Below are 284419 nucleotides of genomic sequence, written 5' to 3'. Positions count from 1 at the left end.
ACCCAATGATGCAACGTGCTGCAAACCCCCGCTGTTCCATGTTAGTGCCATTACCTGTCGTGCATCTGGCGTGCACTTCATCAAAGGTGACAATGCAGAATGTTTTCACAGTAGGACTCGTGCTGATCTCAGTGATTAGCACCATGTTATTGTCAGGAGTGGTGGCTGCGCTCGCTCGGTATACCCCAGTGATCTCACTTTAGCTATGATAATGAAAGATTTTAAACACCCTGCTAATTGAAATGCTGGTGCAAGGCAGCAGCTGGAATTCATGCTTTGCTATTATCACTGCTAATACTTTTGATGGGAGAGGGACACAGGAAGAGGAAAGGGGAGGCCCATCTCGGGGTCTCAGGAGCCCCGGAGACCCTCCCAGGGTGTTTGACTTTATGTTTTCCTATTATGGCACCTATGTATATTTGATCCAAACCGATATTCTGTCAGCAACTCATGCAGAGTAGAATTTAGAGAGCTGGTTAATTGCGAGGTTCGCCAATAATTGTTTCATTAATTCTAGCTGGCTCCCATTGTTCCTGGACGGACACATGGGTCCAAGTCTACATAGGGCTTGGCAGTCGTTTTTTAAACGAAGGGGAAATGGAACAACCTGCTTCACTGCCCCTGCTGATCCCTGGGGTTTCAGACCGTTTTTCTTTTTTCTATCATACCTAGTGTGTCAAGGGCATTCCCTGTTTTCAAGCTTCTGGAAGCCTACCGAGGACAATCATTGTAAAAGCTGGTGAAGGAGCACAGCAGGGGACTAGATATACTTACTCTCTCCATATTCCCCTTGACAGACTGCCCAGGACGTTTGTTCTTAATAAATACCAAAGCTTTTACAATCCTGTAAAATATTCTCTTCAAAGAAAACGTACGCAGTCAGGATCATACATCATTTTTTTTTGTTTTTCCACAAAAGGAGGATTAGCATGCTGTTCGCATTCACAGTTCTGATTCTGCTTCATATGAAGTGGAAATTGTAATGAATTGAATTCATACCAAGTATGTGCATGCTAATCACACTGCTTTGCTATTTTAGATCCACACGCTGACTGCTGAAGGGGAAAGAGGCGTCTATTGACTCTATTTGAATCCATTGGTGAGCACATGTTCCAATCTCAACACAGAGAGCTGGGGTTATAAAGTGTGGCGATGGGAAGTACACCAGAGGGCAGAGGCCAGTGGCTTTATTGCTATTTGGAGCACTGCTGTGTGTCTTTGAGGTTTGAAAAGTTTGAATTAGATTTGCTTCAGCACATCTCCAGCTGGGAACTATGTAAATTGACAGTAAGGAACCTTATCTGTGCAAGGAAAAAGTTAAAGCCTCCACCATCAGCTCCACAGCCACAGGCTAGCATTTTATATCCTCTATGCTGAGTGACTGCTCTATAAATTGTCATGTACCAATGATTGAATGGAGCTCCTCTTGTTATCCGGTGGCCATCAACGGTGAGAATGTAACCTTAGGAGCATATCCTGCTGATAAAATCTATTTCTGGTTTTATTCTTTGGGACTGAGCTTCTTCTTTTTTTTTTTCTTTTGAGATAATTAACCCAGCATGAAAATATTCTTCAGTATCTTATTGTTCTTAAAGAAAAACAGGATCATGTGCATTACTCAAAGTAAAGGCAGAGGCTTCGAAGAACTCATTTGCTGCAGGCTTGTGTGGCCTGCAGACCGAGGGCAGGGCAATGCTGCTCCTGGCTGATGGCCTTTTTCTTTCTTTTTTTTTTTTTTTTTAACTGCAAAACATACGAGAAGCTGAAGCGCCTCTGTGTAGCGGAGGGAAAAAAAAGGGCTATCATTTATTATTCAAATGAAATGAGGTCCGGCAGATGGTGGAAGAGGGGCCGTGGGCATACGGCAGAAAACCTCCTGCTCTCTACCTCTGTGATTTCAGTCAGCCCATGACAAAATAAAAGTTCAAAGGGAATCAGCGATCGTGACTGATCTCATTAGCATATTTCCAATGAGCAACATTAGAAGCAGAGATGGAGGAGTTGGGGGATGTGTCCCATGCAGGAACTAATCAATGTATGCTGTGTCTATACGATACCGCAAGCTTCGCCTGATTCATTTTGCTGTTTACAGAGTAAACTAATATTACTTCATCCTGTGTCTCATAGGCCTTGGTTTCGAACAAGTAGAGGCAGTGTTACATAAATATAAATAATCTGATCCAAAGGTCACGCTCATGAGATTTTCTTATTTTTGTTCAGCATATTCACATTTTTTGTACATTAAGTCACGAAGACTTGTGTTCTGTTTTTGAATAGTTTAGACCAAGTGAATAGATTCCATTGTCTATTCCTGGAATGAATAAGTATTTGCAACATTTATTATACAGAACACGTTATGTAAAAAAAAAAAATATTTTCAAGGTTTTGTAGCTTTGTATTATTCCCCGGTCAAGAAATATAATGGAAACTTAATACATGCTTCAGTGAAAAAATGGCTTGTTTAAGGATTAGATAAACATTTTGTGAAATGTGCATAATGATTCTACTCACTGAGAGTTCGAAGGGAGGAATAATACCACTCATGTTAAATATGAAACTACCAAGACATTTAGCTTCGGATAGAGATTAATAACATGGGGGATAGCTATCCTCCCACCAACATCTCTCAAGCTCACTAACACCTTATTCAATTAATTTCCAACTGCTTGGATAATCGAAAAATGTGTATAATGTAATTATTTCAAAAATCCAAAAAGTCAGCTTCTTAAATGTAATCATTTTCTGGTTTCTTTACTCCTCTGTGACAGTAAACTGAATATCTTTGAGATGGGGTCAAAAGAAGACATCTGAGGAGGTCATCCTGGCCTTTAAGAAACACTCATCAATATTCTTTCACCATTTTCTGACATTTTTTAGACCAAACAACAAATTGATTCATCAAGAAAATAAACGGGAGATGAAAACAATATTTTATTACAGCTATCATTTTGTAATTTTCAGACTGAAACATGCTAGTTGATAACCCCTGTACTTATTCTTTATACAGTAAGACAACTTGCTGCAGACCCAAGCTACATATTTATTGTACAGACATGAGAGTGGTATTGATCTTCTAAACTTACTCCAGGCAAGAATAAGCATGTTTCCCAAACTTTTGAAATATTCCCCTAACAAGCCATTTTATCCATAAAAACTGTACTTTTCACAGTCTCCTTCAGGCTCTAGTCAGTTTCTCACAGCATACTGACATAAAACACACTTTAATAGATAGATAGTGTAAATAGTTACTTATTTCCAGAAATCCACAATGGGTTTGTTCAGTCTGTGCACACTGTAATGTTATGAAGTGTGTAGTGTAAGGCCATTTGCCGGAGCACTGTAAAACATGTGTGGGGTGAACAAACCAAGGCTGGGCTTGTAAAAAAAAAAAAAAAAAAAAAGCAGAAACTCTTAAGCTGCCCTTCAGACACATAAGACTTCAGCACCTGTCAAGGGGTTACTTAAGTGTCAGCCTGTGACCATGTGCACCCAGAAGCCCACAGCCAGTCTATCATAGATGGAGCTTCGTGTTATATACTTTATTCTGTGGGAGGCCATTCACCCTTCTACACAGAACAGAGTAACACTCCATCTCTGATTTGAAATATTGGGCTGGGAGATGGTGTTGCCCCCTAGGCTCGACTGTATTTCAAAAACTGAAATTTGAGTGAGTTTTTCTGAAGTTCCCCATGGTGCTGTTCTTTTGGACCACAACAGGCCACAAATCTGGCAGCAGCAGCCATTTCTCAGTGAAAATACAGAGGAACGTCCAGCCATTAAAGCGCAAGAGGAATTTGGTTAGAGAAGGAATGCAATAAAAATGTACAAAAAGCCAAATTTGACTTTACACAAAGGATCTAAGAATGTCACAGAACCAACCGAGGGCTATAAAGGAACAAATAGATCACAATCTTTTTATTTATGGGTTATAAAGGAAGGGGCGGTCACATCCTGCAATAGGGTTTTGGTTATCACATAACATAGGAATGTTCTGTCTGCAAAGAAGAAAGAAATCTGCTGCACATAAAACCATACAATTTGTTAATCCTAATTTGGAACTGATTGTGGAAACCATAATATATTGGCAGTTTTTACTACTTATTTGCATATTAATTAATAGGTTATAATTCTAACACAATGCCCTCCCTTTTGAAAATGTGTTACATTACAAGCTGAGAGAATCATAATGGATGCCTTTGAACAGAAACATTTGGACATTTGGTTTGGCATCACTTTGCTCCTTTGTTGAGCACAGATGAAAAAATGGCTCAATACATTGCAGATTAATACAAGAAAAAAATCCCATTGCTGGGAAAACACCCAAATCTTGCTTCATTGGCCGCCATCATTATGAGTGTCTTGTTTTGAAGATTAATGCCAAAGGCGTTTTAAACAGAGACAAAGGCAAAAACAATTGTGCTGTAAATTGAAGGCTTTGATTTAGGAGGGAGATCAGCGTCAGAAGCTTTGACTTTCTTGTGTCCACTTCCTGCTGCCAGATAAACAGAGCCCTGACTAAGGCTCTTGGCAGCTCACATATGACATACTTGCAATATCAGTTTGTGAATCTTACTCTTTGAGTGCAACCTCGTAAATTCCTCCCCCCTGCTCAGAACGCATTGTAGTGCTTTGAAAATGAAGAGACCACCATGTGCTTGGAACATACCTCAGCTTGCAACAGGTTCTTCTTTTTTTTCTGACTCCCACTCAAACACTCCGCCACTTGCTCCTCTCCATGACCAGAATAGAAGCGACATTGACGAGTCCACTGGGCCTGCAGGCTGACGTTAGCCCACCCTGGGCTGAGGCTGGTGGAGGACCACCCCAGCAGGCTGTTAAGCCCAGGGTGCCTCGGCCAATTTATGACACCTACGCGGGGAAATTGCACTGTAGACACTTTAGGAAGCAAGAGGCTGAGTCATAGCCCTGCGCCTTTGCTTCCTGCTCTCATTGAAAGGTTTATTTTATTAAGCCAACAGATTTCTTTATTACCACTATTAGGATGATTGTTATCCTGCAACAATATTACTCATATTATCTTGCATACTTATTATTATTATTATTATGTGTCTTTTTTGTCAGTTCTGTTTCGAAAACCTTTCATGCAACAAAAAGCATTCATATGACCTCAGGGTCTGAAAAGTGAAGCCGACGAGGACGTGCCGAATCTTGCATTCTTTCTAATAGCCAGCAGGTGGCGACTCCTCTGGTTGCAAAAAGGAGCCCGATTCTACGAGAATGTGACCCTAATTCTCATTTGATTCATGTGCAACTGTTTTTGTCACTGCAAAATGTTTTATCCAGTGTTCGGTTGGACTTAGCTTCACCTTTTCGTGTCACTCCTGATTGCAAAAAATCAAGAACAGCCAAAATGCAGAAATCAAGGTTTCAAAATGGCAATCTACTTCCTAAAACCAATCTATCATCGTGCGATTGTGATTGTAAGTTTCCTCCACCGTGGGAGGAATAAAGTTTTATCTTATCTTATTTATTCTCAGTTTCTTCGTTTCACATCAAATGTGCATTGAAAGACTTCTCTGATTTGTATCTCGTCCTTCAGCTGCAAAGAAATGTTTCTTATTGATAACTGTGAATGTTACGAATTAACAAGCAAACTTTGTATTGATATCCCTCAGGGATATCTCAGAACGCTCAGAATCGCACACTGATCAAGTATACATACCATCATTATGATAACACGCAGGTGATGAGTAATCATGACGTATATATTACATGAGTGTCTATGAAGGACCATTTACTCCCATTGAATATATAACTCAGCACTTGTACTTGTACTGCGCACAGCCTTCAAAATCTTAAAAAGTTAACTTTGATGACAGGTTACGAATTACATCATGCAGTACTGCCTATGGAGCCTAATTGACCTCCAGTGATTCATATCTCTTTAATATGTAGACTCCCTACACATTTGAAAATGCTCAGTATTGCACAGTAATAAAGTGTTGATGTGCTCTTATAATGACTATCGCAGTTTATAAATAATTACGAGTTATATAATGGAGTCCCATTGTATGTATAGCATTTTTATTATTATTGACTCCTGAAATGTATCAAACCTGAGCGAGCCTTCAAAGGTATAGATAAATCAGAAGCACTCCTACAGTCTGACTGCACAAAAGGAGTGAATTAGGACCAGACTGCGGACGAGGCTTAATCCACAGCAGATTCTCCCCTCAGCTTGAATAAAGCTTTGCAGCGTGGCTCTCCACTATGTCTGCTTGCTCTGGTAACAAGCCTCCTCTGTGAATGGGCAGGGAAAATTCATAAGCAAGGCCAAGGTAGGGATAACCTCCCTCGCTTCCTCTTCAAATAGAGGCATGCTGAGCTTTGCTGGAGAGGGTGGCGGTGGGGGGGCTCAGGGGAGCATTCAAGCCCCCGTCCCCCTCACTGCTCAGTTTTTAACCAGCCTTTTCCACGACCCAGTGTGCACGCAAGGCAAGCCAAAATAGATAATGAGGAATGTCAGCCTAGAAACAGAAAATCACCTCTTCCAAGACCAAGCTGTTCCAGAGGCCTGGATTGCATTCCACAGCAACTCTGAGTGATTTATTACGCCCCCCCCCCCTAAAAAAAAAACAAGTCCCCCAAAAAGACATCTAGCTACACAGCTGGTTAATGCCAACTGGTAGTGACTTGTGATGAGTAATGGCATCCCTTTGAGTCCGTCGCTTTGTTCTGCCGTGTCTGGATGATGGATCTTTCTTTTGAATCCATTTTCAAGATGTGCAGATTATCCGTTTCATAATTATTATTGTCTTTAAAAAAAAAACGGAGCCGAGAGCTCTATTATTTTCCCCCTCTGCCGGGTCAGTCGTGTTATCACGTTTCTGCGGAGAGTCGAAGCCGTAGATGTCCACATCTCACTGTGCTCATCAACAGTAGATCCAGGGTCCATACAAACCCAATTAAGAATCAATTTGAGCCAGTGTCAGACAGGCTGGCGCCTGGAGAGGGGTAAATGCTTTTAATATGAACATTTTATCGTTGTCTCACAGTCTTCCATCGTCTAACAGTCTGGCGTGTGTAAAGTATCTGTCATGAAGGCGTATGCCTGAATACTACCACAGTAGTGTGTCCACAGACCTCAACACATGGCATGCATATGAAAGGAAAGGTAGAAAACCCGATATGTGAAACAATCCCACTTGAAAGGCATAAATCATAAATTATTCCAGAACAATGAGATTTTGACAGTAGTCGTGATTGGCATATTTATTTTCCCTGCTTTTCAGTCTCAATTTAGTCCCAAGACAAATGTCATGGCATGAAATGTGCTCTCGAATCATGTCAAACATATTTTGACATGGGCCCAGATTGATGCGGTTGCCATGAATGCTTTGAAAAATTCACACTTTTGCTACTTTTATCTTGCAAATAGCCCCCCCCCCCCCCCCCCCCCCCCCCCCCCCCCACACACACACACACACACACACACACACACACAAACACACAAGAAGGAAGATGAGTATGTGTATGGATCTGCATGTCCTAGTATTGCTTCATAGCTCCATGGAAGACCCTTCTTGCTATAGGGTAAAATCACCAATTTCAAGAAAATAAAAGCATGCATGTTTTACACCAAAAAAAAAATGCATAGATTATATATCAGACCAGAAACTGCTTCTCAGTGCGTTTTTGCAGCACACATTTGTAATCTATAATATACTATACTTATACCTCTGCTCCCAACAGGTAAGCACCTGTATTTTCCATCAATTTGTAGCATTTCAGATAACAAGAGGCTGCACTTACAGCGCACACCGCCTGAAACCTGTGACACAACAGGCTCTTTCTGGCGGCTCTTTCCCCGCTGACATATCTGTGGCTGTGAAATGCTCTGATTATCATTTGAGGCAACGCTGTGCAGACGGAGCTGTGCTGAGATGTACGCTTCTAGCGGTTGAGTGGCAGTCAGAAAATGAATCATGTTTTCTGAACATATTCGCCTGCGCATGAAAGTAATTTTCACACAAGTCGTAGATGGCAGTGATGTTATCTTGCTGTTATTGATTTAGCAGTTAGGTTATTTTTCTTTTGTACCATTGTTGCTGTGCCTACCCTAGTGTTTATTGATATTTTGGATCAACATCTTGGCCATGGGAAGGAGCTCAGATGGCCTGCTGACAACACAACCTGGAGAACTAACTTTTAGGCTAACTCACGTTTATTATACAAGAATGTTCTCAACAGATTTTCTTTAATTGTTCTTTGTGGAAAGCTAAATCACACTGAGGGGTCATATCAAACACATATACACACAGACTCTACTTTTAGAAAGGGTAAAAGATGTGTTAGCTTCTAAAAAGCAGAGCTCCCGTGAAGCTTTGAAAGAACAGAAAACCTCATGTTATTCTGACTTGGCATTCAAGCAGTATTATGGTGAACCCCACGTGGCTAATTGAATCCTGTAACATATTAGGAGCAGTTTTATTTCCAGTAAATTGGATACAAATTGTGTCGCTTAATAAGCTATATGGACTGAATTAGAGTTAATATTGGATTTTATTTTAATGTCATATCCAAATTCCCAATATTTCTGTCTCAAAATGAACAGCAAGATGATGATGATGTTTCCCACTGAGCTGCTTGTAGCTTGGCCTGAGCGAGTGTGGCTGTGGTAGGCCTCTGTTCAGGACCAAATTGAGTGGAGCAATGGGAATTACATTACTAGCAAATAAAGGTGGTAAAGGTTTGATTAGTCCCACTTCAACAGGAGACAAGAGAGGAGATCAAACATTTTCTATACACACTAAAATAAACCCTGAGAAAATACCTCATCAACCCCCAGTGCTTCAGCTTTTCAGGGAGACCAATTAAAAACACCTTTTATGAGAAATATATTAGGTTAGTGGAACAGAAGCTAGCTCGAAATAAAGGGGGAAGGACTACATTGGAAGTCCCGAACCATCAGGAAGATTGCTTGCAAGCGTAAGGATTTATTTCGCCCCCTTTTTCCTATTGAGCTGCTTTGCAAATTAATGACTTCCAAGCCACCTTTGAGAGGATAATATCTTGGCGTTTGGTGGATTTATTATTTATCGCGTCTGTGTTTGTGTCGGGGTTAAACTGTTGTGCGTCTCGGCTCCAGGTCCTAAAAATAGAGGCAGCCCTAGAACTACTTGAGTGACAGGATTCCTTTCACTGGCACGCAAAGATGACCCATTTCCTCTTTTCCTCAAAAGTTATCCACCACCTACTGAAGTTATGTAATATATATATATATATATATTATTCAACTATGGTATTTTCTAGCGGACCATGCCGTTTTCTGTATTTCTTTAAAGAAATCTCCCACTTGGCAGTTAAACAGTAACGGTGTGAAACTTAACTATCAGCTACCGTTGAATGGAATCACTAGATGCTGTAAATCTTTTCTTTTTTTTTCACCCCATCATTTTCTTTTTTCCTCGCCTTTTCAAGCTGGAACAATGAGCATCTGTTTCCAATGTTTCAGTGTTTCTGCCTCATATGTGGAATGGGTAGACTCGCTGCACAACAACAGAGCAACAACATGACTACACTCTAAGATAAACATTCACCATCGGAAAGTAAATTAAAACAAATGTTCCCAAGTGCTTTGCTAAGTGCTTTAAAATGCTCACGTTTAGATCGAGATAGTTTCTTACGATAAGAGTGTTTTTGGGGCTGAGACACGCTGATATTTTTGGAGCAAATCACACAGCTGGAAAGCAGTCATTTTGGTACATTACTTTTATTTTCTTCTGTGCTCTTCCCCCCATATAAGAGCATTTCTACAGGCGTCCCAAGGAAGGCAGGGAGAAGGTCCTGCGAGCCAAAAAGATCTAGAGAGGAGACAAGTCTGGATCCATGTTGCTTGTCAGATTGTATTTATTGTAGAGAGTTGAATTCACTTTCTATGTTTGATCTAACTCCTGTCAATGGAGTCTGCAGTTGACTGCGAGTCTCATGGGGGTAAAAATGGAGGACTACATACTGTAACTTCCAGAAAGGAGAATATATTGTGCAGGTCTGAAACATATCCACCTGCAAAGCAGCTTTAAAAGCCCAGATTAATAACTGTGTATGCTGCCTATAATTGATATATAGATTTTTGTTTATGTTGTTTAAGACAAAGATTTGAGTGAGGGATACAGTATTTTCAGGAAATTCAGGATTTCAGTCTTTTAGATTGAAACTTTCATCAGTTCTTTGTAAGTTGAAACTTAGCCCAGTTGTAAAGTTAAATTAACTTTACAGGAGATGTACAAATTGCAAAATTACAACTGGTAGCAGCTAAGATCTAGGTATATAAGAAGTGTTTGGCATTTTGGCCATCGCCATCTGTGGAATACGAGTGACAGAGCGTCTCCCTGAGCAACAGCCTTACTGCATCTGACCTCGTCTGGCTTCTGGCGTGAAGCTGTTGACAAAGTTAGCTTCAATAATTCAAGGTTACAGCTTAGTGGTCTGAGGAGATATCCATTGGTAGTGTGGTAGCGACGGTAGCAAGGCCGTGGTATCGACGCCATGGTAGCGACCTGTCAATCACACGGTAGCCATGCCCGAAGCATACCCTGCATTGTTATTAAGTTTAAAAGGGACCATCATTTACACTCTCCATCCGCGTGTGTGTCGTAATCAGAGCTTCTCTGTTCATAGCTAGCCACACTGGCTAGCTAATGGCCGCCGCTCTGCACTGCACTCATATGGCGGTTACTGCTGATGATGCCGTTCCCCTAAACACTGTTAGCTGCTGGTTAAGTCCCTGGAGATAATCCCTCAATCATATGCTCTGAATTTTAGAATTTAGCACCTTTAAATACACAATATTTAATACGGTCACCATGATCACCTGGCACTTTTATTGAAATTTGGTTTAGTAACAACGTAAAATTGTTCACAAAAATAATAATTTAAAAAATATATACCTCAAATTTCAAAATGGTAATCAGGTTAACGTTTACATTCTAAGGCACATGAAACTCTGAAACTCTGATGGTCATGGATGCATAAAACAATACTTATGAATCACTAAAATCAAAGGAATCCCACCATACAAACCAATTTTCAGCACTTCTCGTGTTCCGTCCCGCTCATCATTACCTAGCCCAGTATAAAGGCATAAACATCGCGTCCTGCATCTGAATTCAACACTGATGTATGTGTGATAATCAGTGTGTCACTTTCAAGGTTGACGCTATGACGCATGCAACTCTTTCCGACAGTGGAAAGAGATCATAAGACGGTAAGATAGAAATATACAATGGCTGGCAGAGAATGTGTCACAGTGGGCCACTTAGCCAGTAGCCTGCACTTGTGCACTCTGAAAAAGACCTTGTGTTTTGTTTTTTCAAAGGTATCTGACCATCAGTAATTATTTTGGACCTACGCAATCCCTGTTTTTTTAATGGCTGCTAGCGCTATTAGACACTTTTCAGACGAACTCCTGTGTTTTGGTGGATTTTGGGAGGCTAAAGCATTTTGTGCTGTGCGTGATGTTGAAAGGAGCGATCGGGTTTGTGCTAACCGATGAAATAATGGTCCTCCATACGAATGAGAACGCCCGCAGAGCGTGCATAAGCTCATACATGTGTGCATGCATGTATGAATGTGCAGTACCCTAAAGGGTCTCGGTTTAGGGATTTGAATGATCACCCAAGGAAGAGCGTGTCCTTGATACCGCAGCTCCTCCCCGCTGACATCCCCAGCTCACAATGGCAGCACCCCTTTCTGGGATATCTTGGCTTCATTTTTTATTTTTATTTTTTACAGTGGGAGGAAGTGGAGACGTGTAATCCATCTTTATACAGTGGCTAACATTTCTATTAATATATGACCCATTTAGATTGAGAAGTAAAAGCGTCATTATGAAATATGGTCAACATACCTGACCTTTATTGATCATTTAGTTTAGTACCAATGCAAACTGGGAAATTTTTATCACTTTATATATTGTTATTTGCAGAAATAACAATATTGTCCCTCAAATTCCAAAACTTGAGTTGCTAATTAGCATACTTTTTAGTTAGCATATTTTCTTGGGGTTGTTGTGCAAACCTGATTGAGGAAATAAGTGTGAAACAAGAACTCAGGAAACACTAAGAGTATAAGTAATGGATTTATGAATGGCTGGTGCAAACCAACTCTCCTTCCTCATTGAATTTAGTCATTGTCTTATCGTGAATGTGGTTGGGTTTGCTTGTGGTTGGTTATTTAATAATAATGAGGACCGTCATTACAAGACCATCAAGATTATGGTAATTCCCACCCTTTTTCCTGCTGCCCTATGATTACAAAACTATAGAAAGCTACTCCACACAATAAGCTGGGAAATGGATGCCGCAAAGAATTAGCTTCCTCTCAATGCAGAAAGAACAGACACTGTTTCTGTCTGTGTGGAACAAGAGCATTTATCAAATCCCATAAAAAAAATCCTCAAAAAAGTCTTTTGATTTTTTCCCTCCCTTTCCAATACATGTATTTTCCCTTTTAGCTCTGAGATTGCCTTTGAATTTGCGGCTTTTGATCTTAATGAGTAAAACCACCTAATAATGACTCAAGACATTTACCACAGCATGCCCAGCTACCCTCTTATTTACCGCATGAATGTTTGTTGAAACACCCCACATTATTACATGAGGTTTTTTTTGTCTTCTTCTTTTTTTTTTTGCCCATAATGCGAACAGCACATTTGGAGGAGGAACACACACAATGCACGACAGAACCAAATCAAAAACACCATGTGGAGGTGAAGAATTCTGACACTGGGTCTCTGTGGGGTCTCGGTGGCTGCAAAAATACCACAAAAAACACCACCACCAAAATGAATTTAATTATCACTCCCGATGTCGACTTTGTATTTGAAGGCATGCGGGCTGCTGTGTTGTTGTGTTTCTGGAGCTAATTTACAAATAAAGCAATCAGCAACGGGAGTACAATTTCAAAGCAGTGGGCTCAGTGGATTACAGGTTGCAATGAATGAACAGCGAAATTACCAATAAAGTTAATAAACATCTGTTCTTTATATAACAATGCAACAGCCACAATGTTATCAGACAAATTGTCCCCGTGTTGAACAAGGTGAGCCAGTAGGACGTCGTTCTGTCACACATTAAGCTGTGAAGCAGTAGCAATCATGAGCAATCATAGGTGAAGTAATGTGCATGTGTGGTATTTGTTCTCCCCACTGTTCATTAACACCAATTGAGTCAGCGGAAGCTCTAGTCAAATGAGGGATTTAAACATGGTCAAAAACTGAGGGAAGTATACGGGAGCACGTTGTTTCGGCGCTGCTATAATTCCAATGTGGCTCAAACTGGAGGCTCATAAAGACCTATAATTTACAGCATGGAGTCTGTTCTTATGATAAAGTCTGGCCTCTCACAGTGAAATTTATTTACACGCTGTAGATGACTCAGCAGCAAAACTTTTTAGTTCTTTTGTGCTATTACTAGGGGTTTTGATTGCACACTGAGCACGGACAAGAATGACTGGTTGCAGCAAAAAAAAGCAAAGGCAAGCATTTTCTGACAACTTCATCAGTACTCAAAAAAATGAAGTAAAAAAAAAAAAGAAGAAGGAAAAACAGAGACAAGGGCTGGCTGTGTGTATTTACATATAAACTGCATTGACCACAGTGAATAAAACACCAGCAGGCCTGGCTCTCCTCGGTCCGTTGAAATGAAATAGAGAGTTTACACTTTCAGTAGTAGGCCCGTACGTAAACATTGTTTCTCTAAATAGGAATATGTGCCAGTGGATCAGCATAATTACATCTGTTTTCTTTTTATTTTTCTATTCTTTATTATGTAAAACGACACCTCGGAAAACATGCGAGCTCGGCACTAATCCTCTCCCTCTCCACCTGGTGAATTTGACCCAAATTCACATTTCCCCCGTGCGGCCAGGGGACTGTTTTTTATTGAAGCCATGTGTAACAGAGACCACTGACCCGGCTATGTACTTTTGGCTCATGAGAGGAAGAGAAGAGCGAGAGAAGTGATATTTGGGACATTCAAACTTGGCGATTGGATGTTTGTTCCCAGACAGACGTTTCTCAGGCAAATATGCCCTTCGCCTGAATTTGCACCACTGAGGTAGCTTTTTTTTATTACAATGCTGAAAAGTTAGGATCTAAAAATAGGCGTCGTGTTGGGGAGGAATGAGAGCTCCTACTTGCAGTATAATATCATGTTCAAAAGGACGCTGCATGGGGCTGAACTTTAGAAACCTGAGGAAAATGTTACCATAAACCTGCTTCCAGCTGGGCGGATCATTTTCCTTCCAGTACATTGATTGTAGAAATGACAACAGAAACTTCACATGATATTTCGAGGTAAAATGATAGAGCTCAGAGCAGCATATTAAACACTGGATGTCACGTAGCAGAAGGCCGTCTGCGAAAAGAGACCTCTGTTCACAATGAGGACACAGCTGGTGGTACAGCACAGGTAGACATTACACATTTCATGAACCATTAGTGTACTGTGTTACTTTGGCTTATCACGGGTGTAATGGTTTCTAATGATAGCCTTAATGTGGCGACTGAATAAATCAGAACATTATGAAATACATTTATTTCCTCCTGTTTTACAGTTTCCTGTTTTTGCGAAACGGAAAAAAAAAATGGTGCCTGCAGCTGGCATATCCAGAAGCAGTCCACAAATCACGACTAAATAATTGGGGATCTGCCGTGCTCAAACATGCCGTTGTCCAGTTTGTCATCGGGATTATGTCGTATTTGTTCGCAAATGGCTAGTTAATGCTAATGTTTTGCAGCTTACAGTAAAATCCTAATGGGCTTTCAGCTTTGGAGTGTAATTTCATCGACGTAGCCGAATCATTTCCAGTCAACTCACTTATAGTCTCATGATTTTTGGGGGTCCAAGATGCTTAAAATTCCGACTCCCTTTCACGACCGTAATATCAGGATTCAAGGTACAACAGAAGAGGCATGGTGTGCTTTAAATATCAATGCAACAAAACTCCTATTTGCATCAGGGATGATTACTTCAGTTAAAGACCAGCATCTGTGCTGCATGTAAATACAGCCATAATGATATTCTGCCTTTTAATAAGAAACACAATGACCAAAGATAATCTGACAAATCAATATTCACAAAATGTTCCGATGAGGACTTGTAATATGCCTGCAGGCTTTTTGCCTTCTATTAAAATAATATTCATACAGTATTCCAATATATTGGTTTCTGACACACCACGCCTTGGTTTATAGAATCAATATCAGCCACTCAGCATCATCCAGCTCAAATTCAATCATGATGATGCAAATATGAATACAGTGTTGTTGTTTGTATACACTATATACTGGAATTTAATGACGTTTTTAACAATTAATTGCTACATTAAAAATAAAAACCGTATTAATTAAACTGAACGGATCGGTATTCGATATTGGCTGATACCCAAAGCCCAGGTATCGCTATGGGGAAAGTAGGATCAATGCATCCCTATATACAATACACAATACACAATACAAATATGCATTGGAAAAGTATTCATGATGTTTACTTCAGGAAATGCAGCACCTGGACATGATCCTTTACATATCCACATATCAAATAAAGTACCTAACAGAAGTATTCACCCCTTTTGCTGCATTAAAAATTGCACATTAATATTGGATATATTTTTTGGATTCTATGTAACGACCTTCACATGCCTTTGTTCTGAAGGCAGAAAACTAAAGAAGACCTGGTGTCACCAATTCCCTTCAGAGGTCACATAATAACTTCAATAAGTCCATCTGTGTCTGAGTCTGCAGCACCGTTAAACAAGAGGCACCATGAAGACAAAGGAGCTCTCCAGACAGACCAGGGACACATTTCTAGAGAAAGAAAATATAAGAAGGCAATTTGGAACTCCAAATACGCCAAATGTGTGGCTCAAACCCAACGCTTCTCTTCACCCGGAGGATGCCGTCCCCACACTTCTCTTGGTGGTGGTAGCATCGTGCTGTGGGGATGTTTTTCATCGGCAGGGAACAGGAACCTGGCTGGAATTCAAGGAATCATGCATGCCGCTAAATGCAGGGAAATTCTTGAGGAAAACTTGTTTCAGTCTTCCAGAGAATACATGGAGACCGGGACGGAGGTTCACCTTTCAGCATGATATGTGACCCGAAGCATACTGCTAAAGCAACACTTGCTGGAGTGGTTTAAGGAGAAACATTTAGATGTCTTGGAATGGCCGAGACCTCAATCCGATTGAGAATCTGTGGTGTAATTAAAAGAAAAGCAGAACCCATCCAGCTCCAAGGAGCTCAAGCAGTTTTGCCTCAAGGATTTGGCTGAAATCCCAGCGGCTAGATGTGCCAAACTTATAGACACATACCCCAGTGGGAGGGGTGGGGGGAAGATAAATACTTGAAGCACCCTGAAGTTTCCTGTTTTTTTGTCTTATTCTGAAAATATTCAAAGCATCTTCAAAGTGGCTTATTGTCTACATCGAATTATAGAAAAATCCATTTTATTTCCAAGTTGTAAAATGACAAAATAAGACAAAATGGCAAAGGCGGTAAATACTTTCACAAGGCATTGTTCACTGCTGTTCAAGTGTGGAATGTCCTGTTATACTGGTGTTTTTCTTATTTCCTTTATTCCCTCTATTTCAACAGAGATAAATACAGCCCCCAAATGTATTACTTACATTTGAAATAGTTTGGGCCCCAAAAGAAGAAGAATAAAGCTGAGCGTCCCCATGGTGTTGCATGACAGGAAAATACTCCTGTAACAAGTTTCCCCTGTAAAATCCTTTGATTTTGACTTTGTTCTCCAGTCCAGCTGGTTGTCTGTGATCCAGTTTCAGTATGAACCCTGGGCTAACCTTCTATTTCTATTTGGAAGTTTTAAGAATAGCTTAGCTAAAGCAACCTGTTGCACCTGTTGAAGGCATTGTTGTGCATTTCATTCCTATACATACATCTGCGCAGATGTTCACGCTGAGCTACCAGGAACTCCTTCTGTTCTTCAAGTGCAATATACGGGATTCACAGCATTAATGTTCACATGAGTCAGTAAAGTTTACATGTTTTCTGGTGGAGACAGAAGTTTATTTTTAAAGGACGCATGGCAATTTGACATGCCTTGGCTGACACGTGCATTAGTGACCCTGGGGATGTAGAGCGTCGAAGTTCAAAGCTTTGAAGCTCTGACTGAGCCGCGTTATTTGACGGCAAGTATCGTCACTTTCTGCCCAATCAGTTGCCAGTCTGGCTGATACTTTGAGTTTTGTTCTTCATATAAACAGTCAAATGGGGGGTATAGTTGTCAAAATCATATTCAGAAATACCTACACTTTACTTCTTACATACTTGCTATGCTATTCCGACCATACCCACTATTTATTGATTATTTCCATACTGTACACATCCCACTTTCATTACTGACATACCGTTCCTTATCTGTGCACTTTGTATGTTGGTGATTGTTCATTGTATATCAGTAACATTCCTTATCTCTTAGCTGAGTGTTCATTTTGTACGTTCTATGCCTGTTACTAAATAGTATTTTCATTTTCAATGAATCTGCTAATAGTTTTGAGCATGCAGGTATTATTTGATCTATAAAATGACAGAAAATAATGAAAAAGTCTATTAAAATTCCCTAAGGCACTCCAAAACAAAAGATACTTGAACTCCCGACTAATGTCTGAACAGTCACTTGCCATCTCAAGACTCAAGACTCACCTGTTCAAACTTCACCTTGACTCTGCATAGCATGACCCACTTCCACAAAAAAAACACACTTCTATGTTCTTTACTATAGCACTTTGATCATAGCACTGTTGTACTTCAGGTATCCTTGCTGAACAGCTACTTTACTCAGATGAGGACCTAACACTTGTTTCTATTTTTTCGCTCTTACTTTATCGGCAATCGTGTGGTTTCTTTCTTTCGACAAATGTGTCCGCTAAATGCCGTAAATGTAAATGTTTATCGTCACATTAACACAACAAACAAAAAAGGCAATAAATCCTCATAAGTGAGAAGCTGGAGCAACAGAAGGTATGAGGGAACGTTTCATCAAAATCAATCCAGCTCATTTTTTTTCGATAAATCCGTCAGTCAACTTATTCTTACTATTCTTTTAGCTCTACACTCATCTCCATACACACCTCTTTGCTTTTAGAGAACAGCTACAAGAGGAGTTTCAAGTGCAGAGATGAGAATTAACCTCTCTGATAACATGACCCTGCTGTGGAGTACTTCTTGTTAAACAAAAGCGTGTGCTTACAAAAAAAAAAATGATTTTCTTATCACCATGAGGCATTCGACTTTATCTTCATCACTCCCCCGTTAAAACAAGCCGCCTGGATATTTTGTGTGTTTAATCAGAAGCTACTAATGATCAGAAGTGTGTCTGTTGTTTGTACTGAATGGCCTTGCAGCCTTCTTGCCCTCCTGATTAAACAGTGGGGGACGTGGATTTGTTTAAGCCTGTGTTTGTTGCTTTCACACAAGCATGAAATCTGAGCACACATGATAGGAGGGGGTTTTAATATTAGCCTTAATGCGGGCTGTCACAATTAGCGTCAGGGCTCCGGTCCACGCCTCGCCGGGGATCCGCTCCGGGTTTTGCGCGCCGCCCCTCCACAGCCAGCTGCTGCAGAGCAGGGGACCGGTGCGCCGTTCCTCCTCGCCTTGTTTGCCTCCAGTCCGGCTGGAGCTGCGACTGTCTGCGCGGCGTGTGAACGAGCTGCGGAGGGAAACGACCGGCCGCGCTCCCGAAGCCAACCCCGAGGAAGTCACGCTGCTCCCTCTCCGGGCCGTCTCCGCGAACCGGTCCGCCGGAGACCTCCAAGGCAGACTTTACGTGCTCGGGAGTTTGATTCGCCAGCGAGACCGAGCGCATCTCGTCTCCTTGAAGTGATCCTTCTTTATGCGGTCTCCCCGTCGGAAAGGAGCCTGGGTGCACGCACGGGAGGAAGGAGGAGGAGGAGGAGGAGGGGGGAGTATAGCGTTCATTACTTTTGAACAGACCCCTCGTCATGGAGCTACTCGTCCGGTCCCGGACGTTTTGGCTTGAAGAGGAACAGATACCTGTCACGGGAAAGCCCGTCATCTGTCCGCTGTGAAGAAAGTGGAGCATGCAGCCGAGCCCCAGCCGTCTTTGTGCGACCCGCTGCTGAGTTTCTGGGGGCCTCTTCTGGAAAAAAAAGAGAAAGAAAAAGGAGAGGAGGGGGGCTCCTGGTGTTGATCTCAAATTCACACTCCATGCCGGGATCCATATTTTGGCACGGCGTACCCACAGTAAGTAGCCTTTAAAAGCGGATGTTTTGAGTGTTTCAAGGGAGATGCTGGGTTATGCCTCGGCTCAATCAATACCATTTATTTATGCTCCCAGGATAGCACAAGGCAAATGTCAGAAAAACGGGCCCACGGGCTCCACCGGCAGTTTAAAACTGTTGTGATGAGATCAATACATAGTACATAGTATATACTATTATTCTGTAGTGTCTGCAGCCTCCAGACTTTTCATTAATGTGAAGTTGCGTGGCGGTCAGGGTCACCCCAATGTGGATTTCAGTGTGTGTGTGTGTGTGTGTGTGTGTGTGTGTGTGTGTGTGTGTGTGTGTGTATTAGTACATAATGGTAAATGAATGAAAATGTTTACTTTTAATTTCCGGTGTAACAATAGGATTATTGTGTGAATAGAAAATGAACACTCTTGACAAAGAAAAGTCCTGGATATGAATTAAACAAAAAAAAAAAACCCAAATGGTGGAGTTTATTTGTGAGATATTCAGCTGTGATAATCAGCGTGATAACACGGTGAAGAAAAGATAGAGCTCGCATAAACATCTCCACCCAGTTCCAGGACACCGGGAGCTAAGTAGTTGGATGTCAGTTACTGTCTCCATTTACTTCTCCATTTTGCGGCTATAAAATAAGATCATTTCACAGGGCATGTATAATTCACAGACCTGAGCCAGCCATGTGTGATGATGGGACACACACACACACACACACACACACACACACACACACACACACACACACACACACACACACACACACACAGTTTTTACAGGCGAAGGGAACCATATCTCATTCTCACGTGAAGCTTTTAGAGATAGGGCCACATAGACCTCAGCAAGAAAACCCCAGGAGAGCCCGACTGTGGCCGTCTGAAATACCAAGGTTAAATAACATTTACACATAATCCATACTGTCAATGCCAAATCAGGATACTGGTGCAACCTTATATAACTGACAAGTTAGGAAACTGAGCGCTTCCCCCTCTGCTCTGCATATACTTATATAACAGCTTACATGCCAGCAGTATACATATATGTATATATATGATGACTCCTTCCAAATCCAGTTGTTTCAGGACACAGACGCCAGCCAAAAGCATTTTGGCTCTTCAGTTTTGATCTTTGAGAACTGCAACATTATATAAGACAGATGCTCAGTGTGAGGAATAATAAAACAAAAAAAAATAAGACTCGCCACCAGACAAATCCAAGCATGGCGGAGAAGTTTTCCTGTCATGCCAGCCATTTTGGGGGCGACTAGATAAAAAAAAAAAAAAAAAGTCTGAATGTGGCTGCTTGATGCTGACATGCCCATCATTGATTCCCGAATGGGATAAAGGTTGTTTCATCCCCCCTGCCGGTGGGCCAGAGATGCGTTACTGGTGAATGTGGATGTTGCACTTTGAAAAATCCTCCTATTTCATTTCAGCTCAGACTAACTCTATTTCTTGAAACAAATGCTGGGACAGTGGCAGGAATTCAAATAGAGGAAGGGGGGGGAGGGCAAATGTCCCTCCTCCCTCCTCTTCCTCTCTACCTTCCCTCCATCCCTCACCCGCCCGCCCCCCCCCCAGACGTGCTGGTTTGGTCCATTTGTCTGTGTTGTCTCGGGAGGAAGTGCCATCTCATCTCACATTGCGCAAATGGTTTCAATGCATGCGAGTGTGAATTCTAGCGGGTTTTTGTAACTGCCAATTTCCATATCAAAGTGTCTGCATTTCAATGGGGAGAACTTGAGCTACCAGCCCCCTTCCTCTAAGCAGTTTTGTTCTGATAGAGTGCTGCTGCTGCTGCTGCTGGTGGTGTTGGTGGTGTTGGTGGTGGTGGAGGCTTCTGACAGGATTGCTGGACACTGCAGTTGGTTGTGTGTGTGTGTGTGTGTGTGTGTGAAGCAAGTGTTTGTGTTGGAAGGAGATTTAGTGTGGATTGGGAGAATTTGTTGGCCATAATCTAACACCAGAAGCCATGTATTTAGCGGAAACGTTGGACCACGTTCAAACGTGGTTATGTTAAAACGATTTTGTCCTGTAAAAACACCCCCCCCCCCCCCAGTATTCATCAGGGAAAAGCTCAAAACACCAACAAAGAAAGGTCTGTATTGTATTTTCAAGAAAGAGAAGCCACTGCATCCATTGAAAGGAGAAAAAACAAAACATAAATAACTTGATGATGAAAATCTGTTTAAATATTTTGACTGGTATTTCCACCCCCGAATGCTCCAAAAATGAATTTGTTTTCAGGTGCAAAATAAACGCCTTGATTCCACATTCTGTGAGTGTAGACGTAAAGACGCAGAGCTTTCAAGCTTTGTGAGCGACTCCGAGTACCTAGCGGTGTCTGATTGTTTTTTTTTTTTTTTCTGTCGCAGAGATAATATTTATTTCCCAATCTGTGCAGCTGTTGTTTGTCAGTGAAAGAATGCGGCAAGACACTGTTTATTTTTGATGCATTTCTCCCCTTGTCTTATGATACATGGCCCAGGCTTCTCTGCAATGTTTAGGCATGTTTAATAGAACATTTTGACCAAGCACAGAGAGGAAGAAAAGTGCATTTTTTTTTGCCTTTGTGCGTGCTTTTACTTTGGAAGTAGGATCAGCATAGGTTATTAGTGAGAGAACGTGCATCGTGAGATTACACGGAGAACCGGAATGTAAATGCCGATGGGATTTAGTGTGGGCGTCCCACTTCTGGGTGATGACGTGACCAAACCCACCAGAGAGGAGAGAGCATCCTCCCTATATGTTCGGACAAAATAACATCAGAATACTATTAAAAAAAATAATAAAATAGGGCCAAGAGTGGGAGTTTTGAAATCCGGAGAGGAGGAAAGGGGGAGAAAACGAGAGACTTCACCTGCCATCTTCACTCACGGCTGGCGGGTTTGACAGCTGTCTTGTTCAGTTTCTCGGCTCGCTGTGAAAAGTTGGCCAAACAAATGGACAGAGAGAGGGAGTGATGAATAACGATAGATGAGACAGTTTTGATTGGCCTAGGGGAGGGGGGGAGTCTTAACATCAACTCACGACGTTCGGTGCATTTTCTGATGAATTGTGTAAATTTCTCACAATCTCTCCCCCCCCCTCCCCCCCTCTTCCTGTTGTGCTGACTTTACACCAGTCTTCTCCTGTTAGTGATTTCTCCTACAACGTCTTCTGACAAATCCCAAAGAATAGGACTCTCTTTGTTGAGTCGAGAAAAACTGAGAGCGGAGTGGATATCATGCTGTGGTGTGCTGTGCCGAGCCTGGTTGTTGAAATTATTAAAACGCAGCTGAAGAGGAGCGGTACATGGGTTTCGCACAGTCGAGGCTGCCATCGGTGGAGGAATTGGCATCAGTGCTGCTCCTAAGATGGATTTCTTCCTGGGTGAGTGTTGCTGCAAAATGGTTTGGAGTTGGCCGACACCGACCCTGACATTTACCTGCGATGCCCCCCCCGACCCCCCTGTAGCTGTTCACATTTGGCCTGTTAGCCAGAGAACGAAGAATCGTGCACAAAAGGGAAAAAAAACAGGGAATTTTTGTTTAGTTTAACAAAGTGCTTTGGGGTAAATTTCTCATTTAACTGTAAAAACCCATCATAGCTATTTTGTGGCTCGCCTCAAAAATAAAGAGACAGATGACTGGAACGAATGATTATGTGTTCGGGTAGTTAACCCGATGGATAGATTTATGGTCTTGCTCCTTCTCAACGAGAAAATACATCTGAGGGAGGAGGGGGGAAATCTACCACCTCCTGTGTTTAAAAATGACAGTTAACTTTCTCCCACTGGCTCAAAATGGATGTTTAATGATCAACAGAGGCTTGAAGCTCAGGACTGGCATTCACGCTGGCTCTCATCGCAGAGCCTCTGCTAAGAAAGCTACCCCCTCCGTGTTGTCGAGGTACGCTCCTGCTCAAAAGGAGGCTGATTCCTGAGTGATGGATCATCAGAGGTCTCTTTGGGATGTGTGTTAACCCTTCGCTGTGTGCACATCTCGCTCGGTCGGGAGCCGTCGGCGGCGCGTGATGGATGTGTCCCGGGTCTTTAGGCTCCATATATCAGAAGATTAGCACTGACCTGTGAGTTGTCTGGGCCGCCCTCGGAGCTTCTTCTCCAACACTGGCTGACATTAGCATATGAGGACACTGCTCTGTCTCAGGGGGGTACGAAGATAGTGTGCTTTATTTGGTCCTGTCATAGTATGGGTCACAGGAAGTGTGCAGATAAAAGGCTGAAGGCTTTGTGTTGGTATTAGGTGTATCTGACAGGTCATCTGTCTTCAACGGAAGAAATGCTTCCCTCCTCCTCAAAATTCCTAAATGCCATCATGTAATTATCCTCGAAATTGAGGTTCAGGCCATGCTTCACTGCAGAAAAATCTCCCCCTGTCCTCCTCCACTGTATTCATGAATCACATAAAAATGCAAATCACTCTTTCTGATGTGGTGTAACATTGTTATTTCCCATTTTGCATTGAGTGGAAAGAAATTGTAACAGGTATACAAGCAAACGCGTGTTTTATTTTCCAAATGAGCAATTTGCGGGGCCTCGGCACGTGATCGGCGGCTCGATTTCTCCTTTTAGAAGCTTCTGCGTTAACAGAGGCGTTCGCTTCCTAAGGAGCCAGGTATTTATTTATTTATTTTTTTTATCAGCGAGCTAAATTGAATATTCTCAAAAAGTCTCACAGCAGATTCTCTAAAATGATCATAAAACCCCACCGCATTTAGTGCTCTCCCGCGCAATCTAACACCTAAGTGTCGCATCCGTCTGCGGCGCTGCGTTCGTTCTTCGTCGGCTTTAAGTAGAGAACGAATACTTTTTAATGACAGTTTTCAGACGTGTTGAAATAAGAGGCACGGGATCACCTGTGGGCTGCCGGCTCTCCGGCTGCCATGTCTAATGGCCATTTGATGCCTACTTGGTGTCACTTGGTGTCTTGTGATGAGAAGCCAATGTGTTTTCAAGGTGAGGAGATATTGTCAAAGCCCTCCAACGTTCCCCCGGCCTTGATTGGCAGGCGTTGTCACGGAAGATGAGAAGCGGTGGGAGTCGCACGGCAAAGAGAATCTATTACCTAGGATGGCAAGGCGTGCTTTCACAATGTGTCAGTGCAGTCAGCCATCTTGCTCTCTCCCTGTCTGTGGAGCAGTCTCTCCTCGGCGCAGCGAGGGGAAGAGCTTTCAAGTTTAATTTTGGTTGCTGCCATAAGTAATTTTATTGATGATACTCTCATACTATGATGAATTATCATGTAAAACCAAAAACATTTAAGCGTTCGTCAGCAGCGGTGTGTAATCTATTTATGATCGCTGGCAGTCAACATTTAGGGAAAAAAGCTAAATATATGTAAATGGCACCCTAGCTGGCAGAAAAAAAAAGAAGCAATATAGAACTCAAAATTCAGCTGAGGCTTTTCTTGTATAGTTTGCGCTGATTTCCTCCATTTCAAAAGCCTCTTTAATAAAGAGGGAGAGGGAGAGGGAGAGGGGGGCTGTAGGCTCTGTGAGTCAAAGTGAGAGAAGGAGGCTTGTTGTTGATCAGCCAAGCAAATCAGATCTTGATATTTGAAGAGTTGGGTTGTGATTGCTAATCACTCTACTGCTGAGTTTTAATTAGGAGGCTCATAAGCATTATGTCATTTCTCAGCAGAGCATAGTCGAGCATCAGATGCACTTAAGAGAACAAATCATTTCGTTTTCTTCCTCGCCAGGGCAACAACAACAAGCACAGGTTATTTTTTCTGGGACTATAGATTACTTATTATTATATATTTTATTGTATGTACTAATGCAATCGATGAAATTGTCGCCCCATTACTGTGTTTCACGGAACTTGTGTACTTACACCATCTCCAACCATATCTCGACCTTTTTAAGGGATAAAATAGACTTACTTTGAGGACGGCCAGCCACTTCTTTTACGCTTCCGAAGAATCTAATCTTGGACTATTTTCTTTGAGATGGTGCTATAGATTGGACTGAGCTTATTGTCAATGGATAGGTTTCTGTCCTGTGCTCCTAAGACCTTTGTTAGGACATTTTAATTACAGCAGAGCTGGGTGTAATTGATCTAGGCTTAGAGGGATTTCACTGTCAATGAGAATGAGCCTGGGCGTTAATACAGCCGAGCAAATGCTTCCACCTCTGTGCTGCACCCACACACACACACACACACACACACACACACACACACATGCACACTCACTGTGTCTTCTTGTTGACTTTCCTTTAATTCAGCGAGGCGTCCATCTTTTATGTGTAATGGTTAAAATCAGCCCTCACAGGGCCGGCTGGCACCACCGCCTCCCCTCCGCCTCCACCTTTAACATATCTGTTGCCGACATCGCCGCCACCTGGAGTGTCCTCTTACGGAGCACTTTCTTCATGGTTCCGTGTTGTCACCCACAATCTTTAAATTTTTATAAGGCTGTTAGATAATGCTTCCCGATGAGGGTGAATTATTGATGGTCTTGTTCGTATGAGTGGGACAGGGCAGGCTTTTAACTCTCTGAGCTGCTGGGTCTCTTATCCGGTAACTAAGGGACACCGCACAAACACCCAAAGGAATGATGTACTGGAGGAGAAGAGAGAAAAAAAACGGAGGCGGGGGGCTGAAAATAAAATAAAAGAAGCATGCATCCTTTACACTACTGTTGGGCTAAGCCTCACAGCACAAGGGAAACTTGGCAGCAGAGAAAGGCATTGCATCTACAGAAGCGTTTTCTGTGTTTTTGAAGCATTGAGTATGGCAGGGTGGCTGGGTGTTTGTTGCTTGTATTTGTCGGTTTGTATGCGAGTACACACGGCGCTCTGGCCATGCGTTTAAAAAATAAATGTGTACAGACACATGTTTCAAGTTAGGTGCTTTTGTTAGCACAGGATGCTCAGACAGCGATGTGATGTGAAGCTGTTTTTTTTTTTTTAGAGTCCGTGTGGACAATTAAACTTTGCATCCACCGGAGCCGAACTGATTGTTTGATTCATCAATTAGTCGATTTTCTGCTTTTCTCTGGTTTGTATCACTGCGAACCGAACGTCTTTGACGTGTGGACCATCGGTCGGATGAATAAAAGCACTGAAAAGAAAATCGATGATGAAAATAATGGGAAGTCGCAGCGACGGTTAGCTGGCCGGGTGTTTCCGAGCATTCACAGTTCAAGTGGTTTTCTTCAACTGTTTAACCAGAAGTAATTTCTTCCAGACTAATTTTTTTTTTCTTTTAACACGGTGTCCTTGCATGATTATGTCGTTGGTTGAATGCAGTATAAAGAGTATTCAAGAACATTTCTTTGAGGAAGAAAGCCACACATCCAAGACGCTATTCTGTTTTCAAACAGTGAAACGGAGGTTTGACCCTGAATGACTAATGGTGAAACATGCTGCAGACCGACTGTGTGACACGCACACATAGCTGCGTTTCAGTCAAATCTGTCGCTCACCCCGACAGCTGTCCTGAGTCTTATAGCACACACTTTCATCATTGTTCCAATTCAGTCTCTCTGCACCCGTATAGCTCTCCAGTTTGCATTACAATGGAGCAAGCAGAGAAACTTTGTGGAAATGCCATTAAAGCGTATAATTAGGAATGCTGAAATCCCGCAGCCTTGTCCTTTTTAAGGTGGAGTCTAGGCTCCGTTTTAACATTCATTTAGAGATAAGGATGTTTTTCCAGCCTAACATCACTCGTTTGCGACTGTAAACAGTGTGTCCTTTGTCCAAACCTCGCAGATTTGTTGCATTTAAGACATGAAGTCTGGCCAAAGTTGCATTCCAGGATTGGACCCATTTAAAAAAAAAAAAAATCTGTCGTTGATTAGAGGCTATGTTGTGTAATTATGATGTATTTTTGCCCATTTCAACTTGTTAAAGCTCAGGTTCCATCAGTGAGGAGTCCTTAAGAACGCCTTTTCAGCTTTTTCTTTAACAGCAGGGATGAGTCGAACTGCTCTGAAAGAAGAGGCATTTTTTAAGCCCACCGGTAAACCAGCAGTGGCCCATCATTCAAAATGAAAATGAAGTGCTTTACAGCTGAATCAGGGGTAGTAAGTCTTAAATAATATCCCTGAGACTGTCATGGTGAAGAAAGGAAGGGAACAAGAAAGTAATTATGTACAAAGAAACAAGAAAAACAAGTCCATCCAGTTCCCATTTCCCACTGGAAACGCTGCAGATTGATGGCTGTGTCTTGGTTTCCTAAGGAACAGACAGAGTGGGTGGACAAATTAATAGAAACCAATACTGAGAAAAACGAATCTGAATTGAAAACAGGCACGACACCCGCCCAGGCCTACGGAGCGGAGCGTGTGCATATAAAGGATGTGGCACATTTCCAACTCAATAGAGCCAAACTGTTGAACCGGACAATATTGGTAAAAGATATTAGTATATTTTTAAGCCTTGGTGAAATAGTGTATCCCTACAAAAGGAGTTTTTTAATTAGTGCAGTGATTCAGAATATTGTCTCTCTAATCAATGCTATTAGATTAGAACATGCCAGTATATTTAATTAGATTACAAATCTGATTATAAATGATTATTAATAATCTTTTGACACATTTCATTAAGAAAATGTGAATCCAGTGCTGCATCCAGGCCAGCCCCTCCAGGATCTGTGGGACTGCCACTGCAGCTAGTGTGTGTGCTTTGGTCTTTATTTAAATGTAAGTACATTTCAGTTGCTTCTGTGGTAGCTGTTCTCATGTTGAATTATCAGCAATGTGTCAGCTTCTAAAGAGGCTAATCATCGTTTTTGTAAACTGGAATGATGCCTACTACCAGTTCCAAAGAGAGATTGCCTGAGTTGCAGGATAATTAGCTATGAAAGCCAAAAAATAATTTAAGGTGACATTAGGCACAGCATACAGAAAGTATGGCAACATAGTGGTGGGTAGTTTTTTTGTATTAGGGTACTCGGTAACTGGAGTTTTGGGACCACGTTTTTTTATTTTTATTTTTTTACTTTTTTAATATTAATTTAATAACTTTTCAGCTTTTTAAATAAAAAAAGAAGCCACAAAAACCCACTGCCCAGCACCAAAGGTCACGCAGACAAAGCTAGTTGCTAGCTGGTGAACATAATGCAGCATTTAGCAGCTAAAGAGCCAGATGTTTCCCGTCCAAAAACAGAGCTGGAAGGAAATTATTATACAAATCAATGCTCATGTCACATTTGACAATGTTCTAAATCAAATAACGAATGATTATATGACTCTGAGAAAGCACCTGCTGATACATACAGAATGTGTGGATATACAGACACCAGAATCCTGCATTTGTCCGGTTCTGCCAACCCTCACCCGCAAAGCGCGGTACTGGAACTGACCCGTTATCCAGCAATCGACCCCAAGTCGAATCTGAACCAGACTTGTTAATAATTAGTCCTGCGACCCCACCAGTGACTTAAAAACACAAAGTCACTTCCTTGAAAGTGCTTGGGTTTCTCCGCTAGGAGTATCATGTGGTCGACCTCTGTCCGTCCGCAGCTAATCACACATTCTGCTGCGGCACACTGTGTAATATTTTTGGTTGGCCGGTCACACACTTTCTAATAACACCATTTATTTCCTGTTTCATATTGCCACTATATTCTATACATATTGCTACTCTTAACCGACCACCGGCGTAGTGGTAACACGGCAGAGTGCATCGCCGATCCCCAGACGCTCTGCACCCAGAGACAGAGAGGGGGAAACCGTTTGCACACTTTTATTGTTTTGGGCGGTGTGGTTAGCTAAGCATTTTTTTTATTTCATACGACGACTTCAAGCTGTTTGCCGGCATCCATCCCTGCGTGGAAGCATGTTTTACGAAGCCTTGGTGTCTCTACAGTGGTTAGCCAGCTGTGGGTTGTTTGAGTTGAATCACACAATATAGCTGTTAAAATGCTGCCCAATCATTTTCATTTATGATTTCTCGCCTGGGCTCAGTTCATTGTTAGTCTTAGGAATGTATAGGTATGTATTATTTACCCATTACACAACTCAATTCTATGCGCCTGGTGCAGATCTTTGACACTTAGAGTTGGATAACTGTTCACAATGAAACATCCTCAGTTGAATATCGCTGCCTTTACAAAGCAGGTATTGATGATGAAGATGCCCTTTGGAGAACAGTTTTGTCCAAGGCTGAGACACTTAGATGTGTGGGGTTACCTGGTTTAGAAATGGAAAAACTAAAAGAAATACAATGATGCAGTGGTTTCTTGCTCTTTTTCTCTTGCCCTTATTTTTATTTTTTTTGCACTCTGATGAGATTGAGCAGGAAAAAAATCTCTGCTGTTGACACTGTCGTGGGTCCATAATAGCATTGGCAGCCATCTCACGGGACTCATTAGGACTGACGATTACTCCACACCGTTGTGTAATGGCCAAGGTGTACGAGACATTCTTACTGGACTACTGTAGCAGCATCGGGGGATTAGGAATGAAATCTAATTCCCCGGAATGGTTTACTTCTTCACCAGATCTATACAGCATTTAACATCAAGGGAAATCCTGCATGGTGGGAAGGTAATTTCCAACTTCTTCAGCTCCCACACACTCTTTGATAATTGTAATATTATCATATATTGACTTCAGTGAATTATATTGTGGCAAATGAATTATTCCAACCAAGTTCTAACTTTTTTTTTCATTTTTAGTGAATATGTAGTGATTATTTTTGATAAACAGTTTAATCTTTAAGACAATACTTAGAAAAATGTTTAGTTTGCAATGATATGAAACCAAAAGTAACAGATACTTAAAAGATAAATTGATTATCAGAATAGTTGCAGATTAACGCGATATCGATTGACTAACCAGTTATAATTGCTTCAGGTCTAGGTTACTTTTTAGTTATTTTAAATGACACAGAGCTCAAATAAATAGCATATTTGATATAACGGTGTGTGTGTGTGTGTGTCTGCTATGGGCTTAATGAATTGTGAATGAATTGCAAATTAGCGCTCGACAAACTTGGATGTTTTGATGTACAAGTGTGACACTCGAGCAACAATTCAACACTGTCACTCTGGCTTCTGAGTGCACAAACAGCCCCGCATTAAGGCGAATTAATGCATGTCAGTCACTAAAGACACTGAATGAATAGAGACCACACAGACCGTCCACGGTTAGAATGCAGCCCATGTGCTGACCATGCATAGGTAATGTGAAGCAGACTGGACCCTGGACAAAAAAAATGTGCTTTAAGTTGGAAAACTTCAAACCTGAGAAGGAATCCACTACAGAGGGCGATGAAACCGGGGGGGATGCGTTGAGCGTATGTGAAGTGAGCCATGAAGTTGTCATCGTCACTGCATTCGATTGTTTCCAGCTGAAACTTGAAATAGCTTCTAAATCAATGAGATGCACCGAGCATGAAGTGTAAATCAGGATGTCGGGAGATATAAAAAGTCTGATTAACAGGTGATGTTCTAGTAATTAAAATTAAAGTCTCACTATATAACACACAGGCATTAACATAACAGATGTGTGGCTGAAGGGAGGAACGGGGATGCTTGTACTACAGTTTATTGTAGGAGCTTCACGAGTTTCACACAAACACAACCTGAGCGGTAAATTCTTCAAAACTTCAGAAATGGTTTTATTTGTGTTCAGTAACGACTGAATGAAATGAAATGAAAATATGCTGCACTTTATATTTGATCGACAGTATATTTCCATTTAACCCACAACCAATATTCTTAAAAACTCTAAAATGAGACGTCCGTCTATCTTGGCGGGACTGCACTAATGATTACATTCATCATCGTTTCATCTGCAGAATATTGAGTAATTGATTAAATGCTTGGCCCGTAAAACGTCAGAAAGTAATGAAAAACCACATCTTTCTTCCTACTCCCTGCATTTGGGGGAATTTCTTTGTGAAAAATGACTTCACTGATTAATTATCAAACAGAGCTGCTGATTAATTTTCTGTTTCAGCTCTGTGAATGAGGTCTCTATCAGCAAAAACTAAATGTGATTTATTTTTTTTCCAGTGGCGCGACTATATTAATAATACAGGAATTTGCAAAGCATTTTTAGTTTTACAAAAAGAATATTTGCAAAGATCAGTAAACAATTTTATCATAATCTGTTATTCGGTAGCTTGATATAAATATATTGACACTTGACACAGCACCTCTGACTTCATGTGCACCCACTTCTAAATCCAAAGCTACTTATTTGCATAGAATTCAATTTTTTTCATGTTTTTTTGTGTAACACCACCAACTTCCTCGCCTCTAGGATTAATGGTGTTTGCTCAATTTGCATATATTTTTTTTGGTGTACAAAAACCCCAAATGAACTGCGCTTTGCTTTTGGCCATACACGTTACACGTTGTCCACTACTGTTGTAAAATCCTATTTGGATGGGATTAGTTGTATTGGCTAGGGGAGGGGGGTGTAATCGAAAATGGGAGCATGGCTGTAATTTTAGTCCCATCTGAATCTTGCCATGTCAGTAAGTTGTGCGGATTTTAGCGGGCAGCCAAATCTGGGACCTCCCAAATAACCTCTGATAAAACCTCAGCTAGTCCAATCCGAAATGACAACCCAGAGATAGTTTGCAAATAATTTGTCATTTCCTTCGGGGGGGGGCTAGACTCTACACACTCCTCTGGCTTTTATCCCAAACTGACATCACTTTGGTCCAGATGCAACATTTCTTCTCCATTTTTTTTCTATTTTGTCATCGTTTAAACAAGTTTGCTGTCAGTTGCCATAATCATGTTGTAATAATACATTCCTCTTGCGTTGGCAGCACATGAACCGCATCAGAGAGTGATTACACACATTTCTCCTCGCCAGCATGTTGTTCATTAACATCGCACATGTTATGTATTAGCAGTTACTTTATGTACATTTAGCTGAAAGCTAATCCGGTCGGAATGAGGCGACAGTGTGTAAAAAAAAAGAAATTGGTGAAACATGGTGTCGGTGCGTTTTCCCCCCAGAAGGTGTGAACATCAACACGTCACCTGCTGGAAACGTGTTAACGGAGTGAATGGATTCGTCGTGAGCGTGTCGTGAGTTTAGGCGGGAGGGGATGGGGGTGGGGGTCTGATGCTGACCGGCCGTGAGAGCTGGAGGTGAGCAGTGTGTGTGTGTGTGTGGGTGTGTTTGTGTGGGGAGTGCTAGAATTATGTGTGGAGGAGGCGAGAAGTGAGGCTCTCGGTGCATTTATGAAGAGACTTATTGAAGGAGAGAAACCGCTCTCTTCCATGTCGGCGTCGGGCTGATCTCTGCTCCTCTCCGGCGACCCTACTGCTTAACCAACTGCTCTGAGGTCAGCCTATTCATTTCAATGCCAAGCGGGATTGGCTACCGAGCACGGAGTGACCTGAGGCCAATTATGAGGGGATCAAGCAGACATTCTGGTCGTTCCCGCCCCACGCATTTTAAAATGTGTCCTTCAGGATGCATATGGTCCTAATAAGCCTAAGTACCCGCTGCAAATTGTTGAGGTGGAGAATCTAAAAATGAGTAATTACCATAAAACATTTCTAGAGCAAGCAATTGGATGTAGTTTAACATTACAATTAAAAGTAATATTAATACATGTGTGAAACAATTCAATCGAAAGGAAATTGAAAATATTGTTTTTAATCAGAAGAAAATCAAACTACAATCACTGTTTTGATAATAATTGAAGATTTTGTGAAACGGAAATAGCTTCACTTGAACTAAAGTGAATATCGTGCGTTGGACGATTTGAAGGCCGTGATAAAGTCGTAATCTGAAAATTAGCATTCGTCTCAGTTTTCTGACATTTTATAGACTAGGCAAGCAATTAATCGATGATTTGCACTAATTAACACAGGATTAAATTGAAGCCCGTCGGTCAACATGGCTCTCCATGGATGGAAGTAAATAGAGTTTTCATTATATACCTGACAGGTGATTTAAACGGCAAACCTTGACAGAAACATTCACTTTTACCCTTTTTTCTTTCTTTCTTTTTTTCAAGCGACTGCTCCTCCGCACGACTTTCTTTTTTGAAGACTGCACACCGCCCTCTTTTCATTTTGCTTGACACTAACCTGGTTGTTCAGTCTGGGTCTTCTTTGTTCTCCTCGGTTTACTAAGCTTCTTTGCTCACCCCTCTCTGTTTCACTACGTCCATCTGCCCGCTGGCACTCTATCTTATCTACTGCCTCAATCATTTGGCCGAGAGCTGCTGAACACACCAACTGTTGTGCTCTCTCTCTCTCTCTCTCTCTCTCTCTCTCTCTCTCTCTCTCTCTCTCTCTCTCTCTCAATGAGATTGTTAAGCATTACACCTTTCGGGGTGTTTTTTTCTGTTTGGGCTTTTTGAGCAGCACTAAAAAACATTTCAACTTAAAAGCTTATTTTGCATCCAGAGGTCTCCTTTTAAAACAGGAAACAAAAGGAAACAAAAAAAGTTGCAATTTAAGTGCCTTGAATTACAGTTTTTCATCTTAAAATGTTACAGGAAGTCATTCAGACTCACAACTGAACAGAAGATGTAAGAAGTCGCATTAGCTATTAACCATCTTATAAACATCTGTTGACGCATAAATTATTTACAGGCAACGAACCAAGCTGTAATTATGAAGGAATAAGTAGCACCCACTGGCACATAGGACGTTATCTAAAATGATATTTCCCTAAAAATAATTCCAACAAAATTAGAAGTTGAACGATAAGCTAATTAATCGATTGGTCAGTTGACTGAAAATAAAACGGCAACTATTTTGTCAATTGTTGCTGTCTTCATATTTAACATTCACTGAGCCTTTGCTGTTGTTCCAATTGGAAATATTTTTATGCTTTTTTAATAATATACTAATATTATCTTTAAAGGACAAAACAAAACATTTGAAAACGTCACCTTGGACTCCGGGACATTTTTCATTATTTCTTTTGTACATTTTATTCCAAGCAATGTTTTAAGAAAATAATTGCTCGATTAACCAACAATGAAACGTAATTGTTAATTGCAGGCCCAAAGCGAACAATGCAACCAACTGTACATGAAAATAGAGCAAAGTGACATCATTTCTTATTACTTCTCCAATCTAATCACAGAAGCACATGTAATTTATGCTGCTATGAAACATTTAATTAAAAAAGAAGCAGGGAAAGGTTTGTTTAAGACATTCTGTAGCTCTCGAGGTCACGTTGAAACTGCTCTCAAAACTCATCAAGACTTTCTCAGTTAATTAGTCGGTCCAGAAATAGTATAAACATGTCAGAACATCCGTCATATATATATGTGCAAATTGATTGATTGTGATGACCAATTAACAGTTCAAAACCCAGTTATATGTTTGCATAGTAGACTGAGAAAACCAGAAAATATTCCAACCAGTGGAATTCTTCTTTAAAATGACTCCAAACATCCATTATCAAAATAGTTGTCGATCGATTAGATTTACTTTCAAGAAAAAGGCATGAAAAAGCTTCATTCCGGATATCACGTTGGTCGTAAAAGTTAAAACCATTCTTACGCAAGTCAAGACTTCATCAATCAGTTGGTCCGGAACATGTGACTTTTCTTTAATAGAATGACTTGATTTCTCTGTTGACCATCAGCTGAGAGATCTTTATTGTTCCAGCGTGTGCGGCTGTAAATCAAAGTTTACGACCTGCTTATCCTAATAGAGAAAACACTCCGCTCTGAGTCGGCCCATCTCCGTTTCTGGCAGTTGATGGCAGGCTCTCCACGTCTCTGGTGGAGCCAAGGAAATGACATCATGTCCCTGTAGGGGTTGAAAGCACAGCCCTGACAGGACTGTCATGACAAAAGAGTTCCTTGGGAACATCAGGGTGCAGTGAGGACAGAAAAAAAAAAGTGTCTGGAGGCTGTGTTTTCTTACTTTCTGCCGTTGCCGTCTCCCACTTCTAGCCCATCAACTATTTTCTGATGTTTGAAATTCCCCTCTCTCATTTTTTTGTTGTTGCCCTGAATGTAGGGCATGGGGGCGGGACAAAAAGTTCTTCAAATTAGCCGTTATTCAAAGAGTGGAAGACGAATCATTGTGTTGAGCGGGATCCAGCTCAACATCTCTATTTCACTTGTAGGTTTCCAGCTTACACTTGGACTTGCGCATTAGTTTTGTCCCGGTCTTACTTGATATGTATGTATGCGCTCTTTATCTCTCTCTTCTCGGCGTTGACAATTGAAAATAAATTAACATTCCTGGGCTTTATTTCTCGTCTTCTCTAAGCCTGTGGAGGAAAAACTTGGAGGCGAACCCAGGAGGTCAGGCCGTACTCACAGGCTGTCAATCCTCCGCCGTGACCCTCCCGCCCCTTTCTTTCTCCCCCTTCCATTCTTCACCTCCTCCGCTCTCCCTCTCCCATCCATTTAGTCCCTCAGCTTAGAAACTCCCAAATTCCCTCCCTCCTCCCACCCCTCCCTCCCTCGCTCTTTCACTGGACGCCTCTCCAGCTTGAGTGAGGCAGACACAAGCTTTGTCAAAGGAGACTCGCATTCATTCAGCCGGCTGTTACACACAGACTTGTATTTCATGTGAAGACATGTGGGCTGTCTCTTTCTATCCATTTATTTTAATTATGTTTTAATTGCCCACCGTCCTCTTTTAAATGCTTGCTTATTATTTCTATCAGGCCGATGTGAAAAATTGGCTGTGGACTGTGATTCCCTCCATTATCTTAACTGATGATAGATTTCTCTCCTTGGGTTTCCACTGTGTATGTATGGCATACAAAAGGAAAACAGATGTCGTGAATGTTTGCGTAGCATTTTTCATTTCATTGGTGTTTTCTTTTTTTTGGGGGGTCTTGTTTCCAAAAAAGACATACTGTTAATAGATGGAGAAAAACCTGAGGGAATATATATATGCCTGTGTTTTTTTTTTTAAGGAAGAGGAGCAGAAGGCGGAGGAGAAAATGAATAACATTAACTTAGCCAGTGGTCTTCTGGTGTGTATTAAATGTTTGCCTTCATTAGATTTTGTGTAGGTGGTGACAGTTAGTCATAACTGTGTACTTTTTTACATATCTGCCTCAGTGGAACATGATGATCATTATGCGAAAAATGGTTGGCTGAGAAACAAGTAACCTCAATTCCCTGATTTCTCTCTTTTTTTTTTTTTTCCTGGAGGGCGGGGGTGTTGATAATTCCACAGCACCATCTCTGAGGGGTTAACGATGCCTCACTTACCTCTTAAAATCATTTTCTGCTTGACAACATCTTAGCCCCCCACAATCATCATCTTCCTCTCCCCTGATGTGAAATTATGATAAGTCTGTCAGTGCCTGTGTAAAGCATCTTAATGTTAATCGCCTAATCCTTTTATCTCAAGTCCGGACCGATTCAGTGCAGAAACCCCACCAAACAAAACACTGTTTTTGGGGAAGATGAACATGGCAGTGTCCTCCACCAGCTTAAGGGAAAAAGAAGACATGTTACTCAGCGGGGCGACGGTTGATCAGGAGAAAAGGACCCCGGGGTGGTGGGGGTAAGTCTGCATCCGAGAGGCCCGGCAGGCTCTCGCCCCCTGGTGTCTGGAGGGGCTGAGTGGCTCAGCGGGCCCAGCAGGCCAGAAGGGCAGGGGGATGTCCCCCCAACAGTTTCCAATCTCCTCCTGTCAACCACCATTATGGTTACCCCGCGGCCCCGGGGCCTCATATTTGGGGAAGATAAATGGCTGAGGAAGAAGTCACGTGCGTCTCTGGAGAGTTGGTGTTCTGCCCAATATTGAACTGGTGGCAGTCTCGTTAAAAGACTTGCGAGCAGCCTCAGTAGATGCAGTGCGAGACTTCCCGCATGGGGAGGCTTGCAACCCTCCAATTTGGTCTTATCTGATCTGGTTCGGCGCCACTGGCAGATAAACAACTGGAAGACAAATAAAACAAACAATTCCTATCAAAACCTACCCTGATAAATTATAAGTTAGCTGCACGTGTGTTTCCTTGGCACGCACTGTGCTGCACAACTGCTCAGCCAGGGTGACCTCAAATGAAAATAAACACTCTCAGGCTGCCAGGTACGGACCCAGTGTGCCTTTTTTTTCTTCTCTCTTCCCTTTCAGCCATTATGCCTCGACCAGGTGCCGCTCATGTGTGGAATGAATCTCATAGTGATTTGAATTATGAGTCAGTATGCTAATGTGAAAGCTTCCCATGTTTTGTGGGTTCTCAGGTTGCCAAAAATATCCAAGCGCATTAGCGAGACCCGGAGAGCGATCAGAGCTGACTGCTGTGCTGCTCAAATTTAGGTTCATTATAAAATAATCAGGATAGTTGACGAGTGGCTGTGGAGGAGCGGCATTCGGAGACGGGAAATATTTGCCCTCGCCTGCATGGCGACGGCTACCAAGTGACCGAGCCTGTTTGTTGTTTGCGTGTGTGTGTGTGTGTATGTGCGTGTGTGTGTTTGTTGTTTGTGTGTGTGTGTGTGTGTGTGTGTGTGCATGGATGGCAACCACATGGGAATAAACTAGATATTGGTGTGTGTGTGTGTGTGTGTGTGTGTGTGGATCCTGTTTCTGCAAGTGTGTCAGCAGTGTGCATGTCATCGGTTATATGTTGTGCAGGCATGCATATGTGATATGTGAGTCTGTGTGTGTGTGTGTGTGTGTGTGTGTGTGTGTGGCATTTCACATATGACACAACACATCCCTCCTCGGTGTTTGACTTTGGTAAGCAGCTTATCTGTCTGGTGTGTTCGCCCGTCTCAGGCTCTAACCTTTCGCTGCTTTTGCAGACAAAGGGCTGTTTTTGCCACCCCTTGATAAGGGAAGAGACAAAAGTAGCTCTCAAAGCAGCCGTGTCTCTAATGGCGTCCTGTGTGAACATGTTGCTGGAGCGACAAGCTTTCTCCCGCGGGGATCCGGGGAGTAAATGGGGAAGATGGAATGGGGGGGTGAAGAGCGGGAGACTGAAGCAGTGTAAACATTGTGTTGTAACACATCGACGTGCTGAATAAGTGCCGAAAAACCAGGCAACCTATCTGCTCTGTTTTCATGCCGGTGCCGTCAAAGACATTTGAGAAGAAACTTTAAGTATTTCTGGTGAAACTTCTGTAAAAAAAAAAAAAAAAAAAAAATGCTGTCGGGAGTTTTGTTTCCATGGTGTTTCCATCTGTATCTGCTTTTCATTTATTGCAAAGCACGCATGTAGAATTCACTTTTCTAAAAAAAAAATGGCACACGCCAGGCTGTAAGGACTCTTACAATAATTGTCCATTTCCACCGTTTTAAATGCTCTTTTATCTCCCTTTTTTCCAGATGGGAAGATGACTGGTGATGCTTCTCCGTGAACTGCTGATCGTTGACATCACTCCAGCTTTCTGCCCTCCCACTGCAACACACTGAACCACTATTATTATCCAAAAGGCATCCCTGGATCGTCTGCATACAGCGCACAATGGCTTCTGCACTGTGGAGGTGTCCGATGTTTCGCCGCCTCTTGCTCCTTCTCTTCTGCATTCACTGCGCACAAGGTGAGTTACCATGGAGTTGCGTGGCAGAAAGCCTTAATGTGATTCTGGTCAACCTTTACAAGAAGCCACTTATTATTCAGCTTATGAATGTTTGGAATTTATTAGCGCACATTCTTTACTGCGTGATAATAGTTCTGCTTCAGCGGCTTTACCCTTGGAGAGTGAAAAATGTGTTTCAAACACTTTGTGCTGAACCCATTGAATATTCCTGCCAAACCATGGACACTTTCACTGACACATTTCAATCACTTTGAGAGCAAGGCTCAAATGGTGTGTCAGAGACCTTCCCCTACAGGTTCACGACTTCACAGCGAGCTTCATAGCAGAAGGCCGAGTGTTCTTAGAGGTGCTGGATCCACAGAGAATAGATGCATTTCCTAATGTTTTGCCTCAACCAGATAATTTCCGAGCAGCCAGTTTACCTGAAAGCATGATTGAATGCCAGACTCGGGAACCGGGAAAGTATGTGTCAGTGTTTCTAATTGTCTGCATAGATATCCCGAGGCTCTTTTTGCTCACGTTTGATTAGTACATATGGCTGTAATTACAAGTATTGTCACAAAACACTCCCGTCTGTTACTTGCCCATCAAAACCACTGATGTTGGTATGTCTGCTTCATGATGATCATTACTCCCTCCCTTCCTTTCAATCCCTTTGTCCCGGGAAACAAAGTCACCCAAAATCACATGCTTGTGTGCCAAGCATTGATTACAGATACATCGTTGAGGCACATTATTTTTTCAAATTGGATTTTGCTTTTTTTTGCTTATCCCCTTTGCTGTTTTGTTCTGTGATTCATTTCTCTTCCAGATTTATTTTAGGGCTGGCTTTGGTGTAGAATTTGTTAATAAAGACATATTGCTTTATGGAACAGGCTATCCCTACAGCCTTCCTAGCGGGGATGCATTTTTTTTTGTAGTTTAGTAATTTTATATAATATAGAGTCTTACTCAGGCATTTGAAGAATTGTCCTCTGATTTGGCCTGGCTTAGGAACTGAGTTGAACAGTCCTGTTGGATTTCTTAAAGAGGAATTCTGCTTTGGTATGCAGAAAGTCCAGGTTTTGGGTTTCAGTTGATGTGAGAGCTCTCAGGCCTTAGAATGCATATTTGCCCGTCCATCAATAAAGGAATGTGTGTGTGTGCGTGCGTGTGTGTGTCCATCCGTCCGTCTGAAAACAATATCTGATTCTGTCCACATGCCACTCACCTTCAGCCTGTCCAGCCCTGAAGGCCTGCATCCTGCCGCTTATGATCGAGGCTTCCATCATAGTGCCAACAACAAAAACCCTACTTCATAATTACATCCTGTCCGTCACCACCAGAGAGTATAATCAGGTTATCGCTTTCACCAATAACATTCCTTTTGCTTTGAAATGCTCATTGAAAAAGCTGAATAGAGAGCATGTTTTTCTCTCTCCTCGTATTGACCTGCACTGCTGGACTCGACAACTTACAGCAACTACCAACCGTTTTCATTCGTTTAACAATTTCTGCAAAATCAAATGGAATTAACCCCTATCAGGCAAGTGAGCTGTATACGTGCAGGTCCATTTATAATCCTATAATTCACATTTTTATATCAAAGTTACTATAAAGAGCTTTCATTTTGTGTTGCAGAGTCCCTTTAGAAAACCTCTCATTTACCTGCAGCAGTGTCTGATAGTTTGCCCTCCACAGTTCTGGTGCTGGTTCTCCTGTGCCTCCCTCCCTTCCAGCGAGCCCAGTAGCGCGGCCTGGGTCAGCAGCGCGGTGCCGTTGTTGGCTCCCAGTGGGGCCCGGCAAAGCAGGGAGGCCAAACTCTTTATTCAGACTCAAACACAAGCAGCAATGAATGCAGGCAATCGGCTCAAAGTCTTATACGTTTTCATCCAAAACCGAGGACGGACACAGAGGTGCACACACCCGGAGGCACACACACGCACGCGACTGATCGCATGATCCACCAGGCGGAAATAAAAAGAGTGAATATTTGACTTACATGCTCCGGGCAGTCCCAAATACGACTCCAAGTGAGTGTGAATGTGGTTCTAGCGCAGGATGTGGGAATAAACAACTGTTGGTTAATGAGTTCACCGTATCGACTGAAAAGGTGATGATGACATGTTTGTCAACGCCGCCCCATGTTTTGACAGTTAGATGCTTTAAGTGTGATGTAGTGAGGTAGGAAATGTTCATTAACAGTAGCTTCCAGCTCTGATAGGGTGTAAAGGAAGCCAACAGTAAACAGTGATGTTGTTGTTTCCTGTGAATTACTGTGTAAACTAATATATGACAAAAAATCCACCATGAATAGCATTACAGTCTGACGGCATTATAATATCTCCATTTAAATCATCCATTTTTGGATCTTTTTTAAGATTGTTAATTGATTATATAGACATTTCTAAATTTCTCCCTTGATGCTTGTTTTTGTCCCCGGTTTTTGGACTCCTTTTCTTCTCCATCCACGTGTGGTTATATAACAGATCTATCAAATGACGCACCAGCTGGAGTAAACTAGGTCATGCAGGTATCAGATTTGTTTTAGATGTTTCTAGACCGCCCAGTCTGCAGATATGAAAGAAGACGACCCGTTTCAAAGGGAGCCGCCACAAAGGTGGGGCAAGTGCACGAGCCCATATCTGCTTTGACTGAATGAGAGCGGTTATCTAGTCTTTAAAGTAAAGAAAGGCAGATTTTTTTTGGGGAGGGGGGGATTTCATCCTAAAGTCAACACTTTTACTTGGCTGTTGTGTTGTGTGTAAATGCCAAAAGAATAGAGAAGACAAAAAGAAGACAAAAATCATGCATACAGAAACCGGATTCCTAAAAAAAGATTGTCTGAGCACCCCGCTGCTCCGGATAACACACCGCACACTCTCTGTCTCAGGGATATTCTGAAACATTCCGTGGTTGAACGTACCAGCCCCGCTTGTGTTTCTCCCCAAAAGGTTGCAAAGGTTAACAATACATCTCAGCACAACATTTGTCTCGAGCAGTGCCATACATTGTGCTGATGGAGGACCCTCCCTCGTGCCACACTGGCATTTCCAGTCCTGGAGGGTTGACTGAATGGGGAAGCTATTGTGCTCTAACTCCTCTCTGGCCCCGGGCCATACACATCCAGTCTGTCATCCATTGATATGCTTGGCTTGCCATTTTATAATTCATATTGAATGCTGCGGGTCCATGGCAGGGCGATCATGAATTATCAGCTAAACCATGGGAGATTCACAGATGACTGGTCAATCTGTGTGGTGAGAACAAGCAGGGGAGGGAAAAAAAAGAGATGTATCAGACTTGCATGAAAAATTCTGCCAAACGGAGGAATTTCAAGAAAATATGGCAGGGGTTCGTCATCTGGATTGAATGGACTTTCCTACCACATGGAGGCAAAGCGTCACATTTGTTTGTTTGTTTGTCTTCTTCTTTATTTCTAATACAGTTTTGTCAGCGTTTGCCACGATCCCTGCAATATGCAGCTTTTCCGTTTCCGTGCCGGGCTCCAGATATATTTCTGCCTAGCATCGTGCAACAATACGCTGCTTTAATAACAACGGCGACGTTTTGAATCATGCGAGAACATGAAATTGAAATGAGCCAGAGTCACAGGAATCTCCTGGATCAGTGTTTCACTCAGAGGAAATGAAATACAATATCACCCTTGATGGGGTCATCCTAGATTTATTGGTACGGCGATTTCCTGAGTGCATTTTTTTGCTAAAGCTAAAGGAGTAAGACATGTTTCCATCCAATATGTGAATGTGAGAGCAAAGCTCCTTTTTTTTTGTAGGAGAGAAGCCCATGTTTTATTATGTGTTTAGATGTGATTGTAAAAAGTTGTTGTTATATCGCCAGCTGATGAACAAACACTTACTTTAATGGGCTAGGGGCAACCGTTTTCTGACAGTTTGATTTCATTTGTTAAGCGTGCCTTAAATCGCTCGCTCGCAGCATCTCGGAGACGCTCAATTCACACCCCTTATGGTAACAAGTTGTATAAACGTTGGAGCAGATGCCTACCTCGCTCTTTCCTTTCTTAAATCCTGTCCGCATGTTTTCTCCCCTTCTCTCCAGGCGGCCTAATTCATATAATAGATGAGTCCTGTTTACAACCACAAAGTAGTTTCCCTCAGAATCTAAACTTTTGGATTTGCTCGGTGTAAGTCTGCTTCAGCCGTCATAACAAAGTAATGCATTTCATCTTCAGTGGAAGCAGAAGGATTTCAAATAAAATCAGGTCTACGCTATTGAAAGCTGTAGTCTTTTTTTTATTTCTTTGTTTTTGGGGGTGGAGGTGTTTGCCAACAATATAAATCAGGTTTGGAACAGACACAAACATATTTATGGAGGCAACAAGAACCTGTCGGATTTCAGTGCGGGACATTCACCCAATACTTTTAAATAGCTCGGAGGTATGTCAGAACTAATTTAATTTGAACAGAAAGCACAAGAGCTAAACAAACATGCAAAAACAAAAGCAGGCGTATAACATTTAACACCAAAGGGACATTGAGCTTAGGCAATCAAAGCAGATTGTTCCTCCTGCTAAATACCTGCGGCAGCGAGTTTGCTTTTTTCAGCACAGCCACTCCAGCTGTTTTTTTCCCTCTCCCTCTAATCGTGACATACATTTTAAGCATTAATTTGTTAAAGGGAGCTTGATTTTAGAGATACGTTTTGTGTAAAAGCACGCAGAGGCCATTCGCTGGTATGAAAAGAAAAGGCGAGCGGGGCCTCAATTATATTTACTGGGTGTGAAAATCGTTCAAACATGATGCATTTGACTCTCTCTCGCTCCGTATCAGAAATGTCATAACAGCTCAGGTCTCACGGTTTTGTTTCTGCTGATTGTGATTTACACAGTAAAGCCTCGAGGTAAAACTAATGTTGACGGTGAGGGAAAGGACCGCAATCAATAAAAGAAATGATGATGGATCCGGTAAATGTGCTCCTGTGGACCTTCTGTGACTCCGGTGTGCGTCTTAGCGAAGGTTTTCTCATGTGTCTGTTCTTAAAGCAGAGAAGGAGAAAAACTCACTGAGAAGATGAAACAGTTTCCGCCGCTGCTCCACCAACGGCTTCTCTTTAATTTCACCCATTGTTGCATTGCTTATGGTTGTGTAATGTGTGTTGGGTCTCTCTCTCTGCGTCTGCCGGCGAGCTCTCACTACAGGCCATGAAAGCAGCTCTGTTGCTCCCACTGTATTAGTAATCTCCTCAGGCTGAGAGGCTGTGCTATGGAGCATGACCACACATTTTTTTGTCCAGGAATTAAATGTCACCTAAGGGTGGGTCACCTGCAAACAAAAGGCCACCAGCCGATTTGCAGGTATAAACAGTCAAAGATAAGAAAGGCCTCTCCTGCCGTGTAGGAAATTGAATAAGTACGCGGCAAGAAAAAAGTCAGGGGAAACGGCCCCAAAGCACAAAGAAGGTTTTTGTTTGCCTTGCGCTATCGGTATTGACCCCCTCTTGTAGCGTATATATCCCCATTGAGCGCGCGAGGCACAATGGCCTCGTCGAAGATGAGGGGCAGGAAGCTGTCCGTCATCAAGATCTCCCCATCTGTGCATCTCTTATCAGTGCTGCTGTTTTCTGCTCGCATTGACCGGAATGCTGGTGGAAGGGAATGGGGCAAGGTCATCGCGCTCAAGCCAATCAAAGTGGTCAGTGTTCCAGAGATAGCAGCGGGTTATTGCCAAGGAATGTGCCGGGATGTTTTTTTTTCCTGGTAAATCTCCGTGTAAAATCCCACAAAGACTTCCCCTGTTGCACCGTGTGTACATTCACATGGGTAGTTGGCCCGTGTCTTTGTATGCACGGGAGGCTCTCGACGGTAAAGCAAGAGTCACATGATCGACGATGACAGCCAAAAGCGTAGGTAGGCATATTTGTAGGAGCCTAGACAAAGTGCATTACAACTAAAGAAAATGTGTCAAAATCTGTAGAGCAAAGGGAGAAATGCAGCATTACGTTTTGACAAATTGTGATGAAAAATTCAATTATATGAAGATAACAATAGAAACAGACATCTTAGATTCTAATGAGATTTGATGTGTTCTCTGTGTTATTATCTGTATTTGAATGAGCCGTGTTAGAAGGAGCCTGAGAACCATTGCTACGGGTCAAACGGCTTAATTATAGTTGTCGTGCACATGACAATAAAGAACTTGAATTACTTAATCTGATTTTAAAAAAAACCACTTCAAGGATCCTTTGGAAAAAAAAAATAATTTCCCACTTTCAGCATTACAGTTATATCATTACAGATTTCTCTTATGTGCGGGTCACTGTCGCCCAATGAAAAGATTCCTTTGTTCAGAACGACCGTCTGAGGAAATAGCAGACGAGAAAGAAGTTACAGCTCAATGCCCTTGAAGCGAATAGACACCAAATGGCATTTTCAATAATCTGTTCCTAATAAAACGTGTTTACTATAACCTCTATTGAATAGAAAACCCATAAAATGAAATCATCAGACCCTCTGTCTGCTTGTGGTAATGCTAGCTCGGCTACCATTCTCACGTGACTCTCACTTTGCAGACCGTAGCCGTCCGAGAGAATCTCCCTCGTACGCATGAATCCACTTTATTGCCCCGAAGCCGGAGTGGATGGGTTTGACCAACACATTTCTAAAGTGATGTCTAACAGAAGTCCAGTCCTGGCGCAGCTTATGCAGTCTGGAAAATTGGCCACAGCGAGATACTTGTTGTTAGGAGGAGCTCAGGATGGGTCCCGGAGACATTCCTGATGAACCATCCAATAATCCAAGCCAGCCACAGACTCTGCCTTAATTGCATTACAAAGTTGTTTTTTAATTTGCAATGAAATGGCACTAGATGAAAAACGTATGTCAAAATAAAAGAGAAAAAAAAAATACACATGAAAGTTTTTTTTTTTTCTTTTTTCTTTTTGTTATTTTGTCTGTGCTCCAAGTGAAGCCACAAGACATTCTTGTGTCGGGATAAAACACAGAAACACAACATCGTGCCAAAAGGAATACCAAAATTGCACTGCGCCACTTCATCTGCATAAAGACGACCTCAACTACGCCATCCGTTTCGGCACAAGTGGGTTTATTTGGAGGCACGAAAGCACCCAGCACGTACCGACGCCCAGTGACAGTGATAGCGCCACAGTGTTGAGGGCTACTTCAGGCTCCGCAAGGAGATGGAGACTGCGTCTCTCATCAGAAACGTCTGGTTCCGAGGCCCTGATCCCTGTTTCTAGTCATCCTTGTAGTCTGTGGTTCATTATTCATGTAATCCGTGTTCCAGCTGCAGCTTCTCCTGACACCCTGTCTATGTGACGTACTGAGTAAGCCTCCTGGGCTCGGCTCCGTACCGGCAGGGCTGCATGGAGGAGGGTTGATTAGGGGGGTGAAACGGGGAGACTGTGCCCGGGCAAACAAGAACAGAGACACAAGCATGTGATGGAGACAGACCCACATCCTCCTCCTCCTCTTTCCTCACTTCATCCTCCCCCCCCCCCCCCCCCCCCTCTCCAGCCACACCCAGTGGGAGGCACCTGACTTATTCTGAGACATTTTCTTGAGCGGAAAATCCATTGGGGCACGTTTAAGTGCAGGGGTAAAATGTGGGCTTTAAGGGGAGTTAAGCATCTCTCAGGGTAGATCAAACCTGTGAAACGATACCCCGACTGCACATGAGAAGGTTCACCTCTTTCTGCGTATTTCATCAACTTCCCTGCAAAAAAAAAAGAAAAGAAAAAGAGATGCAACAATATGTTCGGTATTGAACGAGCAATGAACTAATTCTGTCAAAATAGATCTCCCCCGGGAGCATATAGGATTTTTCATCTTCCAGTTTGAACACTTTCTCCTCTCGCAAATGTTTAGCCTTGGTGACAGTTATTTATGAAAGGGTTGTTTTTCTCAATAGACCATACAAGGTGTCGAATTATACTTGGCTTTAATCTGAGTTATGTGTCCATGGACCTGAACAAAAGGAGACATTACATCTGATAATGTCTCTCTGCCGCCGAATTATTCTCGTCACTTGTCGCCGTGGCCTGCATCGAGCACGGACCCTCTTCACTTTCGGAGGATTATACACTATGTATTAGTGATGTAATGACGCTCCCCTGCTCCCTCGCCGGTTGCCTTTGATGTGCGCCCACAGGGTCAGGGATCATCCAACCAATCGGCAGAGGAGGAAAAAAACCTTGATTCTTGCAACCAAATTAAGACACAGTCATTATAGCCAGCCTTTTCCCCCCTTTAGTTCTCACTCCCTGGGGAGAAATTCTTCATCTGCAGCCTTCTCTGCAGCTGAGCCGGCTGAACCAAAGTAATCCGCCGTGTCGACTGTGCATCCGTTGTGGCAAAACTTAAACGTGAGTTGTGTAATTCCAGACATCAAACTAGAACACTCTGTGCATTGCAAATATGTCGTGCACATAGTGGGGTTGTTGGATAGCTCATAAAGGGATTTGCATGTTTGAGGGAAAATTCCGGTTTTCTGGTATCAAACGTAGGTCTCGTTATTATAATTGTGGCTATCTGGATGACCTGTTAGACTGTGGTAACCTTACACTCATTGTAGAGATTCAGGAAACTCCAGCAAGACAAAATATACATGGGGAAACAAGCAGCACGGCCGTCCTATAATAAAATACTATGCAAACGATTTAAAATTTACATAAAATAACAATTCTCTTTCAGTTCAGCTGAAACACAGACAGTAGCACAGTGTATAAGCTGGGGGACCTGATCAACTAGTAAGTCAAGCTTACTGTTTGGTTAGCCAACTAGCAATTTAATAATTCTACTCCAACAGAGGTGTCCTGAAAGTAAGCGCTGGTGTTGACCATCCTGAGTCCGCCAGTGCTGTCTCTTCTTCTAGTTGATTTTGAGGAGGTCTAACAGTCTCCAGCTCAGTATTATAAATAATCCAGTGTGTGCAGTTATGCAGCTGTTTGGTATGAAGGAAGCTTCAAAAGCTAATCCAGTAGGCCACTTCCTGTGTTACATTTTGGACAGAGAAAAAGCTAAGCATTTTGGGGAAAATGCTGAGTTAGGTGTATGACAGAAATGTGTCCCAGCATCCCCATGACACTTTTTACACTTCTTGTACGGAATAAACGAATGAATATACAGTTTTAGTTGGTCAACTTTAAGGAGCAGGTAGGCTACGTGTTACATTCGGACCAAGCCAGACTAAGTTTCACATACTTTCCAGCCTGCGCTAATTAACGCCCTGCTTGCTTCATATTTACCATGCAGACATGAGAGTGCCACAATCGTAGCAAATAGAGTATTTTCGAAAAATGTAAAGTATTCATTTTTTTATGATTTATGTGAATTTTAAGTTTGCTTGGGACGCTTCAGGAGTCTCATGCAGCTTCTTCAATAAAATAAGTGCTTTTGCCAGAGTGACATTTCCTGAATCTTTCCAATTAAGGTGCAACGTTAGCATGCCTCCATAACTCTGAAAATAAGCTGAAAAATACAACGTTTTGCCTTTAAATTCTTGCTTAGCATTGTGCTTTCTCTAAATGGTCCCACCTGAGGAGTTAAGAGGCAGCGGCAGGGCCGATCACGCTTAGCCTCAGCAACATGACAAATCCTTACCCTCAAACTCCTTCAACCAGACGTACGTCAACATGCAGAATGTGAGTCTCTCCTCCCACCTGCTGTTTTTTTTTTTTCCTTTTTGTAAGTCAAGAGACATTCAGGAGATAAATTAGACAAAAGGCCACGGCCATGAATACAAATGCTGGCTTTGGAATGTGAAGTGGCCACACTGAATTCACGCAGCCTATCAGCAGAAGGGGGAAATGAGATATGAATCGGAGGGCTTCATCCAACCACAAATGGACTCTATCTATGTGACTCCCATACTGCCTGTTACTATTTTCGAATACTTATATCGGAATCAAGAGTGTCTGATAGCAGTCGTCTGGGAAAGGCGGGAGCAGCCCCGGGGTTTGTGGTCTTGTCTGACACCGTCTTTAGAAACGATTCCCAGCAAGGTGGAGTAGAGCGGGGACTAAAGTGTCATGGGAAACGGTGCCATATGTCCAACTAGATTTTCAGTGTTTCACCGCATTACGACGGTTGAGATGAAATACGAGCCGCTGTGGCGGCCGAGAGAGGAGTTCTCGGGTTGTTGTCGGTGTTTGGAAAAAAAGCAGGTGTTATTTTGTGAATCCCAAACCTCCCTTCTCATCTGCCACCTCGGCCCTGCACGCCTCTCACCTCTGATGGGCAGTCATGTGCTGTATCTGTGAATGTGTGTCACACATTTTCGGCAGCAACGCCGGATGAACTGTAGGGACGTGGGAATGAAAATTCTTTAGTGTTGGCTTTTTGCAGTGTAAGCTGAATTAGCCCCAGTATTTAGTTTGTCAGTTTGGAGGCATGTGCACGCACAGCACAGTGCACTTTTGTTTTATTTAATACATAAAAGGCTTACTGCAATGGTCTCTTACATTTTTTTTTTAAAGCTAATTTTATTCCTTGGCCAGCAATCAAAAAGTTCCACTGAACAGATTAAAAATACTGCAGCAAAGAACAAAGGAGTTGGAAAGAAGAGGCAAAACATTGATGATGCTTTGTTCCCTAATATTAGGAATTCAATTTCTTTCTTTTTTTTTCTCCTACTTTATGAATTACCATTGAAAATCTCCACCAGAGCAAAACATGCTGTAAGACCACTCTGTCACTCCGGATATTGGATTACGGAGGCATCCCCCGCTGTTGCAAGGAAAGCTTGACTCTAGGATCCGTGCTTTCTTCCAAGGATGTTGGCTACCAGTAATATCGAGAATAAAACAACATAAAAAGACAAACAATCTTGAAGTACTCCTGCTGTGACCACGGTGGGGCCACTCTTATTTGACTAAAGGCTACACCCTCCTTTATGCTGCAGAGAAAGCGTCCCTGTCAAACCCAAGCCCAGAACAATGGGGGCCAGCCATGGGGAAACAGGGCCATTTGCATGCAGCTGTTTGCCGTTTCCAGGACCACAAAGGCCAATCAAAGGAACCTTAATGGAGGATGACAAGCGTCAACCAACGCCTTTGCTCTCTGTCTGTGCCACCCCTCGCCTCTCTGTCTACCCTCCAGAAATGTCCCACTTTTTTGTTGTTGTTTTAGACTGATCAAACTGATTCATCCAGTTCTTTCTCCCGCCGTCTGATGTCCTGACGCTGTGGAGTTTGTAGGGTTAAAGGTCGGCCATGACTGCTCAAACACACACACACACACACACACAGCAGAGATGGACCCCAACATGTGTGTTATGGTCTGGCGCTCGCAGTCGCCAAATGGCAATATCTCGACACCAAAACCCCCATTATCTCTTGACTTCATCTCCAGGGTTTTAAAAGCCCCCAAGTGTAACTCTGTGGATGGTTTAGATGCACCCATCTGAGCCACAGTTCCACTTCCAATTTCAAGGGTGTTGATAGAAAACAAAATATGTATTATGAGGGGAGGGGAGGGGAGGGGAGGGGAGGGGAGGGGAGGGGATTGTCGGCGGTGAATTATAGGCTGTCAACTGGAGGAGAAGAGAAACTCCCAGAATGCAACATATTGAGAAGCAGTCCTTGGCCCTTGCGTTGATCTCCTGAGCTCAATAGAGGGCTTAGCAGGCAGGTCAGGGGGACGAATCTGAAAAGCTACTTTCCTCCCAGTCACTCACTGACCAGAATGCATGATAAGGCTTTGTGTCAACAAGGCCAGGAATGGGGATGACAGCCAATTATGGCTAAGTCAAAGTGGTTACCATGGCAATTTGACTAAGTGGTCGTATAAAACATTATTCAATTCGCTCACTGATTGTGTAATTTAATGTTAATCTAAGGTACAGACACCAGAGAGAGAGCGCAGGCCAGTTCTCTTTCCTCTTTTTCTTTCTTTTTTTTTTTTTTTTTTTACATCGGATCATGTTTTTTCGCCTGCAGTTTTCTTGACACCGTTTTCCCTGCAGCTGGTGCCCTTCTGTCGCAGTCCTCAACTGCCGAAAAGTTGAGCAGTCAAACAAAGCACAGAACGTGAGATGAAAAGCTTTTCATGCCTCCCAAAGACATTGACATTTGTGCACACAAACAAACCTTCTTTTCCATCCAGAATCTCGCAAAACCCAGAAAAATCTACATCCAGAAACCTTTTGTTGTCACAAGGTTTTCCTCGCTCAGCTGTGCTTAAATGCTAAGATCTTAAACAACATTCAGTTAAGTCAACCGAAAATACATTCCCTTGAATTCAGCTTTCGTTCTACGGAGAGGAAAATCGCCTTTATATATATGTTTTTGTTTTTGGACAGATTTGTCTTTACTTGTCCAATTACAAGGTCTAGAATGTCATTAATGAGGCCGAGATAGACCCCAGTTTGCAGAAGAAGTAATTTGTTCTTTAGGTCGCCAGTGCAGTCTAGATACTCCCCCTATTCGATGCAGTGTTAGCCTATGACCAGAGAGATCTATACCGGCAAGGGAGGAGGAGGCCTGAGAAGCCCAATCAATCGCTAGTCCTCCGTTGACAGCAGCGTGCTTTCTGTCATATAGCGGGTCTGATAGATGGGCAGAGTCGCCAGTGGACCAGATATCGGCAGCCACGGAGGCAGATGGCGAGTGCACACGTACGTCCGCAAGGGCGTTTAAGCCAAAAGATGGTCTCTCCGTGCAGATTTTTAAAGCCCCATGAAATGCATTCTTTCTGTCTGCCGTCTGTAGCTGCCGTGATAAACCCGTCACTCCCTCCGTGAGGAATGGCAGGCGGGACGATCATTAGTCTTTGCAGTAAAGCCGGCGACTTCACTCTGTGTTTTATCATCCACCATTCTGGACAGGTTTTCTGAAAGGTTTGGGTAATTGTAGTGGTTATTGGAATAGATGGAGTGACCCCACAGCCCTCCACTTATGGTTTCGGCTACACTGACGTCTCCTAATGAGGTGATAAACAGTCCAGCTAAGCAGAATCTACTGGCCATTAGACAGATCATGGCACTATAATGAAATGTCTAGTGGCCGAATGCCAGAGAATTTATACCATTACTTTCATATTTTGTTACACCGCCGCCACTACCAGAGCATGCAGAAGTTTCTCCTAATATGGGATGACTCCAACATTAGATTCTCAACAGTGTTTCACAGATGTCTGTTTGCGAGTGCGACATGTGCCGACTGATATAGAATATCATTATAAGTGAGCCAGGCACAGCAGGCTGAAATGACTAGCAGAAATGTGGGTCGGGGGGTGAGGGGGGGTTCCAGGGTAGGAATTTCAAGCCGGATCCACTTCAACTTTGAGCAGTTCAAACAATGCTAATTGCGTCAGGCCCTGACTGTCAGAAGTGTGAGGATAATTAGAGTGAGGGGGCAAAGTGAACCCGAGGTGGTAAGCGTTAGTACACGACAATGGGAGCGAGCCAATGGGAGCATGGAAAAGGCAACAGGCTGAAAGGAGGGCTAATTAGGAGAGAGCTGTGCAGAAAATACAAATGGTAGCTGCCCCCTCTGGGACCCACTATTGCTGCAAACAACGGCGATTATTGACAATTCATGCAGTGCTCTGCTTGCACTTCTTAAATGGAACACATTTGCATGTTCTACTTAGATTTTACCTAATTGTTTTCTCAGAATTACAGACATTTAACATTTTTACTTTGGATGATTTTAACCTCAGATAATGGATTTCTTACTTTAGTTGTTTTTTTTTATTACTTTTCTCTCTCTCTTTGCAAATCTGCATATCTTTAGTTCCACCCTACTGGTGACATGCCATTTTATTACTTAGAGAAGGGAACACAGAAGACTAACAGTTTTCCTTGTGTTATGTTGAAAGGGGACAGATTTGAGTGAAACAGTTAATTTCCCCCCATAGTAGAGGTATTTGGCCGAGCTCCCATCTGCTGTGTTCCACGTATGGATTTTTCCTCCTGTGTGGACTCCAGACTCTTCGATCCCCGACTCTGTAAAAAGGATTATATTACGCTCCATTCTGCCGGGATTCTGCCTTTTTCTCTCACTTTCTTTGCAGAGCAAGTAAAGCAAAAGAAACAAATGAGGGGACACGCACGACTGTAGAGCAAACTACTCTCGGCCCGGATAGGTTTGGCTCTGTGGTGGACGTCCTCTAGGTGGAGGCCTTCCTGACGCGCTTTAGCCTTCGTGTTTGCTCAAGAATTTATGAGGTTACCGTCGGTCTCCAAAGACCCCGATGTCTTAGCCAACATCCAAGACCACAGAGAGATGGAGGGATGAATTGTTTCGTCTTTCTCCATTCCTGTATCGCGTGTAATGGCCCAACTGTTTAAAACTGTGGTAAACATTGGACCACTCTTGCCTATTTCGTTCGTGCCAGCGGATTCTTTACCGCATGATGTGAGGTCTTATTGTATCGAAGCAATGATCCTTTTAGCTCATTAATTTGACTGTATGCCTAAAGTTTCTTCTCCGTGTATGTGTCTCCGTCAGGGTTCAGCCGCGCTGCCTTGCCTTTCGGGCTGGTCAGGAGGGAGCTCTCGTGCGAAGGATATGCAATTGATCTCCGCTGCCCGGGGAGTGATGTCATAATGATCGAGACGGCCAACTACGGCCGAACCGACGACAAGATCTGTGACGCTGACCCATTCCAGATGGAGAACGTCAACTGCTATCTCCCCGACGCCTACAAGATTATATCACAAAGGTAAAACGCTGGGGAGAGGAGGGATCTTATTTCACAAACATAACCGGGAGCTGGCAAAGTACGGACGTTTTTTTCTTCTTTTGTCCTCTCCTTCTGCAGCCAACATTCCTGCACACAATAGAAGCGTTTAAATTATCACCCCGCTGTTGCAGCCACCTACGTAGGGGACAAGCAAATCCACATCTCGCACCTTTTTAATTTTTCCGCTATTCCGTCGTTCACTAGATTATGTAGGTGGCATTTTGAAATCAGAAAAGTGGGCCGCAGATTAATTCTTGACAGGTGGGAATTGACATCCAACGCGAACGCTCTTCACACCAGCTGCGCGTTGTTGCTGCTGTTTGAGTCATAATCAGTGCAGCTCAGAGACCGGGAGTCACATGAACACCCTCTTAATTCCCTATCTGGAACATTGGGCTTGCTTTGTTCAAACACTTGTGCTGCATTGAAGTGGCTTTGCCTCAGGTAGTGAGCAGTGCCCATCATCGTGCCTTTTATCCCAGTTACCCTCTCACAGGATGCTGCTTCGCTGTCAAACGACGAGCACAGCAACACTTCAACTCGACTGCGGCTCACCCCTAGGGGTGTGTGTATTTTTAAAGGGCACTGGATGAACTATTCATAAATAGTAACCAGAACGGTTCTTCTTCTAATGCACTGCACTGCCCTAACCTGGCCCCCCTTAGGCGAGCGTCTGAGCATCATCGCCCACCATCTTAGTCCTTTGGGGTTTTCGTTCCCTCATTCACTCCTGTATTTACACCCTTGATGCATCACTACAGAGCCGCTCCGAAATAGATCAAGTCCTCCTGTCTTACTCTGTCTTTCTAAATTTACAGCCCAGTCCCACTACTCGCATACTGTTACACGCCGCTGACAGCGTCCATGCCCCTCGGTTTGCAACCACATCTGTTGACAAGTCAGACTCTCACTCTCTGCAGCTCAACTTCAAACTTATCTCCGTCGAAGATTCCCTGGAGGCGGTGAGCAAGCGAAAAGCTTTGAGAAAGACTCTGCACCGCGAGGCCCTTAGCCAGAATTATTCTAATGATTTAGATCAGAGGAAATGGGCTCCTGACCATAATTAAGGTTGATGTGATAACCAGGGATGTTAAAGCAGTCACGAAGCATTGGGGGACTCTAATCAGTCTTCCTCTGGTCCGCGGCGAACTAAAACAAGGAAGAGGTTTAAACGGCGAAACATTAAGACGCAATTCTCTGCCAGCGTCGGGGAAGATTAACAAAAGGCAATAGCGCCGCAGACAGATAAACAAACATATTAAGCAAGATTGGGGAGATAGAAACAGTGGGAAGTCTGCCGTTTTGTTGGTTTGGAAATTGCGACAAAAAGTACTCATCAGCAAGCCGTTTTTCACAACAAAAGCAGCTAGACAGAAATTGAATGGCTTGACTTTCAACATCTACATCAAAGTGTTTTTGTCAAGTAAAATATTTGGTGGTGTTGCGGATGAAAAATGCACAAAGGCACTGATGGAAACTCGACTTGCTCATGCCGTTTAATATTCAGGTCCGTCGGCCATGTACTGGAAACGGATGGCTTTTCTGAACTCTCTCTCACTCTCGCTCTGCCGACCTTGTACCCTTCACCTCTCTGTCTTCCACTAGTGTCGGTGCGAAAACTATTCACACACAAGGAGATCATCTAAATGAAACCGTTTTGCTGACTGACATTACCTCATTCCAGTGGCCACCCCTCCCCTGACCCGGTGAAACTAACAGAATAAACGGTCAGAGGTGCAGCTCTCAGACGGAACGCAAGCAGGATTCAGACACTTTGCTACCATGAGATTGTGCTCAGTGCAATGGAGATTACATGCAGCAATTTCAGCGGCAGTTTAAAACAGAGGAAGCGTGTCTAAATGCCTAGCAACAACACCTCCCTTTTCTCCAAAATGTCTCAAAATTGCAGTGAGATGCCGGAGCACATTGTCACCATGTGAAGGGAATAAGCGGCGGGGGACGAAGTATTTAGATCTTTCATGTAGCGGCACTGATCAATATTTTTATATCAACAATGGACCACATGACCTTGTGACATTTGAAAAGGGTCACTTGTAATAATGACACAGCCATAGAGATTTATCATCCTGCTCTGCAGTTCCCCTCAGGTTTCACGTCTTTCGACTCACAACGTAAATGTTTTGTTTCAGTTTCGTCGCTCTTATTGGACTCAATCAAAGTTATTAAAAAAGCTCTGATAACCGACACAACGCTACCTGCTCAGCAACAACAGCCCTATTTAGCTGCTAAAGAGATATTTTTCCCCAGGAGTTGGTTGGTGGAGACCAAAAAAGAGCTAAAAGAGAGTGAATATAAGACTTACAATCATCAGTAGGCCAGAAACCAGACTCCACATTCATTTTTCTCTGTATCTAATTAAATAGGTAATCTTTTGGAAACACGTTTGCCATATCATATAAAAATGAAATGTGTCAGTGTTTTGTTTGTCAGTTTGTATTATTTTTTTTTTTTTACAAAAAGGTACAATTAAAACATGAATAGTTTTACTTCAGTAAAAACACTCCAGTATTAACACTTTACTCAAGTAACAAAAATAGAAACTGTGAAGCTGAATGGCTCCTTTCAAGTTCTATATTATTAAATGCATGTTATTATTGGATTATTATTGCTGATGCATCAACGTATAAGCCGCAATTTAATATTGTAGCTGGTGGGGTGGAGTAAATATCATTATATATTAATGTATTTATGAATTTATATTAAATTAGCTGATACTACCTTTTGTATGTCACGTAAAACAAGTATCTCAACATTGTCAAGTGCAGGACTTCTCAGAGTCAGACTTATGAACCCCTGAATTAAATTGGTCATCTCTGGCTATATTTGAAGTGAATCTGCTTTCATCTGGCGGCAGCGACCCACGTCCCTCTCTGCAGCTCTCACCACAGTGAAGCCGTAAACGTGAGTCTCTTAAGTGCAGCTGACACCGTACTGCCAGTGATATTTAAGCTTATGCTATTTGTTAACTTCATAATGGACTTTGCGCCTTTTTATTCATATATAATGTTTAATAATCCATTAGTTTCACGGGAAGGCTTTTGTTCCCGAACATGCACAGGTGGATTTCGAGTGCAAGTCTCCCTCTGATTAATGTACATACATTTACCTTTTTATTCATGACTTCGACGACGTGCATGGTTGGAAGTGCAGAGTCAAGGCTCTGCGCGGTTGTCGTGCCACACAAATCCCATTTTACGGCGACAGAAAGCCTCTTGAATTACGAATGATTCTTTTGAAAGTCGTGTCCAATGTTGAAATGTATGTCCGACTTGCATGGCTGCCACTGACCTTCTGCAATATTTATCTCAGGCTTGCAAATTGTTGAATGTCCCACTTTGGTGCCAGTTTCTCCTTGTTTGCCTCTGTTACTGCTGACATTATTCTCAATCCCTCGGCCTCGAGAGAACTTGATTGAAGTGGAGCCAGTTTCACCCTATACAGTATTTACACAAAGCCCGTCCTCTGTTGCCCCCCCATACTTGAACTTTATTATTACACAGATCCATCTGCAAACACACACATTAACACACGTTGACATTGCAATTTCAGTCAATTAACACACATCCACACCATGTTTTGTTACACACACAAAGAGACGACACCATTCCTCACCGCCACCTGCCCTGTGTGTTCTTTAATGAATGTCTTCCCTTTCAATAGCGGTGTGAAGACGCCGTAAAAGGAAAATGCCATTGCCAACTCCTCACATACCTTTAGCTGTTCTTTCTTATTCATTGTCGCATATTCATTTACATCCATTTACACTTCCTTAATGCTTTCATTCCTCTCTCTGTTTGCCAAGGTTTAAGACTAGAATGCGTACATGACAGGCCTGGCTGGGAGTTCATCAATGTCTTTGTAGCCGTAACAATGAACCCCCCAACACTCTGTGTTTTCAATGTTGTCTTTGCCGAGTACTCTTGCTGTGAGTAGTCATGATGAAATCTCTGGTCACTCTTTTTTTTCTAGGTGCAACAACCGTACGCAGTGTGTGGTTGTCACTGGCTCTGATGTCTTTCCTGATCCATGCCCTGGCACCTACAAGTACTTAGAGGTCCAGTATGAGTGTGTTCCCTATAGTAAGTATCGCCATCCAAATCTCATACTGAACTCTTTATTATGTGTCTTTTTTTTTTTGAAGTGTCTGTAGACCAGACTGATATGCTGTAACTACAGTCTCTTTTCAGTTGCAAGTATGTCTTTGTTTTACAGATGATACTTCAACTGGAAGACTAGCATGAATAATTATAGTCAAGTTGATGCATTGAAGTGGTGCGGTCGTTTAAAGGGTCAGTTCACCAAAATTGCATTTTAGAAAATCTTAATTACCTCCAAAGGAATCCGGCCTTGAAGATGGTTTTGGTTTATTTTGTGCAAGTTTTGAGAGATTCGTCTTCAGGTTTGGGTTTTGATAGCTGCTTCCTTTTTGCATCTGGTTGAAAAAAGACTCAGATTCGTTAAGCTCAAAGGCTAAAGACTCCCTGGTTGGACCTCATTGTTATTTATGTTAATTCATTTTAATTCTGTAAAGGCTTTACTGAAACTTCTTGTTGCTCAGCCAAAGATTGTTTGTGAGGAAAATGAATCATCTCTCTATGACGTGAGTAGACTGGCTGTTTATCTCCAGATTTTAAAGCACGTAGTTCATGACAAAATAAGGTGTAAAGGTAAGTAGTGATACATTTTTAATGTTTGTTCAGCTCCAGGTTGTGAACAAAAATGAGTTTGAACTTTGAGTTTACACAATTTTAGTTACTTGGTGTTGAAAGCTTAACCATTTAGTTTTGAAAATAGATTTGAAAGGATTCAGGATGCTGAATGTCGGATTCAATGTCATCCAACCCCATCTCCGTTTGTGTCGGATGTCTGCTTCCAATCCGGCAAAACAGAAGTAAATGGAATTTGTCATTTGTCGCCCGCAAAGAAACACAACAATGGAAAGCTTTTTTTTTTTTTTATTCAACAGCAAAATCTTTTCCCCCACAAACAGTCTTCCTGTAACTCAACATAAAAACTTTTGATTGGAACAATTCTCTACTTAAGAAATAGTCTCTTTGTTGCTGTGAGCAACACAAACACAATTCCATCCACCCATATTGTATTTGGATGCCAATGAAAAATCTCAGGGGCAGACTTTTCAGAACCTAGGCGAATACAACCAAATCTATCTGACTCAATACCACTAGGACTAACTGGGAAACTGTGTGAACTGACCTTTTAAATTGCATTATTGAACAGTGCCTTTAGATTTGGTGTGTTTTACTGTAATAAGGGAGTGATTACAAAGAAAATGGGTACATTATGCATTACATTAGTGGATTACATTCACTAACGTCCTGTGGAAACAGACTGCAGGGACTTCTAGAGTAAAACAGTATAAGCAATAAAAATCCTAAAAGTTAAACTAAATTCCCGTAGTCGGTCATGGATCAGCTTTAGTGTTCCACTGCGAACATGGTTTAATTAAATGTACTGTAGAGCTGGTTAAATCTGGCATTATTTTAGAACTCTGTCTATACTATCTGATCTGAGTTAATCTACCTTAAAAGCATGTTCTAGAGAAGTTTATAGGAGCAGCTTTAGTCTTCATCCCTGCCTGTGAAAGTACTTAGCATTTAAATTGATGAATTGTAAACATCTTCGGAAATATTCACCTCTTTTTTCTCTCTTCTTTCAAACAGACCTCCCTTTCACCCCCCCTCCCCCCTCCCCCCCAACACCCCCAACTAACCTCTGTGCTCTCATTTTTTTTTAACTTTCTAATCTTTCGCATATTGTCTCCAGCCTCTCCACCCAGAGCGTTTCACGGCTTCAACAGTCCACTAAAGAAACTCCATATTAGGCCGACTGTTCATCAGTCATCTCATGTGCCGTCGCTCTCTCTGGCTCATTTAGGAGTCTCGGTCTGTAACATTAGCGCTGTGTCATGTTTTACGTGTGTGGGCCGAGCGAGGTTTTGATTTGTGTTTGAACAAACTCCACCCTCAGTCAATACTCGCCAGAAATAACTCCTGTGATGTTTCTCTAAGAATGTTATCAATCTAAATAAGACCAGGAGATTTGTTTTCTTCTTCTCTCTCCTGCCACTTAGGAGAAGCATTTCTAGAGGGATTTATTCTGCTTTTACGTTGGCCAATGCATTATTTTGTTGGCAGTTAAAGACAGTAGGAATGAAAAGTTTAATGCGCTGGAAAGCATGGCACATAGCTTGTCTCCAGCCATAACTTGTCTGTTTTTATATCCTAGGATGAGAGGCCGTTTCACTGACAAACACTTTTTTTCCCTCCACCCCTCCACCCCCCCTAGCTTTTCTTCCTAAAGCAGCCCTGCAGTTCATCTCATGGTCATATCCTCCAGCTAATTCTTCTCTTTGTACCTGGTAGTTGACTCATGATAACCTTTCTCTCCCTCTTGCACTCTTTTTTTGCTTTCTTTTCCAATGCCTGAAATAGAAGTGGAGCAAAAAGGTAAATGAGTGGTCTGGTCCCCCCCCTCCCCTCTGGCTCCTTGTTCTGTGGTGTTGAGTACAGCTCCCCTCACGTCTCCTCCCCCTCCTGATTGCCTCTCCTGTCAAATGCTAAACCCCAATAGGAGGATTGTTTGCACCCATGGAGTCCAAATGAATTCCAAAACAGAAATTAAAATGACATCAACGGTCATCAAATGTAGTTTTTTTTTTTTTTTTTGCAATGTGAAAGAAAATACCAACTGTTGGGTGTCGATTTGTTCCAGGGATTCTTGCCTAGCACTGTGTTAACCCTCTAAGAATGAGTAGTTGTGTGTTTATAGTCCGATTTGGCATAGTCTTAGTTTGCTTGGCCCAACTTCTGCTGCACCCATAGCACGTGATGTGAAATAGCAGTGATGGCTGAGCGAGATCGGCACGGACAAAAGGAAAAAAAAAAGGGGAAAAAAAGTTTGAAAGGAAACAAGAATTCACTGTGTCCCTTTTTATCCAGAACCAATTAATTAAACCTTGCCGTGGCCTCCCTCACCCATCAGTGGTTACTCTTGTCTCCTGCCACAGAAGTAGTGAAAATCCTTTACCACTGTTGTTCGATCTATTCCTCAACCTCCACTTTCATTTGACCTCTGCTTTGCTGCCGCCACCACCACCATTGACAACCTGTTGTTCACTCTTATCACAAGATGTGAAGTCTGTTCCCTTTTCATTTTGTTTTTTTATGACCTCAGTCATGTCAGTATGCATGTGCAGTGTGTCCATATACCCAGCTGTTCATGTGGCATTTGACGTCAGAGACAGGCTGGTATTTAAAAAGAAAGTGTGAACTCTACTCCTCTGATTTCCCATGTCTTTCATTTGCAGGATTTTTTTTTTTTTTTTACCCTTTATGATTTATTTTTGTTTTGTCCCCGTTAGGATGTAGCGGCAGACCCTTGAGATGCAAGTTCACGTTGACATCACACTTGTCATTCTGAACAATCACTATGACGCATTCATTTATTTTCTTTCTCCCCCCCTCCTCATTAGCGGTAGTACAAAAGCATTAGTTAAAAACATTCCTCAACATTCACAACCCCTGATCTTTTTTATCCTGCACTTGAGTTGTACAGCAGCAAGAATTATGCCTGTCAAATGTGTTGTGTTTTGAAATATTTGCGCCTTACTGTGTTTTTGTTTCATTCTCTTCTCTTTCGATAGTTTTCATTTGTCCCGGGACTCTGAAGGGTGTCGGAGACGCCACCTTCCTGTTTGAGGCCGAGCAGCAGGCGGGGTCGTGGTGCAAAGACCCGCTGCAGGCCGGCGACAAGGTCTTCTTCATGCCCTGGACGCCGTATCGCACCGACACCCTCATCGAGTACGCCTCTCTGGAGGACTTCAAGAACGCTCGCCAGACGACCACGTACAAACTGCCGCACCGCGTGGACGGGACGGGCTTCGTGGCCTACGACGGCGCCATCTTCTTCAACAAGGAACGCACTCGCAACATCGTCAAGTTCGACCTGCGCACCCGCATCAAAAGCGGCGAGGCCATCGTCAACAACGCCAACTACCACGACACCTCGCCTTACCGCTGGGGGGGCAAGACGGACATTGACCTGGCGGTGGACGAGAGGGGCTTGTGGGTAATCTACGCCACAGAGCAGAACAATGGGCGCATTGTGGTGAGCCAACTCAACCCGTACACCCTCCGCTTCGAGGCCACGTGGGACACGGCGTACGACAAGCGCTCGGCCTCCAACGCCTTCATGGTGTGCGGCGTGCTCCACGTGGTGCGCTCCACCTACGAAGAGAACGAGAGCGAGGCCAGCAGGAGCCAAATTGATTACATCTACAACACCAAGCTGAGCCAGGGCGAGTACACCGACACCCTCTTCCCCAACCAGTACCAGTACATCACTGCTGTGGATTACAACCCCAGAGACAACCAGCTATACGTGTGGAATAACTTTTACATCCTGCGCTACGACCTGGACTTCGGGCCCCCAGACCCCGCTGAAGGTGAGAGCTTTTTTCTTTGTGCTTAATTCACTGTCCTATTTGCAAATGTATTATTGTTCGGTTGCAGCGCGGCATGTCACAGATGGCTGCCTTTTAATTTGGGATGCGATTCAGGTGTGATAAAGAAACCGGGGTTGTGTTAGTCTTGGGGAAAGGGCTCATTTGCAGACAGAAATTACAGATTCATCTCGGAATGAGGGATAGCCCCCGGTGGGATTGAGCCTCTTCAGAAACCCGTTTCTTTATTACCATGAGGCATGCTGAGGCACTCGCTCCAGCGGGAGCTTGGACCCTATCAAATTCTTTAATCTCCGTCCTTATTTGAAACCATTATGAACACAATACTCCTAAAATGTATTCCCAGCATTATATATATATATATATCTAATGCTGGGAATACATTTTAGGAGTATTGTGCACTGTATAACAGAGGTTATCCTCTTCCACTTACCTTGGGATTTCAAGTTGTGTTGCCATGGCTACCTTTTTTTTTTTTAATTTTCACAATAGATCTGGAGATAATAGCCATCCTATTGTAGCATGATATTCTCAAAAAGCAGCGGGCTGAAGTGTATGTGAGTTGTGTGCCACATGGTGAATCGGTGCATAAGAGTATCTGCAAAGAGATCAATTACAGCCAAGAATCCTGTCGGGCGGTTAGAGGGCTTCAATTAATCTGTGAAGTGCTGAGAGGTGACATACGTGTCGTCAGACAGGGACCTTACATTAAGATGATAATGGGCTTAATTATGTGACTGCGGCCACCTTATCCCATAGAGACGGGCTCAGTCCCCCCTGTGTGAAGTGGGGAGACAAGGATCTTGACCCGACTTGTACGTTAGAAGCTCAGGTTGCCCCCCCCCCCCCCCCCCCCCCCCCCCCGAGCACTGGTCTGGATTAAGTTATGATTTTTAACTTCTGGATATTCGGGAGGGGTAGCCAGGGGGAAATCTGATTCTTGACCTAAGCTGTTGAAGGGGGAGGGGGTTAGCGTTGATGTCTCAATGGCGGCTGTGTGCTCCTGAACTCTGGCCTCTTGTCAACAAGTCTGTTTGTTTTCCTGGAATCTCTCCAGCACGATAACTCGACACCCAAGGGGGGGGGGAGGAGGAGGGGTGTCGGTGTCGGAACCGCCGAACAACCAAGCCTCAATTAAGAGTATGTTAGAGGACATATGAAAAATACTCCAACTTGAATGATCTCTGCATGCATGCAAACGGCCTGCTCAACTGTCCCCGTCCTGATGTATGTAAATGTAATTAACAACTGAATTATCATAATTACCCTCCTTGTCTCAAAAGAGGCTCGGAGAGGAGGAAAGTGGCCATCACAGAGCATTTTCAATGAAGGGTTTAATGTGCTCTCTCAGCTACTGGAATGCCTCGGTAAACATAAATGCCACATAGGCTTAGTGTTTCCGCTTGCTCGGGGAACAGCGCGTTTAATCAAGGAACCCCAACAGAACACAGTTTGTTGATTTCACTCGTTATTCTAAATACCCGTTTTTTCTGTCCGCGGCTCCGTTATTGGGATCCAATCAGAAATGCATCCTTGCAGCGGAACTTGTCACCGTGGATCATTAAGTGTGTTTTATGGGAACCTTTTGAAATGTAGCGAGCTCAAAAAGGAGAGAGGAGGCATCTCAAGATGCCACGGCCAGCAGCGGCGCACCCCGGCTCCGTGAATGGCACTTGAAAATAATTGGTTCTTGTTTATTAGGGTTTTCTCTTTTCTTTTTTTTTCCTTCTTCTTCAGATCTACACCTTTAACTTCTTTACTGTGAAGCTATTAGGATTTATTGCTGCCCGTGATATGGCGTTGAATTAAACAACCTATTCTGCAGGGTAATCTAATGGTGCTGAAATAATGTCTCTCTCTCTCGCTGAAACTGAGGGGCACTCGAGGCGTAAAGGAAATTAATTGTGCCCATTAAGATTCATCGACCACGGAGCAAAGTTACCTCCAACACCGAAACCCAGTGTATTTCCCTTCTTTGTAGAACTCGTGTAACACAATGAGCGTCCGTGTCCTTCCCTGTCAGAAGCATCAACCTTGACTGTAATGCTCATCCTGGAGCGCTGCAGGATGAGGGCTTTATATTCAGGGAGTTTTAGCAAAGTGATCAAGGCAGAAATAATTGACCCGAGCAACTTGTCTGCATTTTCCCTCACCTTGTTTAGATTGTTTGCAAAACTGCCGATTTGTTAATTCTGGCCCCGGTTGAAGTGATTAGCTAAGATCTATCCGCGTATTGATCTTTCCGCTTATTGTTCCAAACAATTCACACGCATTTAAAGAAAATGTCTACCCACCGCTAATGCATTGTGAACACAAACCAGCAATGATCGATACTTAGCGAGTCCTTCCCCCTCAGAGGACTCTCTAAAAGAGGTGCATGCCAATAAAAAGCACACCACAGCGCTCGCCGTTACAACATTTAGAGGGACACCGGTAGTGTGTTCGCTGTGATGTGCAAAGGCATTAACTGATTTCAGTCCAACAAAGAAGTAGAAGAAGAAGAAGAAGAAACAATCAGAGGAGCCAGCAATTGCAGCGAGCATTTCAAACTAACAAGGAGGGAAAGGAGAAAATGAATTTGGATTTGAGGTAGCATTGATCTGGGCCTTAAAGAGGAGACGAGAGGCACAAAATGAACGGCTTTGTCCAAAAGGCTCAGCCACTCGGCATTATCTGCTAGCGGTGAGCACAAGTGGCCTCGGCGCTGAATTGAAATGTCAAGCAAAGACCACTATTTCATATCCGGCGTGCCACATGATAGATATCCATCATCACAAAGCTGATGTTTTTCACTCAGCCATTTTGTGGCTAAACCCCAGCTGAGCACCTCGCTGCACTTTGGCATGCCTTTATATCCGCACTCGACGCCTCCAGGCGAGCCGTCGAGACGGAGGACATTTGGAGATGCACCGTGCACTAAGCTTGTGTCCCGCCCTCTGGAGCACGATGCTCGGCAACAGGAACAGAGGCTAAAGTAAAGGAGTCGGGAGATTTGCAGGAGCTCTAATTGTTCTGCCTCTCGACGGGCATGGATCAACGCCGTGGAGATTACGCTCTGAGTGGACATTTTAGGAGTCGGCGACACAGATTTTTGGAGTGTTTTTGCTCCAGAGTGTATTTCTGTCCGCGCATATATCTTCCTGTCCGCATGCATGTGTCTTTATTGTCAGCCCCCTTCCTGTGACTCAGACCGTGTAGTTGTGACTCTGCTATGTCTGCTGCTCCACTCCGCTTCAGGCCTCATAAATTACCCCGCACAGACACAGGATATGTCCTGCAGAGCTTTTTCTGTCCACGGCTCTGTAAAGGTCGACTCCATCCGTGTTCGGTTCCGGGTTTTTCAAACCGAAGCGCCCACTGAGCCGTAAGCAAAAAGCAGGGATGCAGGTTACCACAGTAGGATGATCAATACGATTATGTATAATGTGAATGCTAGATTTGGCCAAGGTTAGCGTTTATACGAAGCTCTCATAAAAGCCACCAGACTCTGTTGAAGCTATTTTTCCATGCAGATGAAGGGAGTTGCTGGTCTACTGCTGCATCAATCAGTAGATTCAGTAGAAACCTACATGTTGCCACATTAGATTGACAGTTTCCAGCCTGCTCACAACTTACAACCTGCCCAATTTAATAAAACCAGCCCAAATCTGTACATTACCTCTGTACCTTACCTGTGGAAAACTGTTAAACCTTTACATACAATAGAAGACACATCAGAACCAGACAAAGCTTTATACGCAACCAAAGATTACACGTTAGATAGACTGCAGTCAACCAAATACACAAAATCCCATGTGGATGAAAATGATGTTGAGGTAAGTATGTTCTCCGTGATCCCTAACCACACAACCAAACATACTCAATTTTGTGTCTATGTTTTTGTTTCTAAAATGACAGCTTGCTTCACAATATGTGTGTTTATTCACAGTATTCTTAAAAAAAATAAAAAACTCCCCAAATGTTGGCAAAAGCAGCTCAGAGGTCATTTCCAGCCGAATGCTATTTTTCCCTGTGCCAGACTGGGAAAACATTTTTAGAAGGGCTTTGGAAAATAGTATTTTGAATTTAAGACATATTTTACTGTTCAGTTATAAATACATAAGGATACACACACACACACACACACAAACACACACACACACACACTAATGGACCCGCCCTTTAAAGAGCCACAAGTGTCAATAAAACAGTGCGTCCCTTCCGTAATTTCTCGGTGGCTGGAGTTTTTGCAGAAATAGAAACAAGATAAAGACATATTTCCCAGCGGTGGATTAAAAAAAAAAAGTGCAGACGAATTGTCTTGTGGCCCTGTCCATGCCGAGCTGTGTGCTCCGTTCAACCAGGCTTGGATGAAGCAGAACTGCATGAGCGCATATAAACAGCCTAATGCAAAATTCATGTCTTCTGGGACTTGTTTCTCTGTCATTAATTACCAGCACTGGCTCTAGGTAAAGAGGCAAAAAGACTGTAGCTCTCACATAGCCCTGATCCTCTCACACAGTCTTGTTACTGAGTCTTAAATGCACGATGAATAAAGACGTATGAAGACCCACGCGGAGCGTGGTCAGCGTGGCAACATGCCCGTCGGTTTGGTTAAAGCAAAAGCTTTGGGCCTTTTGGAAAATACATGTATTCACTCTTAAAGTCAGATGAGAGGATCAATGCCACTCTCATGTCTGTCCAGTTAATGTGAAGCTATAACCAGCTTAGCACAAAGCTTGGGAATGGAGGGAATCAACTCGCCTGCGTCTGTCCAGAGGTAACAAAATCCACCAACCAGATCCTAAAACTCAATAATTAACGGTGTTGGCCAGTGTTGCATAATTTAGTAATATGATGCAGTGATGTGTGAGTACCTTTTCCAGTAACCTGCTTTTAATTTGACTATATGGGCTTGGCTTGTACGCTGTTTCCTGGAGGGATGGGGACTATATTATTAAAACATTCACACTCATTTTGGAGTTTTACACGTCACAAGTAACCGACTACTTTTGCTGTTATTAATATTTGATTTTCAATGAGTAGTAATTAATGGCTAATTAATAAATATTTTCAACTGTTAATTACACAATGTTTTTTAATCCTTTGACCATTTCCTGTTTTACTGGCGGTTCATGAACATAAATTTAACAATACATGTTCCGAAGGATTGTGGAGCGATATGTTAAAATACTTACAAATTTGACGAACAAAAGGCTTTCAAGACACTTTATATCTTGATGTTTAATAATATTTTTGTATACTTAATCTGTATTTTTTTTTTTTTTTATTCAGTAAAACAAAGAAGGTGGTTTTAAATAACATGACGCTGGGTTCGTTTTCCTTCTGTTCCTCCCATTTTAAAAATGTATTTCTGATATGGATCGACGCCAAAAAGTTTGCATGAGGTTTAGAAAAGTATGCAGTGAAAGCAGCTGCTTTTCAGCTCAGCTAACTTTGGCACACACTGGTTTCCAGCCTTTAATAGTGCCAACACAACCTGCTAAAGCAGAGATAATGTTTTTTAACTGAGCTCTGCCTATTCCACATTTCCTTTCAACTATACTTGTCTGTTTGCCGTTGTACTGGGGAGATTAGCCGTGTAAGTGATTCATCTTCAAAATTTAAACCAATTGAAAACAGCTTGATTTGGCTGCACGTTGTCGTCGCTCTTCCCTAATAGCAGGTATTAGGCGGCTTATGATCCATTTATCCTGACGTTCGTATGGACATTTTCACCGCTCTGTACGCGTGGAGATAAAAATGCTCTTTTAGTGCAGCGGTGCAAAGCTGCAAAGCCAAGGACAAACACAATATCACTGATCATCTGATTATGGTTTAATATTTTTTGTCATCTTCCCCACAGATACATAAATGACTCCGGGGGCCCATAAAGTGATAAAAACTAATTCCGCTTCATCTCAGATGTCTTGATTGATGATCTCGCATAATGGTTTTCCTTCCTTTTAGCTCTGTTTTAATTTACACACTTGGGTTTAAACTCCACTGACAGCCATTTGTCAAGTGTTCAATCTCAAACTCTTCCATTATTTACAAGAGGTATTATTCAGCATATGGCAGCAGTATGCCTTTGGTGTCAGATTGCCCATAAAGAGTGACTTCACTGCCTCTTGAGAGAAATGGCAGCTAATTGGTGCAGCCCTCCTTTGGTTGAGTGCTACCAGAGGACACAAGGCTCTTACTGGAGGGGACGCCGCTGCGCTCGCCGCTATCAAAAGAGAGCTGTAGCGCACATGGTGCAAAGACATCAAACACGAGCCCACAAACGCTTCAACGTCTCACGAGCATGTTACTTGGTGGAATAGATCATTAATGTGTTGTTTTTCTGACGTTCTCAGATGTCCTTCAAAAATCACCCTCTGATAACACCGAACATGCTGCCTGTAAATAGCCACAAAGATTGTGTCTTTGATTTAAATTAAAAAAACATCACTTAAAACTATATGGTTTCCTGATTTTGCCCAAAAGAGTGAACACGAGAGAAAACTGGAATGTAGTAATAGAATAAATCCTGTTGATTAGGTTTGATCTCCATTGGATTTTGTGGGTGATTAAGGGGATTAGGGCTGCAATTAACTATGGTTTTCATTTCAGTTTAATCTGCTAAATATTCTCTCCATCAGGAGATTAAAAAGTAGATCAGAAAATAGGGAAAATTCCCGTCACAATATCCTAAACCCAAGGTGATATCTTCAATTTGGGTGTTTTATGTGAATAACAGACTGAAAACCCAAAGATTAAATTTACGATGAAATGAACAGAAAAAGGGCAGTAAAACCTCACTCTGTCTAGCTGTTAAACTATTAATAAATAGTATGGTTAAAAACATGTTTTTACCTTTTTATTTGTACTTGTTAATAATCTGTTTTTCAGAAAGATACTTGAAGTTGGAAGGGGCTTGAAACTTTTTAAATAAAAAATCCCTGCCTCCAGCATCCAGTCTGGTTCCAAATGGGAACAATAACCGGTTTTCTTTGCCTTCAGTCATGGTAAATTGAATATTTATTATTGTTTTTGGATGGTTTGTTGAACAAAACATCAATTCAAACGTCATCTTGCACTCTAAGAAACTATGGTGGACATTTTACACAAACTTGTGACATGTTATAGACTAAATGAAATAATCATGAATCAATAATGAAAACAGTAATTAGTATCCTGTACATGTGCACAAATAAATACTGTTTTCTTTACCCTGCACTTAATATTCCCAGTTGTTTGCATCATCACTGGATTGATGAAAATATTTAAAGCATTTGCAGAGATAACAAAGAAACATTAAAAAACAAATGCCAAGGGCAAAGGAAATATTTCTCTGTACTGTATGATAATTTGTGATGAAGTGTGGGTGGTGAAGGGCTTTGGACTCATGACTCACAGCTATGTGGTCTCAGGAGCAGGTTAATCAGGTGATGCAAGCAAGCTGTTACAGGAAATGCATATTAGGGCTCCTATCAGCCCGTGGAACAGCAGACGTTTCCTCAGGTATGGAGAGGTTTAATATTTTCAAACCCAATTACACTTGCCCTTGTATTGCATTATATGCATATATTGAATCAACAGAGGCAGCCTATGAATCATCTCACTTTTTCCTGAGCACATACTGTATATTTGAATAGCTTCTCATTTCCAACCTTTTCTTCAACAAATTATTTGTTTGTTTAAGCAAAAATAAGTTATTTTTTGTTTTATCCAATTTACCTCAGTGTACTTTATATATCCCCCCAAAACAAAAGTGGAAGATCCTGTTTTCCACGTTTTTAATCATCTTAGGTTATTTTCCTACTCTCCCTGGTGTCTTTGGGGCTTTGAAGGTTAACACCTTCGTAGCTGCGGGTGCTAAAAGAGGACTTGATCGTGTGCGCGCGTTAACCGCACATGTCAGCTGTAACATTCGCGAATACGCCGGCACGGCCAACCTGGGAATGTGATGCTGACAGACACACAATGACTGGATGGGTATACAGTAATTAGCCAGGGCTCCTGCCAGGGGAAAAGGTCATTGAGTGAAATGTCAAACTCGGCCAACACTGTAGGGGGGAGGGAGGGTGTTATTTTCTTGTAGTAACCATCGTGAGAACGCTGTCCCCAAGCTGCCGTGGCCTCCCGAACCCAAAAGCAGATATCAGCTTTGTAATAAACTCATATTTCACTGGAATGAAAAAGTAAAGATTCCCGACTGGTTGATTAGTGTGAAACGTGAAATGTGGGCTTTGTCACGTCATTCTCTCGCAGGAAATGGAGATATGTGTCTGATGATGGAGTGTCGGATAGCATGATATTGCATTTTCCCAGAAGCGCCCGGGGAACGTGAAGACAATGCTATAGTGCCTTTTCGGCAGACCTCATTGTGGGAAGCTGCTTTTATCAGTAAATGTGATCCGGTGGTTGTGGGTAGAAAATGTATGATCATTCATACGGGTGGGTAGTACATCCATGTAGACACATACACGTACACACAAACCGTCACTGTGTCTTTTTTTTATACTGGCTATTCATACTGTATACAATTTATAGATTTCCTATTTCTGCTCTCGTTTCCTAGTTATCTCCAGGCTCTCTGCAGCGGCTATCCGTCTGTGCACACGCAGTGGTTTTCAAACAGTGACACACCTGAGCAAACGGGGCAAACACAAGCGCACGCTTGCACACGTGCACACACGTGCACATTCACACATAGATTCGCTGCGCAGAGGAGGCGTGGATTGAGTACAGTGGAATTGCATTATTGCTGATGTATGTTTTTGGCTCGGAGCGGTGCAGTTCTCCTTCCTTGAACCGGCTTTATCAAAGTGAGAAAGATGAACTAGGCAGAAAAAAAAGTGGAAATGCAGACAGGCTTTGTCTTCGGTGTTGACATTTAATCAGCCCAAGGTAGTGACTCAGTTGGGAGGAAATCACTGCTTCGTCAAAGGATGCCCCGCCACGGCTGCCTGTCTTATTTATGGGCATAAGTAAACTAAAAATAGCGAGTGATAGATGCGTCGCGTTGGCAGGTTTGCCTTGATTTTTGTTTGGTGAAGGAGCAGCAAAGAGGTGGAGTTACGAGTTAAAGCTGCATGAAGCTTTTTATTTCGAGGAATTATGGGCAGCAGTAACTCTGGCAATACCAACAAGCCACAGGACTCCAAACAGTCGCATTTCCCCCCACAGCTAGAAACGATGGGAGTTCAAGGTAAGGACATTTATGACTCTGGCTCTAACGGCTTCACTCTTCTTCCTCTCCAGTGCCAACCAGCGACGCTTTCTCCGCCTCGCCATCCATACCTAAGACCACGGTGGTCACCACCACGGCGGTGTCCACCATCAAGGGGCAGGGCGACACCACTGCAGCGGGGGCCGATCCCAGAGATGGCAGGGACCCGTTCGAGGACAACCGTGGCACGGGTACGGCAGAACCCACCGTCCCCGAGCTGCCACCAACACCCAGACGCTTCTGTGAAGAGACCAGGAGGAGGGCCATCGACTGGCCCCAGACCCACACCGGGAACAGTGTGGAGAGGCCCTGCCCCAAAGGGACTAGAGGTAGGACTACTAACCATCCATCCATCTATCCATCTATCCATCTATCCATCTATCCATCTATCCATCCATCCATCCATCCATCCAGATAAACAGGGATACACTATCTTTCTCAATTAGCAATCAAGCGTTTCAAAAAGAGCCACAGAATCACACTTTCAGAATACAAATGTTCAGGAACAAGGCATCAAGGATCTTGAGAAAATCTATTTAAATGGCCCTGTCACTTTATTTGTGCTTATTTAGTCCGTTTATGTGCTATTTTCCATCTTCACCTCCATCTACTGAGTGTGTGACATTTCAGCTCGAGGGCATGTCAAATTTAAAACCATAATATAGCATGATTAGAGTTGTTTACTTCCCCCCCGAAAATGGTAATATTGCTCCTGTTTGTATGTAATTTAAAAACCCATTTGGTTTTGCAATGACAGTGCATGGAGAAAGAGACAAAACATGCTGTTGCCCATTTATCCCCAAACAGAGAGAAAGTAATGAAGATGATGGACACAATTTGGAAAGTTATGAAATAGAAAGTCTGGTTATTTCCTTAATTACATTCAGGCTGCGTTTTAATAAGTTATTTATCCACAATCAAATGTTCTGGAAGTTTAGCGAGTCAGCAGCAAGGGGAACATCGTGCTCTTATACCAGATCTGTTGACAATGACACTCTCACAAGTTACCTTAACGCCTCATCACAGATACTGACAGAGCTGTCAGCATATAAAACACGGCTATTGGAGGATGAAAGCGAAAAAGAGACAATGTTTTGACTGTGGGGGTGAAAAGGGAGCGAGTCTTGGATTACTCCAGTATGTTGTTGCTGTTGTCAGTGAAGTGGCATTCATTAGTATTTCTTGTTTAGACGTCCATATCATAAACAATGTTTACAATTGTGAAATGTTTACAGGCGATAACAAACCCGTGTCCAATGTGTTTTTTTTTTTTTCTGTCAGTTTTGTCCAAGCCGTGTAACAACCTGATGTTTTAGTTTGCAGCTTGCAGCCTTTCAAATTGTGTGGAAGTATAGTTGTTCCTGCCGAACAGTTAGTTTCTTGCACCAGAGAGTCTGTGTGAAAGAGGGATCAGCGGGAGCAACTGTATCTGAGCAAGGCTTTGGCCTCTCTCCAACTGTTATGTTTATTCTGTGGTTCTGCAGGCATCGCCTCCTTCCTCTGCACCGTGGCAGGGACCTGGTGCTCCAAAGGGCCAGACCTCAGCAACTGCACCTCCCACTGGGTGACTCAAGTGGCACAAAAGGTAAAACGGGAATGTGTCAATTACAAAAATACAGGAGCACAAACAAAACATGTCACACGCCTAAAATCTAATTCTGGTGGACGTTTTCGATCCGTGCGCTCGCTTACTTTATTCTTCTTGCACAGGCAGAGAGAAGTCATGGGTAGATATCATGATAATGTGTTGACTTTTTTTCTTTATTTTTTCAAGTGTATCTAAAATATATTGTGGGAGCAGAAAGAAATGAGCTACCAGGAGTAAATGTCAAATTCTGCACTCAGTTTCTGAGAATCAAAGAGCCCGAGCTCCTTTTCTTCACTCACTCTCCTGCTTTGATGTTCAACAGTCACGCAGAAATCTAATGGAGACGCGCAGATAACCATTCCAGTTGCCTGAAAGGGGCCGTAATGCAACGCAAACACACAACAGATTGCATTATAAGGAAGAGATCTTGCACATGCAGCAAATTAAAAACATTCAAATACATTGTGGATGGTGAAGATACGTCTTCAGAATGATCTTAAAGAAGGAAAATCTTAGATAATAGATTTATGCTGCATCCATGGCAAAATATCCAACATTTTTTGTGATTTTTTTATTCTAATTAATTCAAATTTAAAAATGCTTGATTTGGATTCCAAGATGATGACACCATCACTAATGCAAGCTCGATATTTTTATTTATTTTTTAAATTTTTATACAACATGTGTATACTTGGCTGAGTTGATTGCATTAGCATTAATATTAATTTTATTTTTTGTTAGATGTAAATGCCAACGCTGGTTTCGTAGCCACTGTGCCAACTGTTGACACTTCTGTAGTTCCTTTTGCCAAGTGGGAGATATCCCAGCTGTCAGACATGTCTGATATATCTGATCGTGAATTACACCTTGGAATCTGAATGGTACGCATGTTGTTACCAGTCAGTCATTTGTAATTATTATTGCTCGTCTGATATGACATCAACGCTGCATTCGCTTTCTGTTTGTGGAATTAATTGGCAGTACAGTTCCAAGGTCTTAGTGGAAAGTGGAAAAGTGAATTGATTTTGCGTATACCAACAGCAAAAGCATCGCACCATGAGAATATATATATTTAGTATGTACTGTGTAAGATGAGTATGTACTATGAAACTGGTTTAAAGTGTGATGGGGGAGGATGGGTGTGCCTAAAAAAGACACTTTATCGCATAATAATCCAAATAACTGCTGGGACACACTGATCACAGATCAGACTGCAAACACTGACAGCGTCTCACTGTGCTGGTGTGTTTTTATTTTCCTCAGCTTGTTACAGTTATGCTATTATACTCCTGCAATCCTTTTTTATTCATTCTGCACGCAATTACTTCCTTTCTTTCTGAACAAACAACGTCGCGAGGGATGATAACTCGGAGGTGTACGTGGGATACATTATTTCAGCTTCACTGGCAATCCCCGTTTTCCTCATTGTTTGTTGTTGGGTTTTTTTTTAGATTCGAAGTGGTGAAAATGCTGCTAATTTAGCCAATGAGCTGGCACGCCACACACAGGGCCCAGTGTTCGCCGGAGACGTCAGCTCTTCGGTGCGCCTGATGGAGCAGCTTGTGGATATCCTGGATGCTCAGCTGCAGGAGCTCCGCCCCAGCGAGAAGGACTCAGCTGGACGCAGCTTCAACAAGGTAGTGTGAAATTCCTGTAAACCGTGTCCTCCCCTTTTTTTGCCCCCGACTCTGTGTCAGCAAGACTCAGGACATTCATTAGCAAGGCACGCGCCAATTCAAGACGAACGCGAAACCCGCGAGTGCACTCACACGCGTTAATGGTCCCGCACGATGTCAGGTGAGGGGGGTATTAGGGAGGCAGGTCGGACCCTGAGGGGGAGCTCATTCCTCCACAGCCCCCTGTAATTACCGGCTTTGGATACACAGGCTCACCTGGCAGCTCTTAAAGGAGCTAATGGCCACGAGCCCCCCTACCAACACAAAGAAAAACTCTTCATTGCTGACAAATGTGAAACTGCTTCTGCAGGCGCTCGTCAAGAAGAGAGTAGGCCCAAGAGACGTGCCCACATCTCCCAGCTGCAGGCAGTCCCATGCAGAGATGAGTGACAGTTGGGGAAAAAAAATGACATTGTTATTCAGACTTATTAGACAGCCGTTGCTACGTGAACAAATGTAAAAGGTTACGACGCCTGTTGTTTGTGCCTTTATGTTCAAGACAACAACATTGCTATTACACAATTGAAAAGAAGAACGCGCAGGTTTCTCACCGAGTTGCACATCACAGCCACGACGACGACGTGTGATTGGCGTGTGAAGAGCAACAATGACGGGAGCTAAAGGACCAAGCTGGTGGTTTTGCGAGCTGTATTGTCTTTAATGAAAAGCCCACACAAATGACTGGTATCCGGGCAGCTAAAACACCGCTATGGTCATTTTGAAGTTCTCCTACTGTGTCCATGGCAGCAACCTTGACTCGTTCGAAGCAACACTCCCCTGTGTGTTTCTGCAGCTTTGTGATGCAATCTGGATACAAAGAACATTTTATCTCTTTGTTTTCCGATCCCGTGTGAAAGCCGCAGTCGGACTCAATTAGGTAGGTAGGAAGACGCCGACTTATTTAATGCCAAGACATCAACAAAGGGTTGGAGGGAAAAAAAAGTTCTATATTTTTCTCCATGCTATGAAATACAAATGACCTCATCCCACATTGTTTATCTCCTCGGTTTATTGTAAAGCATCACTAATGGGCAGCGTCAGAACCCAGTCTCAGCATTTTTCGCCTCAACACCACAGTACATTTTTCATCTCTTCCCCTCACTATTACCTGGTCCATGTTCGTATTTAGAATCCCCCCCATCCCCCAGATAGCATTTAGAGCTGTCGGATCATCTCAAGGTTGCAGTTTATATACCTGTGCCTTTTCTTCTTTTCCTTAATTATGTGATTTATGGCAAAACAGGCATGGTTTAATGCTTCCTGTGTTCTTACCACCTCTTTCTACTATCTGTTTTTTTGTGTTTGATCCTCTTGTTGTTTGGGAAAAAGCTTCAAAAAAGAGAGAAGACATGCAGGGCGTACATGAAGGTATAACTACTACTGCAGGCTTTCTGTGTTGCTTTCGTATCCCGTTCCCTGACACCTGAACAGCAGCATGCAGCACCGTGTGTCTCCACGTCCTTGATTGTCTTGTTACAGTGTGTGCCTGATGACCTGCTGCTCGTACAAGATGTGGCTGCTCCCTCGTCTGACTCAGCTGTCTGTCCTCCCGTCATTCTGTCCGTCCAAGGATGCCACCGTCAATATCACTCTTTGTCCCGCTTTCCCTGCCTCTGTGTGTGCTATCGCTTCTACATCTTTCTTTCATTCCTCTCCCTCTCCTCCTTTTCCTTCCTCCCCCCACTCTTTCTCTCCCTCCGTCTCTCTTGTCGGCTCTTCATACATTGTGTGAATAATTGCCTTCCCACGGTTGTAATTGCACCTCCCTGTCAGCCAGAAGTGTGATCAAAGTGCCAGTGTGCTCAATTTTCACTTGCTTACATTGTACAATTCCTAGTCTCCCTTGTCCCCTTAGCAAAAAAAAAAAACAGAAAGAAAGTTTCTTCTCCCGTCGCAGTCTTGTTTTATCTGTGAGATTAATTTCTGAGCCCATTAATATGTTTGTGTTCCATTCTGATTTGTCGGTGTTCCCCCCAGACGTTTTTTGCTTTTCCTCTGCCGTCTTGAGTGTATTTCCTCGGGTAGGTTCTGCTGAAAGACAAGGGCATGGTGTAAACACTGGGGAGGAGATGCCTTTGCCTGGCATAATACAAATGAACAGATTTTGTATTTTTCAGCGACTCATGGGGGCTCCCTGTAAATTTGAGTTGTTCTTACTTGAGGTCTTGTTTTACTGTGAGAGAAAAGTGGGGGTTCGTTTCTCTCAGCTAATTTAGAAGTGCCTGTGGCTCTATGGATGGGTCTTAACACCCAGGTCCATCTTGGAAATGTGTGTTGCATTACTCTTTCATGCACTAACCTCGGGGTTGACTAAAACATCCAAGGATGTTTGTGAGTCTGTTGTTTGTTAAACCCCAAATAAAAATCAATCAGCGCTCATATCGGCTAATGCTATCAGTATAATACTTTGGTCCAGGCTCGATTATCTCAACAACTGTTGGATGGATTGTCATGAAATCTTGAACAGACATGTATCATGGCCGGAGGGTGAATTTTAATGACTTTGGCGATCCCCTGACTTTTCCTGTAGCGCCACCACGAGGTTGACATTTGTGCTTTTAAAGATGGAGGAGTTTTAAAGAGAGGAGTTCTCCATTGATTTTGCATCGCAATCTGGACTTTGCAAATGGATAGCTGGATGGATGGATATGCAAAAACGCTATTGTAGTTGTGAGCATGGTAGCGTGCAGATGTTAGCATTTAGCTGAAAGCACTGCTGTGCACACAGTGAGTGCAGCCTCAGCAGTCAGGGAGGTGTTAGTAAGACTGCTGGCTTGTTGTTGCGTCTTCGATGCTGTTGGCTCGCCTGGTTGCCGTGCTCGTTTCATTTCCCCAGCCAGAGTGAGCTATAGAGTGGTGCAGGAGTGAGACCTGAATCCAGAAATGCCTAAAATAAGTGGCTAAATGAGACGACAACACTGCATATCATGAAGACTCGGCCCACCTCTACAGTCCCTTTGTGTATCTTTACAGCTTACGTTAGCTTTTTATTTCTGGCGATTGCCTTCACGCTTCATAATTCATAAAATTGCTGTTTGTTTGTTCAGACTATCTTGCTGAACAAAGCATATACATATATATATATCAGAAACTGGTGTTTGCCACAGTGCTTATTATCTGTAATAGTCCCAGATCTAGTGGAGAAATCCCATTCACTCTTTGTGGAGGGAACCACTGCGATGATAACATCCGCGATCGGCTTCCAAAATCACGTCATCCCCGCACCGCTCTACGGGACTTCTCTGCTAGTACCCTTGTGATTTGTAAATTGACCGCCAACCAGGCGAGAATTAAGCAGAATTCAGTCCGAACATGGATTCTTTTTTCTTTTCTTTTTTTGCTACACAAATTAGAGACAGGCGACTTTTTATTCTCCATTTTGGATTTCATGAGTCCTTTGAGGATGGCTCACCAGGGGGGGGTGGAGACCATTTAGTGTCTGTCTGGTTGTAATGGCTGCGACCCTGTAATGGCCACTGCTCTCTCTCTCCTGCACACACACACACACACACACACACATAGAGGGACTTAACTCCCATCATAGTCACAGCTCACGAGCTTCCAGTTGCCTGCAAGGTCAGGGCCACAGAGATTGATTTCTGTGCTCAGGCTGAGATATAAAGACACGCTGAGAGCCCTGTGTCTGGATACAGTCATCATCGCTGTGGTTAATATGAGCTCAGTGGTTAAATGTTGCGGTTAATCATATATTGGTGCAGACTTCGGTTGATCCCCTCTCTTGTTATTCCAGGCGAACGGATAATCCTGTCCGTGGTCAATTAGTGTTTTGGATAATCACAGCTGTGACTAATTGGTACAGTGAGCAGGGGCTTGTTGTTAATTACCGTTCTGGTGGTGGGCCTTGCTGTGGTTAATGGCACCTATGGTTAAATTGTCACTCTGATTTATCACACAGAGGCTTGAGCTCGATTCTGAATCCCTTTGTACAACTGTCAACATTGTGGTTGGTTGTGTGAGACAGGAGTCGTGAACTCTCCCAAGGTCAAAGGAAACTCTTGTTTTATCAACATATGATACTTGTGTGAGTTTGGTGGAATGTTTTGCTTACTTACTGCTTATCAGAAAGCAGGAAATGAAAGGATTGCCATTGAAAACAATCAGAAATGTTATCCCGTCTTGGCTCAAACTGCCACTCTGCACATGGATTTCAGAGATAATGCCCACTTTCTTCCAGGAGAATGGTGTTCGGGGCCAATATGGGCAGAGCCAGTTAGTGGAATAGGACTATTCTTCATGGTGGTAATTGTTCTTCTTGAAAAATACTTGCTTGAACCCAGAAATTGAGAAAGAACTATTGTTTACAGCTTCATCCAGTGAACACAAAAAACATTTGGTTTGTATTTCCTCTTCCCCCTAAAGCAGTTTTGCATTATTCAAAAAAGAAATTGCTCCAAAAGAAGCTTCCTTTAATTTAACAGAATTTTAAATAAAGCAAACTGGATTTTATTTATGATCATTATTATGTTAGATAGCCTTGACTTCCATAAACCCTTTAGTCAGACTGATTTTGATATTTCAGTGTCAGTTGTTGGTGCTGCTGTCACTGTTGGCCATGCATGCCCTTTTTATCATTTGCTGCCCAGTCCCCCCTCTTTGTTATTAAACTAAAGTTATAATGGGAGGAAACAGCAAGCTGACATTTCACTTGTCTCCATGGATACAGGCAATTGTGGACACTGTTGACAACCTCCTCAGGCCGGAAGCTCTGAAATCTTGGAAAGACATGAATTCTACGGAGCAGACGCACGCCGCCACAATGCTACTCGACACCCTGGAGGAAGGGGCGTTTGTACTTGCAGAAAACCTGATTGAACCGGCGATTGTAAAAGTGCCTGCAGAGAATATCAGTAAGTTCCTCTCCGATATCAATAAAACAGACAGAACTACATGCTCACATCTGTCAGTCACAATTTACGATGTTGGTGTTTTTCTCTTCCCACTGTGCACCGTCTATCTCTAAAAGTGTTCACACTGAGTTGTAAAATTGTCTTTAGGGGGGGAATTTTTTTTTCTTGCTATTCCCCAAGCAGAATATGATTTTAAAAAAGGGTCTCATCTTGCTGATGTTGCATTAAATGATTTGTCCAACAACAACAACAAAAAGAAGCAAACATGTCGTCCCAGGCAGTTTTTTTTAGCAACATGATCTCGTTCATTTAAGTCAGCTTTGTGCAATGAACTGTCATATTTCTACTCATGGCTCTTGTTGCTATGGTTATGGTCTCCCACTCACCGTTTTTGTCTTATACCTCATTGATTCTTAATCTTTTTCTTGCATAGTAAAGTCACCTCGTTGAGTGTGTGCTGGCAAGATGAACTGTGCAGACCTCTGGGGGAAAACAAAGAAAGCAATTGAATGGCATTGTTCCATTCATACAGCACTCTATCTGTTCTCTCTGAGCCTTTCCCATTAAGTGGTAGTTAGCTAAGCTGATAAGGACTAGTTGCTCTGTCTACCAAAAGCACTGATTAATACATTGTGTAATATGGTGGATATTGGCCCCTTAATCACTGCATTCAGGCAGTTTTTTTTTATGAGCTCGTCAGGCTCTTGCTTATCTTCGCATTAGAGATACTATTCCAGAGGAGAAAAATAAAACAGCCTTGTGAAGAAACACACAAGAAAACGTACCTGACCTACCTTGAAGAGTTGGACAAAATGTGAAAATGATTTTTGCTCCTAATTAGCCGTTTGTCGAAACGAAAAAAAAAAAAAAGAAGAAAAAAAACGGCACCTCTGGGCGAGCCATGGGGCTAGACGAGGGTGAAGGGACAGAGAGCTACAAGCTACAAACTACAAGCTAGACGGAAGGAGATTGCAACCGGAGAACAATTCCTCATCTCCGACTGTCAGAAGCCATCTATCTGAGGAAGTGAGGCCGTTTCTGATGGGAGGGAGTGTGCTGATACGTGTGTCCTCCTGACCCTTCAGTAATTTCACACATCAAAGGGAGCACCACCCGGCAGCTGGCATACCGGAGAGAGAGGGGCTGCTGGAATTTGGAGGATTTTCAGAGATTTGCTCATCGAGCCCAGAGTTATCTGAACCCACAGGGGATAGAAAAAGTAAAAAGTAAAAGCTCAATGATATTTTTGATCCTATGAATATTTGACATTCATGCTGCAATAGGCTGCATGCTCGCATTTGCTCATCCTCTATCACCGCCCTTGTTATTTTTTCTTTTACTCTTGCCTGCGAGGCTTTCACAACAGCTTAGTGACATGTTTGGGTTTTTTTTTTTTTTAAATAAATGACACTCTACGGGGTCTTGGCAATAAGATTAGATTCTGTTACTAGTACAATGAACCGAGAGTCTTTACACATACCCTGCCGGGCCTTAGAGCGGAGCTCTATTAAACACCCTGTACTGCTTTTGAGATGTTATCAGGGAGTAATACGTCTCTCTCTTTCTATCTCTTTCCCATTCTCCTCACCTCCGACCGTCTCTCAGTGCTGGATGTGTACGTGTTGAGCACAGATGGTCAGGTGCAAGACTTCAGGTTTCCTCAGACCAGCAAGGGTGGAGCGTCTCTTCAGCTCTCCTCCAACACGGTCAAAGTCAACAGCAAAAATGGTGAGAAAAAATATGTTTAATCATGGTTCATTTTCAGTTTTTCGGGGGTTGTTTCAAAAATATATTTTACTCGTACCTTTTCCCCGCCTAAATTAGCGCATGTGCAGGTTTTTGGAGCCCTTCAACCCAGAAATTAGTTTTTGCATACCTGGTTCCCATGCTCGCAGCCAACAGGTTCTTTGAGTGGGTTTTTGGTTAGATGCCTGATATTTTAACTTTTTGTTCTATGTCATAAAACATGTTAGTAGGTATCCCTCGTGAGAAATGTTCAGGCTTTTAGAGGTGTTTAGAAAAACAAGTGTCTAAATGAGCCTTCGTAGCCCAACGTTAATTCTGCCGATTTCATTCACGCCTCAAAACTCATGAAATGGGTGTTAATTTGTGAAGACTATTTTGCATGTAAGTATCATTAACTTGCCTTTGCCACAGAGCGTTTTTTCCTGCAATAATCCAAAAACCCATTGGCTTCTTGTCAAGGGAACCAGCGCTATGCTAACTTCCAGGTTTGGCTTACAAATAATACACATCATCCCTGCACTGCTCTTAAGTCGTTTGTCCCGGGAATGAATGCCAATTGTAACCTTTCCCAGTGAAGACAAAACCAGATGTTAGTGGGTGTTAGTGGGCTTTTTGTCCAGTGGGAAAGGGGCTTTCGTGCAACGAAGATGAGGGCGGTCACATCACAGATACTTTTTAAGGATAAGTTTGGGAAACACACTTATTAACTTTCTTACCGAGAGTTAGATGAGAAAATGGCACACAAAGAAATGTCAAAAGAGAAATGCCAAAAGAACAAGTTGTGGAGTTAAGTTGAGTTACGTGTTATTTGAGTGACTATTTCTTGACAAACATTTCCATTTCAGTGTCTTCCTGTGGTCCCCGCTGGTTGCTTTCCCAAATTGTCAAACTAGGAATATTTGTCTGAAAATCTAGTTTTAACAATAAAATTACACACGCAATATGTAAAGCAGAGCTAGCAGAGATTTAGAATGTAGTTGTTGCAGTACCTCAATGCTGCCCCCTGTGGCCTCTGGTGGAAAAACAGCTTTTACACCCGCAGCCCAGGAGGAATAGTTTGACATTTTTGGGAATATATTAATTAAGTTCTAAAATAAAAAGCATCAGAGAGCGTTATGGAGCTTTGCATCTAACTCAAGAAAGTATATGTGGAACTGTTCCTTTAAGGTTTGATACATTGACGTATGAACTAACACATCTCTTTTCACGAAAGAAATAATTTGCAATTCCCTTGTTTCTGTTCCATTCGTACGTCTCCTGATTGTATTACTGCCAATTGCAGGTGTGGCCAAGCTGGTGTTTGTGCTCTACAAACACCTGGGTCAGTTCCTCAGCACCGAGAACGCCACACTGAGGGGAATGGGGGACCTGAACAAACGCAACCTCTCCCTCACCGTCAACTCCCACATCCTGTCAGCCTCTATCACCAAGGAGTCCAGCCGTGTGTTTGTAGCCGACCCCGTCATCTTCACGCTGGAGCACCTGGATGTAAGCTCCCTCCTGAGACTCACCCAGACCACACTACAGAGCCAGGCTGCTAAAATACTGAAACAGCTGCAAGGGCTCTTGTAGTGAAGGGCGAATGCAGCGCTTTGATGGATCATTGTTGCAGGAAAAAAAAAAAACGAGCGGCGTAAAGAGAAAAGCGTCTATATTATGCAAGCGTGTCACGGGTGGTGTTAGGGAAGCAAGTCAATCTCCTTCTGTGTTTGGAAAATGCTAAAGCTACCATTCTCACATCTCAACATGTTAAGCTTCCTTTGTTACTTCATCCCTTCCCTTCCAACAATCCTTTGAATGTTAAGAGCTTTTAATTGCACAGAGACTAGTTGGTAAAAAATAAAACCCATGAGCACAGTCTACACATCAGGCACACTGCCATCTTCTAACAGCTAGAGATATGAAATATACAAGGTGTGTTTGTGTACAATCATGCATATTGCAGCGTATATTCATATATGTTTAATCGTCTTTGTCTCTGTTTTTTTTTTGTAGAAGGTGCACTACTACAATCCCAACTGTTCCTTCTGGAATTACTCGGAGCGGAGCATGATGGGATACTGGTCCACTCAGGGCTGCAAGCTGCTGGAAACCAACAAGAGCCACACCACTTGCTCCTGCAGTCACTTGACCAACTTCGCCATCCTCATGGCTCATCGGGGAAATGTGGTAAGTGGCACGGTCCTTGTGGTTTTTGAGCGAGGTGTTTTTCTGTCTCAGTTAGTTGTTCCTCCGTCTCGCTGACAGAGTTGTGCACACACGGCAAGAACAAGAATGGCATTTCAGTGGAGATAATTAGATTATTGCTGGAGGAGAAGGTGAGGGTGGAGGGGGAGGAGGTGGGGGAAAGGAAGCGGGCTGTCATTTTAAAAGAGCGAGATTGTGGATCAGGATAGAAAGTGCCGTGCCATTATCAGAGGTAATTATATTTTACCTATGGTCCGTGTCTAATATTCCTCCATGCATATGTCCCTGAGAATCATGGGAAACAGCGTAACCTCAGCTTTAACTTATGTTTCTAGTCCTCTTGAAGTGGTGTAGGATCCATTTGGTCGCGAAATGCAATTACAATCCAATTACATGATAAATAGCATGTGTAGCGTGGACCTGTAGCCAGTAATACATGTGGAGGATAAGTCTGTGGTTGGTTTAATAATACGTCCCATTTCATGAACTCTGTCCCTGTCATCTGTCTTAACCTCAACCTTAACCACAGCTTGAAACCAGAGCCCCGAGGCTAGGTTTAGTCTCACACCGATTCCCTGCACATCACCTCAACTGCGACTCCTGCCCTCAATAAAATTACAAATATCACAGGAGGAACTGCCTCACTTCAGGGCCACCATGTCCTTGAGTGATATTTTATGTTTTCACGTCTGCTATTTTTCACATTTGCCCGGTTGCCGTCTTGAAACATGCTCAGTTTTAGCTTTTCTGAAACGCAGCGTGATTCGACCTCAAAGAGGAGAACCCACATGTGGACGTCACATCACGTGGTGGTGGTGGTGGTTCATTTTTGGCAGGTTTTTAAACTGACGTCGCTGCTGCAGGATGGGGCCCCGATAATGTGGTCAAAGCATGTTCAGTTTGAGCGTCGATGTCATCAGGTCCGATTAGGATAAAGGATAGGTTCTCTGACGGTTCTATGAGGCATCAACAGTTGGAGTTGCTCAAGTCAAGTGGATTATTGTCTTTTCGGGACAAAATTCACTCTTTTTATTGCTGTCAACAGGAATTTTGTGCTAAATTGACTATCTTTGTAAGATGTCTGCATGATCTGTCTCACTCATAGAAAGTGTGGATTTGTTCCCCTTCCATTAAAAGTGCATTATAGGGGACTTTATTAATAACCAGTATGAACAGGAGGAATGACCACCATGATTGTTTTAAGACGAGGTGTTTGGCTTTCTGCAGGGGGAGGGCAGCGTCCACGAGCTTCTTCTCACCGTCATCACACGCATGGGGATCGCCGTGTCTCTCGTCTGCCTCGCCATCAGCCTCTTCACCTTCTGCTTCTTCAGGGGTCTGCAAAGCGACCGCAACACCATCCACAAAAACCTCTGCCTCAACCTCTTCATCGGCGAGCTGGTCTACCTTGTGGGCATCAACATGACCGAACCAAAGGTACCTTGGAAATGATACCGCAGAGGGTTCCTTTAACCTCTAAACACATGCATTTCTCTCTCAACTAGCTATAAACTGGCTGTAATGTTAGCTCAGTGAAATGCCGTATATTTATTCCCTATCTGTTTGTTCCAACACTTCAGATCTTTGATGCTGGCTCTGAGTGAAATATTCAAACTCAGGATGATGTTTTTTAGGGGTTGTTTGTTTTTTTTTCTCTATGGCTGCGCCATGTTATCAGATAGAAATCTAGAAATATTCTATGCATAGATGATTTCATACACACTTCTCCGACATCATTTCTATCTTTGGACACTTTGGGATCTTCAGTAAAACTGAAAATAAAACTCTCGGGCTTTGAACAAAGCTTGGTTGCGCGATGTGCATTTTAACGATGGATGCAGCAGTGGATTTTTGGGAAATTGTACATTTATTACTTTTCTACTTACCAAGAATGAAAACAACTGATGGATGCGTTTGTAACTCTTATATTGCAGGTTGTTTGTTGGCTAGTGATATTAGCTTAGCTCATATATGGAATCAGTGCCATTTAGGACGGGACGCATATACATTCTCCAATTTAAACTCTAACGCTTACATTTTTACTGAATATGAATCTACACAAATATTGTAATTTTACTCTATCGTCATTTTATCACCTTATAAAGCCTTTTCTTTACACATCCAGCAGATACGGAGCAACATTAGCATTCATTTGGAGCAATGTTTCTGTCCACCTGACAAATGTCGGGTTAATACTCGCTCTCATTTTCGCTCCGGTTTTGTCTCTAAGAACTCCTGAGGGAAATCTTTGGCTCTTTGGCGGCTAAATGCTCCGCTGTGTTCCCCGGCTAGTAACCAAGTTTGTCTGTGTTTTCCGGGCAGGTAGAGCACAGGAGGTTTATCAAAGGAACAGCTGCCTGCTGCTGCAGCAAAAAAATATTGAGCTGAGAATGCTTAAAACGGCTCAAGCAACCCCTTTCACATTTCATATAGTCATTTGATCCAATCAAAAGTATTGATTGGAGCAGCTCGAAGCAGAGCCATTACTTGATCCCATAGACTTTTGTAATCTAACTGAACTGGGCCAATGTCACCCATCACTGAAATGTTAAACTCTCAAGAAAAAGCATAAAGCAGTCATAAGTTACATGGAAAGTCATATTCAGCTAAATGTCATGCCTGCCTGTGTCTCCCTGTCAGCTGGTGTGCTCCATCATTGCCGGCGCGCTCCACTTCTGCTTCCTGGCTGCCTTCGCCTGGATGTGTCTGGAGGGCGTGCAGCTGTACCTCATGCTGGTCGAGGTGTTCGAGAGCGAGTTCTCGCGCAGGAAGTACTACTACGTGTCTGGGTACCTCATCCCGGCCGTGGTGGTGGGCATCTCGGCCGCCATCGACTACAGAAGCTACGGCACGCAGCGGGCGTAAGTGTGACCTCTTTGTGCCGGATTCTTCTTTCACGGGGTAAAAATATGGAGAGTTAGTCATCCCTTCTCCCCATCAGCATGCATGTATGTGCTAATGATAGTAATATCACAAAGAGTAGTCCACCTCTGCCCCCTGGTAAATTTACACCCTGTCACAGCCGTGACAGGGTGTAAATTTCAAGAGGCTATGAGCAAAGCTGCAGCATTAAAGAATACGCCGGCTAGCTGCACTGGCTTGCTGGGTTTTTTATTCTTTGCATGTGGATAATTGCCGGCCTTGTCAGTTAAAAGTTTATGCACTTCTCCACTGGTCTTCATCCAAGCAGCAAGCTTTCTGATTTGTAAGACTGCAATCCTCTAATTTATGGAATTTAAGTAAATGCTTTTTTTCAAAAGCCCATTTTATTGCCGTAGTCTTCATCTCGGTTTCCTGGTGATAAACACGGATCGGGGCTGCAATTCATTCTTGGACCGTCTAAGATACATTGTTTACTGTTCAGTCTTATGTTTATGGAGTCAGCCGCCCCGCATTTGTAGACCGTGAAGTCATGAGTCCAATAAGCGCTTCCTTTTAGACTGCAGCACCTCTCGTGGCACGGGGCCAACGCTGCCTCAAGGTCGGGTTTTCCTCTCTGTGGTCAGAGGAGTCTCTTTTCTGCCGCTGGGTCGTATCACCGAGCCAACTCTGCTGATCGATGAGACATAACTTTTGTTTTGGCAGTGAGATGATTTAATGAACTTAATATCACCTCTTGCACCCTGTAGATGCTGGCTGAGGGTTGATAACCATTTCATCTGGAGCTTCATCGGACCTGTAACCTTCATAATCGTGGTGAGTCGTAATGTTTGTGCGTGTGTGTGATCACTTTTTTCCATTTTTTCGTTCAAAGAAAATCTTTGAAAACAGTTTATAGATATTCTTCCCCCTCTATGCTGGCAGCCTCTTAGCTCTTGCTTTCTCAGATCAATTTGCATGAAAGGAAAGTGGTCCCATTATAGCTGACATGAGGACATCAGTGTCCATTCAACTATGAAATCCTCTGAAATCAGAAGTGGTGCGCAGCAACAACTCAGAGCTGTTTGGTCCTTGCCTGCACATCTAGAGAATACTCCCTTCCAGCAATCAAGGGGAGGAATCGTCTCAGGCATGAAGGTCATTTGCTCAGTGGGAAAACAAGGGTGATGGTGGTGGGAGGGGAGGGGGGGGGGAGAACATGGAAGTAATGAGTGGGTTGGCCAGACAACCATTATCACAGCTCATAGCCCTGCTGAGGATCATGACACGTCCCCAGCCAATCCCAGCACACGGACATCTCCATCTTCACCTTTTAATATTTTATGTGGTGCGCTGGGTGTTCTCAGTGCACACACGCACGCAAATGCATGCAGGCGGGGGGGGGGGGATGCATGCACACAGGCCTGAACAAACACAAGCGCCGCGTATCCATATAGGCGCCTATGGTAACACACATGTAAATCCATCCATAGGCTGTAAAGACATGCAAAAAAAACATAAACTGGGAGAAGTGCTGCGTATGCGGCGTTGGTTTTTTAGCACTGTATTTGGCAGAGAAGTGAGAGACCTGAATATTGTAGAGGACGGCTCCTGAGAGACCAGGCAGGAGAGGGGAGTCCATATGTAGTTTGCCTCAGCTTTCTGCAGAGTGCCTCTCCGCCTGTCCGTCCGGCCGTCTGTCTCATCGGATCTGTGTCATCACTTGCGGCTGTGTTAAATGCATCTCCAGCCACTCGACTCATGCGGACGTAAATCGGCCCCAGTGGCTGGGAGACAAAACTCGCCATTACTCTTAACTGTGATCTAAAAGCCTCTTTCTGTCTTCTTAGCCACTCCTTCCACACTTCCTCCATCTTTATCCACCGCTGTTGTTGCTTTCCTTCTGCTTTCCACTCATTCTTCCACGTAAAGACCCTTTTTTTATGTCCCCTTGTTTCACAATACGAGCTTTTTGCATATTTGTGAATGTATAGAAAATCAGGTCTGCTTCCCACCACGTACGGATTGGTCACGCGTTTAAAATGCAGTTAGAAGTCTTTAAAGTGAGAAGAATCAGGACATGTACTTGTTTTTTCATTTGAATATTTACAGAAGTGCATTTCAAAGGTTTAATATGGAAGCGGGCCACATTGAAGCACACCGCCTCCCGTTCCCCCGGTGGCGACGGGCCCTCTGGTGCTCAGAGAGTCATCCAGAAATCATGGAAACCTCTGTGGATGTATGGCTTGAATCACTTAAATGCTTTTCCTGGCTTCGGTAAAAAAAATCTTTCTAAAACATGGCAGTGAGCTCCATTCTTTCCTTTCTGTGTTTTTTTTAGAGCTTTGTGCACGATACATCAAGGCTGTGGACTCCATCACATATATGTTTCTTATATTTGATGAGAATTTGCACTTTGGTGTTGACTATAACGTCAAATGAGACAAGAAAGTTTCTACGCAGCTTATGTTAAAGGCCAGGCTGTGTGAAGTAGACCAAAGGGGGTTTACCTCTCACTGTTGTTTTTCTCTTTGGAAGGCCATGTACTTTATGATCTGTGCTGAGGCATTCAATTTTTTATATTCCTCCCAGTGAAAGTATGCTCGTCTTGGTGCTGACTAGAGCCAAAAACCCCATGCACCAAGGATGAACCAGTACTTGAAAGACAACCAGGGAAGGTAGCAACCATTGGTGGAATGTAACAAACACATTTACTCAAGTGCTGTACTTAAGTGCAGATTTGAGGTTCTTGAAAAACATTTTTCACACCACGCTGTACTTCTACACCATAACATTTCAGAGGGAAAAATTTTACTTTTTTACTCCACTACAGTTATTTCACAGTGAACTATCCAACTGCTTTTCCTTTCCATTATTTTAATAATTATATATATATATATATATATATATATATATATATATATATATATATATATATGAGGTTTTAAGTATTTATATACTATTTATACATTGTGATTTGTGATTATCACAGTTTTTTAAATTTTATCGTTGATTAATTGAATAAAATTATCCATAATGAAATAATCAGGAATTACATCCTTAAATAAAATAAACAACTACAGTGTTGGTAACTCATTAATGATCTCATGATATAATACTATAGTAAGTATTGATATTTTATGTAATACGTTGCAGGGGACAGTTCACCCCAAAATCCAAAATATATATTTTCCTCTCACCTGTAATGCTTTTTATCAGCCAACATAGTTTTCATGGGTTGCCTAGTTTTGGATGTCTGCCTTCTCTCCAACATGATGGATCTACGTGTTTCTCAAATTTTTGGTTCTCAAAGCGCCAAAAAAAAAAAAAATCATTTGATGGGAATTTGTATTCAGGGTGGTATTAGTACTGAAGTAAAGGATCTGAGTACTTCCTCCACTCGCTGTCAGCAAAACAGGAATTGGATGCCGTTCTAAGTGCAGTCCGTTAACCAGGATACACTTTTGTTTTGACAGGTCAATGTCATCTTCCTGGTGGTGACGATGTTCAAGATGGTGAAGCACTCCACCTCCATGAAACCCGACTCGTCCAGGCTGGGGGGTATCAGGTGAGGGGTGTCAGTCCGGCAGATGAGGTGGCCGTCTGTGGTTTGATGCTGTGTGTGTGTGTGTGTGTGTGTGTGTGTGTGTGTGTGTGTGTGTGTGTGTGTGTGTGTGTGTGTGTGTGTGTGTGTGTGTGGTAATGTGCACCATTACTGCTTTTGCCTCCCTCCTGGAATTTGACCAATATGTTTATTTGATTTCCTCTTCTCTTAAACCAGACTGAACCAATATTTTACCCTTTCAGATTTTATTTTGGTCCATATAGACGGTGCCTTTTTAGTCCATTTTATGGGTTCACTATTTGCACTACGCAGGGTTATATTGCCCTTTTTATTTCTTCATAACTGCATTTCTGACCTTTTGGTACTTCCTTGCTCCTATTGCCGGCATGGTTTACAAGCTCCCTCAGAAGACGTATTGGACCGCATGCTTATGGATGGTAAAAACGAGGGAAAAGCGAACCCCTCCCTCATCTTTCTGCTTCAAGTGGGCTGCATTTGCTCAATAAAAAGACAGGTCCTTGTCCATTTCGGTGCCTGGATTCTTGTTCAATAATGTGTTTGAGGCCAGGCCAACATGTGTTTTGTGGGTGCTTCGTTTAAAGGCACCCACTCCATGATTTTGGTCCAAAACAAACAAAAAAGGCATTGAATTGGATTTCAGGTTTGTTTGTAGAACACAGAGAGCCCACAATTGTGGATTTCACACCTCATCTTAACATTTCCAAACTCATTAGCTGTCATTAATTAGGGTCTACCTCAAATCTGCTATGTAATTAGTTTCTGTGTCAAATGTGGTATCTCAAAAAAAAAAGGGACAAAAAGACGTGAAATAATTGGTTGCACTTTTGTGATTACTGAGACCAAAACAAATGTATTCTTGTTAAAAAGCAGCAAGAACTTGGCGTCAAGTCTAATCAGCCATCACTTAATTTTTTCTGTGGCTCCTCCATCAGTGACATGTTGTTCCATTTCTTCCCTCCTCACCATGGCTCGCTTTCCTCTTGTGTATCAATAACGAATAGCCACCGTCATTGAGACTGACTGTGAAGTTATCTTGTTTCCTCTTGGCTTTCCTGGAAGCCGCCAAGAAAAAAAAACCTGCTGTGTTTGCATAATCTTTAGCCAACAACCCCAAAGAAGTCCAAAGGAAACATTGTAATCTTTGTATCAGCACCTATACGCCATACCTCCACAAGTCTGAAAGCAAACTAGCTTCTGCTTCTTTGTTTGTTTTGTGTTTTCTTTTAATCAAACCTCCGTCCAGCAGCAGAGAAATGTCAAACCAAGCAAAGATGGAAAAAATGCAACTTTGCTGTTTCACTCGCTAATATCGCTCTTTTACTTTCGCAGGTCCTGGGTGTTGGGAGCGTTTGCCCTCCTTTGTCTGTTGGGGCTCACATGGTCCTTTGGCTTGCTCTTCCTCGATGAATCCTCCGTTGTGATGGCTTACCTCTTCACCATCTTCAACACTCTGCAAGGCATGTTCATCTTCATCTTCCACTGCCTCCTCCAGAAAAAGGTACGATTTCTCCCTCGCTTTTCTGAAATGATTACTTGTTTAGTTGATGATTTGGAAAAGGTTACAGGAAGATTTACTGCTTTTATTTGTTTATGTTTTTCTTAAATATGTATATTCCAATTTAATATTATTTGGCTTTTGGATAAAAATACATCACTTCAGAAATTCTGGTATTTTTCACTATATTCTGAAATTGTATTGGCCAAACAAATCAACTTAATTGACTGATTAAACTACAATATTATGGAGCTGGTTAATCATGTAGTCAATTGACGGGAATTATTCAGCAATTATTTATTTGATAATCAGTTAATCATAAAAGTCGCATTTCAAGCAAAAAAAAAAGGCTTCTGGCATGTGATTATTTTCTCTTTTCTTTGTCTTACTTTGATCTGACAAAACAAGACATTTGCAGAAGTCACATTGCCTTTGGCTACAGAAAAGACATTTTATAAACAATTAATTGATCACTTCAAATAGTCCGTGGATTAATTGATAATGAAAATCATCATTAGTTGCAGCCTTGCTATCATGAAATTTAAAAATGACACCGCCTATTTCTTTCCATATCTAACCATTGCACTACCAAGTGTGGATCTATAAATATTTATATTGCGACATTTCAACATTTTTTTATTTCATTTTATTTAATGGTCTTTTATACATTCTTACTAAGCAACACTTACGTCACACTGCATTTCAACATGTTGTCACAGTGTTTGTTATTATCCCTGTCCATACAGATATGGCATTTAAACTGCTGTCAGCTGCATGGCATTTGATAAAGATTAGGGATTTGCATCTCTCGTAGGGGTTGTGTCTCCGGCTGAGTGCTCATTCTGTCCTGATCATTTGTTCCTCTGCAGGTTCGTAAAGAGTACAGCAAATGTTTCCGTCAGTCCCAGTGCTGCGGCGCTCTGCCGTCGGAGGGCCCCCACAGTGCAGCCAAGACAGCCACGTCTCGGTCCACGGCTCGCTACTCGTCTGCAACGCAGGTACGTTCACCCCGCGGGGAGTCGGATGTATCGGGGGTTAGGATTCAGAAAAATACACGTCAGATTTCATGTATGCCAGTTTTCCTGTTTAATGGACTGGTGATGTATTTTTCTCTTTCTTTAAACAATAAGTAATATTCATTAGTTTTTAATTGTCAAACACAAGGAAATGTGTAGCCAATCTGATGATGATGTAGCTTCTTCCACGGTGCCATAGAGCTCCATTGTTGTTACTTTAATATAAAGAAGATGGGCACTGTAGTTAATTTAGCTTCAATCCAACATAATCAAAGCGGTGAAAATACAAATATGCAGGCACTGATTTCCATGCTGTTACCATTTTGCCTCACCAGAGTCACTACTTCATGACTCCTCTTGGGGGCGCTCATCAAATGAATGAGGGCAAAGTGTACGGAAAGTGAAAGGACAACTGAGAGAGGGGGCGTGGCGGAGTCGGACAGCACCGAAAAACAAATCCCAGAGATAAATAGAAATGTGGACACATTACATTCTATTTATCCTCAAATATGGGTTTACATACCACACGTTATACTAAGTGTTGAAATGTAACCAGTTTTATACAAAACAAGTTGGTAGGCACTGACATTTACTCAGGTTTACTTGATAGACGCTGCTTATGTTTGTTAAGCACTGAAAGTTGTATTTTTGCATCATGTTATTTGTTGTATATTAATTCAACTTCAGAACTGTTCTGCTTTCTGGCAGTTTATGGCTATTTTGGAAAGATGGCACACGTCGACATGTTCAGCCCGTGTGTGTTTGTGTTAAAGAGGGACTAAGCTAAGACTTTGCACTTTGTCATACATTGTTTAATCTCAGTTGACAAATTCTGTTGAAACTGACACCACAATGCAGTGAATAAACACAGTGTACGATTAATTCCTGCTTTTGCCTTTTCACTGGTATTTTGTTTTCTCCTCAGACACACAGATATCATGATATATCGTAGATGATTATTTTGCAATGTATCGAGTATCGCAGAATTGTGATTTCATCGTTATCGTGTGCTAAATATTATCGTATCGTGAGTGATTCCCATCTCTAGTTAACACTCACTAGACTGTGTATAGTTCAAAAACAATTTTAGCAATGTTTGTTAAAAAAAACTACAGTGCCCAGAGTTTTTAGAACACCACTGAGCTTTTTTTTTTAAAAAGGAAAGTATATATTTGTGATCTGTCTTTAAAGATTCATGTCCGCAGGAACAAATGGCCTTGAGGCTGAGAGCCTGAAGTTGGACAGTATTGAGAAATGGTCTTGGGATATAAATATATATATATATATATATTAGTAAAGGATTTTAAAGCAAAGATATTCTTGATGTTTTCATACAAAACCATGTCAATAGAAATTTCTTTAAGATATATTATGTACGTATATATATATATGAGTATATGAGAACTGTGTAGCTTTCAGACAGGCAGCTTTAATATATTCATTTTTTTTCTTCTTGTGAAATGTTCTTTTATACCTGTTACCATGACCCTGTTTGAATAGAAAGAAACTGAGAGATTTTAGAGGAAAAAAAGAAAGATGTTGAAAGGACACACAGTCTCTCTTCTATTGGGACTTTGTGAGATAGATAAATGCATGGATGTATGAATAGACAGTTAGACGGACAAATAAACTTTATTAATCCCAAATTGGGAAATTATTGATCTATCTTAAGAGCACTTTCCGGAATTTGATAGCAGCTTCTACTCTAAACTATCCTGAGGAGGGAAAAAAAGAGCTGTTCTTATTGGATCGATGACACATGCAAGGCTTTGTCTCACCTTAGCATGACCACATCATCAGCAGGGGGTTAACCGAGTCTTGTATACAAGTGTTGCATCACGAAACCCACGTAGTTCCTCAATCTTCAGGGCCAGGAGCCTTGAATAACAACGGCACCATGTTGAGTCCTGATCAATGGCTGCCTTTCTCTCTACACCAGAGTCGCATAAGGCGGATGTGGAACGACACTGTGAGGAAACAGTCGGAGTCCTCCTTCATCTCAGGAGACATAAACAGCACCTCCACCCTCAACCAGGGTAAGCAACCATTCTTTTACTCCCAACACCACCAGAATAGACAAATGCGGCATTTTTTCTTTGTGAGGAAGCTCCGAATTCACAATAAACACTTCAATGGAAGCAGCTTTCGTGGCTCTGCGGCAGGTTGGAAGAGAGGAAGATGAGACAGGATTTAACATTGCGTTTCTCTTAGTGTTAAGCGATGGAGGAAAAAAAAAAAAACCTGTTAAATGCTGCCTGTGTACCAAAGTTCACAGGATTTTTCCCCCCCTTGCTTTGCGGCTCGCTGGGATCATGTGAAAGGCGAGGAACAGAGACAGAAAGAGGTGTGATGTTAAGTGCGGCACAAAATGTGACTGATGAGGGCTCGAGTTCAAAATCTCAGCAGCCTCCCCAACTCATCTGTGCGATTGTCAGGACGGAGGTGGAGGTGGACGAGATGAGCAAAGTCAGGCTGAGGTCAGAGCAGCTTTTGGGAGAGATCCCAGCACCTCAGGCTGCAGACAGTGCCAGCGCAGATTTTGGCTGTAGTTATGAATTAGTTTAACTTTTTTCTTTCTTTTTTTCTTTTTTTTTCTTCAAACAAAGTTTCTCAGCGATCCATCCAAATGACTGAGGATAGTTATTACATTCTTGAGGATTTACACAAGCCCGCTCAGGATGATAGGGATACTGTATTATTCATGGCAGGCCACTTAGATATGTTTCGTCTAGTGTCTCGACTGGATGAGTTTGTTTAGATGGACTTGTTTCACATAAACATCGGAGTTGATTGTGTCGCTGCGCTTTGGTCAACACTTGGTCGTGATAATACTGTTTGTCAGTTACGTCAGTCTGTTTGGATAATGTCCTGTTTTGACCCACGCTCTATGGCTGCTTTGTGGCCATAATAGAAGACAGGTCATAAATCTTTTGCTGTATCAGATTTTGGACAGTGAATGTCAGTGTTTGTTTATGTTGACAGCTTCCCAGCGCTCCACCGCAGACCATGAAGTACAGTACCTCGAGCTCCTTTTTTTCCTCAACTGTTTTTTCTATCTCTTTCTCTCTCTCTCTCTCTCTTCCTGTTATTTCAGGGATGACTGGCAACTACCTGCTAACTAATCCTCTCCTCCGAACCCACGACACTAACCCTTATAACAACCTGCTGGCAGAAACAGTGGTGTGCAACACCCCCTCTCCACCAGCCTTTCACTCCCCAGGTGCACATCCACCCTCCGCTTTTATTCTTGCATTGATTTGTGTTTTGTGTGTGTGTGTGTGTGTGTGTGTGTGTTTGCGTGTGTGTGTGTGTTTGCGTGTGTGTGTTTCAAGGCAAAAGTTTGACTGGAAAATACACATAATTGCTTTAAAGGGGAGAGTAGGATGAGACGATCAATGTCACGCTTATGTTTGTCTGTTAAATGCGAGGCTACAGTTAGCAGCCAGTTAGCTTAGCTTAGCATAAAGTCTTGACACAGGGGGAAACAACTAGCCTGGCTTTTTGCAAGGATCACCAACATTTGCTAACCAGCATCCATGTAGCATACAAATGTATATGTACTCGTTTGTTCAATGCATACAAAAATGCAAAAACCAGAATTTGCTGGTTTACAAAAGGGGATCATGCGCTGGACTATTTCTTGGCTCTTCACAGTTGCTAGGCAACCAACAGAGACTTAAAGGCGTTACAGGTCCAGCGGATAATTCCCCGTAAAAAGGCGAATTATTGTTTTTACGCTACATTATTTTGTACAGATTAAACAAATCTCTTTTAACTCTCTCCTTTTAAAGTGCTGTAATAATAGTCAGAGCGTTAACATAACAGTAAACAACTGTTTTCTATGCAAAGATACAGTGGACTAATGTCTGCCTCAGCAGAGAATGAAGTCACTGTCCCTCTGTGTGTGTTGTTTTTCTGAGCTTCTCCTTGCTTTGATGACACGGCCAGGCGGACCGCGCAGGCTTTTAGCTTTCAAACATGCGAGCGTCCCTCTGGTTAAATCCTCCCAATCTCACATTATCCACTATGCATTATGTGTATAAGATTGATCAGAAACATGAGGTTGTGGGTCTGACACCGCATGCATTGAGAATTATTACTGTAATTTTCCCGTTAGTTCTTCTTCACTCACACCTCCTCTGTATTTCCAGTAGTTCTTATCTGCGAGTTTCTAATGCTATGCGAGATAACTCACATCAGTGCGATCTTCCCTCCTCTACTGAGCATGCGTATGGGAATATGACCCGTTGGTCTGGATCATTTATGCTTTTACCCTTTATTCACGCATGATATCTTTAACGGCATGTTTAGATTGTCTTCAGTTTACTTCCAATTACAATCATTTGAATCATGTCAATGTTTACGATGACCTAGTTCCTCACTGGCAGAGGAAAAGAAACCAAATCAAAGAAGAAGAAGAGAAAAAAGAACGGAGCTCATGACGCAATGCGGGCAGAGTCATAGCCCTCAGATAGTCCCAGGCATTTGATGATAAAAGAGAATATACAAAAACAGCAGTATGGCGAAAGTGTGTAATGAGAGGATACGCAGGAATGTATAGCTTTAACCCGCTGCAGTCATCCCCGGCTTGTTTTGTGCTGCGAGCTCGCTTACAGCACAATGAGAGCACTTCACACTCACAGATAATGAAGCGGGGTTGGGACTAAACAATGTCTGAAGAAAATCAAAGACTTTTTTTTTTTTTTTCTGTCTGTGAGCTCAGCAGCAGGCAGAGTAGCTCCGATGCAAAAGTCAGTGTGTGTTCAGACAGCTTGTGCTTTATTACCCTAAAATGTTTACCTGCTTAATCATTGTAGTAATTACATGTTAACATTGGAGCACCGGAGGCAGATAAAAGTGGCGATATTTAATTAGCGCCGTAATTTTGAATGTCATCATAAATAAACACCTCCTTTACCTTTAGGAACATTTCTCCCCTTGAGGCGCTGCTAAGCTGAATTCATACACAGGAGCAACAGGAAGCAGTGACAAACGGGGGGGAGGAGGGGGGGGGGGATTTAAACATGTGGAAACTACTTTGAGGAGAGCAGGCAGCAGCGTGACACACAAATGTCAAAACCTGGTGTGAAGATCACCAACCAAGTATGAAATACGCGCCGAGAGACTGTCAACTTTAACATAAGCTTTTTCTGGAAAAAAAAAAAAAATGTTTGCCTGCTATAGTCATTACGTTTAGCTCCTGGAAAAGGATGAGCGTGTCTTCTGTTATAAGTGTATTAATACTAAGTAATACTCTGCAGATGTTCGACCGATGCAGTAAAATCGGTAAGGAGAACATCTTGGAAGAATCTCTGCTGGAACGCTTCCCAGAGTGCAGCTGTCGCCGTGTCCAGTTGAATTCTGTACACATCATTTCCCCCCCTCTCCCGGTAGACACTACCTGTCTGCAATAAAACCACAGCCTGCGCATAAACAAATGCAAATGTGGAAGCAGCGTCTATTCAGAGAGGCGTTTGTAATAATCTTCCCCCCCGCCTGTTTTGCCCTTTTGCTCTTTTTGCTCTTTTCACTCTTTTGAGAAATGCCTTTGATGTTGTTTTAGAGCATTTCTCCCTCAGCTGCTATCATGCCTTTTCTGACACATTCATTTGAAACCGAAGACTGCCGAATCCTCGTGTTTGTTTTTTTGTTTTTTTTCTCCTTCCTGTGATGACCTCCCCTCACTCTGTAAAATGTCAGCCTTTCACTTACAGGCTCACATTGTACCCAGCGTCTAAAAATCCTCATATCAAATCAACCTAGCCCCGCTTTACTGTCATCCTGCTACTTGGGCTGAGCACGTACACCGCTGTGTGTGTGTGTGTGTGTGCGTATGTCTGTGTGTGTGTGTGTGTGTGTGTGTGTGTGTGTGTGTGTGTGTGTGTGTGTGCGTGCGTGTGAGTGTGTCTGTGTGTCTTTGTGTGTGTTTTGTTCACATAAAATTGATGTACATTTCAAGAAGGGAAATCAAAGCGGCTCTCGGGAAAAAAATATTATTTTACTGTAGACTTTTTGTAATAAAAAACAAAAAAAGCGACTGTGCTTGCTGCTGAACCCTTTCACCTGCTGAGTCCAGGATTCAGTTGTCCTTGATTTGTCCTTCAGCTCTCTCAAACTGTTAACCACATAATTTTGCTGTCAAACAGCGAAAACCTACCACAATTTGAGCAACGCATCACATGGGCTAAATTATAGTGAGTAATCATGAAGGCAAGGACACAACGAGTGGGATGGACTGAATCCAGGCTGGATGTTGAAGCTTTCCACTTTGGTCTTATTTTAGTGAGTTTTGTTGTTTCTGCTGCAATTGAAAAAAAGCATCTGTTTTACTTTTTTTGCACATCAGCTGTTCTTAGGCCAGATAGCCTGAGCAGACACACTTGATGTGAGTGTTGGCAAAGTGAGTCATTGCACCGTGCCTGTCTGTCGTGGTGTGTGGGGGTTGTTGCTGTGCTTGTGGGGGCCCCAGTGCAGAGAGGTGGCTGGCCATCTGTGTTCGACATTACTCTTTTGTCTTGCCTTCTTTTGAACAGGTGGAATGTTTTGTTCATTGTTAATGTCACGACTCTTCCTCATCTGCTTGTTTAATTTCTTTTCCTTTACTCTCATCCTATCCTCTTGCTTTTTGTATGCTGCTGTGTTGTTACCTGGTCATCAGCTACTTTATAGCGTGTTTTGCTGTGCCATATATTGTTTTTCTTTTTTAAGTTTTAAGTCATCTTTTGTTCTCATTTCTCCCAATATTGTTCAGGATAATCTCTTAGATTGGCTTTAACGATATTCAGCCATAATGAGGATGGACATGGTGGAGAGCTGATTGGGTTCTCCTTTGAATTTTAAAACTTCTTGTATTTGCATCAAATTAAAATTAACCCAGAGATCAAAGAGCACAAGAGTGAAGTGTCCTGAGCAGTATCCAGTTGTATGTAGATGGTGTAGTGGACACTTGTTTTGTTCTACACAAAAGGCAGCAAACAAACAAAAATCATACCTCACGCGTTCATTTTGCCTTTTCTTGCAGGACAGCAGTCTCTGAGCAACAGCAGGGACATCAGTGCCATGGACACCCTCCCCCTCAATGGCAATTTCAACAACAGCTACTCCCTGCGAGACGACGACTATGAGACCGTGGGCGTTAGAGCCCCGGGTGACCTGGGGGGCCTCCACCTGGATGATGCCGCCTTTGAGAAGATGATCATATCTGAGATAGTCCACAACAACCTAAGGCCCCGCGGGGCCCCCAAAGGCCGCGACGCACCGAGGGAGCCGGACAGAGCCATGCCGCCGCAGACCAGAGTGACAGTGGACCGGGGTGGGGGTGGGAGCGGCAGCGAGGATGACGCCATCGTGGCAGATCACGCCGAGGCCTCATCCCCCCAGAGAGGAAGTGGAAGAGGAGGCCACACCACCCTGGAGCTGCTCCTGCACCCCCACCACAAGGAGGCGCTGGAGGCCCCCCTCCTGCCCCAGAGGACTCACTCCCTGCTCTACAGCGCCCAGAAGGCCCCCAGGCGTCTGGAGGGGCAGGGCGGCCACGGCCCTGACACTGTAACTGCAGTGGAGGACATGGGCTCCCATTCACCCAACAACAATAGAGACTCCCTTTACACAAGCATGCCAAACTTGAGAGACTCACCCTCGCCCTCAGCTTCGCCGTACCCCCCGGAGGAGGAGGAGGAGCTCTCCTCCTCGCCCAGAAGCGAGAGCGAGGACGCGTATCATAAAAGCATGCCCGAACTGGGTGATGCTCCGCAGCCCCTGTCCTACTACCACATAAACCGAGGCACCAGCGACGGATGCATCATCTCACCCAACAATGAAGACTGCGTGCAGGAAGGAGAGGCGCCCAGCGACGGACAAATGCAGCTCATTACCAGCCTCTGAGCCGGCCCTCTTTGTTTGCACAGGTTTTAACAGATGGCTGCTTTCGGTTGATGTCAAGAGAGCCAGCAAGTCTGGCTCCTCACTCCACATGCCCTTCCTGTTAGGACAGGAAGTGAAATGTTGTTGGGTGGGAAAAGGAATGAAGAAATTACTTTTGCACACAGATCCCATTAACACACAAAACACGTCCATCCCAGGCCAGACAAATGTGGACCGTGAAAGCTCTGCTGTTGGACCAAAGAGGTGCAGAGAATAACACACAGGCCGCCGTGTCAGAGAGAAGTCTGGCATTTCTGTTGTACTGTACTGTTGAAGAATAAGGGATAAAAAAAAATACTCCAAGCAAAGAACTTTGAAACTCCTGACAAATTACTGGGGGACTTTGCAGAACCAGGGTCTTTTTAGTCATGAAGTACAGAACTAGAACTGGTGTGGCTCCACTGCACAGTCAGGACTGTAATGTTAAGAAACCACTAATTCAGACTCAGGCCTTATATTTTCTCTATTGCACATTTAACTGTTGTCAAAGTAACAGCTAAAGAAAATATATTTTGCTGTACCACTAGTGTAAAAAGTAAAACAAAAAAAAAGAAGAAAAAAATAGAAACGGCAACCATTCAATAGTTATGCCCTTTCGATGTTAATAAGATTCTTCAGACAAGGTTAATCAAAATGGTGGAAATGTGCTTTTTCCTCTCACACTTGACTCGTATTATGTTTGAATATGAAAAAAAAAAAAAAGTTTCGAGAGATATCAGTCCATATGAAATCATGCTCACGTCTCTGCTTGTGAAGTGCTTTTGCTTTCATGAATGATGAGTTTTTGCCAGTAGTATATTTGTTAACACCGGGCCATGCACAGATTTGGAGTGAATTGGAAACTTGTCTAATTTATTTTACTTGAAACAAATTGTCAGGTTTAAAGACTTATGTTGACGTCAATGCGGTATTGCAGCTTTTGCGGACATATTTCATCCTTTGACACTAATTAATTTATTAACTGAACTATTCAGAAAAAAAAGCAGAAAAAAAGAACATGGTTGGAAAGTGTGAAAAGTTGTTGCAGCACTGATTAGATTCATTTTATTTCTTTTGTAAGAGCCCATCATCAGCTGATATTTAATTAAACTCCTGTTTGATATCAAATAAATGTGAAATTTTTTCTTGTTCTCAGATGTCTGGCTGCTTATTTTTTTAATATGCATTACATATGCTATGATCCATGCATGTGAGATATTTTATAATTTTGTTATTGTAAACAAATCCCATGAAAAGATAAAAACAAAAACATATCTGGGACCTTTTAGCTGCAAAACCACCAATATACAATGAACTTTTTTTAAAGCAAAAATAAATAATAAATAAAAAATCAAGAGCAGGGCACTGTTTGTAATCTTTAGTGGCAAAAGTTACTCAGTAACAGTAATAGTAAGCGTTTTTATCTGGGACTATTTTCAGCTGCGGATTCATACATATTTGGCGCGCTAGTGAGGATTAACAGTAGGATAAAATGAAATCTAAATAAATAGAAGTTCCCACTTTCATTGCCATGAAGTCATTTCCCGTTCAACTGTCATTTTAAACCAGTAAAGTATACAAAAAAATTAAGCAAATTTCCATCACGAGCGAATAAACTCGGTCACGGGATAGTTTGGCCAGAAGAGGGCGCTGTAGGCTATGCGTGGCTGTAATCCGCCGGTAAACAGTAGAAGAACAGGAACATCTACGTTGATATCTACAGAGACACGTGTTGAGGAGTTGGTTTCAGTTGGGGACGTTGCAATGGTTCTCCGGCGTCAGTTAGCGGCGGCCATGTTTCGTGAAGTCCCCCGACGAAGACGAGCATCACCGGAAGTGTCCGCGAGGAAACAGCTGGTCGCTCACGTGAGTTCAATGTTCGCGCATCAACTAAAAATAGGTCAAATCTATTTAATCGCCGTTTCCATACAGTTTTCCGTGTACTTAAACACACAACATTTGATACTGAGTGTTTCTTTATTTTCATTGAGATTTTAACTTAATAAGATATTCTCTTCAGTTTACCAATGACCTCGTGACATCCAAACACAGGTTTTTTAAGATGCACCTCTACTGATACTGACTCTGGATCAGGCTTCAGGGACAATGGGAAGATCTGGTATCTAGATACCATTTAAGTACATTTATATCTGTATTTAATTCGTTATGTTTTGTTTTTCATTGCATTCCGGCACAGTGAGGCGCATGGCTTATTAATCAATTAAACACTGGTATGGATCGGTGCTCTGTGTCAGCATCGATATCAGTATCAGGATTTAAAATGTTAGATTTAGTCTTAATAGACTGTTAGCAGATTTCTCACTGTTACGGATATTATATCCAACAGTTATGTCAAACAAATGAATAGAATAAATACAATGAATTCCTATGAATAAGGAAGTCAGTTTCCCCCCATTTGGTAGCCTATGTGTTTTGGGATCTGACTGTATGTGATAAAGTGCCATTAAAATACAACATGTCAAATATTGAGTTCAAAGATAAATCTGTTATTAATTATGACAATACTTAATTAATAAAACCTATCAACCATTAATGTTTGAAAAGCGATGACGGTTGAATGTTTTGAGGCCTTTGCAAGTATTGGTCGACAATAACTTGCATATAGAATATGGCCCGCCTCGTCCTTTAACTGCCACTGTAAGAACACACTATGACATAATTATGCAAGTTTAACAAGGTGTACCGTAATCATTTCTGATCGGTGTCTAAATCATTCCATGTGCTGGCCTGTGAGCACATCATCCGAAAGAGGACACGGAGTGGATGAGACTCACATCACAGATTTAGCAGATTTAGTGCTCAATACGTCTTCCATCCGTGACTTAGTGTCCCGCTCCGACTGACCACACACACACTCCGCAGACATACAGCATACAGCAGCCGCCGGAGGATCTGGGTGGTGCACTTTATTAGTCGGAGCCGGGTGCCAGTTTGCTGTCAGGAGACTTGATGCGGGGGCCAAGGCAAAGCTCCGAATCCACTATGGCTGTCTGGCTTGTTGTTTGAACATCAGTCTCTCAGTTTACACAGAGCCGTCCAGAGAAAGCCCACGGAGACACCAAACCGTCCGTAAATTATACGGAAACTTGGCTTCTGTTCAGATATAAATCAAATTTAATGCAAAGTCGATGACCCGCTTACGCTTCGCCGGGAATGGGCCAGGCATTGTCTGCGAAAGCTTCTATATTATAAACACTGAGGAATGGACATGGAGGCTCGCAGTCGGCTTCACGTGAGAATATCCCTTCGGGGGGCATGCGTGATGTCACGTGTGCGTTATCATAACAGACAAAAATGTGATGAGTGGATGTGCTGAGCTCCCATTGTGAAGCATAAGGATCGGTTTTGCATGATGCATATATATTGGTTCATTATCACTAAGTCACCTGTGCACCGTATTAGCTCTCCCACCCTATTATCTTAAAGAACATTGGATTCTGAAATTGAACAATATATAGGTGATCATGTCCTCTCCCCAATAAAGGAGTGATCTTTTTTTTTTTAACAGGAAAGGAGTAGAGAGAGAGAGAAGGGGGAAGACATGCAGCTAAGGGCCGCGGGTCAGATTCAAACCGGGTTGCTGTGGTGACGACTCAGGATTAGTAAATGGGCCCTCCATTGGTGAACTACAAGAGCGCCCTGAGACGGGAGGGGTGCTCGACACCCTAGACTGTATATAAGAAGTGGACTTAGTTACTGATGCCAACTATTAGGTTGTGGACCACAGCTTTGAAACCTCAAGATGAGCACTTTGGCCATCGCCATCTTGGATTTTGGCTGTTCGCTTCTTGGTTTTCTGCAGCCAGAAGAAACACAATTGTGAAACAAGATGTTACAATTGACTAATAAATAAAGTGAGGAGAAGTAGGGTCATTTTCTCGTAGACTTCTATACAATCAGACTTCTTTCTGCTACCAGAGGAGTCGCCCCCCTTCTTGGGCATTGGCGTTTCTAAACCGGAGGTTACCGCCTTCTTGATACCCAGATCAGCATGTCATCGGGTCTCCCTATCCTGCTATGCGCTGATTTCCCCTCTTCAAAAGATACTCCCAGCCACCTTACTTTCCACCGCGTCGCTGACATCACCAATCCTTGATAATAATAATAATCTGATTATATTATGATGCAGCGTATTAGCCATGCAGCGTTTTCTGCAGCGCACGGAAAAAGTTGTCCAAGTTTGTTAGAGATGAAAGTGCCTCATTTATCAACTCATCTTGTCTCTGTGCGTAGACGAAAGCCCAGCTTCCATGGGGGCAGTGGCAAATGAAGGCGCAATAAGGTTCAGTCCGAGAAGACATTACCGTGTTTTCATTTGAATCTGTTTGATGTTCCAGCCTCTGGTGATTTGGACATTATTTCATGTCCATCATCAAAAAGACATCAAACAAGATACTGCATTCAAAATCAGATCACAGAGCCCGGGCCAAAGTGTGTATGTGCGTGCGTGTGTGTGTAGACTATGTACTTGAGGTATACATATTTTTTCCTTCATGAATTATCCTAAACTTTGCTCAGAACTGAAATGAATATTATGTTTACAGAGTCAGCACTCCACATCTTGCTTTAAAGAAAAGACACAATAACCTAATAATATTATATATCATATTCTATTAATAACTATGAAGCCAAGAACGTCTCTCAGTCCTTTCATATCTGGAGAACTACCTCTTGGTGGGTGCTGGTGGGAACCCAGTGGAGGCTTTGTGGAATTTTTGCACAGATTGGACAGAGGACACATTAAAAAAACTGCGAGATGTTTGTCTGCAGGCAGCAACACTATGGGCCGAGCGTTTGGAACGGGTGTTTGGAACGGGTGCCGCACTAGTTAATATAAAAAAGCAAAAGGCGTTCTTGCAGACAATGTTTATATTCCTGGATAGCAATCTTTTCTTTAGCTATGGCAGGAACTATGCATAATTACATTAGCACAGCCACAATGCAGAGGAGTATTATATTTCCTCAGGGCCTCTTTAAATGTACAGCTTACATTCCTCTACATTTCACTCTGCAGCAGGAAGATAAAGAACATCTGAATCGCTCCTACTCCGCTGCCACCGTCCCGCCGAACAACGCAGCGCCGCCTCGTCTCGCTCCGCTCCCCTGTCTGCGCTTCGAAGTCCAGCAAACGCACAGAATTCCTGCCTGCAGAAAAACGGCAAAACGCACCAAAATCCGGCTCCCTTACATTTTTACAGCTGTGGTGCATAACGGATATGACACTTATAGACTGTGTTATATGGTAAATGCATAAGTGTGTGTGTGTGTGTGGAGGAAAAGCTTCCCGTACCGGTATATCAACCACACAATGTTGCCCTGAAAATCCCGCTGCGCTGAATTAGCATTTGTGCTTCTGTTGCGTAATCTCCCATTGCAATTATTGCATTTTAAGTGTTCTGAAATTTTGTTTTAATTTATTTTTTCCTCATGGCATTTGTAGTTTGTTGTTTTAATGCTTGTTAGGATATCACCACAACTAGTCCCCTCCAACACCAACAGAGGCCTGTTTAAAAGGAAATGTAGGCCTCCTCCTCGTCTCGCACAAAGAAGCCTATTATGAGAGATTAAGACTTTAGGCTTAAAATATGCTCAAGAGTCCTCTTTGAGTCCGGCTGAGAAAGGCTTGATATAATTTCTTGCCTGTGTGCGTGTGTGTGTGTGTCTGAGGAAACGAAAGAGAGAGGGGGAAAAAAGCGAGTGTTTCAGATAGAGAGGCCGAAGAGGAGAAAGTGAGAGAAAGAGAAGGGGAGAAATCGTGAGACAGACGGAGAGCAGCAGCAGTCTGAGATGTCAGGAACGATCCCCGGCTGAGCCCCTGCATGTTGTAAAACTGTCATACCTCGTCGGAAACACCAGCAGTGACCTCAGAATTGGGCTAAGGTAGCCTGTCACACCCATTATACAGTGAACACTCAACAGAGGCCCGCGTTTTTGTTGGGTTGTCTCTGTTAAAATAATAGCAATGCCTTCCCCCGGGACACAAACATAACACACGGCCGCTATTAGTCAAAAGCTCACGAGAGGAATTTCCCCTCATTTGAGCAATTGATACCGCCATTTTTTTTTTTGTGGGCCATTTAAGACAAAACATAGTGATTTTAATTTTAAAGATGCAGGACCGGGAGAGAAAAGAGTAAATGTGAGAATGAATTTCAGTAAAGCAAAACTGACGTGACTTCAAAAAACACGTTTGAACATAAAATATGGTCGTTTATTTTTCTGTATGTCTTACTTCAAAGTGTCTTTTGATACGTCAATTCAAAGAGACAGCTTGGGCAAAAAGAAAGAAGAAATCTTGCAAAGATATTAAATACTTACTAAATAATGAAAGAGATTGATCTTTTCCGGGCCTGAACGTATAGTATAGAGTGTAAATGTATTATTCAGTGGCGTTTCAGAGTGAAAATTATAGCTCATTCTCACAGATGGTTTTCATATATCTCTGAAACTGTATAGCCATTATTTACACAGAAAAACTACCATTATACAAACACATCTGTACCCATTTTGTATTCCCAATTTATCACAAAAAAGGGACAGAAAAGAGACAAAACATCGAAATCGAGGCACTGACTGCCGACTGCAATCTATTTGTAAAATACTGCCTCAGAAAATAAATGTATAACATTCTGTTATGCATTTTATTTTTGTCTGGCTGTGGATTTTTCTGCTCTTTGTGTTGCCGCCGGCTTCACTGTTGGATCATGGCGAGAACGTATAGCGTTAAACTGCAGGGCGTCTTTGAGTAATACTTTATTTAAAAGGCTGTTATTCACAGCTAATTTACTTAGAGTTGATATGATCACTCACCAAGGAAGTACCGAGCCTCGTTTCGACGTGAAATACAGTGGTACAGTTACAGTAGCATGTGGAGATAATTATGAAGCTAAGATAATCAATGTCATGCTCGAAATTGCATTCCAAAAAATGCCCAAAGCGTGGGCCGTTGGTTAGAAAAATCAAAGTGACGGGTTAAAAAAAGAAAAAGGTCAAATTAGCTTACTTTAACTGTCATGAACTCAGCTGCTATACATAGTGACATGTTTTATTATTGCTTTCTTGTAGTCTCTAAATGACCTTTATGGACTACATCAACAAGGGGTTCATATTTCATCAAAATATTTGGTTCAGGGGTTAACACGGACACGTGTGCTCCAAACCACCCACAAATGTACGAAAGCAAAAGAAAACTAGAACAAAACAACTAAAATGATTCATTGTGACATTTGTTTGGGAAAGATTTTTGCTATCTAAACAATAAAAAGAATATCTCATTCTGACTTATAACTACACTGAATGTTCTTCACTGTGATGCTTCTGGTAGAGAAAATCTCACTTTTACAGAGGTGGAGATCAAATTTCAGAAAGAAGCTCCTCAGCTGTTCCAACTTCCTAGTGTGCCCTGAAGGCATCTTTCCAGAAGGGTCCAACGGGGGACCGGACCTTAACGTCGGGGGGCCCCAGATCTGTGAGCCAGTGGGAACAGAGCGGGAACTCCAGAAGTGAGATCTGTCACTTGCTTTTCTGCTACAAAAGTCTAAAAGCAAGTTGGCTACTTTTTCCCCCCGTTGAATTAAATCCTTTATCCAAGAGAGATACAGTCTCATCTGTGGTAAAGAGCAGCTGTGAGTGAAATGAACCTTATAAAGAGTGAAATTATCAAGTATTATATGATATAATTTTATGTTTGGGCTTTTAGAAAAACAAGTTGGTAGCTAATCATGTTTTAACATTAGCAAGGAGTGAAAAGAGTCATAATGCTGATATGAAATGCTCTGAATCTGAAATGTTAAAGAGTGATTTGTGTGGAATGATGGTTTCCACCCAGGTGGGCCACCTATGATTAAGTTGGACTGGTACATTTGGGCTGCTCTTTGTCAGTATTTGTCGGACTTTTTGAAAAAATGTGAAGCTAATCTTACCAAACTAGTAATTTTCAGGTGAAAAACGGATGAAGAATTCCGTACACTCACTCATATAATTGACTCATTTAATTTAAGAAATATCTGCTGGACGTGAGTTGGATTGAGTCAGCGTTGGTTATTACGGAGGACCTGCACATCTTGGCAATTTGTGTACTTTGTTGTTGTGCAATCTTTGTGCATTGCAATTCATCCAACATTTTATCTTTTGGTTATTCGAGGCTGATATGAAGCTTTGTATATTTATGATTGCACTATTTACACGGTTCCTGGCAAGCTTTTTTATTTTTGACACTGACACTTCCAACACAAGAGAGGTTTGTGTTTTCAGCTTTATTCCAGAGGTTATTTGCTTTTTTTCTGTGGTTTTATACAGCTAACACCTTACTATAAAGTGAGGACTTTCTCTCTGTGTGTCCTTCACATATCTCAAGAACCATTCATCTAATCCACTTCTCACTTGGCTGATGTATTGCTGGGCACCCGAGGGAGCGCTTTGTGTAATTTGGTGCAATGGTGCTCATTGTGCTCACTCACTGCAGTTCACTTTACAACCGGATTCTTCTTCTCTCTGCTGGATTCGGTATGAGAGGAATGCCTACAGGAAGTAAAACCAGAGTGTATTTCACCGGTGTGACCATAAGTAAGACTGTATTGATACTTCTTCATAGTATCTAATAACGTTACCATAAACAAAATACCTCCTCTAATTAAATGAATGCTCTACTTTAATAACTGCAGTATTATTAATGGAAAAACGTAATACCGCTGCATTCAAATGTTGTACTTTGTGCATTATCAGCACAATGTACTTACATTTACTCAACTCTGTTGAGGTGGAGCTTTCAACTAAATATAAGGCTGAATAGTGTAATAAATAATGTCTGAGTGGTTAGTCATAAATATATTGGTTAAATGTTTTCCTCTGAACAGTGATATGCAGTTGAGTTGCATATTTTTAAATGACCTAAATGTTAGCTTCTCCAACTAATATCACCTACATGATCAGGTCACCACCAGGTTGTGTTTTAAGGAATTGAGCATGCTATAACCCCAAACATAGTCCAGCTTGTTTTCTTACCCAACAAGGAGAACAAGCTAATGAAAGAAAGCACCTCATTTGGCTCGTAGACCTGGGATCCCCACACACACAGAGCTCCACAGTTGGACCCTCTTGATCCTTCCTCCAACTGCTTCCTAGTTTTTCCTGGTTGTGAATGACTGCATACATATAAATCAGAGTGCTGGAAAAAAGCCAGCATGCTCACACAGTCTCGCCTGGATAGGAGACATTTTAAAATGTAAGAATTGTAATGATGCAAAAATAAATAATACATGCAAGTGCAAATATCTGCTTCTGTTGTTCAGATAGAGTTCTTGGTTTTTGAAGTACAGGGAAGAAAAACCATTCAGAGGTTGGCCGCAGAAAATCCCCTTTTTGTGGAAAGTCACTCCTGTAGCTGCAGCCCCGTGTTCTCTGTGCAGTAAGAGATCAGACGGTCTAAGCTTCAGGGAGCACTAGAAATCGCCACGTTTTCACCCCACACCTCCATATGTCTTTCACATTTCACTTTATGGAGTGCACAGCGCAACACTTGTTCCTGCTTTGGTCACAGCCAAGGCCAAAATGTTCGGTTAGACATCGGAGCAGACCGACCGGTTTAGCGACTTAATCAACTGCAGACCTTGGTTTAAATAAATACAAAAATAAAAAACACTGAGAGTGACTGAGAGAAACTGAGATTTCATCCTGCAGCCTGTTACACCGACAAACACCCGAACAGATGTGTTTAACAACGGCGGTTTATATACAACACGTGCACATGCGACGCTGGGATTGAAGCTAACTGTGTAGTAGTCCTGTGAGCGATCAAGCGTGCATGGCTGTTGTGTTCGCTGTTGTTGGCTGACGTGAAAACAAACACGAAGCAGGAGGAGTTCAGTGACCGCCTGGAGATGCACAAAGGATGTATAAAGGAAAAGCCCACCCACTGCAGTCACGACCCATGTCGGCAGCCCTCTGCTCCTTCCTTTATCACTTTGCCCTTTTACATCAATAAAGGTCTGGGAATATGCATCTTGGCTTGTTTATGTTTGGGTTGAATGGGCTGCACATAAAAAAGAAGATAAATAGCGTCTGGCTTTGAGTGCGAGCTGTTTTCTCTGAGGTGTAAGAAGAAATTAACCTCTTAACAGTTTCAAATCAAAAATAAGGCTTGCTGCCCGGTACAGGAAGGAAACGGGAATATAATGTGCAAAACGGAGTAAGAATGGAGTCTTTGATGCTCTGTATGGATGGGAATGTTGGTTGGCATATTATGTTACGCATTTTGAGGGAATTATCGAGCACTAAAATAGTTGGGCATAAATGTGTGATTTTACAAAACACATATTTAAACCGTTAAACCAACCACTTTTTGCTTTTTTAAAGCAGACTAACTGATGCGTGGAAGCGGTGTCCATAAGTCCGTCAGCGTGCAAATGTTTGTAGTAGCCTCCAAAATTAAATTAACGACAGCACGACTGGAAGCCTGTTACACTCCATGAAATCAGTTAAGCTAAGCTAATTAAATTCATTAAATGAATAGGCTTAGTGGCGCATTCAAAGCTATCTCTGCAAACTGTTGACATGATCGTGGAGCGGCCATGCTGGCGAGTCATGTTCATCAGCGTCATAGCCTAGGCCAAGCGTGATTGGCTGCGGAGGTCACGGAAGAAGAGATGTGTCAAGCAGCTAGCATGACATCCAAACATGTCAGCTTACGCTGTTAATTTAAGGGTGTAAGACTGTAATTGTTCAACATTTAAAGTGTTCTAATTATTAGTATAATCTTTTTAATGAAGAGGCCTGGTTTTTTTTTGTTATATCAAAAGATGCCCGGTGAACACTTTACTTTTAATTAATTCATGGATTAAAACACTATAATTTTGTTAGCAGACCTAAGTGTTTATTTATGTATATAATAAATGTAGACATAATAATACACAATACACTTTTAAATGCTGATAAATGTTTGATATTTGAGATTGTTAAAGTGTTTGACTGTTTATTTTTCAGAGGGTACTTTCTCTGGGGTTTTGAAATAAGCTTTCCTATCTAGGACGGCCTTAACAGTAGCTTATATCTGTCTTTTCTCTTTGCACAGCCACCAAAAAAAAGAAAAAAAGAAAGATTGAATAGCCCAAAAGGATTGTTCTTGACCCTCCCTTGATTTTTAAACTGCATGTCTTGTTTTCCCTGGTGACTTTCTTCGGGGGTAGGCTAACTGTAGTTTAATGCACCGTTAAAAGGCTGCAGCTGGAAAAGTGAACAGGAACATTTTTAACAACCTCACAAAGCCCCTAAAGCCCAAACCCAGAGCTGTCTGTGACAACCTCACGCAAAAGAGGAAGCAGCCCCTCCAACCGCAGACTCCAAATGCTGCGTGTCAATCTTCCACGGCGGGCAGATGCGCTGGTCATTCACTGTCGTTTCTCTGACCGAGCCTATCGCCTATTGATATCCAAAGCATCTCCTGACCACGGTTGAATTGTAATACAAATAATTCAAATGAAGTGGGGTGTGTGAGATATAGTGGAGACCTTGAAGACAGTCAGGAGAAATGGGGAGGACAGGATTTAAGTTTATATTCGTGGTTGGGGGGGGATGGGGGTGGTGGAGCCATCCGTCCTTGCTGTACTGGACATATATTTCCTGGAGGAGCAGCAAATCCTGAAGGAGAAGTCATAGTCAAAAATGATTCATTTCATCATAAAGAGGATATATGGGCAGGCTGCATCCGGGAGTTGTACAATTCGATAATGTGGGCCCTATATTTCTGAAAAAATGAGTTCTCATTACTTGTCCTTGGGTGTGAGAGCACATATAATCTGTCTCGGTTCATAGAATTCAAGACTGAGCGAGTGACAGAAACATGCACGCAGCGTGATAAGGAAAACTGTGTGAGTCATGACAGAAGACAACGGGCTAAACTGCACAACAAGGGGCGCCAGAGTTGATATTACATCCAGGCCCCTGGGCGTCGTTGTGTGTTATGAGTTCAGCATTAATTGCTGCCTGTGGGAACGTTTGTTCTTGACGTAATTACTTGTCAGAGGGAACCCTGACGCTCCATGAAGCACGAGCGCATTTTTGTGACAAATATTTCAGGTTTTTAACAAGACAGAGCTGATTCCCAACACTATAAAAAGCAAACATGTCCCTTTGTTACTGGTACTTATACGCTAATTGCAGCTCCAGTAGCTACACCAGAAAAAAAAACATTTAATGCGAATTTTAGGGTTGAAACCTTTTGGTTGATCAAAATGAAAAAGCAATCTTGGATTGAGGATTTCTTTGTTTCATGTCAACTGAACACCTTCAGTGACGTCTGAAGGGTGAAGCACATTTTTTGAGGTTTCCTCAATTTGTGATGTGCATTTCCCCTATTTTTATAGACCCAGTCGATTAATTGAACTAATAATCAGTGGGTAGATTATGTAAATATGTTGCAACCCTGCAGTGTTTTTACACTGCAAAGCTAAACACACCTCTCTGTCTAAAACTGACATACAATTGAACACAAACAAGTTTTTGATTTCAGATTTCAGTGTCACTTTTCACATTTATTGCTCTGCTTGACCGTTTGACATAGACCAACACTCTGGAACAGGCACTCATACACATGTGCCCACCAAACACACACACACGCTCAGGCACACATGGCCTGTTGGACTTTGAAGCCTTGCGACCGTCATGTCCATCTTTTCAAACACTGTCCAGACCGGAGAAAAACCTTGGCCATCAGCTCTCCTCTCTGAATCTGTCCATCACTGTCACTCTGGATCAGTGGTGCAGAACTCATCCTTCCTCTCCCGCTGGCTGGTCCCCGCCGGACTGGACTTGCTCAGTCTAGCCCCTCATATCGCTGTCAGGAGTCCCAACTGACAGCCTGCTGCTGCAGCTGATTCCAGTTTGTTGGCCCTGCTATGGGCCGATGCTAGCAATCTGTGCTTTGGCAGTGGGTGGCCGTGTGGTGAAGGAAAAGCTTTGATAGGTACAATGATGGAGTTATTCATAAGGGCATCTTAACACCCCCAAAAGCACTATCATATGCATGAAATAGCGGCATGTTGGAAGGGCAATCCTTGACTTTGACGTGAGAACGCTCAAATCCCGCAGTTCACAGGGAGCGATGGCGATGTGGGTAAAACATGTCTCAACTGCTGGAGGAGACCGGATGTCACACCAGTCCTGCGTCTGCATGAGCTCAGGCCCTTTCTTTCTCTCCCTGCACCACATGTGTGAATTCTATCGTAATGGCTGGGGTTTCGAGAGAAGTCTGGATCTTTCAAACAAACCACAACAGGCGGTAAACCCAGCTTCTCAACCTCCCACAGAGACGGGGACAGTCGGTGGAGAAGTGAGAGTGGGGATTGGAATTTAATTACAGCCTTAAAGCCCTCAGAGTCCAATATGAGAGAGAGGGATGAGACATAAATCTACAGGGGTGCCTTTGTTTGTACGGTGGCTACAACAAGAAAATCATTCAAAACCCACTGCAGAGACACGGATGTCTGTTGAGCAGCAGTTCAAAGTTTGACGGAGGAACAACTGGGCTTTCAAAGACTGACATAGTCACTCATTCATTCCAGCTTTCTTTAATTAAAGTGTCCATTCTTGTTCTATTTTCCAAAACTGTGCTTAAATAACAGACTGGAGGTAACAAAGACAAATATAGATTTGATTACACACAATGGCCGGTATCAGTTTATTTGATTGATTTTGAAATTATGGAGAAGGAAAATGACCAAGACAAAGAGATTTTAACTGTTTTCAAGCCAGAGGACACAGGAGAGTTCAGTGATTAACCATTGAGGACGTTTACCCAACTATCTGTGTCTTGCATACATCACTTTGGGAGCTGAGATTCATGGCTAAAAATCAATCTGTCTTTTCCACATTGCTGACCATAAACGCAATTCCCCTGTGTCTAAGTGAAAGAACATGGATGTACTATTACAAGGGAACCTATGGCCTTATGATTGGATTCAAAGCTGCTTTGGCCGACACATCAAGGGAATTTTCTGGGCTGCAGATTGGCCAGACTGGCGGCAGAGCGTAGAATCTGCAGAGTGAGTTAAAAGTCACAGGCCTGCTCCCAATCCATTGTGTTTCAGCCAGGGTGGGGCACTGAGGATGAAAACCAGATTGGGTTGCTCCACATACTGTTCCACATGCAGCATGAAGACACAGGCCTGTCTCTTTTTCACTTTCGCTTCACATTTGTAACGGAGATCCCCTGAGGAAGTGTTGTTTTAGGACTTGAGTGGACGCTGCTCTGATGGTGTGACAGGAAACATCGGAGGGTTACATTCACGACGGCGTGCCTCGCGGGTGTAACTCGGAGAATCCGGGCTTGTGGCTCTGTGAGAGGCTGACAGGGGGTGGGGCACCATCTATTGCAGAAATCCAGATGTAGGTCACTGCCAAAAAATTCCAAAATCCTGATGTTCTGGCCAACAGGGAGGCTGCGAAACCTTCTCCGTGTAAATAACGTCAGCAAATCACCCCCTCCAATCCCCTCCATAAAGAATCTGGAGACATTTAAGCTGAGACGGCCATGAGAATACAAACCGCATGTCCTCCTCTGTTAGGGTTTGTTAAATCACCTCAGCGCTGCTCAAACAAAATACCAGGGTGCAATTTGACAGCGACACGTCAACAGTGGACGCGGGGGTATGACGTTGGTGGAGCTAAAATAGCAAAGACGTCGGGATAGCCAGCGTGTCAGCCATGAACGTTGTTGGCATCGACATCATGCTAATATACCTTTTCAAACCGACTAGGTTTGCTGAACAAATTGCTGCAAAGTATTGCTGTCATTTGGTTTTTCTGGACAAAAGTCTTTAAGCATCTATTTAAAGGATTGAAGAGAATCATGTTCCGAACTTTCCGCTGATATAACCGTCCTCGGCTCTCAGGGGCCGATCCAGTGTTTGAACTGAGAAATATGAGTGACGCATTCAGTGGAAAAGCTACATGGAGGCTCTGCGGCTAAAAAAGCATATGTGAATTCTTTGTGCACAACCAAAAAAAGCAGAATTCTCCTCACAAAACATTGGTTGGGAAACAGCCTGCAAAAAATTAGCACCAGTCAAATTGAGTGTCTCTTGTGGGTGCATGCCGACTCCACCTGTTTTCTATTTATTTGTGTAATCGCAGCCGCGCTAGTGTCATCATTCCCTCATTTCAGATCTGGGTTTCATTCAACCAACTTTATATAGATTCTTCTGACACATGCAGCCTCTCTCGACGCATGCGATGACTTTTTTCTTTCCCCAGGAGCTGCTAGGTGTTACCCACCAGATGTTTCATTCTCAGGCTCGCTCATGGAGACATTTAGATTCAAAGACGTGTCTTTTATCTTGTCGAAATGTAGCTACGTGTGTGACGGTTGTGAGAAACGTGGACGTGTTCCAAACCGTAAGCGAGATCCACATAAATGTCTGTGTCGCGCTGTGGACTTAATGGTTACTTTGGGCTGCCACCTCCGAGCTTGACATTTTCTCCCCATAAAATCACAGCAGAGTGACATCTGGACTTCATGCAGCAAACCGCTGTAATGCTTCAAACGTCAGGGTGGTTTTCACTACCTATCTGCTAAAACCTGCTCTCCAGAGTTACGCAATATAATGTATTCACTCACTTTCCAGTCATCTCAACAAGACTGCGGTCTACAATTATTTACGTTCACAATTAATGTGCCAGTTCTATTCGCAATCATTTGGTCTATAAAATATCAGAAAATAGCCAAATAGTGACAAACAGTCCAGAGTCTGAATATATTCAGCCCACTATCTTAGAAAGTAAATATAATATACAAGAGTTATTATAAATCGATTGAAAAAATATTTTTAGTGGTAGTATTGGGACACTATTTCTGGAAAGAGACATGCTGCTTTTTAATATTTTGAATGTAATTTTTCAATGCTGTTTGCACTTAGAACACATTTGCTTCTACTCCATTGTACTGATATATATGCTGTAATCTCACAACCTGGCAAAGTAAGATCAACACTAACTCCGTGACTGGATGCCACTATGTGTTTGTTTTTTGTCATTGGGGTGTACTGCCCCTTTAGGTTTGGATAACATACATTCGCCTGATTATCCAAAAATGAGCAAAAATGTATCATCTGTCTACATAAATACCATTTAACAAAGTATTTGAGTTAATTAGGGGCAGTGAGACTTCTGTTTGCATAACATCCCGACCGTGCACAGTTTTCCCCTCCTTGACGAAAATGTCCCATGAACTCAGCTCTAAACAAAGTGTTAAGGCTGGCAGTGCACGCATGACATGTATGTACTGTGACATGTCAACATGACTGGTTGTATTTATCCCGGCGCAGGTTGCAACTAACCAGCCGGGCACGGCTGCTGTACCAGTCACTAAGGTTAATTAACTATCTGGAAACTATTTCAGGCCTGCCAAGTTTGTGTCACTTCAGGTATGTCTCCATTTAATGTCTTCCGCTCTAAGTATAGGTGGCTGGCACAGGCTCGGTGTGCTTTTCCGTTGTGTGGCATTATAATGACAGGAGAGAGAATGCAGTAATGTGGGCACAGGCTCAAAAAGGTTTCACTCGCAGGTTCCCTAAAGAAGTAGTTGCCAAAGAATGTAAGGACACGCTTTACTAATAAAGAGCCTCTCTTTTGCATTAGTATTATAATCCAACATACTGGCACATCTCCACTGCCCTTCAAAAGCAAAATAGTGTCCACATAGTCAACATTCTCTTAAACACGAGGTAAATTAAAACGCCCTTTAAACCCTTTTAGATGAAAGTACTGTGCACGTTAACAACATAAACCAAAAAAATGTCATAATGTTCTCTCCAATTAGTATGCAGTCAAGATGCTCAGTGTCGGAAACTTTCGTTCACATTATACATCTCGACAATATCAATGTATTCAGTTTAACCACACTCATCAGGTATTTTAATATTTCCATTTAATAATAAGTAACAATAACTTATTTCATAATAAGTTTTAAAACATTTATGAAAAAAAGTTTTCACTTTGTTTAAATGATGATAACCCTGACCATGTGTAGCATAAAAAGTTAAATATCATAACATATGCATATTGTTCCTATTAATATTGTATGTTCACTGTTGTATATTGCCTGCAGGTGTGAATGTGAGCCTGAAGGGTTGTCTGTCTCTATGTGTCAGCACTGTGATAGACCGCCGAGTTGGAAATCGATGATATATTTAATTCATATCAGCTATGAACAGTAAATAATGAAAATAAATGTTATTTTCTTAAACAAGCTAGACAAGAAAGCTAAAGGAATACACTGTCTGTATTTAATAAATATAATGATAGCTTAAATGTGGATGATATATTATGGTTCTATATTTTTTAAGTAAAGCTATACAGTAAATGCATTTCAACCTTTCTATGTTAGCAGTTAAGCCTTAAAGCACTAAACCCCTTTTTTCCCTCAACTTCACTGCTGCGCTTGTAGGGCAGAATAGTTCACACTACAGCTTGTACGATCCCGTCTGGGGTTTTAAAAGCAGTGGGGATATCATCAGGTACAAAGTCGGGATATTAGTTGTCTTTTGTGAGGCAGAAACCACAAGAATAGTTATTGTAGCTTCTGCAGTCCCAAAGCAAAAGAACAGACATATTAAAACTGCTCTTTTGGTGTCTATATGCATGCCTTATAGCCTTATTTGTTTGGTGCATTAGCATAATCAAATATCGCATGAAACGCAGTTGTCATATTGTTTCATTGCTTGTACCTGTGATGTTTTGATGTTATCTCATCTGTTGAGACACAGTTATTGCTGCACAATTCATCGGGGGACATCAAAGCCGCTCTTCTCTATGTAAAAGACTCTCGGCAGCTTCGTATCTCCAGCTCAGTCAATTGCCACTTCAGGATGGATCTGGGATTTCTGCCACACAACAAAATGTATGAACATGTCACATTGTCAAATTTATCTGCAGATACAGTGATGCTCTGCACACATGAATTCATCATAACTACATTAAATGAAGAGAAATGCATTAAAAATGTCTCTGTGAGAGAAGCATGTGATACGTGGCCTGTAATCTCGATGTGTGGGTGTGTGTGGGTGTGTGTGTGTGTTGCTGTATAGTGAAAAAGGCAATTTGGTATTTCATATATACTGTATGGTGTGAATGTGGGATGTTCATTTTTCACCTTGGTATGAATTTATTAATTAACTGCATTTACTATTCCGACCCTTTCACGGCTAACATGTGAAATATTCAAATGCAATGTGTCCTCTGTGCATTCCACATTCAGTGTAGTGCGATCTTTAAAGGATTTATTCGACCTCCTGTACTCACGCAGCGTGCAGTAAAAGTCCCTTTACTCAGTGTTTTTGACATTCACACCAAAAATCCAGAAATAGCAGAGGCCACACTGAGATTAAAATCAAGGAAACTACACATATTTTTGCTTTCTGTGAAATAATTGTGTGTGTGTGTGTGTGTGTGTGTGTGTGTGTGTGTGTGTGTGTGTGTGTGTGTGTGTGTGTGTGTGTGTGTGTGTGTGTGTGTGTGTGTGTGTGTGTGTGTGTGTGTGTGTGTGTGCGTGAGAGAAAGAGCAAGAGAGAGAGAGAGTTTGAGTGGGGCATCTAAATTCTGGTACATGGGCCGAAATGGATCTTTGCCAAAAAAGCTCAGATTGAAGACTATTTTTGCTTTGTTCGCCGTGAGTGATTGCTTAGTGTGGGGCATTAGTTATGCTGACTGCAGAGCCATAAATAATATTTTACTGTGGTGAGGAAGTGTGTGTCTGTTAGCATGACATCTGGGTTTTAATTCTCAGAGAAAAATCCCGTATCTGCATGATCCTACTAACGCAAGCCATCTGAAGAGAATACAGATGAGAGATGGTCCCTCTATTCTCCCACAGCCTCCCCTCAACAACGGTGCATGGCAACATTCAGTGACCTTGGCTGATTAAACATTCCTCTCTGGTCTGTATTCTGAAAAACCTAGCTTTCAGTATGCGTCCATAGTGTGGATGTACTGAGCACCTACAAAGGTGCTGGGCTGTGAAAAGGGATTTGAAGTGAAATATTTTAATGCTAAGAGTGGCTCATACTGCTTCTGCAGGGAGTATTTCTTTTTGTGGATTGACATGTATGCATATTTAATGTCGGGATAAGCATGCGCATGTTTGCAGATCAATATGATTTCACTGCACGTGGTCTGTGGGATTTATTATCATCACTCATTTTAATGAGGTAGCAAGTTGATAGGACAACAAGATCACTAAGAGTAATGTTCCGCCGGGAGAGTGCAAAGACCGCCACCAGATGGTTCAGTTGGGAATGACTGGAATACCAAACAGCCTTTACAAACAGAATCGTTTTACTTGCAAGGTTAGGTGGCATAATTCCTGCCATGTTTACAAAATATGGACTTGAAACAGCCTATTAGAGGGCTTGAGCCAAAAAAGAGGAAGCAAAACGGATGATGTAGCACGCTCCAGTCCACGCCACATGCTCAGGAAAGCAGCATCCAGATTTATATACCGTACGAATTAACATAACTCTTTCTTGATTCTCTCGGTGGACTAATATCTTCACGAGAATAATATTGTTTAGGGGTCTCTGTTGTGGATATTTAAAATGTTGGCATCATAACATTTCACATTGCGGTGCTGAATATATACTTGTGGGCCAGACTGATCCCTGGTTTAATTTCATAGCAAATTGTTGGCTCTTTGAAGCCTTCGGTTACCACATAGTGACACTGGGAATGGTCTATTAAATACCTGTTATATTGTCACTAGTCCTTCAGCTGCCGCAAGGCCTCTGCAAGAATGTAGAGGAACAAAGGGAATATGAATTAAGTCTGTAACTGAGCTGGCCCCTGGCATACGAATCCTGAATTCAGCTGTGCTTTATGAGCCTTTCATCTGATTCCGGTCTGCTAATTCTTGGTCTTAATGACAACGGTAGCAGACAGACCTGGGCTACAAAAAGATGTTGAACACAGGAAGCAGAGCTATCAGGAGAGTTCAAAAACTGAGATGAGCTGAGAAACACCACTCCCACATTCTAGATGTATAAAGGGAAAGTTGGAGTCAAACTGAATACTGAAAGATCAGAAAGAACTCCTGGAATCGGAAATGTCTCGAGCAGTATGCGAGAAAGCCTGTGCAGACTCCTCAGTTGTGATTTTAAGCTATTTAACAACTGCATTCCCTGCTGAACTCTGGTACCTAGAGCCAAAACCGTCTCTCGTGTCCAAGGCGAAAAAAGTAGAGCTGTTTGAAAACTGTAATAATGTGAATGAAGTTTAAATCCAGACACCGTCACATCATATTAAAGTAGACACAGTGCATGAACTGCAGGTCTGCAATGGCTAAATATTTAGAGCAGAAGCAGCAGTCGTTTTATTTGCTCGAAACACACAACCGCAGTGTGCTGTGCTGATGCCAAAAAGTCTCTCAGAAAACGAGCAGGGGCAAAACAGAACAATGTAAAAGTTATAACCTGAACTGTCGCGAACACAGAAGCGCTTTTGGTAAGATGAATAGTCCAAATGCCAGGCTAAAGATAAAAACAGGCAGCAGCTGGCACTACTGAGAATCAGTGTTGGGAGGAACGCGTTACAAAAGTAATGTTATTACTTTAATGCATTGCTTTTTGCTGTAACGTGGTAATGTAAGGCACTAGGGGGGGAAAATGGGTAATATTTTACAAATGTCAGTAATGAGCGTTACAAGGCATTTTTAACCCGAAATGAAGTGGTGTTTTGTTTTTGTACAAATCCGCCAAAAACACCGCGAGCAGAGGAGAAAAATCCACACAAATATTTAGACCAACTTCCTGCTGTTACCTTCTACTGATTGAAGAGATTTTTTGAAGTAACTTGCCCAACACTGCTGAGGTTAATTGTAGTGTTCAGGCTTAAGGTAGGCTACAATAGAATTTCTGGTCACACCATGAAGAGAAAAGATATTCAAGGACACACAGGACATCAAAATATTACGAGTCGCCAAAACCGAAAGCTTTTGCAAACCAAGCAGTAGTGCAGCCAAAAAGAAGGGAAAAAAACTTCAAACAGATTGATGAAACATTATCAAAATGAGCGTTCCCCCTCAGCGTGCTCAAGCCTGCTCTCACAGACATAGCCGCCGCAAAAGCAGCTGTCTGTGGAATTGACAAGCAGTAGGTCGGGCGTTTGATCTTGGTCGTAATCATTACGATGCCTTTAATTGATACAGGTTTGTCCCCTACCGCTGCAGGTCCAGGTGAAACTTTTGATCCAGGCTCCCTGAGGTACACCGGTCCCTGGGAGGTGCTTCTGTCTAGCCGTCACTTCTGTCCCTGCAGGCAAAATCAAACATCTAAGACAGAAGAGGAGCAGAGTCAGGAGATATATCTCCGGCAACATACCTGTGTATTTTTGCAAATTTGCCCATTTACTATAAACTGTGTATATATTACCGAGCACTTCTCAAAGGACACCGCCGCCTTTTTAGATTATTCAGTGTGTTTTTCGTGCTTTCAAGGGAGCCAGTGTTTACTATTTAATGTCAGCTCAAATTTAAATTCCTCTGCATAGATTTGAAACTAGCTTCAGATAGTAAACATATTACAGCATATATATTTTTGGACATTATTTATGAATTATTAAGTTAATAGTTACATGACAGGGGTGATACATCTGAAACAGCGGATTGCTTTGAAGTGTACTCCAGGTGGTGCATTCAAGTGCTGGTGGGAATTTCTGACAAACATTTTTGAAAACATAAACCCACTCAGTCGTCAGTAATTAAGTTGTTTCCTGGGAGCGGTGGCTACCCACTGGTTCTAAACAGATTGAATAACTCAGATACAGAAGATGATTTGCCTTAAGGGGATTGATAAAGTGCAACTTAATATTCGTTTTTGTTTGTTTGTTTTACGCAACCAGCACATTTCTTTGACATTCCTAAAGCTCAGCATGTCCTGTCAACATGGCTCTTGAATCGCTGTAACACTGACTACCTATCTCGTTCATGAACAGATATCGGCCATGTGTCAAAAACCGGTGGACATGAGGCGTCACATTAGCAGAGTTTGTTAGCAATTCATGAACTAGCCGTAGCACTGCGATGCTACATTAGCTTCTTATGGTAGACTGATTGTCTACATGTGCTGCTTTTGCTTTTTAATGATTATAACAGTGAATTAAAAACAAACCTGTTTTTTTTTTTTTCAATCGCCATGGTGATGTGGTGGTTCTCTTTGACACCGATTTGTAGGCTTTAGCTAGCTTCTCTCTTTATTTGTATTTTCTTCTTTTTAATTGCTGCTGAATCATTGGACAGCCTGGATATATCCTCCATACACACATTGTAGCCTCTTCTGTATGTTTCTCTCTGACACAGTCTTATTTCCCCCCCCCCAAAAAACTACATTAAATGTATAGAGTGAGTGCAGTTAGTGACAGTGACAGTTAGCAGTGTTGCCAGATTGGGCTACTTTTCATTAAGATGGGCTTGTAGATCAATTTTGGGCTCCTTTTGTAAACATTTGGTGGGGTTATGAAAATATTGTTATATAAGTATTACCACACCAACTCTTATTTTATAGTAAAAAATGTAGATTCAAAATTCAGTAAACTCAATTTTGTCCACTCACTTATCTGGCAAGGTTATGATTTAGGCTGTTTTCCACTGTATTGGGTGGGTTTTAAATTGTGATTGGGCTGGAAACTGGCTTCCTTATCTGGCACAGACACAGAGCAACAATGGCATCCAACTGCTACTCAGTATTCATTTGCATTTCAGTCGTATTTGTAGCTTACTAAGTGCTCAAATTTCTTCTTCCAGTACTAGTTTACATCGGGTCTGTGCCATTTTAAGTAAACAGCTGCTTATGAGTTCTCACAGAGGGGCTGATAGAGCAGTGAAACGCAACCATTCAGTATGGCTGTGGACCGAAAAAACTAAAACAATTAACTAAAAATGTCTACAAGCTACTAGTTGCAGAGTTGGATCCTATTCCTAAAAACAATTCAACATTCAAAAATTACAGGTTTAAAACTATTTTAATAGACTGCACTTAATGAATTTGTTAGCTTCGTGCATTAAAACAGTTGCTGTTTATCAGCTGACGTCCAAGCAGGCTTCCTGTCAGTGGTTGAATTTTTTTTTCAATATATTCAAAGCATAACATAACCTTGACGAAGTATAAAGATGACTAAAACGTCCATTATGATTGATTACCTTTCTCAAGCAAGTCTCTGATGTTGATTTTCATACCATACAGAAATGAACTGAAACCACTTGCTGTCAGGGAGGTAGAAAAGATGCATTCATCACTCTAAAAACATGTGGACAAATCAGGGGGGGTGGGGGTCAAAGGTCGAAGGCTGAAAAGTCAAGGAGGCTTGACTTCTCATATGTTTGGGAGGGCGTCATTGGATTTCTACAGGCTGCATTATAATCTATGTGAGAAAGTGGGTCAAAATTCGACTCCGCTTTGACCGTGCGGTGCGGGAGCCCAGTGGTTACACCCTTTCATGTAAAACCATACATGAGTCATGACAAGTCGTTTGTCATGACGATCTTATATGGCTTAAACCCAGCGCCATAAATGATTACGACCAGTGTCATGTCTTATCAGCCCTGGCATTACACAGGCTTTACAGCACGACGGCTCAGGTTTAATATTATCATAGGTCATTTACTGTGCTGTTTACATTGCTTTGAAGGATTTATGTCTGGTCTACTCACTGTCCAGTGTTCATGCAAAAGGGGCTTATGTCGATCCCAGAAGTGGAAAGATTGGGGATGGAAACAGTTGAGTTGAGGGTAACACTCTTGCTCAGTTGGGGTGGGGGGAGGCAGACATTTAAAAGAGCTTACTGCTGTAGCTTTCACTCTGGCTTTGATTGTCTTTGCTTTGATCTGGTTTGGGGCGGCCATGTTGTGCAGTGTTATCCGCCCATAATCTCTGCCATCTCTGAAACACTGCAGTGGAAAAGACACTGACTGGGTCTCTCTGTCTCTGCATTGCCTTGGCCAATACTTTCATCCCCGCTGAAAACATGAATAACCTTATCTGTGTATAAAAACTGGAGAGAAATCTTCTGAGGGAACTCCGGATACACAGAAGAAAAAAAAAGAAGAAAAAAAAAACTCCACATGATTCCGTCTGTCAAGGAAGAAAATAACACAATTCTTCAAACTGGAATATACATCACCCTGACAAGGTGACCTGGATCACTTTCTCGCCACAGTTTGCACTTAGACTCCTTGTGCATGCCCTGTTTTGTTAATGAATCGGCCTTCCACTTAATCAAATGCAACATTACCTTCCCTTCAGCAACTAAAACAGTGTACTACAGAGAAGCTGTTTTCTAGGGGAGGATTTCGGAGCACCAGCACTAAAGCACAACTTCAAAGGGATATTGTGCATCTATCCCAAATTAGCTGCCTCTGCAACTGTCTGAGCACTTTGAGACCATCCTCTGTTGGTAAGAATACATTATTTTGTGGTTCTGAAATTACAGGCATTTATGTTGTAGTGCAGCACTGAGCCTGCCAAAGGACAAAAAAACGTGGATATTCCCTGCATGAAGCCTCAAAGGGGATCTGGTACAGTGAATAGAAACAAGTCCTTATGGTTTTCAGATCAACATTCCCAGACAGACTTACTGTATATATTATGATATTTTTTGATGCCCAGAACACACCCTGTTTGGAGCTGTCACAGTAAGGGGGCACCAAGCTGCAAATACAAGCATCAATACTTGATGGCTACCAAAGAAAAATAAGAAGTGAGGATAAGGTGCATTCGAGCCTACTGCTCATATTTCCTCCATTTTTTCTCTTCTGTCTCCATTTTTGAACATCTTATTAGAGCTGCTAAAGAATTTATTACATGTTACTTACAAAATCAGACATAAGGCCTTTGCAACAGGTCATTTGAGCCTCTTGTCCAGGATCCAATGTACATATTCAACCGAAATATATTCACCGGGAGGGCTGTCATGCGTGTTGACGCACACTTGGAAGACCTTCTGCAGTTTGCACATGATTTGTATCACCTGCATGTCATTAAAGCATGAGCATGTGCTAGCAGTATGAGATACAACAAAGACGGGGCCTACATCACACTGAAATATCGGATCGGTCTGCAGCTGAGGACAATACAACACAGTCCTCGGTGCTTAATTACATAAACAAATGCATGATTAAAAGTTGTACTGAAGCTCTACGCCAGCTGTTTGAGGCAGGCTGACACAGCTGTATACATGTGTCTTTGCACACTAAATCAAATGTCCCATTGTGCTCATCTGGAATGAATTAGGCTGTGGGAGGGAGGGGGACCTTGAGGCTTTGATATACAGAGAAGGAAATGGCTAATGTCCTGGAACCACATGCAACATCCTAATAGGAGCTGGTGACTGATAAGAAGGAGATAACCAGCACATCTGTCTGTCAGCCCGTTACCTTCCTTTCTTTAGATCACAAATTTGAAACTCTGCTGATTTGAATACATAATGACATAGTTTGCTTTCTTTTTTTTAAATTAGCAAAGCTTTAATAAATCATATTGAGCCTACTTCTTCATACAGACAGTCCAATCCCATGCATGCCACATCTTCCTGGGGGGGGGGGGAAGAAAATTCCATATTTTTAGGCAGAATGAGTGATAATTGTACTCTCCAAGTCTCAGTAATCCTAAAATGATAGAAGTATGTTTGCCACTGCAATGTTGTTGGTTTGAATCCCAGCAAGAGGAAGGACATAGAGGGATCCAGTGACATCAAGAAGCTGGCACGCTGCAAATATCACACGCCCCACTCCCTATAAATTTAGTTGATGTGCTGTGGAGGAAGGCACTCAAGCCCCAACCACTGGAGTGGAGTTGGTCGGAAGCCAACAGAGGAAATCTGTGGTCATACTAGGCAGCTCCTGTGTGAATGTGTAGTAGGGTGTGTCAGAAATACAGCCACTCTACACAATATCTCAATTGCCAAAAGGCTTAAAATAGTGTTTACGTTATAATATGTTTTACACTGACCATCTCTAAACAAGTGTTTCTAGATGTTTGGTTGCAGCAAAACAAAATCATCGTACCTCATTTGTGTTATTAAAACTAGATTAATGTGTGATGCTGGAATAACGCAGCACAGTTTGTTACAGCTTTAAACAGACCAGATCTGAAAACAGGAAAAATATGGCTTTTCATTCATTCATTTAAGGGCATAAATCATTCCCTTTGAAGCACGGCTGAGCCTGTTTGCAAGGAACATAAGAAAGCCAATATGGAGAGCAGCTGGTCAGTTGGGATGAACATGACATGCTGTTTGTTTTGGGAAGAACATAGAGAAGAAGAAAAAAAGGCGAAACGAGGAGATAAAAGAGTGAAAACAGATGAGCATCACATTCAATAACGAATATATCTCCTTGCATGCATTTTCTGTGAGAAACAACAGGAAGGTCTATACTTTAATTGACGAGTGAAAAACTCTTGGACAAAATGGACACAAAAGGCTTTTTTTTTTTTTTTTTTTAAACCATCAGACATACCACAGCTCTAACAGAACATGTTGTGCTATCACTTGTTTGTCACAGAAGGTCAGAAAGCCCTGTTTGGAAATCTAAATCTCTAATCTACACAGTAGACAACCGGCAGACTTGCATGCAATATATGCAATGTAATTATATAAAGCAAGAAATGAATTCAAGTCTCTGTGACTGCATTCAAAGCAAAAAAAACGTCACCGCACACAGAGCAAGCACAGGTTTTCATCTGAGATTAGGTAACAGAGATCTGCTGCCCTCTTGTGTACAAAATTATAATCTTCAACACAACTTGTTGAGAGGAGATAGATAGATAGATAGATAGATAGATAGATAGATAGATAGATAGATAGATAGATAGATAGATAGATAGATAGATAGATAGATAGATAGATAGATAGATAGATAGATAGATAGATAGATTTTCCACTAGTGTCTAACATTCCAGATCCCTGGGAAACTAAAGTGCATTTAACACTTTTGACGATCCCTTGTAACTTCAAGGGGAGCAATATGCTGAGAACAGTATCATGACTAACCCACAGAAGCTATGCAATAAGCCTGCAAACAGGAAACACCAATCATTAGACACCTTATCAAAAGATGACAGCTGGCTGAGTGTGTCAGTGCAGGGAACCTCCCAGCCCACATGCTGATGATAATTAGACACATGGTATCTGCATAGAGCTGAGCAGTGAGTCTCTGCCATACCAACCACCACAGCTAAAGGAGGCCACACTCTACATAACCCTGTGTCTTCTGAAAACTTAAGCTTGTCCATGTTGATCCAATCATTTAAACTTGCTGTTGGTCTTAACACCGCTGGGCTGATTGGACCATGGGCCTGGAACAGACAGTCAGTAAGCAGAACTGCAGCGGTCAAAAGTAGAACTGAGATCCATTAATTAAGTCATAGTAAAAAATACAGTACCACAATGTAGAAGGACCCAATTAAAAGTACTGCATTAAAATGTGTACTTACATAAGAGTACAGACATATGTCATTGGAATCCATTATTACTGCATTTAAACAGAATTCTAATTTTGTCGGTGGGGGTGAAGTAAAATCGTCTACTACTTCTACTACTACTCCTACTACTAATAACTATAACGTTTATCTACAACAAACGTGAGATTGCAAACTGCTTTACGAGGATGAATAATACATTAAAAAATACAGGTACAAATTAATTTAGCCTTAGGTCTACACGTAAAAAAGTCAACCATAAACAGTTTGATAGATTCATACAAACATAATTTACAAAAGTCTTACAACATACAAAAATGCATGCACACATAAATACAAACATGCATAACTAATTTGCATTTCCGGGGTCATTTAATTCATTTAATTTTATAAGCTGACGAACACTCGTAGTCAAGTAACTTGTACATAAAGTTTTGAAACCTTTCAAAACAGAACGGTGGAAAGAAAAAAACAGAGCTCTCAATTTACAACAGTTGAACCAGCATGGCTAATGTGGAAGATTCTGTTGCTCTAGCAACAGCTGCTGGCACTGTAGCCATGGCGACAGGTTAACTGACGTTGTTATCCAGCCTGTCCAGCAAATACTGTCAGGCATCTCTCAAGATGCCCTCGCATGATCTGCAGGTGCAACTGTATGTTGGTAATACTTTTAGATCTTAATTTTGTTTTTCTGTGATCAGATAAATGCTAACAAAGCTAGCCATTATGCTAACATTAGCTGTCTGAGGCTAATGTGTTGCTACTAGTGACAACTTCATGTAGTGAGTCATGAAGCTATTTCACTCGTTTTACTCACTCCTGTGGACTTTACTTGAAAGGCTACTCAATTAAATGTTATCATATTTTTTCATATCATTCTAATTATTCTAATAATTTTTTTAATATCACAATAAAAGTTATCTCAGGACACTTTACACATTGAGCAGTAACACGCTCATGAATTTCAGAGTCAATACATTTTTCAAAATCCCAACATCACCCAGGAGCAAGCATTACAGTGTTACAGCACAACAGTGGTGAGTATGGAAGTATAAATAATGAGCAGACCTCTTGGGTGCCATCTGCATTTTGTGTTGGTAGTAGTATTAACAGGATTAGTAGCATTAGCAGTAGTAGTATTAACAGTAGTAGTAACAGTAGTCCATGGTGGCATGAGGGATAATGTATCATGAACTAATATTAACAGTAATTAGGTGAATCTCCTCCCACTCTCACCTACCCACCTTTACCTGCCTCTGGGCTTCCTGGATGGGTGGAGCCACAGAGTCAGCCAAAGAGCAAAGAAGCTGGCTGGCCTCATGTGGATGCCCGATCCCTCCAATAGTATATAAGGTTCCTTGGGTTTAAATCATTTATAGCACTTTTAATAGTGTATGATTTATTTGTTGGACTCATTAAGTTGCAGTGGTGTTAAAGTTATTTCTTAATTCATAGGTTTTAGGTGTTTGAAGATACATTGTCTTTGTTGGATTTAATTATGAGAATTAGGAATTATGATGTTTATATTCATATCCTTTGTTATCCTTTTTCTTTTGTTGTCAGATAAACCATTGAACTATGCTATATTAACAGTTTTGGACCGGAAGCCTTTAGTCAACTGTCCTGACAGACGAGCCATCAAGTCGATATTAATCTTGAAACCAGACTATCCCAAGGTGAGATCAGTATTTCTTCAAGATAAATATTCTTCACTATGTCATATTTTTGTGAATCCAGTGTTACTACAATTCATTTGACATGACAACCTTGGCCTCACTCTTGTCTGTTGTATCTCATCTTTTTCTAATTTGTATGAACTGTCATTGAATTTCTTTCCACTTTTGCAATTGCTTTCAGAAAAGAGTTCAGACAGCTGCTGCCTTCAGCCTAACTGGAAGTGTGCTTGCAGATATATCTGTGGTGTGAAATTCATAATAAGGATACAAGCACTTAAAAATTGCTCCATTCCTTGTGCAATTGGTGTAGAAACTGAACTAAATTTCTCTGAGCCAAATTTGACCAAAAAAGTTGTACAGCTGCTAGGACTCATTCGTTGCTACATTGATTTGTAATGCTCCAATTTAGACTGCTGCAGGGCCACAATCAATGCAAACGTTTGCAATTATATCATTTAGACTGCATGCAGGCCAAATGTGGTCAGATTTTAAAGAAGTGAATATATATTCTAAAAGTATTTTGCAGTTCAGTGAAATTCTTTATCATATGCGCAACAATTAGAGAGTAGTTACTGGCAATGATTATCTAAGTCTCAGGCTCCCTCAATAATAATTATGTCATCACGCAAGTGAAACCAAAGTGAGAATCAAAACATAAAATGGTGCAATTTTACAATAATAACAAATCTCAAATTTTAAGAATTGCCCTTCTTTCAACCGCTAAAATGCTACATTTAGCTGAAAATACATCTGTACTTAACCTAAGTAACATAAAGGACCTATTTGTCATTAATGTATTCCTTTTTAAAGCAAATTTGTGATTTGATTTTGGACTATAATAAAATGCATTGAATGCTGTCATGGCTCTGCCAGGACTCAGGTTCCCTCCCATTTCTCCTTCACTCTGGTGTCATGTGATGAGGGCGAGGCAGTCATTCGACACCAGATTGTTCATGTGATAGACTTTTGTGGCCTAAGTGTGTCCAAGTGTTTCTGGTGATCTCAAGCTATTTCTATTGCTCTCTCATTGTTTGCTGTGCAATAGATCTTCTCCAGTGTTTGCTCACCATGTGCCATATTCACCTGCCTCCTGAGACCGGATCATGTTCACCTGCCTGCCTCCTACCGCTGCCAGCCCTCATCATCTCATTTCATTAAAATCGCCTTCAAACTCTCCTCTGCATCCTGTCCGTTTTGGGGTCCTACTGACAGCCATTATAGAATACATTCTAATTCTGGCATAATTATTGTATTTTGGATTGTTTTCAATGTATTCTATCTAAAAAAAAAATGTTTTCTCTGTCATGTCCTTAATATAAATATATAGTGCTAATAAGGTAGAAAATGTATAGGAACACTTTAAAACTATGCCTGAAAAATACTGTGCAAACCAAAGGATAAATTATAATCTAATGTCCGACCAATGTCGGGACAGTAGAGTCACTTGCCATCTTCTGACAAAGGCTCAAGACCCCCCCCCCCAGCTACTACTTTACTCAGATGAGGACCTAACACTTGTTTCTGTTTTTTAGCTCTTACTTTATCGGCAATGATATGTTGTGTTTTCTTTATTTTGACAAATGTACTTATTGTAAGTCACTTTGGACAAAAGCGTCTGCTAAATGCCCTAAATGTAAATGTATGTGTGTGTGTGTGTGTGTGTGTGTGTGTGTGTGTGTGTGTGTGTGTGTGTGTGTGTGTGTGTGTGTGTGTATATATATATATATATATATATATATATATATATATATTCTGCCAGAGGTGGGAAGTAACAATGTAGGTATCTGCAGATCTGGAAATTACACTACTTTAACAAATATCTACAATTTCTACTCCTTATATTTTCATAACAGGGTCATTACTTTAGTTTTAATGCATTTGAGGGGAATTGTTGATTTTTTCCCCTTCATACGGACATTACTTTATACTTTGAGTAGCCTGCACTTATAGTTGAGTAAAGATGTCGACTGCACTTCTACTCTAACTAGTCTTTTTAAACACAAGTATCTGTACTTCTACTGGTATAGAATATCTGTACCTTTGACACCTCTGTTTACTTTTGGTACTTTAAATGTAGTTATACTTTTGTACTTCAATTTAATTTTGACTGGTGGACTTTTACTGTAACAAAATATTTTACACTGTGGTATTACTACTTTTACAATAAATACATACATGTATATATCCATGTGGATAGTGGACACAATGTATTATTCTTTTCGTCATTTAAACAACCCTGAAGACGCAGTTGTAGCTACTGACAGCTGGATTAGTAACAAAAGACAAATCGATCAAAAAGGGACGCGTGTCCGTCTGCTAAATTATTTCCATCCTCTCAGTAAAGTCACGCAAACGTGTACTCAAATGTCATCCCGTATCTATGAATGTGATCGTGATGCGGAGGCGACCCTCGTATCTTGACAGACATCACTGGAGCAACCCGACTTCTCCGGATACCGTGAACGCAGCCGAGTGTTGGAGGCTGGAGGGGAGGAGGGGAGGGGGGAGCAGCTGAGTCCGAAACACAAGTGACCGCTAGCTTCATGTCAACCACACAGACGTCGGTGAGCTAGCGAGAGCGGAAACCTTTCGCGTGGAGCGAGGAGAGGGACAGACAGCGGGAGAGTGAGGGGGCTCGCTGGAAGGGATCCTGGGCTGCGTTTCCTGACGTTTGAGCCGACTGAATATTTATATCGGTTCGGGTTTTTACCTATTTTTTAAAGGAGCTCGGGAGTCTCAGCTGTAGGAAGGTTAGCTAGCCACCGCCATCTCCGCCGTGTCGTCCGCACCATGGGGAACGCTGCCACCGCCAAGAAGGGCAACGAGCTGGAGAGCGGTGAGTCCGGGCTGTTGTTCTGGCCTCGGTGGGGGTTTATGTTGCACTTTAGGCGTTTGACACCCGCCAAACCTCCTCGAAGTACTTGGCTAGTCTGTTATTACACTTTTAACTGTCCCACGGTAACGTTAGAGCAGCGGAGGGCCATCCGTCACCCCCGCACTGTTATCCCACCCGCGCTGCAAACACTCGCCCTTTAGTTGACGATAGATGACCACGCAGGAAAGTGTTCGGGTTGATTTAGCTCGTAAAATCCCCCCTCCCCAAAAAATGCCTAATGTTAGCTAAGTTAGCTAGTAGCAAGAAGACCCCGTGGATGTTGTGTTTTTTTCTCGGCTGCAAGGGGGTGGGGAAGGAGGGGGGCACTGACAGTGTTAACAGCCTATTAAAGCCTGTTGGGCAGCCATGAAAGCAACGCTTATCGATACATTCCCCTTATTGATGATCTCCCGCGTTAAAAGGCTGTTTGCATGCCAACTGGAGCACAAGGAGGATCAGGCTTGATAACCAGCTAGCCTGCTAACTTTAGCTGTGATGGGGGGGATTAGCCCTCAGAAGGCCCCTGTCATTTCATTGCCTCTTGATGGTGGTAGCTGTTCAGGCCTGCACACACACACACACACACACACACACACACAGTGAACCGTGGCGTGAAGACGCTCCCTAAAGCCTCGGCTGAACGTCTCCAGGCTAACATCCCTTCATCATCTCCCCCGTGGTGTCATCTTTAACTTATGTGAAGAACAATTAGGACGTGGTGCTCACTGTACGTTTAGCTGCAGACTCGGCCACCGCGGCGAGCTAACACTTTGCACAGATGATGTTGAATCTGACGCAATTAACCACAAAACCCACGAGAAATTGTCATAAATGGCTAATAATGTTTTAGTTGAAGGCGCTGTGGGACTGTTTTTCTGCCTCCAGCTTCGCTGCCACATTTTATTCTTGGCTACATAAACAATGCGTTCCCTCTGTACAGCACCCTGACCAAATATGGTGAAGAAATGACAAATGCCCTCTTTCCATTCATAAAATGGGACCTACTACTGACTTCCCAGCATATACACACACAGTCGGACAAACACACTTGAATTGTGTCACTCGTGAGTATTTAGAGCCCCTTTTTCTAATCTTGCTGTGGCAGAGATCTATCAAGGCTCACTTCTCACATTCAGCTCGTCATTGACTGGAGCAGCTTGTCATCAGACCTTCGTCAGAGGATAAGGGGTATTACAAGCTTTGAAAGGTTTGACGTAACTAGGCCTGGGCCAGTGTTACTTTGCGCTTGTATACTTTGATGTGTGCAGCTGGTCATCATTGAGCATCCTGTGTGATGAATCACAAATGTTTCCCTGTACCTGGTTGTAAGCATAAAAGCTGCAGGTGTTTAGTTTATTTGTTTAGTTTTTGTTGCAGAATTCATTGCATTCAGTAGCCTGAAATCAGTCAGTTGTGTACTGAAATTGTCAACTGCTTTCATGCGCTTTTTATAATCTTAAAAGCACTCAGAGAAGCGTCTGTGTTCAGTTTCGCTCTTTGTTTAAAGTAGTGTCACTTTATGATGCAGTGAATACCTTCCTCTTAGATTTATTGACCTGTTAAGAGAGGGCAGGCAGGCAGGCACCGTGATCAGTGCCAACCAGAGCCACTCAGACAGACAGAGATGATCAGATCAGCAATAGTTCCCATACTATAAAGCATTTCTTTTGAGTGTAACTATGATCCCTAGATACTGCGAACAGTTAAACCTGTTTAAGCTGACACTGTGCCCTGAGCTCCAGATTTGTCTGGAGTGTAGCCGCTCTGACAAGACGACCTGGTTACCTACAGTCCTGTATATACACGCTGGAGTACCTGTGTTTACTGTATATAGCTGACATTAGCTGGATAGTTGGAACAGCACCTAGCCAGTCACACATGCACACTGAACTTAAACAGCTGCCATCATGACACCTATTTTATTTCACCGTGTCCGTGTATTCTGTTTCACTCTGCCATGTTACGGAACAGGCCGACATAACCGAACCAAGTTATGCTTGTCTGGATTTTGGCATCGCGGTCGGGAACGGTTGGCCAGTTTGCTGGCTTTGGACCATTTTGTTTGTCCCTGTTGGTAAAAATGTCGGAGAGACGTTTGTGTGTACAAAAAGACATGCCGCTGGTTTCCTTGACAAAAAGCCGATTGAATGTTTGCATTTTGTGATTATTGCAACTTTTATTATACTGGCAAGTTCTGTTCAGCAAGATAATCTTAAAAACTGAAATCCACATTCACGTTTTTGTAGCCACTTGTTAGTACCCCAAATGTTAAGGCATGTAAAAGCTTAAAAATTCACCAGTGGGGTATTTAAGACATATTTTCTATTGTAGAACATCTCTTAAGCTTGTCTTAACCACATTCATTATTACATCTTCCGTCTTACCGACAACCCAATTCATAAAACTTCTTTTAGCCCAATATCACATATCGCATATTTGCCTCAGAGGTTACAATCACTACGGTACAACATACGACATCCTCTGTCTCTGGAGACTCAGATAAGGAAAAACTCCCTAAAAAAAACTTCAATGGGGGGAAGGAACCTCAGGGAGGAATCCCTCTCCCAGGATGGACAGAAATGCAATAGATGCTGTGTGTACAGAATAAACAACATAATCAAATTACAACATAGACAATCCATATGACAGAATTGATACATATGATAGCAGTAATAGCAGTAAAAGCAGAAATAATAGTAGAAAAATGACTACTGCTAACACCAGCAGCAGGGGATATAAATGAATACTAAGGATAATAAAAGCAGTAATGGTAGCAGGATAATAATAGAAATATGACTAACAGTAATAATAGTAGCAGTGGTTGTCAAGCAGGGCCATGGCAGCGGGCACTAGCAAGGTTCAGGTGTAACGCTGGCCCCGATCCATGGAAACCTGTGGCGAGAGAGAACAAAGACGCCGCTGTAGAAGTCAAGTAATAATGAGAGAAGTTGTCAGACTAAGGAACAGGAATAAACCCCATCATTATAAGCTTCAGTGAGTTTAAAGCTTTGTCGCATTAAAGTAGTTTTTTTCTAAACATGTTTTGTTCTCTAGTATGCAGTGTTATCTTGTCACTCTGACCTAATATGCATGAATGAAGTCCTGCTACGTGGGATTTTGGTACACCTGTTCTTTAAATTCCACAGCAGACAGTCAGTCTCCGTCTAAATTCCTTTGGTCAGCGTCAACTCTGTTTTCATTCCTGTCGCTTTTTATTCACTACATATCATGTTTGTTGATGTGTTTTACTTGTTGTTATGTACATGAACTCTATATTTCTCTCTGTCTTCTCTTCCGTGTCATCCCATCCATGTGGGTGATTGTTCCTGCAAAACCTTGGTGATCAATAGAGACTTTTGGTATGCTCATTCCTCCAAAAGATGACCAGAATGGCAGAACGGCATTGGTCTCATTGTGACTACATGCTAGATGTGCTTGCTTTTTATTGTGTGCTTTGATAATGAGTCAGTGTTTTTGTTATCCACATTCTCTCAATCTGGATTTCCCATACATTGGTTTGTCTTTGCTTAACATCTTTTTATGCTGTGTTTAATAGCCTTCCCCCAAACCGTATTGAGTGATGCACAAGATGCTCAGACAAACTTACCCTGTAATTCTTGTGTGTTGTCCCCTCCCCTTTTTGAATAAGGCTACTAAATAACAGAAACAAATATACTGGGTGTCTTGGCATGCATCACTAGTCTGCCCGTCTTGGAGTTTGTTGTCTTGTGTTTGTGTTTTGTCTTAGCCCAACGTATGTGTCCCATTTAATGTATATCCAGATGAGAGTTGACTTTGCCCATGTGCTTCTCAATTGACTTGTCAGTTTGATTTCTATTTCCCCACATATCGTCCTTTCCCCTGTCCAGTACGATATAGCGTTTGGTCCTTTTGCCAGTTTAATCTAAAACCTAATGTGTTTTAAATGCCAATAAGTCCGTTTGTTTCACCACACAAGAGCTAACTGTACCCGTCTTTTTTTTTCTTTAGTAAAAGAGTTTCTAGCCAAAGCCAAAGAAGATTTCTTACGGAAATGGGAATGCCCACCACAGGTAAGAATGATGAGAACTTGAACTGGATATTGTTGGTAACTGCATTCTCAGAACAGGCTAACACGCTGTTGTTTTCACAGAGCACAACGTGCCTAGATGACTTTGACAGATTAAAGACCCTGGGTACAGGCTCATTTGGAAGAGTCATGCTGGTGAAACACAAAGGAACAGAGCAATACTTTGCCATGAAAATACTGGACAAGCAAAAGGTCAGAGAAAACATGTGTCGCGCCTCGTGGAACATTTTCAAATAACTAAAAGTGTTATTGACATGTGCGTTTACACTTACTACAAATACCTTCCTATCTCCCTTAAATTACACAAGATTAATCTTGTTCTTGTTGGTTACTAGGGTGACGGAAGAAAAATAAAAGAGAAAATAAAGCTGCCTTTACTTTCAGCGCCTGCCATGTTGCTGGTGTAAGTGAGACAAGGTCATCTTATCTCTTTTTATCTTTCAGGTGGTGAAACTCAAGCAAATAGAACACACACTAAATGAGAAGAGGATATTACAGGCTGTGAGCTTCCCCTTTCTCGTCAAACTTGAGTATTCATTTAAGGTACTGTGCGCTTTATGTTTTTTCTTATTTATGAACTGAAATTCCTTTATTCGGTTTTGGAGCATAAGTGTCTTTTTTTTTTAACTTTTTCTCAGGACAACTCCAATTTGTACATGGTGATGGAGTACGTTCCAGGAGGAGAGATGTTCTCACACCTAAGAAGAATTGGGAGGTTCAGGTGAGTTTCATACCATATCTGTGATCGACTCATTACATATAAATACACGGTGCCTTTATTGACTTCACTCTTAACTTCATTTTTTTAATTTTCCACAGTATGTCATAACATACATTGATTAGTTCTTGTGTTTGCTGAAGAGGTGACCACACTTTTCCCTCCTCCACAGTGAACCACATGCACGGTTTTATGCAGCCCAGATAGTGCTGACATTTGAGTACCTCCATTCACTAGATCTCATATACAGAGATCTGAAACCTGAGAACCTTCTCATTGACCACCACGGCTATATTCAGGTGAGCTAGAACAGACAACCAACGCTTACGTAATGCTGCTCTTCCTTGCAAGTCAATGTTTTGCCAATTTGTTGTATGTTTCTTAAAGGTGACAGACTTTGGATTTGCCAAGCGGGTAAAAGGCAGGACCTGGACGTTGTGTGGGACACCAGAGTACCTGGCGCCAGAAATAATTCTCAGCAAAGTATGGAGGTTTTTTCCTGTCATGTTTCCATTAGTGCATAATCATCCAAAACTAAGAATCGTTGTTTTCTTTGGCAGGGAATGAAGCCTTTTATATCTACATAGGGAGCACGTCCTCCTCATGGAGTCCGCTAAGTTACATTGCCATGTTTCTACAGTAGCCCAGAGCAGACAAACTAAACACTGACTCTACAGAGAGCCTTTCACATGTTTATGTTGCCTGAAGTAGTTGTCCGTCACGCTTGTGAAACTGCGGTAACATGAGCCACAGAGTGCAAATCTGTGGGTGCCGCCAGGCGCCGTTTTCCAGCGGAGCTACAAAAGAGTTTTACAGCAGATAAGATGTCACACTAATTCAAGTGTCTTGATTAAAAGTCAGGTCATTTTTCTAGCATCGCTTGTATGCCAGCTGAACATTCGTACAGGAGAAAAGCCATTCTACAAGAAGGAGATCACATTATTTCCCCCAGTCATTGACTTTTTAGACAATCGATGTAATGCAACATGAATACAAATTTTCCATAAAGGGTACAAATACACCTAAAGTGGATGAGTTGGTCTTAGAAAAAGTAAATTAGAACAGACCTATATAATGTACCATAAATGTATTATATATCAAACTATTAAAGGGTGGATTTTAACTTTATTGCATTGGTTGTATGAAGACAATAAGGTAGAAATGTCACCTGCAAGTTTGTGTATTTTCATACTGTGCATCCTAGTAACATAGCTCTCTTGCTCAAAGCTAGCTAGTTGGGAGTCTTGGAGGCATTGGGTGGGAAGTTCCTTCTAAAAGAACAAGGAAGTTACAGCGGTATCTGTCTCTAATCTTTTTAGGGCTATAACAAAGCTGTGGACTGGTGGGCCCTCGGAGTCCTCATCTATGAAATGGCAGCTGGCTACCCCCCATTCTTTGCAGATCAGCCTATTCAGATCTATGAGAAGATCGTGTCTGGGAAGGTAAGAGCTTGTTTTCTTTTTCAATATTTCAATATCTCTAGTTTGAGAAGAACATGGTTATAGGTGTTTCAACTGGGAGAAAGAAATCTTAAAAACGTATTTGTTCTTCTTTCTAGGTTCGATTCCCATCCCACTTCAGCTCCGACTTGAAGGACCTGTTGAGAAACTTGCTGCAGGTGGATCTGACCAAGCGTTATGGCAACCTGAAGAATGGAGTCAACGACATCAAGGGCCACAAATGGTTTGCCACAACAGACTGGATCGCTATCTACGAGAGAAAGGCAAGACACAACACACGTTTTGTAGTGATAGCAAACTGTTACCCCTGTAAAAACAAGTTAATTAGATATTGATTTGTTGATATTGATTTTTTTTTTGTGTTCATTGTAAAATTCCCAGCTATTGCTCCAACAGTATTATTTCATACTATTTTGTTTTTGTAAAGTTATTTGAGGACTGCTCATCAATCGTGTGTTTTTGTTTTGTTGTTTTTTCTCCACTTGGAGATCAATCAGCTCCACTGCTGGCTGTCAGCCATCAGTGCCACATGCCATTTAGCAGGATGACAATGATAATGGAGTTCTTTGATTAATCAAAGTAGATATTTTGCTCGGGCTCGAATCGTATTGATCTGTTGATACTATTTAACCTTCTAATTATACAATCATACTTCTGTTTTTTATAGACTCCACACTGGCTCTTTCCTACTATTTTCACCCAGATTAATGTTAGCCCCCATGTGTTGCCTTTACTGGTTACTGGTTGTAAAATAGCTGTTTCCACCAGACAAAATGTAGTGATGCTATACTGGGATGTAGAAACAGCATAATGTTTTGCTCTATGACAATGTCAGGCTGTCAGATTTATTTTATTTGATTTATTTTATCATTTAACCTTTTATTGGCCATCTCTCCTTGAGGGTTAATGAACACTTCTAGTTAGTTAGCTTTAAAAATATGTAATTGTCCTTAACATTGCAAAGGACTTTAGGGGTGTTCAGGTGGTTCTGCCTGCTCTAAGAACACGTCCATGTTTGTTTTTGAATCCCAGCTGAAGCCATAACGTTCGGTGTCTTTACACAATATTGGTCTTTTCTCTGACAGCCAAATACATGTTTAGTAAACAGAGTTGAGGGAAGTGGACTGACAACTTTGCAGAAACGGTACACTGAAGACTTGGCATGTCAAAACTTTAAACTTTGTAATGGGTGTTGTGATGCAGATTGAGCCCAGAAACGACGCTGACATTTATCGTCAGTAGACTAAATTTAACCAGAGAAAAGGCTCAGGGACTTGAATGCTCAGAAAATGGTGACAAAATGTCAATCAATGTTTCCTAAAGCCCAAGATGATGTCCTCAAATGTCTTTTTTGTCCACAATGCAAAGATACTCAGTTTACTGTTATAGAGGAGGAAAGAAACAAGAAATTATTCATAATAAATACACTGGAATCAGAGAATTTTCTTAAATTATTAGAATATTTGAGGATTCATTGTTGCTTTGATTTGAGCATTTCAGCCAAAAGAGAATCACAGCAGAGGGGCTTGTGTGCGGTTTCATTAAGTCCGGCATGTTCTTAATCTTTTTTATGTAAAGTAATTGCAACATATTCACAGGTTTAAGGTATCAGACAAGGTAGAAATATGTTATTAGGACTAGAAAACTAGTTTGTACAAAGTGTCGTCTGTGTGTTTATTGCTGTTACGAAAGGTGACTCTTTAAGGTTGGTTGAAAGGCCTGCTGTTAAATGGGGATTCAGTATGTCCTCAAAGAAAGTCATGCAAGTTATTTTACATACAAAAAGGGATAAAGCTGGATTTGTGAACAAGATGGAAACTGAATGGAAATCTTGAGAGTGAAGTTAAAATCCAGCATACTGTGTTATCTGACAAATGTCTGCGTGAAGCAGGCTCGATTGTTATGGAAGGTTCTAAAAAATTGTTGTTCCCGACGTTGAACAGGTGTGGAGGGTTTCACATTCAGAACATCTGGCAACAGCTTAGTTTAAATAATACTCACCACTTTTAAGCTTTTAAATGCAGTCTATTTTATCATCATTCATTCATGCCAGTTGGGCACTAAGGTACATTGCTGAAAGGTATTTGAAGTTTCTTCACATTTTCAGGGAAATAATGACTTTCCTTTCACCATGTGTTCTTTTGACTGGCAGTGTGGAGATGCAGATAAATCCTGCCCATTTAAATAAGCTGTGCTCGTGTTGTGTTGCAGGTGGAAGCCCCGTTCATACCAAAGTGCAGAGGCCCAGGGGACACCAGCAACTTCGACGACTACGAAGAGGAGGAAATCCGCGTTTCTGTAACGGAAAAATGCGGGAAGGAGTTTGCAGAGTTTTAGGATGCGAGAACATGGATATATCAGGGAAATAAGGGGATCTTTGCACTCTTCTAAAGACTTGGGATGGAGCAGAGACCATCGTTTTTCAGATCTACTACATAGTCCCTTCATTCCATAAGGCTGAATGAGGTCGCCATGATCCTTGGGTGCCGATAACCTCTCACTGTCATGTACACCTGCGTATTAAAGCAGACACACCACTTTTTCCTTTTTTTTTTTGTACCTACCCACCGTTTTTTTTTTTTTCTTGTTTTTGTTTTTGTTTTTTTTACTTTGAAGCAGTTACTCTTGGATGTTGTTATCCTCTTTTTAAAATGTGATATTTTTCAGTTCATGAGGAAAAACTGAGACAATGGCCAATAATAGTCCACACATTGTAACTGACTTCTCTATGGCAGTTTGACACAAGGTCGTGTGGATTGTAGGCTATTCTCTCTAGTCGTCAGCGGCGTATATATTTAATGGTCTGTTACAAGTCCAAATCACATTGGCTATTATAAAATTCTGGCCAGCTTTCAGAGGTAGCATTTTGTCTAATGTGCATATCTGTTAGTTTTGTAAGACATTTGAACACGTCGAGTGTTGAAAGCATGACCAAATAGAAAACATTGGGTGACACACGAACAGAGGTCCTTTTCTTTCTTTGCTTTTTGCCTAGAAAGTCAAGTCTTCAGACCCTCCAGAAAAGCATCCATTCAATGTCTTCTTGGTATTCTGACCCAGGCACAGCTTGCCATCGCAGAAAATGACAAACCATGTTACTTGTAAAATGCAATTCAAGTTGTTTTGTTTGATCCTTCTGGATCTGTTAGTTACATGTAAAATTTGTCATTTGGTATCTAATTATTATTTGTCACTGTGTCTAACATTATAGTCATATTGTCCCTAGATTTCAGGTCTGCTTATAAAGACCCTTTGTTACGAGTCTGTGGAACAATGTGACTTCAGTAAATGCAAAAGAGTGAAGAGAAATCCTTCTTGGATTTTCATTGAGTGTAATGTTAAGTTAAAAAAGGTCGGTGTGAATAGTGTTGTGGCTTTGGCACAACATGCAACCTTTAAAAAAAAAAGTACAGAATTTGTAATGTATTAAATCAAAGATGTTTTAAAATCTTAAACGGAATGCAAAACTGCATATTTACCGTATTCTCCCTATTACCACCCCCGAACAGATTTCTTTGTTTCATTCTTATCCAAGAATGTAGATTTGCAACTTATAGGTTTGCATATTTGAAGGCTTGATTTCAAGGTACAGTTTTCCTCACAGTACACTGGCTAAAATAAAGACTGCTCCTTTGTATCACATGTAACCTTGTTATTGTTAAACTCATTACATCATACGTATATACATTGTTTCATATATGTTTTTATTTATACACATTAGAGATGCTAATAAATTTTATTTTTAAAAGTGTTGAAGGTGTGCAACCCTCCATGCGTTATGACACTGACTCTTATGCCACTCTGTGCACTCGACCTGAATTTAACCACACAGACTAGTTGATAAATATGAAAGAGGCCTAACATATGATTGCTTTGTTGCAGGGCAGTGAAATCTTGATGTGTGATCCAGGGATCATTCTGTAATTTTGTACCAACACGTGCATTTTTAATATATCATATTTTGGATAAAAGGTTCAAGAATTTACACCAGAAAACCAAATTAAAATGTAACTTATACATAGGGAGTTACATAAGTTAAATAACTTTATACATTCTTGTTTTTAAGCAATTTAAGGTTGATATGATTTGAGTTTATATTATTATTTGTATCTGGCTGTAAAACGGCAGTAGTACTGGTAACAAATAATCCAAATGTAGTAGATTTGGGCCTGTTGAGTTGCCGTAGTCTTTCCGGTGAGTGGGGTTATGGGTAATGTAGTGCCGCGGCAGACACGCGGGGCCTTGAGCGAAGTTTAGGAAAAACATGGCGGGTCTGGAGCTGCTGTCTGACCAGGGATACCGTTTAGATGGACGGAAAGCCACCGAGCTGCGGAAGGTCCAGGCCCGTATGGGTGTGTTCGCGCAGGCGGACGGTTCCGCGTACCTGGAGCAGGGGAACACCAAAGCTCTGGCTGTGGTTTACGGTCCGCACGAAGTAAGTACCGATGCTCGGCTGGCTACCAGAAGTAAACAGCTAGCGTCTATTCCAGCGGCAGCAGGGCAGCCTGCTGAACATGCTGGACATGAGGGGTTTGCTATGTGTCCACAGGAGATGTCATGTTATAGCGGGGTATTGTTCTGTTGTCATGGACAGTCCAGTGTGTTGTCAACCGATTTGAACATGAACACTTCCAATGACGGTCATCATACATTACATACACCATATCTCAAATAGTCAATAGTTAGTCTGATGATTTCCTTCAGCACCTGCCACATGTATGCATCGTTGTGTACTGGTGTCAATGATAAACATGTAGTTAAGTGAATACCTCTCTGACACTGTCAATCAAACCTGAACATTATTTTTGTTAAGGTAGAATATCTGTGTTCCCTTCTACCATACTATTTAGTCTGCCAGAAAAAGAAGTAGGTTGTCCCAATACTTAGTATTTTAAATGCAGTATGCCAAAAAAATCATAAAAAGACTAACATGATACAGTCTGATTCACATAATAATGATAATATTGAATTAACAACCAGCCCTACTTTAGAAACAGCACATTAATAACATGATTGATACGTTGAGTGGGGAAGACCTAAAGAGATGATTTGTTTGTCACCCCTAGGTGCGAGGTTCACGCAGCCGGATTCGCCACGATCGAGCCGTTATCAACTGTCAGTACAGCATGGCCACATTCAGCACAGCGGAGAGGAAGAGGAGACCCCACGGGGACCGCAAGTCTACTGAGATGAGCCTCCACCTCAAGCAGACATTTGAAGCTGCCGTGATGACCCAACTCTACCCACGCTCCCAAATAGACATCTATGTCAAGGTAGGTCGAGTTGTTGAGATCCCCGTCCTAGGATCGGTATTAATAACGATACTGATAATTAATTATCTCCAAACAGATTCTGCAGTCAGACGGAGGGAACTACAGCGTGTGTGTGAATGCTGCCACTCTGGCGGTGATGGACGCCGGCATCCCCATGCGGGACTACGTGTGTGCTTGCACGGTTGGGTTTGTGGATGAGACGCCCCTCGCTGACCTTTGCTACGCAGAGGAAAGTGGAGGAGTGAGCTCACTGGCCTTAGCGCTGCTGCCCCGGGGCGGACAGATCGCTTTGCTGCAGATGGACGCCAGACTACATCAGGATCACTTGGAGTCTCTGATTGAAGCCGCCATGACAGCTTGTAAAGGTGTGAGCAAGGTGTTGGATGAGGTGGTGCGACAACATCTCCAAGAAGTCTCTGTGCTCTCTGGAGAGTGATGCAGGGAGGAGGACTGTGGTCTCTGTTGCAGATTGGAAAGTGTTTTTGACTGCATGGAAAGGAAAGATGGTAGAATCTTGGAGTGAATGGGGTTTTTTTTACATTCATGGCAATTTTGTACAATATATATGTAAAGCTAACAATAAATAAAATTCTCAAAAATTCATCATGTGTGTTCTGCTTGTTCATTTGTGTGGTTGCATTTAAGGTGCTTAACTGTATTATCCTCAACCTTAAGGCAAATATAATGGTAGTCGGCATGGAAAAGCTACAAATAAGGACTACAAATGAAAAATGTGGTTTTAGAGGCAGTCATTGCATTGTTTATCAACGCTAATAAAATGGTCATGCATATGATTTTTGAAATGTTAAGTACGGAGTTGATTGACATTAACTTGGACATGTTATTTTAAATAACATAAATGTAGCTTTAACAGAAACTAAATGGTTTAAGACTGTTTTATATAACTTACTAATGAAGACATTTGTCTATTTTGTTTTAGAAAATTTCATTTAAAATTTCCACCCCTTTTATGCAGATTTTATTATTATTATTATTATTATTATTATTATTATTATTATTAGTAGTAGTAGTAGTAGTAGTAGTAGTAGTAGTAGTAGTAGTAGTAACTGTGACTAAACCATCTAGTTTTGTATTCCTCATTTTTTTACCGGAAGTCAGTCCGCCGCAGTAATGTTTCCGTAGGAACAAGGAAGTTGAAAACGATTTGCAGCGGTTGCGGTGAATAAGATAGTTGCAGGTGGATTTGAGCGGCTGTAAACTGGAAACAGGTATGTCTTGATGCATATTATGAGTAATAATGATGAAAACAATGAACCACGTTACTGTTAATAATAACCACCTTCGCCGAGGACAACAATGTGAAACATTTTACCATCTCGTGAAGCCGACAAGATAGCTAGCAGCAAGCTAACCTCAGCTGTCAATAGACGAAATGACAATGGAGGCAGAAACTGATTTCTCAGCTGTATGGAAACATATAATGACCAGCATTATAAATGCTGAGCTGTGAAATACAGATACAAGTTATGGTGTATCCGGTTTTGCAGTTGTCTGCCTCGGTTATTATCATGATTTGTAATGGAAATGATTGGCCTCACGTATTTTAACTGGATGGGCGAGTCGATGGGTATCTCAGTGTTACAGTGCTTGTGTTGCCTTCAGGGTCCAGTTATCCGAGCTTTACGTTCCGTCGGACAACATGGGACTGCTGTCTGACCCAAACAGGAGACGGGCTTTGATCAGCCTGCTTACCCGCCTCAATGCCCCAATCTGGTGAGTTTTATGAGTTATTGAAATATAAATGTGCCTAAATTAAATCTCAAATGCACTAGTCATGAATAATGCAAATGCAATACCAAATATTCATAATATGACTTGTGTGATTTCTGTTTGTTTTTCACCTCCATCCATCTCAGTGTGGTCTGCTACATGGCGGGTGTGGCCTGGTTCATGGGATTAGCATTTGAGCCTTTCACACTGCGGACATACATGTCAGAGAACGCCATGGGGTCTACCATGGTGGAGGAGCGCTTTCCAGCCGGCGAGAGGGCGCTGGCCACGGGCAGAGAGTTTTCAGCTCATAAGAAGAAAGCAGAGTAAGGAAACACGAAGAAGGAAGACACAACTTAAGTGTAAAAGTCAGTTTATGTCACTGAATTGATCACGCTGTCTGGTGTTCAAGAGCATGGAGGATCTTCACCGATCCATGGAGTATTATGAACAGCGAGCAATTTTATAGGTGCAGACAAATCTGAGCTGACACAGTGATTTGTAGGATTTTAAAATATTCCTAACGTGTGTTATTTAAGTCCAATAGTATTTGGCCTCATTCCTCCAGCCTAGTGTGACCAGTTGTTTCTCTGCAGTGGGATGCCAGTGGACTGGCTGGTGAAGACCATGCAGGCGAGAGGGCTGGAGGTGTTTACCCAGAGTTTCTCTCGCAGGCTCCCCTTTCCCGACGAGAACAAAGAGAGATATGTAAGTGTTCGAAGTGGTAAGGACACATCTCTGCTTACATTTCTGCTCCCAGCAAGCCTTTTTTTGAATGTTTCATTTCTATGTATATTCCATGGTTTCTCTTCATCACACGCCCTCCTCTCAGCTGGTAAAAGGCACAAATGTATATGGGATCCTTCGGGCCCCGAGAGCTCCGCGTACTGAAGCCCTGGTGCTGAGTGCCCCATGCACCCCGGGCGATAACAACAACCAGGCAGTGGGGCTGTTACTTGGCTTGGCACAGTACTTCAGGAGTGAGTACAGAACCCACCACGGCGTTCTCCTCCATCTAAATTACATTGCAGTCATTTCTTGTTTTAATGATTGCTGTGTTCTTCAATAGATCAGGTTTACTGGGCCAAGGACATCATCTTCCTTGTGAATGAGCATGATCTGATTGGTATGCAGGCCTGGCTGGAGGGCTACCACCACACCAACACTACGGGTAAACACCACCATTCACCCTGTTGCAGAACTCATCAACATATATCCCTGAAAGGATTGAAAGCTACGATACAAGATGGCACTCTTTTTTCCTGTGATGGCACATCTAGGTATGGACTGGTCTCCACTTCAAGGCCGTGCTGGTTCGATCCAGGCAGCTCTGTCCCTGGAGCTCAGCAGTGATGTCATCACCAGTTTGGATCTGGTTCTGGAAGGCCTCAATGGCCAGCTCCCCAACCTGGATTTAGCCAACCTCTTCTACGCCTTCTGTCAGAAGATCGGAGTCCTTTGCACCACCCAGGGCAAGGTGAAGGCTCGCGATGAGATGCAGTGGAAACCTGAAACGTGGTTGGATCACTCAAGGTTGTCTTGGTTTTTACTTGTATCTTCCCTTATGTGTGTTTCTGTAGCTGCAGAGGAACGACTGGGACAGTGTGTCTGGCTACAGCCACGCAGTCCAGACCATGATGCTGATGGTGATGAAGCAGGCCAGCGGGCGGCCGTGGGGGGATCATGGCCTTTTCTTGCGGTACCACATCGAGGCTGCCACCATCAAGGGCATCAACAGTTTCCGTCAGTACAAGACTGACACCACCACCGTTGGCAGGTCAGAACAAGTGTTTATTGTTATGTTATAATGTACTTTCTTTTAGGGCGCACCTTCATAGGCTGGCCCTTAATTACTGGTTTTATTGTTTATTTTTTGTCTTAATATCCTCTAGGCTCCTGGAAGGAATGTATCGTAAGCTGAATAACCTCCTAGAGCGCCTACACCAGTCGTACTTCTTCTACCTCATGCCATCCCTCTCTCACTTCGTCTCCATTGGTTACTACATGCCAGCCTTCGGCCTCCTCGCCATCATCCTGCTGCTTCGTGTATCCTTTCACAAACATTTCACTCTGTTTGATCTCATAATAAGACAGAGTAAAGGGAATGTATCACACTCAGGTTATTGATGATATATTATTATTGATATTGTCAGATTTGCCTTAACTGTGCTACAGGCCTTAGACCTGTGGGTTCAACTTTCAACGCCACCAAAAGCAGAAGATGGAGTCACTGACGCTGAGCAGGTTAGACACACATTATGGCAAACGGGTTAGAAATGGAGCTACTTATTTGTCTTGAGTCTGTTTAATCAGCACTTGAAATAAATCTGCTTCCCCTCAGATATCCAGTCCAGGAGTGCTGTCGGTGCTGACCCCTCTGGTGATCAGCCATCTGACCGGAGTAGCTCTGTACACCCTGCCCATCCACTTCCAGGAGATGGCTGTGGAGCATTTCCCGGTGTCTGAGACCGAGGCCGTGGTCCTGACAGCCATTGCTGTTTACACAGCAGGCCTGGCTTTGCCTCACAACACACACAGGTAAGCTACTTGCACCTGCAACACTCATCGCAACACGTTGGGTTTTCGGTTTATCCGTCTGTTCATACGTCCATCTGTACCAGTCTTGTGAAAATGATATCTCAGGAAACGTGATTGATCATCACAGGCTTTAAAGTAAGGCTCACAAGCGTATTCACCGTTACTTGAGGCCATAGTTCTGCTGCCAGCTAGCTGAAAAATAATCATAACATGCCACAGAAGTTAGCAGAGACCGTGAAACGTGTACAGCTTTAAGAGCACTGTGATTCAGTTTGTCATGCTGTTTGTTGAAGGCTCCTGTCGGGTCGAGGGACAGAGCAGGGCTGGAAGGTGCTGAAGCTAGTAGCTGTGCTGTACCTGGCTGTGCTGCTGGGTTGCACCGCCCTCATCAACTTCTCCCTGGGCTTCATCCTGGCTCTCACCCTGGTGCCTGTGGCTGCCTTCATCACACCCCACGTACCAAAGTAATACACCTGCTCAGACTCTTTGTAGTTCTGTTCTGCGTTTGTTAGTCACACGCCTTACATTCGTCCTCTTCTCTCCTTAGGGTTCTATCAGCCTTCGTCCTGGTCATCCTCAGCCCAGCCTGCACACTCCTCTTCTCTGTTTTTATCTTCCAAGAGCTGCAGGAGATGCCTGTCAGTTTCATGGAAGGTTGGATGCTGTACCTGTCAGTCATCTCGCAGGGAATCCTGGACCACGCTCTGTACGGCTCTCTGGTATACCCGCTCATAGCCTTGCTCGTCTATCCTTGCTGGCTGCTTTTCTGGAACATTCTCTTCTGGAAGTAAAAGCCAAGTCGTACAGGACTACGGAAAGCTTTCATGGTGAACAAAACTCGCTGAGGTGTCTCAGCTTTGTCTTCACTGGAGGAAATTAAAAGTAAAATCCACTGGAGAGATTGGAAAAGAAGATGACCGTATATAGTTGACTTGGACTGGAAAGAATGCTGTGACTCCCCCTTTTTTTGACATTTTATTACTATTTCACTCTGAAAACGGTTTAGGAATCTGGATTTCTTGATAAACTGCAGAACTGGTTTGTACAGAACATCTCACTTACAAATAGTGAAGTGAAAGAGGGGACAGGCTTGTCACAAGTAGCTACACATGTCATGGTTGGGTTGCTTTTGGTAAAATAATTTGTTTTATGGATTTCTTTGTGAGTTTCTTTGTGGTACTTGAAGAAAATGGCAGCGTTGTTTCTTTTGGCTCTTTTCATGCAGAATGGAAATGGATGAAAGACGAAAGTATCCCATCGCTAACGTAAAACAGGAAATGGTTGTAGAAATGGAAGAAACCACCTGGTTGGTTTGTCGTCTGCCTCCTTTAGGATGTCTTTACATCGGAGTCTGTTGAACAAGCTGTTTTTGCATCTAATATTTTTATAATTGTTTGATAACTTTCTTTGGAATGTGTTTATTTCATATTTATAAATGCCGAATTAAAAGACTGAAAATGTTTCTTGTTTCAAGCATAGTACTCTACTTACTTAAACAGTAATATTACAATCTGCACCAGTTTTTATCATGTTGTAGTGTCTGTCTGACTAATTGTTTTATTTGGTCCAGTATTGAGCAAGAGTGTTGTTCACAGCAGCCACTCACAAATCTGAAAAAAAAAACCTTGTTGATATCATCATGATTATTTTGTTAGAGTTAGAACGTTCCCTCTACAGAGAAGATTATACAAGTGTATATTATGCATAACTTAATCTGTAATATCAGTGGAATAGTCCTGTTGACTCTGCAAATTGGTGTAAAAACACAATTTTGTCCATTGATTACTACATTGATTATCTCAGAAGAGTTATTGCATCATCATTTTTTAAGAATTAGATCAGCTTGTAAAATATACATCAATTACTCAATTAGCCTTGAAAAAATACAGGCCATATGTCCATCTATCCCATTCTCATAAAGATAACTCAGGAATGCTTCAAGGGAATTTTTTCAAACTTAGTTTTTAACATTTTGGACTGACATGGATAGAAACTGGAACTTGACTCTTGGGCAGAGGAATTTTTACTTTTTTGACATACTATACTGACTTTTTACATGCTATACGGACTTTTTCCAACATACTATACTATGACCTTTTTTTACTTTTATGACATACTATACTATGACCTTTTTTTACTTTTATGACATACTATACTATGACCTTTCTTTTTTACTTTTATGACATACTATACTATGAGCTTTTTTGTTTTTATTTTTTTGACATACTATACTATGACCTTTTTTTTTTACTTTTTTGACATGTTCTATTATGTTTTATGACTTTGTTAGACATACTATGTCTTTTGTTTTACTTTGTTCGTCATACTACATACAACTTGTTAAAAGGCCAATACCATAGGTTTATTCTATACTATGACTTTAAAGGTATTTTTTTCTACTCAAATTGAATGAAAGATTCTGAGATAATTCTTTTTTTCTCAGAATTCTGAATTTGTCATCGTCTGTCTTTTCAGACAATTTGTCAATATTTCCATATTTTTCAACATAGTAGACTATGGCATCATTATTATTTTCCATCATACTGACTTTTGTTTGACTCATTATATAATTTCATGACATTTTTGATATAGATAACCCTTCGACTTTTTTAGTACTTTCTTCGACACTGAAGTATACTATGTCTTTTTAGGACTTTGTTTTGACATATTAGATTAATAGTTTCAACATACTGTGGAATTTCATCAAATTTGGTAAAACATCCACTTGAACTCAGGGATGAACTGATTAGAGTTTGGTGGCCAAAGGTCACTTACTTTTGTTTTTTTCTCTCCAGAGCCACAGATATGATTATACACACACAAACAAAGAACAGAGTAGCACTCCGTCTGAAGAGTAAACTGAACTTCATCTGTGCAATCCTTTTAATAATGCACTAAACACAATTTGTCTATCAATTATTACACAAAGCATCAAATATCTCAGAAGAATTATTAATAGACAAACAGGATTTCTTTAATTCCATTATGTTTATTCAGCTAATGCAAGTTTTTACAGTATAACGTACTGAAAACAGATCATTCCATTGCTGTCACAGCTCAGAGAGAATTGAGTGAAATTAGATCAACTGGTAAAATGTACATCAATTACTTAATGTATCTTGTTAAAACCAATACACTTAATACAATGTTATAAAAAAATAAAAGCACTTGACAACCCTGTAAACGCGACAACTTCTCTCCTCAACCATGCCTTTTTCTTTAAACCACCAACTTTATCTTGGCAGATGACACTTACAGAACTGGGTACAAGGCTTCACTCCTCCTCTCGCTTCACAGTTGGCAGAAACTGAAAGTATGGCATTCCCTTCAACTTCAGCTGCGATCAATGCAAAGAACTTTGTGTCTCTCACCTAAAATAAATATTAGGTCGTCTGTGATGTTTGCACACACCCTGCAAAATAAATAACAAAGAGTTCTGGCCAAATTCAGATGTCTGCCTCGGTCATGTCCATATAACTGGTCAAAGCTGACACTCTCGTCTGAGCCTCGACCAGTGCAGCTCTGTGTCATGCTACAGTGCTTCAATCGCTCCAGCTGTCAGAGGACTCTCAGTGCACTTGACAGTCTTTATGTGAGTATTTTGTTGTTGAGCATCCTCACTCTGTGTGTGTGTGTGTATGTGTGAGAGAGAGAGTGTGTGTGTGTGTGTGTGTGTGAGTGAGTATGAATGTAAGTGAGTGTAAGTGAGTGAGACATGGTGATCTGACAGCGACGATGGGCAGTCAGCTGCTGCTTAAAATGGACTCTCCTCGATCCTCCCTCCTTCCTTTCTCCTTTGCGAAAGAATAGAAGACACAAAAAGAGACGACTATCACTGATGGAAAAATGTTACAAAGGGCAGAACAAAAAAAAAAAGTATCGATCGCTAGACACGATGTAGTACCTGCTGGATGTGTGTGTCAGGTCTGGCTGTAGCACAGATTTCACAGCCCGGACGGGACGGCTTGTTGATGAAAGTGCATGAGGGGCAAGCCCACTCTGTCTGCTGAGAGGAGGGGAAACAGATTTAGGAAGGAATCATTTGGCATCATACACTATTTTAACCATTTAACCAGTCAGACAAGCTCATAGACTTCTCTTCTTCTATGTGAAATATTTACTTATTTCTCAAGAGTGTATAGACTGCTAACATACCTGTGTTTTGCTGGCTTTATTGGTATGATCATTCAGCTGCAAGTTCTCAATGTTGAGGACGTCTTTGATATCACCTGGTCTGTCACTTCCTCCACCTGTGCTCCGGAAGTTGACAAAATAATGGAGAAAAAAAGGCTTATAGCGCTGTACATTCACTGGTTTGAATATAGAGTCAAACTATGTGGACAGTGCCATTTCTTCCGGCGTTTCTGCTGCACTTCAGAGTTAAAGTGACTTAACATACAAATCAGATGAACTACATAGGAAGGAAGTGCTGAATTGAAATTTGGTAGAAAATCTTTTGGGGTTCATAACTGTGTGAAGTCTCTAGTCCAAAGACATCAACACTTAATATCTACGTTGGTGATGTTCTGCTGGACGTCACGTCTCGCTTGTTTCAGGACGTTTTTGCCTTCGGTGTGGTCTTCAGCAAATTAAAACACAGGATCCGATGGAATGAGGTTGACTAATTTGGCCTGGTGTTTTCACCTCATATTTATGATTTTAAAAGACTGAGAAAAATATCACATTCTACATCTAAACTCTGAGAGAATGTGTACGTTTGTGGAACTCACCCTGGTTGTTGTGGGGTAGTCTCGAGGGCAGGGTGCTGTAACCCCTCCACTCTTGAGAGGCGGGGCCGTTGCCTGGTGGGAGAGGTGGGGCGAGCAGGGCGCTCTCGAGGTCCTGCTGGAACAGCTGGCGTGTGAGGCGGGCTTGTCGGGCGGAGATCAGGTAGAGGTATGCTGTGTCTCCGTCCTTCTGCACCCCGTAGGAAGCCAGCGACCTCGGCTCAGTGCACAAGCACTGACCGATCACCCAGCGCTGCACGCGAGGGTGGAAACCGTACTCGAGAAACACCTGAAGCACGACAGTGGTTTGAGTTAGTGAATTGAAAATCTACTTCACCCATTTAATTAGAAGTCGACGACAATTTTCTAACCTGTTGCTTGAGTGCAGCCACGGTCATGTAAGGAAAGACTTTCACTGTGACACAACAGGATGAGGAAACATCCTCCACTACCACAGTCAAACTGCAACACAGGAACAACAATATAAATTGCAGAAACGCATAACCTGGAAGAAATAAATCCTTCGCCCAGCAATTCCCTTCCTCACCTGATCGCTCCCTCTGCGTAGTTCTTTTCAGACAGTTGAATCGTCAGCGTGGCTTTTTGCCGAGCCAGAGCGGATGCGTGCTGTGAAGCAGCTTGAGTATCACCTGCTTCAATCGCCCTGGCGAGCTCCAAGCATAGCTCCTCTAAGAATCAAAACAGGTAGCAATCAAAAGTGACATTTTTAGAGCACCTTCTGAACAGAAAGAGGAGAAAACGCACAAGGGTAAACAGATAAACCCACCAGTGTGCGGCAGCGAGGCCGAGCTCCACTGCTCCGGAGCCGCCGCTGTGTCGGTCTGCGTGCCGTCTGATTCACATGTGCTGATATTTGCAACTGCCAGAGGAGAAACAATAAACTGTCACAAAAGGGTTTGAAACATGCAATTGTCAATATCAAGAGGCATCATATCATCACTCACAATGTACGTGTCGGCATTCATTACAGAGAAAACTGCTTTCTTGTCTCACGTGTATTCAGGTCTGACACACTAGCATTTCCTGATGTGTATTTAATTCACACACATTACACTTAAATTATTCATAATTCCTTTATTTATCCTGATGTAGTGCTGGCCATAAAGACACCAAATACATTGACGTTGATATTGTGATGATATTGTACGGTTGACCACTGGTACTTCACAAAATATTTGAAAATAAAAGCAATGTGAATATAATGACTATGTGGGTAAAGGTGATTAATAGAACAGCTAGAACAGACTGGAAAGTCAAAATTTACTTGACTGTAATGCAGCCTTTAAAACCCACTTCAATATCCAAAATAATATCGAGACAATACCCAGAAAAATGGTGACACAATTATTATTTATTTGAACAATTTGTTACATTTTGTTGTGGAAGCAAAGGAAAGCAGGTTAAGGAATATAGAAAATAGTTGTCGGACTGACCTCTGTGTGCCTCTCTTAGTGATGACATCACCACTGTAGCCCACTCCTCGGCTTCACGGTCGCAGCGGAAGTTGAAGCGGATGCAGTCGTGGGGCGGAGCAGCAAGACGCATCTCATGGCAGCGAGGAGATTTGACCTCATACTGCACGGAGCGTAGATCGAACTCTGCGATGAACTTAGGTGAAAAAACAAAAACAAGCAAATCTCAAATGGGTGATCGTTCGGCAAAATAATTAGTTAAAAGTCAATTAATTTGAAACCGATCAAATAAAAAAAGATTGATGTTGGATTTCTAGTCCACTAGGCATTGTTGGGCTGCAACTGGCAATTATTATTACTCTTGATTAATATGCCAATTCATTTTTTATTAATTGAGTATCGTTTAGTCTATGAACAATGTCCATTATAATAGAGCACAAGAGGATTTTCTCAAAACATTTTTTGCCAAACACAGAAGAGAGATGGCGACCGCTGGAGGTGGAAAGGCTGCTCAGAGTTATCAATCTAAAACTCTGAGACATTAAGACATTAAAAAATTAATACAAATATATACATTTAAAAAAAAGATGTACTGAAACCTGTTTGCTGAAGGGATGCGTTTCTTTCTTGAGATTAATTGTCAGCTATAAATAATGGCATTGTAAAAGTCTAAAATGGTAAGCCTTTATTTACAAACAACCAATGAGTTGCTTGTGGACTTGTGGAAGTCTGTGTTCTGGTCCCAGGAGAGGGTCAGGATGCACATCCTCTTGTTGTGGTGGCTGAAGGGGAAATGATACGTGTTTCATGGCGATGTTGTGCAAGATGTAGAATTTGTTCTATCTATGAATTTACAGTTACACATTTCTGACGGCATTTTCTTGATTATGTCCACATAACATTTTTCATGTAAAAGAAAAGATGAGGGTAAGGGTGCAAACTGCAATGCACTTTGCTTGAGTATTAGTGTGAGAAAAGGGAATAATCCCCTACACAGCAGAAAGCAAATGGAATTACGGATAATCTGCCCTCTCGTATTCACTGTAGCATCATTAGGTCATTGAAGTGTGTTGTGTGTAGACAAAAGCAGCAAAGAGGGATTTTCCTCCTGCCAGAGAGTCTATTTATACTCCGATACGACTGTGTATGAACAGTCTGCCAGCTCAGACAGACAAGTTCAAAGAAGCTGGGATCAAAGTAAAAGTATGCAAATCAAGAAGCGTCTAAATCGTCAGGGGGAAATCTGTCCGACTTGAGATCCTACCAAGATTCTACCAAGCAGAAAACCGACTGTCAGGTTTTTAGGGACAGCAGCATATAGTGAACTTGTCAAAACAAAAGACAGATTTGAAAGTTAAGTTTGGATTTGTCAAACAGATACAGTTCAAAGTAAGGTCAAACATGATCAAGCATGCACACGGGGTACTTATCCCGGGTCGGTGTATCACCTGCAGTAGAAGATGGGAGGAACCGCACAGAAGCTAAGCATTGTACTAATGTGACTGAAGAGAGCATAGATGTATATAAGAGCTTCAGTTCCCTGTTAGAAGGGGCTGTCTGACAGCAAGCTAAGGCTGTGAAAATATTCAAAATATAGCATACACCAAAACTGATATTGATTATTTTTGGTGGGCTTCCACAGCAGTACATTGCTTATGTTCCGTTACTCCTGTCTGCTTCCTCAAACTGCCTGCGTGCCGTCTACTGTCAGTAATACACGGAATAGGGATAATACCTTACTATATATTTATTTGCAAGTCTCACAACGTGTGAATTTAAGCTTTAAATTTGATGACTGGAATTTGACGAAACAATCAAATTAATCAAACAGTCAATCAATGCTGGTGTTAATATTGACATTTATCACACAATTTATAAAAAAAAATAAAAAAATGTCTCTACGGTTTGAAATCAGCCCTAATCTTGCAAAGCCAATGCTGAGATAGAGTCAACTGTTTGGGACGCATCCATGTAATGAGATAAGAGAATGCTAACGCCCTCTAGTCAGACCCCCCTCCTCGCCTCTGCCCACCTTGTCTATCATTTTTACTTCCATAAAGCATTACCATCACAGCACAATCCTGTTCTCTCCTTTCTCTGGACTGGAAATGAAGCTATCAGCACAACACAAACTCTTGTGAATCAGTGTTAATGACTGATTATCTGGCGATGGCAATGTGCTCTCCTGCGCAGTGACACGAGTGTGTAGATGAAACATTAAGTTGTTTGATTGTTTTACATTTCGTGGCACTAGCGTGCTGAATCCACCATGCTTTATTGCTACACTGGTTACAGTAAATGAGTGGAACAGCAGCATGGTGGCCAACTGCAATGCTGGATTAACCGTCCTTCCACCAGGTTCCTGGTTTGCGCTGGCTGTTTTCAAGGTGCTACTATCTCGAAACATCAAGGCTTTTGTTTCATCTCTCAGTCGCTTGCCCCCCTTTTTTAATAATTTTTCAAAATCATGCAATAGCTGGCCTCAAGCCTGCGGTGGAGTATACTTTAAACTCAAATACTATCATTAGTATTGCTAATCAAGCTCATTGTCAGTGGATACAAAATGAGATTGCTATTCCAGGCCAACATGAAGCAGTTTCTAAGGTTGGAAATCACGATATGAATGCATTGCAGACAACAGAATCTTTACTGTTGTTGCTTCAAACAAACGTTTAGCCTGTCTAACCTAAGTGTACGCTGAGATGATGGCAAAGCACTTGTCAAAAGCCAACAACACTAACCGCATCCCATAGAAAGACTCTCACCACTCATCATCCCATAGAAAGACTCTCACAACTCCTAATCCCATAGAAAGACTCACCACTCCTCATCCCATAGAAAGACTCTCGCCACTCATCATCCCATAGAAAGACTCTCACCACTCATCATCCCATAGAAAGACTCTCACCCCTCTCCTCATCCCATAGAAATACTCTAACCACTCATCATCCCATAGAAAGAATCTAACCCCTCTCCTCATCCCATAGAAAGACTCTCACAACTCCTAATCCCATAGAAAGACTCACCACTCCTCATCCCATAGAAAGACTCTCACCACTCCTCATCCCATAGAAAGACTCTCACCACTCCTCATCCCATAGAAAGACTCACCACTCCTCATCCCATAGAAAGACTCTCACCACTCCTCATCCCATAGAAAGACTATTCTTACTGCCACAAATGTGTTAAAGAAGCCAAAGCAACAAAATCCTTAATGTTTACAGTTTAACCTCAGTTTCCAGGTTTTATGGTCTCGTTATTATCTGGTGACAAGAATGATCAGTTGCTGGGACCAACCTGTCCCTCTACTCAGCCCATATGTGAATGCCGTATAATTTGAAGGGATGAGACTTTCAACCACACGCTGGCAGACAGGTCTCATGACACTTGTATTACACGTTTGTCATGTTACTAGGGCTGACCTCCACTAAAGAAAATGAAAGAAAAATAAATCTCAGAAGATTTTGTTGACTAATTTAACACCACTTTAAATCTCTTACCAAAGATGTGCTCGTAGGTTTCTTGGAAATAAGACCTCCAGCATGAAAGAGAATTTTTAAAAATGACTGATCTGACCAAAATGACCAATTAGTCAACCATTCGACTAAGATGGGGCAGCCCTACATTATGACAATTACAAGCTTGAAAACATGTAGAAAATTCCCACCTCTGAGTCTGAACGCAGCTGTTGACTACTGTACACACTGTAGGAATTTCCCTCCGATGATGTTATGATTGTTATAAAGAGGCATTTGTAAAGTGGACGTGGGAAGACTGAAAACGAAAGTGAAACTTAAGAAAACACTCTTAACTACAGTATTGTTTACTAAGAAGAATTTCTACATGATACAGTATCCGTACAACACTTCGGGGAAAGTATTGGCTGTTGATGTAGCTGCTTGTCTTTACATCGACATGCATTCACTGAAATCTTGTGTGATCTTATCCCTAAATCTCTCTCGGAGATGTGGTGTAGTCCTCCATAAAATGGCGAGTACAGGCCTATAGTGGTATTAAATATAAACGTGATGCACCACAAGCATGTATCTAAGCGGGTATAGACAGCTCAGCCTCCAATCACTCAGGTGTACGTGTGCAATCTTACCACACTGCGGTTTCCGCTGGTGTCTCGCAGCGCCAGTCGGAACTCTCCGGCCCGGCTCGGGTCCATGCTGAGCTGGAGGCGGAGAGCCTCGCTGCCTGCTCCGGGGAGACACAGGGGCCGTATCCCGGAATGACACACCGACACCCGGACCGACATTAAAACGGTGCTGCAGCAAGGCGTCAGCGCAGGCCCGCCACATGCTGCCTGTTGGGACGAGGCAGGGACCGGGGCTAGAGGAGCCCAGCCGCCGGAGCTGAGTGCCATGTCGCGGACACTAGAGGCGGAGTGCGGATGTTTGAAGCCCCGCGGCAGGTGTTACTGCTGCCCGCTACTATGTTTATAAGATCCACCGGTGTCTAAAGACAGCGCGTTTTTCCCCGGGTCGGCTGTGGTTGTCTCCCCGTCCCGCAGATTCTTCCATGTCTACCCGACCCGAGCAGACCGGAGTGAAATAAAAACAAAACAGGAAGTAGAGCGGTACGTCTTTTATTTATGTCCGTAGAGAAACTTGGCGGCGATACATCCGGCCGTAATAAATCACTTCTCGAAAGGAGGCAGGGGGGAAACACTTATTTGGAAACTGAATCATTATTTTGCATTACAATTAGTCTTAATTCGTTATTTTAAATAATTAATGAATGCCCTTGCAATAATCAATTTTACTATAGACATTACCCTAAAACAGATAATATGGTATTCCAATTACTTTTCATTACCATCTACTGAATAGAGCACCAAGTAACATGTATTTTACATTATAGTTCGTTTTATTTAATACGCATTTAAACAACAAGTAATGAAAATCAGTATCAGCTGGTGTTGTGATTTTGTTTCTGCTGTCCCACACCCTGAAAACAAACGGTATAAACAGCAGAAAAGCAATACGAGCCGGTATAGTTGAGTTGGGAAGTAAAGGACCCTCTGATCTCTTGAAAAACTAAGACAGAAGATCACATTTCACTTCACAGTCGTTGATTATCTGTGATACAGCAACAGGTGCTGGAGCTATTTTGCTAACGCAATTTTGGCAGCAATTCAACAATAATAGGATCCAAAACCTTTAAACCAGGAGAGATATTTGCTCTGAGCCAGTTACATAATATGAGTTGTAACTGATTTATAGACAGTAGTTTAGCCTAATGTAATGAATGGAGAAGATTAGTTACTTGTTAATCTAACTGTTAATAAGACACTTATTTACCATATTCCATGTGTATCTTTCACTAGAAATCACATCCTCATGCAAATGATTGAACTTGCAGGAATGTTTATAAAGTGAAGAGGAACTACAGATACATCTACAATGTCCCTGCAGAAGGTCAGTCCAAATGTGGCGAACATGAAGCAGTTAGAATATGTAGCCCTGGCCAGACGAGCAAGCCGGATCAAAGAAGAGCTCAGACAGGTAAAAAAAAACAACAACAGCATGTTGACATGTTTGCAATATGGATTCAGGACTATGTTGTCCAACCTGTTTGTGCCTTACATTCTTCTGTCCACAGGGAGTGAGAAAACCATACAAAGAAGTGATAGATGTCTACTGGGGCGACTTACACAGAGCAGGTTTGAAGCCTCTGTCATTTGTCCGACAGGTAATCTTTGACCTTCAAAGAGAATACTCATCTGAAATAAACTGCATGTGCAAGTTAATGCATATTCTTTGGGCTAAAAATCTGTGTCTTACTCCACTGTCTGTCTTCATGTTGTGAAGGTTCTTGCAGCGTGTCTTTATCCTGATCTTGTGGACAACGACAAACTGCCAGTGGATGTCAGACAAAGGGTTCAGAGGCTGCTTCAGGCATGTGTTGGAGGGAGTGTAGGTAAGGGCTGTGCATGTCGGATTACAATGAAAATATAGGCATCAGCTCACTAAAATTACAAAAGAATGTCTACTTTTCCACCGAATTCTATCAATATTGCGGCAAGCAGATCATTTTGGTTTCATGTGCACGTTTTGAGATATGTGTCTCCAAGATTTCTCCAAGATGTGTCCTATAAATACTGGTGTATACGTTTATATTTGGATAAATGTGATAAATAAATACAATAATCATAGATGTAAATATATAACATGATATATAATACTATATATGTAAATGTATGTAATATTCACACATAAAAATGATAACAATACAATATGGAATATATGGAATAGAAAATGAAACATAGCATATAATATGGAGATTTAAAAAACAAAATGACAACATGCCTTCTCTAGAGTGTCATCTAAACTTTGCTGTGTTATTTCTTCAGGTTCTTATACTGCTACAGCGGGTGTAGCAGAAATAGTTCACGGAATCTCTGAATTCATAACGAGACGAGATGGTGGGGTTCCATCTTACCCTGCAAACATTTACATCAGCCCCGGCGCCCAGTGGGCCATCACGGTAACCATCACTATTACTGTCATACTGTAATGTTATCTTGGAGTTCACACAATCTTCTCCTGTGCTTGTTAGAACATTCTCAACATCTTGGTGAACAGCGAAGCTCCACTTAGAACAGGCGTGCTGACTCCAGTGCCATGCCACTCCACCTCCATTCTGTCCATGATGGGGCTGGGAGCAGCTATCGTTCCCTACCATCTCTGTGAGGAGCAGGGCTGGGAGCTGCAGGTGGAGGAGCTGCATCGAGCGCTTGAATCTGCAAAGGGAGTCTGCAACCCTGTAGCTCTGTACGTCATCAACCCAGGGAATCCCGCAGGTAGCAAAGCCTCACCACGCATTGACGTCGTTTAAGTACGTTTTGGTGTTTTCAAAGGATGTGTGTCGCATGGTCTTCATGCCGTGTTGCTCGGTCACAGGTCACGTTCAAAGCAGGAAGTCAATGCAAGAGGTGATCCGGTTCGTTTCAGAAAAGAGGCTGTTCCTTCTGGCTGATGAGGTGAATGTCTTATCCAGAGAAATTCATAAATGTTAACAAATACGTATAAATAAACGCTTGAATAATCTGCTCCACAGGTCTATCAGGAGTATGTTTATGGGGAAAAGAGTGAATTTGTCTCTTACAAGAGGGTTCTGGCTGAGATGGGTCCTCCTCTTTCAGACACAGTGGAGCTGGCGTCCTTCCACTCAGTGTCCAAGGGCTTCCTGGGAGAGTACGTTCTCAGTATCTAAAGTTGTGCTTGGTGGTCCCACAAAGATATTGCATAAATGCAACTTAAGCAAGGGCCAAGTTGTATTTTGAGAATCAAAATAGAAAGTAAATGCTTGACCTTGGAAACAGTAGCTTGCGAAATAAGTGACACATAGTCCCATTGTATTGGAGAGAAGGCAGATATCTCTAAAATCTCCAAAACTAGGCAACTCACCATGACAATCTAGATTGGTAAATATAGGTAAGATGAGAAATATGTTATGGATTTGGGGTTGAAGTGTCCATTTAAAATGCTCCAAAAATGGAAATTTGAACATCTACAATCCCTTGAAAGCTCAGCAAACTCCACTTGCTGCAGCAGATCGTGTGATTTAGACCAAAAGCACCAGAACAGCTAGTAAGTGGGTTGTTTTGATTCCCACTAGGTGCGGCCTTCGTTGTGGATACGTGGAGCTGGTAAATCTGGACCCCGCTGTTATGAAATACATCTTCACACTGTTCTCGACAGACAGCTGTGCACCCGTGTTGGGTCAGTTGGCCCTGGATCTGATGATGAACCCTCCACAACCAGGAGATCCCTCATACCCACTTTATAATGTGGTGAGACCAGAGAGTTGCCGTTTACATGTTTAATAGAGAGGCTAAGTCCCGCCCCTTGGACCATCCTGGGAGTTTATTTTGGGAAAAATGTCACTGGCAACAGATTTTTTTTATTTTTATCCCGTTTGAATTTGAATCAAGAATTACAATTTAAAAGAATATTTTTCATGTCAAGAAAGTTTACACTTTGTCCTGTAAATGTTGAAATTTATGAAAATACTTAAGAAAGACTTCACACCCTAAGTTCCCGAAAGTGCCGTCTCATGCTGGGTCTCATGTGTTCGGTACCAGGATGTAACTTTACTCACACTAACAGGAATCACTCGTTCTCTCACTTCCCGGCTGATAAAAAGTGTTGCTGGATTAAACACATCATGTATGATCATTTTAACACGCCAAGGTCACTGCCGTGTTGGTGCGAGACGAGAGCTCACCGGGGCGTTTCACACAAAACTAAATGTTACTACGACAACCTTGTTCGTACTGCTACAGTGTTGACCTGTGAAATTTGAAAATTGACAAAAATGAAAAATTGACAAAAATGTGTTATTTATGGCACAATTCAAACGGGATAAAAAAAATAGAAAACCTTAAAAATACAAATTTAGAAAATATCAAAATTGTATTACTCTTGTCCTCAGTTTGATATTGGTTCCTTCCTTAAACCTCTGCAGGAGACGCAACACATCAGGACCACGCTGACTCATAATGTAACAAGAGCCTTTGAGGTAGTAAACCGTCTGCCAGGTTTCTGCTGCCAGCCGGTCGAAGGAGGAGCGTTCATGTTCCCCACACTGCATCTTCCACCTGGAGCCATCCAGAAGGCCAAGGTCACAATGTTATCCCATAGAACACAGTCCACACTACAGAACCACAGCAGTGTAATCATTAAAATGCATTAGTCGCATATCTGGTGTATCAGTCATACAACAATGTTATGTCTGGTTCCGTCTTTGCTTACTTTAGGAAATGGGATTGCAACCAGATGTGTTCTACTGCACCAAACTACTGGAGGAGGCTGGTGTGTTTGTGAGTCCTGGTTGTGAGTACGGACAAAAGGAGGGCACCTACCACATCAGGTACATCCCATTAACCAACCACTGTTGTTTAATAAAGGCTTCACCACATCTGTCTAACTTTTCATTCACCATTCTTTCTGCAGATTCAGCATTATGATCCCTGCAGACACAATGGAGGAACTACTGAGGCGCCTCATCAGTTTTCACACACAGTTCATGAAGGATTTCTCTTAAACCAAAAGGCACTTAGGGATAAACATTATGAGTTATTTTCTGTTATCACACCCATCTGCAGTTTGATAATAAAAAACAACAATTGGCACGTTGGCATTTGAATATTTATTGCAATAAATATGACCATTTATTGCATGCGGTCTGTTTTAATGAGTAAAATTCAACTTCTGCTTTTCACAAAGCAAATAACCATAAATAATAAACCACGGTCCAAAGTTCAAACCAAGGGAATTGGAGTTCATCGTTTACACAACCGTAGCAGACAACAGTCCACTGTGGATTTCTGATTAGTTCAGCACATCAAGTACTCAACAATAAAACAACCTAAACATCCAAATGAGATACTCTTTGGTTCCCCTGTACCAGCCATGGATCCAACGTATAAGTGCTCAACGTCATCAGTCCACTTCACTGTCACTGTTGTGGTTCAGAGCAAGGGAGTCTGTATTGTTGAGGAGCTCCACCAGTAAGGAGATGAGCTTTCCGTCTTGAGAAGAGTTGGCGATTGCGTTGCTGGGATTGTTGAGGTTGCGGTACAGCATGGTCTGTATGGAAGTGCGGAGCTCCCACAGCAGCTCCCAGGTCTCAACCGGTAACTGGCAGCGCACCAGAGAGCGTCCAGGAAATGATACTTCCACTCTGTCGCCGTTCACTGGGACATGACAGAAAGGACAGGAAGTTATCTACGAAGAGAGGAGGATCTACTGCAAGCCTGGGAATCTAAGATGGTGATAATATACACTTGGCCACAATATAAAGGCCAAGTGTGTAGGATTTAGACAGCTCTATTGGCAGAAATGGAATGATATTAATAAGTATGTTTTCTTGAGTGCATAACCATAATAAGAAAATCATAAAAGTTTCCGTTGGTTCCAATCTGCAGCCTCACCATTACATGCCACTAAATCTTTCACAAGCACCTCTCCATAATATTTTGTAGTTTTTAAGCCGAATATATATATTTAATGCACAGTCCTGAAATAAAGTAAAGTATGTGCTAGAAGTCGCTTATAGGTCTCAGATCAATCCATAAAGGAAGTGCTTGCTTTTATTTGATGTCGTCTTTATATATTTGACCCAATCTGTTAATTTCATTTTTGTTATTCATTTGTTGTTTTTACTAATAACTCAAATGTAAATAATTCTTCAATATATTTGAAATGAGACATTAAGAATCTATTTTTGTCAACTGAAATGACATTGGTATCGATCAGTTAAATCTGCAGCAACAGATTGATTTACTACTCGGAGGCAGTGAATACAGTTGTTTTGGTGTTTGGTTATTACAAATCCAGTAGTTACGGTGAAACATTAGCTTTCGGTTGGATTTGTTTCTCTGAAACTATTATTCAGTCTCTCCGGAGGGAAATATCAGCTCTTTAGCTGGAGAACACAGTGGAGCCTCCAGCAGCTAGACACCAACTGCAGATTCAGGTGATAATTCGACTCTATAAGCTTATCACAACAAGCCTTTCACATAGTCACAGTGTAAATTAATACCGTAAAAATATCGACTCTTTAAGACCAACACAAACATCGGCTAAAATGAACAGTGTCAGACTGAATAATGCAGAGAAATTAAATCCCAATTCAGTCCAGTTTCCAGAGTTGTTTTGCCCTCCAATCGTTCCCCCACACACCTGCAACTCCAAAGCCCTTTGTTATTGCACTCTTTTCTTTCTTGTGGTATTTTTTATGGAGAGCAGTACATGTCCTACCTGTCTCTGTGATATCACAGTCTGTCAGCAGCAGCAGGGCGAGTGGATGGACTGTAGACGAGTCTCTGATGAAAACGTTTCCATTGGACTGGACAGCGCTGAAGAAGGTCAACCAGCGACTAGGGAGCTTTTCTTTTCCCCTGCACACCAAAGGAAGGCAATGCGTTTAAATATGCAGTATGAATGTAAAAATATATATATATATATATATAGTTGAATTTCGGGGCGAGTTCAAACCTGTTCACTGAGGCGCGGTGAAGCAGAACGGGCCCGTTGACCGTGCGGAAACACATACTTTTAGGACGAAAGCGCCCTCCTTTGGTCACAATTCCTTTCTTCACCTGAGAAAAAAAAGTAAGTGTGTTTCATCCCTGTGATGTTGGAACATCTCACAATTCTGCTTTTTACCTTTGATGGAGCACAGCAGGAGCGTATAAAGCATTAGTATAATAGACACCTTTGTTGCCAATGTACCTGAATGAGGTTGGGATAGAGTCCGGCTAGCAGTACAGCTTTAAGCAGCTCATCCTGGTTGCTGTGCTCGTTGTAGAGAGACATGGCACGCTGGCACTCGTTGGCACGAGACACCAGCCGGGCTTCATGCAGGTTCTCACTGAACTGAGAGATGAGACCTGCAGCGTGACAGCACAAGAGCAGAAATTGTTTTAAAATTTAAAAAAGTTATTTAAAATTCCAACAATGTACTGAGACTAATGACCAACTAAATGTGCGTGCTCTTTAAACTAACCGTTGATAAATCGAAGGCTGAACTTGGACAGAGTGTGTTTGTCCAGATATTCATCCCTGTCCTCTCGGTCTCCCTCATGCTGAACTCTCCTCCAGCCCAACACAGCTCTAATGAACACCAAATAATCGCTGGAGCTGGAGCTGCTCAGAGCCTCTTTCACCTGGACGGACACAACACAGTTGACTGGATCCCCTCTTTGTGCCATTTTACACATCAGATGGTATTTTGAAAACCACATGGATCAACAAGTGGCTGTTAAAACATCTCACCTTGCTAACAAGGGCTCTGTTCTGTAGGCTGTTGTGGAAAGGGTCTCTGGTCAGACAGGCAGCTACAGACAGCATGGGCAGAACGCATCTGAACATGGTACTCAGGACCAGCACTTTGCCCAGACGAGGGTCACACGACATGCAGGCGACACGCTCCCCTAAAGGCGTCAGGGTTTCCGTCTTGTCCAGCACTCCTAGAAAAGTAAAGATTAACAGTTTTAGACATTAATTCAACGTTGGTGGGCTAACATCTTACCAGACAATCCAGAACGTCACTCACCAATGTCTTGTAGATTTCGGACAGCATCTCTCACAGCCTCTTGCTCTGGACTGTCCAACACTTGGGATAAGAAATCTACAGCCTAAACACAAACAAAATCAATCATTCAATGACAGAAATACACGCAACAAATACAAATACATAAAAGCCATTGTTCCCTCTCCTGTACCTTGCAGTTTGGACTGTGGATTTTGGCTTGCACTACTAGACTCTCCAGCGGGGTGCGCAGGATCTCGGGGATGGGGAAGGGACTCATGGAGTCCAGCTGCTTTCGTGGGAACAAGTGGTAGGACTGTCCTGGCTGACATCGCCCTGCTCTCCCTTTTCTTTGAATGACATTAGAATGAGATATCCAAACTGTGTCCAGACAGGAGACCTGGAAAACCAACACGAAACAGATTGGATTATTACAACAAATCACAAGCTTAGTGTTTGCAGATCTGAAATGGTTTCCGATGATATTGGCATTAACCTTAGTCCGCGGGTCATAATTCTGTTCTTTGTGAGTTCCTGCATCCACCACGTGGACGATGTCATCTATAGTGATGGAGGTCTCAGCAATGTTAGTGGTGAGGACAATCTTCCTCTGGCCCACTTGGGGGCGCTGGAACACTGCCTGCTGGTCTGCTACTGCTAAACTAGAGTGCACTGAAGGAAAAGGGGAAAATGCATTAGAGCTCTCTGGAGGACAAAAGACTAGTCTTTGTAAACCTGTCCGTGCTCTCTTACATGGCACGATCATCTGGGAGCCGGAGGAAAAGTGGTGCTTCGTCTGCAGTTTCTCTTGAACAGCCCTGATGTCCTGCCATCCAGGGAGGAAACACAACACCGCACCTGAAGCATGAAGGGAAGGTTTTATGACAAAATGTATTCAGTACCATCATCTTTAGTTTTATTCAGGGCAATTCAATTAATATGTATTTACAGGAAAATCTAGGAAATCATCCAAAAGAAGTGTTATAGTGTATAATAAGTGTTATTACATCTTTTCCACTTAATATTTATTACTAAAGTGTTTTTATACGTTTATATTTGAACTCTATTGATTTTTCTCATTCATGCGTTGTAATCTTTGATCAATCCGACACAATAACTTCCTTCATGTTTCATACATTTCTATCTTAACTCAACAACAACAAAAAAAGAAGGGTTTTGAGATGTGCTGTTCATTTATTGTAGACTTATAGTGCTCACTGTAACTACGACACTACGTCTTCATAGTCGGTGAAATGTTCTCAACTATCCTCTAAATCAAACAATTGAAAAGGTTACCTGGCTCTCCATGTCTGTCAATGTGCTCGATTACATCAGCTACTAAATCTACATCTGGTGTGACGTCGTCTCTTCCTCCCTTAAACAGGATAAAATACAAATGCATGAGACACGGGATGGTTCAAAAGAAGCTTATGCACAGAACATAAAGTTGGGACACGTTGCAGACTCGAGTCACCTGCTTGTCTGTCTCCACTCTCTTTCCGACGGGCAGCGGACGTCCCATCTCTCTCAGGACATCCTCCAGGTATCTGTCCTTCACTGGGTGCATGAACCCAGGCACTTTAACAATTGGGCACCCCCCAAAGTACTGGGACAGCCTCTGCTTGTCCCCGGTAGCGCTCATAAGCACCACTCGAAGGTCAGGGTTCTCCTTTAAGCAGGAGCGCAGCAGAGCCAGCAGCAGGTCTGTGTTGATGTCCCTCTCGTGAACCTCATCCACCACCACATGGCTGATCCCCTTCAGGGACGGGTTCGACTGCAGCTTCCTCAGCAGGACGCCGACTGTGAGGAAGAGCAAGGCTCCTCCGCTCTGCTCCGGTGGTCGGCTCTCGAGTCTCACCTACGCACAGTAAACGGTTTTAGAACGGATATCAAAAATAGCAACAAAAGGAAGGAAGCAGCTCTACAAGTCCCATTGTTTTGTGTGTCATGAACTCTATAAGGCTGCTGCTACACGCCAGATGTCTACTAATGTCACATATATAGCAAATAAATGCTTCCATTTTTATCAAATCATTTGGTTTAAATGTAAAAAAAATGCTTATATTGATCAATTTCATGTTGCTAATTATATTGTTCTGAATTGGAATCAATAAGATTTAAAAAATAATCTAACAAAACATCTCTTTGATTGTAAAACAGCGTACAGTACAGCTTATTCAAATGTTTGACCAACTTTAAACAATTACTATAGATTTTAGCAAACTATTTCACAGTTACACAAAACAGTTACACAAAAGTAGAAAAGGTACCATTAAATTTGTCAGGAAAATGTTTTGATATTTCTGCTTCTGCTACCTCAGGTAAGAAAAGAATGATCTCTATAGAGGCTATAGCTGATTGCTGCAATACATCTGGTTGTTGCCAAAATATAAACATGTACATAACAGTTAGAGTATATTATAGAACTGCATCTACCTGATACCCCACAGAGTTCTTCAGAGCTGGACCCATCTCATGAGCAACACGATGGGCCACGGACACGGCGCTGATACGACGAGGCTGGGTCACCAGGATGTTGCACGTGGCCCCTTCGCCACCCCTCACACTCTCCTCCAGCAGGAAGCGGGGGATCCGGGTCGTTTTCCCACAACCCGTTTCACCGGCGATCACGACCACCCTGGACGACTGCACAGCCGAGATCACACGCTGGCGGTGGGCATCGACTGGGAGCTCCACACTCAGGCTGGGACTCGCTCTCTCCCATTCCTCCTGCAGGTGGGAGTTGAGCTGCCGGGTCTCGTGTTGAGACAGAGGCCTGTACGGCCGGCCTGTGACGGCGTCTGTCAAGTCCTCCTCTTCCTCCTCGTCCTCCTGGTTTACTGCCTGCTGTCCTCTGGCTTCTTCTTCCTCCCAAAGCTTCTGTACTTCTGTTGCCACGGGATACTGTTATAAAGAGGAGGCATTATTTTTAACATATCATTAATACATCACTACACAACTGAACATCTCCAAATAATTATTGATGTTTAAGCTTGTAAAATCCTTTCTCATAGTATTACAAACTGCTTGCCAGTATTTTCAGCATCTAATTTGCCTTTCAACTCATGCCTTCACCAATGCAGAACAACTTGAAACAGTGTGGCTTCAATCAACTTATTCCAAGACCAAAAAGTCGAGATGTTTTTGTCCACAAACTTTTGCACACATAAATAAATCTCCATCTTTGTCCCATGTGGTGAAGACTGACCTGTGCTAGGTACTCTCTCATGTGTTCCTCCAGGTACTCTGGGACTTTGAGTGGGAGGGGGCGTCTCTCTCGCTCTCCAGCCTCCCTCACCTTCTCTTGATGGTACTTGGCGTGAGTCAGCGGGTTGCTGTCTTTATCCAGCAGCTCCAGCTCCTGGAGCAGGTGATACGATGCACGTTTTTAACATAAGCTGTAAACATGTAGACTGTAACAGGTAAAGCAGGTTCCCAGAATGGTCCACACCTTCAGCTTCATGCAGGCGAGCGCTGCAGCCGTCTTCTCTGCCGTCAATCGGTTCCTTGCTGTAGCAGAGAACTTCATCTCCTCTGGCCAGCGCAGCGTCAGGTCACACCTCTTGAGTTTACCTCCTGTTGTTCTGAACTGTATTAACTCCTGTCAAATAAGAGAATGACAACCGGTTTAGAACACACAGTGAGTTTAAGAGATTTCATTGTAAGAAAGGATGAGAGATTTCCAACCCTGATTCTGTTAGACGACGTGGCCACCTGGATGACCCTGGTGAGGAGAGATTTAGGTTGTGGAAACAGGGAAAGAGCTTCAGAAACGGTGGTGAGGTCTTCCTGGGGAGGCAGCCATTGTTTTTGTCCATCTGCTTTCAATTCAGACACAATCCCATTTTCTGTCCAAGCGTCTTCCACGTTATCATACAGTTGTGATTGCAGCGCTCCACTTTCCCTGCCAGCTCTCCTCCCAGGAAGCTGATTATTTGGACCAATGACACCCATTTCCTGCACAAAACGAGAGAGGAGAAGGGGATCAAATATCAGTATAGATTTGTAAGACAAATGGGAAACGTGTGTCTGCTTTTTGCAGTGTGAGGACAACGCAGCTTACTCTGAGCTTAAAACAAGCAGCGGCTGCAGCAAATCGTTCTGCATCGACCTTCTTGGAGGCAAAACCCTCCTCTTCAATCTTGCAGGGCCACATCAGTGTGACCGTGGCTTTCTACAGAAACAACGTTACAACACAACGCTTGATTACGTGAGACATTAACTCCCAAAAGGACATGATGATGAGCCCAGAAACCCCCATCCCAGCATGACTTGTGTTCTTACCTTGACACCGGCATTTTCCGTGCAGCTGTACTGGATGAGCCGGGACAGGTCGCTGACTCCCAGTGACCGGGAGATGGTGTTATTCAAGAGACCTTTAGGATCTGGAAACTCCTTCAAGTGGTTTTGGCTCACGTTATCTAAACAGATCAACAGTCACAAACACAAGGTCAACGATATTTCATGCCCATGTTATCTCAGGTAAACTGGAAGGCTAACAAATCCAAGTATTAACGTTATGTTTTTACTCGACGGATGTCCTTGAGGCTCATCTCTGCTGTCACCTGTTAGCTACCTTGGCTAACTGCTAGCTCGTCACTCACCTCGTTTAGTCTGTGCATATTGTGTCCCGTGTTCCTGAAAGCTTCGCGCCTTCGTCCTGTACCAACGCATCTCTCTGCCGCAGTTGGACGCTGTTTTGCCTCCTGTATGAACACATTTGGCGACATTACACAACGCTCTGAGCCGCACGAGTAAAACACCGGGCAGCGCCATCTTTAAAACTACAATTTCTCATTCTGCGGCGGCGCGTTCAAGACGACACCGGTGCTCACAGCGACACCCTTAGGATAGGAGGGTTATTTAAATAATTTATACATCTATCCTCTCTTGGGTGTACCAGTAAGCTCTGTTGGAAGCAGGGCCGGCCCGTGGCATAGGCCGTATAGGCAAATGCTAAGGGCGCCGTCCATCGGGGGGCGCCACGCCAGTGCCACAAATGGTAAAAAAAAAAAAAAAAAAAAAAATGGTACAAGAAATAATCCCACGTTAATTAAAATGCAAAGCAAAGCCTATTTAATAGAAATAATATTTGTAACCCCCCTCCACCCCTCCCATGCACGGTGCAGGGGACATTTGTATTAGATCTTTTAAGCAGGTGTTTACATTTGTTTACATTTTTATTGCCTTCTGGTTAGCTAACATTTGGCAACCATGTGTTTTGTTCCATGTTTTTTATGGTTGCCATGGCAACCATGTGTTTTGTTCCGTGTTTTTTTTACGGTTGTCATGGCAACCATGTGTTTTGTTCCGTGTTTTTTACGGTTGCCATGGCAACCATGTGTTTTGTTCCGTGTTTTTTACGGTTGCCATGGCAACCATGTGTTTTGTTCCATGTTACATGGTTTTGATCTTTGAAAGGGTGTACTTGCATTATTAGTTTCTTGTGAGTATATACACTACACTGCCGATGCAAGGGGGGGCGCCTCCTAAAATCTTGCCTAGGGCTCCAGATTGGTTAGGGCCGGGCCTGGTTGGAAGTGATCAAGTTTTGAAAAACAATGTCAGTTTCAAGTTTTTTTTTTCGTTTATGGTGGTTTGTGGGGTGTGTGGCTTTACCCCATGCCACGTGTCCTATTCCTTAATTCATTACAATCAAGTTTAAGTTTGATTAGGATATTAATTTAGTTCTCAAACCACTTCAAAATGGAAGCCCATAATTAACAAGTGTAGTAGATTCTAAGGGGAGCATGACTTTCCCTATAATTTAACATTCATGATCAGTTGATGTACTCATTGACTCTTCATTTATTAAATGCAAAACCCAAACCCCTTAAAACACCTAAGCTCTTAACCTAACTCCTAAATCAAGTCGAATTTAAGGGGAATATAATATTTACCAACCTCATGTATCTTTATTTAAAGCTGTAACAGTATTGTATTATTAAGTTCTTAAAAGGCAAAAAGTAAACACCTTAAATTGCCTGATTACATTTTAGTCTAGATTTTAATTCTTACACAATGCCCCCCCCCCCCCCCCCCCCCCTTTCATTAATTTACCCCTGAGTCTTAACACCTAGAAAGGTGGTAGTTATATATGTTGGGCCTTGTGTAGGGATAAAACACTAACTAACACTGTTTGTGTATTGCAAAGCTGAACACTTGTCTGACTTCTTTGTTGGTACACAGCGGTTTTGCCACCTGTAAAATGTGCAGAAAACTCCCAGGCTGTGTCTGGTGTCGTCTGGACTGCAGCCCATAAATAGCTCTGCATGATAAACCAGTCAGTTTGGACTGAGTAAGAGATGGAGCTGGCACTTCTCCTTCTTGTGGTTGTAACAACTGGTGAGTTCACATTGATTCATTAATACATGACGTGACTATTAAGCAATCTCACTGTTTCTGTCTCTGCCCGTGTTTTACAGTGTCTGGGTGTGGTGTTCCCAGCTACCTGCCCAACACCAGCCGTGTGGTGAATGGGGAAGAGGCCCGTCCATACAGCTGGCCATGGCAGGTTTCCCTGGAGTCTTTTTTCCCCACTTGTGGAGGAACGCTTATTGCTCCTAACTGGGTTTTGACTGCTGCACACTGCATTACGTGAGGTTTATTTTTGCCATTTACATCTCAGTAAAAAAAAAAAAGTTGTTTTCAAATGAAAATAAATGGCATGTGGGGTTCCTGAATACATCTAAGATGTTTTTTCTTGCAACAGTTGCTTTACGTTTCCAGGTTAGAGCAAGAGCGAGCCAGGCATTAAGCTTTTTATTTCCCCGTCCAGATTCCACACGTACAGGGTTGTTCTTGCTGAGCACGACATGAACAAGGAGGAGGGATCTGAACAGTCCATTATGGTGGCAAAAATGTTCATCCATCCCAAATGGAATGACAACTGTGTGTCTTGTGGGTAGGTTATCTTCCCTTACTCACAACTCCAGATCTGCAGTGGGTTATTAAGAAACACAGTAAACATGTCCTTGAAAAAGATGCCTACACCGAGAGTTTCTGTTGAAAAGCAGCTGAGTAAATATTAGATTTTAGTAACACTTTGTATCAAGCTCTTTGTGATAAGCATTAGTTAATAGGTAATAAGGCCCATATCATCCTTAAAATATGCTTTCTAACATTATGTGTTATATATAAGAGTATATGTTTATTCTTGTTTATTCTTTGGCTAAAAAGACCATTTATAAGCACTCAGACAAAAGTAAGTTCTGGTTAAAAAAAAGTGACAACCATGACTTGTTAGGGTTAATAAATCCCTTTACCTTTTATAATAATTCTTATTTACAGTTAACTATCTGAGACTCTTAGACTCTAACAGCAAATGTGTTCAGGATACTATTAATAACACTTTTATCGCATTATTAACACATAATAATGTTAATGAGCATTGTATAAGGCGTTATTAGGTCCTTGTTACTTAATAACTAATGCTTATTATAAGAACTTTAATATAAAATGTTTTCTAAATGAATACACCTTCACCTGTAGGAAAAAACAAGCACTCAGTTAAACAGACTCATTAAAAAAATAAAGAAATGACTGACGTGTTTGTGTTTCTGTGATGAAGGAATGACATTGCCCTGCTGAAACTGGAGAGAAGTGCCGTTATCAATGACAAGGTTCAGCCGGCCTGCCTGCCGCAGCTTGGTGCTGCTCTCGCCCACAACCAGCGCTGCTTTGTCACAGGCTGGGGTCGTCTCTACTGTAAGACCTGCCGCCAAGTTACAAGTCTGCTAACACCCGGCTCACGTGGGGTCGAGCAGTGCACACTTGTGTAAATCAAATTGATTTCAGATATTCAAACGCCCGCTTGTTCTCATGTGATCTCCCCTTCAGCTGGTGGTCCTCGGGCGACTACGCTGCAGCAGGCCCTACTTCCTGTGGTGGATCACTCCATCTGTAGTCAGGGTGACTGGTGGGGCAGCTCAGCAAAGACGACTATGGTCTGTGCAGGAGGAGAGAGCAAGTCAGCATGCCACGTGAGGAACAACCACGCACCTCATGCTTTGTGTGAAACAATACCATTTTCCATTGCTCTAACATCCTGATCTTCCAGGGGGACTCTGGAGGCCCTCTGAACTGTGAGGGCAGAGATGGTAAATGGTATGTGCAAGGCGTTACCAGTTTTGTGTATGGACGGGGTTGTAATACCCCTCAGAAACCCACAGTCTTTACCCGTGTGGCCACTTTCATCCCCTGGATCAGTGAGGTGAGAGAAGCCATGTGAATGATTAATATATGCGGTTTGTGAAATGTACAAGTTTAATCTTGTGTTTTTTCCCCTTTAGACCATGGCCCAAAACTGAAGAGGTTTCTACAACTGAAGTGACTGTACAATAAACTGTATAATGACTTTTTAATGTTATTTTTGTCTTGTATTTCATTGAAATACATACTTTTTTATATATAAAAAAATATATAGAATGACAAAGAAACAAACATTTTAATCCGTTAAACAATGTTTGACAACATAACAAGGATAAAGATAAATCAACATATACATATTTACCATGGTGAACATTTGATTATCTTTTATGGAAATACAAAGACTGCATCATTGACTGTATGTTTATTTAATTATTTGAACAGATTAAGGACTTTATTATGAACATTTAGAAGTAAATTAACTGTAAATGTACTGTAGTTACTATATGCTATTCAAAAACATCGACCGATGGAATTAATTAATGAAAAAACAAATTCCTAACTGTAAATTTGAATATGCTTCAAAATCATGATCACTTGATGAGACGTTTTCATTCGGCAGCCTCCTTCTCAAACTACTACAGCGAGCTGTGTCAGTTACTGCAGCAGATCCTCATGAAGGTGTCCAGGTGAAGAAGTCGATTCCCTGCAGCTCGGCAGGTAAGTACTCCTGCTCCACGGGGCCGCTGAAGGCTGGGTTGTACTGGTAGCCTTTAGCGTAGCCCAGTTGTTTCATCAGCCTGGTGGAGGCGTTGCGAAGGTGGAGGGGGACGGAAGGCAGAGGTCCTTTGTGGTTCCTCAAGCAGGCTTTCACATTAGCGTAGGCCTTGTAGATATCCACAGATTTGGGTGCTCGTGCTAGATAGACTACACACTGAGCCAGGATCACCTGATAAGCAGTGACAGAGGTAAACAACACGGGCCGGGGGTTATGGCCAAAATGTTCTATCCAGATATAGGTAATTTCATATCCTGATAGCAATATATATCACAATATAGCGAGTATTTCTCACGAGTCACTATATGAAATAACCACGTGGTTCTGTGTACTCTTGTGTGAAAAGTACTTCATGTTTTCTCATTTAATGAAGAATTTGAGTGCAAAATAACCAGATTTTCAGAGAAATGTATAACAGTTTGCCATGACAGGTAAGCCTACCTCACATTCTGGCATCCCGATGAAGTGACAGGCCTGAAAGGCTGACACGGCCTGAGGAAGAGCGGAGGGGTCCGCCATTCCTGAGAGAGAAAAGAGACGGAGGCCGTTCAGTCCAGTTCTACTTTGAAACTTACAATCTTCTCTTTCTCATTTTTCTGTAAGCATTACAGCATCAAGTCAGCCTTTTCTTTCCTGTAATAAAATATATATATATATATATATAGACACACACACATATACATACACACACACACACTAAGTATTCAGGTTCACCAGGCCATTTAGAGACAGTGATTCTTTTGTGACACAGACAGTGACACAGTACTGTTGTGAGTGAGAAAAATCTGTATATTACTCACTGTATATTAGAAATAGATGAACCTAGAATAATAAAAAAATATGCATAATAACCTAAATAACTAACAAAATGACATGACACACATAATAAAACGTTTCATTATCAAAAATGAATTGAAAAAACAGAACGAATGAAAGCCAAAAAGAAGTCAATAACAAAAGACTTTAGAAAATATGTTTGAAAAGAAAAGACTGACTTTGAAAAGTTAAACATTTCCTGACTGCAAAACCCAGCGGTCACCTTGATCACTAAAATATCATCTAAACAATGGTGGTGAGGCTAGTTGGCAGCTGCACATTGATGATAGGAGTCATTTCACATACCCACATCCTCACTGGCGAAGCGGACCAGCCTGCGAGCCACATAGAGAGGATCCTCACCGCCCTCCAGCATGCGGCCCAGCCAGTAGAGCGACGCGTTCTCACTGGAGCCCCTCATAGACTTATGTAACGCTGAGATACAGTTGTAATGCTCCTCACCTTTGACACACACACACACACACACACACACACACACACACAGTGTATATAAAGAAGCTCAAATAAGTGTACATGGCCACATTTCTTTGAGCTGCAGTATTTTCAATGATAATTTGGGGGATGGAGAAACTTTTGTGAGAGATATGTATACAGAAAGTTGCAATAGTCGAGAAGTTAGAGATGAAATACACCAATGAACAACCTTCTCTTATGTTCATGGGATAAAATACATGAATGTGAGCTTACCAGCTTTATCGTAGAGAATATGGGACCTCTGAAGACCTTCCTTGATGTGCGTCTCCTTCACAAGTATTTCCTGAGAACCACCTTGTCCCGATGGGCCAAACCGGGCCGAGTTCACCTGAGCCTGAACAGCCAGCTGCAGACTATTGAGTCCTACTCTCGCGTCACCGTCACAAAGGTAGGCGATGGTGTCCAGAGCCTTTTGTTCGATGAAAATCTTTGGCCTAGGTAAACAATAACATACATCAGATATACTGCATATGGAATACTTATAATACAGGCGTCTTCCCCAAAATCTAAAGGAATAACACAGTAAGCAAATCCAAAAATCAAACTCACTCATGATTATCTGACTGGTCTTGATCGTTAGGATTATCCGGATCTTGTCCCAGGACTCTGATCCCCAGGGCGGCAACGGCCCTGTCCAGGATGGAGCCCATTGCCTCCACAGTGAGCTTCTCCAGGACCAGGACCCTGCACCGGCTCAGCAGGGCAGCATTCACCTGGAAGGATGGATTTTCTGTGGTTGCCCCGATCAAAGTCACCGTCCCGCACTCCACGTGAGGAAGGAAGGTATCCTACAAACATATTGAAAGAGAGAGAGAGCAGAGGAGGTAAACAAGGACAACAATGACCAGCTTGGATATGACATTTCATGTCCATTTTCTTAACAAGAAATTTAATAAGCCTATTTCCCAAAATAGAAAACTATTCCTTTGACCTATTTCACAGATATTGAGGGATTTTGGCTGGATTTTGGAGTTGCAGCTTTAAATTCAAACACGGATCAGAGCACATCTTACTGGCTCAATACTCCACCTGTTGGGATTTGTTGAAGCGGTGGATTTCATCAATGAACATGATGGTCTTCCTCTTGCACAGTCGAAGCTCGTTCTGCGCCTGCTTGATCACTTCCCGGACATCGTTGGTGGACGCGCTGGTGGCAGACAGAGAGACAAAACGACAGGTCCCCTTCTTTTTACTGCCGCTGGCAATAATGTGAGCCAGAGTGGTCTGGAAGACAACAAAACACGTACAAAGTAATGTGATTCAAACACATGCCGTGCCTTTTGTAATCAGTTTAAGACCTGCACATACAGGCATGACATCACAGCTTGGAGACCAATCATAGTCCAACATACAGCTGACTTTACACAGGTGTTATTTAGAAACTTTAAAAACATTTCCATATTCATAGATTGATGACTATTTTAATGAGGGGGGATGAGTGGATGTTATTTTATGACTTCATGCATTACATTACATTATGAAACAGAAAGTACATTAATTAAGGACAGGGGGCTGGTGCATCTCAGTCCGCCACACCTTCCCACATCCCGGCGGCCCCCAGAAGATCAGAGACGGTATTTCCTGGGAGTCCAGAAGTGACCTGATCAGTGTCTGCTGGCCCACAACTTTACTCTGTCCAAAGTACTCCTCCAGTGTGTTTGGTCTCAGCATCTCCGCCAGAGGCTTGTTTGTCGAGAGCAAAGTCCGTGCTGATGAATCATTTGATGGCTTCAAGGACCGTCCGTTTAATCCAGAGGGTTGACTTTTCGTGTCCTCGGTAGTTGCTGGCGGTCCTGGTTCTGCCTCGCTCATTAAATTACGTTTAACCCCCTTGTCGACAGCAGATTGTTTACTTGCACATAAACCACTCCGTTCACTCGCAGCTGAAACTTTACTCTTGTTGGTGTCAAACAGAGAAAAAAGCGAGGACGGCGCCGCGGCCGCGCCGGACACGGAGGGGGAGGAGGAGGCGGCCATAGAGCGGTTCACAGCGGTTGGTTTAGCCTCCGCGCTAATGCGGGGTTTCTTCGACGGAGGCTCGCTTCCGGCGGCTGCCGACGCACTGCTGTCCGCAACGCTGTCCAGCAGACACGCGTCGAGGTGTCCGTTGATAGTGGCAGACCTGAAGTCTTTCAAACACACGGGACATTGCACCGAGTCGGCTCCGGGAGATTCCATCACGTTCGCCATGTTTACTCCCGCGAAACTTTTGACGTTTGAACCACGTGACTTCCGCCTTGCTTACGTTTGAGGGACAATCGCTAGGGTACATAAAAGTGAAGCATTGTGATATTGGAGTTATGTTGTTTTTTGTTGAACATTTAGGGTGGTAAGAACGGCGGCATATTAGGGCCACTGTAGGGGAAAAAGGGGAGCCGAGAGAGACAATATTCCGAGAAAAAAGTGGCAAATTTGCTACTTTATTACGATGCTAACAACCAGCATTTATGCTAGCTAACTTCCCATGAATGTCGCATTTATTTTTCTAATTAATACATCACAACGTGTGACAACGCTTTGCTAAGGTCCTTGTGGTGATGGCTGCTGATGGTTATTGTTGGTTGATTTGATATGGGCCAAATTGTCATTTTATGGGTGTTTATTGACCGGGCAGTTGGAGTAAATGCTAGCAGTAGCTTTCACTTGTTGTCATAGCTACGGCAAACATCCGGTGTTAGCGAGTCCAAGCAATTTGTTTATACACGTGCCAAAAGGAAACGGAGGCGATTGAGAGGGCAATATCCTTTATTGTATAAATAAGTGCCAAATTTGCTTTAAACAACCACTAAAGGAGAACAAGGATAACAAACTGATTACATGTAAACATAAACATTTGAACTACCATGTACAGACTGTTCAGCAGTTCTTCCCAGGTGAATAATAGTGTAAGGGAGAAAGGAAGACCACACAAATGAATAAAAACATGAAAAACACAAGAGAGCCCATCACCGAGGCAGCCATCCTTGGTGGACTTTTATTGCAATGTCTTTCACACAATAGCCTATTGTGGAGTAGACTACTGTGGAATATTATGCAACAAAATTACATTCCATTTCAAAAACACACGTGTATTAATAATTATGTTCCACTGCAACTTTAATGAATGCATTTTCTTGTTCTTCGTAGTTGACGTTGCCATCAGGGGAAGCATCCTCCTCCTCCTCCTTTGGGTGTGACGACACATCCACCAGAGAAGGGAGGCTCCCACCTCGCAGGATACCGTTGCCCCTATGGAGGAGACTGTCGAGACCGCTGCCCAGAGAGCCCTTCAGAGGTAAATACTGTTTTTTTCCAGGAGAACTGTCTGCAGAATGGTGAATCTCAATATCCTCAATATCCTCAGCACTCATCCTGCAAATATAACGTAGGTCTTGGTTGTGATTTTACTGAACAAAGGCACTGAAACATAAAAGGTAAAAAAGAGTTGACCTCATGTCAAAGGTGGAGCCTTTGAAGGCTGGTTTGAGACTTTCTGCTGCTGTTGACAGAGTGTAAGGGATGGAGAAGTGTCTCTGTGCCCAGTGCTTGTCCTTCACAATCGGAGCCAGGTCCTGGTACATATCATCGACAGCCAGCATCGACACCTAGGAGAGAGAATACGCAGTTAGTGCTATTCTTCTTCTTATTGCATTGAAGGGAAGCATTGAGGGGGACAACCTGAATGTTTCTGTCAATGAGCTGGTTGGTCTCAAAGTCATCGTCATCCTCACCGAATGGATTGATGATCAGCTCCCCCACCTAGACATCGTGAAATCAAAATTAACAAAATCCGTTTTCTGCAAGTGAAACGTGATGTTTCTTCTCACCTTGAGCCAGCCAGCGTAGAAGAAGAACTGCAGCAGGGTGAAAACGGGGACGTACATGTCCAGCTTGTGATCCTTGTATCCTTTCTCGGGGTTCAGAAATTGTCGGCCAATCACACAGAAGGCAAAAAAAGAGTAAACTGCTAAAGTAACCACCTGCACAGAAGGAAGAACAAAGACAGTTGTATGCTGAAGTATCCAAATATACTCAACTAGAATGGCCCAGAATTGATTCATTGTATTTTCTATTATTAATCTGAATCTGCTTAATAACTAGTAACTAAATTAGTAGTGTAGTTTACACCCCTAAAATGTAGTGTAGAGGAAGTATGAAGCAGCAGAAAATGGAAATACTTAAATAAATTACAAGCATCTTTAAAATTTTACTAAAGTATGGTACTCAGTTTTGGAATTATTTTTGATACATTTTATTTTGAAGTATGATTGAATTTAAATAATTAAGATAAATGGGCATCAAATAAAATATAAAATACACTTTGTTGATGATCGTCTTGTCATTGAATAGTTTTTAAGATGTTAGTCTTACCTGAGTGTAGACCAGAGGGATGCTTATCCAGTCATAGTGGAACAAGAGGCTACACTTGCCTCTGTACTTATTCAGCTCCTGTAGTTATAAATACATATTGTACATTTATATTAGTTAGTTATACAGAATGTGTATGTACTGGGGCTTTAAAGGGAATTTTCATCTTCCTCTTTCCCACATTGTTTATATATAAAAACAGACCAACAATAAAAGAACTCACATCCATCAGCAGCCTCAGAGCGATGTCGTCCCTCACTCGACCCTCCTCTCTCGCTCTGGACGCCAGGTTCGAGAACCAAGTCAAAGGCATCCAGTACTTGTTGAAATCACAGTGCAGAGACTCGAACTTATTCAGCTCGTGTGTGGTCATAAATCCTGCAGAGATTAGACAGTTCCAGGTGAAATAGATGTTTGTGGCCCGAGGATCAGTAAATACTCTGAATACTTATTTTAAGAGGGAAGAGGTGTAACCCGGAGTCGTCCGGGATGGGAATGCATGGATGTATTACTCAGGTTTGTTTTGATCATGTATTTTCAATTATTTATTTAGCTAAATGTAGTTTTTTTCACGTAAAAGCATCTTTTTTATCTGTATAAATGCAAAGCTATTTCTGTTGAATGGCACAATTAAAAAAAAAAATCCATATTCTATATTAAAGTAATTCCAGTTGTATAAACTGCTTATTTTAATTAATTATACAAAATCAAATCAATCTATTATGACAAAGTGCATCCCCTCTGTGTGATAATGTGTCCCAGTTGAACTGCTCAATTATTTTGCTAAATCTCCATAATGTCTTATATATTATTAACCTAGTTACCTATCAAAGTTATGTTATAAAAGGTAAATTATATGATTGTTTTGATCAAGTAAAGTAAAAATAGCAATATTTTGTTTCAGATGTTTGGAGTGACAGTAAAAAGTAATTGACCATAGTGTTCTACATTAATGCTGCAGTATTTCATTCCTACCAGCCTCAACTATGTGCTCAATAGTTGGGAAACGCTTGTGAACCCTTGTGCTGACGGAGCGGAGGATAAGAACTGAAGATAAGTTGGCGTATCTCATGAGTGTTCGTCGCAGCAGGCGGCCCCTCTCGTCTGCCCCGTGGACGTTTCCACACACCACCATCATGAGGTTATCAGGCAGAGGGAAGCTGGTGTACTGACCCCACCACCTGTTAAAGGCCAGGGACACATAGAAACCTGGGGGGGGGGAAATTATATTATTATCTACAGATCTCTCTGGTGGAAGACAGAGCCAGTTCAATCAGACTCACCCAGTACAAACAAAACTGGGATGAAGTTGGTGTTGGTGAACTGGTCGCAGTAAAGGGCGATACGCTCAAACAGATCCTGCTGCTTTTGTGTGAGGAGGAACCTGGGAGGAGAATCAAATCTGCCACTGATGAAGCCACAAACGCTCGGTCATACACGATGGAAAACAGCAGGATCTAAAGATGAAATCAGTGAATTTACCTGTAAAACACACTGAAAAACAGATAAATCCCACAGAAGCCCAGGAAGTCTTTGTAAAGCAGCCTGTAGATGCTTCCCTTCCACCTGAACAGGAGCTTGGCGAAGCCACCAAATCGAGCATCGGCCACTTCAAGGGTGTAAGAAACTGTCATGTCCGGCTTTGTTCTGTGTTGTAACAGTTGGAAATTCCTGTAAAATATCAATGTGTGATACATTGAATCATGACACTTTATTACAACCATATTCCATAAAAAAACAAAAAACAAAGAAAAAGATGTGTCTTACCTATGAAAGCCGGTACATCACCTGATCCTCCTGTCCTGGGAAGAAAACTTCTTCCTCTGCGTCTCAATTTAAACCTCTCTGTTGTGCTGTCATAAATTAACATTTTTACTTTATCACCTGGGAACCTGACGGTGTACAGATACACCTACTGAGTGTGCACGCTGCTTCTCTCCTGGAATGGTAGGGGACTTCTTTGGATCATCGGCTGTCATTGTATTGGTTAAGGTGTCACCAGAGCTTTGCTGTAATATGTATGTATATGTATGTATGAGGATCACAGCAAATATTATGTTAAAAAGTTGAGTTGATAAAGGTTGGTTAGAGAGTTTGTGTGTTCTCACAGAGCTGATGTGGCTCTGTAAATGTCCAAAATGATTAATTTAGAAAGATTAAGTGGATTTTCATTGATTATGAATCTGTAGATCATTTTCATAATTTAATCAATAAACAGTTTTGCATTTTTGCTTGACATGACAAACAATTCGTCAATACTACCAAAAATAACAATAGTGACAACAAAGATAATGATAATCATAAATGTGTTTATTTACAGCTTTCTCATCAAGGAAGGGGAAAAACATACAACATACCTGTTACAAATAACAACAAAAACTGTTGATTTCACAGACAAATCCTCAAGTTCAAGACCAACATTTCATTTTATGTGGTGTTGTATTGGTTAATGCACACACGCAAATATATTAACAAGATGCAAACAACAATAATAATAAGGAAAGGTTTGTCTACTTTTCAGAAGGGTCCCCATATTGTTATATTTATTTCCCACATTCATCAGCTGCAACAAAAATCAAGTAGGTAGGACCTGTTACCTAAGTGAATCTACTCCCTCACCATAGAACACTCACACACACACACACACACACACACACACACGCACACACACAGCAGAGACCCTTTCAGTGTAATTTACTGTTCTGGCCATCAATGATAACATGCTTACAGTATCACGTGAACCCATCCCTCGCTTCTTGTTCCTGGCTGCTGGGCTCTGCTCGCTTGTTTGTCGTTTGTTTTTCACATCGTTCCAGCAGTCTGTTGTAAATCAGAGTCTGTTTTATCCTCTGACTCTGTTTGCTCTCCCCTGACAGGATATGGACTTCCTTATTCTTCAGCTGCAGTGGAGGTGTGAGCGTCACAGCACTCCTATCTTTAACTTAGTATAAGATTAATGCCTTCATCACAATAAAACTAATCGATGTGTTTTGTGTGGCTGATAAATGGTAGTTTCCATTGCTGTCAGGAGATGGCGCTCTTGTGATTTTGTGCAGGGCTCTGAGCCTCAGCCCCGAGGCCTCACTGTCTATATGTATCTCATAAACAAAGACACCTATATGATTTACTTTGTCCTCAAATATGCAGCTATGGGATAAGTATAGCTAAATACTTTTACTCAAGTACTGTAGCCTATGTAAGTGCAATTTTGAGGTTCTTATATTTTACTTTAATATTTCCATATTATGCTTCATTTTGGAGACCAATATTGTATTTCAAATGTTACTTTGCAAAATCAGACTATTAATACAAAATATTATAATACGTTATCCTGTATCATCATAGATTAAGTAAGCAATGAGCTATTCCAGGATAGTTATTCATTTTATTTTTGCTATGTCTCTCTCTCGCGGGCACACTGGTGGTCCTGTGGTGTGCAGTGAGACAGCAGTTGGTCGGGTCTTTCAACGGAAACATTAACTGCAATCACACAGACGTATCTAACGGCAGCACAGATGTAGCCCACCCACTCAATTCTCATTTCAATAACAACTGCTCATCAAGTAGCATGAAGAAATGCAAACCACCAAATTGTAAACGTAGTACCAAGACATGATGCCTTGTGTTCATAAAATGACAACAAATAGATCTTGGATCCACATGAAGTGTTTTGGTAATTCTCACTGATCTGTCTGTTATGATTGTTATTATTATTAAAGTATAGGGTTAAATGTTAATAAGCAAACTAGTCTTTCTGCCCCCTTCTGGAGGAGAATAGAATAGCTCAACATCTGTCCATTAACTTGAAAAAAAATCATAATAAAAATGTGGGCAGAACATACAGGAGGGATTCCATCCATTACACATTTCATGTTCAGACATGACAAGTTGGTAAACATGTAAGGGTCCAAACAATTGTTCAAATTTCTAATAAAAAGTGACCGTTTTATTAGACATTTGCATATGTAATTTGCTTGATTTATCTAGAAAAAAATGATCAATGTGATAATGTATTAGGAGGATTATATGGACAATAATGTGTTCTGAAATCATCAAGGCCATAATACTAGGTTTTAACTAAGGGCCCCTCAACAAGATGTGGTCTCAAGAGCAGATAATAAGGCATTCGTGCTGCACAGACTATCAACAAACAAACAAACTCACATTTGAATAATCACAGCCTGCTCCAGGCTCAGCCTGGAGCCGTCGGCCCCCTCAGGGTTTGAGGGATTCCAGCGTTGAATAAAGTGATATTTATTCATTACAAACAGGACTTTAACTAACATCATCTTTTAATAAAGGCATATAAATCTGAAGCTATGAATCATATTTTTATGATTTCCAACTGTTTGAAAACTGATAAAAACATTTCACATCTGTGAGCCTTGTGATTATGCTCCTTGAAACCAGTTGCTGTCAAGTCATGATCAAAGCGATAGTTTCATAACTGTGACACGTTGCTCTAAACTGAAGCAGGAAACTGGTTTCTGTAGCTCAGAGTTCAGAGGAAATGTTTGAATGGACCGCTTTTACAAAATCCCCAAAAGCTAAATGGTGACAGCTCATTATCTGGTATCATATTATTAGCAATTTTTTCATTATAGATAGATATACAACAAAGTGAAATTGATTAATCAAATCGATCCAATTTAAGTTTACTTACTGTGAACTTTACAAACAGTGATGGTCCAGAATGAAGGAACTGAAAGATGCAGAGAGTAAGTCATAATTGAAGTAAAAGGAGGATTATCAAGAATGGATCAACAGAGTGACTCAAAACAGGACAAGCCCCAGTGACACATTTTGACATTAAAAATAGCTTAATGTTGCATCTGTTTTCAATTATTCGATCTAATCTGACAAAAGTATTTTGAGAGGAAAGGAGGTCTAAAAGGGTCAGGAATGAACTAAACCAGGACAGTGAAAGTGTCCTTAATACAAAAGTGAATGATGAATGAAATAAAAAGTAAGAAGGGGAACAAAGAATCAATGAGACAGAGTGTGTTAAACTCATCTGAACATATTGCTTCATGCTGTTGATGCAGCAGATAAAGACAATCTCGAGTAACGATAACACAAACTGCAAACTAGCAACCATACACTGCATTCACTGCACTGGATTCGTTTTGTTTTTTATTGTATGTGCCACATCCACCTACACACACACACACACACACACACACACACACACACACACACACACATACACACACACACTTTCAACATGAACAGAAACTGTGACGACCAAATTGTGTCACTCTGATATATCAAAATATTCCATGGATGAAAAGAATAAAAATAAATAAAAATCTTGTTTTTGTATATATTTGTTGTAATATGGAGGCATCACGGTGTCAGTGTGACCGAAATTCAAAAAGTGAATTTTGTTCCTCTTTTCATTTCCCTCTAACAGCCTCATCAGAAGGCACAACAACACTATTAATCAGAATAACGGATCAACAACCACGAGGTGTGTACTTTTGAATGTGTGAATGAAGTGAAGTGTAAACATAGCAACTTCATTGCTCTTACAGCTCATCTATAACGCATGAATAAAGGCTTCCTTATTAGAAACTGTCAAATCACTCCTTTGGCTTGCTGATGTAAATAGAGATAACACTGCAAAAATGCACTTTCTTCTACTGACACAATAGGCTACAATGGCTGGTTATGCATAAATTGCTGAGGTCCGAAAATCCCTCCAGTGGGTCTTATAATAAGTCCCTAACAGACTAAAAGGTGATGGGGACACATCACCCGCTTTCAGCATCCAAGGTCTAAAGCTCACAGGTCACTCTTGATCAAAACAAACAAAAAACCCATAATGCCTCAAAACAGTAGGGGACTGAGAAGACGTTTTGAGGAGGGTTTATTTGTCATTTTGTGGTATTTAACTGTCAAAACCACAGCAAAAGCTCAAAGTGTCTCGTTATGGTATCAGAGTATAATCATTGTCACAGACAGAAACCCACGGTGTGCCTGTCTGACAGTGGTCCTCCTATAGGTTTCTTTGCAGGGAGACGTGTGCACATTCTTAACAAGCAATCATGTAAGAATGTGCATGTGAGCCCCCCCCCCCCCCCCCCCCCCTCCTCTGTCTCGCAGTTTCTTCACGGTCAGGAAACGCGTCAATTTACAACACTCGATAAATAAAAAACGGTTGGCAGGGGTTACGGCTGCGGTTGCCAAGCAACGGATACAAATAATCCGATGATTCAGCCTACAGCGTTGACAAATATTTAGTATATCTGGACCGTGTCGATAGTAACGCAGCTGGTGAAACATTCAAATAGACATGACGACATTTTTCTTGGTATTACATGATGGCGACTTTCCAGAACATGTTCGTGCATCCTAACGCAGTTCACCAGAGTCGGAGGGAATCCATTCATCGATTCGTTTAAAATAAGAGATTGGGAAAATGTATTATTTTATTGTGTGTTTCATTGGCTTGACACTTCATGTCCAGATGTTGCTCAATCACATGGTTGCAAAAAATAAATAAAAAAAGCAATAGGCTAAAGTGCATTTTATTTCCAGGGATCAGTACACACATCTTCACATAAAAGAGTGTTCGATTTTGTTCTATTGGCTTTTCACGATGTTGCAGCCTTTTACTATGTAGAAAACCAACCAAGGCGTGTAGTCTTCAAGGTGTGTAAATGTCCCGGGCTGCAGCTGCAGGAGGAGGAGGAGGGGGAGGAGGTGGGGGAGGTGGGGGAGGAGGCTTGAGACAGATGTGAATAACGGTGTAGACATTTGATGCCTAATTTGGTTTGCTGGGCGGGGATCTGCTCCCCTGAGCTGGTGGTCGAGTCAGGGAGCCGAGTCACAACCCACGATCCTCTGCTACTGGATGTCCCGGAGACACGGTCCGCGTCCGAGTACCAGAAAAGGTAACCGACTTTCACAGACGACTTGATGATATCTACTGACACAACTCGGTGTGGCGGACGAGCTCGGGTTTCATGGGGTAGATCCTGTGAGCGCGTGCGGAGAAAATAGCGCGCCGAGCTGCAACTTGTTGCATCTTTCTTACCTGGATTGCTCATGGGAGAAATGTGATAGTAAATAGGGTGTGTTTATCGTGTGCATGTTTACTGGATATTATTAGTTTTTAGAAAAAAGGGGGGGAAGCTTGTATTTGTGATCATTGAAATTAGTTCGGAAAGGTATCTTTAAAAAAAAAAAAAAAGATTTGCGAGCAGGAGGAAAACTTTTTACAGGACATTTATTTATAAGTTGCTCCTGGGTGAGTTTATAGACGCTTTATACTGTTTTTGGTATTTTCTACTTTAGTGTTTTTGTGGTGTGCAATTTCAGGCATTTTGTAATTGAACAATATTGATTTTTCCTTAAAAAATATTTACATACATACAGTATATTTCTGTGTTTAGTGTAAGTTTGTGTTTTGTCGGCTATAGTGTGTGTGTGTGTGTGTCTGTGTATGTTTGGTGGGAGCAGGGCGCGGCAGGCGGCACACCCACCTTCACTGTCAATGAATGAACCTCTGCAGGGACCGAACACACAGCTGTCACCGACTTCTACTCGCTTTTTCTGGATTTTGAGTTAGTTATACCTGAATTTTATTTAAGACGATTTTTCACCAACGACTTACTCATTTATAATCTTCATTTATATCCTTCGTTCTTCATTTATATGCAGAATGTTTTTCCAAGTTTGCCTCATCCTTGTTGGGTCCGGAAAAAGGCAATGACCCTAAAAAGAATCAGTTAGTGTGTGTTTCATTAGAGAGATTAAGCATCTTGTGATCTTGGTGTTCCTGATGCTTCACCAGTCCGAAAACAAAGGAAACATCTGGGGGGAAATTGCTGAATACTTGGAAATTTGGTTGAAATTTTTGCCCCATGCCTTTGAGAGCGGGCCATTAGATGAGTGCTAATGTACCAACATGAATCTATTACACACACACACACACACACACACACAGTAGGGTGGTTTGCCAACAGAGTTCGTCTTGTGCTTCGACCCACAGGTCCCTGTAAGTAGATTATGGGTGAAATTGAGTTAGTGATGTTATGTCATGACAACCAAACAAGCTGTGCACATGACTTCTCTGCCTCAGACAAACATATATACATGATATATATGTGTGTGTGTGTGTGTGTGTGTGTGTGTGTGTGTGTGTGTGTGTGTGTGTGTGTGTGTGTGTGGGTGTATGGGTGTGTGCACAGGACACACATGTCTGTATGAAAAATGACTGTGCAGTGGAGCATGATGCTGTCATATCCTGTTTGCTGTCCTGAGGTGCAAACCTGTTTTCAACCCCTTCCATTTGGGGAAGTGCCCCTTTATGTGTGATCCTGTCATGTTTTCCATGCTTTGCTGTGAAAAGACACTTTTTCCACTCTGCACGTCTTTTCTCTATTTCTTGTCCTCCCTTTGCCATTTTCCTCTCCCCTTTCTTTCCTGACTTGATTCCATGAGCAGCAAAGTAATGGCAGTAGGAGTGGCGGGATTGATTTTTCCATTACGACCCCTCCGTATACGTTTATTTTGAGTGGTTTACGTGAAGCATAATTGGTACCCTGAGTTTAAGGCTGGAGTGGGAGTATTGAGCCGGGAGGGAGATGGAGGACGACTGATGGAAAAGCAGGGGAATAGCCGCCAAAATGAGACTGTGAGGAGGGAAGGAAGGGAAGGGAGAGAGAGGAAAGGAAAGAACTTGGCAGATGTGACAAAGTTACCAGTTGTTCGGCAGCAGCCAGACTGCAACACATCTGGGACGCATCAGTAAGTTGGAAAATCTTACAAGAAATAAGGGCGGAGGGAGGGGAAGCAAAAGAGGGAAAGAAAGGAGGAGCGGTGCAAGAGAGAGGCCCGGTGGTGACTCACGTCTCTGCTATTCCACTCCATCACTGTGTTTAAACTGTGTGTCCTTCTGTGGCCTGAGACACAGGGCTTCCCCCGTGTTCCTCCCTCTTTTTACTCCCCCGCCTTCCCTCCACTCCCTCCTGGCTTCAAGTTCATTATCCTGCAGGCGTTTAAGGGGTCCCTTTTTCCATTTCTCCCTCTTTTTTGCTCTCTTCTCTCCATTCAGACCTCGCCACCCACTGCCCGGCCTCGACTATTTTATAGGTGTTTAATGGGACTAATGTAAACAGGGCTTTTCTCCTTGTTTATAACTGTCTCTCTTTGTATACTGGGAACAGGGAATGCAGTGCTTGTGGAGCCAAGTGGGTGATGGGTGTCAGGAGGGAGGACAGTCAGTGTGGTTGAAGGGTTTATGCATTGTGAAAATGTCCGTCGTTTGTCTCAAAAGCAAGAAGCATAACATCTTGGCAGGCAACTACAGTTGAGTTTTTTTTAGTCTGATATCAGAAAAATCAGAAAAACAACTATCAGTCCCTCAGAATCAAAGAGCAGGAGCTTTTTTTATTTAGATGCCATTATGCACCGACGTTCAGGCTGCTGCACTTCAGGTTTCGGTTTGAGTCATTTGTATAAAATGGGAAAAACCCTCACGGCCTTGAAATGGGCACCATTTAACACCTGATTCATGTCTTCTTGAAAACATGACATCACCCATCATTTTCAAAAAGGGCCTTATGAAACCTAGACTTGAGTTTGGAGCCATTTTGTCAGAACTCTTAGAGCAACAGTGTTGTATCCTGATCAATCAAGGACATTAAAGAAAAAACAGAGCTGAAAAGATTAGTCAAATTATCATATAAAAGCAATGCAGTTACATATGTTAGAGGAGCTGAATCTGAAAATACTTTAACTTTAACGTTGAATATAATTCTAGAAGTGAAGGAAATAACTAAGTGAAGAAAAACTTGACAAGACTGTTAAAGGAAGGAAGGAAGGAAGTTCCACTTCAACGAAGCAAAGTTCAAAACCCACAGTAGTTAAAGTACAAGACAATGTTATATTTAAAACTTCTGAAAACATGACTAAATGAGCATCATTCAAAATTCAGCATCACTCAACATTAATTATTGAGAGTTTATTACTCGAAAAACAAATCTCAATTGGTGCACTGAAGTATGTGACATCATCTCTTTCCCCAACGCCCACTACAAATAGCACTGAAAAACAGAAACAAACTATGTGAAATAAACAAAAAACAACTCTATCTCTTGTAGGGTTTCAGGGCCTCGAAGATGCTGTTTCCTTTAAAAGTTTATTGTTTTGCAGTGTAGATGAGGTCCCTGGGAGTGGTAGTGGAACAAGTGAAGGGGCCGCGTTTAGAGCATGATGACAGACACACTATGGGGTTGGTGGAGGTTGCGGCACCACGCCCATCAGAGGACATGAGCATGGAGGAATGTCAGAGTGAAACAGTCTGGTCTGAGCGCTGGAATGCTGTCGAGAAAGCAGTCTGGAGTTTGATACAGGGCAGAAGAAGAGAGGGGGTGTTCATCAGCTGATTTGACCCGGCCGTGACGAGTGTGACCACAATTCAGTCATTATCTGTTTTAAATTGTGTTTTGATGGTTTCACTTGTTGTTTCAACCATTCATAAAAATACAATAAGAGCATTGTGTGTTTCAGAAATTGGCATGCAGGAGTGCAGAGCCTCATGTGGTCGTATCACATTCTTTAGCGGGAAGTCATTAAAAAATAAAATTACACAAACTCTAAAATCTTGCTTACTAATCATTTTCAATATCTGTTCTTCTTGCAGTTTGCTTTGCCTTCTCTGAGCGGCTGATGATAAAAATCTGAGGAAGTGACTCACAACAGGAAGACTCTCCATCTCACCTCACCTATTACATCATGGCTATAGTCCTCCACTCCAACCCCCTCTTTTGGACACGCCTGGCGGCTCTGGTCTTCTCCTGCGTGGCCTTCTCCGTGGCCGTGCATGGAGGCAGACTCTTCCATGGCACCGGAGACTGGTGCATCTTTTGCTGGGCCTTCAGTTTCGCCGGTAGTGTGCTCGTCATCCTGGTGGAGCTCTTCGGCCTTCAGACCAGAGCGCCTGTATCCTGGAAGAACTTCCCCATCACCTTCGCCTGCTACGCCGCCCTACTCTGCCTGGCCGCCTCCATCATCTTCCCCCTCTACTTCCTCAAAGGCTCCACGGGCCCGAGTGAAGTCCGCGACTACCGCATCGTGTCAACGGTCTTCTCCTGCCTGGCCACCATCGCTTACTTTTCCGAAGTGAGCATCAGCAAGGCACGTCCAGGCGAGGTAGCCGGCTACATGGCCACAGCCCCCGGCCTACTCAAAGTCTGTGAGACCTTTGTGGCCAGCATCATCTTTGTCTTCGTCAGCGACCCCGTTGTCTACGACCGCCACGATGCACTCAAGTACTGCATGTCGGTCTACTGCATCTGCTTCATCCTGTCGGCGGCCATCATTCTGCTCTGCATAGGCGAGTGCACCGGCTGCCTGCCCTTCCCATTTGCACGCTTCCTGTCGGCCTACGCCTTGCTGGCCGTGGTCCTCTATCTGTCTGCAACCATTATCTGGCCCATCTTCAACTTTGACCCCAAGCATGGCGGATCGAAAGACAGGCCCTACGGCTGCAGCAGCGTGCTGGGCCTGTGTGTGTGGGATAAGCTAATGGCAGTGTCCGTGCTGACGGCCGTCAACTTCGTCCTTTACCTGGCTGACCTGATCTACTCCACCCGCTTGGTGTTTATCAGCGCTTGAGGGGCAAGGAAGGGCGTTTGGCCAGCAGTATGCTCCAAATAAAATTGAATTTGGCTGGTTCTCAATGGCTGTCGAACTGCTGTCAAATACGGTGCTGAGTTTAAATGTTAGTGTAATCACTGCCACTCCGGCCTGTTTGTTTAATGGCATCCACACCAGCTGGAGGAGCTGGTGAGTCATGATGTAAGCAGACTGAGGAGTTATACGACAACTGGTGTAGTTTACTGTATTGTCAACTAGTGTCACTCCAAATTTTAAAATTAAAAGATTTGATTTGACTATAGTTCTGGTAGAAGTACCCCCAAAGTACTTGTGTAATGTTGATCCAGTGTGTACTGGATATAATGTATTTGTGGAAAAGATTGTTGCTTTTTAAAGAGATGACATACAGTTGGCCAACCTAGGTAATCAAACCAAAATGTTTGAAAAAATGTTGTTTTGTTTTTTTTAAGACTCAGTTTTGCCCCTGCAAAGCTGCCAAATTTGATTTTGTGTCAAGTATACTGCTTCGGACCATAAAGAGAGAGAGAAAAGAAGGAAAGGTTGACGTCGATGGCTATGTTTACACGTACAACAATATTCTCTTAAATTACTGAGGCTTTCTGTTCATGAGAATGTAAATGTCAAGCCTTGCTTTCAGTGACCTGGAAAGACTCTGATCTTAACTATGAGAGACCTGAATGCGATTGCTGGATCTTTTTTATTAATGGCAGGCCATTGCCAATTGTAATACTCAAAATATAAGATATTTAGGATCTGGATGTGAGTAAACTATTCAAAAAACCTCCCTGACTGGACTCTTAACAAAGATACAAGCTAACAGCCAAAAATACTATGTGCATGTAAACATAGTCTGTTCTGACAAATGAAGAAAAACCAAAGAAAATGGCGGCTTATTATTGTGTTCTCATTGGATTTTTTTTTTTGCATAATGTATATGTCAATGCTCTGCCTTAAGTTTGTGTTCAATTTGATGTCAGCTTTAAAAAAGACTGCCGATCAGCATTTCTGTTTTTAACCTCTAAAGGACGAAATGTAGAGAAATACGGAACCGTAAGGAGCCAAAATTGAGTTAAGAAAATATTTGAATGGAAACCCAAGGCTTTCTTTAAAGAAAGCTGTGTTTTGTTTTTTGATGATTTCATGAAGTAATGGACTGATTTGCAGCTGATCTGATTCACTAATTTGTGGCATTTTTACATGCCTCCAATGTTCTGAGATTTGGAGCAAAATTGTTTACTTGATGTTAAAATGAATACTAGGCTAGCTATTTGCTCCTGTTATGATATATGTGTATCTGCAAGCTACAATCAATGGCAAGAATATATAAGTGGAAAGAACATGCAAAATTGTGGGGTTAAAAAGCAAGAAAATATGTTTAAAGTCCACTTTATATTAGTATTTTCTATGTTTGTTTACATTTGTGGTGTCAACAAATATCAAAGCATCTATTAACAACAAACTCAAACCACTAAATTCATACATTTCGTCGATTGGATCTATTGGCTTTGTACTGCTGTAATAAATACTCAGAGAAAGAGACCAAAACGATAAGATGCTTCTCTCTCTCTAGATGTTGTTAGTGTTATATAAGCTTTTTTTATATATATATATATATATATTCCACTGTTCTTGTTTCAGTTGTGCATACCACATCAGTGTTGTAGGAAAACGTAATCCAGTGTTTCAATAAAACCACGTTAAAGAGATGTGTGTGTGGTTGTTTTGTTATATGTTTCGGTTTGGTTAAAGGTGCAGTATTAGTGTTTTTAACCAAAGTGGAGCAGCTGATGTCAATCAGGTTCAGGAGTTATCTCAACAACTGTAGAATGGATTACCATTGGATTTGTACAGAGGCATTGTCCCCAGAGGATGATTCACACTTACTTTTGTAATCCCCTAACTTTTCACCTAGCACCACAATGATGTTGACATTTCTGGTTCACAACCATTTTATTTTAATATTTGAGGAATTGTGACATTTGGTGCTGGATGTATCTTAATGACATTAGTGAATAAATATAAAAATTATTAAATATTACATTTTCCATTTTACAGCTCATTGGTTCGGACAAAGCACCACTTTGTTATAAACCACCACTTAGCACAAGAGCTAACACAAGCTAACTGGCACAAACAAGCTTAAGATATCTGTAATTGTCTTTATTTATTCCATATGCATGTAACAACTTTCACAAAAGGCAAACAAAAGGTTCACTTGACTTAAAGGAAAACAAGTATAAATCAGCATTTCCTCTGTGCACACTATTTATACTTCCCTGTTTACGTTATCTCCCAACACATTCTCTACTTCCCCCACCTCCTCCCCTCACTGACAGATCCCAACTCTAGTCCCCAGTGCAACCTACCGGGGCTCCAGTGTATCTGTGGGCTTCAGCGTATCTGTGGGCTTCAGGGCCTCGACCGCCAGGAGGATTGACGACTGGTGACCACTGCTTCTGGGAGGCAGAGCGCAACACTGTAAACATTTCAATCACCTATAAATCTATGGCCAGGAAAGGAGACACCCAGTTCCGACACAATGACATGACATGGAGTTTATTTTGTTTAAGGAAGGGTTGTACCCTCTGGCCTGGGAACATGGCTACTACAATAGCTAGCCCAGACACTAGCAAGTTAGGAGCTAGTTTACCTGGATAACAAGACAGAAACACCCTGACTCAACTTCATAACGACCCACGTGAAATGGAGCTTGCAGAGTCAGTTTCAAGTTTGGATTGTATATAAAACAATTTTAAATGAATGAAATAAAAAAAAAAATTTCTAGCCAGAAGAAATATTTAGGAAGATTTAAGAATTAAATAAATATATATATTCTAGTCATCATGACCTTCAAGGTAAGATTTTTCTTCAGCCAGATAACTCAGAGAGAGGAATGTACATTATAGTATGTGTTTACATAGACAACTGTTTGACTTTTATTAAAGGCTTATAAATATTGTGTTTAATGTGTTCAATTTATATCTGATATCTCTGGCTCATTATAGCTATGGTCTACATTCTGAAAATCAGTTGAGCCTCTGAGACAGATTTGAAAAAAGCATCCCGCCCCCCAACCAAACCCCTCCCCTCAGTGTTACACGATTCGACGAGGCGGGAGTTGGAGGGGACTAGGCGGGTTGACGAGGAGCAGGGGAGACAAAGGGATTGGATGGAGGGTACGAGCCAATGGAAGCCTTCCGGAGCAATGGCTCCCATTGGTCAATTTCTATGCAGGCCTACGGCTGATAGAATGAATGGGTTTTATTCCAAATCGTAGACCATAGCTTTAAATTAAAAAAAAAAAGAATTAATTCACAAAGCTTAGCAAAGTAGATATAAAAAGAAGGCCCAATGGCGGACAAATACTCATAATGTGAAAATATATATGTACGTATGTATGTATTTTGTGTCTTATTTGGAAAAACATGTTGAATAATAGCAAATTAAACTATACTTACAAACATTACTCATATGCTGCTGGAGTGAACATATTATAGTCTCAGGACAGAATCCCAGTTACCCTCTTGTTTTTCTCTTGACTGTCTAAGTAAAAAATGTCTTTCCTTGGCCCCTAAAAAATAATTTCTCTGCTGCCATGGGGTTAGTGTGCATTGATTTTGTTTGTTTTAAACCCTCTCCCAATAAGTTTCCTACTGTTGTGGATGGTAAAACTGGTGAAAGTCCTGAGGACATTGGCTTTCCTCCTCAACTAACTAGATTAATTCTTGGCCTTCCTCCCATTCTGACCGATAAAAAGGACAAAGAGCGTAAGTCATCGGCGCTACAATAGCTTGATACAATCTTGGAATGTAGGAGGCCACAGAAAGAAGTCTGTCTCAAATGCAGCATCTTGTTTACAGCTCTTACAGCGGATGTGTTGTTCTCAACACAACCAAGAGTCAAGTGTGTTACAACAAGCACACTGGAAACACATCACATTACTTGACTGAAAACATACAAACCATTGGAATAGACACACAGATGTGACTGAGAGCTTGGGGAGGCTCATCTTCCCACAGATTTACTCTTCCCTTTCCGAGCCACGAGAGTCACGATGACAAACAGCTGTGCAAGCTGTTTTTGTGCTCATTTTATTTCAACACAGTCGTGACCTCTTACCCTACATTGACTGTTGACCGTTTCGTAAATTATTGCTTCCAGTAAAGGATCTCCTGTTATCCACTAGTTTTAAGGGGGAAGTTCGCCAATTTTTTATTCGTCATGGGGGAGTTGGCCCTACTACTCTGTGGAACAACGAGGTGTGGCAACTTTTTGGGTGGTAACTTCACTGTTAGTTGTTTTTTACAATTTGTGAAACGCGTTTCCAGTCTTTATGCTAAGCTAAATTGGCTGTAGTTTAAAATTAACTTACAGACACAAGAGTGGAATCAATCTTCACATCTAACTCTCGTTAAGAAAATGTCTATAAGTATAGCCTACTAACTAGTTTGTTGCAGGGCTGTATACTGGAATCAGACACTTCTAAATCCTCACTGCAGTGGAAACAGTTGCTCCTTCTGGAAACTTTGCTTCTGTACTCAGGTAGTGTTTTCATGATACAGAGATGTTAAAAATAATGATTGCAGTCAAATGTTAATTCACTCCATACAAGCTGTAGATTGTTTCTTAAAAGGTCCTTTTCAGGTTTGGTTAAAGGTGCCATATTACCCACTTTCATGATTTATTTTTGTTTTGTTATTGTTTTTAGCAATGCTAAATCACCAGTTGCTAAGTGACAAATGTTAGCATGCTAACACACTTAACTTAACTTCACATTAAATCTCATGAACTGTCGGCATGTTGGTATTTTCATTCTGAGCGTGTTGACTATGCTCGTGTTAGCATTTAGCACAAAGTGCCAATGTGTCTAAGCACATGGCTTTAGCATGGTTTGGATTCTTGTTCAAGTCTTGTTTAATGTCAGATGTATCACACAAAATCACTCCACCTCTATTTAATAATTTACTTTATACACTCAGTTCACTATTGATCTTACTGCCAATAATGGAACTAGTAGTATTAGTGTTAACATCATTATGAATCGTTTGTTAGCCTATTAGTATTAGAGTAAGCATATTTGTATCACTAGAGTCAGTACCAGTATTAGTAGTTTTGCTGTGGCTATATCAGTATTATTATGGTAAATCTGTGTGTATCGAGCAGGCAGCAGCAGCCTGACTGCTCTGTAGGACTCCCACATACCTCGGTAGTCCTATAGTTAGTGATCCTATAGTTAGCTGGTCTTTTGGGACTGTAGCTTTCAGTGTCGGAGGCCAGGTTTGGTTTGGACATAATGGTCACTTCTGTTTTCCCATAGGCTGTTTATTGTATGATCTAATAAAAGCATTTCCATTATGGGTCCACTTGGCTGAGAGTTCATGAACCTGTAGGTGTCAGTCAGGCTGAGTCAGAGAGCGAGAAGTGATGTTTGAGATTATACCTCCCCCTGGTGACACATATGTAATAAATATTTGGGAATCTTCAGGGGGGCTGCACGGTGGCGTAGTGGGTAGCACTGTCTCGTCTCACAGCGAGAGGGTCCTGGGTTCGATTCCCGGGTCCGATTCTGTGTGGAGTTTGCATGTTCTCTCCGTGTAAGCGTGGGTTCTCTCCGGGTTCTCCGGCTTCCTAGAGTCCAAAGACATGCAGGATAGGGATAGGTTAATCGATGACTCTAAATTGCCCGTAGGTATGAATGCGAGAGTGAATGGCTGTTTGTCTCTACATGTCGGCCCTGCGATGGATGGACTGGGATCCTGTCCAGGGTGTACCCTGCCTTCGCCCAATGACAGCTGGGATCAACTCCAGCCCCCCCACGACCCTCAATACAGGATAAGCGGTAGACAATGGATGGATGGAATCTTCAGGCGGAATTTTTATTAGAGTATCTGATTATTGAATCAAGGTATGCAAACTTAAAAACAGCGTGTCCTGGTGCAGGAAATTCTGCTAAATTAAAATGAAATATTTTAGTGAGTCATTCAGAAGCTTTAAACAGCAGTGACCTTGCTTGTCTATTCTTGGGCTGGGAAATAATGCTAAAAAGAAAAATGTACTCTAATATAATTAAATAAAGTTGTGTTTCTCAACAATTACATTAAGAGACCACAAAAGACAGAACCTACAACATTGTTACTGATTACCAAATTTATGAGTCACAGATGTCAACTTCCTGAAAATTAAGTAGCCTATTTCTTAGTAAGGGAAAGGCCTATACGAGTCTTTAATGTTGTATTGTATGTATTCATGCATTTTTTCTGTTGTCTTTAAACTCTTTAGTTTTCCTCACATTCTGTATTTTTTATCTGAATTATGACATCATCTAAAAAAGTAGGGAGAAAGTTTTAGACTGCACTGTTAAAATTCACAAAAACAGAATATCTGTGCCAACAGTTAATCCCCAAAGATGACTAATAAACAAATACATTATTTACAGCAAAAGGGATATAATTGTCTCAGTCAGTGGTTTGTGGTCTTCCCTTCCATTATTTGTTGCCAATTTTCCTGAGCTGCAGCCAGAGAGAAAACAAAAGGAGCTGGAACTAGAAAAGGGAATGTCATGAATGAAGTATGGCTTCAGATTCCAGCAGTAAGTTCTTCTTAAAAGATGTTCAAAGCTCTGCACCGACTTTATCCATCCCTTAACATTAAGGCTTTTTCGGTCGCAAGCTCCCAACATGCCCATTTATGGTTGCACTGAACCATTTAGACCCATAAAACTGTCAAGAAAACATATAGGAATGCTACTTTAGCGTCTTTTAGTTAGGTTGGTGTATTTTTATTGCCTTTGCTGTTTTGCAATAATTCAACACTTTCTTGACCATCTTTCTTATAGCCACACACCTTTTAGTGGAGAAAGTATACATTTGAGAAAATACCTGTGAAGTTCTATAGCAGAATGAGTGATTTCTCAAAACATTAGCTGATTTAGGAGTTTGGGCCGTTCGTGGTCCCGGGTTCCCCCCAGGTGGCACTGTTCTTCACTGTTCTATTTCAGGAGGATCTAACAAACTATTCTTCATACAAACCTTTCAAACAGCTTTAACAGCCGCAGCCTGGTCACATCATCCTTTCATGAGGTCAAACTACCTTTTGTCTCAATACTTTACCTTTTCACCAGCTGCAGGCTTAATATCTATATCTTTAATCACTATTTTATATTAATTTGTCAGTCAAATATTCACCATTTTTAGTAGCTGCTAACAACTCATTTCATTAAAATACTACACATTAATCTTGCATTGCAGGAAAAAAATGCAATAAATAATTGCCGCTTTTTGGCAACACAACCTAAATCAACTCATTACTCGGAACATTTCGGAGCAGATAATGTGTTATTACGGCAGGATGGATAAAGCTCCTGCTGATGCAATCTTTAAATGACACTTTCAGGAGAAAAAAACATGTTTCCATAGTGTCCAAGCCTTATGCCTGGATTTGACTCATCTTTTTGCAAGAAAAACACATGACACACCAAACCTAAGCACTTATAATTTATATTGAAAACATGTTAAAAACATTAGTTTCCCTTTATAAAAACCACATAAAACAGTTACCTGTGATCATAATTACAACAGTGTCCTGATAATCAAACCCCCCTGCCAATATCACATGTAACTGGAGTGATGCATCTTAAAATCAAAGTGCATAATGGATTTAAAATGATGCTGAATATCAAACGGGGGGGTTACGAGCTGCTCCGAGCTCAGTTTGGCTGGTCGTCCATCTGTGAGCCCGACTGGTAAGACTGGATGTCCTCCCCGATGAACTCCGTCACTGTGGAGGGAGAACAGAAAATCACTCCATCCTTTCATCCACCTCATAAATGAACATGTCATTGGAACAACAATAAAGGTAGTCAACCTGTATCTATTAACCTGTTTATCATTTTAAACCTATGTATCATCTGAATAACTTCTCCAAGAACAATCTCTTAGCTCTGATGACAGGCGCTCCAAAGTCTGGGAAAGATAATCTGCTCCCTTGTTTTTAAAACTGGCTCATATCACAATTCTTCATCGCAGAGCAGTTCAAAATGCAATACATTGGGAACATCAAAAAAAGCCAGCTGGTGTGAAATTCTTAGACTATGGCCAGGTACTACAAGAAAATATCCGTTGATATATTGGCTGATATTATCTTATCACCAATATACTCTTAAGAGTGTATTTATCAAGAAAATACAGTACAGAAATGTTAAAAGACATGTTTGAGGTTGAGTTTATTTTTCAACTGTTAAATGTACCGCTTAGTACAGAAAACAGAAAACCCATTTAAGGGATACTTATCTAAAATATGTGTTTATTATGCTTTGTTTATGACTTATTTTCTGTGCAAATGTAAAAATGAATGTAAATGAACATAGGCTAACCCTAACCCTCAGATTCACTTAAATATCAATACTGGTACTGGGGGCAAACAAAACAATATCAGTAGGGCTATACTATACAATATTTGATTGTCACTCCGCATTTAATTATTTTTCAGCACTTTAAATATCATTAATATTGCCATTAAAATCGCCAAAAGTCTTCCCTATTGAGAGTCTAAACCCAAATTGATATTTGTTTTGTTCATTGATCCGTTAACCACAATGACAGAGCAGAAGGACTTTTATTTGTAAATTATTTTTTTTTAGTATGCAGTTTATTTCTAATGTTAATAACGTACTGACCACCACAGGTACGACCAGAGAGTATGAAGGGCATCTCCAACCACAGTACAAAGCACAAATGAATGGAAATAATTATTTAATATCAACAATAAACAAATCTACTACATATATCCTAGTTTTAAAATGTCAATCTATGGTGCGGTCACAGACACAGGACTCTAGTCTGTCTATTCAACGATTCAGCTGTGCACATACTCATTTATTTAACCTCTTTATGATCCAAAACCTTCATCCTCCTACTCATCCATCCATACATAACATAAATAATATGAACACTGATCATTATCACCTCTGTCTGTTGTGTGCTGTAATGTAGTCAACCAGTTCATGGGCTCAACAGATTATTACACATTTGCACTCATTAAGGAAAGTCAAATAGAGCAACTCACCTTCTTCAAATGTAATGTGGTGCATAGAAGAGCTGGTAAACTCCAGGGGACACTCCTGGATCTTGGCATCCCCCTCTCCCCCATGTCCCATCCCCAGCACCCTTCCCTGGGGGTCCCAGCCCTCGTAGTGGGAGTAGGGTGCCGGGCAGATGTCCTGATATGGGCTGGTGTTGGATGGAGGTGAGGGACACACCTCCTGAGTGTAGGCAGAGTACTGGGGGTAAGGAGAGGTGGGGATGGGAGGCAGAGGGGAGGTCGAGATGGGACTGCCGGCAGGAAACGGGCTGAGAGAGGAGGAGTGGGAGGGAGAGGGCGAGGAGGAAAGGTAGGGTGAGTCCAACCACGGGGAAGGGGAGGGGGAGGGAGGCTGCGGGCCGCGGGGGTATAAGGGGGGAAGGAGCTCGGTGAAGCCCAGCTCCAGGTTCTCAAAGCTGGGGTTACGCTCGGACAGGGCTGCCCTGGACCCGCCGGGCTCCTCCAGCACGGCGTCGGGTTTGGAGCAGTACTCCTCGTGATAACCCATGGTGGGGCAGGGGGGGGAGTAGGTGGAGGGGTAGGGGGGCAGGTGGAAACCCAGGCCTCGGTCGTCAGCCATGGGGTCGCCTCTCACATGGAAGCCCCTGTCCATCCTGGGCTGACCCCCGACAGGACACACAGTCCCCCCATCCAGGGGCAGCACAGAGGGCCGCGACAGCAGCGGGTCCTCCTCTTTGAACATAACTGTGAGGAGAAACAGAAAAAGTTGAACTAATATGCAGAAACCGTGTGTTCCAATGATCTCCTTTTCCAGCAGTATAACCTGCCACATTCATTTTGGAGGTATTTTGGAACAGAGGTGAATACGGTGTTTCTGCACACTCACTGGGGAGATACTTGAAGCAGTGAGTGCTGCTCCTTTTCCTCTTCCCATTGGAGACGTAGAGACTAATCGACACCGGCCGACTGACAGACAGGTCGCTGTAGGCTGGGACCCTCACGCACAGCACACACTATAAAGAAAGGTTCCCTTCATTGTCCCACATTGTTGGACATTTGGATTGGGCTTCTTCCACTTATGCAACATTCATTAAACAGCTTCAGTTGCATCTGCTCAGTTAAATGACCAATCAGTGACGACGAGTTCATTGTGTTGCAGAAGCGGTTGCAATTTATAGGACTGAAATCACAAACAAAATTACCTCATTGCTGTTGTCACGGTCAACATGAGCCTCCTCCTCCCACTGCAGCTTACCATCTAATGGATGAGAACATAAGGTAGGGTTACGTGTAACCTAGATACTAACAAACAGACGCACAAACACTTTAATGAACATCATTTTCTTTGTCTGTATCACAGGTAACGCCTTATATTAAAGCTTCTGTAAAACGGGTTTGTTTGGCTCATAAAGCAGTATCCACTGATAACTGATTCTGAGACTAAAGGAAGGCGGATTAACTGAAGGCCGGCATGTGATCTTAAAAGGAGCTTTTAGTTTTGAACTGTAAAGACAAGGATGTAAGAATTGATAATTTCTCCAAATAAACTGCTACGTGTTTTTCTAAACCTTACACTGTTGGTCTTATTAGACTGACTATTTATTTATATAAACTCACTAATGTGCAGGTTAGAAACAACTGTCATCATTCCTGTTTTTTCCACTGAATGACATGCAGTATCTGTTCATATACTCTATATGTGCTGTTAAATAACTGAAAGACAGAAACCAGAACACACTGTATCAATTTACACTGAGCAACTAAATAATGATAGAAAACAAGCAACTAACATTGAATTTGTTGTGCACTATTCAAAAATGAATGCCATTGTCTGATTTCTTACTGAAATTTAAGTGAGTGTATCTTCAGACTCAGTGATATTATCTTGCATGACTGTTTGTACAACAAAAAAGGAAAAAATCAGTGTAAAACCCTGTTTCAACCAATAGGACTACATGGGTCTTTTGTGTAAATTGTTTAGTTTCAGTTTTTTATTATGATTAATATTATTATATCCTCACTCCAGCTACCAATGCCGTTTCCTGGTTACTACTCTAGTTGAAAATGTCGTTCTTATCTAATAAAATTTTTCTTGACTTCATGTAAGTCAGCAACTGATCAAGATGTTACAGACGTTACAGACAAAACACTGTGTCTCTCTTGTGGATAGTTACCTGTCCCTCTCTCCATGAAAAGGACTCTGGAGATCGGCAGGAAGTTAGAGCCGCTCAGCAGAAGCTCCTCCCCTCCCTCGACAGAGCAGGATGTGAGACTGGCGGACTCGATGACGGGGAGCTCCTGAGCCGATCGCTGGGCTGAGGCAGGAAGACTCGGGCAAATTAATCCACTGAATGAGCTCCTAATTTAAAGCCAGCATGTGTTTAAAAAATGGCTGACTTTGTAAATGCACGCCACAAAGCTTACATATGTGGGTACTATTGCTTCTGTTAATACTACCACTACTGTTGATACTACTACTACTATACTACTACCAACACCAAGTGCAGTTGGAACCCAAGGGCCTGGGCTGCACCAGATTTCTGCCTAAAAGCTTATTAAGGCAGATTTTCTTGCCACTGTCGCTGTAACGCTTGCCCCTGGGTGATGTTGGGACTTTGAAAAGAAGTTCAATGTGTTAAGTGACCTGAGATAACTTGTTGTCTAACCGTATGACACTATAAGGGACTGTTCATTATTTATTTTAAGACCCACTGGAGGGATTTTTGGACCTCTGTTCACTTTATGCATAACCCCCAGCGATATCATTTTATTTTGACATGACCCTGCAATCAACATGGCAGAATTTAAAAAAAAAAACAGGGTTTTTTCGTTGGGTCAAACCATCTGCTATTGATGGGGGCAAGGCTGAGAGCTACATGAAAAAATATGCTCCAAATGCACTTTTTTAAGCACTTTGAAATGTTGCTGTTAAAGTTGAGGAACAGGCTACTCACAGCATTCGATGGCCAGGGAGGCAACCTGCAGAGCCAGGATTCGGCCAGGCTGGGCTACAGGGGGCGCTAGAGGGAGGTGGGTCCGAAACACCAAACGGACGCGTGTGTTCTTCCTTCCAACATCCGTTTCTCCTTTCCTCAGCTCGATGTCGGAGTTCCTCAGCTTCAGAATGCCAGCGCAGTCGATGCTGCGACACAGAGATTTATAAAATGACTGTCGGACGTCGTTTCATCCCATTCTCCAACAGTAAAAAAGGAATAAATCATCAGCCTGCTTCTCAAGTCTATACTGCAGACTTCAACATAGTCTTGAGATTGGCGTACAAGGCTGAGAAACATGCATAGACAAAAAAGTGAGCTTGTAGAGGAAAAGTTCCCCGTCTCCTTCCTACTCACAGTGCAGTCATGTTGTTCTCGGGGTTGAGGGGGATGTCCAGCAGTTTGGTCCCTGCCTGGACGCTCTCATGGCTGGCAGTTCCCACCATTTTCCCTGTCACCCTGAGAGGGGAGGAAGAGATTCAATGAAAAGCCCTCCGTTTACATGTTTTATGTCGTGGTGCTCTCTCCTGGAGAATACTGCATGCAGAACCCCACAATTCTGGACAGGATAAGCTGGTAGAACTTATTTGACAGCTGCTAAATAATTTAATAACATTTCCAAAAATTGCAGGTCAAAGACTTTCTGATTTTTTCTGTTTTATTTTTATACATTTGAAAACATTTCTTTCTATATTTTTTTTCTGACATGTTCCAGATCCAACAAGTATACATTATCGCTTAAAACAATTGATAGATTTATTGATAATGAATAATGCATATTAAGTCCAACACAATTAGTGTGTGCATCTCTCTGTCTCTCTGTCTGTCTGTCTGTCTGTCTGTCTGTCTGTCTGTCTGTCTGTCTCTCTGTCACTCTAATATATCAATTCATTCAAACATTACATCATTGGTGGCAGACTCACCAGGCCGAGATCTGCAATCTAGTGAGTGCTCCTATTTATTTATTTTTTTGAATAGATGTCAAAATGTTTGTATCTGTTCTTTTATATCTGCTACATTTACATTTGAAGTATCCTGTACATTCCTTTTCTTTACAGTATATCTTTGTGAATTTTCACCTTGAATTGAGGTTGAGTAGATGACAGTAAAGGGGCAGAAAATGAACTCTTTTGCAGATAAAGTTTATGGTACTTAAACATTTCATTCAGCAAGATAATCTCGACAAATTAACACCACGTTTATGACTTTTGAAACGTGAATACAATAGAAGAAGTAAAAAGCTAAATAGGGCTATAAAGTATACACAAGGAGGCTGTAAAGGTTGGCATGATGACATTTTTAAGTCTCATTTAGCCACTTGTTAACAACCACCATTTTAAAAACATGTCAAAGCTTCAAAATTCACCAGAGGGGTTTTTGGAGACATATTTATATCATAGAATAAAATGTTAAAATCTCATATGTTTGGTTTTAACCACAGCCCTTATTTAGAGCATCTAACCAAACACCCATGTCTGGGTTTTAGGATTAATTCCTGCAGCACTCTGTCATGTGCAAAATTTAATGAAACACTTTTTTCGGATTTTGCATAGCCATTCATGAAAAGAACAAATATTGATGCGGTAAGGAAAATGTCAAGATTACTTCAACACAGTGGGATACAGAGAAATAATATGCTGTTAATTCCCCAAAATATCTAAAAAATGTGGAAAGACTGAACAGAATAACATCAAAAACAAGCACATAGTTAGCTATGTTTTTGCTCTGGAAGGTTATTCATCTTCTGCATTATGCCCATGTCCAGAGCACATTACATTGACAACAACTGCTGAAGAAATGCCCCAGACCAACACTAGAAGCAGCTGGTGGTAAGTTGCGCAATGGTTAAAGCCACAGTGGTCAGATGGTGAATACAAGTGCGTCCCTTGAATATAAATGTGTGATAGAAGGATGCCGGGTGGTGAGGGTGATTTTAAATATAAATACCGTACCTGTGTATCTGATAGAAGGGATGTGGCCTGATTGATCGGTCGTCAGCTGTTCCAACGAAAACCTGGAGGGAGAGCGGCTTCCTCTCTGTGTATCCACACAGCTGTACAGAGAGACACGGCGTGAGGGACGAAATCAAACTGTGATGAGGCCAACAGCAGTGAGCCACAACATGTCTTTGTTCCAGTATTATAAAAAAAAAATCACAACATCCCATTTCTACTACAGCGTACTAGAAGTTACATTTGATGTGAGGGCAGTCGGGCTGTTACTGTAGATCGATATATTTAAGTTTGTGCAGCATTTCTGAGCAAGACGTTTGTTGAGCTGTATTGCCTGAAACTCCAGGTTGGGGTTTCACCTTGACGATAGGATGTCCCGTCGGCGTGGCCTTGACGGCTCCTCTGCTCCCCTCCGTCTCATAGTGGGCTCTGTGGTGTGGACGGGGCTGCACCTCAATACGCAGCTCGTACTGGTCAAACTGGGATGGCAGCGGCCAGTCGAGTGGTGGCAGGGCGTTAGACCTGCAAGTGCATAGGATGGACAGCAACACTAAGCAGGGAGCACAAGAGTGAATAACCGCTTTTGCAGACCAAATAATGAGACTTACATTATTTACACATGAAAACATGGCAAGATGAACTTGTTGCACAAACGTAGGTAATGGTAGGACGTTGCTGACATATACTTATTCATCTTCAGATGGGGGATTTTTTTTTTCATCTAACAAAAATCACAATTAGATTAATTAACTCCTTTTTGTGGTTGTTTTTTGTTTGCAAAGACAGATGCAACCACAGTGACATTCTGTTTTTTTTTTTTAAATGCAATACTTTTCCTTTTTCCCTGGGAAACCCTTTAACACATCATGAGTGTCATCCTGCAGTGTCCGATGCATACTATCATATAAACGGTGGTGTGTATCCTTACCTGAACAGGGGGCTGTGGGCGCTGGCTCGGGTCCGGCCCCAGGCTAGAGCAGGGGGCACAGAGAGGTAGTCCATGCCCATGGAAGGGGGCTCTCTCCTGGTCTGCTGGTTCTCTGGCAGCGGGCAGGGGGAGCTGTGGCCTGGAGCCTGCTCCTGATCCACCTCCCTGGGAGACAACTGAAAAACAGAAAGTATGGTTCATCCCTGTACTGTGATGCAATTTGTGTAACTAATGAGCATTTTAATCATCTTTCATATGAAGAACAACGACATTTCAGAAACACCACGCCAAAGTCTTCACCTGCTCCAATGAAGTCTTCCTGGTTTTCTGCGGGATGCTGAGCTCACAGCTGCTAGGCGGAGCTTGCGACTGAGGGGTGGAGTCTCCACCGTCGTGGTTGCATCCCTGCAGTTCCTCTGAATAGCTGCCCCTCCGTGAGGTGCAGGGGGAGACCAGGGGCGAGTTCCTACGCTTTTTACCCCCGGGGGAGGTGGGCCTCGAGGACGGCGAGAGACCGAAATTGATTGTGGCCTCGTTCAGTTCCTCCTCCTCCACCAGCAGGGAGTCACAGCTGGAGGCGGGGCTCAGCCAGCCACGGGAGGAGGGGCTGGAGCCGGGGCTGGGGCTGAGGGAGCCGGGGCATCTGTCTCGGTAAGAAAAGGGGTCCAGCAGGGGCAGATAGAGGCGCTCTCGGTCCCACCCACCACCGCCACCCATGTCCCAGTAACTGGAAATGGTTGGTGCTAGGTCGTCTTCAGGGGAAATGGTGGTTATCTGGATGCTAGGACACTCGACCACACGAGACTCTGAAACCTGGAGGGAAGAGGAGAGCGAGGATACTTTGCTCAGTTGACAGAAAGAAAATCATTTATAATCATTTATCGGTCAAAATGTCAACTCATTTCCTGGTTCCAACCTCAAATATAAGTATCTGCTTTCTATGGTTTATATTTCATAAAATCAAATGACTTTTAGATTTGTAACTCTTCCTCAGACAAAACAAGAAATGTGACGATCACCTTGGCCTCAGGGATTAAAAAGATTCTGAAAATGAATTGATTGTAGATGAAAAATTGCTATCACCATGATTCATTTTTAGAGGTTAACAAAAGGATTAAGGGACATTCTGAATTTTTGGATATACAAAATGTACCACACTAATTATCACAAAGATACAGCTGTGATATATTGAATTATTGTTTTCACTTCTGCTTGAGTGAGCCGCTGAACAGCAATATCTGTAATGCAAACAAAAACTACCAAATTCACTTAATAAACATTCTCAAATATTGGATGGGGGCATTTCACATAAGGAGCTGAATGCAACAACAACTTGAAGAGAATTCCCTGCTTGTCCTGCAGCAAAACGTTATCAAAACAACCATTTACATCTCTCACACTTGCACTACAATATAATTTGAGTATTGTTTATCCAGTCCAATGCTCACGACAACCAAACACATGCATCTTAGCTAAAAGCTTAGTATTAAAAACACTTCTGCATGTGCACCTCATGCTTGCGCAGGAGAAATATAGCAGAAAAGTTATTGCTGTTGTTAAAAGCAGCCCCCATTGATGTCAGTCAACTTCATCAAGAATTTCAGTTTTTTTGTTTCTTCGTGCACCCTGGAGGCAGCCGAGAAAAACAAAGTTTTCTTCAAGAATGCAGGTAAGACAGGGTGAGTACCTGATCACTTTGTGAGTGAACTATTCCTTCCAGCAAGACTTTTTCCAAAGAAATGTAAGTAAATACTGTTTGAATTAACAACTAATAAGATTGGGAGTCTGGAGGGTAAGAAATTCACCTAGAATAATGGAAACTATCCTGCACCTCCGACATCACTGCTGTGGCCCGATCCTGCAGATTTGCCCTCACAAAGGACGCAACGCAACTCCTGCTCCAAGCACTGGTCATCTCCCGCCTTGACTACTGCAACTCTCTCCTGGCTGGACTCCCGGCCTCAGCGACTAAACCATTGCAGCATATCCAGAACCGTCTTCAATCTATCCAAATTCTCCCATGTAACCCCCCCCCCCCCCTCCGTGACCTCCACTGGCTTACCGGTGGGCCCGCATCCCAAGTCCCGACTCTTCTCTGTTCTGGTCCTCAGTGGTGGAACAAACTCCCGACCAATATCAGGACAGCAGAGTCATTTGCCATCTTCCGCAAAAGACTCAAGACTCACCTGTTCAGACTTCACCTCAACTCTGCATAGCATGACTCACTTCCACAAAAAAAAAAAAACGAAGCACTTCTATGTTCTTACCTGTAGCACTTGGATCATAGCACTGTTTTACTTTATGTATCCTCAGGTACTACTTTACTCGGAGGAGGACCTAACACTTCACACGCTTCTATTTTTCAAATCTTACTTTACTTTATTTATTGCTTCCGGCAATGATATATTGTGGTTTTTTTCTTTCGACAAATCGCTTTGGACAAAACCATCTGCTGAATGCCCTAAATGTCAACGTAAATGACATCACTGCTGAGTGGCTATAATCCCTTAACTAAGTGTAAATGTTTGTCACTGTGTGGAGAAAGTCAGCATGTTGTTTCACCTGTACAGAGCGCGCCGGCAGGCTCTCGTAGGTCCCGCTGAACTCTCTGGCGAGGGCCCTCCGTGGGGGCGGGGAATGCATCCCAGCCCGCTGGTTGGCCGAGGATGGCGGGCTGGGGATGCTGATTGAGTGGTGGTTGTCTGTAACTGATAGAAAGAATAATCAGGCTAGATGTGTGGAAACATGACAAACGCTGGCACCGAACTATGATTTAGAAAATGAAGTGGCACGCATCCCGAGTTCAGAGCACAGCTTGAAAACACTTGACAGCATCACACACACTCTTGTTGGCAAAAGTATCAAAACTGTGTGTGTGCGTGTGTGTGTGTGTGTGTGTGTGTGATTGTGTCTGTGTGTGTGTGTGTGGGGGGGGGGGGGGGGGGGGGTGTTACTTGCTGAAACAATGCAGATTATACCAATGCTGCCAATGAAGGGTTTAGAGTGATTTCATTTTAATAATATACACCTTTACTTCCACATGGCAACAATTAAATGGCTGCTTTCTTCTTTTTTCTTCTTCTTTTGATCAAACACACTTCCTTTTTATATGATATGCGGTGGATTTAGGAGGTCATGTGACCTCCCATTCATCTTTTTTCCACAACCACCAAATGACAGCTCGCTTTGGAAACGTGCTGTTCTTTTACATCTGGCACAAGAAAGACTCATTACATGTCAATCGGAATACTGTAAACAGAATTTGCGGGAAGCGGAGTTTCATTTTTTATTTTTTTTTTGTTATCATCACCATGCCTACATTATTCATTACGCATTAACTATCCATGATAAACTGATTGATGCCACATTGACAATGCAAGCAACTGGAACTTTTCCCCACACTCAATGTCTCTGAAACAAGTGCCGTGTTTTTGACACTTTTAATACAAAGGAATATTTTCACTTTTGGAGAAATATGACAGTTCACTAACAGTAAGATGAGACGCTAGCACTTATAGCTTAGCATTTAGACTGGAAACAGCTATATGGTCAATTATTTCAGCTCAAATTGAGGAACACGTTTATGGAAAGGCAGCAAAGAATGGTAAATGATTTGTAAAAAGGACATTAAAAGTAACACTAGGGGTGTGAATCTTTGGCTTCACAGCGATTTGATTCGATTAACGATACAGTAGTTGGCGATTCGATTCAAGGACGATTTTTTTGTTGTTGTAATGATTCGATTCGATTCTGTAAACCACGATTTGATTCAGTAACTTGTAACCAAAAGTATATATCCATGAAATTAACATGCAATAATGCAAGGCCTCTGTATTTTTCTGAAAGGTGAAAAATAACATATTTATTCTATAAAAAAGTAGTCCTGCATAATATTTTATGCTGAATACAAAAATGTAATTAAACATTGCTCAGTTATTTTGAAAATGTTTCAGTAGACTACATGCTGGCAGGGGAGAGAGTGTCTTAAACGTATTAAAACATTAATCATAAGTAAGAATCACGATTCATCCGATTAAATGCATTTAGATCGATTATTGGTGAAGCCAAAACGATTCATTCTATTTATTTATTTTAGCAGATCGATTTAGTTGAATCTATAGGACTGACAATCGATTCATCGATTAATTGAATGAATCGTTACACCTCTAAGTAACACTGTACATTAGATTGGTAAAAATATCTGCATGACATAGTAGACTCTGGCTTTATATCACATCATTTCACATAGTCATATGGAAACTATTTACTAAACACCCTTTTAAACTCCACTTTGAAGGTGAAGAGCAATTTCAATAGCGTTTCTATGTCTTATACTCACAAATAGTGCAGGAATTTTAACCAAATATTTGCTCCAAATCTGACACCGCTTAGAACAAACCCAACTCTTCAGCTAAACTTGACTGATAATTTTGTTTTTTTTCTCTCCCTTTTTTAAAAAGAAAAAAAAAAACATTTCAAAGAGAACTTTTTGAACTTTTTGCAAAAAAGAAAATCAGCCAAATGAGGACAAACCCCCTGAAGACCACAGTCTTCACCACAACATTTCCCCAGCGTGGTGCGGTCGCCCTCCACATGGAGCCAAACAGTAGTTACTCTGTAATGAGCGAGGCTCCAACTGATTGTTGTTGCGCTGTAGTGGCAGCGGGCCCTACAGGCAATTTTTGGGCAACATGGACACACAACAACAGCAACTGCCAACAAATTAAGACTCGGGGTGAAAAAATCTCTTCAAATGTTTCCTGGCAACAGAAATATTTCCAAGTGGTTAAAACTGCAGTGCTGAGGCAACTTCTCTTTTCACATGGACCGATGATTCAGATGTTTGTGTGCAGACCAGCAGGGATGTTTATGAGCCATGAAAATGTAGCTTACACTTATTGAACACAATAAAGTTAATCTCACGTCCAACTGTAATATTTGATTCTGTGTCCTGAGTTGAACCCCTTAAAGAACTACAAGGACTAGCATGTTGAGAAATATGTTCTTGCTACACTGGACACAAACGTTTGCTGTAGTTTTTCAGACTTCCTTTGCTTTTTTCTTGCAAAAATAATGCATAAATCTACCGGTTATCGTACGTCATCAGTTTGTCTCTTGCTTTTGGTGGCAAAAGCAAAAAAACACAATTGAGAGCCAGTGTTTGGTTTGTCCATCCTGGGCTACTGTAGAAACAGCCCTAGATACAAACTAATTCTAAGGTTACAAAAACACAACAATTCTTATTTTGGGGGTAATTATACACTTAATAACATTATATTCCATACACAATTGCAACACACTGTGCCTTTGAGTCTAAGTACAATATAAATACTTCATTCTGTGCCCTGAGGTGAACTTCTCATAAGGAACTTCCCACAAGGGGTCACAAGATAAATACGAGGGGTCCTGAGATGATAAGAACTGATTTTCTTTCTTGTGAATTGCTAAATAATCTCACAAAGGCCTGTAGTCAGTTAGTGGACACGCCGTGACTGATCCACGTTAAATTATTATTCCATCACTGTTATAAAATTCAGGTTTTTCATTATAATTTACTGAGTTCTTAGCCCCGTAAAAAATCTGTGGCCTTGTGTTCGCTCGTAAAACTGATTCACGTGAATTCCATTCAGCGAAAAATGGGCAAAAATAGAGCACTGGCCTTGGATTGGTACTTTGTATCCCCAGATAACTTGGTTTCGGAAAAAAAGTGGGATCAATACAGCATCACATCCGACCTCTTCAGGCATCTAAAAATCATGAAAACTGAAATGGTCACATTTGTTTGACATGTCAAAGTGCTGACCAGAGGTGGCAAGTCAACGTTGTTTTCAAAGGTTGTGGCCCACTGGTTTGCATCAACACATCTGAGATCTGAGGAGATCCATCTGAATACTAGGAGTGCCATCGCCACCAGAAGCATCAGGAGAGCTGACAAATGATGCTCTGGAAAATAAAACGTATTACCTAAAATTACACCCTTGTTTCTCTCATGCCTTGGGTGTGGTAATACAACTGTATGCCAGTGTGGGCGGGTGAAGATACAAGGTGTGTGTGTGCGTGTGTGTGTGTGTGTGTGTGTGTGTGTGTGTGTGTGTGTGTGTATGAGGGAGGGAGGTGTGTATGTGGTGCCTGTTCAGTACACAGAGGTTGAGGCTCCTTCCCAGATGGCAGCTGTTAACTCTACTCACACGCACAGCTGATTGGAAACACATTGAGTCTGAGGCTGCACGCACAAACGCACACACACACACACCCACACACACACACACACACACACACACACACACACACACGCAAATGCCCCCACAAACAGGAACACAATCAGATATGCACACGACTCACAAAACAAACACACAAAAACAAATATACCCATGCTCACATGCTTATGCGGATAGAGGCACGCACATGCAAGTCCAAACACACACATCACATCAGCACAATCAGGCACGCACACGAAGGGCCTCGTTACGGCACGCGCAGCACGCAGCGCCCCGCGCGCACGCTCGCGCGCGCACACACAGACGTTCCCATGAAGCTAACGCAGTCAGGCCGCTCAGGCCACCTCTATCTGCGGCGTCCCTTTGTTTCAACACATGTAACCATCCAAGAAATGACTCTAACCCAGGCTGCTGCTGTTGGAGGACTCCAGGTGCAGCAGGGCGCACTCACTCTCCTCCCCGGGAACGGAGCTCTCCGGCTCCGCTGTGCGTACCGGGGACGGCCCCTGGCTCTGCCGCGGCGGCGGGTCCTCCTCAAACACCAACTTGAACTCGAACTCTCCCTCCTCCCAGCCCGAACCCGGCGCGGCCCCCATCGCCCTCCGGCAGCGAGGACAGGATACGGATAGAGTGATACAATCTTATCTCCCCGCGTCGGATACGGCGACGTCAACTTCGTCGGTGCGCCTCGAAAAAGACGAGTTTCCCCCCCGAGATATCCCCCCAAAACGTTTGTCCTTCTCCTATGTGCGTGTCATTGCGCAAATATCCCTCCTCGTGGAACGTTTTGGTGTAACTTCAGCAACTTTTCCCAAGCTGTTTCCACACGATGAGGACCGCTTCTTCCTCGAGGATTTGCTGCCCTTTTTGCAGCCTGGATGCCTTGCGGTTCAAATCAAATCCCTCTCGCTCCAAAGATCTCACAATCTTTTCCGAAACACATCTCCCGGATAGGTTCGGGTCTTTCATTCTAGCTCCATCGCCATCCCCCCGTAGCGTCTTCTTCCCAGTTCAAGACGGAGAGAGGGGGAAAAAAAGTTTATCAAATATTTTTGTCGTCCTTTACCCTTAATTGCCTTTGGGTGGGTTTCCCAGCTCCAGTTGGACCGTTACTCATTCCCCATAGGACCTTGTGGCTGTCAGTCATGAGCCCCCTGCCCAACCTCCAGCCTCCCTCCTCTCCCCCCCACCCCACTCACTCTTCAGGCTTCTCTTTTACTCAAACTCACTTCACATTTACTTAAAACTCCAACACATATTTGAAACCGTGCACATCTTTACAACATACATCTTATCTAGCATCACCAGCACATCATTTTATTGGTGCCCCCACAGTAATGAAGTTTATCTCCATATCATCCTCAGCATCAATAAAATGTTCACACTTTTAAAGCCGAAACAATATGATTATTATTCCAATCATGAGCAGGACTCATGGCAAGCAGCTCACTGTCTCCCAAACCTGCCATTGTAGGCCGGCTGCATGGCCACCAGGGCTGTGATGTTAACTGTCAGTTAGTGAACATAAGAGGGCCTATTTCCTGTGGCGATGAACACGACGGCCCCCCTTTTTTGGCTGTCACTCTTCCCTCTCCTCCCCCTTTCCTCCTCTTCTTTTTCCCTTTTTTTTTTTTTTTTTACCCAACTCCTCCTTCCTCTCTTCTCCCCACCAACTCCTCCTCTTCCCTTCTTCTCCCTTCCCTCCTCTTCCTCTCCACCAAAGATCTGTTTCTCATTATCCTCTGTAGTCTGCTCTCTGTCTGAGTCAGGAGACAAAAAACTTAAATAAACACTCTCTCTGGCTCTCTCCGCCTCAGTCAAGCTCCTTGTTTCTCCCCCCTCCACCTCCTCCTCCCTTCCTCTCTCCTCCTCCTCCTCCTCCTCAGATTCTCACAACCATTATGTATGTCATACTGCCCGTGTAACTTGGGGCTTGCTTCGCTCTCCCTGTCATCCTCTTGGGGTTGTGTGGGCAGGCTCTGGATCCTGATCTCAAGATGTTGAAGACTGTTTGGGGAGGGGAAAAAGTGCTACCAGCAGGGCCGACACAATCATTTCGTATCAGAATCTGATAACCCGTACAACATTAAGAAGTGAAAGAGAGTTCAATTCGTTGTTTGAGTCTTCAGTTTGTTTGGGGGCCTTGTAAGCAGCTATTTCATTTTGATACTGTTTAATTGGCCTACCAGTCGCAAACGACAGGATATCCACCAAGCTAGACCCAAAACAGCAATGTGTTATACAGGCACTACTGAGCATGTGAAGCACAGAAAGGCGTATAGTGTAGAATATGCACTGACATCTTTACTTTTATAATTGTCTTTGAAATGTTATCTAATTAGTGTTGCACATTTCAGCAAATCTTCTTAAGTATCCATTTCAATGCAAATATCTTACAAATAAGTGACAAATACATCTTTGAATACTGAATCTCCAACTCTGACAAAGTTTCGGCGGCAATTCTTTTATCCATCTCAACGGTCGCAAAGCATAACTACAGCTTTTGTGTTACAAAGTCATTTAGCAGTTATAATCTCTTGCATGTATTTGATTGGGCGGTCCAGTGTTTTGCTGGATTACATCGCATTGCGTTGTGGCAAAAGTTGAGCCCGGTTCAAGTTTTTTTCCCTCTGGAGGGAAGTTGGTTTCTTAACTTTACTGCTGCACAGTCCTCCGTTGTGTTTAAGAGCGCATACGTCATTGTTTTGGAAAAGCTTCCTCGTCCACACTCAATTGCAAAGGCTGGTGTTTTCAGATTTATCAGCTCTGTTTCTGAAACGTTTTTGCATGTGACTAATGGTGGTTAAATATGGAAGGCAAAAAATGGAGAGAGAGAAAAAAAAAGCATTTTCAAGGTCATCGTCCAAGGTCAAGGTTCAGCTAATTTTACAATACAGGACCAGCCCCCTCTCCCACAAGCTGAGAACACAGAAAATGAAAAACTAGTAGTACTGATAGTTGAATGTTTAAATTAGAATAGAACAAAACAAGGAAATAGAACAAAGTAAATAAAGTAGCACTAAAGCAGGGGTTAGCAACCTCAGGCACGTGTGCCAGGTTGGCATGTGGCAGCTTCAACGATCGTACACTAGCAAGTGTTCAAGAGAGTTTTTTGGAAATGTTGAAGTGCCCTCCCCTTCACATGTCAAAGTACCCTTTTCACAGCAGTTGCACTGCCTGTTATAGTTTGTCTGACCCGCAGTCCCTGAAAACCCTCCCTACGGTGCCTCAATGCCTTTCTTGCAGAACTGTGCACATAATTTGTAACCAGAGGGGGAAATTAAAGAAAGTGTTTGTTAAGTTTATTGCAGATGAACAAGATTGGTTAAAGGTTGGTCAAATGTGTATGTGTATGATGTGTTCATAAAGATGGCAGCAGTCTTGTAGCTCCCATATATAATTATGTTATACATATTTGTGTGTGTGTGTGTGTGTGTGTGTGTGTGTGTGTGTGTGTGTGTGTGTGTGTGTGTGTGTGTGTGTGTGTGTGTGTGCATGTTTTCTGTATGGACAAGAACATGTAAAGATAGCACTTCATATCCAAAAGGAAGGAAAGGAAAACTCAATTACATTTACAAGGAAGATACACAGCTACCTATATATGTGTATAAAAAAAATATGCATAATATGTGCAATATCAGTGTAACATGTAAGTTATTTTCAGATTTAGCGCCCTTTGACTTGATCCAATATCTCCATACAATAGTCTTAACATGGGTGTCCTGAAGTAAAGGTGCCATGTCTAAGATCTGGCCAAATGCTTCAAAGGGTGGCAGCATTTTACTTCAATATGGTTCCATATAATCTACATTTTCAGCCATCAGATTAAACCCCCAGTCAAAAGCTGCAGCAACTCAAATTCAGCCAGAACAAACTGCGGTGCCTGGAGTGTGCTGGATTGTTGCAGCACTTTGCTGATCCAACAGGGAGTTGGACCCCCCATAAGACCCCCTCTGCTGGGGTTTGCACTTTGCTGATCCGAGCTAACTACTAACTGGGTGTACGTCTCCCAGAGCGAAGAAGCAGCCTGACGGCGGCGGTAAGTGGTTAAGATGCAAATCATTGTCTCGTTTTTGACAGATTGGATTTAATCCATTAACAAACTATCAAAATGCAAACAGACCATGGATATTTATCGAAAAGCTCTACAGCTCTGCAGCTCTACTTCTCTGTCCTCTCATGTTGGACTGGGCTAACTGGACACTATAGAAACTCACTATCACCCCTAGAGGAACAAGTGGTATTACAAGACACGACAGGCCGATGTTAGCTAGTTAACATGCTCATTTCAGAAGGTATCTCATCAATGAAAAACATAGACGTCTTCGACGATGTGGTCATGAAGTTCAGTTTTTGAATATTTGAAACAAAATTATCGTCACACATCGCACCTTTAAAGTAACTTGATTTATCAGAGTGGTAACAACAATAGCTTTAGTTTTGTGAGTTTTGGCATGTTATCGAGCAGAAGACCTTCAGTGAACACTGAGCTCACTGATAATAAAGCCGGACTAGGTTCTGTTTGTGTCCACGTGTTCAGCGGTCCAGACACAGTTCCTCTGTGGAAAGGGAAAGTTTTTCGGTGGAGGTTGTGAAACTGTGGAGTTGAATGGCTCGTAAAATTATTTCAAGGAATGCTGCCATGCAATGGATGAGTGCAACACACTGGAGGAACTGCGGAGTGTCAAGTTTATGGGAGGAAAGGAGAAAACAGGAAGTGATTCCTGTGGACGTGTTGCCATCCAGTGGTGAAAGTCTGAACAGCTTTCCTGTAACTTTCCTCAACTGCTTTCACAGCCTCGGGACACACATTGTTGTTATCAATGTTTTGCAACTTGAGCCCTCACACACACACACACACACACACACACACACACACACACACACACACACACACACACACACACACACTTGTGTTCTGAGTCAGAGACAAACGGAGTGAAATGATACATTACCTTATCTGACGTTCGTTCATATTGCTTCATCTTCATTTCCCAGACTGGATAACCTACTGTACACTGCTCTATATATTAGTATTTACATCTTTACATGTTCTTATCAGAGCAGTAAAACAGAAGGGAAGGTTTCCTATAGCTCCATAAGGACAATATGGGCGACAGCTGTCAGACAAGGAGACATTTATTCAGACTGTACATCCTCATGGTCGGGTGAACTGTTTTTGTTGCATTTTCATGGAAATGACTGATTTCCTGGGTCTCTGCATGTGTTTGGGAAATTAAATGACCTTTCTATTTAATATCATCAGACATTATTTCCAAAGGTTTTCCATCACTGCTGCAAATGCCAAACTAACTAATACATAATAGTATATGATGTAAGTCAGTATATGATGAGCAAACAGACTTCCAGAGACTGCTGCATTCAACCACACCCTTCTTTACCTCAGAAGAGATAAGGTGTTCTTCAACAATATAGCAATGGGTAATTTTTCAATAAGTATAAAAACATTACTAATAAAATGATTCTTGAACAGATGTGTGCTGAAGTAGTTCTCTTTGTCATTTAAAGGTCACCTTTCCTTCTCCACATTCCCGCTGTGAGAACATCATTCACGTCATTAAACAGGATAAGAGACTCGTGACATGATGATGTTTGTTTGTCTATGGAGAAGAAGCCATACTTAAGCGTTCACAAGTGGTCTGAGCTCAAACTAAAGATGCTGCTATTTCCTGGTAGTTTTCAATGTATAATGTAGTTCTTCAAGTCAATATATCTTAACTTAGCCCCTTACTTTAAGTATGCTCGTTTAATTACATGGTTGAGCAGACCCCATTCCTTAATTAGCTGAACATACACGATAAAAAAATGTATTCCTGGTGGGACGATTCCGTTTTCAAGCACTTCCTGTGGTAAATAATCTCTATAACTATAAAACATATCTGAACTGTTTACAATGCTAAGTTGCAACATGTCCCCGACAAAGCTATTTATATTTTCAGCCACGCTGGTCAGTCTTTAGGTCGGCCCATCACTTGAAATATCTCAGCAACCAAAACAGTCTCATCCCTATTCATCAGACGCTTGCTGCTTGGTCATTTCACCCCGGCGTCGCCGCAAGGGGCCCTTGAGCAAGCGTCAAGCGTCTGATGAATAGGGATGAGACTGTGATGTGCCACAAAATAGGGTAGGAAAAACTCATTTTGAGAGAAAGGCCTTTAAAGATATGAAATGTAAAAATACATACATTTTGCAAGACACTAGATATTAATTTGCAATCCAGCTATCCAGGTTCCTATTACTTACATTAAGCCAATTATTTTTATTTTCGTATTTTTCTGAAATTTGGCATTGTCTCATGTTAACTTCTGGTGAATTTAGGAGAAATCTATGTGCACAAATACATAAAGTGAAGTAAATCAAAATGTGTATTTTGGGTGTTTTCATAATAAGTTTTAAATAAGTTATAAGTTTTAAATAATAAATAAGACAAGTTATGAAGCTAAAGTGGATTAAAAATGATGAATATCTGTTGGCTCTTACTACGAACAGATAAATGATGCTTTCCACAAAGAATCATTTAAATATGATGATTATGGGGATAACTATTTCAGCTGCTCAGCGGCTGACAGTTGCCTATCATATACCAGAAGTCAGCTGCTCCACTGCGTGAAACTGCATGAACGTGAGCCATGATGACGTCACTGATTATGAGCGTGCATTTTCAGCAAACCTTCCCTGCATGGAGAAAGGTTTCATCTTTGGACTTCCTCTCATTTCTTCACCATTTCTCTAGAACCGTAGCCTTTCAGTCAGTGTCGAAAGCATGTAAGAACTCGTGAGTCACTTTTTAATAAGTGTGTGTGTGTGTGGGTGTGGGTGTGTGTGTGTGTGTGTGTGTGTGCTACTCTTATGCATGCTTGTGCTTGCGTGCCCAGCATCTATGACATGGAGGAGCTTGTGCAAGAATTTGAATCACCTCCATTCGTCTGCTGTGTCAGATTATGCAACACTTCACTGACAGTGAAAAGTGCCTCAAGACACAGAAAAATGCATTTTGATAAATGACAGTGGGACATCCTTTGGGGAAGGATGAATGTTTGTTTATTTAAATGTCCTTAATGCATGCAGTGCTATAGCACAGATGCATTACACAAGATCATAATCATATATGGAGATGAAAGCTCAGCGCTGAAGTCAGAGATTTAAGGAAGGACACACCTCTCTCTGCCTCCCTCTCTCCAGCCACAGCGTGTTGCAGCCTGTGAGGCAGGATGTGATTCGGTTTATTATGGACAGAGCCAACAGAGACAGTCACTCGAAGGAAACACTGTCGGACAGAGCGGAGAGCAGCAGTGGGATAATCAAATCTCACATTTATCACAGAGACACATCAAGTCCTGGGAAGGTCAGTCACTCTCCAACGTTTACTTGATTCGGGACATTTTCCCTCTTTCTCTCTCTTTTCTAGGATTAGCCTTTTAAAAGAATTATTTACTTTCCTTGACTTGATTATTTATACATAGCAGATTTATTACAAACTCAATGACTCATTATTTTCTTTAAACCTTGGACGCCGATTCTTTATTTGCAAACAGAGTTTCTGGCAGGAAAAAGTCATTTAAGTAATTCTTTCAAAAGTTTTGTTGTTTTCAAACCCAAATAATTGCTTGAAATTGTCAAAACTCATCATCTTCTGTATCTTTTCCCCATTGGTAGGATTAGCATGCAGGCCTAACAGTTCTTTCATTAGTTTGTCTTTTAAGTATAAAGAAATCCAGTCCGTTTCCCCCTCGGTATCTACTGGAACATTAGGTCATGATTTGCTAATTGTTTGTGTTTATACCTGAACTGATAAACATGGTCATGTGTGGGTTGGAATTATTAAAAACTGTGGTATTCAAAATTTTCTGAGAAACAATGCTTTCTCCTGACAGCATCTATGTGTTGCTCGGCATCAGCTTTCTGTTGCATTTGTCCTATTAGTGACATAAGAATTTGTTTGCTCATTCTCTCTTGGCTTTAGCCATCAGGGGAGAATAAATCGTTTGCATTAGTGGGGCCAGAGCAAGGAAATTAGGACATTTCCTTGCTCTGGCAATTAGGACATTTCCGGGGATCATATCTTTCCTCTTTCTACATCACTCACATGCAATTGTTTTATTCAGCACAGGAGTCCATGATAATAGTCAGAGTTGGTCAGGGATACACCTTCTCATCTGTGTGTTCCCTTAAAGGTCAGCCATGTGTGACCTCTACACTGCATGGTACTAGTTCCCATGTAAAAGCACCGAGAAAGAAAGACACAAGACAAGTAACAAAAATTGCATCGGAGACTGTCGAAACGTGTTTGTGTGCTGCAGTGCTGCTTAAGTTTGACGTGTTTTAGCATGCTGCCTCTGAGTTTCAGCTACATTGTTGGCCATGGGGACTGGTGTGAATATTTTAGAGGCTGCGTCAGGGTGGCAGCCATCCTCCTGCTCTAGTTAGTGAACAATATTTTGTAATGTTTATTATTCCCCAGATCATCGCCGTCTCTACCAAACAAGTCAACAATCAGACCCCCAACATGTCTGTTATCTGAAAGATTATTTCAAAGATGCAGATTAATAGTCACCCTTCCTCTTTTACTATCTCTTTTCAACGCCCAGTCATGCCGTGTCAGTCCAAATCACACGATCGTGTAGATGTTTCAGAGATGTGTGAAGACAGTTTCATTAAAGTTGTCAGGGTTGTTTTCAGTGGTCAGTGTAGAAAAACAGGTCTTCTTCCGCTGCCGCCTCCAGTACAGTTCCTAACCAGCAGTGATAAACAGGCCAAATCTTGCTTCCTACAGAAAGAAACGTTGCATACTTGGAAGAAAAACAACAAACGTACACAATTTCTAAAACTTCTAATGCAAATGGTACGAGTTCAAAACAAAATATGTATTGTATCCAAACACCGATTCAAAACTACAAACATACATAAGTTCAAATGTCAAATGTCACTCATTCTCACTCAGCCGTCTTCCTTTACTTTAAAGGGCCAGTGTGTAGAATTTTGGTATTGGCAGAAATTGAATTTAATATAGATTAAATAAATATAAGTATGTTTTCATTCATGTATAATCACCTGAAAAAAAGAATGGTTGTGTTTTCATTAGCCTAGCTGAGTTGTTTGTATCTACATACAGAGGCGACCGCCCAGAATGGCCCAGAATGGCCCAGAATGGCCCAGAATGGCCCAGAATGCCGGTCTTCTGGTCCGTTTGACGCATCGTCTCCCCTCCCACCTGCCTTCCCTTTATACTATGTCATCCCACTCCCAGAACATTCTCCCTGTGTGTCTAATAATGACACGGATATGTTTATATTGTTGTTACTATAGAAACCCTGCTGCATCTCATACAGATCGAGGGGCGTGACACAGCATCTGTGTTTGATGACAACGCGCTGCATATTTAGCTTCTAACTTTGTCTCTCGTCCTCAGGGTCAAAACTCCTAGCATGGCCAACTTCAGTTACTCCCCCTTGACCTCCAATTCCAACAGCACAGAAAACACTGAAAGTGACAGCGTTGTGAGCAATGACTTCTCCACGACCTTGGGTGCCCTCATCCTCGGCTTGGTCTTCCTCCTGGGCGTCCCAGGCAACCTCTTCATCGTCTGGAGCATCCTGGCTCGCATCCGCCGGCGCTCGGTCACCACCCTCCTCATCCTTAACCTGGCGTTTGCCGACGGCTGCCTCATGGCCCTCACCATCTTCTTCATCGTCTACTTGGCCAAGCAGTCGTGGGTCTTCGGTGACGCCATGTGTAAATGCCTGTTCTACTTGTGCAACACCAACATGTACGCCTCCATCTTCCTGATCACGCTGATGAGCGTGCACAGGATGGTTGCCGTGGTGCTGCCGAGGAGAATGTCCTCCCTGGTCAGCAGGAAGATGGTGAGGAGGGTGATCATCGGCACGTGGGTGTTGGTGATGCTCATTTCTATCCCCTCACTCGTGTTTCGAGACGTCAGGGACGACAAAGACGAGAGGAATAAAACAAGACTGGTGTGTGCGCCCAATCACACGCTGCCTCGACACGTAAGTAGGCTGGGGCTGCAAAAACCAGTATAATTACATATAATTATCTGTTATTACTCTGATTATTTTCTTGAGTAATTGTGTCATCAGTTGGTCAAAAGCTAACTGCAGTGCTTCTGTCCACCTGATGAATTTGAGTCTAAGACTACAAGGGATTGACTTATTCCTTCATGAACCAAAACTTCACATATTGGCTCACTCTTATGAGATTTATCTTTGAATTATGAACGAACAGATTCTGAATGTTTTTATTGCTCTGAACTTTTCCAAGGTATGTCCACAGAAACACCTGCAGTCATTCCAATGAGCACATGTGTTTTGTGTCCTGTGTGCAGGTGAGGTTTCAGTATGCCTTTGAGACGGTGGCCGGATTCATTCTCCCTTATGCAGTCATCATAACCTGCTACGTCCTCATCCTGCATCGCCTGAGACAGACCAAGTTCCGGCGAAAGGTCCGCAGCGAGAAACTCATCCTGGCTATCGTGGTGATGTTTGGCCTTTTCTGGCTGCCGTACCATGTTATCAACATGATGCAGGTGTGTGAGGGCGTGTTCGCGGTTTCACTCATGACACGAAACGCACAAGTCCATCAATGAGCTGATCTTTTTAAATTAACATGTTATATGTTTTGGTCCAAGGTGGCTGGTCAGTGGTACGACGAGAAATCACCCACAAGAGAAATGTGAGTAACAAAACAGTCTCACCCACTCTCTCAAACAAAATGATTTCCGTTGACATATGTCACTTTTGATGCATCATAGGTGATTAAGAAAACCGAACACGTTTCTTTTTGACTTCTTTTTTGATTAAACCTCATATGCAAGAAGTAACACAAAGCCAGTTCCATATTCAATTAGAATATCATTAAACATTGGGCATGTCGTGTCTCTTTGTGGTTGTTTTGCATCTCCTTTCAGTTTCAGTGCGCTTCTTTAGTGTTTTGTGTGTATTTGTGGTCTCTTTGTGGACATTCTGTATCTCTTTGTAGCTTTGGGTCTATTTGTAATAATAGTTTGTCACTTCATAGGTGTATAATGCCTCTTTGCAGTTGTGTCATTGCGTAACAATAAATTGTGTCTCTTTGTGATCTGAATGTTGCGTTTATCTGCAGATTGGACCACATCACGAAGTCCAGCCGTGCAGTGACTTCAGCTTTGGCCTTCATCAGCAGCTGTGCCAATCCCGTCCTCTACACCTTCGCTGGGAAGTCCTACATCAAGCAGAACGGCCTCGCCTTCATGGCTCGGCTCTTCGAGGGCACGTCATTGGACCAAACAGGGACCAAAAGGTCTAAAGACACTGTGGGACTAAGTAACATCGACTCCACAAATGGCTCAGGAACTCCTACGTTACAAAAGAAATGAGCGATGAATGAACTCTATGAAAGTGAAAATATGTAAAAAATAAATGTGGAGCGTGACAGAAATCAAAGAACAGCTAAGAGCTGAAGGTATGAAGTATTTTGTTTTGTAGATATTGTTGAAAGTTTGGAAGTCAGCGATGCAGGGACAAGAAATTAAACAGTTTGTACCTGACTGAAAAGTGTAAATACTCAACATTTATATTTTATTACATTTTGTCAAGTTGTCAGAAAATAACTAAAGAAAAATATACAGTAGTGGATCTATGTGGGGAGCAAATATGCATGAACTTTGATTTTGTAACAGGTATTAACCATTTATAAATACATTTAATAAATCTATGGCTGACTACATTGGAGTTTTGATAAATGCATGAAAGATTACAGCATGTTAGAAACCATTAAATATTCAGGTTAAATAGGGGTATTCAACATGGCCCTTTGTGATAAGTCATTTCTAAAGAGCTCAACTGTATATTCCAGTTTAAGCCACTTTCAGGGAAGAAACAGCTCAATTAGGTTTTGCATCATAAGCACCGTAAATACACAAGTCTGAAGAGAAACTTGCATTTAGAGGATAGATCACTTTCCCCATTGACATGTCTGAAAATGAACTCTGCTGTATTCAAACCGACTTGTAAATCCTTTTGAAAACTTCAGTGTTAGGAATCACCAGTTCCCTGACAAATCAGAGGATCATGATTCAATGAAGATTAAAAGTGTTGCATCAATGCAGAATGCAACAAAGAACCGCGACGCATCATATTATCGATTTCTCCCACCTCTACAATCTACACGTTTCTAGAGTGGTTTGTTGGGGGCAGTGCCCAATGAATCTGGGAACAGACTATAGCCCCTTTAGTTTATAGATAATTTCTCATGATACAATTACCAGTTACTAGCATTTTGAGCTACCGTTTCACAATTCACATCACAAATCTCTGCTGTGTACAATAAATTGCTTGAACAAGTTATTCTATAACCCTTGAAGAGCTTTGAAAACAGTACCAAGTATCACAAAACGTAACCCGCTTAATTTGATCTTCAGGCATTTCCAATGATTATCACAGCCTTTCCCCGTCCATGACTTTGGTCTCCCTTAGTAACTACTCTCCAACTACTGATGGACTCCAGTTTATAACCTCAACATGACTGATGTAGAAACAGACAATGCAGTTTAACAGATGTAGCTTTATTTAACAGTGAATTTCAGGTTCATACATGCAGTTACAAGTCTATTTTATGCAAGACTGGACATTATATACACAAAAGATATTCAATCATCAATGAACTTTGGTATTTTTGAAGCACAAACTGACCAAATGGGCTCATCCAGCAGTGGACCGTTAATGCAGCATTCCCATTACCTGTGAAAGTAAAAAAAGGTTCATCAATATTGAGCTGAAACTGTAGAGTCATGTTGATTCATACATAGTGCTGTTGAATTTCAACTCTAATTTATAGTTTGATGCAGTAAAGTCATATTCACTTGGCAGGTGTGTTTTTCAAATCTTATATTTAAAGACATTGTCTGCATTGTTTCACATGTGATCAAAATGTGCATCACTGCACAACCGGTCTGCATGGGTTGTGTGAACAGTCAGTAACTACATGGCTGTGCTGGTGAAACTGCTTTCATATGCACAAGTATTCACTCTTAAAAGTTGTTGTGCAAGTGGAAAGCAAAGTGTTCAATCCTGTTGTAAAGTGCATCTTCCAATCATCAGCCACAAGAAAGATACTGACCTTTAGACTTCATCAGGATGCATCCAGTCCAGGCTGCTAAAATAAATAAAAAAAGCCACATGTTAGTCTCAACTTGCAATACAATGAACAGCCTCACTAGTATCTGTATTGTCAAACCATCAGTGCAGTGAAAGAATAATCATGAGTTTCAGCTGAAACACGGACTCACATGCAAATCATCATTAAGGTTTGACGTCTAAAAGTCAATATAAACAGAAATGCGGCATCTTTAAACTTGTGGTTCTACTCCAGATGCAGGTGGAAAGAGGAAATAGCCATGTAGCATGTGGAAATGCCTCACGTAACACATCCAGTATTGGATAAGCAACACGTTGCTAAACCAGTTTAGTCAAATAGGTTGCAATGTTTAGTTTGTTCAAGCAGTTTGAGGCGTCGACTAAACCATCACTGAAGGATGAAGTGTGTGGTGTCTCACTGTACTGCATTATACAGAGATGTATTTAGGGAAAGGTAGGATTTACTGCAAGACTGTTGCATAAGTTTAGGCCAAGTTTAAATAATCAACTGGCAACTAGTGCACAATGACCCTCCTAAAAATAATTTAAGTTTATATAGATCCTAATAACCCATTTTTATTTCGCAATTACGTGCAAACAGCAAAACAAAGCCTTAAATTGCAAAAGTAGATTACAAAAATGCAGACGTTATTTAAACAAATTGAATCACTAAGCAGAAGATAACAGTCTGAGCTATAATCAGTTTCAAAATAAGAGTTTGATCTTCTAAATCAAATTGAGTTTCCATGACCTATAATAACGGGTGGAAACAGGCAGCCTTTGTGTTGAGTAGACTGAACAGTATTGTAAACCAATTCATTTGTGGGATTTAAGGACAAACCGTAAACGTTATTACCCCCCAAAATTGATTAAAAAAAGAATCCCCTGACTTCCCCTGTCTGGAGTAGACTTTAATATGCCCTGCTAGTGGAGGAACTCCCTGACCCGGGGAGCCCCGAGTATTGAGGAGGAACGGCCGGCCATGCGGACCATGCGGTCGCTGCGGCCCTGTCGCCGCCGCCACCACCAGGCCAACGGCGACAATCCGCACGGAAACAACCGCAACAAACAGCCAAACGCAGATACATGAACACAGAAACAAACCAGTCCGAGCCTAAAGGTGAACACGTACCGTCAACGAGGCTCCACGCTCGTTTGTTTCGTCTCCGCCGCGGCGCGTCCGACCATCATCACCGCAACGAGGAAGAGAGGTCGCTAATGAGGCGGAGGCGCAATTTATCTCTTTATCAGAACCACGTGTTTGCTGTGGGGGAACAGGCAACTTCCGGTTCTGGCGCAGGAGGCTGAAGTCACAACCAATGTTATAAAAACACAATGTCGACATAAATAAATAACCAGCATGTTCTCTTTAATGCATAGTGCATATTATATTCTAAATTATACGTAAAAAAACGTACAGGCCGTTCATTCGGCAGCTAAATGTTGATCGTTTTTGAATAGAAGCATTATTCGAAACTAATAAAATAGAAAAGTAATACGGTTATATTATTAGAGCCTGATGTATAGTGTTGCTGTATTCTATATTCCATTTTTTTTATTTTATTTTATTTTATTTTTGTATTTTGCTGGTCCTCCTCCAACCTTCTATTGTGTCTGTTAGTTTACAGTGTTTTTTTTGGCCTATCTTTTTATTTTTTCTGGAAACCAACAAACAGATGTGACAAAAGTACTGAACTATCAATTACCGATTCGAATTATATGTTTACACCAAAGCACACACGTATTGTCACATGCAAAGCCACAATTTAGACACGCCCACCCCAGTGTGAAACACACATACCCTGTTTTATTTAACATAAGGTTGTAATGGAGAATGCATGAATTCATATTCATAATAATATCAAGAATCTCACAATATTTGCACTCACCAGATGGTATGACTGTATGATTATATTGAATGAATTAAACTTAATAAATCAGTTCACAGGTGTTCACCTCTCATCTGCAACTCTTCACATGAAAACATTTGAAACCACGACTCACTAAATTCACACACTTTTGTGCAAAAGTAAATGTTGATGAATACGTATAAATACGCTTGTGATTGAATGCCACCTGCTCTTTTAAAACATAGCGCTGATTTCAACTACAAAATTATCTGGCTGTCTACGGAAGTCCTACTGGTCCAGAAAGCTTGAAACGACTGAGAGCGGTCCACTCCAAAGGAAACGTAGGAACCTGCAGCGACGTTAAGTCATTCAGTTCAACATTGGACGGTAACATAAAGACCATGAGAGTTTTAATAGGTACGTACGTTACTCAATAATGAAGGCTGTGTATCTATTTTAAAAAGAGGCTCTGGAAAGGTCAACGTGACATAAGGCTACTATTAGCTGTTAGCTAAAGCTGGCATTCATTGAGCAAAGGCATTGATAATGCACCCAGTAGTAAGTTACATGTGCATGATCTTCGTCCAGACAGTAACGGTTGAAAAAGGGTGCCAGCTCTATGATTGAACGCAATAAACTGTCACTGCTTTTAAATTGTTTTCTATTGCAAAGTTTGCTGAAGTCCTGTTTTGTAATCATCTATTGTACGCATGCGCGGTCGACGCACACCATTCCGACTACCTTGTGACGAACAGTAAAATTAAGTAGTAAATTGATTGCGCCCGGATTCATTGTGAATTGAACACGTCATCATGCAGCATAATCAATATTATGCAAATAAATAACAAATATAACCTCAACTGTCTTTCCTCTCATCCACTGTTATTATAACAGTAACATGTTTGTGTGAACGTTTCTCTACTTTACTTGTAGGAGGAGGATCTGGCTTTGTGGGCCGTGAGCTGACCCGCCTGCTCCTTAGCAAGGGTCACGAGGTCACTGTGATATCTCGCCAGCCTGGTCCAGGGAAGATAACATGGGTATGATGATCGCAGCTTAATTCAGGGTCATAGTCAAAACAGTAGGGAACAAGGTTATTTCTCATCAACTCCTGAGTCATCACAGCTAATAACCTTCCTGTCCTCTGTGTTTCTGCAGGGTGAGTTGGAGACTCACGGCCTCCCACCATGCGAGGGCGCCGTCAATTTGGCTGGAGAGAATCTGATGAACCCGCTACGATGGTGAGCAATACATAAACGAAGCTTGCAATTGCAACCACACACAGTCACTTTCTTTCGTCCAGTAGCAGATACACCTCTTCCAATCGAGGGGCCGAGGAAGCTTACCACAGCACTCACACAATCGGGACTTAAGGCTCAATCGTGCCTGGGCACGGTTTGTGTAGTGTGAGTGTGCGCTAATACATCTGTGGTAGAGTGCTCAGGGTTCTGTGCCAACAGTTTTTGGAAGGTAATTTCGTGACATGACAAGGCCCAGATGCTCAAATCCAGTCCCATAAAGAAAAGGCTTTCCTAATTTGGTTTGGAAGAACTTGATTGGCCTGCAGGGAGCACAGACCTTTAATTAAATGAAAAGATTCAAAGTACCCACAGTATTTGCATGTGATGCTGGCTGATAAGGCCTGGCTCAGTGCATCACCATCCCCTCAGGGTACTTTTTTTTTAATGCAGCTGGATCTCCACCTAATCTGTTTTTTATTTGTGGTTTCAGGTGGAATGAAAGCTATAGAAAAGATTTGTTCTCCAGTCGTATAGACACCACAAAATCTCTGGCTCAAGCCATTGCTGCTTCCCCCAGTCCTCCTCACTCCTGGGTCCTGGTATCCGGTGTAGGCAAGTCTCTACCTCATATTAAAACTCAACATTCGGATTTCCTGCCAAGATGGACCAGACAAACTCACAGATAAGCTCTTTTCTTGCTTTGCTTTTTGACCCGCAGCTTGTTACAAACCCAGTCTGACAGCCGAGTATACAGAAGACAGTGAATGGACTCCGTTTGACTTACTCTCTAAACTAGTGAAAGAGTGGGAGGCCTCCGCACTTCTCCCTGAGAATGTGGCAAAAAACACCAAACAAGTGACCATCAGGTCTGGTACGTAAAAGTGTATGTTAAAGTAGAAAATCCTATTAATTTAATGCACAGTAATCTTATATGGAAGTATCAGGAGTGTGCACACAATTTCCACAAAATTAAAAAATGTCATCTTCTCTTTTTAAATTAGCCCCTATTAGCCCTCTGATCTTATTTGTGGTCTGATTAAACAGTAAATCCATCAAATTCATTGCCAAATCGCCACATTCCTCCCTCCCTCCACCAGGGGCAGTATTGGGCCGCGGTGGTGGTGCCATGAAGCAAATGCTGCTCCCCTTCTGGCTCGGCCTCGGGGGCACTCTGGGGTCAGGAAGCCAGCCGTTTCCCTGGATCCATGTGTCAGACCTGGCAGGAATCATCGCCCACGCCCTGGAGCCTCCTGCTGCCACTCCCTCGCCTTCACAGCAAGTGTTCAACGGGGTCGCGCCTGCTGTCAACACCAACTACGAATTCACTAAAGAACTGGGCCGGGTCCTGAGAAGGCCCACCATTTTCCCCGTTCCCGGCTTCGTCATGAACACCCTGATGGGCTCTGAGAGGGCCGTGGTCCTCATGCAGGGCCAGAAAGTCATACCAAAGAGGACACAAGAGGCCGGATTTGAGTACAAGTACCCTGACTTGACCTCAGCCCTGAAAGAGATCGTAGGGAGTTAACGGATGTTAAAAGAATGTTTGCTGACTACGGTTTTCTCCAATTGTGTGGTCATATTTACTAGACGACAAGAATTTCAACAAATATGACTAAATTCTTGATGAACTCTGGATCACAAATGGGTCTGATGGTTGTTTTATATCCTAGAAAATCAGATTATGAATCAGGTTTTTGGATTGTTTTAAAAGAAATAGGTGTGGGATCCGATTGGTTGAAGGACTACATCGCATGATAAACATGTCAAATAAATCGGGTAAAAATGCAAATCCACATCACATTTTTCTCTCTTGGCTGACCACAGATATGCATTGTTTCCTGTTCAGCTGCTTTTGTTTCAAATCCACTCAAATGTGAGCAGAGATGCAGAAGATACTCTGGTGTGAGCTGCAGTCTGGATAATCTGGGCAGTAGGGCTGCAGCTAATGATTAATATCCTTATCAATGAATCATTTAGTCTGTAAGACATCAGTGTAATCGTTCCTTCATTATCACATTCACTTTAACCTGACGTACTGAAACATGCAGGATTTACTTTTTAAAAATGGCAAAAATGGCACCGTCCAAACCTGTTACAAGAACTGGTTTGAACTATGATGAGTTGAAGGTGGTGCACAATAAAGCTGGCTAAATAACAAATGTTATGACTTTTTATTGAAGTCCTCAGAGGAAGTCTGGTGTTGATCTAAACGCTGGTGAGTCTTTGGTCGGCTGTCTCTTCTCAGTTTAAGGGTGTTTCCATCGTTTGAAAGCCTAAAGAATGTGTGTCGTTGTAGCTGAATCATCACTATGAATCACTCCACGTCCTCTTCCACCCTCTCAGTGACTGGCAGTTGATCTCCCCAGTCGCTGCTCCGGGCACAGCGGTACACGTCTCTGAAAGAAATTACACACATTTCAGTCTATTTAATGATGTCAGAGACACATTGGACAGCTTAATTCCTCTTAATTCGGCATCCAATAAAAGAAGAACTCTCCTTAATCAGACCCAATCAATACCAAGCCCCAATGGCACTAAGAATATTCCCTTTTTATTATTTTGACACAGTTTATGTACAAACATTTGATAATATCTCCAATAATAAATACTTCACATGTATATCATACACAGGTTATGAAACACACGCCAAATACTACTGCAGCTAATGTTTTCATTCAGTCCCTAAAAGCCGTTGAAGCACATTTTTGGACTAATCAAACCCAAGCTTTTCGACCCATACATATACTGTATGAATGATTAAAACCATGCTGGGTTTGACAGTCTGTGTGCTGCAGCGGGACCTTTACCTGCTGTGTTTTCGTGCTGTCACCACCAGGTGTTGTAGCTGTCCGTCAGGGCAGCACATCCGACAGTGGACGTGTCTTGTCCTGCACTGCACCGGTGCTATCAGCCTGGCCCAGCCAACATCCTCCGTCCTCACCTCCGCCGGTTCTGTCCGACTCAGGATGACGTAGCTGAACTTCTCTGCCTGTCGCTCATTGTGCTGAAAATAAATCAAATAAGTGGAATCTATAAAAGGATTTTACGGAAGAGGATTAGGGCCACGTGAATTTTTTTTTTTTAGTTCTGACTTTAAAATCAGAATTCTGAGATTAAAGTCAGAATCTCAGAATTCTGAGATTAAAGTCAGAATTCTGATTTTAATCTCAGAATTCTGACTTTAGTCTCAGAATTCTGAGAATAAAGTCAGAATTCTGAGATTCTGACTTTATTCTCAGAATTCTGATTTTAATCTCAGAATTCTGACTTTATTCTCAGAATTCTGACTTTAATCTCAGAATTCTGACTTTAAAGTCAGAACTCAAAAACAAAATTCACATGTGGCCCTAATCCTCTTCCGTAGGATTTGACTGCCTGTTTTAATATAGAAGTTAATATAATTTTCCTTTCATTTAAGTAATTCCTATAATTATCTTTTGTACTATTTTACAAAGGAAGGTCAGCATGAGTGATGGAACTCGCTGAGCAAACAGAGAGTAGCCCCACCTACAGAGGCGTAACACCAGAGGTCTGACGCTGGGACAAAACCACGACAACGGCTTCTTACCCCGGGCAGACGCAGAGGGGAGTACATCTGTTGGAAGTTACAGGGCGCGGTGGGTTCACGGACCAGTTTAGGACATGTCAGTTCATGAGGACACTAGAAGAGAGAAAGAGAGAGAGGAGATGCAAGAAGACAGTGACACAGCTGGTTGAACATAGGGCACGACACCTTAAACCAGCCGAGATTTAAATGTACCGGAGCAAACACCGACGCTGGTCTGCTGTCATGGGCGGTCTTCTCTTGTTTCTAGAGATACAGAACAAGCAAGTTATCAGGCTGCTAACAAAATCCCCTTTCATGATGTCAATGTGCTGTCATATCTGCTGTCTTTAAATACCTTTAATAAAGTGTCTCTGGCCTCCATGAGGATCTGATGGCCCTCTTTTGTCCCATTTTCCACCAGAACCTACACATAAAAAACATATAATCAAATATCATCAAATAAGATTGAGTTTCTAGGTACCAGAATAGTTTTAAAGAGTGGTGCAATTCATACATGAAATGTCTTAAATCAAGTACATATTCATTAAAATAAAACAAAGTGCCCAGGCACTTAATCTATGGGAGTTCTGTCCTTGTTTTAACCAACCAGGTATGAGCTGGTCTTTCTCCACAGCGTTAACACGGCCTCTTCTCGCTCCTTCACATTCAGAAGCTCCGACAGGGTGAAGGCCGCTGCCACCACGTCGAACTGCACCTGGAAGGAGGAGCACAGAGCCGTCAGTGCTCCCGGTCCTGTGACGCTGCTCCATGAATACAAAACTGTTCCAAGCACTCAACGTCAAAGAGGGAATCCTAGAGACTCCTAACTTTAGTGACGTCATTGGTGCCGTGTGCTACTGTGAAAAAATGTATCTTTTCTCATCCGACTTGATTGCAAGAAATCTCTCTGTGTTGCATATGCAGCATGTATGGAAGTCAAAGTTAAAGGCTTAATATATAAAGATTTTGAAGAGAAAAAGAAGTGTTTTTCTGTTGTTGAAGTGAAAAGTGAGGTGGTTTTACCTTTGGAGAGACAGGGAGGAACTGTCTGAAATAGACCTGTTTGATATGAGGTTCAGCTCTTTCGTCATCACCTGCTCAACATTAAAAGCAAACGCTTAGACATTCTGATCAAGTACTTACAAAGCAAGTTACAAAGCTGAACTGCCATGAGTGTTTGTGTGTGTGTGTGTACCTTTAAGAAGTCGTTCTGCCAGGATGTTCATCGGACCAGAGCTGTCCACACACACCATCTCCTTCAAAGTGTCGCCCCAGCACGAGTGCGACGCCCTGTGGGAGAAGGAGAGACACTTGATTAGTCCTGTAATTTACATGTAAACTCTCTTTATGCTGCAGCAGTTTATTCCACTAACCAGACAACCGTTCCCAGCCCTGATCCAAAATCCAGGAGAGACTGAGGGGCAAAAGAGGGATCCCTCTTCTTTATCTGAAATGAGACAATTACATTTAGGACAGACGAAAGCAGAAATCTGACTACATACCAATATATACAGTCATAATCCTCAGTAATAAGAATAAGGCTTTGTCATTTCTTCCCCATTCTTTACCATTACAACATTTCTTGGATGGAAATGTACAGTACATATCTTTTAAAGCTTTAAAGTTTTCTTTCCAGTTTATACATAATACATACAACCTTTATATACCTCATTTAAGGCTCTCCTCACTGCTGCATAGCCACCAGCCAGCCGAGCCGTCATGTACACCACACCTAACTCTTCATCATACCTGAAACACACCGGAGAGTTAGCTGCATGGAAACTCATCCCAGCCTCAAAATCAAACAGGATTTACTGTACAAGCTGCAGACAGGGCTCCACTTCTGGCTTTGTTTGGAACCGGATTTACGAACATAGGCCTTTTTGACGTTGAAATTAAGTGTATAAACATTATATAAAGCGGAAAATTAGTTTCCAATGTGTCTTAGGTCTATACATGGTTTTAAGTGTATCTTTTGTTTGGTAAAGAACACTCTCCATTAGAAAGCACTTAAATCAATTGAGATTGTTTCTGAACACAATTTTTAGAAAATCCATTATATATTATATATTTCTTTAAAGAACATGTAGATAAAAGCCCATGTTACTTCATGGGAGTCCAGTGATATGTGGTTCTTCTAAGCTCTGCAAACACTTTCTTCCTGATGCGGTCTTCCAGCAATTGTTCATCGATATCTGTAATATAAAGGCAGATTTTTCTCAAGTTGCTGATTCATATAATGTTAGTATACATCCATTATTATTTCTCAAATTCACGCATCACCCACCTCCTCTCTTCTCCATTGCCTTCTCCCAAAGTTCTTTCTCCAGGCTCACAGCTTTCTGCCTCAGAGACGAATCATCGACGGCTCGTTTTCTGCTCCACAAGAAGTTCGTGAGGCTACGTGAGCGGTCGTTCAGCCGCGGCACCTGAGCTTCTACAGGTGGAGGGATTGAAGAATCGCACAGTGAAGCCACAGAAGCATTTTGTAGGACAAGTGACAGCCACATTCATTATTTGACCTACTGTTAATAATCGACTGTGCAGCTGCCTGGAGGTCATCAGGTAGGCGCAGAGTTTTCAGGTTGGTCACACCTGGGTGATTCCTGTGTGGTTCTCCTTTTAGGAAACTAACCTGGGACTGTGGGTGTGCAGCTGCACTCATTCTCTGAGGATGAGAAGAAAAAAAAAAACAATTGTTTCTTATCCATCTATTTGTGCTCTAGCGAGTTAACATTAACAATCCTTCTAAGATTAAAACAATATAATGGACATAACATTAAATCGTTTCAGAACAAATCGTTTGGTATTCAATTTAAAATCTGCAGTCAAGCTAAGAATATTTTATTTCTGATTTCTTCTTAAAAAAAGACTCATATCTGAATTTAGCACTCAATGCATGGCTATTTTATCTATACATGTTTTTTTTATAGATTGGATTTACAGGGAATTCACAAGGATATTCCTCCTGTCAAGTGATACTGTAACGTATTAATGATTGAAACATACAATCACGTACTGTATGTAGAGCATAGCAAATTAAACAACACAATTGAAAACCTATAAAAAAAATATCTAATCAAGGAATGGATTCAGCACACTCACATATTTTTTTCATGACAAATTCAAATTGTTTAGTTTAGTTTATTTGAGAGAAGGGAAAGCGCACATTAATAAATACACATGACATGGTAAAACAAAAGGGAAGAATTAGCCACAAGGTTGTCTGTTGTCTGTAGTCTCTGTCACACAAAACGATCCTTCAAATTCATCAAAGCAATAACAAATACAGCATGCAGTTTAAGGAGTGGAATACGGGAGAGTTTAGTGCTCACTAAATGTGTGTATAAATTCAAAAACCTCCATTGTTGTAGTTAATTACTGGAAGATACGCAAGTGTTTAGTTGTCTGAAATTAATTGGAAATAAATGTTCTGTCTGTAAAGCTTGTTGCAGAAAACGCGCCTAAATACACAGACTTTAAGAATACATACAAATATCTAAACTATAGACTATTTATGTATGTCAGTCCTGTCTTTAACGGATTCTCTGACTTACATACCGGTAGTAAAGATGCTGCGTTCAATGACTCCCTATCTGCACTCACCCGGCTCATCATTTTCACGACTACCGCCCTCTGACAGAGGACACAAGCGCCAAAGCTCCACGAAGACATTTCTTCGGCGCCTGAACGACGACTTCGTATGTTTCAAATGTAATTTTCATCCACGCTGAGCTGAGCTTGGAGGGCACGTTAGGACCTCTCTACCAATCCCTCAACAAAATAATTCCGACCACGGTAAAGGCGGAACCTTTAGTCCCGAAGTTCTGTTCCCCGCGGAGAAGTCATATACAGGAGTCCTCACTCCGCCCTGGTTTATTCTTGCTTATTTTTCGAATATATATATTAAAGATAGCGTGAACAAAATATAAAAACAAATGTTTAATGTTGGACTTTTTATGTTATTGTGTTTCCGTGTTATGCTAAAATAGTATTGGTAACGGTATCGGGCGTACAGCGCACGCGTCAAGGTCAAAATAGGTTTTGGTTTTCCCAACAGAGTGATTCATCCTAATGCTAAACGATCTTGAGCGTCACCGGGTAGGAAACAGTGGCGGGGAAAGTTTTCCGTCCTCTTTGTTGTCCCCTTATTCTAGTGCATACTTACTGCTAGTTGTTGTTCATTAACAACCATGAGGCGCACAAGAAGTTCGAGAAATAAACCTCAGGATGCACAAGAAAGTGAAGAAGTCCTGTCGAAAACAGGTTGGTGCTTGTTTGCTGCTAACGTTAGTCGCCTTTACCGCGTCAGTTGAGGACGTGTCTGTGAGCAGAGGAGAGCAGAGAGATGCACGTTAACGCTTTGTATATGTGGTCCATATAGGTTTTACTGTTGCTGCAACGTTTTTAGAAAACAACCAACTTCCTGCCCAGGATGGCTTCTATACTTTTGACGTATTGAGCACTGACAGTAAATCCTGTCAGTGGCAGCCATCGCACCACCAACCCGGAGGGATGTAGGATGTAGCTGTCGTTGTTTATGTCCCATATCAGAATCAGTTTTATGTCCCTCTCGATATAAACACACAGAAATATACATACAACTAAAACAAGGATAACAAACAAAATATACCAGTATATAAGGCACAACTGTCTCAGTACTGCATTTAACCCTAAAGGTTAAGGTAGGCATCTGATAAACTGATGTGCATTTGTCCAACATATAATTTAGAAGTGGTACATATAAAGGTACAAACCCACATTATTTATGTTTCTCATAATAATGATATATTTGTATAAGGAACATACTGTTTAACCAAAACAAATATTAAATATCAGGAGTAAGAATATTTTTTGAGCAGATGCTATCAGAAATAACTGGTTATATTGGTGATTTTAATGAAGTTATCCTAAATTGTTCGAAGACTATTTTGACATAAAGGCAAAGAAGTATATCATGGTTTTATTTATTTTGGTCATTAATTGAAAAAAATGTTCCTCATTGCAGTTGTTTGATATCATTTAATCACATTATATAAATGAAACAATCCTTTTCTCTTTAAACTATCAAAATAACCACTTGCTGTGTGTGTGTGTGTGTGTGTGTGTGTGTGTGTGTGTGTGTGTGTGTGTGTGTGTGTGTGTGTGTGTGTGTGTTATCAGTGTGGCAGTGGAAAGGAGATGAAGGACAGTGGGAACCCTACTCGCCTTCAGCTTGCGCCTTGTTGGACTCAGCCGTCTCTTCGGGGGAAACGTCTGTCAGTCTGTCTCTGGGCTCTGGGACGCCGTATGAAGTTGACCTGAAGAAGATGGTCCAGATTAATCCTGTCACCAAGTACAAGAGGAAGATTCGCTCTCAGACAGTAAAACCAGGTGTGTGTGTGTGTGTTACGCCCCATCGCCCGTAATGTTTTGTCATAGCACAAGTTATTTTTTATTTTAAGTTGTTATTTAAGCTCTGTCATCTCCTGATTTTGCTATCAATGTGACTATTTAGTATTTAATGAATAACTTCTTCTTCTGTGTCTACAAATCCTAAACCAAATCCTCTAATAACCATTGTCCTATTTAACCTTTCCTTAACCTTTTATTAGATTTTCACTACTTAACACTTTTTCTAACTTTAATCTGGAACTTTTTATGTAGTTGAAAGTACTAAAAGTATTATATGAACTTTCAGTTTAAGGCATATGAAGGGATTTAAAATGTTTCTTCTGTTGCCTTCATTTGTTCAGAAAGTTTGAATGAGGCTGGTGACTTGCCGGCTGAAAAAGGGAGCGGGAGGCCAGTTCAAGTCAAAGATGAAGAGCAGGAGACGGAAAAGCAACCTGCGCCTAAGAGAAGGAGAGCGCAGGGCAAGAGTCAGAGCAAAACGGAAAAAACGGTCAAAGAAGAAATAAAAAGTGAAGGTAACGTAGATCCTATTGTCACAAGGGTTGTTTATTTAGTACCATCCGATTGTGAAATAGGACTGGTGACCCACAATGAACCGTAACCATGGCATCATCATCAAGTGGTTTGATGTTTTTCCACCTGTTCTACATGTGGGTTGACCTCATTAATGATGTATCACTGACCTTTGTATGTTGATCAGAGGTTGTGAAGACGGTGGTCATGAAGGGAAAAGCTCCAGTGGACCCTGAATGTAAAGCCAAACTGGGAAAGGTGCGGTATCTGCTCTCAACACCATCAGCTATGCTTGTGGTTTGACACCAAGAAAACCTTTTCAGAGCACTGCTCCAGTTGCACTTCCTCTTCTGAGCATCACACAGATTATGGTTTATTATACACAAGTGTGTGTCTCTTAGACTGGAATCAGTAAAAGTTCAAAATCAAGTTTTAATCTTTTAAATGGTAGTTTTACCCAGAGCAACTTATTTGAAATGTACATCTGTGTGTGAAGGTCAAGCAAACGTTCAATAGATAGGAGCTTTAAGAAAATACTACTGTGGTTATTGATATTTATTTACTGCAATAATGTTGAGTTGATCATGAAAAGGAACTGAATTTCATCATTGTTACCTCAGAAAAATATCCAAAATGCTAATGAATGAGTAATTTGTCGTATTTGCTCCTGGGATTTAATGAGTAATCATTATTCAGTATATCTTTTTTTTATATATAAAAAGTCAAACTAACAAACAATTAGAGCTGCAATAAGACAATAGAAAGATAATCTGCAACTCTTTCTTTCGTTTTATATTGTTTCAGTGGTTTTTAACACAAAAAGGTAAAATGCAGATCAGCTGCAGGTACCTTCCTTTATATCAATAACTTTTCAATTTCTCTTTCAGGCTCATGTTTACTGTGAAGGAAACGATGTTTACGATGTGACGCTAAATCAGGTAACATATTAAAATGATTTCCCTCAAAGCTGGAAGTGCTTTTTGTTCAAAATCCGAAAGCCGTCTTTATTTCTCTATTGAGTAGTACTTTTTAAAATGCACCAAAACAATACTTGTTTGATATTCTAATCACAATTGTTCACCATGGTTTCAGGTTCTGATGCTTTTATTTGCAATGTTTGGTTCTTCATAGCTACTGTAATAATGCGGCTCCGATACGGTTTCCTTTAATGATCTGAAAAGCAGGAAAGGGCTGTAAGATGAAATGTTTTGTATTTTCATTTGCGGGAATGTGAACAGATGTTTGCAACAAACACTTTCTCTCTTATTTTGCAGACAAATCTCCAGTTTAACAACAACAAATACTATATGATCCAGCTGTTGGAAGACGACGGCTCCAAGGCTTACAACGTGTGGTTGAGATGGGGCAGAGGTGAGTTTAAGTGCCCGTGATTCTTAACATATTTTATACATATATATGTTTGTATTTACGCAGCAAATTAACACAAGCTTGCACGTTTGGAACTAACAAATGAATTATGCTCTGGTGGTTTCTTTATTGTTTTTCAGTGGGGAAAGTGGGTCAGAACAGTCTGACAGCCTGTGGTGGAGACCTGCTGAAAGCCAAAGACTTCTTCAAGAAAAAGTGAGATTATTCACAGTTAATAATATTTCTGTATGGGTCACATTGAAGCGGGTTAATTCTGAATCTTGTTTGTTTTGCCACAGGTTTTCAGATAAGACCAAGAATGAATGGGAACACCGAGCAAGTTTTGAGAAAGTAGCTGGGAAATATGACATGGTGTTCATGGACTACAGCACGAATGAAAAGGCAAAGAACCCGGCGACTCATGTATCTCCTTAATGTCTTCAGTCGGCGACGTATATTGATGTATTTCACTGTTGTAGGAGAAGAACCAGACCACAGTGGACGTTGCACCCAAAAAGAGGACCTCCAAGCTGGATGTGAAGATCCAGTCGCTCCTGGAGCTAATCTGTGACATCAAAGCCATGGAGGAGTGTGTGCTGGAGATGAAGTTTGACACCCGGAAAGCTCCTCTCGGTCAGTCTGACAGAATCAAAATCACAGCAGAAATGTACTGGAATTTAGTCTGTTGCTCCTTTCATTTGTACTTATAATATTCCTAGAGAATATTCCTCACTTTATTGTGTGTAGAGCACGTCTAGCATTTAGTTGCTACTATGTCATTAAAAGAAGCAACTAAACAAGTCATCGCTTCTATACAAGTAGACTCAGCTGGTGAAAAACAGTATCATCAAACCTTTCGTTGTCGTGTTTCACTTTTCACATTAAAAGTATTTTTCTCTCTACCTGCAGGCAAGCTGACCCCAGAGCAGATCCGTGCAGGCTACATGGCACTGAAGAAAATTGAGGACTGTTTGAAGAAGAAGGGCAGCAGTCGAGAGCTGCTGGAAGCATGCAACCAGTTCTACACCCGCATCCCTCATGACTTTGGGTAGGGAGTACGTGGCTTCGGGGGGAAAACACACTAATGCTGTTGATTTCACATTGATGACTGTCTTGCTGTAACTCAAAGATCTAATTCTCCAGGTTGAAAACGCCTCCAGTCATTCATACAGAGGATGAGCTGAAGGAAAAAATTTCACTGTTGGAGGTAAAGAGGTTTTCCATTAAAAGGATCAACTTGGTCTACAGTTATTCTGTTCATGTGTTCTCTTTAATCCATACTTTCATGTATAGATATTTCTGTCTTATATGTGTTTCAGGCTCTGAGTGACATTCAGATAGCAGTGAAAATGGTTCAGTCCAGTGAAGATGGTGACGAGCATCCTCTGGACAGACAGTACTCCTCCCTTCATTGCCAACTGCAGCCTCTGGACTCCTGCAGCAACGAGTACACGGTCAGTGTTTTACTTCTCTAATGCACCGCGGTCGTGTTCACGGAGGCAAGATTTATGTGGTGCATTTATTATTTAACCAAGTCACTGAAATTGTATCATAGTCATATAGCCCTTCCATGGCCCATTAATATCCCCACACAAAGCTTGGTCCGTGAAATTGTACTTGAAATCCAAGGCTACATAATATATTCCACGCATAAAATGCTGTTCCAGTTTCAACCTAGTATTTTGTTGTAAATTTCACATGTTCTTTAGTGTGACTGAATATAACCCTCAAAAGCACATTTGTCAGGTAACTTACGTTTGTGGCCATTAGTACATGACGTTGCAGCTGCGATGGAGATGAATAGCCACCTATATTTACAGTATATATGTGTTTTTATATCTGTATCTATATCTGACTTACAAATGTTTCCACTGACAGCGGCCTTAATGGACCAGAATGCATTTGAAGAAGTGGCTGCAGGCTTTTATAAAGCAATCGGTCACTCACACTTCCTTCACACATAGTCTGCAGTAAATGACTGGGATAACCTTTCCAGGCACCACTAGTGATTTTTGCACTACATTCAAGAAAATGTAAGCCTTTGTCACACAGGCCATAGCAATGCAGGAACAGATTGGACACGGAACAGTCCAGCAGATGGCTGTAAAGCCACACTTATGGAGGCCAACTGCCATGAAAGTCAACAGAAGAAGACGATAGGACAAGGCCAGATGTGCATGATATCTCTTTCAGTTTCAGTGTTCTTGTAATTCAAGCATTGGTGGAAATGCTAAACCGTGAACAAGTCATGGATTCACATACGTCATTAGCCGTGTCTTGTTATTGACCATTAAGCTGCACAAATCTGAAGGTTGTAAGCATGTAACCTTTCCTCCTCTCTGCGTACAGGTGATAGAAAAGTATTTACAGTCCACCCACGCCTCCACCCACTGTGACTACACCATGGACGTCCTGGACATCTTCTCAGTGGACAGAGACGGCGAGAGGGACAACTTCCTCTCACAGATGCACAACAGGTCAGCCGGTCAGCCAAACACCTCAATCAATATCAATATTGATGGCCATTAGTGCTTTCACAAACTATTTACACAATTCCATTTTTGATAGATTATCATCAGTAATGGGGCTAAAATGACAAAGTCGATTACAGAATGTCTGGTAAAATTACACCACTATACTGAAATGCAGCCTTTAAACCAGTAAAAGACAACTAATGCCACTAAGAGATTCCCATCTAAGACAATATCTAGTCTCATATCACAATATTGATATAATTCGATATATTGCCCAGCCCTATTAAACCTTACTCAGATGTGGAACTGAATGGGATGTACAGCTTTGAATCCTGCAGTGCTACAAAGATCCATTCATACTAACCACTATGTGTGTCTGTGTCTACCATGCAGGACTCTGTTGTGGCACGGTTCCCGTCTGTCCAACTGGGTCGGCATCCTCAGTCAGGGGCTTCGAGTGGCCCCACCCGAAGCCCCCGTGACTGGTTACATGGTACAGTCCGACGGCTGCATGCTGCTTTCTCTCTTTGTATTTGTCTCATACCCATCTCTCTGCTTTAACAAAAAGGGTTATAAATATCAATACATCCCATACCATTGGTTATGTAACTAACTGTAGATGACCATTAGCTTAGCATTTTGAATTTGACTAAACTATTCAGTCATTTTCATACACTATATTTTTTATTCCAGTGATAATTTCCCTGATTTTGTCTTTCATCTAGTTTGGAAAGGGTATCTACTTTGCTGACATGTCATCAAAGAGTGCCAACTACTGCTTTGCCAATCAGAACAGCCACGTGGGGTTGCTGCTGCTGTGTGAGGTGAGTTGATTTATGTAGTTCCTGTCCTAAATTTATAAAAGGAACAGGATGACATGTTTGAATGGCACCCAGAAAAAGGACAAGGTATTTTTCTTTCTCAGACAACACAACTGGTATTAACAATAAAAAACAACATGATTTGAACATCACATGACACGTTTGCACTGTTTAATTGTGGTGCTTTGTGTCTGTGTGGCTGCAGGTCGCTCTGGGAGACTGTAGAGAGCTGCTGGATGCTGACTACGAAGCCAACAACCTGCCTGCCGGAAAACATAGCACCAAGGGTCTGGGACAGACCGGACCTGACCCCAACAACGCTGTCAATCTGTTAGTCCAGCTCATTATACTGATGCATTTCATACAGGCCAAACATTGATTTAGTTGTGGCTGCTGTTACACAACAGAAATCATTACAGTATCTGAGAGGGGGAGTTTGTTAAGTACATTAGCAAAGAGTAAATGCAGTCTGATGAGCACAGACAACAATTAAATAAAGACTAAAAATAGAATTACAATGACTACAAGAAGGAGCCCATCAAGAATCTCTATTGGATTTAAACACTTCTTTCTTATACTGCAACCTTCTCTGTAACACCATTTCATTTCTAACTTCCTTTATGTTCATTTTTGTAAATTGTAAAAAAAAAAAAAATGTTTTAAGGATTATTCTATAGTCCACCAGTGCGTTGTCTACAACAAGGCATCATTTTTCTCTGTAGATTATTTGTTTGACTTCATTTTGAAGCACTCCATAGAAATGTCAGATGGTTTTCTGGCTCCAAAAAGAGTCAGTATGGAGTAAAACCACGAAAATGAAAGTCAAAATACTAAATGCTCGACTCTGTAGTGACTCACACTAATGGACTGACCTCGTTTTACCCTCATTAGTTGTGCCTTCAGTCCCGCTCGGCTGCCTCTGCTCTCTGTAGGTTACACAGTCTGGAAAATATTCTGTTTTTCACTGCCGAGCACTCATCTGAGCCTGGAACCTTATGATAATTTCATCCAGTGCCAGCCGTCAAATCCAAATCTCATCAACCCGTTTGAGCTAAATTCAGTCATATTCATAAGTTTAATAGAACAGACACTCTGCTCCTCGTCATTTTTTTTAATTACGCCATAACAAAGCACCATGGCAGATTCAAATATAATACATTACAGCTTTGATAAAATAATATATTTGGCTCTAAATAATATATTGTGGATTTTTTAATGTTAATAAGAAGGTCTGATTAATCCATAAGTCAACAATTAGAAACAATATAACATTTATTGGTGCACAATGATAGACCTAATCCTCAATTATATTATATATATTAAATTAAAAATTACAAACATTTTAATGTTCTATGTTCTCAAGTGTGAGAATTTGCTGCTTTCCTTCATAATAGTAAACTGAATATTTTTAGGGTTTGGTCAAACCACATGATTAATAATTGGCAGATACATTGAAACTGAAAATAATAGTTAGTTACAGGTCTAGTTTTACCACATCAAGTACAAAAGTATTCAGAGCGATTCATCGATTGATTGGAAGTGATTTGTTAACCAAAAAGCCAAAATCTTCTGGTTCCAGCTTCTCTGATGTAAATATTTGCTGGTTTCTTTGTCGATTGGGAAATCTGGGATATACCTTTTTTCACCTTTTTTGGATTAATTGATAATGAAAAAAAATAGTTAGTTAGGTAACCATGAATATTACTGCCAAACAATTTCCAAGACCTCACATATTTCTTAAGATTTCCCACCTTTCTGGCAGCATTGGTTTCAGTTCCTCTCTGCAAGTTTATTTCCAGATTGTGCTGAAACTAGTAAGACATTTACCAAAGTTGTCCGTCATGTGCAGTTAAATGCAGCTTTTAACGTGTACCCCTCTCTCTCAGGGATGGAGTGACCGTGCCTATGGGGCCAGCGGTGAAGACCGGGGTGGGTAAAAACAACTGCTACTCCCTCCTGTACAACGAGTTCATCGTTTACAACCCTCTCCAGACCCGCATGAGGTACCTGCTGCGGATCAAGTTCAACTACTCTTCACTGTGGTGAGGCCGGGTCAAACGCCTCACCACCGGACGCATGAAATCTGGAGATTTCTGCAGTTTGAGGCCTGAAACGAATCATTCTTTGTGTACAGTTAGATTCTGGTATCTTGGGGATAAGATGTGAAACCTGAACACATTGTGGGCTCTGGGTTGCAACAATTAGTTGATTAATTGGCAATGTTTGTGATTATAACTGTTGGTCAAATAAATCCTCACTTAGGGCCGTGGAAGAGTCTAGCTGGTATTGTTTTCTGACATTTTATCGACAAAAAAATGTAATGGATTCATCAATATGAATTTTGAATTCAAGTTACAAAAACACCAAAATAACTACTTATTTTTTTGTAATACAGTGGGTTTTCTCTTATAATACAACGCTGCATCTGAATTCCTCCTCAGAAGAGGATGTTGGATCCTCTCATGTCATTTCTTAATATTGCCTGATTAGTACAGTGAACTTTGGTGAGAGGTTAAGATGAGGTCTGTGTGATATGAGGAAGTATGGCACCATTTTGCACTACCTTTTGTTCATGTTTCTTTGTGTCATGCAGGTCCTCATATCAATGTAAGCTGTATTGTGTTGTTTTTTTGGTCTCTGTATGAAACAAATGGCCTTATGAATCTTTTAGATCATCAGCATCTGACGTTTAATGACACAACATGATTGATTTGAAAGTTCTTTAGGCAGGTTTGACGTGAGCATTTATTCTGAATATTTGCCTAAATTATATTGAATATTAATGTAAAAAAAAACAGTGAATGCTTTCATTTGTTTCAATAAAGGTCAAATGTCTGTATGGGGGAACATGCACTGCAAAACAACAAATACAGTACTATATTTTTGTTTGAGACACAAATATCGATAATCAGTTTGTCATTTTCCGTTAAAACAGGGATTACAGTACGTAATGATAATAATAATAATAATAATAATAAAGGAAATGTATTGGGTACAGTTTGGTTTCAGTCCCTCTGTGTTTTTGTGTGTGTTCATGTATTTAAGTTTCACCTCCTCCCCATCAGATAGAGGACTATGAGGACTATGTCCAGGTAGATCATGAGAGCAGCGTCCTCTGGATCCAGAGAGCAGCTCCTCAAACCCCATCAGCAGCAGACAGTCCACCATCAGGAACTGAAGGGAGGAGGAGTTAGGACAGGGTGAGACAGAACCTCCAGATAACTTAATGTAAACTATGGCACCTGCTGAGGTGACCAAGACAGCAGAAGTTTGTGTGTTTATGATACGATTGTGTCCGTATATATATATATATAAAAATATATATATATATATACACATCGTTCTTTTGTCCCATACCAGTGAACACAGCAGAGCACCCAAACATCCATAGGCGACATTAGTGATCTCGAAGTAGTAGAAGGTGCAAGAACCCAAACATGATCAGGTCCACAGTCAGAATCAGCAGAAGGCCGTGCCAAAGAGAGAAATCATGAGTCTGCAAATAACAGGAACACAATAATACATTTACTCCTTTCACTGTTTCTTTAGTACTGTATATTGTGTAAAACAGATGCTTTTAAGTACACATTTCATTTTTGTTTCAATACATTTTTATTAAAATGTAAATTTGTTTCGCTCTAATGTTCACATTCTGTGTCCTTCAATACTATTCCTCTAGCACTTTTATCATCCTAAAGTCAAATTCTGATTTTTGAGGAAACAGTTGAGGGATATCACTCAGAAAACAGAACATGTTGGCTTAAAATAGACACAGATCAGGATGTCTGTATACAGGAAGCATATGAAATGCCTGGTTGTCTCACATGTGCAAGGAATGCAACGATAGCGACCGAAATGACCAGCGTTGCTCCCATAGCGATGACGACAGCAGCCGTGTCGTGGAAGGAGGCGATGGTTCCCACCATATATGACAAGCTCAGGGTGACCACAACCTGGAGGCAGGAAATACAGCATGTTAAACATCTCCAGTATCGTCTTTGCTTTAGATAGCTTCACATGTTGAACTGCTGCAAAGAGGGACAGATCCAGATTGTTCATGTCTTGAAATAAATAAATACTAAGTAAATATGAAGCTCATGTGTGTATGTAGAAGCCTTTAAGCTTTAGGATCGCAGTCTCATAATGAGGAGGTGTTTAGTCAATCTCTTCTTGAACACCATGCTTTACATTTACTTACATGAGAGTGGAGAAAGCTCATGTCTCTGCCCTTTAGTGTTCCCCCTGGGGAGTGACAAAGCCTAGTGGGCGTGCACTCCTAACCCTGGCAGTGTTTGTGCCATGCTCGGCATTTACAACCACAATACAGGAAGTCATCATTTTAATGGCTCACAGTGAATCTGCATGGGAACACAGCTTTAGCTTTTTTATGACACAATGAAGAAAATGTCCAGTTTCTTGGCTCATCTAGATGTAAAGAGAGGTTTAAAAGTTGAGGAAGGACAAGCAGTGAATGAAAACCACGGCAAAATGTTGTATCATTACTGCTTTGATGTCTTTTACTGGAATATATTGTTTCACATAGATTTCTGAGTACTTTTACTTCTACTTATAGGGTAGTATTTCACTTCTGATTCCAGCATGTGATTGTGTGACGTTTCATATCCGATATAAATAGTTCCTTTTTAGAATCCAAGGATGTATGTTTTTTGTAATGTCCCTTTGCCCTGTATAGTTTAAATGTGTTGTTGAATATTTGTAACTATAGAAGTATATTTATTGTGTGAAATTAATTTCCCTTTTAGATATTTGGGGTTAAATGCTTCCATATTTACCTACCCGTGCCATGATGTTCCAGGGGTGACGCCGACTGAAGGATTTGCTGAGGGCCATGGCGACCACAACGCAGGTGATCAAGGAGGTGAGATAGGCCCACATGTTGGTCTCACCTCGGGAGAAGGTGAACACACACACCACACTGACAGTGAAGAGCAGCTGGAGGGTCAGGATGCTGAACACCTGCACAGGGAAAGATGAAGAGCAAGCACTTATAATGAAGAGCTTTATTTTTAGGAGCTAGGTTTTCCACACAATCACTGAAATTATGATTTTATCATAAGAGATTGTAACACCAGACGCAGCATTCACTAACCCTATTTTTCCTACTCAGATTGAGTTATTTTACAAATATTCATCCATTCATTTTAGCAAAAAACTAAGATTCAGGCAGAATCTCCTCCGGTATCCTTTTGTGTGATCCCAGAAATGTATTTTGTGAGTTACGGCCCCTTAGGGGGGGCCGGCACCATTTTGGGAAAATCTAGTATTAGGACGTTTCCAAAGCAAGTCGTACAAACCTTTCTAACAAATGGTCTTCTCACTGTATTGTCATCAAAAGAAGAAGAGGCTATCAGTGAAGTCGTGTCCGACGGGTGGACGTCGCTGCAAGACTCGCACCCAGGGGTGGACTGAGAGTTGCAAGTTGTCCTGATATTGGGTGGAGGGTGCATTGTCGGGTCTGCAGAGTAGGGTGGAGGTTGCTCTTCTCCGTGGGAGTATAGCGGTGGTGGCGTTGAGGACACGTCATAACCAGGAACGTCCTGCATCTCTTTGGGTGTGAGGGAGTCTGCTGTTTCTGACATTCTGGAGGAAACCGTGGGCCAAACACACAAGTTCAGTCTAATAACGGATGCAAAAGCAAACACTGCGGTGATGATGGGATAAGTTCCCGTTTTACTTCAGGTGCAACTAGACAATGTTGTATGTTAATTACTGGTCAATCGTTGATGAGAAAAGGATGTGGAGGGAGAACTGAACCGCAGAAATGAGTGCTGGATAATAACCAGGAGTCTGCTGTCAAATACATTTACTAATTCACTATGAGGTCGACATTGAAATGACTAAATTGGTGGTTTAATTTAGTGAAACAGTCGTTAGTGTTTTATATCAGCCCGTGAGCATGTGAAGGGTTGTTTCCATCAGAGCTTGTTGCTCAAGAATGGTGTCAACATTTAGACGTAAAACTTGAGCTGTTGCACCTTTTCTCACAAATGTGGTAGAAAATACAAATGTTATGTAATTTTATCTAGTTAAAAGTTGAGCTGAAAAGAAAAATGCCCTTTTAAACTTTTTAGATCACATCCCTGGTCATATAGTTCACCTATTTAACAATAAAAAAAAAGAAGAAATAAACAATTTCTTTGTATTTTTATATCAAAAACCCATATCTTTTTCTTCCTGGAAAACAAATTGTGATGCATGCTGATATAACAGCTTGAACCAATCAACTGCAAGCAATAACATCATGACATTTAATCATCAATCAATCTGAAACTTTTAGCTGCACAGAGCTAGAGAAGGTCAAATCAAATCAAATTCCTCCCAACGTTATGTCTCACCTGTCTATCCTGTTTCCCTCGGACATACGCCACCATACGGAAGCCAAATACTCTGAAATCCCTAGATTTAAGTTTGTTCACCCATAGGTTTCTGCAGCTCAAAGTGGGTGGCGGTGACAGCAGCTAGTGACCTGAGACGCCAACCTGTCACCCAAAGCAGCCACACGCTCAACTCGCTTAACTTTACAGCATTTAAACAGGGAACTATATAAGAAAAAAACAGCTATATGGAACAAAACCGTTTTTTTGTACCAGGTGTTTTTTGGACTTCCACCTTTGCTTCATTTCAAGGTTGCAGCTTGATTACCACACACACTGAGCTGAGCCTTTTAACAAACATCTTCCCGTTCTTGAAGGTGTGTTCAAGTTAAACTAGGATTTACATCACTGACATTGTTTACGTCAAGAGGTTTTACAGTATGTAGTAACGAAGTCAACTTAAGGGCAGATGAGGTTTGGCAAAAAAAAAAAGCCACCGAAGGGATGTTGAAGAACCAGCAAGAGGAGAAGTTCAAAAAGTGACATTTATTCACAAAGAGTTCACTGAAACAACAATTAGAAATCCAACAAACAAAGCTCGACAAACGTCGCCATGATGGATGAGTTGTTGGTCGATGGAAAGTTTGGTTCATAGTTTACTTGTGTGTAGGCGTGATGTTTCCATGTGTGGGAAGAATGAAAGTGAAGGAGACTGAGGGCCCTAGTTTCGTGGCGCAGCGCAGGGCGGCGCAGGGTGGCGGAGCCGGCGCAATGCAAGTTTCAACCCGCGCAGCCTTGCGCACCATCAGTTTGGCAGTTTGGTGGATCGCCTGCGCCAAGATGGGTGTGGCGGCGCAGCAGGGGGAGACGTCACAGATTCAGCTTGGCGTAGCGGAAGTTTCGTGGCAAAAAGCCTCGCAGAGACTGCGCTGAAAGCTCGCCAGCTCCAACCTGGTCTACTGGCGCAAGGCGTAAATAAAGTCCATTCATTCAATGCGAATCACAGCTGGCGGAGTGGAAGTTTGGCTGACTGCGCGCAGTGCGCACACGTCACCGAGACCTCACAGGCAGGTTTCCACAGTTCCATATGAGGGGCCGTATAGGCCATAATTCAAACTCACCTCTCACACACACTATTGAAAATGTTTGGCCTCTCACACACACTACTGAAAACCTCTCACATTCACTACTGAAAACCTCTCACGCACACTACTGAAGATGAAACCTTGCACGCACACTACTGAAAACCTCTCACGCACACTACTGAAAACCTCTCACATACACTACTGAAAACCTCTCACACACACTACTGAAAATCAAACCTCTCACACACACTACTGAAAACCTCTCACACACACTACTGAAAACCTCGCACACACACTACTGAAAACCTCGCACACACACTACTGAAAACCTCTCACGCACACTACTGAAAACCTCTCACACACACTACTGAAAACCTCTCACATTCACAACTGAACCTTGCACACTGTAAAAAATGTGACTAATGGTTACTATTTTCAGTAGTGTGCGTGAGAGGTTTTCAGTAGTGAATGTGAGAGGTTTTCAGTAGTGTGCGTGAGAGGTTTTCAGTAGTGTGTGTGAGAGGCCAAACATTTTCAATAGTGTGTGTGAGAGGTGAGTTTGAATTATGGCCTATACGGCCCCTCATAGTTCCAGGCACATTTAAATGCAATAAATAATCACAACAAACACTATTTAATGCAACTAATTGAATCAACACGTGAATTTATATCTATATAGTTTGTCCCGTCACATCTGACGTCAAATCAAAGGAGGATGGCACGCGTAACGGAAACTCAGCCTCTCGGACCAAAACATCTCCCTCTCTCTCTCCTGTTTTTTTATAATATGGGCATTGTTTTTATTATGATACGCACGCACAGCGCGTGATGAGCGTGGTGGGAGCGGCGGCGCTGCTTCTGTCATCGGGTTGTCAAGTGACGGAACTTGCACTGAACCTCCTCTAACACATTAAAGGAGAGGAGAGGAGCTCATTTGATTGGTGAAGATCTGAATCGGCTGTATTAATCCCAGTCCACGCCTCGTCTCCTCCTCGTCTCTCACTCACGCCTTCTTCTCCTCCCTCTTTCCCACTTGCGCGGGTGGGCGGGACGGGAGGAGTGCCTGCACTAGCCCGCGCAGTGCACGAAACTGGCAAAGTCCAGGCGGACACACCCCGTCGGCGCGGCGCAGGTGCGCTGAAAGCTGACTGCGCCTGGTCTACGAAACTAGGGCCCTGAGAAAGAACCAAGGACGCTAACTGTCCAAAGAAAGTTAAGGAGACAGAAATAATCCAGGGTAGATCTTAGAAAGGACGAAGGCACGAGGAAGCACGGCAGGGTGTGACACGGAGCGAAGGAGGAAGCGGTCAGGAAGCAGGAGTAATTATACTTTTATAAGGAGGAATTCTTGGCACTTTTGGTAATAACTAACTGTACTCCTAGACAGCTTAGATGCAGCAAGCAGATATCTGGATGTTGTGGGAGTTTCTGGGGAAGGTGTGAAGTAGCATGTTGAGACGCTTTCAAACACAAACAGAAAGAGAGAAGTTAGTGCAGAGTGGGAAATGGATGGAATGAGTCATTATTACTTTTAGTAAGTGGAGCTTTTTAGTTTTGAAAACCAGATAAGAAGAAGCTTTTGTCATTTGTACATTTTGATTGATAATGTATGAAACTGAAACACTGGACTTAAATTGCTAACTTAGCAGATGCAAAATGTCACAATCTGTCAAATCTATCAGATATCAGTGATGTTATGTTGACAAACTTTGTTCTAGCTAAACATATTTGGATGAATTAAACATTTATTCATGTTCAGAGCTGTAGGGTTTCTACTTCCTTCCTTAATTCTCTCAAATTAATACAAATAAAATTATCCATTATACTCACTGCACCACATTCTATTTAAAATATATAACATAAATAATAGAAAGTAAAGGGAATGTTCTGCTTACCTATTTTTGATGGATTCTAATTGTGTCTGACCGCAAGCTACGGCTGTGTGAGGAGGTGACAAAAGGCATACTTTGTGTGTCATGTTTATTATATCTACTTGTGGTGTAGAGTTTCACTTCCTGGCAGCATGACGGGAAATTTGAAAAAGTTCCCATCAGAAGCTGCAAAGTCCAACATTGTTTTATAAGGTCCGATGTTAATAAGGCGGTGTCAGTTTTGGCCATTTACAAAATCAAAGATGGGAAAATTAGGACATATTATCTAATTTGAATGTGTGCACATGTTTCCTGAAAATGATTGCCAGCTTTTGCGACACAGAAATAGTTCTGACAGTAAAACCAGAATCACCTGTTTCCAGACATCACCTCTCTATTTCATAAGGTTGAAAAATTGCCTAAATGCTATTTAATGTGTCTTACTAATGCCGAAAAAACATAAAACGGAATGCTTTCATTTGTTTCGACAATTGTCAGGTCAGATTTCTGTGGGTGAACCTGCACTGCAATAATAAATACAATACAACCATTTCTTAACATTAGTTTTTTTTAATGTAAAAATAGATAAAAACATTGAACATTTATTCATTTTTCATTGGCTTGATCATCATCCGTAGGACAGAATACGACAGAGTATAGAGATGAAATAAGGATATTTCCATTGTGGGTACGGTTTGGAGTGCTTATATGTGTGTTTTGTGTTTACAGCTTCAACTCCTCCCCATCAGATAGATGAAGATGAAGACTATGTCCAGGTAGATCCTGAGAGCAGCGCTGACGTAGTCCTCTGGATCCAGAGAGCAGCTCCTCAACCCCATCAGCAGCAGACAGTCGATCATCAGGAACTGAAGGGAGGAGGGGTTAGGACAGGGTGAGACAGAACCTCCAACTAAAAGTAAATGATATGGTATTATATATTTTCTAGCAGGCTTTTATATTTCGACATGTCACAGTAGGAAAAACACAGGTGTGAATAGTCAAATGAATGGTGGCTGTTTCCCAATCAACTACCCTGGAGTTGTGCATACTGGCTCACTGCTGACTTACTGGGGCACTGGGCCATTTTTAATTGGTAATTAGTAACTCTAGTTCTACTATGACATGCCAAAAAATGTCAGCTGTAAAAAGGGCCTGAAACAGACCTCTATATCGTGTATTTGGACAGTCATCAAATCAAGTGTCCTCTCTGAAATCTCCTTGTGACAGAGGAAACATCCTCTCCTGCTAAATGGCCCTTTCACCATTGTTGTAGATTGATGATCTCGATGACCTATGACCTCCACTCTCTGGCCGGTGTGGCTTTGAACCTCACATTCACGTAGGTTGTGTTCGAAAATCGCACCCTGACATACTGCCAGAGGCGGTCCTGGCCGAGATTGCGCCCTGGGCGGTCGCCCACATTGCCCATAGCAAAAACCGGCCCTGCATACTGCACACGGCACACTCAGTCATGTACTGCATACTGCCTACTAAATTAACGATTAAGTATGATTATTACATGACTGTCGATCATAACGTTACCAACCGTTGAATGAAAATGATTTACCGCAAATCAACATAAACTCTTCCACTCATTTTCATATTTTCCAGTGTTATTTGAAGGCAAATACATTTGATTTAATATGTGTTAAATTTGTTTTCAACAATGCATTATAGAAGTTAGCTCCCTCAAGGATCCTGGTCTGGCCCTGTTTTATAACCAGTTCCATAAAAGTTCCTGACAGCAACTTGAATGTGGCTGATAAAGAAACGTATTTCGCTAAAATAAAACACACAGTTAAATATAGAAATAGGACTTTAAATGGAGTGGAACTGAATTGTAGCGGCAGACAGGTTCACTTAGGAAAACTGACAAAACCAGTTTTTCTCTCTGAAGCAGTAGTAGCATATGAATGCTTTTATCAGCGATTGTACTGTTTAGCCTGCTCAGGTGACCAATACAAAAGTAATATGTGTATTTAATATGGTTGGGTTCCTTTTTTACAGCAAGGGAAGAACTGTATAGTATTGTTATCATAGTATTTGTCGTTCCTTTGTCCCGTACCAGTGAAAACAGCAGAGCCCCCAGACATCCAAAGCCCACATCAGCGATGTAGGAGTAGTAGAAGGTGCTGAAGAACCCAAACATGATCAGGTCCACAACCAGAACCAGCAGAAGACCGGAACAAATATTGAAATCATAACGAGTCTGCAAATAAAGCAAAAGAAAAAAAGTAAGACGCCTGACAATTCTTCACATTGCTTTGCTTAAAATGGACACAGATCAGGATGTCTGTATACAGGAATGATGAAATGCAGCTCAGCCTGGTTGTCTTCACCTGTGCAGAGAATGCAATGATCGTGACAGAAATGACCAGCGTTGCTCCCATAGCGATGACGACAGCATCCGTGTCGTGGAAGGAGGCGATGGTTCCCACCATATATGACAAGCTCAGGGTGACCAAAACCTGGAGGCAGGAAATACAGCATGTTAAACATCTCCAGTATCGTCTGAGAGAGCCGTCTTTGCTTTGGATAGCTTCACATGTTGAACTGCTGCAAAGAGGGACAGATCCAGATTGTTCATGTCTTTAAATAATTAGTCTAGACCTTAAGTGCACTTCTAACCCTGGCGTCAAACATCAAACTCTTTCGAGGAAACGAAAATGATTTATAACTACCTCTTTAATGTCTTTACTCTACTGGAACATATTTTCTCATGCATCTTTTTGACTAATTTGATTTCATACTTTTACCCCTATGACATATTTGGGGTTCAATGCTCCTGTATTTGTAACCCACCAGTCCCACGATGTTCCAGGGGTGACGGCGACTGAAGGACTTGCTGCAGCTGAGAGCGATAGCGACCACAATGAAGACCAAGAAGGAGCTGATGTAGGCCCACAGGTTGTTCTGCACCGCCTCTTTGACCACGCTGGAGAAGGTGAACACACACACCACACTGAAGGTGAAGAGCAGCTGGACGGTCAGGATGCCGAACACCTGCACAGGGAAAGATGAAGAGCAAGCGCTTATAGAAATGAAGAGCTCTATTACTGAACATTCTGCACACCAACTGATAGGCGTATGCAAACGTTTTATTAGGAGACGAGACAGTGTTGAATTATTACCCCTTCCATCATTCACTACATCTGACCGAGCTGTCCGGAATCTACTGTGCTTTAATATGCTTGGCAGTGTCCAGTTTTGTGTTGCAAGAATATATTTCTTTCTGCTCTCCGTGTCCAAAGCCAGTCGTACAAACCTTTCTAACAAACGCTCTTCTCACTGTTTTGTCATCAAAAGCAGACGCGACTATCTCTGCAGCCGTGTCCTCCGCGTCCACCGCGGCCTCCGGTTGGACGTCGCTGCAAGACTGGTACCCAGGGTTGGACAGAGAGTTGCAAGTTGTCTTGATATTGGGTTGAGGGTACATTGTCGGGTCTGCAGAGTAGGGTGGAGGTTGCTCTTCTCCGTAGGCGTATAGCGGTGGTGCCGTTGAGGACACGTCATAACCAGGAACGTCCTGCATCTCTTTGGGTGTGAGGGAGTCTGCTGTTTCTGACATTCTGGAGGAAACCGTGGGCCAAACACACAAGTTCAGTCAAATAACAGGATTCCTGTTTCACTTACACTGTAGATAATATTGTCAAGTCTGCATGCAGGTGCAACTAGACGATGTTGTGTGTTCATATGTGGTCAATTGATGAGAAAAGGATGTGGAGGGAGAACTGAACAGCAGAAATGATTGCTGAATATCTGGTTCTCCAAATTTCCCCTGGTTCACTGTTGTTTACATCAGACTGGGATTCTTAAATGCAACCAGACCTGCTGTTGTTGCCCAAGAATGGTGTAAACCTAAGATGTTGTGCCACTTCCCTACCACCAGCAAACATTATAGGAAATACAAGGTGTCATGTGCCTTAGTTCAAAAAAAGTTCATGTGGTCTTGGGTTCTCTAACAGTTATGATGCCCTGTAGAAATCCCTTCATCCAAGGTTGATTTTCCAAAAGCAGCAAGTAACAGTAACGAGATAATATGCATTTTTCACAGCAGGTATTTTAATTTGTCATAGAATGAAAAGCCAATGGCATTAACGGTGGCTCCTTTATGTTAATGTGTCCTAGTCAGGGCTGGAAGAATAACTCAGATCCTTTACTTCAGTAAAAGTAGAAATACCATGTCCTAAACTCCATTACAAGTAAAACACCTGAATTCAAAATGTTACATAAGTACAAAATAATTCAGCAGCAAAATGTAGTTAAAGTATGAAAAGTAAAAATGTAATTCACTCAAATTAATACATACAATTAGTTTTAAGAGCCACTGATGCCCCTACTTACTTTTTAAATTTAGAATTTAGATAATTAAACGAGTAAGTTCAGTGGATGTGAGGAGTTTACAGCTTCTTGCCACAGTCCAAAGACATGCAGGATGGGTTTATTGTTGACTAAAGCATAAACGGTTGTCTGTCTCTACATGTCAGCGCGACCCTGAACATCCATATTTTATTTATTTAGTTGAGTCAACACTTAAATGATTATTATTATTTACTAAATGTTCTAAAGTACCAATACATATTACAATTAAATACAAAAATGCAGCATCTTACTTTACACACAGAACAAGCTGAGAATAATACCATTTAGAGTCAAGTGAATGCTCTGCTTACCTTTTCTGCAGGGTGATTATTGTCTTTGACACCAGGCAGTGCTGTTTGAGGGGGAGACGACACAAAAAGACAATCCTGCCTGATGGTTTGCGTTATTTATGCTCCGCACCTCTGGTGTAGTTTCACTTCCTGACAGCATTGAGTGATCTATATGAAAAATCCCTGTCTGCAAGGACTGAGTGTGGCAATTGGCAACTCCGCTGTTGCTACATGCTTGTCAGGTCTTCAAAGGTGGGACTTCCAGGGGTCCCTATGTCAGTAAGACAGGGTCTACAACAACATATGACTTCCCAGACTTGAGTTTTCTCACGGTCCATTTTTAAAACCAAGTTTTAAAACCCATTTTTACTCCCTGGCTTTCAACTCCACATGAGACTTTACTCTTGTTTTAGTGTTTTTGTGGCCCTGCTTGGATTTATTGTTTCTAATTGCTTTTAAACAATGACACCTGTTTTACTGTCTGTTTTATTTATTTTAGTGTTTTAATTGTTTTATGTCTCTTGTTAGCACTTTGTTTTCAATTACGATTGTTTTAAAGTGCTATATAAATAAAGTCGAGTTGAGTTCTAACAAAACAATTTGAAAAAAATATGTACAATTCATCAATAATGAAAATGATCATTAGTTGCTGCAACAGAATTGAAGTTTTGCAAGTTCGGTCTTATATTCCAAGTTTGTCATTTACTAAATTAAACAAAGTACCGGTCATTACGAGATTTGTGCCATCATATAGTAATGTCATTTAAGTGGTAATCTTTAAGATTTCTTAGAGTTCTGGTCAAGGGGGTTTTCCCAATACATGATCTTCTTTTCATCATCAGTTTCCTATTGCAAATAATAATGATTAAAAAAAATGCTGACGTCAGTAAAAAAAATAAAAGTAGGGTCTTGGTGGTGATAGATGAGCTTCAAGTTTTCAGACTTTTGTGCATATTTTCAGTTTGTAATACTTTCATCAGCAAACCATTGGGCTCAATCACCATTCCGTTACCTCCTTGGCAGATACATTTATTTTAATCAAAAACTTCCTACTTGAATTTCTCATTATAATAAATCTCTAAAGTCCTGTCCTGTTTCAGTTCTCACTGAATTGGACGAACAACCACAAAACGCATCGTTGACACTTAAAAACACAAAACAGACGTACACCGAACATCTCTCACACATATTTATTGTAAAAAATACATATAAAAACAATTTCTGAGACATACAAAAGATTGGAGCTTAGAAACAGTATATTGAACAGACAAAGACCAAGCCATTTCCTTGAATTGCATTACATATTTACAATTTAATAAATAAATTCAATTTGTTTTTTATACCAGAGTAAAGGCAGATTGTCCATATCTTGGGGGTGCAGATACTGCTGTGGTGACTCTTTGAAAAACATTCTCATCTATTACATCGACTTCAAAAGCACAGGGCAGATGTGGGATCAGTGCCCCGCAATTCAAAACCAAGGGTTTCGGGACATTTATACAAAATACCATCCTTGGTTGGAGGAGCTAGTTTACACACAAAGCGTTTAGTTAGCATTGGTAATGATTGAGGTATTGCACCACACAGCTTAGAGGGGGTAAGCAAGTAATGTGGGGTTTTAGATTGTCTTATTTTTATTGACAACCCAACCGCCACCACCAACCCCCCCCCAACACACACACACACACACACCCTCCCAGCCAAAGAATACAACATCATAACTTATCACCACAACAAATGTAACATCTAATGATCAATGCGGCTCGTCTTCCGCAATCTCTCACACAATGTCCCCAAATGCACGGACAGACTTTTGGCATTAGTTTTCTATTCTCCAATACAAAAAAAAAAAAAAGAGAAACATGCACAAGGCTGCTCTCTAGTGGCCAAACAATTTGTAGCACCTCAGACTACAGGGGGGGGGGGGACCTCAAAACCATTCCATACCACTTGTGAGCACAGATATTTAAACACATGGAGCAGCAAAAAGCAATCAATTCCTGTTTTTGTTCTTTCCCCTGGCATGTGTCCAACCTGTATCAGACAGCATCTGTTGAGCAGGCTAACCGTTGGGCTTCCACCTCAGCTCAGCCCTAAAAACACTACAAATACCTGCTTGAACAAGAACCCCTTCACCAGGCAAAGGCAATCAACACACGCAAAAAAAGGCAAAGGAAAGCATATAATACATTTAGCAATAATTATGACCATAATGTGATGATATAATATATAAACTCCAAAAAAGGGGGTGGGGGGCTAGTTATGTAATAATCAACCATCAGCTGTCCATAGCCTCCAGTGTTGGGTAGAGGCAGATGCCACATGGTGTAAACATGCCCCAAAAATACATCTCTCAATCCATCCGCCCCTCTATCCCTCCTCGGTCTGGCATTAACAGAACCAGATGGCCAAACTGTCGCTTGGGGTCTGGTCTGAAAAATCCCAAAAATTCCAACTATACCCCAGTGTTCGAAAATGAGGAGGGGAAAAGGGGAGGAGGGGGAAAAGGGGGGGTAATGGCAGAAAAACCCAAACCGCATTCAAAGTACAACGGAACCTCGTGAGCCGCTATGCTGCGTACCAAGGTCACACATAACAATATGTTTGCCAGCGTGACTGTAGTTAAAAAAAAAAAAATTAAAAAGGGTAACCCGCTTGACCAAGCAGACGTCTGGGCAATTTACAGTAACAAACAAGCAAAGTCGCACTCTCCTGAATACACAGTCATGCTCAGGACATGTCCTGTCCCTGGTCACCATCCACACACACACACACACACACACACACAACACACACACATCTTATGTGGAAAAAATAAAAATAAATCAGTCTTGAAGGACAAAAGTGCTAGGATTGGTGCGCTACTATGGCCCTATGAAATACCTACAACCTTCCTAAACACTCAGCAAGTAGCAGCACGTTAAACTCAGCGTCAACTAACCACCTACAAAAAAACTGACCTACTCAGAAAAACAATTAGCCCCCAAACTTCCCCTGAAATGTTTACAGGTGATAGAAAAAAAGAAAACACCAAGTAACTGCAGCCAAAATCAAGCCATCAACCTCCAGCTGGTTAAAAAATAAAGCAACGTTTAGGTGGTTACAGTTCATGCTTTCGGTGTGAGGTTGGTTGGTGATTTGGGGTTACCCGAGGAAATAAAACATTCATCCAATGTATGACATGGAACAATACTCTTTCTGCAAAATACTTGATAAAATGAGCAATCCTGTTTCGAGGGGGGGGGGGGGGGGGGGAAGATACACAGGAGAGGATCCAGAGTAACAGCTAACCTTTTTGTGTTCCCAACTTCAAGATCTTTCTGGGGCAAGTTCCATCATTCTTGTTGAAATTAAAACAAAAATAATAATTTTATATCTATATACTTAAGACAAGTCTGTGACATGGAAAGGGAACCTCCTCCCTCCCTCCTCCACTTGTGTTCCAACAAGATTCTCGATCAGAGATTAGATGGAGACGGAGCAGCTCTTTTTACTGTTAGAGTTCGGCTTGAAATGGCCTAGACCCAGTTTAAATGGACCGATCCAAACGGGAGAGCGTTGGGTGTCGCTAACTGGAAGCTCTTCTTAGGATCGTGTGTTTCCCACTCAAATATAGGTTTAGAGGGACAGTGGGCTTTGATTTGTTCAATTACACATTTTTATTGGGATTTTATTGGGGTTCAGTGTAGTCTCCTGTAAGGGCAGAAAAAGAGAGTGAACATTAGCCAAAGTAATGCATACTGTAATCAATTACAACTGCAACAGGGTTTGGCAATATGGTCAAATTCAAAATCCCATTTATCCTATTTTCTTTTCTATAATATATCATAATGTGGCAAATCCACACAAAATTACATCAAACTAATTGTCTGTCCCAATGCTATATGACACATATATAAAACAATACAAAACAATATGATCATCACAATATGATTCCAGTGAACTCTGTTAAACTGATATCGATGTGAATGCACATGAGCTTTTTATCAATATGTGCCGACACAAAGTTGTCAACATGTACTAGAGGATGGGTGCTACGTTTCCACGACGACGCGGTCAGTTAGCTGAAACCGCCATGTGGGAGCAATGCAGAGCGGCAGCCATGACCGAGTACGCCGGGGCACGCTCACGTGCACGAACATGCACTAAAAGCAAGGTGAGGAAGAAGAGCCCACCCGGCCATGTCAACACAGCAAAGACGAGCTCATAAGAAATACAAGCACAGAGGAAGAGTGTCTTCTATAGTCGACATTACTCCACCACATCTTTACATTACTAATGGTTGTTTTACGATATTTGAATGCTCCCCAATGTCGTATGTTGCTCTGTAAAGCAAAAAAGACATTCACTTCCTATTCACACTTCTCGAAAGTAAGGATTTTATTATTTTCTCTGTCATCCATAAATAAACTTAATAACAATAAATGGAATATCTTTGCCTTTTGGACTGTTGGTCAGACAAAAGAAGAAATCCCTATAGACTGGGAAATCATAAAGGACATTTCACTGTTTTAAATAGACAAAACAATTGCTCAATTGAACGTGAGAATAATCGGTAGATGAATCAATTGTGAAAATAATTGTTAGTTGCAACTCTAGTGTCTTACCTAAATATAAAATAATATAGATAAGTCATGCACCCCCTACTTTGGTGTTCAGTGTAAACTCTTGTGGGAATGTGTTATGCCTGTTACCATGGATACAGTATTTGACGCCTCAACAACTGCATCTTATGTTTATTAAATGCTGTGATTTTTTTAACCGCATCTAGACTCATGCTGTTCACATCCGAGGATTTGTTTACAATTAATGTACAGTAACTTGATCCTCATACTCTGTGATTGTTTCTTTGAAGTAAGCCATCTAAAAAAGGAGCATCTGTTATCAATACCAAAATAAAATGTTATTTGCAACAACATTGCAGTTAGTCTTACCTGAGTCGGGTTGGTCACTGTGCAGAATGCATGTGACCCGCGAGTCAATCAAAGGGATGTTCAGGGCAGCAAGGTTTCACCTTGGACCAGGAATCAATGCAGCTGCAGGGAGACAGAGAGCCCGGGGTTGTGACACAAAGACATTACATGTTGGTGAATGATGGATGTTGAATGTGGCGTCTCCCACAAGGCTTAATCCACTTACTGAGAGTGTGAAAGCAAACTAAATGTCATTGCTGGGCTGTGAATATGTTTAAAAGGAGCTCTGTCATGTTAAATGCAACCAGATATAAGTTGAAAAAAGCGTAGTGATCTAGTACAGCTGATGCAATTTCAAGCAAAAAATGGCAAATATGTGATGTGATGCGCTTTATCACTTAATTAATCAATTTATCTTCTTTTTTTTTTTTTAGACCTACCATAATTATTATATCAATTTCATTGTTAAAACATGGACTGTATGACCATTTTCAATACAGTCTCTTTTACATTCTACAGTTTAAAGTAGTTTTTTTACAAATCTCAGTTCCTCTACTGTGTGGACCAGAATTGCATTACACAGCAGTCACACAAACACAAAAGATGTTATAAGTTTCAACTTTCTCTCTGCTGGATATCACAGTTAAGCACGTACAACTGCTTGAACAGACAAGGATATGGGGAAATAGCAATCAGGGGCTTTCTTATGACAGATTACCTAATCTTGTTAAATTTCAAGTCTCAACAAGTCCAATCTCATGCTCTACTGAAATGGGGAAGATGGCTTTTTGAAAGTTGGGAAAACCGAAAGTACTGAACATTAGTGGATGCTTTAAAAAATTGGAATCAGCGCAATGGTAAATGTACTGAAACATGCATAAACAGTGGGGGTTTCAAACTGCTGCCAAAACTCTGTGAAAGCAGCAAACTGCTTATATTTTCTTTTGCTCCATAATGTGAACAGATTCTTGCTTTTACACTGACTGAACTCATCATCCATTATCTCAGTTCAAAAATAGATAGTCAATAGACAAATTTGGAAAATGCTTGCTAACACAGAACAACTTCCTTATTTTTGAATGGCCTTACATAAGTTGTTATTTTTTTTTCAGATCTGGAAACAGCCAAACACATTTTCCAACCATATGCACAACACCTGCTTTTAATCTCACTTCCACTCATTTGCATGTATTAGTTCCCTCTTTACATTTGTATTTGTCTGCCCTTTGTAATAATGCGAGTACATTACGTTATTACCTCTTGTGGTAGACGCAGAGGCAAGCCAGCCTGGCGATGGTCTCTCCCTGTACCAGATCCTCCAAACAGATGGAGCACTCTCCGCTGTCTTTACTGAGCACATCCGCTGTACACACAAAGACACCATAAGAGTTTCCAGCCTTTTAAAAAACACAGGCATCTGGCCACTTCTGTGATAGAACACTTACTGTTGTATGGTAGGGGAGGAGACGTGAGGCAGCTCAACAGGTGATCCTCGATCCGACCCCCCGGGAAGGGCTTCGAGCAGAAAGGACAGCGGATATCTGCGCAGAGCAGAGACACAACAGAGCCGAGTTCAGCACACCGTGTCACAGCGGGACATTAATGATAGATGATGTGCACATCGCGCTGTGCTATGTTTGGACATCAAGATTATACAGGCCAACTTGGCAAACCGAAGAGCAAGCTAAAACACAATTAGTCATTCAAATCCCGGAGATGGTGCGAGTCATGTGACCTCGAGTGTAACTGACCCAAAATAGTCTGAAACTTTATTTGACTGTGCGCCCCATGCAAAACAGTGGCATGGGGTGGAAGAATAGCCACGGCAGTGAGTGGATGGGACAGACTTGTTGCCCTACATTCCCCTCCTCCATCTATGAGCCGCTGCCAACTGTGAGTGGGTATGTGAAGTTGTGACCCATTTCCCCACACTTGCTAGAGGGCTGGACTGGGACCACAATGTCATGTTTGCCACCACCACCTCCATCGCCGATTGTCAGACCAAGTGTGCATTTTCACTTCCTGTGCAAACACAAGTTCCCATTTTATTGCGCTTTGACAACAAGGCGCTTGGATACTTAATGTTTTCAACTCGCATACTGCAGGATTTGCCAGTGACAATCACTGTCATCAGGCCTTGTGATATGAACGTGCTCGTATGTCACCAGGTCCAGTTTGACGCCACAACTGTGGTTCATACAATAGGGTCTCTGATGATATTCTTCAGTATGCAAGCACGGGAAAAGAGATTATCTGTTCAGGAATGTAAATTCCCTAAATAATCCATTTTAATTTCAAACTGGGGAAGAGTGGGGGCTGCACTGGGAGGTATTTTGATGCAAAATTCATAGTGTTGCATGAGACAAAATGCCTGAGTTTGTGCAATATTTACAGTCCAATAAATATATACATACATACACACACACACATTGTATTTATTTATTTTGGCCTTACAGGCTAGATATAGTATTATAATATTATATTATATTGTGTATTAGATGATGCCTTGTTTTACTATTATTGCTACATAAAGTTGTCAATGATTCTCTTGCTTAATCAAAATACTTTACTTCCCTTTTCTGTCGTTGGGGTATTGAGTAATTTACCGTTAGCTGACATGCCAAGCTCCAACACTATCCATGAGTTAGCTGTGTTGACATCTACAAACAAGGTTTATCGCAATAAATAAATAAATCATTACTGATGGAAATCACCAGAGTTATTTATGCGGCCTAAATAATACAAAACGCTTGTATATAAAATACCACTACACCGTGTCAATGTGTTAACTTACTGCCATGACGGTTGTTAACACGGTAAAGGCCGATCCAAGCCTCTGACACCGGCCGCTGGTGTGTGCCTCGGACCCGGGCAGATCTTGCGCCCACGCTGCGGGCGGAAGAGTGCCGATTCCCGGGCAGCCGCTCGGAAAAAGTGCGGTGGGGCGTGCGGCCTGTCTCCTCTCCGGACTGAAGTTCCGCGACCACTGGAGGCTCCGGGCTTATATTCCCGTCTTCCTCAGTTTTGCCCTCGCTGTTGTCGTCCGCAGGTGACGCCTGGCTAATGCTAGAGGGGATGCTGTGGTGGTCAGCGGGGCTGCCGTCGGCGCTCGCCCCATGCTGCCCCAGGTCCGAGTCGCTACCCTCCTCCGATCGGCTCCGGTTGGCCTCGGTGTCCTCGAAGCTCCCGGAGAAGTCGACCATTAAACTGGTGGGCCTGGTACAGCGGGATCGCCGATACGAATCCCGCTTTGTGCCATCTTTTCCAAAAGCGGAGGGAACCGGGTCTTCCTGTAGACGACTCGCTCTCGTCCCCATCTCTAGCGAGCAAACTAGCTAATTCAGCTGGCTAGCCGAGCTGCTTCCTCAAAGCGAACCGCCACAGAACAAGGGGGGTCGAGTTAACCTCGAAACGACCCTTAAACTGTCAAATATTCGTTTAGGAACTTAAAATACTAACAACTGCCTGGCAACGGAGCTCAACGAAGACGATATACGTAGTTCGATGCTCCGTCTCTCGCCTCGGTTTGCCCTTATACTGTCCACATTTTCCTTTCTTTTTAGACGTGCCCGTTCTCGCTGCTGCAGCGGAAATAGAGCGCTTTCCTCCTTTGAGCCGTACACACAGTTACGGTAGTGTCACCAATGTCACCCGAGCAGTTTGGAATCTAAACATGGAGTTGTTTTATGCTATTTTACATGCTTATGTTTTAATGGTGTTTCTTTATAATCCCTGTTTATTTCTTCCAAAGTTATTTCGCCTTTATTCGATGATTTGAGGGTAGGCACCCATATATGTGCTATTACGGTAACAAAAAAAAAAGCAACGAAATACTGACCAATCAGCGCTCTCAAGACAGCTACGTAGACAGCTGCTCGGGATGAGGACATTTACAGTAAATTAGGAGCTGCGTTTAGCTCAGAATACTTTAGAAATAGTTGCTAACAATGCGACACGTCAAACGCTAACATTATACAGACGAGAATACCGTGTCCAGAGCCAACGCTAGGCCCGCGAAGATTCAGTTGCGTCATTTTACGGTGAGTTTTGTGTATCTTAACTGGGCGTGCATAGCTAAGCTCCACCACACCTACCAAAAACCTTCGAGTCATAACAGTATACCAGGTGACTATGAAACATGCATTGACTCATGTCTCACTTCACTGTATTTACGGCAGTTACATCCAGTGACTGTCTTGATAGTGTGGTAGTGATGTGGTTTTCTTTTTGAAACTATCAGATAGTAAATGCCTGATTTTACTCCACAGTTTAGTTGTCTATACGTGTGTTGTTTTTTACGAAAATAATAAAATACTACTTTTGCATTGCTTGCATTCTAACCTGAGTCTAACCTGAATTATACTTCTGTATTTTCATTGTATTTGACTAATTTTAGCCGTACACGTGTCTAGTTAAACTCTGTGAAAAGCCTGTCAGCCTTTATGCTGATTGTATGCAGACTTTGTTCCCTCTTTATGGACGCTTTAAGTTGAGCAGCACACACCCCTTAACTACAGTTGTACAATGCTTGTGCAAACAGTCGAAGGAATGCCGCTGAGTTGCTTGTCTCAATACTCAATGCCATGTAGGAGTTTGAGGGATTGTGTTCGTGACAGCCACTGTGATTGATTCTTTTCTCTGCAGGGATGAGGGCTCTGACACTGCAGCAGGCCAATGTGGCCCAAGGAGAGCCGCCGCAGCAGCAGCCGGCCACATGTGGGAGAAGTTTGTCTTCCAACTTTGCTCCTCTGAGTCTGGAGAATAAGTTCTTGACTGAGACCAACGCTCCGATGTCCAAGACCCGCTCTGCCCTCTTAAACTTTGCAGCACAACCTTCCTCTTGCCCCTCTCTCCAGCCGTCCCGCCTTTCTTCCACCTCGTCCTCCCTCCTCTCCACCTCTTCCATCTCTCCGTCCCTCACTTCTCCTCTCCTCAGCACCGAGAACAAGCTCCTGAGTGATGATCCTACACCCGGTCTCTCCTTTTCCCTCACCTCTTCTACATCTGTCCCCAATGACTCTCTGCTCTTCACCTCCCTGTCAAGCAGAGCTGTGCTCAGTCGCTTTGCTCATCCTCCTTCGTTCCTCTGTAATGCTGTCGTTGGAGATCAGAAGAAGGACGATGGACCAGACAAAGGCAGGGATGAAACACCTGAAGTGATGCAGTGCTCTTTTGAAGAAACAAGTGTGGTACACAAAATGTTTTCTTGATTTCTTTTCCTATTTTGACACTTAAAAATTAAAATGAAATGTCCGTGGCTGCTCGTACATTCTTCTTCTTATGTTAAATATTCAACACCACTTTTGATCCATCTCATTTGAAGGTATTGTTGTTTTAATGTAACTTCTTCTGTTTCAGCAGTATTCTGAGGAAGAGGATATTCTGTGTGATGAGGAGGAGGATGAGGATGCTGTTACAGCCATGGGATTACCTGCCCTGGAAACAGAGTTGGGTAGCCAGGAAATCGAACAAACTATGGTCATCAGACAGGAGAAATTTGCTGAGATTGATAGAGGGAATGAAACTATTCAGGAGGAGCTGAAAGACAAAAAGGTAGGAGAAATATATTTTACACTCTATGTTTATGTCTCTGCAATTTTAGCATTTATCTACTCCAATGCTTTCAAATTATAAAGTGACTATAATGCCTCTGAATGTCTTAATTGCTCTTCCTCAGTATCTCCTGCTGAATGTGGTGTGTTGCTCCCTGGTCACTAAAAGTAAAGCTCCAGGCCAGAAGGACTGGGACTCGGAGAACAGTGTTTGGACCAAGATCATCAACCTGGCAAAGGACATTTCTGTCTGTGACCCACAGTATCTTCTCAAGGTGTGTGTGTGTGTGTGTGTGTGTGTGTGTGTGTGTGTGTGTGTGTGTGTGTGTGTGTGTGTGTGTGTGTGTGTGTGTGTGTGTGTGTGTGTGTGTGTGTGTGTGTGTGTGTGTGTGTGTGTGTGTGTGTAACTGGATTGTAGCTCCTTAACGTTTTTTTTTATTTTTTAACTATGTGGTATATGTATTAAGTTTAATTCTTTGTTGCAATAATTCATAAAAAAGTGGAATTATTTAAATATATTTTATGAAATTATTTCAAATACAAACAGACCTATTTGGGTTTTTCACATTTGGAAAGATCAAAGCAACAGGATGACAAATGCAACACAACTACGAACAAAGCATTTTCACAGAATACTTTGATGTATATAAACCTTAATTTCCAGTTCTTCCATATTTACTGTTATTTGTTTGGCATATTTTTTTTCATTTAAGGGATCTACTTCTCCTCAAATCTGTCAAAAAATCCTTTGAAAATTTAACTTTTTGTGAATCCATTTCATGAACATTATCAAATATCCTGGAGGTTCAGTTTCACACCAATTTCCTGTTTTATTGAAGCTGTTTTCTGCCTGCAAGCAAACTCTTTGTCAGTCATCTCCTTGAAAGCCTCCACTAGCTGCTGTTGAACTGAGGTGTTATGAAGAATCCAGTTGGGCGATTAGATTTTTTTCCTTTTGATATTTTCCTTTTCAACAGGGTATAACCACCCATACTTATTTAGTCACTCATTCACAATCTAATACATTTATTTGAACACAGATTGTTGTATTAGCTTCTTCTTTTGCCACAGAAACAAGCCACTTGAATTAATTTCCAGACAGACGCAGTACACATTATGGGGTTATAAACATTTCCATCAGACATGCTCAGTGTGCTTGTTCCTTCTTTTACCATTTAGGTGGCAGTTTACACTCGTCAGGAGTTGAACATCCGCATCACAGCAAACTTCTTATTGGCTCTGGCTGCCAATCAGCCCTCCAGCAAGCCGCACGTCCGCAGATACTTCTGCGCTGCTGTACAGCTGCCATCAGATTGGCTGGAAGTTGCCAGAATCTATAGTACGGTAAGTGTTAGTGAGTGGTGGAGTATGAATGTGTCAGTTCTGCCAGTTCTGTCCAGTTTTAACACCAAGTTTGTGTCCAGTGCTTCAGTCGCTCCCTGCCAACGTGCTTGAAGAAGGCGATGGCTGACAAGTTCAAGCAGTTCAATGAGTATCAGCTGGCCAAATACAACACACGCAAACACCGCTGTAAACACAACCGCAACAAGCCCAAAGCCAAGGTACAGAAGCATTCATTGGGTCTCAGTTTTATCATTTAATGTTAAAACTAAGGGTGAATAACCCTGTTAATAACCGATAGAAAACAGTTTGACAGTATAAGTGTTTCTCAGATTTCACTGTGCTAAAAACCATACACTTACAACCACCTCGACTGAAAATAGATTCATGTGATTTCTATTTTAGTACGATTGACTCATTTCTGTAAATGAACACTCAATATCCTCTCTTCATCACTCATGGTTTGTTCTACATGCATCATCTTTGATTTCCAGAAACCGAATGATCAGAAGCTCAAACAGTGGGCCAACTTGCTCCGATCGGATGCATCCATTCTGGAGAAGTTTGTAAGTCAATGTATAGATTAAAAACAATAATAATTTAATGAAATGTTTTCTCAAGTAATAAATAAATAACATACTTAGTGGGGTTTAGCTGGTGGGGGGTATTTTAGTTCACATCCATCTCAGAAATGGATCTTAAAATTGTGATAAGATGATTTATTCTAAACTTCAAGTCCCAGTTACCTCATCACACTGGTTTATGTGTGTCCTGTCTGTGTGCACAGTTGCAGTTAGAGGGGAGCAAAGAGGTGGTGGATAAAAAGCAGAGTGAGTTCAGTATGAAGAAGATGATCAAGAGACTTCACATTAAAGAACCGGCTGAACATGTCATGGCCATTCTGGGAAGAAAGTAAGCAACGCAAACTCACATATTCATACACTGATGACTCCCAGAGAGAGAGAGAGGAAGTCACATGGGTTTACTACTTTATAAGTTAGTTCATTAAACTCATAAATAGCCCATGAATAACATTCACCTGCTATATGTCGTTCTACCTCAGTTTACTGCAGAACTTCTCATTTCCCAGTTTACGTAGAATGTATAACTTAAGATATTAAAATCAAGAACACATTATAAAGTAGTTATAAGCAGATATGAGGACACTTTAAGTGTTGTACAGCATCTTAAACATTTTAAAGACATATTTTATACAATTACATATTGATACGTCATTCATCTGTTTATACACCACTATCAATCAAAATGTAAAATACCTCACCTGCTTCCAACTACAGTACAGTGTCTTATAAGATATATATTAAATGTTTGTATACTGACTATGAATGCTTAATAGGAGGTTTGAAAAAAATATATAATCAGAAATTCACATTTCTATAGCATGCTCTATTTCTAGAAAGTGGAAAAAATATTTTGTATCTACTGCAGAAAAGAGGTTTTTTGTTCAACAAATGCAACTTTTAGGGAAATAAGGACTACATTGTTGTCCAGTTACCTGGACAATAATATATTAGTTTAACTACAGGCTCATTTAGAAGAACCATAGCATTTTATTGATTGTATTGTTGAGACAATATGAAGATAGAAGAGGAGAATAATGAGAAAGGGGGTTTGGTGTCAGGCTTCTTGTGGTGTCTCTGTTAGCCTAGAGGTGAATACGTTTACCACTAGTCTATGTCTGCGGTTATCCTGCTTCCATTTCTAAATGCGATGTGGTCGTGTCGGCCCCAGGTACCCTGCTGACCTGAAGACGTTCAGCCGTAGTGGAATAAAGGGCTCATGGGATAGGGAGAGAGGCGGGAAGCGAATGAAGCTCAAACAACCAGAAACATGGGAACGGCTGCTCAGCCTGGAGGGCAACAAGGCCGCCACCTGGGAGAAGCTCATAGGTCTGCTGAGTCCACACACACACACACACACACACACACACACACACACACACACACACACACACAGACAACTGTTTCTTTAATCCAGGAGAACTGGATTGCACTACTCAAAAGTAATTCAATAAACAAATAAAAGCCCCACCTTCAAATTCAAAAAATCTTTCATCTTAAGTGTGACCGAACTGACCTGCTCCTACATTCAATCCAGCATTTTTCTAGTTCAAAGTCCTTAATCAGTCTATGTGAAAATCCACAAACGCATCCATGATCAAACATGCTGATGAATAATGTCTCTACTGTGCAGACAATAAGTCTCTTCCATTCATGGCCATGCTGAGGAACCTGAGAAACATGATCACGAAGGGCATCAGTGAGGCTCATCACAAGAACATCCTCAGCAGACTGACCAATAAGGTGAGATCCGGAGTGAAGCTGGAATTAACACTACAGATAATGTACAATACATTTTGTTTTGTTTCAGAGGAAGAGCCACATTCATGTTCATCAGTTGGTTGTTATGTGTCTTTTGTAATTCGACTTGCAGTTCCTTTCTGTAACCTCAGTGTTTGATGTGTTTACAGAAAGCCGTGATTCAGAGCCGTCAGTTTCCCATCAGGTTCCTCGCTGCCTACAAGGTCATTATGGAGCTCCACACTTTGGGTGAGAAACATGTACCACATGTAGAGGCACTAAAACTCTTCACTGACAGTTCTATTAAAGGAAGCTGATTTAATATATGGTATCTCATTTCAATTTTCCATCTTTTCTTTTTGGAAAGGAGTCCTATAATGATACTTTTTAAAATGGAGAACAAAAATATAGTAAAGATATATTGAAATTGTTGAATTAAAAATGCATACTGACTAAACCTGCAAAACATTGAAAAGCCTGTTATCTGATGCAGTGGTCCTTTAAAGGTGCAATAAACAGGATTATTAATAAAGCAGCAAACAACTGTTAGCTATGTAAAGATAAAGTGGAGTAAAATCTACCTGAGCAGAGAGTTGTTATAGTCTGTGTTGTTATAAAAGCTTCTCCTTGCTTTGTTGACAAAGCTTTTAAAAAAAAATATATATATATATATATATATATGGCCGGGTTTTTTTAATAAGTCTATCATCTTCATGAGGAACCAGTGGGCTTGGATCTGAGTTCCATAGTCAGTGTAGGCAAGTCAGAAATTATTGCGAGACGGACTAACACATTGTTGGTTTTGATCCTTTCATGGGACTTGTTGGTGATATGAAAAATGCAGAAAAACGCCAACATTAATGAGTGTTTTAATGATTGTCCAGCTTTCAATATTAAACCAAAGCCTAATATTTACCAAAATGTTTTGATAAGCTAACATCCGCCTAAACTTTCTTAATAAAGAGTACCTCTGACAAACAGTACCTTGTCATTGCCTCTCTGTCCTCTAGCCTCAGCATCAGAGCGAGCACTCCCCCCTGTGAAAGAGATCCTGAAGGGCATCCTGAGGAAGATTCCCAGCAGCAAGCGCTTCAAAAGTCTGGACTGGGACACGACTCCAAGGAGCCGGATTAGAGTGACACTTGGAGTGCCGTTCATCTATCGACTATACAAAGCTAAAAAGGCCCAGCTCCTAAAGGCCAAGTATGCTAATGTCCTTGAGTTTTTTCATTAATTTATATATAAATATGATATTTTCCTAATTTATTAGTAGAAACATACAGTTGTTTTTCTTGTGCGTAACTGATACAACACTGAAAAACATTTCTGGTGCGTGTGTGAGAGAAACAACAGCTTGGGTAGCTAGCTTGAGCGGTGATGAAGCAAAGTATATTCAGTGATATGATGTAACCGTTTATGTGTCTGTACATCCAGTCAGAGGGAGTTCACTGTCGCTCTGTTGGACCGCTACCGCAAAGCTCTGGAGACGGCAGTCCAGCTCTCCTGCCGCTACAACGTGCCCCCGCTGCCTGGACGGACCCTTATCATGCTCACCATTCGCTTGAGGGAAAATGATGACTGGTGGAAGAAACAGGACTTCTGCCTCCCACCAGACCCGGAAGGAAAAAAGGAAGAAGAAGCAGGAGAACGTGAAGAAGAAGGAGAACGTGAAGAAGAAGGCGAAGGAGAAGAAGGTGAAGAAGAAGGAGAAGGAGAAGAAGGTGAAGAAGAAGGAGAAGGTGAAGGAGAAGAAGAAGGAGAAGGTGAAGAAGAAGAGAGCAGGGAGAGTAGGAGGAAGAAAAAGCAGAGGGACGAGCTCACTCCTTCTGTGAGGGCCTGTTTTCTTCTGATTAACAATAACGCAAAGGAAACAAAAACATTTTGTTTGACTCATTTTAAAACTCAATTCGTGTTGTTTCAACTCTACTTTTCCCCACAACTTCCTTCTCTCAGCTTATGGAGACGGCGGTTTTGCTCTCTCTGATGATTAGCAGCAGCGCTGAGGACGGTCAGCTCTGCTTAATGGACGGGAGATACGGTCAAGAAGTCGAGTTGAAGTCTAATGTGCTGTTGGATAATGTCAGGAGTGTGCTTAAGCAAGTAAAGGTAAGTGATCTTTTCTATATACTTTAAATATCCAAGAAAGAGGAAAAATAATAGTAAGTCATAAGGACGGACATAACTGAAAGATATCCCTGCATTGGAAGATTCTGGTCATTGATTTTTGCCTTTAATAATGAATGTCTTTTCTTTCACAGGCTTGCACAGAGATGTCATATAAAGATAGGGACAAAAATGCACTCTCCAGAATGCTCACCAAGAACAACAAGGTTAGTTGTTGTTTTATTTTATTTTGATCAATGAGGATGTTTTTCCATAAATAAAATTGATGGCCTTTATTTTGTAAAAATGTGTGCATACAAAATAAATGTTGGAACTGGTTTGCAGGAAGCTACAAGTTAAAAGTAATTCAAATAATGCTGAGTCCCTACCTGAGTTTCAGGAACTTTACCTGAGTGACACACTCGGTTGATTAAAAGTTAAAGGCCGCTGCTTTAGACGACAGTACAAGAGGCTTCCTTGTGATCCTTGACCTCCTATGTTTTTGTATCTCAGGTGGACAACTTCATCATAGTGACTGACTACTGGGTCAATCAAGAAGTTGAGTGGACCATCAACAGCTACAGGAGAGACAGAAACAACAAAGCTCTCGTTGTGCAACTTCGCTTGTCACAGGGGTAATGCTCCAGTTTACTGCTGTAGCTACTCCTCCTTTATCTCACACACACCTACACTAATCACGAGAGGACCTTTTCAAATATACCATCACTTTTTACTCATTATATTCTTTCATTATAGATGGGTCCTTTTTAAATATTTGTTTCTGTTTCTATTGGATTTATTGTTGTCTTCTCTACTTGCAGGGAGTCAGAGTTCACCCCTGACAGGAACTGTGTGAAGCTGTCAGGCTTCAGTGAACAAATACTGAGGTAACATTTCTGGTTGCACATTTAAGTCCAAAAACGGGTTTGGATGATTGATATAAATGTAAGAAACCTACCAGCGCATCTAAAGCTCAAATGAACATATGGTTGCCAAGAAATGGTGTCTCATAATCCCCAGTAAAACAGTGAATTGTCATTTTTACACTTCAGTGTTGCCTATTAAACACAATAGACAATAGATAACATTTTAATTAGTGAGCTTTAGATGTTCGAGTAGGTTGATTTTGTTGCCAGTCTTTATGCAATGCTAAGCTAAGTTGCTAGCTGTAGCTTCATAATTATCTGAATGACCTCTATCGTCTCATTAAACTCTCAGCAAGGAAGTGAATACGCGTAATGTTTAACTGTTTCTTTATTATGTGACCAGGTTCGTGGCAGAACGAGGATCATCCAGGCTGCTGGACCATGTGGAGCATTTAGATAAACTGTACAACGTCCCACCACCAGAGGGCGCTAAAGGCCCTCAGGCTACAAACCACGTTGTCCCAATGCCAGCTAGCCCCAAGTTAAGGTATGTTTTTCTGCTTCATGTTGGAGGAGACATTTCCTTCTCGCGCGTTTTGTAACACCAAGCTCCGCCGTCAGGTGGCGCGGCGTGCGTGTGTTTATCTCCTCCACCTTCAGGGACATGCACGCTGAGCGGGACGTCCTGGTGCGAAGCGTGTTCCCGGAGCTCCGGCGTCGCGCTGCGTCACACTGCCTCTACCTGCAGGAGGTGGAGCTGCGTTGGGGCGTGACAGAGGAGGAGTCCGGACGGGCCACCGAGCTGTGCCTGTCAGAAGTGTGTCGCAGCCAGATGATGGTGGGAATCCTGGGGGAGAGGTACGGCCTGGTGCCTCCCAAACCTGCCCTCCCTGACCTGCCGCAGTACAGCTGGGTAAGACAATAAAGAGTGAATAAGTAGACCTTTGTACACAGTGTGATCAGTGTAAAAAAAAATGAAGTGTTGATGTTGGATTTTGTGCAAGAACCTTGTTTAATGAGATTGGGATTCAGAGGTGCACACTTTAATTGCCCAAGAAAGTCCAGAATAAACACAACATTATAATATGAACTATAAAACTAATAAATAGATTAATAAACTAATACAATTCCTTATATTGCACTCTTTTCCCATATGGCTTAATTTACGGTCAATTTACAGCAAATCAAAGGTTTAGGAAAATGTTACTATAGTTATCCTGAAATATAAGTAGGAACAATGTTTTTTAATTATTCAATTATTATTTAAAAGTAGAAATGTCAGCAAATCAAATTACCATTACATCATTGTTACTCATCAGCATGTCAATCAGACCTCTGGAAATATTTTGGAGGAAAAAATAAAACGACTTTTTAAATATATTGTAGTGAAAAAGAATGATGTCTGTTTTTAAATGTAAATTATATTTTAAGATATTCTTTAAAACAATGAAAGAGAGCATAATTTCTTTCACTGTGTGCAGCTGCCGTCGGCCCCGGCAGGCCTGTCCATCACAGAGATGGAGATCCGTCAGTTCCAGGCTCTTTACCCTGAAACCGCACAACAGCGAATGTTCTGCTACTTCAGAGATCCAAACATCATCAAGTAATCCATGCTCACGTTCACACATCACATTTTGTCTTAACTTTTCTCTTTATACTTTTAAAGTTTGAATAAATTAGCCATTTAGATTAATTACTGACCTCTACCGATTTCATTTTAAGTCGATTTTTTTAAGTTGTTTTCAATGCTGTTATACTACACTGCTGGAAATCCACTTAAGTATTTTATATTTATATTTCATTTTGCTCCGTTGTATCTCAGATCAGTTCCAGTGGCTTGGAGATCAGACTTTGTCCCTGAATCAAAGGAGGCTGAGTATAAAATGGCGTCTTTGAAGACAAGAATCCGGGCCGGTGAAATCAAGGTCACTGAAAAGTGAGTCATCCCTCTCATATCCATTCTGTTCCTAATCTGTATTTAAACAATGGTTCACTTTACTTTTAGGATACTTTTTTATCTCTAACTTTAATGCTAAAAGTTTGGGAGAGCTCTAGGTTATTTAAGTATTAACTGGTAATGTACAATATTTTTGAAGAACCGACATAGCGTTCTGAAATCAAACCACTGATTGTTTTTCTGTCATAGTTACTCGTGTGAGTGGGGCGGCGTTGTGGACGGGAAACCATATCTGAAAAACCTGGAGGCCTTTGGAAAGGCTGTGCTGGAGGACCTGTGGACGGCTGTAGTGAAGCAGTTTGTGGAAGTTAGTCATTCTCATGATTTCATTTCAAAGATAACACACTGTGTTGCCATGCTTCTTTTTCATGTTAACAAATGTAAAAAAAAAACACTGTTTCAAGCAACACTGAGCCTTAAATGACAGATTGGTCTCATTTAAAACAATGAAGCATGCTAGACAAGATCTAACATACATTAGATCGTAATAAAACCCTTTTTATTCCCCACGTGGCAGGAGGATGACGAGGCGGAGGCTGTGTGCGATGTGACGGAGCAGGAGGTGCACCAGGAGGCGCTGCAGAGGCAGTTCTTCGGCAGGGCGAAGCTGCTGTCCAGCGCTGTCGAGATCGTGGAGCAGGCTCAGACCAAAGGGGGGATGATGGTGGTGGAGGGAGGACCTGGAGAGGGCAAAACCGTCTTCATGGTACAGTTCTTAAAGGAATTCTTAGGGAGTATGGACAGAATAAAAGCAACACCGACAATGAAGGCTTGCTCCAAATATAAGGGCAACACTAGCATGCTCAACTATGATCGAGTGCTTCAACTCTCAATATAACTGTTAGATGTGATGCCTATTTGAACATGGTGGATTTCTTGAAAATACCTGAACATTAGAACCATAAACCCACCTTTAAGGTGGGATGTATGGCAGGATTAGGTTTAATTTCTCTACCTCTGAAACATTGCTACCAGTATTTCTCTCTCTCCACCCAGGCTGCTCTAGCAGACAGCCTCAGGACTGGAGATAAATCCAGGAAAAACCTCGCCTGTGATGTCATGTCCTACTCTACGGCTGCCAGCCAGCCGGCACGCTCTGTGGAAAACCTGCTTCGATGTCTCGTTCAGTGGTTGAGGAAGATAAAAGATGCTGAGGAGGAATCACCCGTTCCCCATTCTTACAAGTAGCTGGATTTTTTTAAGTGTACTAAAAGAAGTTTACAGCTGCATCATATTGTCGATGCACTAACGGTTATTACCTTTTCCTTTGATCATTTCAAATCACAGAGATTTACTGTCAGAATTTCACTCTACTTTGGGTGACATGAAGAAGAAGAAACCTCTGGTGCTGCTCGTTGATGGGGTGGATCTTCTCCGAGATTGCAGAGGTCAGCTCAGCTCTGATTGGATACCACAGCAGCTTCCACAGGTCAGTTGTGGACACGGAAAAGAAAGGAAAAACACACACCTATTCTAGTGAGGTGTTAGAAAGGACATTTATTTAAAAGAAAATGAGAAATCATACTCATAAGTTGAATGCTTTTATTTCAACTTATTATTTCAGCAGTTTGAAGACATGTTGATCTGATTCAATTCAAATTGAATAGGCCTGAATCTCATCACAGCTCATTTTATACCAAGAAATGCTTTTATAATCTTGCCAATATTAAGTATACGATGTGTCTCTAGTCCTAGAGCAGAGACGTTCTAGTATTTCAACGTTGACACGGTCACAAAAAAGAAACACATGGTCTCTTATTTACCTTAGTCATTCAGCTTCATTGTCCTTTTTCCGAGCTGCTGTTGCTTTTTCGGTAAGTACATCAAGAGAGAGTCAAATTCCTTGTACGTGCACACAGACTGGGCCAATAAAGGTGACTGACTCATGATCTGGATGCTGGACAAAAAAATGACTGTCTACACTGGTTGCTTTGTTTATGGTTAAACTTTTAGGGGGTTGTCTGCTGCAGTTAATCTCTAATAAAGGATTTTTCCTGTTTCTCATCAGGGTGTTTGTTTGGTGGTGAGCATCACAACCAAAGCAACACTGCTACAAACCCTGGCCAAGAAAAGAAGCACTGTCCTGTTTTCCCTGGGACAGCTCACCATGACTGACAGGAAGGAGATCGTTCAGAAGGGATTGGACACCTTTGGGAAGAAACTCAGCGACTCTGCATTCAACAACCAGGTTCTTATTTTTGCACTCAAGACATTATTAGTATTCACGTTTATTGTGACAGTCCACCTTATGCTGCTGTGCATCAGGCTGCCATAAATACGGATCAGTTTGCCCTAAACTCTTTTAATGAAATGCTCTAACATTAAAACCATGCTGTGACTGCTCGCCCAGCTCCAGACGCTGATAATGAAGAAAGGAGCAGTGAGTCCTCTCTACCTGCACCTGGCCTGTGAAGACCTGAGGAACTTTGCCTCCTTTGATAAGGTTTAATATCACTTTTTTTTAAATTCATGAAACATTGGGTGTGACTCTGCTATGTATTGGGTGGATGCTGACATTACAATATGGAACACCAGTAAAGAAGCTGATAACATAGAAAATGTAAATGGAAATACCAGATTTGCTAGCAGCTCAGTGAGTCTGAGCTAAATGCTCACATCAGCAACATACTCACCATGATAGTATGATGATGGCATAGCAAGTATAGTGTGTTAGCTTGCTAATATTAACTAATTATATAGTATTTCTGCAGGTATATGATCATAACACAAAGTATCTGACAAAATGTAGCTTTTACCTGAAGATGGCGCTAATAAAAGGTCATGGGGATCAAAGTCATCCTCTCTGCACCTCTCTCTGTTAATGTGTAAGCTGCATTACACAAGAATCATCCCATTGCTTAGATATTTAAATCAATAACTGTCAACCTCTTACAGGTAAAGTGAACGTTGAGCTCCCCAGAATGAGTTCTCTAGGGACCTTCAACATCTGTAGTACATTTCATGTCAATCTTTCAAACGTGGTCTCTTCCTACAAGCAGATGTTTGCTTGTGTTGTATATCTTGAGAGACTTTTGGAAAATAACAGCAGTTTTGTTATTTCTACAATAGCAGCTCCGAACCATGTGTCCGTACTGTCTATATCTGTATTTTGCTATGTTTTTCTAAATCTTGAGGAATCATTGAGGGCACGCCCTCATTTCAAATTATGTTGAGAGTGCTATTAAAGCAGAATAAATACACACAAGAAAATAATTAAAACAAACAACCAGACACCAACAGGACACAGTTTAAACTGTTAAATGTTTCAATTTTGTGCAGCACAGACACTTCAAGTGTTATAAGATGGCTTTATAATGAAGTAGAAACAAATGCCTGTCCCGTCTTACTGCTAGCGGTGCCCAGCCAACCTTTTAATACAAGATGCAAAGAATGAGAAGAATTCCTGAGACCAACAGTTCCATTTGATTACTAACTTGTTACAACAATATACCTTGTGCCTCAGTTGAAGGAGAGTCTCCTGGGCTTGCCTCAGTCTCTGAGCCAGTTGGTGCAGCACAGTCTGGACAGACTCTGCTCGCAGCACAGAGGCATGCTGGGACTTCGCTGGGCCCTGGCAGCTCTCACTGTCAGCTCGGCTGGTAAGATTAGTCAACTTCTAATGTCATTTCTAGCATTACGGAGCACTAGAGATTGGGTAAATTGGCAGGCTAATATTTAAAGATACATTATAACCAAAGTGGTCTTTTACTCTAACCCAGGCCTGAGGGAGAGAGACTTGTACTCTTTACTGAACACATGCAATGACTTGTCCTCAACGGACCTCACATGGCAGGAAGTACTGCATCTGTCCAGGAAGCCCAAAGGACGCATTCCCATGGCAACGTTCACACGTATAGCACAGAGTTTACAAAGGTATGAAACTGGGCAAAATCCCAGTTTAATTTTTAATTGTCATTTTACTTTATTTAGGTATTCAGTGTTTATTTTCCAATATGTTTTTACACTGAAATTGAACTAAATACATACATTTGATCACCGTTTCAAGTATTTATGCTGATTCTGTGCTTTCACATTAATACTTATTTATTATTCAGATACAATAGACTTAGGTGTGAATACAATTATAGACAACCCAAAAGGAGGAAGAGATATTTAACTTATTTGGATCCTCATCTGCAGTCTGATTGGTCCGTCTCATTGCAACGACACTGACGACCTGCTGACTCTAACCAATCCGGAGGTTAGGAGGGCCTTCGAGGACTTTCTCCTCTCAACAGAAGATGACCGAACCAGAGCTCACCTCGTGCTGGCAGGTAAAGTTCTCACAGTCTGTTAATACAGTATACATATATATCACTATATTTTAAATAGTCTCATGCCACTATACTGTCTCTTTATACAGCTCATCTGTGGGCGCTGGCCGACCCGCAGGGCACAGACACCTTCCTTCACTGTGAGGCCAACTCCGTCATGCACCTTCCCTCCAACCTGGTTAGTCATCTTCCATCTCGACCCATAATATAAAGGTTGTACAACATGAGCAATAACTAACAATAAGTCTCCTGCATTATAGTAAACAAGAGCTGTATATGTAATTACTAAGAAACTCCCATCAGTCAGTTTTTGAAAAACCTTGCCCTGACGGTTACTTAACTCACCAAACTGGCTTTACTTGGACAAAAGATTAACTTGGTAGACCTTCATCACGTTTGGCTCAGATGAAGTTGTGCCAACCCACAGTTACTATTTCCGGTAGATTTTAACTGCCTTTATTTGGCTTTGGTCAGATTCAAAGTGGCCAGCTGGAGGCGCTCCATTCTCTGCTCTCCAGCTACTACTTCCTGTATGCCAATGTGCGCCATGGCCTCCTGCACCACCTCCTGGAGACCTACAGCTTGTATGGTGAGAGCGCACGATGATATTGTATGATGAATGTGGTAACATCTTTTCATAGTTTGGCTGCTCTTTTTGTTCGATAGTTATCCCCTTTATCCTTCTCATGTGTACACCTGATGAAGTGTTAAAAGGGCAGGTTTGATCAATGATGGCTAAACCAAAAATCCTAACATTTGTGTCCTATGAAATTTGATCCTGTAGATAACAAGAATAAGTCTGGACCCTCTTGTAAGTACTTAACTCAAACATTCCTGCCAAGGTGTTCTGTGTTTTTTCCTTCGTACGAGTTTCTGTTTGTGCCCTCAGTTGGCTTCCAGGGTCATCTAGACGACTGCCGGAGTTTCCTGCGGCGCCACGGCCCACTCCTCTCCTCCTGGCCCGCTCTCTTCATTCAGCAAGCCCTCAACGAGCCGGCTGAAACCGCTGCTCACACTTGGGCACAAGGCCTGATGGGAAAAGGAGGGGCCCGGGTAGTTGAGTGGCTCAACAATGACGGTCGGATACGTAAAGAGAGCAGGTAAGCAGGTTGTCTGCACGGTGGCTAGAAGAAATGCATTAGAAGTGACCCCTTAAATCTGTCATTGAGAATAATTCTTTTTATCCATGTAAGCTGTCGGCTTCTTTTTGTTTTCAGTCAAATGCAACAAATCTTCAGCTTGCATACTTTTTTAAAGTCTTTTTAACGTGGTACGTTGAGTGGTTCAATATTAATGCATGTTTGGATGGTCTCCTGTGTTTCCTCTCAGCGAGCTGGTGTCGACCTTCTCTTCTGAACCGACCTGTTTGGTTGTGAGCCCGGATGGAGAGCTGATGGTGGTTGGCACCGGACAGGGAATGCTGCATTTCATCAACACTCAGACCTCACAGGTACGAGTACATTCTTCAGTAGATGTTTATTATTTTTTCCCCCCTTCCTTCGCACATTTTGTTGCCTTATAGCTTTATGGTTTCTGTCTATTGTAGCAATCCCAACCAGTTGTAGACTTCACATGTTTACACATTAATCATTTTCAGTTTACATTCAGCACACACAGACACACGCAGGAAATTCTGACAACATTTACACTTTAATAACCTGGTTACTTAAAATCCCATGTTAAATGCAGCATCTCTGTAATCAGCATTCTTCCCTAGCTGACCATATCTTTCCTTTCATGCTGGTGGACTACCAACACAATGGTACTTTGAAATCTAGCCGTTAAAAATGGATTTCACCAAATTCAGGTTTCATGTATGATATTTAAAATGATTGTAGTGCATTTCCACACTAATTGTAAATTAGAAAAATGATGGTTCAGTTTTCATACATGCTGAGAATAATGCAACACAATGTCTAATATGAACTCTCCTCCTGGCTGTAAACAGGAAGTGAAATCGCTGGTGAGCAGCTGTGATGGCATCTCAAGCTGTGTCTTTCTGAAGGATGGACGTCTTGCTACCACCTCCTTTAATGGACGAATAGAGATCTGGGACATCGGGAATGGCTGCAGGTGAGTCGGAAGGAAAATATCTCAGACTGTACGAATCCTTCTGTTAGTTTCAGGTTTTTTACTCAGACACAGCACATCAGCACAAGTTTCTGATGATTGAATTGAAGTTTCCTCTCCTCGCAGGACTGCTCTTATTGAGGGCCACACTAACGTGATAACAGCAAGTGACATCACTGCAGACAGGAAGCACCTCGCAACTGTGTCTCTGGACTTCACGATGAAAGTTAGTCTCAAACAAATCGCAAGAAATGCTGTTCAAAATCGGTTGCTGGTTTCCTGGTGTTTGTGTTTCTTTAGCCTGCTATTTCTATTTCTAGTTGTATGCATCCCAGGAAGACTAGAAACCACTTTGTACCAGCTAATAGCTTAATATGTTGTCAAAAATTATTCAGTTGCGAACCTCACAACAACGTTATCCATCTTTAAATCTGCTGTGTTTTTCTGCTTTTTAGGTATGGTCGTCCACAGCAGGCAATAAGATAGCAACCCTGCCCAGCTCCAGCCCTTTGAACTGTGTGACCTTTGACCCCGAAGGTCACCTGCTAGCTGCTGGTTGCTGGAACGGGAATGTGATTGTGTGGAACTGGCTCCAGAATAAAACTATAACGGTGAGTTATCAAGATGGATGTACTGGGAGCTCTTGTCAGTTTAATGCCCAATAATTCAAATATATTATAATCATTTTTAAACAAAATATATATGAATAGACAAGATTATAAGACAATTTAAAGTAGAGATCCACACATCAAAGTCTGTTTACAGGTCTTTGGGAGTACTAATGCATGTGTGAAAACAGTTGTATAAAACTGGATGGTGGTGTTAGAAAGAAGTAAGTCTATCAGACCTCTAAGGCCCTCTCAAGGCTACAATAGCTGCTACTACCATAACACACCCCATCTCTGATTGACTTGTCAGTGGTTGAGTTGCATGTTGGGTAATGTAGTCACCAGGGTTTAACAAGGGAGAAGAACGTGTGGGTTAAAAAGGACATGATCTCTGGTCCTGCTGCATCAATTCAATCAATGCATCATTTCTTTTTTACATCTGTGCGAAAATGTTAGTGTGTGTGTGTGTGATGCTAAATCAGTGAAGTATCTTTTAAAATCATACTTCTCTGATTGTTTAATGACCTAATCCTCTATGATATTGAGGTGCTATGTGCATGTCTTTCATGTATTATTCAACCAAAGTAGACCGCTTTTTTTGTTGTATTTTGCTGTTATTTAAAGTGCTCAGTAGAGGCATACAGGAAATATGTGAGTGAGAGAGGAAGACTGTTAGATCTGTCCAGAATGAACGTCTGAACCACATTTTCTCTTCTGCCTGTTCCCTCAGACCCTGACGGGTCACCAGCACTCGGTGCGCAGTCTGTCCTTCTCTCCCTCCTCCTCCATGCTCTGCTCCGGCTCT

At 41.9% G+C, this 284419-nt stretch overlaps 20 protein-coding genes and 1 long non-coding RNA gene across 43 annotated transcripts in view; 11 read left to right on the top strand and 10 right to left on the bottom strand.

Moving 5' to 3' along the window:
* The first annotated feature begins 1051 nt into the window (after positions 1-1051).
* adgrl2b.1 (adhesion G protein-coupled receptor L2b, tandem duplicate 1) lies at positions 1052-101075 on the top strand. 11 transcript variants are annotated; one of them, XM_084008255.1, is made up of 23 exons: positions 1052-1099; positions 38449-38663; positions 53091-53304; positions 57316-57425; positions 61010-61810; positions 71057-71353; positions 72509-72609; positions 74064-74249; positions 75618-75656; positions 78973-79156; positions 80762-80884; positions 82185-82390; positions 82898-83071; positions 84317-84526; positions 85730-85950; positions 86719-86785; positions 89425-89516; positions 90864-91032; positions 91899-92027; positions 93985-94081; positions 95140-95265; positions 98392-98445; positions 99067-99203. In XM_084008255.1, exons 2-22 carry the CDS (start codon positions 38588-38590, stop codon positions 98427-98429), a joined length of 3660 nt encoding a protein of 1219 aa, XP_083864381.1. In that variant the 5' UTR covers positions 1052-1099; positions 38449-38587; the 3' UTR covers positions 98430-98445; positions 99067-99203. The 11 variants fall into 11 exon arrangements, with proteins under 11 accessions (XP_083864381.1, XP_083864373.1, XP_083864380.1 ...); XM_084008247.1 differs by having other exon boundaries at positions 98392-98430; positions 99072-99202; XM_084008256.1 differs by having other exon boundaries at positions 1053-1099; positions 98392-98430.
* A 30560-nt stretch (positions 101076-131635) lies between these two features.
* prkacbb (protein kinase, cAMP-dependent, catalytic, beta b) lies at positions 131636-141969 on the top strand. Its single transcript, XM_084008281.1, has 10 exons — positions 131636-131932; positions 135962-136023; positions 136104-136232; positions 136485-136583; positions 136679-136761; positions 136931-137057; positions 137146-137241; positions 138078-138200; positions 138317-138481; positions 140430-141969. The coding sequence occupies exons 1-10, from the start codon at positions 131887-131889 to the stop codon at positions 140553-140555; spliced, it is 1056 nt and encodes a 351-aa protein (XP_083864407.1). The 5' UTR covers positions 131636-131886; the 3' UTR covers positions 140556-141969.
* Positions 136188-225035, top strand: ltb4r2b (leukotriene B4 receptor 2b). The gene is made up of 6 exons (XM_084008280.1): positions 136188-136198; positions 220611-220673; positions 222738-223335; positions 223671-223871; positions 223974-224017; positions 224447-225035. The coding sequence occupies exons 3-6, from the start codon at positions 222754-222756 to the stop codon at positions 224697-224699; spliced, it is 1080 nt and encodes a 359-aa protein (XP_083864406.1). The 5' UTR covers positions 136188-136198; positions 220611-220673; positions 222738-222753; the 3' UTR covers positions 224700-225035.
* Positions 142449-144094, top strand: exosc4 (exosome component 4). Its single transcript, XM_084007486.1, has 3 exons — positions 142449-142653; positions 143285-143491; positions 143568-144094. The coding sequence occupies exons 1-3, from the start codon at positions 142483-142485 to the stop codon at positions 143925-143927; spliced, it is 738 nt and encodes a 245-aa protein (XP_083863612.1). The 5' UTR covers positions 142449-142482; the 3' UTR covers positions 143928-144094.
* gpaa1 (glycosylphosphatidylinositol anchor attachment 1) lies at positions 144632-149041 on the top strand. 2 transcript variants are annotated; one of them, XM_084008949.1, is made up of 13 exons: positions 144632-144720; positions 145115-145225; positions 145369-145548; positions 145819-145930; positions 146055-146202; positions 146292-146393; positions 146503-146699; positions 146803-146999; positions 147115-147268; positions 147398-147466; positions 147564-147760; positions 148054-148224; positions 148308-149041. In XM_084008949.1, the coding sequence occupies exons 2-13, from the start codon at positions 145152-145154 to the stop codon at positions 148549-148551; spliced, it is 1845 nt and encodes a 614-aa protein (XP_083865075.1). In that variant the 5' UTR covers positions 144632-144720; positions 145115-145151; the 3' UTR covers positions 148552-149041. The 2 variants fall into 2 exon arrangements, with proteins under 2 accessions (XP_083865075.1, XP_083865074.1); XM_084008948.1 differs by lacking the exon at positions 144632-144720 and having other exon boundaries at positions 145067-145225.
* Positions 150488-163124, top strand: LOC311012667 (alanine aminotransferase 2). Of its 2 annotated transcripts, none has more exons than XM_084008267.1 (12): positions 150488-151352; positions 159288-159430; positions 159528-159617; positions 159737-159845; positions 160279-160412; positions 160485-160728; positions 160829-160908; positions 160986-161122; positions 161547-161721; positions 162396-162551; positions 162688-162800; positions 162884-163124. In XM_084008267.1, the coding sequence occupies exons 2-12, from the start codon at positions 159329-159331 to the stop codon at positions 162972-162974; spliced, it is 1431 nt and encodes a 476-aa protein (XP_083864393.1). In that variant the 5' UTR covers positions 150488-151352; positions 159288-159328; the 3' UTR covers positions 162975-163124. The 2 variants fall into 2 exon arrangements, with proteins under 2 accessions (XP_083864393.1, XP_083864392.1); XM_084008266.1 differs by lacking the exon at positions 150488-151352 and adding an exon at positions 154012-154121 and having other exon boundaries at positions 162884-163017.
* sharpin (SHANK-associated RH domain interacting protein) lies at positions 150734-158494 on the bottom strand. 6 transcript variants are annotated; one of them, XM_084008275.1, is made up of 9 exons: positions 158026-158494; positions 153942-154116; positions 153275-153367; positions 153035-153176; positions 152859-152949; positions 152487-152776; positions 151916-152015; positions 151665-151763; positions 150734-151551 (listed from the first exon to the last, which is right to left on the bottom strand). In XM_084008275.1, the coding sequence occupies exons 1-9, from the start codon at positions 158287-158289 to the stop codon at positions 151504-151506; spliced, it is 1302 nt and encodes a 433-aa protein (XP_083864401.1). In that variant the 5' UTR covers positions 158290-158494; the 3' UTR covers positions 150734-151503. The 6 variants fall into 6 exon arrangements, with proteins under 6 accessions (XP_083864401.1, XP_083864400.1, XP_083864399.1 ...); XM_084008274.1 differs by having other exon boundaries at positions 151665-151766; positions 158026-158492; XM_084008273.1 differs by having other exon boundaries at positions 150734-151554; positions 158026-158492.
* Positions 163364-170741, bottom strand: dhx30 (DEAH (Asp-Glu-Ala-His) box helicase 30; the record flags this gene model as incomplete). Its single annotated transcript, XM_084008258.1, has 19 exons — positions 163364-163626; positions 164693-164832; positions 164930-165033; positions 165167-165324; positions 165441-165600; positions 165710-165903; positions 165990-166071; positions 166159-166365; positions 166462-166637; positions 166719-166823; positions 167262-167340; positions 167440-167823; positions 168402-168869; positions 169174-169326; positions 169417-169566; positions 169653-169922; positions 170029-170139; positions 170250-170386; positions 170570-170741. 19 exons carry the CDS (start codon positions 170739-170741, stop codon positions 163373-163375), a joined length of 3504 nt encoding a protein of 1167 aa, XP_083864384.1. The 3' UTR covers positions 163364-163372.
* LOC311012701 (chymotrypsin-like elastase family member 3B) lies at positions 172271-174298 on the top strand (the record flags this gene model as incomplete). The annotated part of the gene is made up of 7 exons (XM_084008315.1): positions 172271-172310; positions 172391-172562; positions 172744-172869; positions 173536-173672; positions 173805-173947; positions 174025-174177; positions 174257-174298. 7 exons carry the CDS (start codon positions 172271-172273, stop codon positions 174272-174274), a joined length of 789 nt encoding a protein of 262 aa, XP_083864441.1. The 3' UTR covers positions 174275-174298.
* Positions 174426-178399, bottom strand: wrnip1 (WRN helicase interacting protein 1). Its single transcript, XM_084008264.1, has 7 exons — positions 177739-178399; positions 177232-177426; positions 176752-176990; positions 176416-176636; positions 176014-176169; positions 175333-175412; positions 174426-175062 (listed from the first exon to the last, which is right to left on the bottom strand). Exons 1-7 carry the CDS (start codon positions 178390-178392, stop codon positions 174787-174789), a joined length of 1821 nt encoding a protein of 606 aa, XP_083864390.1. The 5' UTR covers positions 178393-178399; the 3' UTR covers positions 174426-174786.
* Positions 179274-182590, bottom strand: LOC311011753 (bestrophin-4-like; the record flags this gene model as incomplete). The annotated part of the gene is made up of 9 exons (XM_084006883.1): positions 182032-182590; positions 181833-181933; positions 181525-181758; positions 180773-180927; positions 180553-180630; positions 180009-180161; positions 179860-179940; positions 179632-179786; positions 179274-179553 (listed from the first exon to the last, which is right to left on the bottom strand). The coding sequence occupies exons 1-9, from the start codon at positions 182271-182273 to the stop codon at positions 179274-179276; spliced, it is 1479 nt and encodes a 492-aa protein (XP_083863009.1). The 5' UTR covers positions 182274-182590.
* On the top strand, positions 187319-193883 carry myadmb (myeloid associated differentiation marker b). Its single transcript, XM_084008945.1, has 2 exons — positions 187319-187445; positions 191201-193883. The coding sequence occupies exon 2, from the start codon at positions 191293-191295 to the stop codon at positions 192172-192174; it is 882 nt and encodes a 293-aa protein (XP_083865071.1). The 5' UTR covers positions 187319-187445; positions 191201-191292; the 3' UTR covers positions 192175-193883.
* Positions 199666-214375, bottom strand: nfatc4 (nuclear factor of activated T cells 4). The gene is made up of 13 exons (XM_084008263.1): positions 213711-214375; positions 209652-209797; positions 207390-207902; positions 207090-207265; positions 206521-206683; positions 206162-206262; positions 204567-204668; positions 204171-204358; positions 203391-203531; positions 202419-202474; positions 202103-202229; positions 201241-201960; positions 199666-199953 (listed from the first exon to the last, which is right to left on the bottom strand). Exons 1-13 carry the CDS (start codon positions 213901-213903, stop codon positions 199883-199885), a joined length of 2697 nt encoding a protein of 898 aa, XP_083864389.1. The 5' UTR covers positions 213904-214375; the 3' UTR covers positions 199666-199882.
* Positions 225036-225611: 576 nt separating the features above from the next.
* LOC311012676 lies at positions 225612-227687 on the bottom strand. Its single transcript, XR_014597059.1, has 3 exons — positions 227591-227687; positions 226442-226477; positions 225612-226062 (listed from the first exon to the last, which is right to left on the bottom strand). It is a non-coding gene; the product is annotated as an uncharacterized lncRNA (long non-coding RNA).
* A 908-nt stretch (positions 227688-228595) lies between these two features.
* Positions 228596-231216, top strand: sdr39u1 (short chain dehydrogenase/reductase family 39U, member 1). The gene is made up of 6 exons (XM_084007550.1): positions 228596-228725; positions 229242-229348; positions 229467-229549; positions 230040-230161; positions 230268-230420; positions 230647-231216. Exons 1-6 carry the CDS (start codon positions 228710-228712, stop codon positions 231072-231074), a joined length of 909 nt encoding a protein of 302 aa, XP_083863676.1. The 5' UTR covers positions 228596-228709; the 3' UTR covers positions 231075-231216.
* A 516-nt stretch (positions 231217-231732) lies between these two features.
* mettl17 (methyltransferase like 17) lies at positions 231733-236865 on the bottom strand. Of its 3 annotated transcripts, none has more exons than XM_084007546.1 (14): positions 236703-236865; positions 235623-235764; positions 235384-235533; positions 235204-235291; positions 234764-234845; positions 234470-234543; positions 234292-234386; positions 234120-234190; positions 233704-233811; positions 233452-233520; positions 233310-233360; positions 233057-233210; positions 232357-232579; positions 231733-231945 (listed from the first exon to the last, which is right to left on the bottom strand). In XM_084007546.1, the coding sequence occupies exons 1-14, from the start codon at positions 236769-236771 to the stop codon at positions 231864-231866; spliced, it is 1458 nt and encodes a 485-aa protein (XP_083863672.1). In that variant the 5' UTR covers positions 236772-236865; the 3' UTR covers positions 231733-231863. The 3 variants fall into 3 exon arrangements, with proteins under 3 accessions (XP_083863672.1, XP_083863673.1, XP_083863674.1); XM_084007547.1 differs by having other exon boundaries at positions 232357-232553; positions 233118-233210; XM_084007548.1 differs by lacking the exon at positions 231733-231945 and having other exon boundaries at positions 232416-232553.
* Positions 236866-237225: 360 nt separating this feature from the next.
* On the top strand, positions 237226-246200 carry parp2 (poly (ADP-ribose) polymerase 2). The gene is made up of 17 exons (XM_084007545.1): positions 237226-237362; positions 238260-238469; positions 238832-239005; positions 239191-239261; positions 239891-239941; positions 240278-240374; positions 240512-240587; positions 240671-240773; positions 240851-241004; positions 241281-241419; positions 241515-241578; positions 241691-241825; positions 242721-242848; positions 243239-243338; positions 243571-243669; positions 243872-243996; positions 245553-246200. The coding sequence occupies exons 1-17, from the start codon at positions 237290-237292 to the stop codon at positions 245710-245712; spliced, it is 1959 nt and encodes a 652-aa protein (XP_083863671.1). The 5' UTR covers positions 237226-237289; the 3' UTR covers positions 245713-246200.
* A 140-nt stretch (positions 246201-246340) lies between these two features.
* On the bottom strand, positions 246341-253385 carry LOC311012204 (protein lifeguard 1-like). 3 transcript variants are annotated; one of them, XM_084007552.1, is made up of 7 exons: positions 252982-253039; positions 250023-250072; positions 248982-249267; positions 248464-248643; positions 247491-247619; positions 247024-247162; positions 246341-246840 (listed from the first exon to the last, which is right to left on the bottom strand). In XM_084007552.1, exons 2-6 carry the CDS (start codon positions 250046-250048, stop codon positions 247064-247066), a joined length of 720 nt encoding a protein of 239 aa, XP_083863678.1. In that variant the 5' UTR covers positions 250049-250072; positions 252982-253039; the 3' UTR covers positions 246341-246840; positions 247024-247063. The 3 variants fall into 3 exon arrangements, with proteins under 3 accessions (XP_083863678.1, XP_083863677.1, XP_083863679.1); XM_084007551.1 differs by lacking the exon at positions 250023-250072 and having other exon boundaries at positions 252982-253385; XM_084007553.1 differs by lacking the exon at positions 252982-253039 and having other exon boundaries at positions 250023-250951.
* A 174-nt stretch (positions 253386-253559) lies between these two features.
* LOC311012202 (protein lifeguard 1-like) lies at positions 253560-258033 on the bottom strand. Its single transcript, XM_084007549.1, has 6 exons — positions 257631-258033; positions 256223-256526; positions 255760-255960; positions 255297-255425; positions 255023-255166; positions 253560-253823 (listed from the first exon to the last, which is right to left on the bottom strand). The coding sequence occupies exons 2-6, from the start codon at positions 256523-256525 to the stop codon at positions 253689-253691; spliced, it is 912 nt and encodes a 303-aa protein (XP_083863675.1). The 5' UTR covers position 256526; positions 257631-258033; the 3' UTR covers positions 253560-253688.
* Positions 258034-258785: 752 nt separating this feature from the next.
* On the bottom strand, positions 258786-266122 carry LOC311012675 (uncharacterized protein). The gene is made up of 5 exons (XM_084008283.1): positions 265317-266122; positions 263968-264063; positions 263780-263885; positions 262544-262645; positions 258786-261302 (listed from the first exon to the last, which is right to left on the bottom strand). Exons 1-4 carry the CDS (start codon positions 265837-265839, stop codon positions 262588-262590), a joined length of 783 nt encoding a protein of 260 aa, XP_083864409.1. The 5' UTR covers positions 265840-266122; the 3' UTR covers positions 258786-261302; positions 262544-262587.
* A 252-nt stretch (positions 266123-266374) lies between these two features.
* tep1 (telomerase-associated protein 1) overlaps positions 266375-284419 on the top strand; it is a 26265-nt gene continuing 8220 nt past the window's right edge. Inside the window, exons 1-39 of one of the 2 annotated variants that reach the window (XM_084008241.1) lie at positions 266375-266562; positions 267167-267711; positions 267881-268075; positions 268200-268349; positions 269254-269418; positions 269499-269636; positions 269910-269981; positions 270203-270327; positions 271168-271325; positions 271630-271739; positions 271907-271985; positions 272747-272939; positions 273171-273564; positions 273690-273842; positions 273995-274066; positions 274353-274474; positions 274661-274726; positions 275109-275252; positions 275327-275618; positions 276187-276308; positions 276528-276641; positions 276852-276969; positions 277180-277368; positions 277659-277846; positions 277950-278091; positions 278671-278850; positions 279013-279105; positions 280126-280261; positions 280382-280535; positions 280803-280936; positions 281026-281114; positions 281411-281525; positions 281721-281747; positions 281826-282036; positions 282266-282386; positions 282885-283009; positions 283133-283232; positions 283462-283617; positions 284345-284419. The exon at positions 284345-284419 is cut by the window's right edge and continues 138 nt beyond it. In XM_084008241.1, the coding sequence (XP_083864367.1) occupies positions 267169-267711; positions 267881-268075; positions 268200-268349; positions 269254-269418; positions 269499-269636; positions 269910-269981; positions 270203-270327; positions 271168-271325; positions 271630-271739; positions 271907-271985; positions 272747-272939; positions 273171-273564; positions 273690-273842; positions 273995-274066; positions 274353-274474; positions 274661-274726; positions 275109-275252; positions 275327-275618; positions 276187-276308; positions 276528-276641; positions 276852-276969; positions 277180-277368; positions 277659-277846; positions 277950-278091; positions 278671-278850; positions 279013-279105; positions 280126-280261; positions 280382-280535; positions 280803-280936; positions 281026-281114; positions 281411-281525; positions 281721-281747; positions 281826-282036; positions 282266-282386; positions 282885-283009; positions 283133-283232; positions 283462-283617; positions 284345-284419 (5760 nt within the window). In that variant the 5' untranslated portion in view covers positions 266375-266562; positions 267167-267168. Of the gene's footprint in view, positions 266563-267166; positions 267712-267880; positions 268076-268199; positions 268350-269253; positions 269419-269498; positions 269637-269909; positions 269982-270202; positions 270328-271167; positions 271326-271629; positions 271740-271906; positions 271986-272746; positions 272940-273170; positions 273565-273689; positions 273843-273994; positions 274067-274352; positions 274475-274660; positions 274727-275108; positions 275253-275326; positions 275619-276186; positions 276309-276527; positions 276642-276851; positions 276970-277179; positions 277369-277658; positions 277847-277949; positions 278092-278670; positions 278851-279012; positions 279106-280125; positions 280262-280381; positions 280536-280802; positions 280937-281025; positions 281115-281410; positions 281526-281720; positions 282037-282265; positions 282387-282884; positions 283010-283132; positions 283233-283461; positions 283618-284344 lie in introns of both variants that reach the window. The other variant, XM_084008240.1, reaches the window with a different exon arrangement.

Source organism: Eutrigla gurnardus (genome assembly GCF_963514095.1).
Source record: "Eutrigla gurnardus genome assembly, chromosome: 4".
NCBI lineage: Eukaryota > Metazoa > Chordata > Actinopteri > Perciformes > Triglidae > Eutrigla > Eutrigla gurnardus.
The sequence above is the reverse complement of the archived record's forward strand: the minus strand, read 5'-3'. Positions and strand labels throughout refer to the sequence as shown.

Excerpts from the sequence above, each read along its gene's own strand:
- LOC311012675 (XM_084008283.1), bottom strand. The coding sequence starts at position 265,839 with ATGGGGACGAGAGCGAGTCGTCTACAGGAAGACCCGGTTCCCTCCGCT. Across the intron at positions 263,886-263,967 it reads TCCTCCCCTACCATACAACA|CGGATGTGCTCAGTAAAGAC; the intron begins GTAAGTGTTCTA and ends TTGTGTGTACAG. Across the intron at positions 262,646-263,779 it reads CTCTGCGTCTACCACAAGAG|CTGCATTGATTCCTGGTCCA; the intron begins GTAATAACGTAA and ends GTCTCCCTGCAG.
- nfatc4 (XM_084008263.1), bottom strand. The coding sequence starts at position 213,903 with ATGGGGGCCGCGCCGGGTTCGGGCTGGGAGGAGGGAGAGTTCGAGTTC. Across the intron at positions 209,798-213,710 it reads CTCCAACAGCAGCAGCCTGG|TTACAGACAACCACCACTCA; the intron begins GTTAGAGTCATT and ends TCTTTCTATCAG. Across the intron at positions 206,684-207,089 it reads GCCCACAGCCCCCTGTTCAG|GTCTAACGCCCTGCCACCAC; the intron begins GTAAGGATACAC and ends ATGCACTTGCAG.
- sdr39u1 (XM_084007550.1), top strand. Across the intron at positions 229,349-229,466 it reads GTCCAGGGAAGATAACATGG|GGTGAGTTGGAGACTCACGG; the intron begins GTATGATGATCG and ends GTGTTTCTGCAG. Across the intron at positions 229,550-230,039 it reads CTGATGAACCCGCTACGATG|GTGGAATGAAAGCTATAGAA; the intron begins GTGAGCAATACA and ends TTGTGGTTTCAG.
- LOC311012202 (XM_084007549.1), bottom strand. The coding sequence starts at position 256,525 with ATGTCAGAAACAGCAGACTCCCTCACACCCAAAGAGATGCAGGACGTT. Across the intron at positions 255,167-255,296 it reads TCATTGCATTCTCTGCACAG|ACTCGTTATGATTTCAATAT; the intron begins GTGAAGACAACC and ends CTTTATTTGCAG. Across the intron at positions 253,824-255,022 it reads GGGCTCTGCTGTTTTCACTG|TTCCTGATGATCGACTGTCT; the intron begins GTACGGGACAAA and ends TCCTCCCTTCAG.
- parp2 (XM_084007545.1), top strand. The coding sequence starts at position 237,290 with ATGAGGCGCACAAGAAGTTCGAGAAATAAACCTCAGGATGCACAAGAA. Across the intron at positions 239,262-239,890 it reads GTAAAGCCAAACTGGGAAAG|GCTCATGTTTACTGTGAAGG; the intron begins GTGCGGTATCTG and ends TTTCTCTTTCAG. Across the intron at positions 240,774-240,850 it reads ACTACAGCACGAATGAAAAG|GAGAAGAACCAGACCACAGT; the intron begins GCAAAGAACCCG and ends TCACTGTTGTAG.
- LOC311012204 (XM_084007551.1), bottom strand. The coding sequence starts at position 253,064 with ATGACACACAAAGTATGCCTTTTGTCACCTCCTCACACAGCCGTAGCT. Across the intron at positions 248,644-248,981 it reads GAAGACCATTTGTTAGAAAG|GTGTTCAGCATCCTGACCCT; the intron begins GTTTGTACGACT and ends TTCCCTGTGCAG. Across the intron at positions 247,163-247,490 it reads TCGTTGCATTCCTTGCACAT|ACTCATGATTTCTCTCTTTG; the intron begins GTGAGACAACCA and ends TGTTATTTGCAG.
- sharpin (XM_084008272.1), bottom strand. The coding sequence starts at position 158,289 with ATGGCACTCAGCTCCGGCGGCTGGGCTCCTCTAGCCCCGGTCCCTGCC. Across the intron at positions 153,368-153,941 it reads ACTAAGAGAGGCACACAGAG|TTGCAAATATCAGCACATGT; the intron begins GTCAGTCCGACA and ends CTCCTCTGGCAG. Across the intron at positions 152,777-152,858 it reads TGGCTGCACTCAAGCAACAG|GTGTTTCTCGAGTACGGTTT; the intron begins GTTAGAAAATTG and ends GTCGTGCTTCAG.
- wrnip1 (XM_084008264.1), bottom strand. The coding sequence starts at position 178,392 with ATGGCGAACGTGATGGAATCTCCCGGAGCCGACTCGGTGCAATGTCCC. Across the intron at positions 175,413-176,013 it reads CTTCGCCAGTGAGGATGTGG|GAATGGCGGACCCCTCCGCT; the intron begins GTATGTGAAATG and ends TTTCTCTCTCAG. Across the intron at positions 175,063-175,332 it reads TCGGGATGCCAGAATGTGAG|GTGATCCTGGCTCAGTGTGT; the intron begins GTAGGCTTACCT and ends ACTGCTTATCAG.
- adgrl2b.1 (XM_084008246.1), top strand. The coding sequence starts at position 38,588 with ATGGCTTCTGCACTGTGGAGGTGTCCGATGTTTCGCCGCCTCTTGCTC. Across the intron at positions 61,811-71,056 it reads GCCCCCAGACCCCGCTGAAG|TGCCAACCAGCGACGCTTTC; the intron begins GTGAGAGCTTTT and ends CTTCCTCTCCAG. Across the intron at positions 74,250-75,617 it reads CTGGACGCAGCTTCAACAAG|CTTCAAAAAAGAGAGAAGAC; the intron begins GTAGTGTGAAAT and ends TTTGGGAAAAAG.
- ltb4r2b (XM_084008280.1), top strand. The coding sequence starts at position 222,754 with ATGGCCAACTTCAGTTACTCCCCCTTGACCTCCAATTCCAACAGCACA. Across the intron at positions 223,336-223,670 it reads ATCACACGCTGCCTCGACAC|GTGAGGTTTCAGTATGCCTT; the intron begins GTAAGTAGGCTG and ends TCCTGTGTGCAG. Across the intron at positions 223,872-223,973 it reads ATGTTATCAACATGATGCAG|GTGGCTGGTCAGTGGTACGA; the intron begins GTGTGTGAGGGC and ends TTTTGGTCCAAG.
- exosc4 (XM_084007486.1), top strand. The coding sequence starts at position 142,483 with ATGGCGGGTCTGGAGCTGCTGTCTGACCAGGGATACCGTTTAGATGGA. Across the intron at positions 142,654-143,284 it reads TGGTTTACGGTCCGCACGAA|GTGCGAGGTTCACGCAGCCG; the intron begins GTAAGTACCGAT and ends TGTCACCCCTAG. Across the intron at positions 143,492-143,567 it reads AAATAGACATCTATGTCAAG|ATTCTGCAGTCAGACGGAGG; the intron begins GTAGGTCGAGTT and ends ATCTCCAAACAG.
- gpaa1 (XM_084008949.1), top strand. The coding sequence starts at position 145,152 with ATGGGACTGCTGTCTGACCCAAACAGGAGACGGGCTTTGATCAGCCTG. Across the intron at positions 145,226-145,368 it reads CGCCTCAATGCCCCAATCTG|TGTGGTCTGCTACATGGCGG; the intron begins GTGAGTTTTATG and ends CATCCATCTCAG. Across the intron at positions 145,931-146,054 it reads ACGAGAACAAAGAGAGATAT|CTGGTAAAAGGCACAAATGT; the intron begins GTAAGTGTTCGA and ends CCCTCCTCTCAG.
- mettl17 (XM_084007546.1), bottom strand. The coding sequence starts at position 236,771 with ATGTCTTCGTGGAGCTTTGGCGCTTGTGTCCTCTGTCAGAGGGCGGTA. Across the intron at positions 235,534-235,622 it reads TGCACAGTCGATTATTAACA|AAGCTCAGGTGCCGCGGCTG; the intron begins GTAGGTCAAATA and ends CTCCACCTGTAG. Across the intron at positions 235,292-235,383 it reads GGCAATGGAGAAGAGAGGAG|ATATCGATGAACAATTGCTG; the intron begins GTGGGTGATGCG and ends TTTATATTACAG.
- prkacbb (XM_084008281.1), top strand. The coding sequence starts at position 131,887 with ATGGGGAACGCTGCCACCGCCAAGAAGGGCAACGAGCTGGAGAGCG. Across the intron at positions 136,233-136,484 it reads AAATACTGGACAAGCAAAAG|GTGGTGAAACTCAAGCAAAT; the intron begins GTCAGAGAAAAC and ends TTTATCTTTCAG. Across the intron at positions 136,584-136,678 it reads AACTTGAGTATTCATTTAAG|GACAACTCCAATTTGTACAT; the intron begins GTACTGTGCGCT and ends ACTTTTTCTCAG.
- LOC311012667 (XM_084008267.1), top strand. The coding sequence starts at position 159,329 with ATGTCCCTGCAGAAGGTCAGTCCAAATGTGGCGAACATGAAGCAGTTA. Across the intron at positions 160,413-160,484 it reads GCGCCCAGTGGGCCATCACG|AACATTCTCAACATCTTGGT; the intron begins GTAACCATCACT and ends TGTGCTTGTTAG. Across the intron at positions 160,729-160,828 it reads CAACCCAGGGAATCCCGCAG|GTCACGTTCAAAGCAGGAAG; the intron begins GTAGCAAAGCCT and ends GCTCGGTCACAG.
- myadmb (XM_084008945.1), top strand. The coding sequence starts at position 191,293 with ATGGCTATAGTCCTCCACTCCAACCCCCTCTTTTGGACACGCCTGGCG.